The 285,175-nt window shown below is 48.4% G+C and overlaps 4 protein-coding genes and 2 long non-coding RNA genes across 16 annotated transcripts in view; 4 read left to right on the top strand and 2 right to left on the bottom strand.

Annotated features, from left to right (window-relative positions):
* The window catches only part of SFTPB (surfactant protein B), a 7,983-nt gene extending 5,307 nt beyond the window's left edge, over positions 1-2,676 (bottom strand). For 4 of the 6 annotated variants that reach the window (XM_047746725.1, XM_047746727.1, XM_047746726.1 and 1 more), the window contains exons 1-6: positions 2,548-2,643; positions 2,082-2,213; positions 1,694-1,765; positions 1,205-1,330; positions 512-640; positions 151-240 (exon numbers count right to left, since the gene is read on the bottom strand). In XM_047746725.1, the coding sequence (XP_047602681.1) occupies positions 151-240; positions 512-640; positions 1,205-1,330; positions 1,694-1,765; positions 2,082-2,213; positions 2,548-2,613 (615 nt within the window). In that variant the 5' untranslated portion in view covers positions 2,614-2,643. Of the gene's footprint in view, positions 1-150; positions 241-511; positions 641-1,204; positions 1,331-1,693; positions 1,766-2,081; positions 2,214-2,547 lie in introns of all 6 variants that reach the window. The other 2 variants (XM_047746728.1, XM_047746730.1) reach the window with 2 other exon arrangements.
* Positions 2,677-24,264: 21,588 nt separating this feature from the next.
* Positions 24,265-27,979, top strand: GNLY (granulysin). 2 transcript variants are annotated; one of them, XM_047745695.1, is made up of 5 exons: positions 24,265-24,415; positions 25,009-25,112; positions 25,578-25,661; positions 26,850-26,916; positions 27,811-27,979. In XM_047745695.1, the coding sequence occupies exons 1-5, from the start codon at positions 24,274-24,276 to the stop codon at positions 27,891-27,893; spliced, it is 480 nt and encodes a 159-aa protein (XP_047601651.1). In that variant the 5' UTR covers positions 24,265-24,273; the 3' UTR covers positions 27,894-27,979. The 2 variants fall into 2 exon arrangements, with proteins under 2 accessions (XP_047601651.1, XP_047601650.1); XM_047745694.1 differs by having other exon boundaries at positions 26,739-26,916.
* A 48,217-nt stretch (positions 27,980-76,196) lies between these two features.
* ATOH8 (atonal bHLH transcription factor 8) lies at positions 76,197-110,119 on the top strand. Of its 2 annotated transcripts, none has more exons than XM_047745294.1 (3): positions 76,197-77,463; positions 85,817-86,008; positions 90,681-90,859. In XM_047745294.1, the coding sequence occupies exons 1-3, from the start codon at positions 76,708-76,710 to the stop codon at positions 90,729-90,731; spliced, it is 999 nt and encodes a 332-aa protein (XP_047601250.1). In that variant the 5' UTR covers positions 76,197-76,707; the 3' UTR covers positions 90,732-90,859. The 2 variants fall into 2 exon arrangements, with proteins under 2 accessions (XP_047601250.1, XP_047601251.1); XM_047745295.1 differs by lacking the exon at positions 90,681-90,859 and adding an exon at positions 105,800-110,119 and having other exon boundaries at positions 76,203-77,463.
* Positions 110,120-128,831: 18,712 nt separating this feature from the next.
* Positions 128,832-133,397, top strand: LOC125108572 (uncharacterized). The gene is made up of 3 exons (XR_007129951.1): positions 128,832-128,883; positions 133,015-133,085; positions 133,174-133,397. It is a non-coding gene; the product is annotated as an uncharacterized LOC125108572 (long non-coding RNA).
* Positions 133,398-147,081: 13,684 nt separating this feature from the next.
* ST3GAL5 (ST3 beta-galactoside alpha-2,3-sialyltransferase 5) lies at positions 147,082-198,037 on the bottom strand. 3 transcript variants are annotated; one of them, XM_047744348.1, is made up of 8 exons: positions 197,835-198,037; positions 197,244-197,285; positions 173,398-173,521; positions 170,561-170,672; positions 160,105-160,448; positions 155,612-155,798; positions 153,873-154,031; positions 147,082-149,032 (listed from the first exon to the last, which is right to left on the bottom strand). In XM_047744348.1, exons 1-8 carry the CDS (start codon positions 197,917-197,919, stop codon positions 148,784-148,786), a joined length of 1,302 nt encoding a protein of 433 aa, XP_047600304.1. In that variant the 5' UTR covers positions 197,920-198,037; the 3' UTR covers positions 147,082-148,783. The 3 variants fall into 3 exon arrangements, with proteins under 3 accessions (XP_047600304.1, XP_047600306.1, XP_047600305.1); XM_047744350.1 differs by having other exon boundaries at positions 197,244-197,337; positions 197,835-197,955; XM_047744349.1 differs by lacking the exon at positions 197,244-197,285 and having other exon boundaries at positions 197,835-198,036.
* Positions 198,038-198,096: 59 nt separating this feature from the next.
* On the top strand, positions 198,097-267,599 carry LOC125108485 (uncharacterized). 2 transcript variants are annotated; one of them, XR_007129926.1, is made up of 5 exons: positions 198,097-198,249; positions 210,749-210,872; positions 247,565-247,633; positions 266,670-266,727; positions 266,897-267,599. It is a non-coding gene; the product is annotated as an uncharacterized LOC125108485 (long non-coding RNA). The 2 variants fall into 2 exon arrangements; XR_007129925.1 differs by lacking the exon at positions 247,565-247,633 and having other exon boundaries at positions 198,098-198,249.
* The last annotated feature ends 17,576 nt before the right edge of the window (positions 267,600-285,175 follow it).

The following is a 285,175-nucleotide window of genomic DNA, read 5'->3' as shown; positions in this document are numbered from 1 at the left end:
ACAAGTGTTGAATGAACTCTAGTTCTCGCCCCCAAGGGGCCTGAGCTCTGGGGTCCTTTGTGTGGCCCCTGACAAGGGTTTGAGGAAGGGAAGGGGATGGTAGAGCTATGGAAGGCCCTGCCAAGCTCCTCGTATTCCTGGACGTCTCACCTTGGGAATCACAACCTGGATCCGCTTGATCAGAGTCCTGCACAGCCAGCAGTAGGGGATGGGGATGGGCAACCGCCGCTCGGACAGATCCTGGGGGAGAGAATCACCCCCAGGTGAGGCCAGGCTGGGCACTGGGAGGAGGCTTCCTCCAGGCTCTGCCTCCCCTGCCTCCTCTTCCCCTTTCCCCCTCCTGCCTTAGGCCCTGCTTAGAGCTTCTTGTCCCCGTTCTGGCTCTGCCCTCTCCAGGGCAAGTGCTTATGGGCCTTGGCTGTGGCCTCGCTGTCTGGAAGCCCACCTATCTGTGTAAGGGGCCAGCAGTGCGGGGGACCTCTCTCACCAGGGTATGAGGCCCAGCCCTCACCTGGAGGGCTTCCGGCAGCCCCGGGAGGATCAGCTTCTCCAGCAGCAGGTCTGACGGCTCTGGCTCCTGCCCAGGCTCTGGACGCCCAAGTTTGCACAGGCCCAGGTGACTGCAGATGACCTTTGGGTTCTAAGGCACAGTGCAGGGGGAGGGAGTGGTCACTAAGACCCCTGGCTTTGGGCCTGGAATGGGGGGCAGCAGGCTGGATGGGGGCTGTGGCCTAGGGCTCTGTGGTGAGGGTTGGGGGAGCCAAAAGGCAGAGGTGGGGCTGTGTGGGGTCTTCGGCAGGGGTCTGGGGATGGGGGTGAATGAGCACATGCATGTATGTTTGTGAGAATGGAAGAGTGCAAGCATGAGGGTGAGAGTGTGTTTGTGTGTGCAAGTATGTGATCGTGTGGGTTCTGCGTGAGGCTGCACATGTGGTATGAGTGTGTGAACAAGTGTGAGTGTGAAGGGTGTGAGGGTGTGGTAGGTGTTTGGTAAGCCCATTGTGTGGGCCCATCCCGCATAGGTGAGCCAGTAGGGCTGACCTGGGCCATCTGGGTGTGGGCCTCTATGTCTCCTGGACTGGTCACGGTGGGAGGGGGCGTGGGGGGTGTGTGCGCGCTGGGGTGTTTGTGGGTAACTCTGGGCGTGGCTGGACATGGGGGCCATCGGGGAGGCAGGATGGAGGCGAGGTTGCTGCGCCCTCACAATCTGGCTCTGGAAGTAGTCGATGACCACTGGGAAGTAGGTATCCAGCAGGTGACGGCACTGGGGCACAAGCAGCTTCAAGGGGAGAACATCACACTCTTGCTCCAGGAACTTGCGCACCGTGTCCTGGGAGGCAGTGAGGAGACAGGTTGTAGAGGGGACAGTCAGGCTGACCCCTCCGAGGTCTGTGCCTGCCCAAGTCCCTGGATGAAGGCTGGCCACCCTCTCCCGGGGCACCAGAGTTGAGAGAGTGCCGAGGGTTAAGTAGCTGGTTACAAGGACTATCCCCCCTTCTTGGGAAAGACCATCTCTGGTTGTGCTGCTGAGATCACTCCCAGGACCCTCTCCTGGCCAGGAGGTTCCTGGAGTCCCCAGACAAACCCTCACTCTCGGCCTGGAGATGGTCTCTTTAGGGGGCTGACCTCTATGTCCTGTTTTGTCCCCCATCTCTTGGCCCCCAAGCTTCATCCAGGATCTGGACCTCATTACCTGAAAAATGGCCTCCTTTGTCATCTTGGTGAGGATCCGGACGATATCCTCACATTCCTGACACAGGTCATCCTGGGGAGGGGGCCCCAAGGTGGAGCATTTGATGGGGGGGTGGTATGCTCCCAGCTCGGGTGCATGAGGCTGAAAGAGCGCTCCAAAGCACAGGCAACTACCCACCCCTGTCCCGTCCCATCCCATCCAGTCCCATCCGGTCCCATCCCATCCTGTTCCGTCCCATCCCATCCCATCCTGTCCCATGGAATCCCATCTTATCATCCATCCCGTCCTAACCCTGGGGGGCCTTGAGCCCCCTCAGGTGCATACAAAGGCTATCCAACACCCCCCATGCCAGGCCTCCAGTCCCCACGCCTCTGAAGGAGGTACTCACAGCTCTTGCGTAGCCCCAGACTTCCTGTAGGCAGTGCCCCAGGGCTCTGCACTGAAGCGCGTGCTCCAGGCTCTGACACCAGAACTCGGGGCCCCGGGCACAAGCCAGGGATGAGGCAGTCCAGTCAGCTGCGATTTGGGGCCAGAGCAGCCGTGGAATTTAGGCCATGCCTAGCACTCTGACTTCACCCAACCTCCAAATCTAATTTTGCCAGGAGCACTGGGGCCTTAGAGATGCTGGAGTCAGAAGGAGCAGGGCTCCACCTGCTCTAGTGCCCACCCCCCCCAACCGCTGTGTATCCTCAGACAAGCCTGGGAACCTCTCTGAGCCTGAGCTGCCTCATCTTAAAATGAGGATATTAAACAAACTGGGGATAATGCCTGGCTCAGAGCCTGGAGATGGCCAGGAAGTCTCCTCCACACCTGACCCCAGGTGAGAGGGAGCTGAGGAGAGGCTGGGGAGACTCACCGGCACCGGGGCCACACAGCGTGGGGAGCAGCAGCAGCCACAGCAGCAAGTGTGACTGGGCCATGTCACCTCCACAGCCTGGATCCCTTGCTTGGGCGGGGGCCCTTATACCTGGCCGGGGTGGGGGGAGGGGGGTAGGGCTCTGGGGGAGCAGCAGGGACCTTGGTGTTTGCTTTTGTCCTGGAGAGCCCTCCAGGTGCTTTGATCCCTGCCTCTTCTGTGCAGTGACACTCTACCACCACCTCCCTTCCACCATTTCCTTCCTCATGCTGGTTTCCAGTTCCCTCTCTCTTCCTGCACTAAGTCCCATGGGCCTGGACTCCTGGGTCCCTGCAATTGGAGACTTTTTTTTTTAGAGATTTTATTTATTTATTTGACAGACAGAGATCACAAGTAGGCAGAGAGGCAAGCAGAGAGAGAGAGAGGAAGGGAAGCAGGCTCCCTGCTGAGCAGAGAGCCTGATTCGGGGCTCGATCCCAGGACCCTGAGACCATGACCCGAGCCGAAGGCAGAGGCTTAACCCACTGAGCCACCCAGGCGCCCCAATTGGGGACTTTTGAGTGCCCACGTCTGGTGCATCTTTCTGGGCTATGGTGGGGGAAACAGAGGGCTGGGATAGCCAGAATGAGCCCTGTTACTTCCCAGCCCCTCAGGCTTCCTCCACTCTTGAGCAATGCCCTCAAGAGCTTCCTGGCTGGCTCTCTCTCTCTTTTTAAGATTTTTTATTTATCTTAGAGAGAGAAAGAGAGAATGCAGAGGGGAGGGGTAGAGGGAAAGGGGGAGTGAAACCCAAACAGACTCTGTGCTGAGCATGGAACCCAACGCAGGGCTCGAGCTCACAACCCTGAGAGCTTGACCTGAGCGGAAACCAAGAGTCGGACAGTTAACTGACTGTGCTACCCAGGTGCCCCTCTGCCTGACTCTTGACCCAGGGCAAGCCCTGCAGGGACAAACCTGGGACCTTCCTGGGCCACCTACCTCCCAACCTCTCCTTACCCTTTCCCCAGAAACTCATCTGGGTCTATGGACACAGGATTGTCATTCCTTAGAAGAGCATTTACATGAAACAAAACCCCCAAGTGACCCCAAGAGCCTTAGACAAGGACGCAGGGACAGGATTTCCATGCTGGCTCCTGAGCAGCCCAGTTGTCCTCTGGAGGCCACTCCTGGGTAGGGGCAGGCCACCGCTGGAGGTCCAGGAGAAAGAAAGTGTCCTTGGCAGGGGCTCCAGGGTCAGGTCCCACTGGTAGGGCACACCGGGGATAAGCTCACCACTTGCCCAGGGGAGGACACTTCTGTGAATGCAAGGAGTAGAGCCTTAGCTCCTTGTCACCAGCTGGCGAGGAGTGCACCTGATGACTGGGGTGCCCTCTGCAGCAGAGGCTCCCAGCCTCTGTGCTCCAGGAGGCGCCCCAATACTCATAGCGTTGGGGGGGGCGGGAGTTAGTGCCACTGCACAAAGGATAGTCAGGTAACATGCTGGAGGTGACATGCAGTTTGTTGGCTCAAGCCCTTGTCAGTAAGAGAATGTGGGACCACAGATCAGGAGCAGGTGACTTGGGCACAAGCCAGGAAGGTGGGACCGGAATGTTCTAGTGGGTCACCAGGTGGGGAACAGATGAGTCAAGCTGGACACAGCCGGTTTGGGTGCAGTCAGGACTGACTGAGCAGCAGAGCAGGATTTGGGGACGGCTGTCCCCAAGGTGCGCTGGTCAGCGTAGTCTCACAGCGGGAACACAGAGCCCTTGAGACCAGTGGCTTCCCAGGACATGCTTGTTTCTCACTCCCATCCCAGGGCAGAGTCTCTGGGGGCAGTGGGGGGATGATTCTGGTTCACAAGGTCATTTATGGGCCCGGACTCCTCTGTCTGCCTGGTCGCCATCCCCAGGGGTGGGAGTCCTCCCCTGGATTGTTTGCCTCTGGCCAGCAGGCCACAAAAAAGAAGCCCGGAAGACACGAGAGAGGCTCGAGGCCGGGCTGGGCGGGGCAGGCTGTCCATCATCTGTGCCTTCAGCTCATTGTCCCAAACTCGGGCACAGGTTGCTGGTAAACCACGTGGCAGGCTGGCGGATGCAACGTGCCTGAGCACCGGGGCACCGGGGAATGGAGTTAGACACAAGCATTGTCTCACATCCAGCCCAGTAAGCGCAGAACGAAGGGTTTTGTGGGGTTTCCTGGATAGCAGGCCTATGGCTTCTCCCCACTGCTGAGAATTGTTGTCCAAGAGCATAACATGAAAGAAACACAGAAAGCCAGCCATGGTATTGAGCCCGGGCTCTGGAGGGGAAGGAAGTGTCCCACCTCATGGTCCCTGGAATGGGTCTCTGGTTCCCCTTGTCCCAACACCACTGTCAGCACAGTCTCTGATCAAGTTTGGTTTTTCATGGGCATGGACATAAGGAGACAGATCTGTCTGTCTGTCTTCCTGCACAGATCTGTCCCCTGTTTTCCTGGGCATCTATTTCTCACTGTCAATGTTTTTCTGGGAAAAACAAACCAACCAACCTAGCACTGTTAGCCATCCCAAAGTCTGGGAGCTCATGAACTTGAGTTTGTTGATAAGGATGCCCCCCCCACCGTGTGTGGACAGTTGTCATTTCTGCGGCCAGTCTCTGGTGACCACGCTGTTTCCACTCATGCTTCCTGTCTAGAACTGTGTCCGCAGCTGGCCTTGGTCCCCACTGCACCAGTCTGTCCTTGCCCGCCCACAGCAAGAAAGTGGCCTCATGGGGCACCTGGGCAGCTCAGTCAGTTAAGTGTCTGAGTTCAGCTCAGATCATGGTCTTGGGGTCCTGGGATGGAGCCCTGAGTCAAGTTCCCCGCTGAGCAGGGAGTCTGCTTCTTTCTCTTCCCCTCTCCACCCCTCCCCCCAGTTGCTCTCTCTCTCTCAAATAAATGAAATCTTAAAAAGAGAGAGAGAGAGAAAAGACGTAAAGAAAGGAAGAAAGAAAGGGAGAAAGAGAGAGAGAGAGAGAAGGAAGGGAGGGAGGGAGGAGAGGAAGGAAGGAGGAAAGGAAGAAACGAGGAAAGAAAAAAGTGGCCTTGCCACACTCCTGGAATTGGAAGGCCCATGGACCACCTCCCTCCACGCCCGCCAGAGCCAGCTGGACCAGGGCTAGACAGATGCTCCCAAAATGTTTAATCCACAGGCTTGCTGGAGCCAACTGCACCAGTTTTGACTTGGGAGATCAGAACTGAGTGGTGGGACAGCAGAGAAGCGAAGGCGTGAAGCCCAGTCGAATTGGTGGTGCACCCAGAGAGGGTCCCGGGCTGCTGAAGACCCAGGGGCCCGAGAAAACCCTTCGCACCCTCTAGGATGGCTATTATTAAAAAGCAGGCAATGCCAAGTGTTGGTGGGGATGCGGAGAAAGGGAACCCCAGGGCATTCCCGGCAGGAATGCGAAAAGGTGCGATTGCTGGAAGAGCAGTGTGTGCCAAACGGTTCTTCCAAGAGTCATCAGTGTGCTTGGTGCCACTGAATGATACACTTACAGACGGTGAGAACGGTCAGTTCTGTTTGCGGGTATTTTACAGCAGTTTTGAAACATCGAGGGCAGGAGGAAGACAGACAGAGGGAGAAGGAAGCCAACTGGGGTAGAGCAAAGTTTTCTTTCTTTCTTTCTCTTTCTTTCTTTCTTTCTTTCTTTCTTTCTTTCTTCTTTCTTTCTTCTTTCCTTCCTTCCCCCCTCCCTCCCTCCTTTCCTCCCTCTCTCTCTTTTCCTTCTTTCCTTCCTTTCTCTCTCTCTTTCTCTCTCCCTCCCTCCCTCCCTTCCTTTCTTTTTTTGTAAATGAATTCATTTTTTACTGCAGGATAGTTGGCCGACTTCTTTCTCTCACTGTGGAAAAGGCCAAAAGTCTGGGTGGAGAGAACTGGGGACTGAGGCGGGGTCAGGAAGTGCGGTCACAGGTCACAGGTTGTATGTGGAAATCTCGGGGGGGGGTGCAGGTGAAGAGCCCACTGACTTCCTTGTCACTCCTCTGTGGCCTGGGTGGTGTCTCTGTGACTTCCCCCTGGGGCTGCTCCCCAGGGGCCTAAGACTGCCCTCCCTGGCCATCCCCATGCCCGTGGCCATCCCCGCTCTGGGCTTGACTTATTCCACTGTGCTGTGTGGTCTGGGGGTAAAACCCAGGGAATGCCCAGCAAATGCCAGCTTAGGAGGCCTCCTGGGAGCCCTTCCTAGCACTGCCCCTTTCTTCTGTCTTCAGTTCTTTCAAAAGAAGGAATTTCCTTCTTTTGAAGGGAGGGCAGGGAAGCTTGGCCTTTATACCAGAGCTCTTGCTGATGCATTCATTTGACCCAGTACTGGTTAATGGTCTGAGTTGGAAGCCCAGGGGTCACTGCCCTTGTGGACTTCAAGTGCCTTGGGAGCCACAGACCGGTGAGCAGAGCAGGGGAACCGCCCAGGCCCTGGGTGAGCTGGGGAGGCTCTGGGGGGCACAGGACAGCTGGGCAGAGATTTCAGGAAGCCTATGAGTGGGGCTGGTCAAATGGGGGGTGGGACTGGGAAGGGCTCCAGGCAGAGGGAATGGCTCCTGCAGAGGCCTGGGATGCGGACAATTGGGGTTATTTTGATCCTGTTTGATGGAGGAGACAACTGACACCCCCTTCCCAATAGTGAACTCAGAAGAGCGGGGCTCAGTGTGGGGTAACGGCTGACCTTTTAGCTTCCAGTCCCACGAGGGATCCATTTCTTCTGTTTTAAGTCACTCAGTCCGGGAATCTGTAAGGGAGCTCTAACAAAGCACTCCCGTTGCCCACCGTATTCAGCCCGAGCCATTTCTCCTGCTCCTACACCAGCCTCCTATGCCCATACTTTGCAAATCTGAATTCAGAGCTGCCTGGTACAGGGAGGCCTGGTGTCGGTCAATGTTGCTGTGCGTGGTTTTGTTTTCTGTGACCCGTGGGTCTGAGAGTGGTAGAGGTCTGTGGGAAGAACACAGTTTCTGGGTGTTAGGAGAGCTGAGTCTCTGCCCCAGCCCTGTGGGTGCTCCATGAGTTTGCCACGCCAGTCCCCTTTGCCAGAAATAACTTTGGAGTAAGCATGTGTTCAGGTTCTGGTCCCGCAGAAATCTGCTGGGGGTTGCAGGGGTGGGTGTATTTCTTGGCGATGTGTCCCCCTGGTTAAGAGACCGATGGGGACAAATGTCTCTATCTCCTTTTGGACATTCCCATGCAATGATGTGATGTTGGAGAATCAGCAGCCCTTCTGTCCCAGAAGGGAAAAACATGAGACACCCAGAGAAGCAGTTCAGAGCTTAGCTTAGCTGCCAGTTTATCTTCCTGAGCCTTTTCTGTTCTGCTTATACAATTTCTAGTCAGATATTTTCTTGTGTGCAGCCCACATCATCTTAACCAAAGACAGAAGGAAGGGAAGAGAGATCTAGGGAGGAAGCAAGGGACAAAGAAAGTCAGGGGATTCTTTCCATTCTTTCCATGCAGATTAAATTCCATCTCCTCCAAGGATGTCTCCCAGTTTGCCCCCACTGGAGTCCATCTCCCTTCCTCTTGCCCCCCGGGCCCTCTGTCCTTCGTGACGTCTCTCAGCAGTGGTAGACTTGCATGAACTCTGGCTCGGAGGCCACAGCTGGAGCCTCAGAGTGACCCCTTCTGGGGTCCACACACAGTGTGTTCTGCCCGTGTCCTGGGATGGTAGCCCTGGGATGAACAGAAGCAGGGGGTACTGGGGGAGCCTCTCGGGAGAACCCTCTCTCTGAGGGACACAGGAGTCAGCTGGCCAGACTTATCCCTCTGACAAAGTCTCAGACACCTGAAGAGAGGCAGGGACCTGAGTTTCTCGTGGCTTCAGTCACTCTCCAGCCCAGCCCTGCCCCCTCAACTAAGGCCTGGGTTCTAGGAGAGGAGAGAGTAGAGACATGTCACACTAACACCTTTGGGAGAGGCTAAGATGTAAGGCAGTTAGGTAGAGCATAGCCCCAAGAAAAGCAGAAACAGGAATTTCCCAGAATATTGATGCCAGGATGGTCCCTGCGATGCCCAGAAATGCTTGGGAATGGACGAAACAGTAGGAGATGGGATTCTTGCCATGGCTCGAAGGGAGGGACCCTACAAGTTCCAGTTTTTACTTTGGCAATGACTCCATTAAAAAAAAAAACAAACCAAACTTATTTATTTATTTGGGGTGGGGGAGAAGGAGAGGGAGAGAATCCCTAAGCAGACTTCCCGCTGAGCACAGAGACTGAAGCAAAGCTCGATTTTAAGAACCTTCGTATCCTGACCTGAACCCAAACCAAGAGTCAATTGCTTAATGACTAAGTCACCCAGGCGCCCCACACTGAATCCGTTTTTAAGCTCACATCTAAGCTTGTGTTCCCTGCAGATACAGTGAACCAACCTGCTAATACCCTGGCCCTCCGGGGGCTTCCCTCCCACTGGGTGCTGTTGTAGGGGTGGATGTCTCTCTCCTCCACTCTGTGGGCCCCAGGGTCAGGCATCGGTTTAATTATTATGTGTGGCTTTCAAGCCACCCTGATGGTGCAGTATCTGGTGGCTGTGCAAACCTATTTCCTGACTGGAGTGGTGCTGCTGGATTAACCCCGCTCAGGGCGGTGTAGCTCTCCCTGCACAGCCCCTTTGTATTATATCCAGGACGTAGAAATACCGGGTCAGAGGATGAACTAAAGTCAACATTCAGGCTTTCTTAACGTTAGCAGGAGAAAGTTTGACTTTGGGGGACCATTTCTGTGATTTTTGCATTCATCAATGAATTTCTGTTTTCAAAAATATGTGTATCAGGAACTTCTTTGTTACAAACAAGAGTGAAATTGATTCAAACGACTTCTCCCAGAAAGGAAAGTCCAGACATAGATCGAGTGGTTGTAGGCAAAGCTTGGTCTGTAGGCTCCCATGCTGTCACCAAGACCTGGCTTCTCTGTGCCTGTCCTCTGCTTTCTGCGGGGTTGTCCTGCAGCTCTCTCTCTCTCCCCTCATGGAGTGAAATGTGGTGGCCATTGCAGATGTCCCAGCTTCCCCCCAGCCCCGCCCTGGGCTGTTGGGGCAGGAGGGGTGCCCCTCTGGTAGTCCCGCCAATGGTCAGAGGGACCCTTTCTTTCCTGAAGCCACAGTACATAGCTCGCATCTCGCTGGTTGGATTGGGGCGTGGACCCAACCCTGAGCCCATGTTTGTGCCATGATGGTGGGGAGTGGGGAGCAGGAGGAAAGGGTCAGGGAAGGGGGAATGGGGAGTGGGAGGAAACACAAGAACTGTGTGCTGTGGCCACTGCGGGATATCCGTGAGCAGTGGGCAAGCGAGCAAGAAGGGGAAAGCCCCCTGGGACCCGAATTTCAGAGCGGCTCTGCTAACTTGGGAGTGGCTTCTGCTCAGCCTCTGGAGGAGAGTCCAGGCTGGCCCACACCTTGATTTTTGGCCTTGTGGCCCACCCAGGCTTCTGGCCTCTGGAACCCTGAGGTCCTAATGTGGTGTTGTTTCCAGCCAGTGAGGGTGTGATCTGGTTTGCAGCACTGGCATGCTAATGAAATCGGGTGCTGTTCTTTTCCTAAAAAGAATGTCCTGGGGCACCTGGGTGGCTCAGTGGGTTAAGCCTCTGCCTTCAGCTCAGGTCATGATCTCAGGGTCCTGGGATCGAGCCCCACATCGGGCTCTCTGCTCAGCGGGGAGCCTGCTTCCTCCTCTCTCTCTGCCTGCCTCTCTGTCAACTAAATAAATAAAATCTTTAAAAAAAAAAAAAAAGAAAAAAAAAAAAAGAATGTCCTGTGCCTGCTGTTAACTGGTTCCCCAGTTCATTCATCTTGAACATCTTAAAGTTCAAGAACGGAGCTTTCTCTCTCTTCCCTGCCCGCATAGTGTTTCATTTTATGAACTCTTCCATAGCCTATGTACTCATTCCCCCAGGGATAGATTATTTTCAGTGGTTGGGGATTAGGGACAATGTCTCAAAGACTCCCCTTCACAAGTGTGTTTGTGGGCTTATTGGAGAGTTTTCAGCTTGGCTGAATCTAAGACTGACTAGAAGGCCGGCATCTTCACACTTTACTGAGCTTTGCCAATAGCCCTTCAAAGATGTCCCGTTGACCTTTGCCCCCATGGGGTAGGAGGTGACTTTCTTCTCCCTCTAACTGTGTATCTTTATTTCAGAATTGTAAAATGCACCCAAGAGAGCTCCCATCGTGACCTCCTAAGCGCATAGTTCAGGGCTATTAAGTACAATCACGCTGTTGTGCAATCAGGTTGTTGGTCTTGCGAAATGAAGTCTGTATTCAAGAAAAATAAATACCTCCCTTGAAACCAATTTTACCATATAAGTTAGCTAAGTAGCATTTAAATGAAAACTTCTATTCATTTAAAAAAAAAAAAAAAGAAAAAAAAACAACAACAACCAAATAACTTCCTACTGTCCCAGCCCTAGGCAACTACCTTTGCACATGCTGTCTCTATGACGCTTCTCCATGCCTCCTGTGAGTGGAGTCACGTGGTATTTGTTGCTTTGTGTCTGGAGGAGTTCATGGGCATCGTGTGTCCTCAAGGTTCATCCGTGCTGTAGCATGTGCCAGGATTTCCTCATTCTCAAGGAATAATGGAATCATGTTCCATTGTCTAGAGATACCACATTTTTAGAAATGGGATTACGAATCTTTTAAATGTCCCCAAGATGGCACCTGTATGGTGTGGCTGCCATTGGTTTGGAGGGAACTTCTGTCCTCGGTTGGTGAGGTTCTTTTCTGCTTTTGTGGCCCAGCCTCCAGTTGCTCATGCGTAAGGAGGGAAGAGTCCTGAGAGGCCTCTCAGAAGTGTCTGGGTCTCCTTTGTGGAGGCAGGGGTGTCCCAGGGGTGCCAGGATGGCTATGCCCGGAACCTGTGCGAAGTAGCGTGGGCAAATGTGGAGCCTGAGGTTGGAATCTTGAGGAAGGAGGCAGGTCTGGGGAAGTAGCCGATGAAGCAGCTGGAGGAGGAGAGAAGGCCCAGGGAGCCTTGCTGTTTGAATGGCCTCAGGACAGGGCAAGGGTGGTGGCAGCTTCAGCAGAGGGAAGAGAAGCTGATTCTTATTGGAAGGGTGCCAGCTGCCATTTCTATGGGACAGATGGCTTTCTTGAAAAGCTCAGGTCAAGGCACTGTAGCAGGGCAGTGGGTGAGGCAAGGATCAGGTATCAGGGTACCCAGTGGCAAATGCCAATGTCTAAGTGAGGCCACAGGGGAAGTGGGACTCATTGGGGGTGATTCTGGGATGCAGCTGGTGGGGGAGGTGGACAGGGGGCAGGACAGGGTTCAGAGGGGGTGTAAAAAGCCCTAATTTTAAAGGTCTCTGGATCCAAGGTCTCACCAACCCTAGAAGCCAGAGATGGAAGTTGCCTGTGACTTTGGGGCTTCTCAAAAGGACCCATGTAGGGATGAGTCTGGGATGGAAGATTATGACAAGTTTGTGAAGTTATGAGTAGAAGGTGGACACAAGGGAGAAAAGGTGATGTAAAAGCATTAGCCTCTGAGAGCAGAAGCCTGGCTGGAGCTAGGCTCCTCTTGTGGCCTGGGAACTTGAGAAACTGGTCTAGGGTGGTTTTGATGAAGTTTGTTATCTCTGTGAGAAACTCCTGATCTCCTCAGAGTCACACTCTGAGGTGTCACTCAGATGGTGCTGGCCTGTGGTCTGGAGTGTAACCTCAGCTTTGATCAGGAAAACTAATGAGAGGTTGGTGAGTCAGCCCTCCCCACCTGATCTGTCTGGCTGGCCAGAGTGCTGCATCCAGTAGCTTCTGTCCAAAACACAAAGGAGATGTGCCTGTCCTTTTTCAACCACCGGTCAGGCTTCCTGGGTCAGCAGGCTGCCCAGGCACTGGGATGGTCCCTTAGAGTCCACTGATTCATGAAGTGTGTCCGTAACATGTAGTTTATTTCCATTTGTTTACTTCAAAAAAAAGATTTTATTTATTTGACAGAGAGTGAGAGAGGGAACACAAGCAGCGGGAGTGGAAGAGGAAGAAGCAGTTTCCCCACTGAGCAGGGAGCCCAATGTAGGGCTCAATCCCAGGACCCCGGGATCATGACCTGAGCTAAAGGCGGACACTTAACGACTGAGCCACCCAGGTGCCCCTGTAACATGCAGTTTAGAAGGTATCCAGAGAAGTGCATCCAAATGTGAGAGGAAACTACGCCATATGGAACTCTTCCCAGGCATTCATCCATCCATGCATTCAACCCATGTGTCATTTAGATCTCCTTCCTTCACTTCTTCATTCCAGACCAACTTCATCCATCCATCCATCCATCCATCCATCCATCCATCCAACTGCTATCAATCCATCCATCCATTTCTCTATCTATCCATCCACCATCTGTCCGTCCATCCACCTCCATCCATCCACCATCCATCCACCATTTACCATCCATCCATCTACACGTCCATTCATTTATCCAAAAAGATGAAAGGAGGTGATGGACATGTTCACTGTCTTGGCTGCTATGATAGTTTCATAGGTGTAGACATGTCAAAACAGACAAGATTGTATACTATAAATGCATGCAGGTGAGTGTACTTTAACTATACCTCAGTAAAACTGGAAAAAAAGGAAGGTAATTAGTGTGTATCAGAAGATCAAAATGGATACCAATCAAAATATCCATCAGCAGGAGAATGGGTAAATTCTGGAATATTTCCACAATGGCATAGTACCCAGCAACAGAAAGGAGCCAATGCCTCCTGTCCACAACAACGTGCATGAATCTCACACGTGAATGCTAATCACAATAAGCCAGACACGACAGAATGCATTATGTATCATTCCATTTACATACACTTCACTACTAGAGGAAATGGGACTCTGCTGTTTAAGAGCATGTGCTCAGATGATTACTATAGAGACCAGCAAGGACATGAGTATCATTAAGGTCAGGGTAGTGTACTTTAGGGGAGGAGAGGCAGAGGTAAGAGGGGGCTTCTGGGGTGCTGGCAGTGTTCTTAGTCTGGGTGGTGGTTCCACGGATGGTTCCTTCATAGGCACTGGTTGAGCTGTCCATTTTGTTTTGTGCACATTCCTGAATATGTTTTACATTTTATAATTAGGAATGGAGCAATCCATATATACTATGCTTGTATAGAAAGATAAAAAAGAAAGTTTTAACAATAGTTTTCCCTGAGGAGAGAAATTATGGAATAGTGGGGAATTGGGGGGGGGGCACAAGGGGACAATTATATTTGTTTCCCTTACGCTTTTTGTAAGTAAAACAATTTGAAGAACGTCTTCCTGCTATTCATAAATAGAAGTCAAAATCTAAATCATAAATAGGAGGTGAAGTAGGGATCCAAGCAGAGTAGAAGAAAGAACAAGAAGGATGGCTTGTGGATAGTTATGAGTATGGGTGTGTGGAATGGGACATACGAAGAGGAGGCAGAGGGACTTCAGAGAGATGCAAATCAAAGAGAGACTTGATCTGCTATTGCTGGCTTTGAAGATGGAGGGGGGTCATGAGCCAGGAAATGCCAGCAGCCTCTCAAAGCTGAGAATGACCCTCAGCTGGCAGCCAGTAAGCCAAGGAGCCAGTCCTACACGAGACACTGAATTCTGCCAACAACCTGAGTGACCTTGGAAGTAGAGTCTTCCCAGATAAGAGCTTGAGCAGCCACCACCTTGGTTTGGCTTCGTGAGACCCAGAGCAGAGGAGCAGGTGGAGCCCAGCCAGACTTTGGACCTACAGAGCTGTCACGCACTGAATGAGTATTGTGTCAATCCTCTATGTTTATGGTCATTGCTAGAGCACCAAGAGAAAATTACTGTAACCATGGGCTGACGTGGGCAATAGAAGCGGCTTCTCACCCTACTGCTTAGGGGGGTCCTTGGAGATAACACTCCATGGGTCAGGGGCTTCTGGGAATAAAATTGAGAGAAATTCATAAGGGACACTGAGAGGCTGCATTATCGATGCAACTCCTGTTGGATATGGGGAGTGGTGGGAAAGATGGACATATGGCCTCCCAGGATACTCTGAGTCACCTTGAACACTCATCTACTTTTCTAAGGTACAGCTACATCTTGCTGACCACAGCCCTGGCCGTTGCAGCCATCGGGTTAACAGAAAGAACAAATTGTGCGGGGGTGCACGTGCATGCGTGTGTGTGTTCACTGGACTCCAAATGTACCCCAAAGATACAGAGGCCACAGTGCAAGGACAGAGATGATTGTCTTTGGTTGAGTGAATTAGATGCCCTCCACCTCCCCACTTCCGGCTTTTACAGTAGGAAGACAGGGTTCATGAAGGCTGTCTCAGTCAGCGCTCACTGCAGAAAACAGGAAACTCCAGGGAATTCAAGAGCAAGGGACTTAAAAGAAGGAACTAAGTCCTCAAAAACTCTAAGTAGGACTGAAGGAGCTTGTTCTTTTTTTTTTTTTTTAAGATTTTATTTATTTATTTGACAGAGAGAGATCACAAGTAGACAGAGAGGCAGGCAGAGAGAGAGAGAGAGAGAGGGGGAAGGAGGCTCCCTGCAGAGCAGAGAGCCCAATGCGGGACTCGATCCCAGGACCCTGAGATCATGACCTGATCCCAGGACCCTGAGATCATGACCTGAGCTGAAGGCAGCGGCTTAACCCACTGAGCCACCCAGGCGCCCCTGAAGGAGCTTGTTCTGATTGGGTCTCAAGGAACAGTCCTAGAGCAATTAGAACTTGCCCACATGATTGTCTCTGAAGCTCCGAGTTCAAGGACACACATGCAAAGCTCCCATGTGGGGTTTGGAAAAACCAGCTTAAGAAGTCTTTTGACCGGGGCACCTGGGTGGCTCAGTGGGTTAAGCCGCTGCCTTCGGCTCAGGTCATGATCTCAGAGTCCTGGGATCGAGCCCCGCATCGGGCTCTCTGCTCAGCAGGGAGCCTGCTTCCTCCTCTCTCTCTGCCTGCCTCTCTGCCTGCTTGTGATCTCTCTGTCAAATAAATAAATAAAATCTTAAAAAAAAAAAAAAAAGAAGTCTTTTGACCCTGGAAGCCCTCCTGCCCCCAGACCTCACATTTCCAGGACCTTGCTTACCAGCCCAAACAGAGAGAAGGGCTAGAGAGATCGCCTTGGGGTCAGCCTCCCAACCCCATGGCGTTGCCTCTGTTGTAGAACCTGATTTCCTCCAGACCCAAGTTGCAATGAATTCTGGGAACTGTGAGTGCAGCTTTTCAACCTCTCCAGCTAGGAGGAGGAAACATGAAGGGTGAGTGAAGTCTAACCACATTAGTCACATGAAGGTTTTTGTGTTTTGCTTTCTTCTCTCTCATATTTTAGGTGATAAGCTGCAGTTGAAAGTTCTTGTTTTTTGTTTTTGTTTTTTTGGTAAAAGTGGTTATTTAAGTTTGTGCCTTTGAGTTCACAACGAATCTCATATTTACATAAAGCTGGCATGGAGTAGTTTTTTGGGTAACACAAACATCAGTATGGCCAAATGTTAACTCATTTCACTGATGTGTTAATATCAAATTAACACTGGTAATATGCAGTGTTCCCAACCAGGTCTAAACACTTTTTCTGGAATTATTTTGTTTGTAAAAGAAAACACTATTTTATTTATTTATTTATTTATTTTTTTAGAAAACACTATTTTAATAAACAGTATTGTAGCCCTAAAGGATACATTATGAAAAAGTATAAAATTTAGGGGAGGGATGGAAACCTTCAGTTCAGTTTGTTTTTTTATATATCCCAAATCATCATTCTTTCCCAATTTTGAAATAGATTCTTATTGTAGTTGTAAGTTTTGATCAGTGTTAAGGTTAAAACTAATTTGTGAAACCATTCACAAATTATTATTGTTACGGACTTTTCAGTTTCCTCAAGATCATGCACTGTAGGTGGAACAAAGCAGCATTTAAAGTTAACCAATGGACCCTCAAGTGTTCTGATGTGTCTTAACACTGTTGCAATGAGGAAATTGTTGACAAAGTAACAACCAGGGATTGGTCTTCCCAAAACACACTGGGGGTGGACTTTAACTAAAAGGATGATCGCTGGAAGTGGTATAGATGGTGATGAGGTAGCCAGAAAGCCCACAGTCCTGTTTGGACAGGAGTGTTTCCTGGAGCTCACATTATAATTGGATGGGATGAAAAGGGAAAATATAGGATAGTCTCATTCATAGAGGAAGTTACCCCAACAGTCTGTATGAAGGTCCTAACTTCTGGCCAGAGTTTACAAAAGCCAGAAAGAGAATCATCACCACGGAAACTGGTGGCAGGAATCCTGAATGCTCACACAGAAAGGAGGATGGGAAGAAGCAACGTTCTGTGCCTCAGGCTTTGATCAGGAGCTGCATCTCTCAAAGCATCCTCAAGGACTGAAATCCAAATTAAAATTACTGCAGAGAAAATAAGTTTGATACCTAAGCAGGAACTTGGTGATTTTTGAGACATCCAGGGGGTAATAATGTGCACCAGTCGCTGGGACAGCCGGATGATGCAAACATCCGGGGGGTCAGGAGATGATTGGAGTCAATAGGCAGGTGTGGTGCTTAGTAAGCTGCTGCCCGGAAGTCCCAGATCCCGGAAACAGGGCACAGTGAGTGTCACCCAAGGGCAAAGTGGATGAATGCTCGAGACATGTTGACATGTCCCATAAAGCTGTGATAGGCATTTCTATTCTCATTCTGGGTGTGAGGATATTGGATTTTCCCAGGTAGAGTCAAGAACAACAGACAGTTAACAAGGAGGATCTGGTTGGGTTCATGGGGCTGAACAGCACAGTTCTGGGCAGAAACAGCAGAGTCTGTTCAGAGAAGTTTGGGGCGGCCGGCTGAGACACCTCATGCTTGAAGCTAGTGTCCCCTTCTTTTCCATCCTCTGCTTTCTCTGCTGCATCTTTCTGGTGACCATCTTCCGATTTTATGTCCTTTTTACTGCCTTTAATGATCTCACTTCTGGTTCTTTGCCTTGGTTTTGTTAGAAGCACCTGTCCCATGAGTAAGCTCAGATGCGGGGTCCCCTCGTGGGAGGAGCCGGAGTCCCAGCAGCTCCTGCTTCCTTGGAAGGCAACTCTGCCCCGTGGCCTCCCCTGGGAGAGGCTGGGGGCAGGTCCTGGGGTCACTCCCTGCCCCCACACTGCTTGAGCTTGGCGCCTGTGCTTGAGAGTTCTACCTGTAATATTTCTGAGTGATACGAAAGAGGACTTGGAAAAACAGAAGGTCATGCTGTGCTCATGGTTGGAAAAGTGACTGTAAAGACATAAACTTTCCTATTAATTCTTTGTTCTGATGAAATTTAAAATGAAAATTACAATGTGATATTTGTTTACTGAAATAATTTCATAGGTGTAAGTATTATCTTAAGCCATTAGGCTATATTTAGTATATAAGGTATGCTTTATATATACTTTTGATATATAAGTTATTACACTATATAGAATATCTGAAGTGTAATGTTTTATTTATTTATTTATTTATTTTTCTTGAGTATAGTTGACACAGAATGTTACACTAGTTTCAGGTGTACAAAATTTGATTTGATAAGTCTGTATTTTATGCCAGGCTGCCTACAAGTACAGCTACCATCTGTTACCATGCAACATTAGTATGACACCACTGACTATGTTCCCTTTTATTCCTATGTTCCTTTTATTCCTGTGACTTTTTCATCCCGTAACTGGAAGCCTGTACCTCCCACTCCCCTTTTTCCATTTTGCCCATCTCCCCACAACTTTCTAAATGGAAAAAAGGATCTCACGAAGAGAGACACACGTTTGACTTATGTTTAGAAAATTTTTAATTTTCTAAATTTTTTCTAAACATAAGAAAAAATTTTCTAAACATAAGAAAAACCATAGTTTGAAGGTCAACCAAGAAGTGACAAAATATTTGAAGCAAATATATCATACCATTAATATATTTATTCCATAAGGAATTTCTACATATTGAAGAAAATAGTAGAGCCTGGTTTTGGGTAAAGGACACAAAAAGACAATTCCCCCAAAATAAACTTAATAGTAAACATATGGGGAGATATTAAACTTAATTTGCAGTTGTAAGTTGCAGTTTGCAGTTGCTGTTTTCTCTCATTACATTTGCAAGATAAAGGCTGAAAATATTTAATGCTGGTGAGAGCCCAGGGAACTGGTATTGGTGGGGGTGTGAACTGATACCATCCATTTGGGAAGTATTTGATTATGTTCATTAGGAGCCATGATTATTCAGAACTGGAGGATTTGTCAGATAATCCTACTGGGTATGGCTTCCATAGAGGGAAATGCGTAAGTCCTACCTGTAAAGCTGGAGGAGATTAGCTAGGTGCACACCCGCAGGCAATTTCCAGCCCACAACATATAAACATTGTCATCACCAGGGAGTGGGCCCCTGTTCCCCAGGATGCCCGTCCCCTCCTCTAGCCTCCTTCGTTTGTTCTGCTTGTCGGTGCCATAGATGAATTTTGCCTGTTCTAGAACTTTATACAAACGGTGTCATACGGAATGTAGTCATTATGCTCAGTGTTTCAGATATGACTGTTTTTTTGCACATATTGTATGGCTATACCTTAATTTGTTCATCCATTTGCCTGCTGATGTGCATTTGAGTCACTTACAGTTTTTAGCTTCACGGAAGTTTCTGTGAACAAACTCCTTTTTTGAAATTTTTTATTGTGGTAAAATATATATAACAAAATTAGCCATTTTAACCATTTTTCAAGTTTTAAAAAAAGATTTTATTTATTCACTTGTCATAAAGAGAGAGAGAGGGAGAACATAAGCAGGAGGAATGGCAGGCAGAGGGAGAAGCAGGCTCCCCACTAAGCAACGAGCCGCATGCGGGATTCAATCCCAGGACCCTGGGATCACAACCTGAACTGAAGGCAGATGCTTAACCAACTGAGTCACCCAGACGTCCCTCATTTTAAACCATTTTAAATGTACAATTCATTGGTGTTGATCACACTTAAAATATGGTACAACCATTACCACTATATATTCCCCAAAATTTTTCATCACCCCAAATAGAAACTGTAATCATTAAGCAATAATTCCCTCATAGCCCCTCCCCCCAACCCCTGCTAACCCTAATCTTTCTATCCCTATGAATTTGTCTATTCTAGATAGTCATGTAAGTGACATCACACAATATTTACCTTTTTGTGTCTGGCTTATTTCACTTAAAATGAGGCTTTCTAGTTTCATCCATGTTATAGCACATGTCCAAACTTTGCTTCTTTTATGGCTGCATAATCCATTGTACGTATACACTGCATTTCCTTACTCCATTCTTCTGTCGATAGACACATGGGTTGTTTCCAATTTTGTCTGTTGTGAATAATGCTGTTAGGAACATTGATATGCAAACATCTCTTTGAATCCCTGTTTTCAATTCTTTTGAGTATATATCCAGCAGTATCATTGCTGGGTCACATATGTGTGTCACTCTTGTGTAATCTTTGTATGTACAGACGTTTTCATTTAGTGTGGGTAAAAATGCAGATGGCGGCATCGCTGGGTCATAGGGCAGGTGAGGCTTAACTGCATGAAAAGCCGTCATTCCAAGTTCCAGGGTGATTAACCCTTTTCTACTCCTGCCAACAATGTCAGAAGTAGCAGTTGCTGCACATCCTCCCCAAAACTTTGGTGTTTGCTTTCATACAACCCCCCAACCCTGTTGTGCTAAAGCAATTCAATGGAAAAAGGAAAATCTTCAACAAATTGATCTGAAACTGGGGAAACTCAACCTAGCTCACTTGAGATGAATCATAGGCCAGATGTCAAAATTTAAAACCATAAACCTGGCAGAAAACAAGAGGATACCTTCATGGCCTTGGAGAAAGCCAAGATTCCTTGAAGAAGATACACAAAGCAGTAAGCTTCACACAGGAAATCCTGGAGCACCTGGGCTTGACTTGCATCCATGAGACCCCATGAGCAGGAAGAAGGTAGGAGCTGCCCAGGTGCTCGTTGGTGGGACTCCAGACACCTGTATGGAGTCTCGTGACATGAACCTTGTGCTATTCCCCTCAACTCCCCAGGCAAGAACTTACTGGAATATCTGGCCTTACCACAGAACCACAACAAACATGAGTCACCCTCCAGAGGCTCTTCCGCTTCATTAATGTGGTCTTTGCATATTAGACCAAAGTCTTTCCATGGGGTTAGAGCATAGAGAGCAGGGGGAGCTGGGGGAGTCAATGCTGGGGTGGGCTGGGAGAGGGGTGGCAGCTCCTTTCTGGACACCTAGGTAGAGGGGCAGCGTGGGATGGGGCATGGGGGAAAACCCAAACTTTGGCGAGAGCCAAGCCCGGATTCAGCGGAGGCAACCCTTCCCTGGAATGTTCCACATCTAGTGGCACACACCGCAACACCTCAACGTGACTTGTCACAGACAAGCTCCTTCTCTTACTTTTCCTGCTTCGCGACCAGTCCTTCAGCTTCCCAGGCTCAAAATATGGTAAAGCTTTGGCCTCCTCTCTCCTCAGTTTTCAGTGTCCAATTAGATACCAAGTCCTATCAGTCTTCCTTCCAAAGGCCTTTAAGCAAGAAGCCCTCCATACTGCTTTAACTTAACCTGATTCCCATTCTCGTCCTTCCTGGCAGAAGCCCAATTTTGTTCAAAGTGACAACAAAATTCCAGCAGACAGCTTTCTTCCTTGTAGCCCTTGGCTGCTGGGGGGTGGGACTGAGATCTATACATGAGATGGAAGCAGAAGGTTTTTTGGGAAAGATTTGCTCTTCTTAAATAGGTGTCACCTCTTCCTGCTTCACTCTTCCCATTTTTCTACCTGGGATGAGGCCCTGAGCTCTGGATGAGCTACAGCAACCATCTTGAGGTCATGAGGCACTCTATCTGAAGACGACATTTCTCTTACTCATATAGACCATTGCAGGAGACATCACAGGGCTTTCCCAGCTTCTGCTGTGCCTATGAAAAGGTGGACACATGAGCCCCAGAATCAAGTTATAGCTCATTCCTAAAGTAGAACATTAAGCCACCAGTGGAAATGATGAAGGAAATCTGCATAGATGGACCTGGAAGGAGGTTCATATTTTGTTGAGTTAAAAAAGGTGTTTAAAGATGGGGCGCCTGGGTGGCTCAGTGGGTTAAGCCGCTGCCTTCAGCTCAGGTCATGATCCCAGGTCCTGGGTTCAAGCCCCACATCGGGCTTTCTGCTCAGCAGGGAGCCTGCTACCTCTTCTCTCTCTGCCTGCCTCTCTGCCTACTTGTGATTTCTCTCTGTCAAATAAATAAATAAAATCTTTAAAAAAAAAAGGTGTTTAAAGATAGTTTTTTATGGTATATAATTACACATAAACATATACTTACTTTGAAATATATTCATTTAAAAGTGTAAGTGGGTGGTCCTGTATATCTTCAACAGGCTTACTATAGTTGCGTGATTAACTTTAGGCAGTTGCATTTGAACTTTCTTATCTGATTAAAACATATTTTTTAAATTTTTTTAAGACTTTATTTATTTGAGAGAGGTGGAGAGAGAGCGCAAGTAGGCAGAGCAGCAGGCAGAGGGAGAATGAGAAGCAGGCTCCCTGCTAAGCAGGGAGTGCGATGTGAGGCTCAATCCCAGGACCCTGAGATCATAACCTGAGCTGAAGGCAGACGCTTAACCGACTGAGCCACCCAGGCGCCCCTAAAATATTTTTTAATAAAAAATAGAAATAGGAGATGAAAGTACTTAAAATGCTGAAATTCCATGCTCCTCAGTCTGGCATTGGTGGCATCCACAATGGGCAGGAATAAAGATGGGGTGTGTGTGTCTGTGCACGCACATGTGCAATGTGTGTGAGTGTGTGGTCTGACACTTAGTGTGTGAGTACTTTGCAGAGTGTATGAGTGTGCGTCATTATGAGTGTGATGTGAGTGAGTGTATGTGTAGTGAGTGTGTGGGTGTGTCTGCCCTCCTCGGGCTGGGGAGAAGAGCCAGAAAAGACTTGGAGGCCCCCATGCTTCTCGGCTTAGTCTGGCCCACCCTGGGGTGTAGTGAACCTGCTTAGCCCACTCTCCGCACTGCCCACCTTGAAGCAGGAAAGGAAGTGAGAATGAGGAGGACCTCAGTCTGACCGTCTGGGGAGGGGCCTGGCTGTCCGTCCTTCTGTTTTGAGTCCCTAGGACAGCTGCCCCTCACGCTGTAGTGGCTGCTAGGGCGGCAGTGCTCCTGAAGACACATCCTGAGACGGGTACCAGGTCAGCTAGTGTCCCTCGATCCCATAATAGCTCCTGGACCAGAAGGTTTTGTGGCCAATGATGTTAGGAGAGACTGATAAGCTGGGGACCCACCAGCAATGCTGGCATGTCAAGGCTACGGAGGAGTCCCGTGGGGACAATACCTGTGGCACCTTCCCAGCAGGGCATTTTCCCCCTGAGGACAGGAACCCCCTCCCAGTCCCCTCCCACGGGAGCAGCGCTCACAGAAACCACCCAGGACATTAGCCGACCTCGGCCGGCACAGTGCAGGCTGAAAAGCTTCCTCATGCAGAAAGACAGGCCACATGGGAGCCCTATGCGCAAGCGACACTACGCCCATTTCATAGATAAGGGAACTGAGACTCCAAGAGATGGGGAATGTTGCTCAGGTGCCCCCAGCTTGTCTGGGGTCTGCTGGCCTACAGCTCCACCCACTTTCCTTCTCCGCAGAGGCGGGCAGGCTCTGAATGAGCTCAGGGAAGATACAAGAATTCAGAGAATTTAGGCTGACCCTTGGTCCTCAGCCCGTGAAGGGATTCCCAGGCAGTGGGAGAGGGTGGAGTAGTGAGAGCAAATGCTGAGGGGCGCTGGAGGGCTGGGAGGTGCTGAGGGGACCGTGCCAGCTGGTCCTGGCTGGGCGGCTCTGCCGTCTCAGCAGCTGGGGTGAAAGACCCCAAAGGAGGTAGGAAGCGAGTTCCAGCCCAGGCAGTGCCACCAGCAGCCCGTGTGGCTGAGGTCAGGGCCCCTGCTCTCTGCACCCAGTCTCCTCCTCTGAGCCGTGCAGGAGGAGGGTGAAGGGTGCTGGACAAAAGATGGGACACCCTGGGTCATGTGAGTGTCAGGTGAACAGGGCACACAGAACGAGTAAATTCCATGCCATGTTTGGAATCATACATGTGAAATAATTATTTGTGATTTATCTGGTCCTGGATGCTGACTGGGCAGCCTATGTCTATTGCAGGGGAAGGCCAGTGACGTTCATGCACAGATGAGGACTCAGAGCCCCGGGGAGCTGGGACTAGATCCCTGGCCGGGGCTCACTTTCTTCCCACAGGTTGTCTCTCCCTGTGGACCACGTCACTGACAGATTGGGCTCTGAGGGAAAAGCCTGCCTCCATGGTGATGGCCAGAAGGCTGGTGAGGAGCTGGGGACCAGGGATTCTGCAGTCCTCATGCTTGGGGTTCACCACCCCGAGGAAGCTGGGCTGGGAGGAGCCGTCAGCATCTACACGGAGGGACCTGTCTCTAAATCAGGCAGAATCTGGTAGCTCTCGGTGGGCTGCTGTGGCTGGGGGAGAGCAGGAATACGGGAGACGGCTGGTGGAGGGAGCCCCCAGAAGGAGGGGGGAGAGAAGGGGGAGGGGGCGGGATGCTCCATGGCCAAGGGCCCCACCTGACCCCTCAGGTGCAGGGATTTCTCTTCCATTAGCACATCTCAGGCAGGGTTGGGGCAGCTGCTGCCCTCCAGCCAACCCCCCACTCAGCTCAGAAAGTTCTAGCAGTGTGTGTGGAGGGAGGTGGAAGATAGTGTGTAACCTCAGAAGAACCCATCCTCCCCCTCTTCTGCAGAAGCTGGTATCTGTGTTTGCGGTAAACCAAGTGACCTGGAGAGGTGGCCTACATGAGAAGCAGGACCCGTCAAGGTCACGTTGTCAGGTGGCCAGCCTGCATAAAGGGGGTGTGGAGGCTGTGTGTCAGCAGCTGCCCCACCATGACCGTCTGGGCCCTCCTGCTCCTCGCGTCGGTGCTCCTGGCCACCCCAGGTAAGGACATTCCCCATTCCACTTGCAGCGCCTCCTTAGCTGAGGGTAGGGACAGTTCTGGAGAGTGGGCTGGGCCAGGCCACCTGATTTGAATTCTTTAGGGAAGGCAAGAGAAGAAGAAAGACCTCAGAGAGGAGATGAGGGAAGTTTCCTTTAGGTCAGATCTGTGTGTGTGTGTTTTTGTGTGTGTACTTTTTAAAAAAAAATTTTTATAAACATATAATGTATTATTAGCCCCAGGGGTACAGGTCTATGAATCGCCAGTGTGCATTTACTTTTGAGAGGGAGAGAGAGAATAGAGACACACAGAGACACACAGAGACAGAGACAGAAGAGGGGTTCATGGATGATGGTAGGGGAGGTATAATCTTTTCCTCCTGTTTTCCAGAAAGAACTAGAGAGCATGGCTTTGGCACAGAGACTGGGTCAGAGCAACCCCAGGGCAGAATTTGAGGACAGCGTTCCTGGACTCCTCATAAAGCCCCACCCCTGTCTTGGGCTCTGGCCACCTCCTGGGCTCCCTGGGAGCCAGGAGATCTGACTTTCCCTCCCCTTTCACCTGTGGAGAGATGCTGATGTTGTTTCTTCTGCAGGTCTGACCTTTTCTGGTCTGACCCATGAGGACAATGACCTGTCCATGGCTGACATGTATGAGGAAGAGCAGTTCTTCAAGATCCTGGCCGAGGAGGACCCCAAGGTTGGCAGCTGGCTCCCTACTCAGCTCCCAGAGCAACCCCCCCACCCCGCCCTCATCACCTCTCCGCCATTGTCTCCTCCCTGGGAGTGCCAGGCGGGGCAGCACTTCTCTGCGGGGGGAGGGAGGGGGGGCTGTGGGCTGAAGATGCTGATTTTGTGCACACCCCTGCCTGGGTGGGGGGGCCATGATGGTGTCCTCCAGGGTCTGACCAGACACCAGAAGAGGGGGAGATGCTGAGCTGGCTAAGGTGCTATGGGTGTGGAGCAGGGTCTGGGGTGTCAGTCCCAGGAAGACTAGCGGGAACGAGGGCAGGGGCCTACCAGCCCACTTTAGGCCCTAAAGGACAGAAAGAACATAGATGATCCTGCTGGCTTAGGAGGCACCCCAGAGCCTCATCCTGGGGCCCTGACAAGGGCTGTTGGGGGTGTCTAAGAGATCACCTCAGGGGGTATCATTTTCTGACAGGGTGACCAGATAATCACCCCCTGTAAGACGTGTATGGTTATAATCAAGTGGCTGGGAAGAATCGTGAGACACAATCACACGCAGGTAAGGTCTTGCGGTTTGGGGAGCCATCTGCAGGGTGGTCAAGGGCATGAGTGGGGATTCAGGGGTTGGGGGCAGCACTGAGGCAGGGCCAGAGCTTGTCAGCAGGGAATCTGTGGGCTCCCTTCCTGTGTCTGGGAACTGACTTCAGAGAATCCCCTGAAATGGCACAGCTCTGGGCGCATGAATGTAGGAAGCAGAGTGCGCGTGGTTTCCATTCCCCTGTTAAAGGAAACTTGTACCCAGAGAAGGTAGGAACTTTCCCCTATAGCCCCACTGTGTGTGTCCATGGAGGAGCTTTGCGAGGCTGGTTCCAGGGGGGCCTGGGTCAGGACAGATCAACCCCAGCTCTGCCACTCCCTGGCTGCCTACCTGGGCCCAGCCCTCAGGCTTTCTGAGCCTCGGTTTCCTACCTGAAGAATGAGATGGAAAATAATCCCCGTCTTGCAAGTCGCCTAAGCCTTTTAAAGGAGCTGGCGGGGTGGGACATGCTTGGGTCCCTGTCAGGCCCCGAGTCAGGGCTGACCCGTTTCACCCTCCCTCCCTCCCCTTTGCTCCCTGATTTGGTTCAGCCTCTTGGCGCTGCCCGGCCTTCCCTCAGCCCAAAGCCCTGGGTTTTCAGCTTTATCCTTCCCGACTTCTTTGGTAGCAAAACATACTTCAATATCGAACGTGCCAAGGCTCCACGCTCTCTCTTCTTCCAACCTTCCTGCCTCAGCCCTGAGCATGAGCCCCAGGCCTGGGACCCAGGCAGCTTGGCAGCAGAACCTTCCATGTGGGTCTAGCGGCCGAGGGCGCCGCTCCCCACACAGAGGGCCAAGGGCTGGGGTGATGATGTACAGGGCACTGAGACACGACAGGGCCAACTGTCCTCTCAACAGCCGGTGCGGGCCAGGCTTGGGCTGGAGCCTGGGCAGGAGGGTCAATCCCAAGCTCTCCGGCCCCTGCTTCCATGCATCGTCCCACTCCCGGAATGCGGTCAGTGGGGCCCAGGGCCTCGAGCTGCTGGGGGCCCACAGGGGGCTGACCCGGGCAGAGCACCCCTCACTCCTCCATCTTTCTGTGGTGCTGTTACTGCAGGAAGCCATCAAGTGGGCTGTGTCCGTGGTATGCCGGAAGATACACATACCCAAGTGTCTATGTGACAAAACAGTTAAAACAGTTACTAAATACCTTAGTGCCATCACCAAGGCTCTCGAGAATGACAATTCCCCCCAGAAAATCTGTGTGAAAATCAGGATGTGCAGACCAGAAATAGGTGAGTGCGGAGGGGACAGCAGGGACTCCTGGCTGGAGCCCCGCAAGTGCTGCTTTTCTCACAGGCAATCTTGGGGTGACAGCAGGTCTCCATCGATGGTCAGCCCGGCACCTGAGCAAGTGGCTCCACCTTGGTGAGCCTGAGTGTCCTTACCTGTGAAGGGGATAATAATCTCTATTTCTTTTCTTTTCTTTTTTTTTGAATCATTTTTCCTTTTTAAAAAAATTTAAATTCAATTAATTCACGTATAATGTATTATTTGTTTCAGGGTACAGGTCTGTGATTTATCAGTCTTATTGTAACACCCAGTGTTCATAACAATCCCTATTTCCTATTTCAAATAAGGATTAAATGAGATGATTATGCATAAGGAGGTTGATACCAGGGAAGTGGTCTCAGATAGGGATACTCCTAGACATCAGAGCCCTGGTTGATCTCCCTTCCCCCGCCCAGCACTGGTCTTGGGGGATGGGAGCCAGGCACCAACTTTGCCCAGCACCCTGGGGGCCTAAGCACTGGGCTCAGGAACCCCGATGGCACGGAGGGCCCTGCAGTCCCTTCCTCCAGGGCTGCTCAGGCTGTGTCCATGCACATGCCAGGGCTGCGGGACGTGGGGCAGGGAAGGGTCCCCTGAGTGGCTCTGGCAGCACGTTTAACCTTGACTGAGGCTTTGGATTTGCAGATCTGGGGTCACCCTGTACAGTGAGCTCCCCACCATTTCCCTTCATGGAGCTTGTGATTTTTATCTCCAAAGCCCCACAGCCTGTTCAGGCTCCTGACTGGGTTTCAGGAGGTAACTCTGGGTGTGTTCAGTAGGGACAGGTGGCTCTGGGTCCCCGTTTCCCCCGGAGACCCCACACACCTGCCCACAGCAGGCTCCTCTCGCCACTTCAGGTCTTGGAGCCTCTGGGGCCTTACCGGACCCTCAGGAGAAGCACGGAATCTTCAACAACTATCGCCAGCTCCTGCCTTCCTAAATCCAGGGTGGACCCTCCAGTTTCCCTCACCAAACTCTTTGTAGCGCCCTCCCCTGGTAGAGAATAAAATGTCATGCAAGCTTGTAGCCACAGCTTCCATTCCTTTGGTGGGTATGAGGGGAGGGGCTGGGAGGCATGCCTGGGGGACCCAGACACTCATTCAGTCCACGTTTACTGTATGTGTCCCGCTCTGTTCTAGAGGCTAGGGATTTCGCGGTGAACCAGACAGGGCCATAAAATATGTATGAAGCCTCTAAGAGCTGGGGTACCCCGTGAATATACCCCCAGAAGCTCTCAGACTAGCAGGGGAGAGCAGTAGGCTTGTAGCCGAGATGGCTTTCGGTCATCAGGAACAGAAACCTGTCCTTTGCTTTTCTCTTCAGGAAGCCCCTTTTTTTCTGTTTTGGGGGAGTGTATTGTTTAGGATTCTTTTGCTTGCAAGCAACAGAAATCTTAGCTCATTCTGGCTTAAATGCATAAAGCAATTTATTGGGTGAAATCATTAAACAGTCCATGGATAGCTTCAGGCACAAAATGATCCAGAAATTTGTGGGGTCACCAGAGCTCCGGTCCTGTGAGTCGGCCGTTCTCTCAGTTCCTCCCACCGCTGTGTACTGAGATTGCTCTCAGGCTAGCTTCCTTCTGGGCAGCAGCCATCGGCACATCAGGTCCAAACTTGACATTATAGACCATGTCATGAAGAGGGAAGGAGAGTTCTTTGCTATCCAGTCTTTCAGAAGCTCCCTTGGAAGAGAATGGCAGTGTCTTTTCCAGAAGCCCCATCAGACATCTCTGTTCTCACTGGCCAGAATGGAACCCATCCCTCTGTTCTGAGGGCATGGGCTACACTGATTAGTGTGAGCAGAGTCAGGACACACTGCTGGGGCTGATGCAGGGTTTACACCCACCCCCCAATCATATGGGTGAGAACGGACATGCAAATCTTTAAGAGAGTGTCACTGGAGGTGGGGCAAAGGGTTGCTGGCCATCACAAGGAGGATTGGCGCATTCAATCATAAAAGCAGGTCGAGACTTCACCAGTGGTGAAATCTTGGGCCATTTTAATACAAAACAGAATATGGCAAAAGCAGAGTATAACCCATTAGGTAAATTAGAATCCATGAATTTATATAAATAATAAATTAATGCATAATGGAAAAAGGAAAATGTTTTCTTACTGCAGAATGCCAAATAATCATGTAGACTTATTGCCAAGTATACTCCTAAGACATACTTACTAATTTGATATTAATTAACAAATTGCATTATTAGTTAAGTTGACAGTGGAGAAAACTGGCAGACAGGTGATGAATGTTTTCTGCCCCTCCTGCCCCAAAATGCATACATCCTGAGGAAACCTCAGACAAACCCAAACTGACTTTTTACACAGGAGCTGGCCTTCACTATGCCAAGGTCAGGAAAGACAAGAGAAGGTGGAGGACCTGTTATGGATCAAAGGAAACTAAGCAGACACTAGGCATAGTTCTAACTGATGAACCTGCCATTAGGGACATGACTGGCAGTCTGCAATGATAATATTGTGCCAGTGTCAACGTCCTGATGTGGCTGGTGGTGCCAGTTTATGGATGACAGTGTCCTTCTTGTAAGGAAACATGCACTAAAGCATTAAGGGGGTCGTGGGGCACCGAGTCTGCAATGGACTGCCAATGATTTAGAAGAAATGGTAATATGTCCACACAGAAACACTACGATGAAACGCACACCACATACATGTAGTAAAATGTTACGGGGTGGGGGGAAATCTGGTGAAGGTGAAAAGGAGCTCTTTGTTCTAGTCTTACACGTTTTTCCTAAATTTGACATGATTTAAAAATAAAAATAAATGACTGGTAATAATCTGACCTTAGCCCATGGATGGATGGTGGTGACATGTACTGAGGGGAAGACATTTGGATGGGTGGACTTGGAGAGAATAAGGAAGGGTTCTACTTTGACCCTAAGAAGTGTGTCTATTCCACAGGCAGGTAGAAATGTCAACAGGCAGGTGAATGGGGGGGCGGGGTCAGGACCAAGTCCACATTTGAAGTCCCTGAACTGAATGTGAAGGACAGGGAGAAAGTGCAGAAGGAGAGCATTCCTGTCTTAGGACAGAAGGGACTAGTCAGCCTGTGGAGGCGGGGGGGGGGGGGGAAGTGGTGAGGAGCCAGCAAGGGGACTGTGGAGGGGGAGCCTGTGGGATCCCCAGGGGGAATCCAGACATGGGGCCCAAGAGCCAAGAGAACAAAATGTTTCGGGAACTAGAGAATGGCTGACCATGTCCAGGGCTGCTGGGAAGTTAAGAAAGGACAGAGGAATGGTCATTGGCTTTGGGTGCTTTTGGGCCTTGGTGACCTTAGTCAGACATTCAGTGTTAGGAGAGGACAACACCCATGTGGTGTGGGAGTGAAGGATGTGAAATCAGTAGGTGTGGACAGCTTTATGAAGGGGTTCGTGTCAAGACTTGGAGAGAAGTGGGGAGAAGCTGGAGGCCATGTGAAGTTAGAGGTTGGGGTCTATGTTTCAGGTGTGTACATGCGGATGGGAATGGTCCCAGCAGGGGAGAGGGGTTAATGGTGCAGGACAGAACCGAGCGACAGCTTCAGGGGAGGCCTCGAGAAGGGAGAGGTTGGGTCCAGGACACAATGGAGGGTTAGCATATGGTGGGAGCATAAGAAGGTGGCCTCAGCCTTAGGGGTAGAAGCTGGCAAAGGACAGAGGCCAAGCCAGCTCTGGTCACCTGTCAGGAGTCGGTGTGAGGTCACTGGTATCATGACATAGACTTTGGGAGCACCGGTTCTCTTTCACAGACAGTTCTGTTTTCTGTTCTTTCTTTCCCCTTCTAATGGGTCATTCTTTCTTATTCATTTGTATCTTGCAATTTTTTTTTTGTTGAAAATATTTTTGATATTATCGTGGGAAATCTGGCTACGGGTCACCCACCCCCAACCTTGTCATTGCTATTCACTAGTTTTACTTGCTTAGTGACTGCAGAATTAATCTGAGTGGCCGCCCATCACTGGCTCTCAGGGGAGGTCTCTGACGGTGCCCATCGGGGGAGCGGCCTTGAGCTTGCCCACAACTACCCTGTGCTGACAGGTATTCAGGCAGGACTCTCTCTTTCTCTCACGATACCCGACACCCGCTGCTTACTCTGTTGTTTTCAACATGCCTCAGGGAATGAATTCTTCATGGTGGAATTCAATCAAATCAAAATGTCTTTGTAAGATGAGTGCCTGAGGTCAGTGTTAGAGATTCATTTTGACCCTAGGAGGCCCCTTCCCGTTGCCTCTTCCCCCATTTTTCTCCAGCAAATTAGCCTGCCTCCGGTTTAGCCTATATCTTTTAATGAATCTATCAATCTCCTAACAAGTGTCTTTCACCATGACCTTTACTGTTTTTGAGAGCTCCAGAAAGCTTGCAGCTTGCTACAATTTGTTGCAAATGGAGTCCATTCTTTTAGGGAGGAGTTGGAGCTCTCTCTGGTCTTCTTCTCCCTCCTGGGGGAAATCTTAGAGTCAAGGCTCTGTGCCGGTAGTGGGGACAACGGGGTAGTGGGGTCAACGGGGTAGTGGGGTCAACGGTGGCTGGGTCCGAGGACCCCGAGAAGGTCCAGCAGGACCAGCCAAGAGAGTCCTTGGCTTCAGGCAGGGTGGAAATCAATCTCTAGCTGAGAGGAAGTTAGCACAGGGTTTCTTGAAGACAGAGCATCTTGGAGACTCCAAAAGAAAGAAACATGAGTCTTGTCTTTGCTTGTGGTCTTGGGTTTTTATTGAGGACGGTGGTCCGGAACTGGTCGAAACAAAAAAGAGTGTTTAGGTGTTCTCCATAAGTCTCTTATGCCCTGAACATGGCGACCCCCACCCCCGCCTCCCCTCCCCCACCGTCACTCCTTAGATGTTAGCTATTGTGCTGGAAGACTCTATAAAGAAATTGCTAAGTCCTTGACCTTGACAAGGAGGGCATGCGTTACTTTTACCATAAGGCATGTATAGGGCTGTGGTTTTGGTCCTAGCAAGAACAGAAGCAGCAAGAGAGTCTTTCACGGGGTCCCTTTAGTTTCCCTGTCTCACAATGATGTAATTCTCTCTGAGTGACACCCCCACTCCAGTAGCTGTGTACTCAGTGGGTCCGGAGGCCACAGCCCCAGGCCTTCTTGGCTTGCCAGTCCTGGTGGGAATTCCTTGCCCATGAGCTTTCTAAGGGACAGGGGTGGGTCTTGTATTCTGGGCCCTGCCACACTCCATGCAGAGCGCCAGTCCTACCAGTAGAGTCTGAGCAGAAGATAGCCCCAGCATCTTAAGTGTCCTTGCCTGAGACTTGGTCTTAGCAACAGGTCAGTTGGCGATAGCCTGATGGCTGGGATCTGGGAGGAGAGAGAGCCCTGGGTTCTTGTCTGTACCAGACAGGAGGGGAGTTTCCATCTCTCTGAGCTGCGAGGGGAGGAACAAGGTGCGTCTTGGTTCAAATACCACAGACTCCATGTAGTTCTTCCTGAGTTTTAGTAGATTTTCTGGAATAAATCTTTTTTCATTTGCTCTGTGCACTTAGATGCCAGAGAATTTAGATGGTTATTTTAAAAACAATTTTTCCCGGTTCCACTGGGTCATGGATCCACAGAGCATCTCACACTGTTGTGCAGGACGTGGAACTGCCTGGATGTTTTCTTTTGACAAGTGTGACCACAGAGAAACCAGAGATGACAGCCCATACAGTGTCAGTCAGTTGCTCAGTGTTTAGTGGCCTGATGCTATCGAAACCTCTTAAAAGCCTAAAGTTGAACAAAAATAAAAATGGCTGCACTAATGCTTCAGGGAAGCTGGATTTTAAACCATGTCACCTTTCTCGTCTCTTCTGCAAACCTCCCCTCCAGCCTTCTTAGCCTTTTGTTTCAGGAGCCATGTACCACCCTGAAGACAGGACAAACCAGGCTGACGTTGCAGACGTGATTCCTGTCAAAACCAGCTTGATCTTGTATTTCCCTAGTAACCTCCCATTCCACCCTCAGACCCTTTCCTCCAGATGGGCTTGCAGGGTTGAAGGTCATGGTCTGCTGCAGCCTCCTTTGCCTGGCAAAGCCATAGAGCTATATTATTTTCTTTATACCAAACCATGTCTTTGCTTTGTGCATTTCGGCTCCAGAGTATAGAGGTTGGTGTTTGCCATCCAATGGCAGGGTCAGGGTCACAGCAACGTGGGGTGACAAGTTTCCATTTCTAGGTGCCAATTCTTGGTGCTTCCCACATAGTGACCTGGAAGCCAGTTTTACAAACATAGAGGCTGAGGCAGGGAGAGATGAAAGGACATGGGGAAGGTTCCCTGGCCTTGACGGATTTGGGATTTGAGCCTAGGCAGATTTGGGATTTGAGCCTAGCTCCACACAATCCTGCCTTTCTCTGGGGGATAGGGGTTTGGGTTCCATTTGTTAAAAAAGAGACAGCAGGCCCACATCACCCAAACAAGATTTACTACCTCATTTTATTCCAGTTTCAACCTCTCCCAGGAGTGGAAACTTAAACCAGTCAATCTGGAATTGGCTGGTCAGCACTACTGAGAGGGCGTCTGCCTGAGAGACCCCTGCCATCACCCAAAGGAAAGTGGCCTTGCCTAAAATAATCCACTCTTCGCTGGTGACTTTCTTTTATTTTGTCCACCTCTCTGGAGCTCCTTTCTGTCTGCCAGATGGGATGCTGTCCAATTCATGAATTGTTGAATAAAACCAAGAAGATCTTTTTTTAAAAAAATAGTTGCAGAGGTAGAATTTAGTGATTTGTCAGTTGCATATAACACCCAGTGGTCATTACATCACGTGCCCTCCTTTATGCCCACCACCCAGTTACCCCAACCACCTCCCTTCCAGCAAGCCTCAGTTTGTCTCCTAGAGTTAAAGAGTCTCTTATGATTTGTCTCCCTCTCAATTTTCACCTTATTTTATTTTTCCTTCCTTTCCCCTATGTTCATCTGTTTTTTAAATTCCACATATAAATGAGATCGTATGGTATTTGTCTTTCTCAGACTGACTTATTTCACTGAGCATAGTACCACTCTTTTTCCATTCATGTCATTGCAAATAGCAAGATTTTGTTCTTTATGATCGCTGAGTAATATTCCATTGCATATACATACCATATCTTCTTTATCCATTCATCCATCGATGGCCATCTGGGCTCTTTCCATATTTTGGGAAAGCCAGTAAGCTCTTTTAGATTTACTTGGTTGAATTTTGTTTTTTAACACCTTATAATTTGGGGTAAATGTCCATCATAGTAAGTAAGGAGGGTGCGTGTCCTTCAGGGACGCAAGACCAGAAGGCTCTGCATACATCTGGAAATGGTTAGGGACTGGAAAACAAAGTGGACCAAGTTGATCATTTCCTCTCTCCTCTGATGCAGTGAGCTTGACCCTGCACTGTAATTTGAGGAACAATACAATAGATAGTAGGTAATCATTAGGCTTTTCTTGTGAGTTGACTAAACACTTGAAATTCCACCCCCCATCCCTTTCATAACAGGTGGCATAACTTTATCAGGTAAACTCAGTTTTCCATGTTCTCATCAGAAGTTGCCAGCTGGCAGATGGTTAGGTTTAGCTACTTATATAAACGACTTCTCCCCCTCACCCTTCTTCCTCCCCCTTCTCCTTCTCCTCCTCCTCCTTCCTCTTCTCTCTTTGTTAAGAATCTTGGGAAGTTCATTCCCATGGGGTAGAAGGGTCCCATGTGGCCTTGTATCCCACACTGGACTTCCCTAGGGAGGAGAAATGGGGAATTCTTTATGATGAGCTCGTGTATCAACTGAGTTCACTGATGGTAAGCAACTGAAGCTGATTCAGGCTGATTTAAGAATGGAGAAGTGATGGGACAACCATGGATGCCACGGGGCAGAGGGGAAGGCCTAGAACTGAGCTTGAAGACAGGAGCCAGGCAGCTCAGAGGATTTTGGAAGTAGGAACAGCACAGTGTTCTTGCCTAGATGCAGACACTGGGAGGAGTGAACTTCCATTCCTCTGCCCTTGTGTTTTTTTGCTACAAAGCCAAATTCCTAGGAAAAAGAGTCCAATCGGCCAAGCTTGGATCAGATACCTGCCTTTGGTTGTGCTAAGGTGATGAAGGAGAAGTCAGGAGCAGGAGATCTGAAGGAACGTTTTGGCTAATGAAGTGGGGGAATGGATCCCTGGGTGGATTACTGTCTGCCAAGATTGTACACAGTAGGTGCCAGATAATTCCCCAAAGGAAATTAGTGTTATGTCAGAAAGAGGAGTAGATGCTGTATGGCAGATCACGTCAACTATCCAGCCTACCTTATAATGACAGGTGGGTGCCATCCCTGTGGTATTGCCTAATAGAAAGACATGTCACTAGCAGGAATCAGGTACCACAGATGCTGGTTCCGGGGGGCTTGGCTGTCCTTAAGTAAGATGTGCTTTCCTCCATGCTCTGGCTGAGAACCTTGGAGTTTACTCAACAGACATCCAGAGTGCTGCCTGTGAACCAGCAGGACACGGTTTCTGTCCTGGGGCTGGTGCCCTCAGCCTTGGCTCTTGGGCACAATGCGAGGGAAGGTTTCAGTTGAGGAACTGCATGGATGTGGTACTACTTAGAGTTGAGGTCCCAGAGTTTGTGGGTGATTTATTAGGAAAAAAAAGAGCTTTGGGGTACCTGGCTGGCTCACTGGGTGGAGCACAGGACTCTTGATCTCAGGTTTGTGAGTTCGAGCCCCATGTTAGGCATAGAGATTATTTCTTTTTTTTTTTTTTAAGATTTTATTTTATTTATTTGAGAGAGAGACAGTGAGAGAGAGCATGAGCGAGGAGAAGGTCAGAGAGAGAAGCGGACTCCCCGCGGAGCCGGGAGCCCGATGCGGGACTCGATCCCCGGACTCCAGGATCATGACCTGAGCCGAAGGCAGTCGTCCAACCAACTGAGCCACCCAGGCGTCCCTATTTCTTAAAAAATAAAATAAATTAAAGTTTTTTTAAAAGCTTCAAGATTAACTCTAAAATAATGACACTGCATGATACGATGTGTTGAGTGGAAAGAAAGGTGAAGCGTGCTGCCAGAAATGCTGGGAACATCCTCAGAGAGGTGCTCGGCTTGTGAACATCTCAGTCCTGTGGCTGAGTGGGATGGATACTGTTTGCATTTTATAGACTTTCAAACCCTGAACCTACTGACTGTTGTGGAGCCCTCCTCTGTATGTACCAGCTTCATTTGATGAAGGAAGGCATTTTTTTTAGGAAATAAAGATTGTGTCTCTCCAGGATTGACCTCCTCCCCTGAAGACTCCCAGGATAAAGAATGTTCTGCTTACCTGCCTGGAATGACCAGCTGGGAAAAGAAAGGCTCAGGGAGCCCAGTCATATAACCCCTTCGGAGCCAAGGTGCTGAGGACCCTAGTCCAGCATCCTGTCAATTCAAGTTTTCCCCCCAGTATTTATTTTTAATTGAGTACAATTTACAGACAATGAAATGTACGGATCCTAAGTGCTCTCTGAGGCAAGTTTTGACACTGTCTGTACCAAGTATCCACCATCCTTATCAAGCACAGAATAATTCTATCACCCCCGAGAGCCACTTCCCTCCTGCTGCTTGATAGCCAGTAACCAAGCCTCAGAGAGAACCTTCTCCCAGCAGCAGAAACACTGCCTGGGGGGCCCATCTTCATCTTCGGCAACACCCCTCAGGGTCCCTTCTCAGCCTGTGGAGGGGTCCATTGAAATGGCTTGAGCCCCAGCCTGTGGCCCGGAACACAGCTCCAGGCCCCAGACTGGCAGGGGTTCTGACGAGATAATTCACATGTGTGCCTAGGTTTGTTTTGAGAGGTTGGGGCACCACCTGTAAGGTTCTGGGCAGCCCGTGAAAAATTTCAGGCAGATGACGAGGTGATCAGAATTGTCATTGTCTCTAGTTCATAGGGCAATTCTCGTCTGCAGCCCTGTGCCCCCATCAACTTGCCTTGCTGCAGACTGAGCACCCGTGTTGGCAGCTGGGCTCCTACTCTGTTCCCCCATTCCTGGAACCCCAAGTATAGAGCAGGGGCTCCTGTCCTGTGGGACAAGACTCATCCCAAATGCTGGCCTTGTTTCTGCCTTAGATGCCATGACTTCTCCTAGTCTCCTCCTGAGGACCAGCTACTCACAGTGTCCCCCGGGATTGTTGGATGCCCCTCCTCTACCATCAGGTCATTCCCACTCAAGCAGATGCTTTTGTTGAGGATGGAGACGATGCTCAAGGAGAGCACGTAGAGATGCTCCTAAAAATCAGAGCACCCGAATGGTGGCTCCCTCTTCAGCTCAACCCAGGCACTGCAGGTTGGGTGCTCAAGGGCAGAGGCCAAGGCTCTGAAGGGGTATGGACCCCAGGCGAGGGGGCAGGGTTGGAGTGCACACTGGTTCAGGGATCTGAGGCTCACTCAGCTGCTTTGAAAGTGGACTTGAAGCAGCCCAATACGCTACCGGGGGATTGTATCTCAAATTTTTGAAGATGAGGACAATTTTTACAATCAAAGCATTTTATGGAGATCATATTGTAAATTTTACACCTTTAGTTATATGAATTAATTACTTCATATTTATTATAATAGTAAATATTAGGCAGACTATTATTAAAATAATATTGTATAAAATAAAAATGATAGTAGTAGTAGTGTTAATAATTAAGAAAGTTACTATGTTCAATAACATCTTTACACGAATTTGTATTTTATTCACAACAGCATGTATGTGTCTTGGAAAAATGTTTCATATGTAGGTTAAGCTTTAGTCTGGGGGGGGGTCTACTCTTTTTTTTTTTTTTTAAGATTTTATTTATTTATTTATTTATTTGTCTGAGAGAGAGAGAGAGCACAAGCCGGCAGAGGCAGGCAGAGGCAAAGAGAGAAGCAGGTTCCCCGCTGAGCAAGGAGCCCAATGTGGGACTCCGTCCCAGAACCCTGGGATCATGACCTGAGCAGAAGGCAGTGGCTTAACCAACTGAGCCACACAGGTGTCCCTGGGGGTCTACTGTTTGGAAGGAGCCCCTTGCCACCATGCTGGTTGCCCTCAATGGCCTTGGGACTTCCATCCCCATCACCCAAATCTGACTGGACCAAAGAGGGGGGCACAGGGGTGGAGCCTAGCATGTGGCTGGGGGCATATTCATGTGCTGGACCCATCAGAGGACTGGCTCTGGAGTTGGACCTAATAGACCCAGAGGGAGGAGACTGCCAAGAGTTAGTCTTGGGGTTGGGGCAGCCATAATGGCTGTAAGCAAGCAGGAGTTGCGGAGGACCAGACACCATAATGACGTGGTTAATGAAAATGTAAATAATAACAATAGTATTTGTGGTAATAAAAATAAAAGCTAACTTTTTTATGTGTTCTCTCCCTGCTGGGCTCCTTTCTAGATAACTCACAATATTCTCTCACATAGTCCTCACAAAAACCCAAAAGCCCTGTGAGGTTTCCAGATAAGGAAACTGAGGCCCAGAGAGGGTAAACAACTTGGTCAAGTTCCACAGCTAGGAACTGGCAGCTCTGGAGTTAGAGCCCAGGCCATGTCTTGCCCCTCCTGCCACTCAAGGGAACAGGATTGGTCATGTTAGTGTCAGGAGATGGTAACTCCATGGAGCCACTTTGATTTCCTGAGTCCGAATGTCTTCTGTGGTTGGACAGCCCCTGGGTTCCACTGTGAAGCCCCACTATCCTCCTCCAGTTCTTCTTTAGCCAGGTCGAGCAAGTCTCTGTTTCTCACCTCAGATCCAGACTCCTAGCCCCAGGCCAAATGAGGGTGCACGTGAGGGTTCATGTCCCTTTATGAGTCCCTGGGACCCCAGGCAGGGGCAGGGGCCCGAGATCTGTTCCAGCTTTTCTCCATGCTGTAGGACCTTCATTGAGTCCTGTTCACTTTGCCTCCCACCCTCAACTTTACCCCAGAGTGGCATTTGGAAGCCTGAAGGACCTGGGTGGCCCCTCCACCCTGGGACAGGGAGGTGCCTGTGGCCTGTAACAGGTTTGGACAAACTTGTTTCAATTTTCTCTTAGCCCTTCACAAGTATGCTTAGATGTGGGGCATTTTTTTTTTTAAAGATTCTTATTTATTTATTTGTCAGAGAGAGAGAAAGACAACAAGCATGCACAAGTAGGGGGAGCAGCAGGCAGAGGGAGAAGCAGGCTTCCCGAGGGGCAGGGAGCCCGATGCGGGGCTAGATCCCAGGAGCCGGGGATCATGACTTGAGCTGAAGGCAGATGCTTAATGACTGACCCACTCAGGCGCTGTGATGTGGGGCATTTTTAATTTGCTTTTTATTTTTTTTAAAAAGATTTTATTTATTTGAGAGAGAGTGAGTGAAAGAGAGAGAGCACGGTGCCGGCGGGGAGGAATAGCAGGTAGAGGGAGAAGAAGACTCCCCGCTGAAGAGGGAGCCAGACATGGGGCTCCATCCCAGGACCCTGGGATCAGGACCCGAGCTGAAGGCAGACACTTAACCACCTGAGCCACCTAGGGTCCCATAATTAGCTTTTTATTTTTATTTTTTTTTAAGATTTTATTTATTTATTTATTTGACAGAGAGAGATCACAAGTAGACAGAGAGGCAGGCAGAGAGAGAGGGAAGCAGGCTCCCTGCCGAGCAGAGAGCCCGATGTGGGGCTTGATCCCAGGACCCTGGGATCATGACCTGAGCTGAAGGCAGAGGCTTCAACCCACTGAGCCACCCAGGTGCCCCCATAATTAGCTTTTTAAAAAGTTGTGGATTGTTTTTCACATTTTGTCTGAGGCTGCCAATTCAGAACTTGCTTCCTGTCTTCAGCAGGCTCGGGCGATCTTCAGCAGACTTGGGCGATCTACAGCGATGACTTTTTTTTCTTATAAATTGTACACATTTAATTTTATTTTTTATTTTTTATTATATTCAGTTAGCCAACATACAGCACATCATTAGTTTTTGATGTAGTGTTCAATGACTGATTAGTTGTGTATAAAAAAACCACAAGAGACTCTGGACTCTGGGAAACAAACTGAGGGCTTCAGAAGGGAGGGGCGTGGGGGATGAGGTAGCCAGGTGATGGGTAATAGGGAGGGCACCTGTTGTGATGAGCACTGCCATGACTTTACCTAGACCTCACTCAAAGACGATGGTCCAAGTGCTACCACCTACTGGAGGAAAATTAACTTTCATCACAACTGTATGAAAAGGGAACTATTTCAACAAACTGCGAAGTTTCCAACCTCTTTCTTGTTTCCCTCATATCAGTTGGTATTATGGACTCTTTTCAACTTTTTGTAAAAGTTTCAACTTTTCATAAAAACTATTAGTAATAGAAAATTTTCTTTATTTCCTAATTAATAGCTAATAAAAATTACTATTTATCCAGGGCTTTCTAGGTGCTAAGCACTTCACATACATTAACTCTTTTATTCTCAATGCAATCCTGTGAGCTAGATATTGTTCTTATCTCTAGTTTCTACACAAGGTGGGTGAGACTCAGAGAAATAAATAATTGCCTACTTGAGCTGGCTCGATTAAACATTAGGCTGCTTTGCTTCCCCTTTGCCCATATCACTGCATCACAAGCATTTCATGATTTGACTGAAATCACACAAACTCAAAAGAAAAGGCATTACACATCCTGAGAATATTTCAAGTGTATTCCACCATCAGGCAAAAAAGTAAATCTAGGATGGATAGTGAGAGACAGGTTTTTCACTGTTGGAAAAGAGTAACTAAAATAGAAAAGAAGGAGGTCAGCGTGCACCAGGTGTGTTGGATCAGAGGCAGAGGAATCGGTGTGAATTCATGGCTTTATACACACAGAGGCTGACACAGAGTTAGGGCGAGACACAGGTGTATATGTGTGTGTATGCATACAGATGTCTATGTCCTAGCTTTGTACTGTGAGAGGGACTGGAAATAGTGATGTGGCCATAGCTCTGAGCACACTTACCCCTAGATCTTGGTTTCTAAGTACCATTCTCTGAAACAAGGAAGCAGGGATCCTTGGAGAAAGGGCTAATTCTAGGGCTGGAGCAGAAAAAATATAAAAGAGCTCAGAAGACTTTGCACTGCTAGAAAACATGCCCAGAAACGATGAGGACATTACAAAAGGACATAAGAGCTACATGAAGGGACTCCTGGGGGCCAAATCACTTTAGTGACAAAATAAATAACGAGTGTAGTAGATTACAACTCACAGAATGAAGTAAATATCCATGACCAAAGATCGTGTTGGTAGAAATAAATAATCACATAAATAAGTAAATAAATAAATAAATGAAGAGGAAGGGAAAGCTCTTCCTTAAAGCAAAATTCCAATTAATAAAGGTAGAAGAAATGATGGAAATAGGAAACTGCTAACATTATGGTAATAAGTGTTTCAGGCAAGAACAATCAAAGACTGCTCAAACGAGTGGGTAAAAGTATGACAAGAAACAAGACATGTTCATAGTGTCAAGCTATCTCCCCACACGGTACTTATTCATTGCCAAAAGAAAAATAGTAATGTTGCTGAGGATAAATCTGATAGGCACCACTGCATCCCAGTGGGCAAAATTCACCAGGAATGTGACCCTGGCATGATTCACAGAGGACGGAAGGACACAACATCCCTTCAGTGGTGTTCGTGCCCAAAATGTAGAACCTCAGTCTCATCGTGGAAAAACACCAGTTACACCCAAAATGAAGAACATTCTAAAAGATAAGGGGCCAAAAGTATTGCAGTCATGAAAGACGAAGACTGAGGGACTGTCCCAGACTGGAGGAGACCAAGGAGGCACGATTTACAGTGTGAAATCCTAGGTTGGACTGTTTTGGAGCAGAAGAAGGCACATTGGTGGGACAGTGGAAAAGTTGGAATGAGGGCTGAAAGGAAGTTAACAGTGTCGTGTCAGTGTTCGTATCCTGGTGTTGATCGTGATACTGTGGTTATATAAGATGCTATTAGGGAAGCTAGGTGAAGAGTATATATGAATTTTTGTACTATTTTTGCAATGTTTTTAAAGTCTAAAATTATCCCAGAATGAAAAATAAGCATGCAATAAAATATATATAGTTTTTAAAGGGCTTTTTATTTAATTTATTTTTAAAGATTTTATTTATTATTTATTTGACAGAGATCACAAGCAGGCAGAGAGGCAGGCAGAGAGAGAGGAAGGGAAGCAGGCTCCCCGCTGAGCAGAGACCCTGATGCGGGGCTCGATTCCAGGACCCTGGGATCATGACCTGAGCTGAAGGCAGAGGCTTTAACCCACTGAGCACTCAGGTGCCCCTAAAGTGCTTTTTAAAAAGCATTACAAAGTGTATCAGGTTTTTGCTTACCAAAAGTTTGAAACCCCCCAGGCCAGAGCCCAAATTCTCTGGTCTCTGGTCTCTTAGTCTGTGGGATGAACTTCTCTGTTTGGCGTCTACGTTTATCACAGCCCAGAAGTAGAAAGAAAGGAAATATCTGGGCAAATACGGAGGAACACACACGTGAATGTGCATTAGCTGTTTTAGCTAAATTACAGAACACACATCAGGCTGGCCAAGCCCTCCTTTCCAGTTCTGGAATACCCTGAGCACAGCTTCTGGCTTATGTTCCTCCATTTCACAGACATTCCCAGATCTGCACCCAGTGTGATCCTGAGGACCCCAGGGCTTACGCTTCCTGCTTTCACAATGCTGCCCCTTAGGTGTTCCACTTAAGAGGGGAAAGGAAGCAGATCCTATCTGCTGAGGGCTTGAAATAGTTATGATGATGATAATGTAGGTAAGTGATCACATGCTAGGCGGCGTTCCAAAGGCTTTAATGCTTACACCAACCCTGGGGGAAAGGGTCTGTTGCTACGGACCCAGGCAGACTGCCTCCAGAGTGCATGTCCTGAGGAAGGAGAATGTGCAAGGGGTGAGGGGCTGAGGTGTGGGGCACTAAATTCAGGGTTCACTGGGGGTTAACCTCCAGTCCCTTTGGGTTTGGTATAAATCCTTCTCACCGAGTCTCAGGACAGAAGATCAGAGCTGGTAAAGCCCCCGCAGGGCCCCTGGGAGGTCATTCTGGACCTGGCTCTCATTTCCGGGGCTGTAGGTAGAGTTGGAAGGGGCGTGGACTTCCCCTTGATCCCAGCTCTTTTATTATTAGCCATTTTCCCAGCCACGTAGCACATTCTGCTGTTAAGTGCCACGGTTGGGACACTTGGAGGCTCTGACTCATGGGGATTCCTGATACGCCCGCTTCTAGGCAAAGCCGTCCTTGACACCTGGAGTACTTGAGGGTGTTCCTGTTGCCAAATACTGTTGCCCTGTGTTGACCCCTGCAGTGGAAAAGCCGTCCTCCTGGGCGAGTATAGCATGGAAACTTAAATAGAAGCAAATTGAATTAGCCACAGCACCCCCAGATTTTCCTTCTTTGTGGCTCCTGAGAAGTGTGTGCTATGGAAGTAAGGGAGTGGATCAGGAATCCCGACCTTGCTGTATGACCTTGAGCCGGACTCTGTCCCTGGGCTTTGGTGACCCTAGATGTGAACAAGGGAGTGGGACCTGGCGATTTCTAGGGTCTCTTCCGGCTCTTGCGTTTCGTGGCGCCGGGAGCTCGTGACTGGGCAGAAGGAAGCCAGGCCCATTCCGGATGGACTTGAAGGTGTTTGCTTTTCATCCCGTGGAAGAGCTTGGCTGAGGTGTTGGGGAGGGCTTGTCGCTGCTCTGGCTGCACACAGTTAGGGCCGAGGTGACTCAGAAGTGAACACGCCATGTGTTAAAATCAGAGTCGTTATTTCTGAGAAGGGAAGTCCAGGAGCCGGCCGGATGGGATTAGCTGTTGATAAGGGGCCCTGCATTGTTCTCGCTCTCCCCTGAGGCCCACACCACATCCGAGAAGAGGAGAAGCCAGGTCCCTGGGACCTCATCGGGACAAAGTTGTGGTTGAGCTGAGAATGTGGCCCTGGGCGTCTGACTGGGACCGTGGGCAGGAGTGCCGCCAGCGCCAAGGCCCCTCTGCTCTGCCCGGGACGCTGAGTGCCCTGGCCTGTCGCTCGACTTGATTCTCACTCCAGAGTGAGAGTAGGGCTGAGGGGGGCAGCGGAAGCAGACACTGAAAGCCTAGCCCAGCAATCGTGAGCCGCAACCCCCACCCCCTCAAGGTCCTGGTAGAGCTGAGAGCCTGGGAATGCAGTGTGGGGAAGTGGAGGAGCTCTCCAGTTTAAGACTCTTCAGTCTTGGACAACAAAGGCTGACAAGAACATGAGGAAACCACTGTTTACTCTGTTTTCAAGAGTGTTCCACTGAAGGGTGTTCTAAAATGTGTCTAGGTAGAGGACGATGGGGGAGCTGAGGCCTGGACCGTGGGAACTGGAGATGTGCGGCTCTGCAGAAGCCTGGGTGAGAAAGCCTGGATTCGCGAAGAGGCCATCACTCCTCTAACTCCCAGGGCAAAAGTCTCCACAGGGGAGGTGGGAGCTAGTGGTTTGTGGCGTCGAAAGGGAGCCAGAAAATGGGCTTGGGGGATCTTGTAGGAGCAGGAAAGGCCCAGACTGATGCTTCAAAAAGGTGCCTATGGGGGTGGTGGACATTAGTGACTCTCCCAGGGCTTGACTGGTGGCAAGTGATAGACATCTATTAATGCTGGTTTAGCTAAAGAGGAAATTAGGGGAAAGATCTCACGGAACCTAAGGGTAGCATGAGAATGAGAACGGGAAGCAGGAAACTTGCGGAACAATGTCAGGCTCCAGGTTGGTGCCTCAGCCCTCCTCTCCTGGGCTGTCTGGCCACTGGGTCTTTGTTGTTTGTCTGCAGACCTGGTCTCCCATTGTGATCATTGCTGCTAGCGGCCTCAAATAATCTTTCCCCGTGTGGCAGCCATAGCCCCTGAGGTTCATGACCTTCCAGGTGGAGCCCATCATGTCAGCTCCCCAGAGACCCTGTGGGTAATCCCTAGATTCTGTACTTGGACAAGGCTGGCCAGAGATGCACAGCCCGTCCACTGGGGTTGGCAGGTTCAGAAGAACGATGTGGAAGTGCTTCACTTCTAGGAGCCATGGCAGGGGAGACAGAAACAAGGGAGACATGGGGGCTGGGAGGTGGGGCAAGACTGGAAGTGGAGGACCAGGGCCAAGGAAAACCCTGGCTGGGGCTCCAGGTGAGTAGAAGCCCAGCACAGAGCCGGGAAGAAATGGGAATCCAGACCAAGCACCCACACCCATGAGCCAGACAATTTCCTCACAGACGATGAAGAGTGGTTTGAATTTTATAAGTGAGAATTTCCCTTGAAGAGAATCTATAATCCGATAGCCATCGATATAGCAAAAAGGTCTGATCTCTCTAGAAGGCATTTTTTGCTCAAGATAACCTCAGAGACAGAATTAGAGAAGTTTAAGAGGAATACATTTTTCTTGGCCAGGGGAGGAATTTCCTGTCCAGAAAGAAACCAGTGGGGAAAGGTCAAGAAATGTGTCTGTGTGTGTGTGAGAACCTGGATGCAACCCCAGATCACCAAAATCAGAATCTCTGGGGGTGGGACATGAACTCCCCAGGTGATTCCCACTTGTGTCCAGAATCTCAGGACAGACAACAGGTCACCCCCTTTTCTCCATGACAGGCACTCAGGTAATTGAAGCTAGCTAATGGACGTCAATGTGACAGATCTTGCTCCACTACCTACAACTTGGGCTCTGCAAAGCAATATCTAAGGGCCTTGTGGGGCAGAGCAGTGCTGTTGCCACCCTTGTTCCCATCAGTGAAGCCACCTATGCTCTGAGCGGGCCAGCTCTGAAGCTATCTCCACTAGGCCATCAGGTTGTTGGTAGGCATTCACCAAGCTGTAAAGCCTTTCATTCACCAAGCTGTAAAGCCTTTGGAGCACCCGTGCATGAGAAGTTTCGGCAATATTGAAAGATGGAGGAAGTGTTCATAGGTGCACAGCCCTTGTAAAGTGGCCAATTGTCCTGGTTTTCTGGAACTTTCCCAGTTTGAGTACTGAAAGTCATGTATCCCAGGAAACTCCTCAGTCCTGGGCAAACTGGGACAGGGGGCCGTGCTGCTCAGCAGCAGCTTACATGAGGTGGAGCACGTGTGGGAGAAGACACTAAGTCAAGGATCAGAAGAGCCCCACTGACTGCTTCTAGCACCTTCCCAAGCCCTGAACTCGCAGCCTTTTAGAAGCGTCTCTTACCAGGGCGTTCCAAGTCCTGCTTGTCTCTCAGCGCCGGGCTCTGCCCTGTATTGGAGAATGTTGACTTTTCTCACACCCACACATGCACATACACAAGCAAAAAAAAAAAAAAAAAAAGAAAAGAAAAGAAAAGAAAGGAAGAAAGAAAGAAAAAGAGGCAGGCATTGTTTAAACTTAGAGCAGGTTACATTCTAGGAAAAGGTGGTGTAAGTGAAAAAAGATAAAAATTGGATCAATTTTCCCACAGAAATAATACCATGATGAGAAACTCTGAACAAGAGAAACAATTTTATAAAGAGTCCTATCCTGGCTGTGAAAATTCCTCTAAACTTCTCTAATTTTCTAAACTTCTCTAATTATTTCTCTGAAGCGACACAGAGCAAAACAGTCTCTTAGAGAAATCAGACCCCAAAAACAAGTAACTGAGAAGGAAATATCTGTACTCTGGGCTGTGTAAGACCCTCAAACTACATAGAGATCAAAGGAACGGGCAGATTCTGGATGAGTCAAGTGCAATGTTATTTTATATGTTGAAAAAGATTCTCTATGTGAGGGGCTCTTTGAGTTAGAGCAGAGCTTCCCAAACATGGCTGTGCACGTGGAATCACAGGGGTGCCGGAAAGCCTACCAATGCCTGGCTCCCACCCTACAGATGCAGGTGACCTTGGGGGTGGCTTGGGAGCTGATGGGTGGTGGCTGTATCTGGGACCAGGGACATGGGTGCTGGTTGGAAGGGGGTGCAGATGCCTGAGGTCTGGGGTCAAGGTCAGGGTCTTGAGTGCTGGAACACTGAGACACATATTAACTGAAAATGAGACCTTAGTGGTCATTGAGGTCATTCTTCTTGTTTTGCAGTTGGGGAAACAGATCCAGAAAGGTGAAGAGATGTGCCTCAGTCCCTGAGCATTTAAAGGTTTATTTATTTGTGTGTGTGTGTGTGTGTGAGAGAGAGAGAGCGAGAGAGAGAGAGAGAGAGAAAGGGAGAGAGAGAGAAGGAGAGAGAGAAAGAAGGAGCAGAGAGAGAGAATCTCAAACAGGCTCCTGCTGAGCATGGAGCCCAATGCAGGGTTCAATCCCACAACCCTGAGAGATCATGATTTGAGCTGAAACCAAGAGTCAGATGCTTAACCCACCGACCCACCCAGGTGCCTCTAAGTCCCTCAGCATTTATTTATATATTTATTTATTTATTTAAGACTTTATTTATTTATTTGACAGAGAGATAGAGAGCACAAGTAGGTAGAGCAGCAGGCAGAGGGAGGGGGAGAAGCAGGCTCTCTGCTGAGCAGGGAGCCCAATGTGGGACTCAATCCCAGGACCCTGGGATCAAATCCCTCAGCATTTAGAAGTAAAATGAGAACATAAGGATTTTGACTCCTCATCCTGACTCTTTTCACATTTTGGTGGTTTAAATATACATCCACAAATTCCTTGATATTCCTCTCTCTGAAAGGGGGAGCTTTGTTCCTTTCCCCTTGAGTGTGGCCTAGACTTAGTGACTCATCTTTAAAGAGTAGAATAGGAGGGAACTGACAGTTGTGACTTCTAAAACTAGATCATAAATCCTCTGTCTTTTAGATCACTTGCTCTGGGGCAAGTTAGGTGACACGTCCATGAGGACACTCAGGCAGCTTTAGGGAAAGGCCATGTGGTGACTCTGAGGCCTGAGCATCCTGCCAGCAGCTTTCTGAGGGTGTCCTCTCAGAAGTAGAGTCTCTAGCTCCAAGCATGCCCTTGGATGACCACAGTCCCTGCCCGCATCTTGACTGCAACCTCATGGGAATCCCTGAGCGAGACCATCCAATGAAGTCACTCGTAATTCCTGACCCACAGAGACAGTGAGAAAAGAAACATTCATTGTTCTAAGCAGCTAAGTTTGGGGTAATTTGTTACACAACAATTGATAACAAATACACACACACACACACCCTAAAATATTGTTCAGATCCAGTTATACCCAATTCATGCACCAACTCTAATGGAGTGGGAGAAAAGAAATAAAGATATACAAAGTATACCAGCATTTTCCTTCTAAGAAAGGATGACTCCAGATTGATGGGGAAACCACTGTCTATAGGAATCCTTTCTATCTATAGAGGCCCCTGGAGGATGGAGAAAGGAAAGTGGGAACTTCAAGGTGTGGGGCAGGTCTTTGTTCTGTTGATGCTTACAAGCTAGAGTAGAAAACCTTTGTTTTAGCAGAGATCTCAAAGCAGGCCTGAGACTCAGTAGGGGTGGGGAAAAGGGACAGAGGAACTTTTAAGAGCCACTGTGCCTGACATTTCATCCTGTTTGGTGTCAATGTAATGTGGAACTCCCCTGGTAACCTCTGAGACTCCTGTGAAGTCCACTGCCTTGGACTTGAGGGGCTCCAGGAAGAGGGCTGGGTTCTCTGTGTGGGTCAGTGTTGAGCTGGGGCTGGGAAGAGAATCAGAGGGATGGAACAGGAGGCTATGGGGAGAGAGGAGGCTGGAGCTCAGAGCCAGACAGCAGAGAGATCCTGAAGGCAGTGTCAGGGCAGGCCAGGAAACAGAAGCCATTCTGCATCTTGAAGACTTTGGCCCGAAGCCCTGGCATGTGAGGGGAGAACCTGACTGGAAGCAGGAATGCTTGGAGGTCTGGGACGTGTCTGCATCAGGTGTTGGGAGTTATGTACTGTGCTCGCAGACCCATGTGCATAAGACCTACTGTGCTCGCCATGTTCAGTTGTTTGGGTTTCTCGGGGGTCTGAGGACATTCTACCAGCTTTTACTTGGATCTAGTGAATGTCCTTTAAAGACAAAGCATATTTCTAAAATAAGCATCATCATTATCATGAACTCTTTATGAATTCCTGTATCTCCTCTGCCTGCTGTCATCTGACTAGTAGAAAGCTAACAGGTGTCCATCCTGTCCTGTCCAGGGAATAGGGTCAGAGTCCACAGACAAAGGGCCCTCAAAAGCAAGTAACACACAGATGAGACCAGTCCTTGGACAGAGGCTATGGGGCCCTGTTAAGCACATCCCTTGTGAGGAAAGTTCTGGTGGGCTAAGGCATGGAGTCTGAGATGGGACTCTGAGATGGAATTTGAATTCTAGCTTATCTGTCAACTCACCATATGACTTGGAAGAGACTCGTGACTTCTCTGAGTCACAGTAACCTTATCTGTGAGATGGGAGAAGGCCCATCCTCTCCACTTCTGAATTGTGTTGGGAAGACAAGGGGTTGGAGGCCTGGGGGTTTTTGGTGAGCAGTGATGAACACAGGGGTCCGTGGAAGGATAGCTGGAAACTGGGGAGTTCCAGACCAAGATCAGGGATCCCAGTAGCAGGGTGGAGGGAAATCCTGGACGGGAGTCTCCCCAGATTTCTGCATCTGTAGGGACGGAAGCACCCCACCTTGACCTTGGGCTATTTCTAGAGCTGGCCAGGCCGCTCTCCATGACGGCAACAGCTGGCTGCCTCCTCACTGGGCCTGGCTGCCTGCTGGTTGGCCCTTGCTGGACCTGCTCCATGCTGGGCTATCACTGGGTGAGCTGTCAGAGCTGAGCGGGACCACAGGGCCCCAGCTGGGTCCTCGGGAGAAGCCCTGGGATCTCAGAGGCACTACAGCTGCTGCAGAGAATAAAAGACCTTGAGAGGAGTTTGAGCCCCTGCCACCTGCAAGAAGCCAGCCCGCAGGGCTAGTCTGAATTGGTCAGTGATATTTACCTTTGCACAGTGTGTTACCCTTTACAATGGCCTTCTTATTTGGTCATTCCTCCACTCCACAAATAGTTAGTTATTGAAGGCTGAGGGCCCCTACAGTGAATAAACACGCAAATAAACGTGAAAAGCAAATACAATTCCAACTTGTGGTTGAGCTAATCAGGAAAAGAGCAGCATGTGTTGGCTGGGGGCCTCCCAGAGGAGGTGTCCTTCGAGCTGAGGCTTGAAGGAGAAGGACCCAGTTCTGTGACGAGTGCAGGAAAACGTTCCAGGAAGAAGGAAGAGCATCTGCAAGAGCTCTGAGGCGGGAAAGGCTCGGTGCCTTAGAGATAGCAAGGAGTCAGGGGAACTGGAGGAAGGGAGGGGAGGAGATCGGGCCAGACAGACCGGCAGGGCTCAGATCTTAAGGCCAGAGGCAGGAGTTTGGATTTTATTCCAGGTACAAGGGAATTCCAGGGAAGCTGCCAAAAGGTTTCAAGGAAAGAGTAACAGAGTCTGGTTTCCATGGTAAGAAGGTTACTTTGACTGTGTCGAGGGAGAGAGGAGTGGGAGCAGGGGGCTACAGTAGGGTTTTGGGTGGGACGATGGGACGACATTAGTGTGTTAGGCAGGATGGGCTAGGCTGTGCCGCAGTTACGAACAGCTGCTAATCTTGGTTAATATAATAAATATTTTGTTCTCCTTCATGCTCAGTTTTTTTGTGGGTCAGCAGAAGGGTCCTGCTCGTCCTAATCCCTTGGAGATTCAGACTGACAGGGTCCCCATTGCCACATGATTTCTACAATCTCCATGGCAGGAGGAAGGGAACTGTATTGGCTTTTAAAATTCCCCACCGGGGGCACCTGGGTGGCTCAGTGGGCTAAAGCCTCTGCCTTCAGCTCGGGTCATGATCCCAGGGTCCTGGGATCGAGCCCCGTATCGGGCTCTCTGCTCAGTGGGGAGCCTGCTTCCTCCTCTCTCTCTCTCTCTCTCTGCCTGCCTCTCCACCTACTTGTGATCTCTCTCTCTCTGTCAAATAAATAAAAATCTTAAAAAAAAAATAAAATAAAATTCCCCACCAGAAGCCACAGACGTCTCTTCCTCTCTCATGTTATTGGCCAAGGAGGTCACATGGGCGTGCCTACCCTCAGATGGGGCAGGGAAAGCGCCATTCAACCACGTTCCCAGGAGGAGAAAAGCTGGACCACCATCCAGGCTGTGCCAGTGAAGATGGAGAGTACGCGGGTTTAAGATAGGTTTTGGAAGTGAAAGTGACAGGTCTTTACTGATGAGTTATATGTGAAGAGTAGGGGAACAGAGAGAAGATTCTAGATGATTCCCAGGTTTGCAGTTTAAGCATCTAGGTGGTTGGCGGTCCTGTTTTGCCAAGTAGGACATGGGAGTGTGAAACAAGTTTTGAGTGGAGGACAGGATAAAGGGTTGGGAGTTGACACACTCAGGTGTGGCAATTCAATGATGGAAATTTTCAGGAGCTCAGAAAAGAGGCTTGGGCTGGGGACAAATTTGGGTGTCATCCAGGATTCGTCATGACTAACACCTTGAGACTGGAAGGGTGCACCTTAGGAAAAGGTGTGGACAAATAAGAGGGTGCAGGGTTGAGCCCCGGGAACTCCCAACAGGGTGAGGCTGGGGAGAGGATGAGAGGAGTGGGGGCGGGGAGGGGAGACGCTGGAGTGGGGAAGCTTGAGGGGAGAAGCTGGAGAGATGAGGGGGAAGCGGGGGACTGTGCCTCATGCACAGCAAGAGAGCGCAGGGTTTCCAACAGAAGGAGAGGCGGCTAAGAGGTGCTTCCTGATGAGGCAGAAAATGCCCCCCACCCCCCAGCTTGAACATGAGCAGGTCTATGGGTTGAGAAACATGTGCAGGGAAGGAAGCCTGGAAGTGGATTGGGGCATGTGTGGACAATGGAGCGGAGAAATGCAGCCTGCTCTAGGCCCAAAGCGATATCCCGGGAGATTGTTTTCTTCCCCCTTCCTTGGGTCCCCGAGGAGGCAAGAGGGCAGCCTCCGCTTCAGCCCCATTTCCCTCTTGGGCCCCAGGAAGGGAGATTCCTAGGGATCTCAGCAGCATTATCATTGCTTGCGTTGGGTCGTGTTTCTCTCTTTGCCTGAACTAACCCTAGAGCCAGGGACTCAGGGACTCTGATTGTCCCAGCCTGGACTGTACTGCCTGTGGTTCCTAGAGCAAAGGGTGGGGTCAGTGACCCCAGACGTTTCATGAGGAGGTTGATCCCAGAGGAAAATTAAGGCCCACATTGCAGAAGAATGAGTTGATATTAGACAGCGAGAGTAAGAGATGCTCTCTAAATCAAGTTAGATCTGAATTTCCCATGTAGAAGTTGGTATTTGCTGTACTGTTTACATAGGAACCAAGAGCCACCAGGGGGAGGAATTGCCAACAGTGTGTTGCTTCAGGCCACTCAGCACTTCTGCACAGAATCATTGCCTGTGCAGAGGGGCTGTGGGCCTTCCAGAGCCTGGGAGACCTGTGAGCCCTGGCATGTCCCAGGAAGCAGGTGTCCTGACCCCATGTGGTGCCAACTCGGTGGACACTGAAATACATTCTGACCCTTGTTCCCAGAGGCAGGGACCCCGGGAATGGGTGCACTGCCTAAGTCACAGAGATAACAACTCCCAGAATTTCATTTAAAAAACAATTCTGAAAGGTATGAAAGGATAACATGGGGGAAATGTCCTCTCAGTCAGTCCCACTCCAACTCCCATCTGTCATGTCATCTTACCAGAGTCAAACCTTGTCACCTGTCTCTTATGTGTCAGTTCAGAACTTGTCAGTCCAAATGTGAGCATATATGTGTATGTTTCCTGCCTCTCTGTGTCCTTTTTACAGAAATAGTTGCATCTCATACTTTTCTGTACTTGTTCGTTCCTTCTTCCTTTTTTTTTTTTAAGGATTTTATTTATTTAAGAGTAAGAGGGAGAGAGAGAGCATGAGCTGAGGGAGAGGCAGAAGAAGAGTGAGAAGTGAGAGGCAGACTCCTTGCTGAACAGGGAGCCCAATGTGGAGCTCGATCCCAGGACCCCAGGATCATGGTCTGAGCCGAAGGCAGAGGCTATCCGACTGAGCCACCCAGACACCCCTTGTTTGTTCCTTCTTAATATTATTTGGCAATCGGTCATCTCAATACAAATCTAGTTGCCTTATTCTGTTTAATGACAGCATCATATTTTTTGTATGAATGTACCATAATTTATTTAGTCCGTTCCCTGTTACACTGGTTGCTTTCAAACTTGTGCCAGTGAAACAATGCTGTAACGATTACTTTAGATCCATATGCCTTTGCGTGAGTGTATATTTAGGATGGATTCTTTAAAAAAAAAAAAGTCAGAGTATGTGCATTTACAATTTTCCCATAGCTCCCAGTATTCCCCCTCAAGAAAATTTTTTTAACCAGTTTACATTTTCATCAGCGATATTTAGGACTCCCGCTTCTCCACCCCTCACCAATACTGAAAGTATCTGAATCCTTGTGGCTGTTCTAGACTTTCAGTGCAGCAGTGGGAAAGGCAGGGCAATCGGTTCACGGGACGTGTGGTGGAAAGGGTTCACAGCAACGGGTTCGTGGACTTTCCCTGCAGAGCGGGAGAGTTCAAAGTCTCTGTGGTTGAAGGATCAGGCTTCTAAAAATTCCAAACATCATATTCCAGTGTCTTTGAAAATGCAATAAAAGCAAATTACTAGAGAAACGAAATTAAAGAAGACATTCGTGATACAAACGTCATTTGTAATTATTGGGCCAGACTTGGTGCCCTCACTTGTCATCAGATTTTAATTTTGCTGATGTCAAGGCCACCATGGGGATCATAATTATTTCCTTGGGCACAGCTTCTTTGCCAGCACTGGGAGGTGGTGGTGGGCAGTGGATACGGGTAGGGGAGACAGGCGTATGGAGAGAGGGTCTCACAGGGGGGAAAGGGATGGCAGAGAGGGGAGGAGCAGCGAGGTGAAGGGTCACCAAGATTCTATTATAATAATAACTGTTACTTCTGTGAATCTTACTATGTGCCAGGTGCCGTGCTAAGCGATTTTCATGTATTAGCTCTTGTAATTGGCACAAAACCCGTAGGAGGTCGGATCTGTATTATTATCCCCATCTTACAGATAAAGAAACTGAGGCTTAGGTTGGTGAAGGTCCCTGAAGTTTATATTGTGGGTGAAACTACACAGCTCTCAGTTGACAAACATCCAGGGCCCTGTTCTTCAGGGTTCCTGGTGCTATGTTACAAAGCGGCATTCCCCAGACAGCTCTCAAGTGTGGCTCCAATGGGTGGGGGGGCCCTCTTTGTTCAGGTTTGGTGGGGGGTTGGTGTTCAGAAATTTCCCAGAGAGCAGAAGCTAGAGGAGTCCTTAGGAACGCTGCTCAGCCGGGGCCCAGGATGCCACCAGGGGGCAGCAGAGGCCTGAGCCGGCCCTGCTGCCCTGTCCCCAGCTGACTGCCACCTCCAAGCAGCTGCCCGAGTCAAAACCTGAACCGCTAGGGGTCAAGAATAGCAACGGGCTGTAATTCACATGGGTACTCCTTCCCAGGGTTTCGAAAGTCCCTCACGTCATCCCTATCATTTCACAGTCCTGCTCACAGAGCACTTTTTCCAAGTTCCTCAAACTGGTCCAGTCTTCAGGGACACACACTTCCTGCAGATGGCATGTTTGATGCTGGGCTGTGTGCTGGGATTAAGGAAAAAAAAAAAAACCAAAACCGAAACCCCAAAACAGGTCTTGCCCCCAAGGCAGACTGTCATGTAAATAAATAACCAGGGTACACTGTGTACAGTGCCATAATAGGTATGCCTGTGAAATCTGGTGGCAGCACAAAGTAGGGGAAAGAGAAGTGGAATTAGAACATAGTCATTTAGTTCGGAGGGAGCCCAAGGGAGCGTGCCTGCCTGTAGGAGTCATCTTTCCCTGTGAGCTGAAGCAGAGAAAGAGGCTGACGGCTCTGGTCTAGAAGGATGTTGGGTTTCTTGGATGCTAAGAGAATATCAAATATTCCACCAATCATAATGTTGGCATCTCTTAAGTCCTTGGTCAGGATGTGGGTTGGGATATTTGAAGCAGGAACTAACCTGGGCTCAGGAAGATGGCGAGAGAGGGTAGAGGAGTGTGGTTAGAAGGTTACTATGTAGTCCGCTGACAAGGTCAGTGGGCTCCAAGACCCAGCAAAGCCAGTGGAGAAGAGACCCAGCCTAGCCTACCACCTCTTACTTCTGACGGCAGCCGTGGTCCTTCATCCGCAAGGATGACAAGGAAGCTGGGGCCAGCCCAGATGCCCCCTACCCTAAACCAACGGTGCGGGCTCTCAAGCTTATGGGGGGGGGGCGGTTTCCAGGTCTCCATCCAGCTCATATCCCTTCTCCCAAAAGAGTTTGAAATGGGACTTGACTGGGTCTTTGACAATCTGGACTCATTCTCGGTTGATAAGTTCTGTGTGGTCGCTGAAGATCTGTGGTCCCCCAAGATTGTCCGAGAAGGAGTAGGGGTGAGAGGGGAGATGCGGGCACTGGAGGTGCTCCCCCCCACCCCGTTTGCCCCCTGCAGCCCTGCAGCCCTCAGGCCTGTCCTGCCCCCCTCCATGGACACAGGTGTGCTACCCCATGGCCAAGAGAATGCCATGTCACATGGGACACCCCTGCTTTGCCCATCTTTAATTTTATTCCCAGGCAACTTCCTTCTTGGCAGGCTGACCCCAGGTGGCGGCTTGGGCAGCCATCCTCATCACAGCCCAGGGCCAGGGAAAGGGAAGAGCCCTGGGGCCTGGGGGCTCAGCAGGCAGTGGCCCCACCACAAGCAAAACATTTTGTGATCCTCTCATGCTTTTTCCTTTTTTAAAGTTCACATGCCTTTCGCCTTCTACTTTTTAGTGTGTCTTGGCAAGCTTTAACATAAAAACAATGTTTTAAACGACTTACTGTTCAATACAAAGTGAGCTGAATGGCTGGTTTATTTTTTCAGTTCTAAGATGCTGTCAATTGCAAGAGGCTCCACAGATTTAAGAACATTTAAAAAAAATTTTTTAGGAGCAAGGAACATAGCTGCATTAACAGACACATCAACACATTCAGATTTTTAGAATTGTTTATATGAAAAAAATGTGCAACTTCAAGTTAGGGAAATCCTTGTTGGTAATTTTCAGCCTCCGAAAAAAACACCAGAGTGCAAATTGGCTCTCCTGGCAGGTGTGTGATGCTTGCCCTTGGCTTCATGTCCCCCTCATGCAGCGGTGAGAGGCACAGGGTGACCTCGTGCTTGATCTGAGTTGGCCCCTGGGTTTTTCTAGAGAGTTTTTTTCCGGTCCCCCAGAATGCTCAGGGACTGGAATTCAGTTAAACCATTCCTTTTCCATAAGGGCCCCCTCAACACATTTCAGACACATTTTTTTTTTCCTTTTTAAAAAAATTTCTATTTATTTATTTATTTTTCACATTTCAGAACTTTGACTTCTGAAGTTAGAAATAGTTCTAAAATATCACCCCATCAATGAGCATTAATGAATCCCAATATGGATCTAGCGCTCTATCTTTACGTCGTCCTCTCTGTACCACTAACGGAGTCTCACACCAACGGCTGACGACTTCCTGGAGGTCCTTGGGGCCTTGTCGCTGACACCAGTTTTCCAGAGCTAGTAATTAAAGAAGTGGGAGGGGGGAGGAATGAGAATCTAGGCCATTGGTGTGTCCTAGTTTTTGGCCAACACTTTGTCTCGTGTCATCTTGTGTGGTTCTTACAACAACACCGGGAGAATAATTACCACAAATGTTCTCACAGGACCAGGGAAGAAATGGAGTCTCTGACTGAAGAAGCACTGGTGGCTAGTGAGTGGCAGAACAGGCCTTCCACTGGGCTCTCTGGTGTTAGGTCCCCAGGCCTCTCTCTTCCTTACGTGGCTTCTGTGGTTGTGGGAAACACCTGGGGTGCTTTTGTTTCATTTGTTTGTTCCAACACCAGCAGAATGCTTTTTTGAAGCATCTTTCCCTGACACTGAGGGCCAACCCCCAAGTAACTCTAAGACACTGAAGAGAGAGAGAGAGGTGCTAGAGAGCCCTGGAATGTATGTGGGTATAGGACAAAGGCCTATTTAAATGCATTTAACTGGCAACTATTTGTCTGAGTCCCAACTGTGTGCCCACCATGAGACAGACAAGTCCCTAGAGTGGGCTCCCTATTGCCGTCAGCCACCTCGGGGAGTCCTGAGGGTCAGGCCTTGGTGACCACAAATCTGTCAGAAGACTGAGTCACTTCTGAGCTCTGCCCAGGGTTCAGCCTGCCCTGGAGACCCTGCTTGTCCCTTGCCAGTGGGGGACATGGGCAGGTAGGCCAGGAAGCCCTCTGCTAACATGGCAGGGCGAGCTCAGTGTGGGGAAGGTGCTGCCCGGGCTCAGAGGCGGGCTCGTGAATCTACCAGTGGAGAAGGGCAGAGGGTGGGCTCAGTGTTTGGGGGTGGGGGGGCTTGTATCCTTGAGGAGGTGACATGGGAGCTGCCTTGAGAAGGATGTCACCAGGCGGTGGAGGGCATTCCTGGCAGGGGAACAGTGTGAGCAAAGCTCAGAGATTTGGGGGTCCATAGCAGAGAGGATGGTGTGGGTATGAAAGTGTGTGTGTGTGTGTGTGTGTGTGTGTGTGTGTGTGTGTGTGAGAGAGAGAGAGAGAGAGAGAGAGAGACAGAGACAGAGACAGAGACAGAGAGAGGCAGGCTTCTATTTGTGTCCACAGGTCTTTCCTTGGCCTCTGGCTCCGGGGACATCCTCCCCAGAGCAGCTGGCCCAGCCCTGAACTCTAGGGGCCTCTCCCCACTGCCCTCTGGGCTCAGAGCTTCTGCACTTCAGCCCCACAAGTGCTTCCCTGTTCCCGCAGCAGCTCCCCGCCTGGACTTTGTTCCTCCGAAGGCTGCCCTGATCGGGGCCTCCAGAGGGACACTTGATCCCATCCCCTGGCCACTGGTGGCGCGCAGCCCTTGCAGCAGCTGCGACGATGGCGTTGACTCCAGATGGAAAGTGTTTCGAGAATTCTGATGTGACACCACACCATCACGACACTGCACTGAGGACAGTAACTGATCTGGGAGGGGCCCAGTGAAGCCACTCCCGGCTTTGCCTCTTGTCAAGGGCTGGCTCAGATCAAGGAGCTCAGCTTGGGGGTGGCCATCTAGAACCAAGCGGCGGCAGAGGGAGAGGCCTTCTGGGTGTGCAGACCACTGCCAGGAGCAGTCAGGGGACACACATGTCTCCATCCCCTGTGACTTGAGCCTAGTGAAGGCCATGTACTCCAGCCACTGGCTGTGGGCAAGGCCCCACTGGGCATCTCTAGGTTCTCTGACCCCATCCTGGGGCCCAGACTGTCTCTCCTCCTGCAGGCCAGGCCTCCCCTCCCAGAGGACTGCCAGAGTGCTGCCTGTGGTGTCTCACGGCTCAGCCCTCCGGCCCCGCTAAGCCCTGCTTAGCCAGGTGAAGAGCTGGGGCTCCCCAGCCACACGCGGGAAGATGAAAGGGGAGCACCCTGTCCCAGCTGCCATCCGCGCCCTGGGCCCAGACCCAGGACTTGTCTTCAAGGCACCATCTGTTGCCTGCCAGAGCTGAGCAGGGACAGAAGGCTGGCACCGAGGCTCAGGGGCCAGAGCTGGGAGGGGACGTCACAGGGGCCCGCGATGCAGGTTTTGAGGGCTCCCTGGTGAGAGAGCCCCTCCTTGCCCCTTCTGCCACCATCAGCCACTGGTGCGAAGTCTGAAGCTGGGGCTGAGGGATAAAGAAGCTCGAAGTGGTCAGTCCCTGTCTCGGGCTGGCTTTAGCGTCCCCAACATCTAAGAGCATTCCCTTCTGGGGAAGCCAGAGGGCACAGCCAGATGGTCTCCAGCCCAGGCAGGCATCCAGTTCCAGGTCTCACAACGGTCACCGTGGAATCATGAGACAGGAGCTGGCGCTGGGCATCAGTCCACGGATGGGCTGCCTGGGGTTGGCGGCCTGCCTGGCTCTCTGTGCCTCCCTGGGAGGAGGCCATCCTCAGAGCACAGAGCAGGACAGGGCGAGAGGCTCCTCTGGGTGGGAAACAAACCCCCACTGGGCAGGGTTGTTGGGACAGGGGCATGTCACAGGGACTGGGGAGGGCCACCTACGCCTGCCACTTTGGAAGGGGCCAGTGGGTTGGAGAGAAGACAGAAAGGGAAGGAGAGTGGATTTAAAGATCGGGAAGGAAAACAAGAGAGAAAAACATGAGAGAGGAGAGGAGGGAGAAGGAGAGGAAAGGTGAAAGGAAGGGTTGGTTGGGCTCCCGGTAACAGAGACCCCAAGATAACAGTGACTCAAACAAGATGGTGCCTCTCTTACATAAAGCTGTAGGTGATAGTCTAGGGCTAGTGCCGGAACCCAGGCTCCTTCTTCCACAATTTCCCAAATATAAGCTGCGGTGTAGAGGAAGTGGTGGGCATAGGGCATACTCTCACTTTTGGACTGGAGTGGGAATTGCACACTTGGCTCCCTCTGCCATGTCGCTGATCAAAATGGAGTCACAGGGCTGCCTCTAGCTGTAAGAGAAGCCGAGGAAGGTAGTCTTTGTTCTGAGCATCCTATGTGTCCAGATGAAAAAGCTCCATGAGATGGGGCACCTGAGTGGCTCAGTGGGTTAAGCCTCTGCCTTTGGTTCGGTCATGATCTCAGGGTCCTGGGCTCTGCTCAGCAGGGAGACTGCTTCCCCCCCTCCCCACAGGCTGCCTCTCTGCCTACTTGTGATCTCTCTCTCTGTGAAATAAATAAATAAAATCTTAAAAAAAAAAAAAGGCTCCATAAGAAAGGAGAAAATGGGTATTGGGGCAGAGAGAAATAAAGAGGAAGAGAAGCTCTTGGAGGGAGGAGGGTGGAGGGAGGGAGCAAGAGGGAAAGAAAGACTCTTAGGAGCAACTTGGACCTATGGTGACACCTGACCTCCCATCACACCGGGACCCACCCCCAGGGCTTGGTCATAAGCAGGCTCCGTGGGGGCTGGGAAGTCTCCCCCTTCCCCAGAGTTGCATTAACCTGCAGCCTGGGCCCAGACCTGACATGGATTGGGGATACCTTGGCCACAGTCTGTGGAGAGGGGTCTGCATCTAACAAAAGGAAACTAAATGAAGTGCAGGGTTTACTTTCCTACTTAGCCAAGAAAATATTCCAGGAGGCACTCTGGTCATGAAGAAGGATGTGATATCATACCGAGTAATATTCTTTCTCGTTGTTAAGGAAGGAACTTGACCAGTTTTCTTCAAGACACATGAAAGTACATAAAACTGGGATCATTTCACATATCGCTCAGGTCACTCTGGGCCACAAGTAACAGAAAACCCAACCAAAATGTTGGATAGGAGCATTTATTATCTCTCAGAACAAGAGGTCCAGAGGAGGGCTATTCTGGGATTGATTAAGTCCACAGCTCCATGATGTCTGGGCTCTGGTTCCCTTTCCTGGAAATCCTCATAGCTCTTCCTTTTGGTTGTAACACAGTAGCTAGACCCCCAAGCATATTGTTCTAAATCTGCTTTCAAAGGGAAGACGTATTCTCCTCACCAGGGCCGTCTTATCTATGAGGGAAACCTTTCCCAGAACCTCTTCATCAGAATTGTTTGGAATCAGAGTCCTTTCTTGGCTGGAATAGGTTACATCTCTATCCTTCGACCAACCATTGGCAAGGGTGAATAGGGTCACCCCTTCCCATGGGATGGTTGGTTTTGACCAATCACGAGTTCTCAGCTGGGGCCCCCTTCTCTGAGCATGTCGAAGCTGGATCCTGAACAAAGACAAATTCTGTTATCAGAGAAATAGGGAGCCAGGGCTGCTGGTTAGGCTCAGGGTAGGTATTAATAATCAGAGCTCTTTTTCTTGGATGGGCATTACCAATCAAAGTTGACACAGGAGACAGACAAAGCACATGTATCATCTTGGCCTTAGATGATGTGGAGTAAGGAAGCCATAATTCAGGGCATCTTCAGTTACCCAGTCATCTTGTCATTGCTTCCTGTAGGAAGTAGGAAGGATTTAAATACATCTCAAAATACTTTTATAGTCCGCCCTTCAAAGGGTGGCAGGTAATCCCGTCCCTTTGAGTGTAGTCTTGATCTAGTAATTCATTTTCCGTGAACAGAAAATGGCCAAAATGATGGTGTGTGGATTTTGAACGGTGTCATAAAAGGCAGTGTAGCTTTCGCCTTGCTCTCTCTCGGATCACTTGTTCTGGGGAAGACCAACCACCATGCCATGACAATGCTCTGACAGCCCTTCGGAGAAGTCCCTATGGGAAGGAGCTGAGACCATCTGCCAACAGCCATGTGAGGAAGCCATTTTGGACGTGGATCTTCCAGACCCAGTCAGGTTTTCATATGACTGGCGTCCCTGTCGATATCTACAACCTGAGGAACGCCCCCAAGCCAGTATCCCCCAGCTAAGCCACTTTCAAATTCCTGACTCACAGAAGCCGTGAGATAATAAATGTTGATTGTTTGAAGCCACCAAGTTTTGGGGTGGTCTGTTGTGCAGCCAGGGCTGGGACGAGGGGGAAGCGAGTGAGGAACCCAGGGCACGAATTTCAAGGACCAACTCTGAGAATGAAGCTCCTCCTTAAATTTGTGCCCTAGCTTCCTCACTTGCTTTCCCTTCATCCTGACCCTGTGTCTAGCACTACATAAACTTCCATGCCTCTTCCTGTTTCCCAGCATTCTCCCGCTTGCCCTTGGGGATCCTTGGGGTTCCAAAGAAGCTGGCTCCATCACTGGTTCCAAGGTGGAGTGTGTGACTAAGCCCATCAGCATATTCCAGTGCCCTTAGGTCTCGGCAACTTAATCAGCTGTGGCCTGTGGCCCAGTCCTGTCCAATCAGAGGAGGTATCAAGCCTTTTGCGAGGGATCCCAGGAGGGATAGGATTCCATTCTTGTCATCAAACAAGGTAAGGTTAACTGTGCCGGAGAGCCTCCGGCAGCCTTTTTGGGACCTCTGGGTTGGGGTTGGGGATAAAGCTCCTAGCGAGATCCAGAGGGACTGAGTCCTGGGGACATGGTTCAGTTGCTATGTTGGTGCTCACCTGAAGCCAGGCCCCTCTCCGGACTTTGCAGCCCAGTGAACTAATAATTTCCTTTCAAAAAATGTAAGCCAGTGTGAGTCTGGTTTTCTGTTACAGGCATAGGAAAGCGCAAATGTGATGTTAAACACACAGAGGAGACCCCACATCAGTTACTCATACAGATGCTGCCAAAGGTCCAGCTGTTTTGCACGGTGCTGAGTGAGTATCCAGATGTCCCGTCAAAGTGTTCTCACTTCAGCCAGATGTTGAGTATCTTGTAGATGGAAGGTTAACGTGATTTAATGCTTAAAAGCAAACTTCCTTCCCTGCCCCATCTCCACCTCTGTGCCTGCCCACTCCGAGTCCCTTCCCGGTGGCGGTGTCCCACACGAATCCTCAGGCAGGCGTCCCATTTTGCATCCTGTGATATACCCTCCAGTCCACGTGTCCCCTTCTTCCACAGCTGTTCGGGTTGGGGATTGGTGTCTAGCCCAAAGAGCTGGTCTAGAGGCTGGCCAACCACCCACGTGTGGCCAGGCATGAAGGGATCAGCCAGGGCGATTGGTCTTTGTGTCTCAGAACTAAGGCGTTCTGAAGAAGAAAGCAGTTACAGGCAGAGCTGCGAAGCAGAGACGGGGCCGGGGAAGAATGATGAGTAAGTGGAAGTTATGTGGGAGCGGAAGAGAGGAGCAGGTGAGGCTACAAGGAGAGAGCTGCCCCAGAGTCCAGGGCAAGAATAAGCTGGTTGATAGAAGAGGGCGGGATGGATTCACAGACAGAACAGACGCCCTGAGCGAGGGAGAGTGCCACTGAGGAGACAGAGGGCAATCAGTCAGGATAGGCCAGACTCAGCTGCGGAAATGAATAGTCCCAGATGCCAGCGGCTGACCCAGCCAGAGTTTGATCTTGACCACGCACAACCTGTCCATCACAGGTCCACAAGGACAGCGCTGCGAGGTCTGGGGCCATGAGGCCTCAGACCTATAGAAGCTCTACCTTGGCAGGTTCTTCCACGGGTGCAGAGGCGGGGAAGGAAATGCAGCCAACTGCTCACCGGCTAGTAAGGCTTTTGCCCAGAGGTGACACATGACCCTTCCACTGACAATTTATGACAGTACTTTATTTTATTGTATTTTAATTTAATTTAATTTAATTTAGTATTTGACAGAGAGATAGAGAGCACAAGCAGGCAGAGCAGCAGGCAGAGGGAGAGGGAGAAGCAGACTCCCCGCTGAGCAGGGAGCCCGATGCGAGGCTCGACCCCAGGACCCTGGAATCATGACCTGAGCAGAAGGCAGCCACTTAACTGAGTGAGCCACCCAGGCACCCCAACTGTGCTTAGTTTTAAAGGTGGAAGTGTCGTGCCATGTTACTGTGAGTGTGCAAAGACGAGAAACAGGAATGTTGGTGGCCAGCTTTAGTGATGTCCAGAGAAAGCACAGCTAGAGAGCCACTTCGGCCTGCATAGGTCTGGATCTCACGAGGCCCTGCTGTACTGTGGTCCAGGTTTGCACGCACATGAGATCTTCGTCACTCTGACTGTCCCATGCACGCCTTGCAATGCCCACTGCCCTCCACACACGTGTGGGCTTATTTGTTGTCACTTAAGACCTCACTCCAGGGACTTCATATTTCCTTTGAATGGTCCTTTCTCAACGTAGTACTCTGTCTCTCAAAAGCCTGAAGTCAGCACAAAACACCTTTGTGTCTCTATTTTATAACAAGGTGGGGATCCGCAGGTCTGCCTGCCTCAGGAATGTCGGAGGAGACTGCCGGGAACTCTGTTTGCACACACGGAGCCTTAGCAGGTTCCCCTGGCAGGTAGTAACACAAATCCATAAAGTGTCCTAGGGTTTACTGTTAGCCGAGCACTGTGCTAAGGACTTCATCTGAATTCCTTCATTGAAAATACTTTCAACCTCACTTTGCAGGTGAAGAGACTATGGCACAGAAAGGTGAACAACTCCCTTGAGGTCTGATTTTTGTATCTGTGCTTCTCACATTATAGGAAACCCCCAAGAGAGATGGTGAGGAGGGTTTGGGGCCCAGCCCTGGGGGACTGAGATTGATCTTTGGGGAGGGAAAAAGAAAGGTCAAGGCTGCCCAGGTGGGTAGAGAGCTTACCTCGTAGGAGGAGACAATCTGGGATCTGGGAGAAACACACTTAATGCGACAGGGTGTGGTATCCTTCAGGTGCCCTTAGGCCTCAAGTCCCTCTTGGAGAAGATTAAGAAACTATAAACAAACAAACAAATAAATAAATAAAAATAAGCTGTCTTTGAGCATATATAGTGATCAGATTGTGGTCTTTATAAACATCTTTCCTCACTCAAAGGAACTACGGCTTCTTGGAGAATTAATTGGCTGTTTCCCGGTCTGGAGCAGGAAATTTACAAGAGGAGCCCAGAATGTCTGATACCGGAAGCCAAGAAAGCTATCAAACACTATTGGGGTCGTGTCGAAAGGACGCAAGTGGCAACTTGAAGGAGAACCTACTAGACAGAAGGGGATCATTTGTGCATCAAAATAAAAACTAAACAAGTAAACAAAAACCTTGCAAAGAATTGCAACATATGAAATATTTTAAAGATCCATAAATTCAAAGTGATAATAATTTAAAAAAGACACTTGGAGGATGCTTACAGGAAACTAACTCACTATTCTGAGAACTGAAAAATAAAGGGAAAGAAATTGTTTAAAAGCTAACTTTGGGACCTCCCAATAATAAAGTGAATTTGAGGCCTGTTGGAAAGCTTCTCATACACTCCCAAGACTCTCCCTCTGGCTTTCTCCAGGCCTGAATTTCCACCATTAGAGATTAATTTCTTTGGGTTAAGAGATGTTCTGAATCAAAGTCAAAGTACCCTTGGGAAAGATTTGGTAACTACTTCCCTCACAGATTGTGCTAGAAGAGAAGTGGGAAGTCCTCTGATTCCTGGGTCGACAGATAAGGGTACAGGGAGAGCTGGGAGGGTCAAAGAACCTGGCAACATCATCTAGGGGCAAGAGTTGTTCAGCTTGAATGCACCCAAGAGCACCCTAAGCTGGCTCTCCAAAGACTAGCTCCTTGGTAGCCCCATCAGATGGCATCTGTTCCAGGAGGTGGGAAGCAGGGTAGAATGTATATTTTATTATATGTCCCAGGTGATTTGGACCCAGGTGCTTCTGTCCCCATTTTCTGGGAGACACTGGGCCAGGGTTCCTAGATCTTTCCTAGCAGTCTGTGTGGCTTGCTGGTCCAGCAATGGTGAACTGTCACAGCTGAGTGCTCCCAGCTTCTGCAAACTCTCACAGACCCCTCTCCCTGGGACCTCTTCACCACTGCCAGGCCATTCCTTGTGTGGGGAAGCTGGCACCATGGAGAAGGGACCCAGCCACATGGGTCCCAGTGTGAGCTCTGAGCTGCTTACTCTCCCCTCTCCTGTGGCTTCCTGAGCTGTCCTGACATGCCCAGCATCTCATGTGACAGCCGACTCACCCCTGGCCCTTGGTGCTTGACGCCACTTGTTGGGCTCCCCTGGGCCTGGGACCGTGCATCTCAACTGAGGGATTCCTCTCTCGTCCCTGGTGCCCTCACAGGACCCTTGTCCCTGGTCAGGAGGTTCTTCATACCCAGCCGATCAGCTCTGTGTCTCAACCCAATTTAGGGTTGATCTGTCCTCACTCCGGCATCTGCTAACCACCTCTCACTGTCCTCTTTCCCACCCGATCACCTCCCCAGCCCCTGCCTAGCCCTTGGACCTCTCCCAGTTCCTCCCTCCTGCTTCACAGCTCTCCCCTGCTGAAAGGGCACCTGGATTCCAGGCCTGAGCCCATTCTTCTTCCCCAGGGACCGAGCACCTGATTTGCGGTTGACCTTCCGAGTGCCATCCCCACATGTTCAGCCCTTGATTAACAGCCCCAGGTTTGGAGCTCTTAGCTCTCCTCTTCGGACACCTGGCCTTCACCTGACCCCACGGCCACCAGCTCTGGCCCTCCCTGGCCGGCCTTTTCCCCCTGCCACCCAAGCCTGGGTTATGACATCTTTCCACGGAGTGTCTCTGATTCAAGAAGCAAATACGGTGGTGTCCACAGGCACGTGCGCACACACCCTTCCTCATCCTGACACCCTCTCCTACTGCTGTGAAAGTCTGGCTGGCTGTGTTTATTTTCCTTCTTCTAATTTCCCCTTTAGAACAAACACCCGTCCTGTAACACGGACCACTACCCGCACCGCCCCCCACCCCCAGATTTGTAGCCTCCCCACCCGCGCCCTGTCCTGCTCGCAGCTGTGAATGAGAACAGAGTGAGTCTTTTCGCAGGAGGCAGGGGCCTGAATGAATTGATCACAGCCTCCCAGCCAGCAGGGGAGGGGCCGGGAGCCTGTGCGTCTGCTTCTTAGAAACTCTTTGCACATCCGAAGCTCATAGATTTCCTTGTGCCTCAGAGCAAACGCCTCCCCACCTCACCCGCCTCCTTTCGAATTTTATTTTAATTCATTTTTGGTCCCATGTATTTTGTTTTCTGTTTTCTACAAGGGAGTCTGAATCAGGGCCTCAGAAAAACAAGGCTGAGCTGCCAACTGGAAATGTTTGCTCTGGGGGCGAGTTTGGAGGCTGGCGTCAGGCGGGGCAAGATCCGTGCCAGTGGAATGTGATTTGGGGGGGAAGCTGCAGGTCACTCAATTGCTGGCAGTCCGCCCAGAGCAACTGGATGCTTTCTGGGCTCTATGTGTGTGTGTGTGTGTGTGTGTGTGTGTGTGTGTGTGTGTGTAGACTTTTTTCCCTCATGCAAACAGAGCCCTGGAGATGTGGAGACAGAAGCATTAGGAAGAAACTAGACAGGGGGTTGGAAAATCAGGGAGCTGGGGAGATTAGGTGGGTGGGGATGGGAGACTGGGGCCAGGAGCTGCCCAGCGACTTCATCCAGCACCCACTGTGTTCCCAGCCTGGAGCTGGGGGCCCTCAGGAGCGAGGGGAGATCAGACCACCTTGGCTCCCTGGGGCAGCGGGGAAATAAGGCTCACAGGACAGAACACAGCCAGGCCAGCCTGGAAGTTTCCCAGAGCAGGCTGTATGATTGACGGAAGGTGTTCAAAGAAGGCTTCCTGGAGAAGGTTTGGTAGGGTCCAAGCCCCGAAGCATGAAGCAGTGCTTTGAAAGGAAAAGAGAGGTGTTCAAGATAACAGTTTGTGGCTATTATGCGCCAAGCCCTTTACACTGACAATCCCCTTCAGTCCTCCCAGCAACCCTAAGAGGGTCACTGATCTTCCCATCTGACTTTGGAAACAAGAAGACTGAGGCCCAGAGAGATGAGGGAACTTTGCCAAACTCCCAACTGGTAAATGGTAAGCCAACATTCAACCAAGGGCTGTCCCACTCTAAAGTCCCATTTCTCCTCACCACACTGAGGGTCCTTTTCCACTTAGCCAAGTTCCCCATGTAAGGGCCCATTTTTTTTTATTCTTTCTTCCTATCTATCTATCTATCTATCTATTTATCTATTTATCATCTATCTATCTATCCCTGGATAGAAAACTGTTAAATTCAAAGTGGGAATCTAAGGTGCCAAGGCAGATTCCCAGAGACGGTGTGACAAGTACTTGGAGATCACAGAAGACCCTGTCTAGCTTCACCATTCCCAGGAATTGGGGGCTGGGCCCCTTGGTAGTCCTGCCAGCTTCCGTCCCAAGCCGAGCCTTTCCTGCAACCTGACTCACCTTACCGATGAGCCACATCCCCTCCCACACTCCCTAGCATACCCCCTTCACATGCCAAGTTCTTTCCCACCCTGGGTGCTCACTCTGGAACCGCCCATTTTGGGGGTCCACAGAAGCTACGTAGGCTCCTCTGAGTGGCGCACGAAACTCAGGTGAACCAGACAGAATGGATTTCTCCAGGGCAACCAGCAGGATCCTAGAGAGTCAGGAGTAAGGAAGTCGAGGGCTGCCATGACTTCCCAGAGGTATCTAGCAAGTCCTCTCCCTGCTCATGTCTCCATTTTCTCAGTTTTACAATGAGGAGTGGCCTGGATGGCCTCAGTGAGAGTGGTCTGCGTCCTCTGCCATAGACGGCAGAAGAGAATCTAAGAATGCAGAGTTGGTATGCAGGTGAGAGGAGCTTGTCTCAGGTGGCCAGCGCACTGCACAGATTGTCTGGCACAGGAAGCAGGGGTCATCACAGGCTCAGGAGGAGAGAAGGAAATAAGCCAACCTTGGTAGGAGAGAAGACAGAATGAGGGAAAGTGGAGTCACGCTCCGGGTGGTTAGACCGAAGCTTGTCAGGCAGAGATCAGATAGACGGTGATCTATTGGATTAGGATGACTCCAATGGCCACGTGGGGACTTTATTGGCCTGAGGTGAAATGGTTGGTTAGTCACCCCCATTGGTTCTTTTTGACCTAACTGACCACTAGTATTAGTAAGTACTGACTTGAGGTCACCTGGGCCTGCCAGATCACCTATGGTGGTTGAACTGACGCATCAATTCCACAAGACAACTGATTTTACTATTGTTTCCAGGAAACAGGTAATTGACTGAATTCACCAAACCCAATAATTGTTCTGGCTTTTCAGAGACAGTCTTTAGATCCAATCTCTTTGGTCCTCAGACACTTTTAGGCTACCTGCTACTTATCAAAAACAGCCAGACCCTTGAGAAGGCTGGGGAAAAAAAACAAAAACAAAAAACCTATAAGCTTGGGGACTCAGTCTCTCCAACAATAAAATGGGAAGGTTGGACTGGATCAAGAGTGGCAAACATATGGTGTGAATACTACCACTGTTCCTATTTCATCCATGGCAGACATTGCTAATCAATCGCAGCACTCATTCTCATGGGACCAGATGCAGCCTCAGACTCCTTTTCAACACAGGGCTTCGGGCAGCCCTACCAATCAATTAGATTTGGCATGCATGATAAAAAGCATTTGTCTTCTGGGCACTAGCTGGTCTCCAAGCATCCCTCCAGCTGTGCTGATCTAGGATTGCAGCTGATTAGGTATCTGAGGTCTCAGCCTGGAGACCACCAGATCGACAGCTGTCCCTGGGGCTTCCCAGGTCTGTGGAACTGCCCTTGAGCTGGGCCGGGGCTGAGCTGGTGCCTTATTAATTTTCCTCACTGCTAATAAATGTGCATTGCGTCAGCCCCACTCTGCCCCCTCATGTTCTCCGGCTGCCGCCAGAAGCGGGGACTTTTTCAGAGAGCTGTAAAAATAGTTTTTTTTAAGGAGCTTGCACAGAAGAAGCAGCCAAGCCTTTTTTGTTTCCTTCTTTTCTGAGGGAATGGGGGAGATGGGTAGGGAATACTTCACAATGAAGGAATGTGCTCCTTGGGGAATTTAAAGTTGTTTTCCCTTTTCTTTCTTTCTTTCTTTTTTTTTTTTTAAAGAAGTTATCACACTCTGGTTTCACATCTAGCCACAGAGCATGTCTGTGAGGATTGGTAACCACTCCCCGGAGATCACTGGCTTAAGCCAGGTCTTGTTAGGCTGTTGACAACTTGGTGCTGATGAGCGAGCCCTAATGAGCCGCTTGCTTCCTCCCCCCTACACGCCGCCGCCCGATCCAGCTTCGGTGTTCCAGGGGGCTTGATGGCTCTATGAGACAGCTTTTCTTGACTGCAATAGAGACTAGGCAGGCAGGAGAACTTTCCTTCCAACGAGTGAATGTTTTACTTTTCCCCACTGGTGTTCTGGGTTTTGCAGAGGTTGCTGACCAATGCTAAGATGCTAGGATTGGAGAGGGTCTCAGGAGAGGTAGGCTCCAGCTCCCCCTCACTCTTCCCATTTCGTAGATGAAGAGACTGAAGCTTCAGTGGGTAGGAAGGCAGGGCAGGAGCCCGAGGGAGGGTACTCCGAGTGGATCCTGGGAAGAGAGCCCCTCTCTTGCCTCCCAGACCCACCAAGTCAAAGCTACAGAACTCTGATGAGTCTAACCCAGAGCTTCTCGAACCTGAGAAACATGTGCCGTTGTCTGAAAAGACAACACATCATCACTGAGTCCTGGGACACAATTGTACTCTTCTGCTTTACGCTTTTAAGTTGTTATATAATTATCAAGCAAAACAAATCAATACATTAATAAACAAAACTACAAAGGTGGTAAAACATTCATGACATTAAGTTAGTACGAGGACAGGAGATGGGGAGGCCAAGTCAGACACTGCTCAGAGGAAGCTGGGAGCCTGGACATGGAGCTCCTTCAGGCCAGTCCTCTTGTCCTCTGGCTAACTGTTTCTTCCTTGGGCAGGTCTCCTTGAGACATAGATGATCCTGTGGCTTTTTAGCAAATTCTCCAAAGCAGGCAGTACCATGTGACCCTCTCCCCTCTCCTCTGCCATCTCGCCCACCCATGGGAAGAACTCTTGTTGGGCTTTGCAAGGAAGCAAGAAGTGCTGCTCCTTCCTATCTCCTTTGGGTGAGAACAGACCGTGAATATGATGCGTAAGTAGACCATCTAGGGTGTTAGCAGCAGGAAAGTGCTGGTGGTTTAGTCATAGAGAGGTGGCCTCAGCAAAGAAGTGACATGACAACAAAGGCTTGGAGGAGGCAAGGGAGTAAGCCATGGGTGTTTGTCAGGGAGGCTGAGCCGAGTCCCAGTGCTCTCCAGCATGGTTTAAATGTCCCTTCCTCCAGGCAGTCTCCCAGAGTTGTTCCACCACGCTCAGAACTCGCATGGCTTTTCCTGCGGCATGGAGCCCTGTGCACCATGTCTTGGAGCTCTTATCAGGCTTGAGTTATCCTTCTACTGGACCAGGAGCCCCTTGAGGTTGGACATCACGCCTTCCCCCTCTGGAATGTCTGCCCTCTGTGGGCAGGGGTGTTTGCTCTCCTCACTGCTGTATCCCCAGCCTCAGTTGGTGACCTATGAATGCAAACTGATTTGTCAGAGGTGGACCAAGTAGGGGATGGGAACAGTCTGTCGTTTGCACTCAGGCTCCCGATTTGGACACTTCATCTCTCTGCCCCGGTCCCATCATGAGACCTGAATGGGTCCAACATTTGTCAGAGGAGTGGACGACTGCTGATTAAAACCCATCCTCCTGGGGTGCCTGGGTGGCTCAGTGGGTTAAAGCCTCTGCCTTCAGCTCAGGTCATGATCCCAGCATCCTGGGATGGAGCCCCACATCGGGCTCTCTGCTCAGCAGGGAGCCTGCTTCCCTTCCTTTCTCTCTGCCTGCCTCTGCCTACTTGTGATCTCTCTGTCTGTCAAATAAATAATTAAAATCTTTTGTGGGGAAAAAAAACACCATCCTCCTCCACTCAATTTATCAGCGGAGAGGTCAAAAGTCAGAGAAAAGAGGCAGAATCTGACAGGCGCACCTGTTTCCCGTGGTCGGAGCAGCCATCCCTGTATAGAACAGGCTCTGTCTTGGGATCCACTTGCTCTTCTGTCAAAGCAGCTGGTTGGGCAAAAGTTGAGCAAGCCAATATCCCAGCTGTGCAGCGGGCCTTTGTTCATTCAGTCAGTACTTTCTGAGTGCCTACTGTGTGCCAGGGATTTTTCCAGTGGCTGGGATACAGCAGTGGACCAGGCAGGCCAAAACCCCTGCCCTCAGGGTAAGTGTTTGAAAAATGAAAGCAGGGAAAAGGGAGAAGGGGAAGGGGGACACAAACTCTACCTGGGTGCTCAAAGACAGTCTCACTAACAGAAACCCCGGAAAGGGAGAGGGAATGAGCCATGAGGATATCTGGGGGCAGAGCACAGCAAAGGGAAGAGCCAGTGCAAAGATCACCTGGACGGAGGAAGGTAGAGGGAAGAGGGGAAAGTGAGTCCAAAAGAGTTCCCTGCCTGGATGTCTCATCCCCGTCCCCTGGGCCAGTGTCCTGCTGATTAATGGTGGCCATGTGGACCCTGTGACTGGGAGCCAAGGAGGGGCTTTGGGGCCCTCAGGCTTACTGTATCCTACTTTTTGCTCACTGTCCTGGGTGGCCCTATCTAGGGCTGCTGTGAGGATGACTCTGGGTGCTCTAGTCATATGTACCCCATTTCCTTGCGCCAATCTAATTTCCACTCTTGCCCCTTTCTCTTTTTTTTAATTTTTAATTTTTTTAAAAGATTTTATTTTTTTATTTGACAGACAGAGACCACAAGTAGGCAGAGAGGCAGGCAGAGAGAGAGGAGGAGGAGGAAGCAGGCTGCCCGCCGAGCAGAGAGCCCAATGCGGGGCTCAATCCCAGGATCCTGGGATCATGACCCGAGCCAAAGGCAGAGGCTTTAACCCACTGAGCCACCCAGGCACCCCCCTTTAAAAAAATATTTTATTTATTTATTTGACAAAGATCACAAGTAGGCAGAGAGGCAGGCAGAGAGAGGGGAGGAAGCAGGCTCTCTGCTGAGCAGAGAGCCCAATGGGGCTTGATCACAGAACCCTGGGATCATGACCTGGGCCAAAGGCAGAGGCTTTAACCCACTGTGCCACCCAGGCACCCCTCTTCACCCCTTTCTTGATTGGCTGATGGATACACCCACTTTGGAACAATCAGGACAGCCAGCAATGAAGACTCCAGGCTCAGGAATATAGAATTTCATGCAGCAAGTGTCCAAGGTTCCATCCCGTCCAGCTAAGAAGATGGCAATCACTGGATTTCACCCTGCCAAGCTGTCCTATCCTCACCCATGGGTGTTGCGTGGGCACCAAGAATTTTCTGGGCAGGTTCCACTCAGCAATGCTGGGAGGGCTCCAGTGCTTGGATGCCAAGATCAGAGATGCATAGGCCTGAGACCCTCAAATGTCCAGAAGTGGGGCCCTGGCATCTGATCCTGACTTGGAATGAGCCGGAGCACTGGGCTGGTCCAAAGGCAGGCCAGTGGCTCTGGCTGAGAGGTGGACCGCAAGAAACTCACCCAGGCTGGCAGCACATCAGGGATAAGCGAGGATGCCGAGGAGCCCGGCACTATATGTAGCCAGCTACTCAGTCCCCCAAATGCAAGTCCCTAAGTTCTCAGGAGGCAGCAAAGCATGATGATTCAAAGCTTGGGAGATTTGGTCAGTTGCCCTGGGCTCAAAGCCCACCTTGGTTATTTCCTTTCTTCTGGCAAGGTTTTCCCTCTGGGAATAGTTTCCTTATCTTTAAAATGGGTTTACCTCCTTGGGTCATCATAAGGATTTAGAGAAACAGAGCCTGTCATCAGTCCCTCTGTGGAAGTAATGATTGCTGCCCAGCTATCTAGTATTTGTTCCCAGGGGCCTAAGACCCAGAGCTCTTGTCTTCCTTTCCCTTTCTAGCTTCATTCTTGTTCTTTGGAACAGCCATCCAGGGGATGTGGACCCTCCCAATGGCACGATCATGCTAGCCCAGGGTAACATTCAACAGTTGAGTCAGTGGGGGGATGTTTTTAATGTAGGGCATAGGTTTTCTTGGGGTGTCTGTGTAGTGCCATCCCAAGCAGAGGGTGAGACCACCTTGAGCCTCAAGAGCCCTTTTATCCTGGCAACTCTATGAATTCACAAATTCCATATTACTGTCATTGCAAGGCTATCACTGGCAGCTTCAAAACGAGCAAGTTCCTTGCAGGGAGATGTGCGGTACAGGCAGCACATACCACCAGGGGGAGCTGCCTGGCTGCTCTCTCGCGCGCGCGCGCTCTCTCTCTCCCTCTCTCCCACACACACACACATTTTCCAAGGAGGCTGAGGGAAGGCAGAATCAGGAGCCTTGGGATGCAATTTTACCCTGAGGCTGGGGGTCTATGGGCAGATAGCCTGGGCCTTGAAGATCTGGCACCCGGTGAGCTGGGAATGACATTAACAGGGACCATCCGCATCACTTGGGCCCTTTACCGTTTGCCTCCTGTTCCATTCCATCTTATGACGCATTCCATCTTATGACTAAGGGGATAATGCCCAGAAAATGAGCATCATGGGATTCCAGCGATCTTCTCTAGTTTGGGGGACATCCCGTGAAGAGCTCAGACAGCATGAGTGGAGCCCTCCATACTCAGCCAACATAGGTGCTTTCCCTGGAGCACAGCCTGATTTTTCAGTCCTGCCAGTGATTTCCAAGCTAGCCACCCCAACTAGCTATAGAAACCCCAACCCGCAACTGTTCCCTGAGTCTGGGGACAGATGCTGGGATGCAAGGAGCCCAGGAGGTCTGCAAACAGGAGGTGCCTAAGGCCACTACTCACTCTACATGGTCACTATGGGCAAAGCTGTACCCGCAGCCTCATGTAAGCCCCGTGACTGCTCTATGAGGCACAATAGCATGATCTCTATTTTGTAGGTGAGGACTCTGAGGCTTAGAGAGCACCCCTGCTGCTCTGGGTGAGGGTGGGGTGCCTGGTTTTGCTCCCATGTCTGCCACCGACTAACTAAGACGCGCAAGGAAAGGGCAAGCACGGATCTTAGCCTCTGCTTGAGTTCTGGAGAATGTAAAGGACAGGAGAGCTGGCTGTCCTCCAGCAAAGGTCTCCTGAGCACCAACTCTTGGAGACAGGGAGGAAGGAGACTGAGGGTTTTCAGGAGCTCACAAACTAGGGGGTCAGCCAGGTCCTCAATGGAGGACAGATTGCAGTCAGACTTGTGAGCAAGACTATGCAGAGGCCAGCAAGGGCGACAGGGGGCTGTGGGGGTCGGCCCAGGTTTACAGGAGGAAGGGACACTGCAGCCAGTCATCAAAGGGTGAGGAAGAGCGTGCTCCACAGAGGGGAGATGTGGGAGACCTGTGAGCAAAAGCCAAGGTGTTAGGGTCCCGGGACTGGGTTGGGGAGACAGCGGATGAACAAGGGCTCCTCTCTGGGGCACACCCTTGGTCTTACAAGAGAGAAGGAAGGTGCGGGAAGATGCTGGGTGTGCATGGAGGGGCGTGCCTCAGGAGGCGCATGCATTATGAAGAGTCCTCTTGGTGGAAAAAATGAGGTTCAGGATTTACTATAGTCAGAAAATTGCTTGCCTCCGTGAGTGTGAACGTGTACACATGAGCGTGCCTTTGAAGCGTTAGGTCAAAGTCATTTTAAATCTCCAATCTCTTTTTACTTTTCCAACTACCCTGAGAGGTTGGCTAGACAGAAATATCCTTAAGGACAGAGGAGAAAACAGAACTGAGTGGGATGAAATGTCTGGCCTATGGTCATGAGGCTCAATGGTTGAAAACCCAAGGTCTATCATGGGCTCCTGGCCCCAGCTCTGTGCTCCTGCCCCAGACTTCATCTGGACTACCATCCTATCTCCCAGGACCCTGCATGCCACAGGCCACCACGCCACCCGCCCCCTCCTGCATTTTCACAGGAGAAGCCCCACCAGGGAGCAGGAGTGAAGGACTGAAACAGAAAGATGAGGTCCCACTGGCTGCACAGGCCAGAGACCAAGACCAGGGTAGAGGGTCCATCTTCTTCTCCCAAACTGCTCCATGTGCCCGTCATGGCCTTTAGGAGGAACTGCCGCAGAGAAGGGACCCAGGAGGGGTGAGGCCCTGTCCTGGTCCTCCAGGGCAGACTTGGGGAAATGGGCCTTGGGTAAGAGCTCCCTAGTTTGACCTCTTCTTTCCAGAATCTCCAGAGGGCTGGCACTGAGTATCGAAGGTCTGGAAAGTGGACCTCTGCTCCCTGCCCATGCTAGTGAGCATGTGCAAAGCTCTCCCTTAGCACCAGGCCCGGCTCTAAGCGCTGGCACACATACTCTCAATTTCTACCCCCCTCCAGGGGAAGGTTCGATTGTTACCTCCCTTTTACAGCCGAGGAAAGGGAGGCACAGAGAGGTGCAGTGACTTGCCCAAGATCACTCAGTTTGTAAGTGGCAGAGCTGGGGTTGAACCTAGGAAATCTGCCTCTAGGAGCTACTCTGTCCCTGTTATTAGTAACATTCATAAGCAGAGCCGTCATTTGACCAGTACCTCCTGTGTGCCCGGGGTTTAGTTGCACACAGCAGCAAGCCTGGGACTTAGGCGCTATGCTCTGCGCACTTCTCATTTCATAGATGAGCAAATCCGGGCTTAGCAGGCCTCCTGGGGTGAGGTGCCTTCAGAATCTCACGGATGCCAGGTCTACCTGAATCCAAAGTGTCTACCCTCCCCAGCCTCTCTGACTCGCAGTGTGAGTGGGGAAACACATGCCTTTTCTGAGCCTCAGTTTCCCTAGAGCCTAGGCCTTCTACTCCTGGCCTCCCTGCTCCAGCAAGTGACCAGTGGGTGGGGTGTGGAGCTGTGGCAGTGAGGGTCTGGGCAACTCAGGGCCTTTCCCTTCCCCCAGCAGGCCCCCTCATCTTCCCCCTCGCAGAAGTCCCCGCTCCGTTTTTTTGTTTTTGTTTTTGTTTTTTCTCAGTTGGTGATTTGGGACGGGGAGGTGCTGGGTGCAGAAGGTCCCTCAGAGGTCAGCTAGGCTGGGTACAGAAGGCCCAGCTCGGATCTGGGGAAGGGCCGAAGGGCCCAGAAAGCCACGTGCTCGGGGTAGTTCTGCGGGGGAGCGGACGGTCCTCTGGGGAAAAGAGAAGCGCCCCGGACTTGAGGAGGGGCGGGGAGGGAGAGTCAGAGGAGGCAGGTTCTGGACAGAAGGGATGGGGGTGGGGGGAGGTAGAGAGGACGCGGACAAAGGAGGCGGCCGGCAGCCCAGCTGTTTTGAAAAATGCTTCCTGTTTCTTTAAAGGCGCTCGCGGCTCGGGCGGCCGGGGCTGGGGAGGCGGCGGCGGCGGGAGCTGCCTCCTCTCCGGGCGGCGGCGCTGACTGATCTCGCGAACTGGGCTTCTGTGTAAACTGAGGCTAAACAAACACAGATGGAGCGCAGCGGGCGTTCTCCAGAAATGCTGGCAAGGCGGCAGCGACTTCAGATGACACTCTGAGCGCTCCGGGAACGGACAGCCCGGCGGCTTCGCGGAGCCGGCGGCGCAGCTGCCCCGGGCGAGGGGGAGAAAGGGAGGGAGGAGGGCGGCGCGAGCAGGGGGTAGAGCCCGAGACTCCCAGGCGCTGAGCGCGGCGGCCGCCCGGGCAGAGCCGGCGCGCAGCGTGCAGAGCGAGCGCGGCGGGCGCGCGGCCCGGGCAGCCCCACGCCCCTGCCTCGCTCGCTGCCCGCGCCATGAAGCACATCCCGGTTCTCGAGGACGGGCCGTGGAAGACCGTGTGCACGAAGGAGCTGAACGGCCTCAAAAAGCTAAAGCGGAAAGGCAAGGAGCCGGCGAGGCGCGCGAACGGCTATAAAACTTTCCGATTGGACTTGGAAGCGCCGGAGCACGGCGCCACCGCCACCAACGGGCTGCGCGACAGGACCCAGAGGCTGCAGCCGGTCGCGGCCCCGGTGCCAGCCCAGCTGGCGCCGGCTGTTCCTTCAGGTGGGGGCGCGGACCCGGCTGGGGAGCGCAGGGGCGCTCGGGCGCCGGAGGTCTCCGACGCGCGGAAGCGCGGCTTCGCCCTGGGCGCAGTGGGGCCGGGACTCCCCACGCCGCCGCCGCCGCCGCCGCCTCCGGCGCCCCAGGGCCAAGTACCCGGGGGTCCCGAGGCGCAACCTTTCCGGGAGCCCGGCCTTCGTCCCCGTATCTTGCTGTGCGCACCGCCTGCACGCCCCACGCCGTCGGCGCCCCCTGCGCCCCCGGAGTCTTCCGTGCGCCCAGCGCCCCCCACGCGCCCCGGGGAAAGTTCTTTCTCGTCAATTTCACACGTAATTTACAATAACCACCCGGATTCCTCCGCGTCGCCTAGGAAACGGCCGGGCGAAGCGACCACCGCTGCCTCGGAGATCAAAGCCCTGCAGCAGACCCGGAGGCTCCTAGCGAACGCCAGGGAGCGGACGCGGGTGCACACGATCAGTGCAGCCTTCGAGGCGCTCAGGAAGCAGGTACGGGCTCCCAGCCGCACACCCTCACTGAGCCCGGGGACGGTTGCTGGAGTGGGTGGGTGAGTGGCGGGGAGAATTTAGGGAGGATGCGGGTGTGTGCGAGGAGCAAGTTATTCCCGCCCGGTCCGCCCAAGAGTCCAGACGGGTTTGAGCCCTCCTAGGGCAGTAACCTTCGCCACAGCTTTGGTACGGATCTTAGGGTGCAAAGTAGAGGCAAAGGGTCGAGATCTTTGGCCCAGGCACGACCAAGTTCTCCCGCCAACCCCCGGCGCGACCCTTCTGCGCGTCTGACTTTAGCCCTCATAGTTCACTTTTATGGCAACAAGTATTTGTCTTCCCGAGTCCCTTGGGCTAGGTGAGGAGTGGAGAGAGGGAATGTGGGAATCTTGTCTTCAGCGAGGAAGCGGTGGGCCGGGGGGTACACTTCGTCTTCAGGCATTTAGCGTGGTCTGGGTTTTGGGAGGCCTAAGATGCTGCAGAGGGTGGCCCTGGTTTTGCCGTCCCCCCTTCAGCCTCTGCCTCCCAGAAGGGATGCCCCTGCACCCAGGCTGCTTTGGGGATCTGCAGCCCATCCCCTGGTATCCTTAAGGATCTGGGTTACAAGCCTACATCCCCTCCCCAGGGTCAGCCTCAGGATCTGGCTGGTGAGAGCCTTCCCAGGGGATTCTCCCCTGCTGCCTTTCACCTTATGGTGAAGCAGCAGGTTCTACTGACAAGACCCGTGGATTGGGGGACCTTCAGAGCCTAGTTTGGTGGTGGGTCAGGGCTTCTCAGTTTGGGGCTGGTGGGTGCCACCCTCACCAGACAGCGTCCTCTAGGGGGTTGGAGAAGAACATTTATCTGAGAATTACCCGCAATGGGGAGGGGCAGTTTTGCAATCACACTTTAAACAAGACTGGGACTGCCCTGGGGTTCTAGACTTCTCATTTTCTTAGAAAGAAGGGAAATCTAAGAAGAAGGTAGTACGTGCCCACTGCCCCCACCCCCAAAGGGAATGGGGAAGGATTGGTGTGGATGTGACAGGTTTGGATGGTCAGGTTTTTGCTTACTCTACAGCTGACTTCCTGTGTGACTTCAGGAGAGTTACTCAGCCTCTCTGGCTTTAGCCAACAACAAAGCGTTTTAGAAAACTGGATCTTCTTTCTGGATCCCACTTTCTTCTTCCTTCTGTGGGCAGAATGGACAGGTGCATGTGTCCATCCATGGGAAGGGAGTTGAGCTCCTGGGAAGAAAGAGACTCTATGACTTGGGCCAAAGTGTCTTGCTTGGGTTTGGGTAAGATGCTTGGTCAGGGAGGTGGCCAGCCATACCAGTTGGGACCCTGGGCCGTGGGCCAAGTGGAACATTCAGGCTTACTCTTGGGCAACAGCTCTGTGTCTGAATGCTTGGGGAGGACAGCCTATAGAGCATCAGGCCACCCACGCCCAGGATGGAAGGCTGACAGCCTAGGCAGAAAGATGCCTTTCCACTGGCTTACCTTGCAACTAGGGAAGACTGGGGAGGCCACAAGCCAACGGCATCACAGCTGGTGGGTAGCCGGGTAAGGCTGACACCTAGGTCCTCTGACTGCCAGTTCAGGGCCCCTTTTGTCCCTCTGGCTGCCTCTTTCATTTCCGAGAAAGTGTCCTGGTCTCTGTGTAGTCAGCTCCACTAAACATCTCATTTACCCAGTGGTTTTTGCTTCTTTCAGTCATATTCTACCTTGGTTGATCTCAACATCCCGTCAGGTTGAATTACCCCAGTTAATGGAATGGAAAACTGAGGCCCAGAGAAAGAAGAAAGGAGACTTGTCCAAGATCACCTAGTGGGTTAGGGAAGATGACAGCAGTTTCTGGAATGCCTGTCTGGCCAAATGTGTCCCAGTGTGCCCTCTGTATCTGTCGTGTTTATTAACAATCGGAAGCTGGTTTACCCATGACTGGATCCGAGAGGAAATTATTTAAATCCTGGTCTCCTTTCACTTCTCCCCTTTCTGTGGGGGTAGTTCTACATAAAAAGGACAGATTCGGGGACGTACCTATGCCTGTACACATGGTCATTACCCGTGCCCAAGAGCACACACAACACATGGCCACAGAGGTGCCTGCCCCTGTTTGTTTCCTCCTTGCTCATTCTGTTCCTTCCCCGGAAAGCTGCTGGGTCAGAGTGGGCATCTGCCTGCTGTCTGCCACGGAAGGAAATGTAGGTAGGGCACTGGTGATCTCCGAGCTGGGGGCTGAGGCCACACCAACCACAGCTCCCATCCATGGAGAAAATCCTCTGACCTGAAGGAGCTCCTTCCTCCTCTGGGCCTCTGTTTCCCGCACGTTTAAGAGGCACATGCGAGTACACTTGTGCACACATACACGCTCACACACCCCAATCCAGACAACCTGTAGCCCTGGATCTAGGCTCAAGTTTGACTGTTTGAAATGGGTCCTTGGCAGAGAATGGAAAAGCAGAAGGACGATTCTGCCTGAAATGAAGGCTTGACCATCATGGCACCAAGATCAGTTCTGGGATTGTGACTCTGGTCCAGGGTTTTTTTTTTTTACCTGAGCAGCTTCCTGATGGGGTTAAAAGAGCACTGGGCAAGTAGTCCAGAGGGCAGGGTCTGAGTCATGGCTCTGTTGCCTCCTTTCTGCCTAACCAGGAAAAGTCACTTTCCCTCTCTGGGGCTTCAGTTGCTAAAGCTGAAAAATGACCATAAGTCTTACCCGCCCCCCCCCCCATAGCTTCTTTGCAAAGAGCAAACGAAGAATGGAATTGGGGCTGTAGGAGGAACAAATATTCCTTGAGCATTCGTAGTGTCCGCAGTGCCAGGCAAGGCCTTGAGCGATGTGGAAATAAACATTCTGTAATCATTTTAATAACAATCATAGGAACTACCGTTTATCAGATACTTGCTTTGTGGCGAGCACCGTGTTGGGCGTGTTATGTGTGTTAGTTCATTTAATGAAATGGGTGTAATTATTATCCTCTCCCCATTTCACAGATAGTGAAACTAAGGTTCAGAAAGCTTACCTAAGTTAGTTGAGGTCTCGCAGCCTTCGCGGCTAGTGCACCGGGCCTTGTGGGTTCTGTACTGCCTGGCTCCTCATCCCGCCATTCACGGGATGTGGGTGTGCTATGCCTCCTGGGCCTGGAGCCGTCAGGGCCTGCATAGCTGTGTGTCACTGTCACTGTCGAGCCTGGATTCAAATCAGAGTCAGTGAGTCACTCCAAAGCCCAGGCTTTTAACAGCTCTGCTTCTCAGCCTCTTGAATGCCCCGCAGCTGTCCACCCTCAGCACCCACCCACCAGGAAGCCTTCTGTTTGGTCCAACCCACTGTGCTCTTAACTGGGAAGGGAAGAGAGGGAGCTGCTTGGCCATGGAAGTGCAGGTGGGGAAGAGGCCCTCTGGTCTGGTGGAGGGGGGAATGTGTGGGGCAGATGGTCAGGCCACAGCACATGCCACCAGCCCAGCTGCATAGGGCCCTCCCTGCCGCCTCATGTGAAGGCCATGTGTGCACAGCTGGGCCTGGCCCGTGTGCGGGGCTGCTCCAGGGCCAGGTGGGAGGGGGTCGAAAGGAAAGTCTGGCCTTGCTGGGGGGACGGGGGGGTAGGGGAGAGGCCAGCATCCTGGCTTTGGCCTCCGGACGACACATTGGGACATCTGGTGTGTGTGTAGCTTTCCTCCTTCCCCTCAAAACTTGAAGCCCCTCAGCTTTGAAGGAGGGTTGGCGGCCTTGCAAGGCTGAGGCCAGAGGAGGCTATGAGGAGCCCTCAGGACCTGCTGAGGTGACTCTTTAGGAAGTGGGTGCCAAGCAAGTTGGGCCTGGGCCCCCTTCTCTGCTGCCCTTGGAGTCTCCCGGGGGATCCTCACAGAGGGAACTCACGATGGACTATGAGGGGGGATGTGGTGGTGCCCCCAACCCTGCCCTTCCCTCAGTCACAGACCTCACAGCCTGCCAGGGGCCCATGACCCCACAGCAGCCAGTGCGCGCCTCCCCAGGGAATGGGGACAGGCCTGCTTTGGGGACTCCATCCACATGGTTGAGGGGTGAAAGAGGCATCTACTCTGCTCCCTCAGGAGCACTCATCACAGTGGCTCGTTACTGAGCCTCATTGCACTGGGGGAAGTGCCCTACCTGAGCCAGTTGTTACGTGTCTTTATGGTCCCCTTTCCAGGGCTGTGTGGCCCTGGGGCCGTGGCTCACAAATACCAAGACCCAGGTTCTCAAGGTCCAGCCTCATGGCTGTGTGGAAAAGGGATTTTAGAGAAACTATTTCGGTAGAACTCGACAAGGACCTTGAACAGCTCTGCACCAAGGGGTTTCACCCCAGGAAGCCAGCCCTCACGCGGACACGAGAGGTTAGAGAAGACGTTCCAGTAGAATCGGGCGCTCAGCGGTGGGTCGTGCCCACAGTGCTGTGGAGCTCTGCAGGCCCAGGAGTCCCGACAGGCTTCCAGGAGGGCATCGTGGGCAGGATCTGAAGCAGGGGATGGCTTTGAGCACTTCGCTGCATGGGCTGGTAGCTTTTCGGCGCTGTTTCTCTGTAGCAACTGCCTGGGTTTGCTTCCCTACATCCCCTTCTCAGGTCGTGGGGACTTTGGTCATTTTGTTGGTAAGGAAGCTGAGATCCTTTAAGGTCATAGGGGACCTTGTGACAATCCCTACACCTGGTCCTCTGAAGCTTAAAAATCCTTACGGCACGGGGTGAGCACAAGGCAAATCCTTTTACTTTCCTAGAAGTTGGGCAGTGTTAGGAATAGAAGACACGTGACCGTGCTGCCTCCTTTGCCCTGTGTCCTTTGACTAGTGGAGCAGACCGCTGCTGAGGGGGTCCTCTGCAGGTGGTGGGGCGGCTGGTCATGCCCAAAGGCTAAAGGCCCATGGGATCATCAGTCCAGAACTCTCCAACCCCAGGTCAGAAAGGTGGGCTGCCTATCCCCCGAGGGCTATAAAGGCTTATCCAAATCCACAAGCTGTTGCTTCCAACTAATTGGAAAGAGCCCAGCTAAGGCATCGGATGCTTCTCTGCAGAGTGGAAAAGATCATTTCTACCTCACTGGGCTGTTTAAAGATAAATATAGGCATTGTATTAAAAATACCCTTAGTAGGTCACATAAGCAGCCAGGGGTGGCCTGGGTACCCAGACATTGTTGTTCCCACTCTCCAGATGAGGAAACAAAGGCCCAGAGAACCAAAGGCACCTTCCAAAGTCGCTGGAAGTGCCTGCACTTCAGACCAGCTCCTTCCACCCTTCTCCACCTCCTAGAACTAGGATCTGCTGCCGGACTCTCACTTTGTGGGGGCTGGGCCAGGCCAGGGTGCTTCTGAACTGGGCTTCTGGGGGCACAGGACTGCATCCTAGGGAATGGGTACCAGGAGGGTCTGGAATTAACCAGGTGAGCCGAAGAGTACCTCCCACCCAGGGCAGGAGGATGAGGAGGGGGGTGGAGCCACCCAAAAGTTGCCCTTGGCGTCCTACATGTGGCCACCTGTGCTGGAGGGAATCTAGGGAGCTCAGTGGCCATGAACCTTCCTGGACTACTAGACAGACAAGCTCCTGCCATAGCTTCAGGTCTTAGTTCAGTGAGCTGGGACCCAGGATGTCCACCTCTCTTTATCTTCGTGTGCAGATGGGATAACCGTCTTTATTTGGGGGAAGGTTTTAAATGGGACAGAGTGACAAAACTTGGCCCAGACCCTGGACTGGAGCCCCTAGGTTGGTTGGCCACATCTGTTGCTCTGTAATCCTGCAATGACCCTGGCTTCTCATGCTCAGATCCTTCCCAAGATCCCTGGTACCCACTGGCAGGAAAGCCCATCTGTTCAGGGGCCAAGGGCTCAATGAGCCAGGTAACTCCCAGTGTGGCCCCTGGGAAAACACCAGGAGGGACCTGTGTCACGGAGCTATGCCCAGTCCCCAAGGGCCTCTGGCAGGTAGGCACTCCCTCCTGGGTGCTGGGTTGGCTCTTGAGATACCCCCCCTTCCCCTGTGCCAGGACTCCAGGGAACTTTTCTGTCCCACTAACCTTGTTTATTTGTTCAGGCTGATAAAGCAGGATCTCTGGACTCTGGTTGGGAACAGGCAAAGTGCATTGTTCTGCCAGCTTTTCTTGGATGGGTTTGGAGCCACAGCCAGGACTGGGGGGTAGGTGGGGGGGTGGGCACTGCACAGGAGGCGGCATTCTCTCCATCACCAGCCTGCCCCTCCTTCAGTTTCCTAGTCCAGTGAGTGGCAGCTCTGTGGCTGCTGGAAGATTTTAAAAGGGGACAGCAAACCTTGCCTCTGGTGTGGGGGCCATTTCAGGAGCCCAGCTGGTGGGGAGGGGGCAGTGATAAGCAGGCATCTTGTCGTGCTTCTCACCTGCTCCAGAATCCTGCCTCGAGAACCTTCTGCAGACCCGCTCTTAAGGACTCGCTGACTTACCTCGGGCCTCACTCTCTGCGGTGTGCCTGTGGTGGTGGGTGCGGTCCTGTGAGTAGATGGAAAGGAAGCCAGCCCATGGAAAGACGAGCTCAGTGGCCTGGGGTCTGCTAGCCCTGGACAGCTGGAGTCGGGAGTTGAGCCCAGATGGCCAAAAGGTATGTGGGCTTCAGCTCTACACCGAAAAGCTAAGTCTCCATCGTCTGGGAGAAGAAAGGGTTTTGAACACTTTTCCAAACATTCCACAGCCCCCTGGTGAATGTGAAGATAGGCCGGTCATTTGTTCATTCATTCTCTCGTTCAGCAAACCCTTTGGAGGGTCTGTTAGGGACGAGATCTGTGCCAGGCCCTGCAGACGTGGGCCTCTGCCCCTCAGCTCTCTGGGAGACTGCCTGTTAAAGGAGTCACAATAATCAGAAGTTGAGGACAGTCGGGGGGCTATTAGTGCACTCTTAAGGGCAGGGCCTGCTCTGGCTCTCCTCCCCTCACCCCCTAGTTCAGGATTGGGAAGTGAAGTTCCGAGAGAGCTCCGGGACAACGTGAGAACAAAGTGGACCATGCATTTTGGGTCCCCATCTGAGGGGACTCTCTTAGCCACGCTTTCTCAATCTCTGCGTCAGTGACCATTCGGGCTGGGCAGTTCTTGGTGGCGGGGAACTTATAGGACCCTGTGCACTGCAGGATGTTTAACAGCCTCCCTGGCCTCTGTCCAGCAGGGGCCAGTACCACCTTCCCTCCACCACTCCCCAGTACTGACAATTAAGAATGTCTGCAGATATCACCTACAAACCCCGAGGGATGGAATCATCCCCAGTTGAGAAACATTGGCCCAGAAGAGGGGCTGGTATATGGGGGACACTCATCAAATACTTGTTGAGTGTTCATGCTGGGGCAGCCCACTCTGCGAGATGGGGGTTATTGGGTCCCAGATTCGGTGGTAGGGGTGGGTGCTGCGTCTTGATCTGGATGCCAGAGAGAGGAGGAAACTGGAGCCCTGGGGGCTGGGTAAGCACGGCCCAGCCATTCGGGTGAGTGGTACATCAGAGAGGGGATAGATAGCACCCATCAGATGGACGGTGTGGGAGCATTTCCACGTCCCAGCACAGTCTTCCTTGCTTTTTGCTTGCACGGTTCCAGCACTGGCGGACAGTGTTAGAAAGTTAGATGCTTTGTCTCTTCACCCTGTACAAACCCCTGTGCAAATTAGTGAGCAGACGTCTGCTTGGCGATGAGTCACTGACAAGCATGTCAAGTCTGGTTGTGGCTGTAAATATTTATTATGCACCTGTTGCCTGCCCAGCAGCACCTGCAAGTCCAGAGGGCATAAAGAAAAAGAGAAAAGAAAAAGGAAGGCCCTCCCGGCTAAGCACGGGTACTTTTCTTCCTGTATGTCCCCAGAGTCCTGGGTCCCTAACTCTGTTATGATGCTAACATCTCTCTCAAGTGTGAGTTCTCTGAAGTCAGGAAGCAAGTTATTATTCAGAGTGGGACCCGCGAGTGTCTAACAAAACAAGGTCCGCTGACTGAGTGAGTGGGTGGATGGAGTATCAGAGCCAAAAAAGAGGAAGCATGTCAGTTCTGTCAGAGAGACTCCCTCTTAGGGACTGTGGGGGACGGAGCTCTGTCAGCGTGGGACTTCACATGCTTCATTCCTGTTGCCCCGTGGGCGTGAGATGAGCCACTGTTTCTTCTCCTGCAACGGTGGGAACGCGGATGCCTCCCGGAGATTGTGAGTGGACGAGTTGAGATGCGGGCAGGCACACAGTGGGTACTGAGAACAGAAAATAAAAGCCGGGACAAGGGATTCAACAGGCCATCTTCGCTGCCCGGGGGCCCCCTCTCGGGCAGCAGGACGTCATTGTGAGTGGCCCCATCTGCCTGGCCAGGGCCCAGAGCCCCACCTCACCCCCCCCGCCCCCCCTCCAGCAGCCCCTACTGACACCTTCTCACCCCCCAGGTGCCGTGTTACTCCTACGGGCAGAAGCTGTCCAAACTGGCCATCCTGAGAATCGCCTGTAACTACATCCTGTCCCTGGCGCGGCTGGCAGACCTTGACTACAGCGCCGACCACAGTAACCTCAGCTTCTCCGAGTGCGTGCAGCGCTGCACCCGCACCCTGCAAGCCGAGGGACGCGCCAAGAAGCGCAAGGTACGTGCCAGCAGCCACTCGGCAGCCTCCCGAGTGGGGCGGGAGAGGTGGGAGCGGAAGTTGGGCATTCTGCTCTCACCCAGGCTTCTGATGGGGCCAGCAAGGTCAGCCTCCTGGAGGTTTGCTGGGGGTCGCTCCCTGGGATTACAGGGGTGACCCTACTCCTGGTCATGGGGCTGTCGGGTACCTTGCACAGTCACCCCGGGCCTCTGGGTCTGGGTGTGCTCCCTTCATGGGGAAGGTGATAGGTCTGGAGCTCTTTTCTGGTTTTCCGTGCTCTGGTGCCGATGTACCCAGGCGGCCCCTGATAGATGTTGTATCAGAATGAGCCAGACTAAGCTCCCCTGAGCCAGGTCACAGGACTGGAGAGCTCTTCAGCACGTTTGGGAGTATGACTTGGCCTGGGGATTGCCTGCGGCCGTGCATTAAGGCGAGTGACGTTTGTAATTCATTCTTTCATTCTGGAGAGATTTGCTGATCCCCAGCCCTGTACCAAGCATGCCAGACAGGACTATAAAGGTGACAAATGTGGTCCCAGGGCCCATGAAGCTCACAGGATGGTCGGAGTCATTCTTCTGTCAGTGGATACGGGTGGCAGAGTATGACAGGATAGTCTCAGAGGTCTGGGCTAAGGGCGGTGGAAGGCCAGGTGGAGGAGGGAGACCTTACTTCTGCTGCCCAAGGGGGTTTGAAAGTGCATCTTAGGGTAAGAGGTCTTTGATCTGGGCCCAGAAGGACAACCAGGAGGTCACTGGGAAGATGAAGCAGGGCCTAGCATCCGAGACAGAGGAACCAGCCTGCATGAAGCTCAATGTGTTTGGAGAAGGATGTGTGGGAGGAAGGGTGGTGGGCCCAGCTATGGCCCCTGAATGGCCTGTGCTCCCCTGCCTTTCCATTTGGGGGTCCGTGCCAGGCAGTACTGAGCAAGGCTTATGGCAACCCTCTGGATCTCTGTTCCTGCAGGGCCAGGGGAAGAGACACAGAGGGTGGGACCCTGTCTGTGTCCACGAGGTGGATGGAGGCTGGGGGAGATGCCTGCCCCCCTGGCCATCCAGGGCTGGAGAGGGTGGGGGAGCCCGGTGACTGGCATCCTCCATCCTTCCTTCCTGGCCTGCCTCTCCCTCTCATCCCTGACATTCCCCGCCTAGCCCCCCCCCTTGCCAGCAGGCTCTCTCTGGGTTCCCCAGGTTTTCCAGAGACCTCTGGGCCCAGAGCCAGGAAGGCCTTCCCATGGACTGTCCTGCCTCCGCCAGGGAGGGCCCCACTCTGTCCCCCCTGCCAGCCAGCCACTGACGCTACTGCAGTAATTGTACGTTGCATTCCTGGGAGTGATTTAACGTGGACCAATTAGATGAAATCCTCATCAAGTGGGTGAGAGAGGAAGCGCCACTGGCTGCTGGCAGGACCACTTTCCTCTGGAAAGTGACACGGGTAAATTAAGGGCGTGATTGATGGCTCCATGCAGGGCTCTGTGACAAAGGAGGTTTGTAAACTCTGGGTGAACTTCCCGTGGCATTGGGGCAGCCCGGAGGTGTGGATGGGCAGGGTGGGCAGGCGCCCGTTTGCTCCAAATCCACCTCTCATCCCCTTCCCTCCCCCACCCTGTGTGTCCCCCACTCACGCACCAAGACAGGAGGGCTGGCTCTTCCCTTCCCTGATCCTTGATTGGAGCTGATTGGAGTCCTGGGCTGTGGAGGATGGGAGGGGAGCGGGGTGAAGATGCCAAACGGAGAAATGAGCTCATGGCTTCCCCTCAAATCCCCTCAGATCTGAGACACGTTAGAGACCATTGTGTCCAACCCCCCATCTCCCTGATTGGGAGAGTGAGGTGGCAGGTTGTGGTTTGTTGCTGATAAGTGGGCACCGTGGGAACCTCATCAGTGATTTCTCAGGCCCTTTCCAGCCTCCGTGTCCAAGTGGAGGTTTTGCCTCACCTCAGAAGAGCAGGGGACCGCTGGTACCCTGCATCCCCTCCTGCTGTGTGGTGGACCCGGGGCTGCTGTCCCCCAGCAGCTGTGTCTGCAGTCAGCACTGCCTGGAGGACGTAGATGGCCAGGGTCCTGGAGGTGCCAGGACATCCAAGGACCTGTCCTGCCCTGGCGTTCTGCCCTGGCTGGTGGGGGGGGGGCAGTTCACAGGGCCACCCCTGTTTCTGTGGCTTGTATTTTCCTGCATGTCTGTCGCCATACACATAGGTGAGTCCTGAGGTGTCCTCGGGGAGGGTCTCCAGTGACCTGCCCAGTGGCCCTGAGTGGCTGGGGCAGGCCCCCGTTTTGTTCATCGGAATCAGGGGGGCTGGTGCCCCTGGAGATACCCTGATGATTCGTTCATTCAGTGTTTATTGAGCATGTGGAGTGAGCTCCGAACGGGGACTTCACCCTCCGCAGTCCCTGTAGAGGGATGGTTTAGGGGCTGAGATCAAGTCTCTGTCCCCCTTCCCCATGGCCACTGCAGGTTTGGGGATAGGAGTGAGCCAGGCTTACATCCTAAAGAGAGAGGGAGAGAGAAGGCAAAGAAGGGAAGAAACTAGAGATCGCATGCCAGGGTAAGTGAGTGGCTCAGAGGAGGTCCTCTGTAAATGGCAGCTGTGACGACAGTGACCCTCACCAGCACGACCAATAGCAATTTCAGCCATTCCCCTCAATGGCACCCTCACAGTGAATGTGAACCCCAGAGGCTGGGCGACCCTTTCTTGGGATACCTCCATGAGAGACAGTGCACAGTGTCCTCTAAGATCCCTTGTATCTCTAATGAGCTGCCTTGACGCCCCCCACCCTCCCCAAACCTGTGTTAAGAATGGGATATAAAGTGAATTCCCCCCGCCCCCGTCAGGCCCCATCTCAGCCCTTCCCTGGCAGGGCTGGAGACCTGCATCCCTTGACCGGTGGGTCCTCTGTCTCTGGGCCTCCCAGGACACAACTTTGAGGGCTCAGAGCCTCGTTAGGGAGCCAGGTCGTGCAGGAAGGCCCATGTCAGAGGCCGCCCAGCCCAGGGATGGGGGCAGGGGCGGGAGGGGGTGGGGGGAGTGGATGGGCCCTGGAGAGCTCAGTTCTGACTCTGCTGTAGCTGAGATAATGCACGCTAAGCACCTGGCTCTGGGCCATGTTTCTGCAGCTCCTGTTTTTAAAGCAGCAACTCCTGAGAGCTTCGGAGGAGGAGGAGAAAGAGGAAGAACAGCAGGACTGTTTCACACCTGGGCTGGGGGGGCCTTGCCAGACCTGCAGAATAGCAAGGGACCAGTCTCCCACAATCTGGGGTGCTCCTTTCCAGCCACTTTAACCCCTGGAGTACTAACCAGAGGAAAATAACGGCTACTGACATTGACGGCATAGTTTCGACCCTGGTGCTAGACGGCCAGCAGCAAGTCCCTGCCTTCGGGTTGCGTGCAGGCCATTTGGGGACGGGGAGAGAAAAAAAATGTCCTGATGCACTGAGTGAAGGGCTCTTCCGGAAGCCTGGGTGGTGACTGGGCACCCCCCCCCAGGGCTGTGCCGGCTGGGGGGTGGGGCTGGCTCTACGAGGCTGGGTGGCTGGACCTGGTGCTTCCTGCTGTGTATGTGGACCGTGCCCAAGCCCCAGAGCACAGGAGGCAGAGTGTCAAGGGCTCCTGCTCTGGCTGAATCCAATAATCTGTGTGCAGGGCCTTCTGTGTCCCCAGAGTGTCCACTGAGGGGCACTGTCCTGGCTCTGCCCCCACCCACATGTCCATGGTCACCCCTGCTGGGGCCTCCGTGTCCACTTCTGTAAGGTGGCTTACAGAACCTTACAGGCCCTTTGGGGTCGGGCTTTTCCTGTTTAATGACTGTCCGAATGACCAAAGCATCGCTCTTACTTTCCCTGTGCCCTGCCGGGTGTTTCACACAGACCTGAGAGTTGCTCCCAGAGACTGCTGGGATCCCCAAGCAGTGCCCAAGAACACTAATGATACCTGAGCTTCTCAGAGCCTGGATTACATGCTGGGCACGGAGCTTAGGTCTTGTGATGGGTTGCCTTGTGCCTTCCTGCCAAGTCTGCGAGGTGGGCACCGGGGCTGTCCCATTGTCCAGATAACAAAGCTGAGGTTCAGAGGCCTGAGGAGCTTGACCAAGGTCCCTTAGCCGGTGAGAGAGGCATGCGGGGGGCCTGCCCTTCCCTGTCCTGCCTCCCACATGGACGTGGGTGCATGAGAAGAGGTTCTCTTTCCACATCCTCCTGGCGAAGTTACTGTGTTAAATACCATTTGCCTTCAAAGCCTACAGAGTCCATCTATGCTGGGATAAAAGGGGGGTGGGTGGGAAACCACCATCAAATTCCTAGTCATAAAAATGGATGCAATTTATTTTTTCTGGCATTCCAATTACAGAGACGTTTGTCGCCAGCTGTTTGCTCTAACACAGAGTGTTCTCTCAGCTGCCGCTTCTCCTCTCACATTTGACATCATTAGTCCACAAGTCTGGCAGGGACTGGGTTGGAGAGATCATTGGCTGGGGAGCCTCACAGGTGAGCTCAGAGCCAGCTCTCCCCGGAAGGCAGAACTCGGGCCTCTGGAGTTCCCCAGTGGTTCCCGGGTAGGGTAGAGGTGAGGCACTGCTTTCCTCTCTCCTCTCACACTCTCTTCACCCCGCTCCTGTCCCCTTCTCTAAATTGCGCCCCTCCTGACATGCACTCACAGATCCCTCCCTTCTCCCCACAGCAAGGAAGAACCAGAGCCATAGAGCATGGGAAGCTCCCTCTGATTTGCTAACCTATCACCCTTTGCGATCCAAAGACCCTTCAGAGAACCCTTTCCCTCCAGAGCACCCCTTTGAGCCAGGGTGGGCCTCTGGAAATCCATGCATAGGCTCGGTGACCCTTAGTCCAGGACACTGGAAAAAGGGTGTCTGTGTAGTTGTGGGTTGAGTTGAACCCTACCATTCCTGCAATTCTCCATGGTGCTGGCATTTAACTCTAAGGCACATGAAAGCTTGCGTGACAAGCAAGACTGTGAAGTAGGAGAAGTAGAGAGCTTTGGAGCCAGAGACCTGGGTTTGAGTCCTGACACTGGCACTTTGTAGCTGTGTGACCTTGGGCATGTCACTTAACCTCTCTGATCCCACCCCCCAATCCTCTCTCATCTGTAAAGTGAGAACCCACATGCCTTCCTTGCCACCTTGCTGGAAGGATTAAATGAGGTCCCATGTGAGAAAGGGCTGGCATTTTCTCAGTGAGTGCCAGAGAGGAAATCTCAGGAATTCACAGGAATAAGGTAACAACTTCCCGTGGAACCCCATGAAGGAGTATCTCAGGGATGAGGCCATGCCAGGGGTGCTGAATGACTGATCAACAAAAAGGCAGATAAGGATAAATAGCTCTGAATGGGGAATCTGTCCCTCTCTAGCACTTCAGCCCACAGCCCTGGTCCTGGACCCATAACAGGAGGTGAGCATGCAGCCCACCCAGAAATTCCCAGGCTTTCGAAGTTCGTGGATTCATAACCACAAAACATGCCCAGTGTTCAGTTGCGCACACTAATAATGCTGACAAACTGTCGCCAAGAGTCGTGTCAACCACGTGCTTAAGTGCCCACTGCTTGCCAGACACCCACGTACATCATCTGTACCTCACGTTTCACTGACCCTACAAGTGAGGACCACTTCTCCCGTTGCACAGAGGGGAAACTGTGGCTAACAAGCAGTGGAGCCGGTTCAAGCCCATGTCTCTTGGGTCCCAAAGCCCCCTGCTCTTCAACCCTAGAGGCTTGCCGGGCCCTCGTGCTCGCACGCTGCCCAGCGGGGTGGCCCGCACCCGGAAGCCCCCCGCAAATAGCGGGGTGGTGCGTCTCACCCGGAGCAGTGGCTCTTATGTAAGCAGCTGGGACAGCAGCACGTGGAGGCTCCATTTAGCCGCAGGGAGCCAAGAGCCGCTGGCGGTGGCATGGGGGGTGGCGTCGGGTGGGGTGGGCCGGGGGTGTCGTTGGCCCCGAGCGCCCCCAGCGCTGCACCGCCGGTGAGGCCTGACACCGGGTTAAGTCGCCTGGCGGCCTCTGGCTGCAGCTGGGAGCACGCCTGGTTCCCATTCGGGGCGCTGTGGTTTTGATTAGCTGTTCTGCGAGGCAGGCCTGGTGGCGAGTACATGGGAGATCCGCGGGAACAGAGGGTCCCCCGCCCGGCCGCCGCGGCCCCCCCTCCTGGCAGCCCCAGACTCCAGATGTTCCGAGCGCTCGCTGGGAAGGCCTGCTGGCGCCACGGAGGGCAGAGGGCAGGGAAAGCACGCGAGCTGGAAGCCCAAGCACTCAGTCACCGCGGGCCCTGGCCGCCCGCCCAGCCCGCTGCTGGCACATTCCCCAGCTCTCCCCTGGCCATCTGTTCCCAAAAAACCCTTTCAGAGCCTCATCATCACTCAGGATACAACAGCGCGAGCAGCTGGTTTGGAGGCAGAAGGGAAAACCGTGCAAAAGGTCCTTTGTGAGAGAGGAAACTCACTTATGAATAACAGGGCTGGACGCCGTAAAAGTTGGCGGCTGAGATCCTTGTTTCTCAGGCGCCGCTGTTTTCTCTGGACTTTTTATCTCTGGTTTTTATTTTGTTTCCCCTTGTTTTCTTTTTATGCTGTTTCTTCCTCCTCTTACACCCCGTGTGACTTTTCTTCCTCCTCGAAGGTGCCCGAGGACCACCTAATTTGTTCTCCTGGATGCTGCCAGATTCTCTTCCTTCTCGAAACTGTTAAAGTCAGGGATCGTTGGAAGGGACTGTTTTTGTAAAACCTCGGCTGGAGGGGACAGACGGGAAGGAAGGTGCCTGGGAGGGCACGCTGTGGGCAGGGCCCAGGCCGTCAGGGTTCAGGTCTTGGACAAGAGGTGCAGAGACGCCAATAGCATTGGGGCCAGTGGGGGGAAGACAGAGATGACACCGAGACCCCTGTCAACTCCTCGGAGAGCAACACGGAGGTGCTTGGGGAACACAGTGACGTTAATAAACACCCTTGTGCTCGGGCCTCTCGGCTGATTGCACTATGACATGAAGCCTTTTTTAAGAACTGGCTGTCCCTGCCAGGAAGCTTCTGGGAGATGTCTGCCTGGAATCTGGGCACCTCCTGGGAACAGTCACCGGGTGGCCTGTCCGGAGCCCGTGGGGTGTTGGGGCAGGGCTGGCAGCTGGGACACCAGCTTCAGGGAGGAAGGGAGATGGCAAGGTGTTGCCTGCCTTCCTCACACCCCCTGGAGCCCAGATGAGGAGCTGAGAGTCAGGCAGGGGGATGCCAAGTGGAGGTGGGGAAAGGGATGCCTCCTAAGTGTCAGAGGCTGGTGATTTCGTGGCGGGGGAGGTACATCAAGGCCAGGGGACTGGGGCTCTTCGCTTTCCTTTCTCAATTCCCTGCACTCCTTTTCTACTGCCCCCCATCCCAACAGACCCAGAAGCTCTGGAGCCCCTCACAGCCTCAGTGGGGAAAGCCTGATGTCCCGTGTGGGGGGCTGGCTTCTTGCAACCCAAGGCCTCGGGAGTTGGAGGGCGTCTCTGTGTCTCATCTACATTGTACCCAGGCCCCTGCTCTTCCTTCCTTTGCCATCCTTTCTCCGCTCCTTCCTTCCCCATTTTAGCTGGAGAGAGGCAGCTCCGGAAGGGCCAAATATTTATGTTGATGGCAATTTCAGGGCCATTAATCTCACCGTCTGAAGGGTTCAGAGAGGGCTGAGATCTACCCTCCTGCTTGGTCTCCACGGGCAGGTGTCTGGGTCTGGACTCTGAAGCTCACCTCAGCTCTGCCCTGGGGCTGTGTGACCAGCGGACTTGCTCACGTGTCCTATCTGGAACACACCCAGCCTGCCTCCCGGACCTGCTCAGGGATGGAGGCACAAAGTATGCGAAATTGTTTTGTCAAGTCCCTCCTTCTTCCCCTGTCTTCTGCCTGAGAAATGGGCTTCATGGGGCCAAAGATGAGGAGAGCCTGGGTAAGGAGGAGCAACCACTGGCCCAGGCCCCTGGTTGTACTGTGGAGTCAGCCCAATGACCAGAATTTGTTTTCCAGCCTGAGGCCTCCAGAGGACAAGGGAGGCAGGGGGAGGACAAGCCTTCCCACTGCCTGGCCCTGAGCCCCTGGACCCAGCACAGTGGGAGGCCTGGATGAGAGGGGTGTCAGCAGGCCCCAGTTCTTCCCTTGCCCGGGAGCTCATTATCCCCTTTCCACCTGCCCTAGCAGACCAGAAAGCTGGTTCTAGGGGAAAATATCAATCCCTGCTTTCCTTGGCTCCTAGTAAAAATATTTCTGGAGGGAGAAGTAGGAAGCCACTCCTTCCTTCAAGACCCTCCTGCTCTCTGCCCAGAATTCACAGCCACCTGGGACCTGGCCCAGCTGCCCAGCAGCTCAGTCGGGCCCCACCTGAGCTCCTCCTAGCCGCTCAGCCACAATCCAGGTCTGACCGCCTCGTTCCCTGCTCAGGACCCCCAGGAGCTCCCCACAGGCCAAGAGTAGAGGCCACACCCCTCCCCCAAGTGACCTGGCTCCAGCCGGTCACTCCCTGTGTCCCAATTTACACTCTAGCAACAAGGAACTCCTCGCCCAAAGGGGTTATTTTTGGCCTCTGTGCTCATGTTGTCCCTTCTGCCTGGAATGCCCTTTTCCCCTGTCTGTCTGACTAACTCCTGCCCATTCTGGAAGGCTCCGTTCCTCCTGGAAGCCCTCCCTGACCCCTACCTAGCCTCCTGCTCAGGGCCTCATAGTGGCCACTCGGTGACCTTTACCACAGGGGTGTGTATAATCCACTTCAGGAGCGCGTCCTGTGATATGCTGTGAAATAATGATATAAATGTTCTGTGATGGGATCTGCCAGAGCTCGTGTTAAGTCATTACCTTATACTTTTAGCTGGTACGTTATATGATATATTACATTATATTGTAACCCCCGTGCTACATTACATCATACAGTTTTTGTAGTGCCTGCTTCTCTAGCCAGACTGGGTGCCCTTTCGTTTTTGTGCCCCAGCTTCTGGCACACAGTAGGCCCCCAAATAATGACGCACCATTCCTTCAACTAAAATCTGCACAGCGGGGGCTGTATCTTCCTATGCTGAAGGCAGAGACTCTAGGAAAGGATAAACTAGGAGCCTCAGGACACAACAGGGAAATGCCCCCATGTTCCCTTACGTCCTTGTTCCCTTGAATCATTGAATAAAGCTTTGCAATGCAGATCACGGAACCCCCCCAAGCAGCAGCTTAAACTAAATAGGGGCTCCCGTTTCTCAGGAAAGCTGAAGGAAGACAAATGTTTCCTGGGCTCCAAGGCTTTTTTTGGTGTTTGCCTCCTGGCTGCATAGTGGCTGCCACTGCACCGAGCACTTCATCCTTATGCTGCATCCAAATGCAGGACAGGGACCTTGCTAGAAAGAGCATTTCTCCTCCTCACTTCAGTTGCCCTGTCCAGACATCCCCTACCTGCCCTGGAAGAAGGGGCACTCCCCCTGAAACAGAAAAACAACGGGATCTCTATGCTGGGAGTGCAGCAGGCTTAAACAGCCACACGGCTCCTCCCTGGAGAATTGACCGTTTTGTGACAGTGGTTTTCTTCTTGGTGGGGCTGACCAGCGTCACCACATTAACCGCAGACTCTTTACTATGGCTCCACGAAATCAGTGCCAGTGCCTCCATTTTCGGCTGCCTGCACTGAGGTTCAAAGGAGCTGGAGGGCCAGGCCAGGCCACTAGTGATCTTGAACTTCTCTGCACGTTGCTTTACAGTTTGCAGAGCCCTCTCATGCCCCTTTTTCACTTGACTCCTACAGCAGCCGCCCAGGATGCATGTTTCTAACCACGGCAGGTAGATGGGGAGGCTGGGACCCTGTGGTGAAGTCCCCCAGCTCACACAGCTGGGCAGGCCGGGTGGGGTAAGGCCGGCTCCTCAGCCCTGGGACACAAGTGCTTCTGAATCTAGACCATCTCTGTCCTCTGCTGCCCCCAGGGTGGGAGTGTGAACTGCACAGGGAGTCCACCCCGGAGGCGGGGACATGTGGGTCTGAGGGTCAGCCCAGTCACGTCTCCCCACCCAGTGATTTAGAGAATGGATACCGGACTGGGCTGCCCACCGAGGACTTGGTTCCGTTGCACAGACAGGGGATACCCTGTTTGTCCCTCTTCTGGTGTGTGTGTGTGCACACGTACATGTGCAAGTGTGCGTACATGCATGTGCACGCACGCGCACATGCACGGACATGCACACATGCACACAGGTGTCCTGGTGCATCTGTAGGCACCGTCTCTCAGGGTCGCATGGGGACCTCCCACATGGTGGGAGGCCCGCATTGCGTTCCCATTCAGGGGGATAGCAGGTGAGGCTGAGAACCACCCACCTGCTGCGTGACCACCATGCCCCCCTGCCCCCACATCCCCGCCACCACGTGCACAGCATGTGGCTGGGCGGCCGGTGGGGTTATTCGCAAAAGGTTGACCCACTTTGGCCCACCCACACCCTCTGCAGAGACATATAGTGATTCTTACTTGTTCTGTGTCTAGTTCCATAAGCAGAAGATGATGAAGGAAGCATCAGGGCCCCACACATTTACAAGGAACACATACTTCAGAGTGTTTACTATGTACCAGGCGTTGTTCTGGGTGCCTGGTCACTTCGGAGAACAAAACAAAGGCCCTACCCCCTTGGAGTGCAGAGCTGCGGACACAAAGGCCACGCATAAAAGCTCATAGGAGAGCCCCAGGGGGGCCTTCTCCAGAGCCCACTGCCCTTCATCTGTGTCCACTTCTTACAAGCTTGATTCCCTGGAGTCTCAGATCGGAGCAGCTGAACAGAAATAACCAATTCAAGTGGGAGGCCAGCTCCTGGAGCAGGTGCAGGGACGGCGCCTGGAGTCACAGCCGGTGGCCTGATGGTGTGGGAAGAAACAGAAAAGCAGAAAGAACAATGCCAGACACTCTGGAGAGCCTTGTGCCATGTCGCGCCTATGGGGGAGGGGGCCCCAGAAGCCTCAAGGACCTGGGGAGGCTCCTGTAGCCTGATGTTTCTGGGCCTGACCTTGGGTTGTCAAGAGGAAGCTAAAGTACATCCAGTAACGTCTGACTGAGAATGCAGGGAAATGCATCAGTTATTGGGAAGGGACCTGTCCAAGCTGTTTGGCACAGAAAATGCGAGGCTTCCTTTCCCTAAGGAAATCTGCTCCTGGGGAAAGGCCAGTTCTAGGATGTCAGCTCGGGGAGGGCAGGGCTCCTGGTCTTCTGTGCTCACTGCTGGATCTCCAGTGCCTCAGAGGGAGCAGGCATGGTCTGAACACGCAGGAGAGAGTTGCTGAATGAGTGGGGGAAATGAAGCAGAGGGAAAGGAAGCAGAGAGAAAGGAAAGGTTTCCAGTTGTTGCCCACAGCATCGGACAGGTGGCTCCTCTGTGCCCAGTACTGAGTGGGACCCTGGCAGTCTGAGGTGGAGACACGGTCCTGCCTCGGGAAGCTAGCAGGCCAATGGCAGGGAGCCACAGACACACACCCGTGTGCCCTGACGTGGGGCTGCCCAGTGCCCAGCGCTTTGCCTTGCCACCATTGTGTTCCTGAATCTTCCCTACAACCTCGGGTAGTAGATCACTGTTACTACCATTTTAAAGGTGAAGAAACAGAGGCACAGAGAGGTGAAGTAACTTGCTCAAAGTCACACAGCTGGTAGAATGGGGGAAATCAGGATTCAAACAGAGGCTGTGGGAGGCACTCCTGCTGCAGGGCTGTGTTGCTTGTGAGTAGGTGTGTGTGTGCACATGCGTGTGGGCAAAACACTCGATTCTCTTCCAGTCTTGGGCTGTCCCTGGTGCAGCTGGAAGTTACTTTTGGGTCGTCGCTGATGGATTGGGGGGGCAGTGGGTAAGGAGCCCTGATCAGAGATACCACCCTGCCTTGGCCTGGATCCCACAGTGCCTCCAGGATCTAGCTGTGAGGGGCCCAGGGACGGTGATAAAGGGTAGGGGAGGTGTTTTTCCCACCTTAAAACTGCATTTGCATAGTGTTTGTAGAAGTCATTTGATTTCGGAGTGTGGTCCAGGGACCTTATGACCACCCATTATTTCTCTCACTGGTCCTGGGGATCTCCTGGAGACGCACTGCGGTCTTTGCAAAGGCTTGCTGGCCAGCACTTGGGCGAGACTTGGCTTGTCTGCTCGGTGCCCAGTCACCCCAGCCGTCTGCCAGCTGTGGTAAGGACTGCCGAGGAGGGTACTGAGAATGCAGAGGCATGGCAGTGGGGAGATCCCCAGCTGGGGAAGAAGCAGGCCTGACAGGGATCTGTCGACACGGCGGTTAGGTGTGAGTGTATGTGTGCAGTGTGTGTGGGAGTGGGGGGTGAGGGTCACGGGTCAGGGCCCACCGGGAAGTTGCCAGGGAGCAGGGCCATCCTCATCTGGCTGGGCCACCTGTCTACCCAGCTGTCTGCTCCCCTCTAGTCTGAGTGCCTCCTCTGGTTGTGGGGGCAAGGTCATGGGCTCCTTGGGCTCCTGGGGTCTGGAAGGGCAGTGTGCAGCCAAGTAGAATTGGCTGGACAGCGTTGCAGAATGGGAAGCAGATGGGAAGCTGCAGCAGCTGGGCCTCAGGCCGTCTCTCGGGCCAGCTCGACCCTCACAGTGCCCTGTGCTTTGGGCCGGGAGGGGTGGGGGCCAAGAAAGACAGATAGGCTGACGGACGGGGGGAGATAAACAAAGGAGAGGCCAAGAGAGAGTTGGCACAGAGACACACAGGCGAAGCGTGGAGAGAGAAACCGAGAGACTGGCAGCTAGAGAGAGTGGCCTGGAGCCCAAGAAGGCGTCAGCATGGCGGGGGCTGTGGGTCTCGCTGGCCGTCCTTTGCAGGCTTAGTGGGGTCCTCATGGGCTCTGGCCCTGGCTCTGGGAGTGCCAGGCCTCCCAGTTCCAGCCACCTTTAGGCTCAAGGGACAAAGACTGAGATTTTCTTAAAACCCAGGAAGGTGGCAGCTAGGGGGATGGCTTGGGGACTTGCCAATCCCACTTGCCAGCAAAGAAGCTGAGCTCTTCAGAGGTCAAGGGGTCTGTCTGCCTTGCTGCCCTGCATCGTAGCGGGGTGACCTGGGGAAGCCAGAAAACTGTGCCAGACTAGATTTCCTCATCTGCAAAATGGGAGCAGCGACGGCCAACTCCCTGGGAGGGTGTAAAACAGCACACGCAAAGGAGTAGAGTGTGGTGCCTGGCACGAGGCCACCCTCGGTAAACAGATAGCAGCCTAGCAGGACAGGGGTGCTGAGGACAACATGACCTCTTCCTTCCTTCAGGAGCTCGTGCTGGGGGTGCTTGGGATGAGTGAGGGGATAATGGCCATTATACCACCAATAATTCATGGCACAGAGGGATGTAGGGGTCCATATGAGGTGCGTTGGGAACACAGAGGAGAAGCACAGCTTTCTCAGCCTGCAGTGGAGGTGGGATGTGGCGGGTTAAGAGACTGGACTCCAGTTAGCTCTGATTATCCCGGATTGGGGAGACAGCAGGGACCCGGCCAGGAAACCCCGCCCTCACTGGAGTTTATGGTCCAGGCGGTAAGCCATTAGGATAGTGTGGGGTACGCGGACAGCACCCTCTCAGAGCTTGCCTGCATACCTGGGGCCTGACTGCACCTCTCACAGCTTAGCCTAGGACAGGCCCCAGGGCTGCCAGCTCTCATCTTGGCATTGTCTGATGCGGTCGGTCATTCTTGCTTACTGGTAGGAAAGTCCTTCTGTATGTCATGGGCTGACTCAGGTTTGAACGGATCCACTGGCCTCAGGAAATGAGAGGCTTAGATTGCCAGACCCACCCATGCTCCCAGCCTGGGGGGCTGAGGCGTGCCGGACAGGGCAGCCCCTTAGCTGCGTGGACAGCTGTCTGTGCACTGCAGCCTGGAGCCCCTGGCAATCTCAGCCGCTCCTCTGGCGAGTAGCCAACATGACAGCAACCGGGCACCTGACAGCACAGACCAGCCCCAGTGACTTTCAGCCTCACTCTGGAGTCACAATATCAGCTGCCCCCCAGCTGGGACTCTGACCCCATGCCTGTCACATGGCTGGCACCCAGTAGGGACCCAGTGTATCTTTGCTGAGTAAATGAATTCTCCCTATCCACGGTCCCCAGGAGGATTCTCCTGGCTCACCAGGGCCTCTGGCCCTAACTTTGCAACTCTTAGATGGCTGGGACCTCAGAGGGCCCTCCCAGCCCGGACACAGTGGGATCCTTGATTCACACCATGTTCCCGCCCTCGGAAAATAGCAGCCAACTCCAACTGCTCATAAATTTCCTGCCTGTCACCCCTGGCGCCCAGGCCAGGCGGGGTGGGAGGCGCTGGGGTGGGCTGGTCCATACCTGCTTCCAGTTCCCTGGGAAGTTGGGAGGCCAGAAGCCCGGGCCTGTGCTTGTGCCCAGAATAACCTCTGCAGCGCCTGGCCCACGGAGAAGATGGGAAAACACATGCGCCAGAGGCAGAGGCGGACAGGCCAGAGCGTTAGAACATAAACCCCAGCTTCCCATGCAGTTGGCACAGCCCACTTCCACTTCCATAAAATTCTATGTCGGTGTCAGAGGATATGTAAATAATAAACATTAAAAAAAATAAGCCAGTGAATAAATAAATACCCAAGCAAATACCCCCAAAATACTCTATAGCTGTGTCTAAGCCTGAGAAAAGTAAAGGAACGGTAGTCACCCCATGTTCCCAGTGGGGAGATTGAGGTGACTGAAATTTTTCCTTCTGTTCACTCTTCTGTATTTTTTTCTAACCTTTCTATAATTAACATTATATAACTACCTACGTAATTTTTAAAAACTTAACTGCTTGACTGAGATGACGTCAGTTCACCCACTGGAAGTGTACAGCTGAGTGGTTTCTAGTATTTTCACTGCTATGTGCAGTCATCACCGCAGTGCGTTTTAGAACTTTCTTCTCAGGGGAGGAAGACAACCCCTATCCTTTAGTTCTCCCTTCCTACCTCACTGCCCTCCCTGCCCCCCCGGAGGCTGCTAGTCTGTGGGTTTCCCTGCTCTGGACACTTCATGTGAATGGAATCCTAGAACACGTGGCCTTTAGTGACTGGCTTCTTCCACTTAGCACACAGCTTTCCAGGTCCATCCATGTTCTGGCATGTGTTAGTACCTCCATCCTTGTTCTGGCCGAATAATATTCCCTTGTGTGGATACACCACATTTTGGTTACCCATTCATGAGGTGATGGACATGCCTTGCATAATTTTAGAAATTGTGTCTATTTTTTTTTTAAATCCATCAAAAACAAGGTCAAGATGACAGTTGGTTCAATGTGACTATTTCTGATTACCTGAGACTTTTCAGACTGTGATGCCTTTTTTATTTTATTTTATTTTATTTTTTAAAGATTTTATTTATTTATTTGACAGATCACAAGTAGGCAGAGAGAGGCAGGCAGAGAGAGGGGAGGAAGCAGGTTCCCTGCTGAGCAGAGAGCCCAATGCAGGGCTCAATCCCAGGACCCTGCGATCATGACCTGAGCCGAAGGCAGAGGCCTTAACCCACTGAGCCACCCAGGCACCCCAAGTGATGCCTTTTCTAAGTTTTCAAACACCATCAAAGGAAGGACCCAGCTTTTTGCAGGGAGGTGAGCCAGCACTTTCCCATGCCTGCATGGTGTCCGAGGCCCTGCTTGGGGCACGGCTCCATTGTCTCATTGATTCTCCGCAACTGGCCTGGGAGGCAGGTACTATTACTGTGTTCACTTTAAAGATGGGGAAACTGAGGCATGGAGAGATTAAACCCACCTGCCCAGGGCCCCGCGGTCTGCTGACTCTGGGGCCACAGTGGACCCCAGTGTTCTGCGTTTAGAACCAAACACAAGCCCCCTTCCCAGCCCACATGTTAGTTACTGAGAAGTGAAAGCTAAAATAATACCTAATAGTTTGGGGGTTGAAAATGCATCTCTCGTGTACTCCCTGCTTATCTTCCATAGTTTTGTTTTAAAACAACATTTGAAATCTGACTGTTGTTTTTAGGAGAAACAAACAAACAAACAAAGCTGTCAGGATTTCCATTCCATTGGATCCTTTTCTGCATCTGGAAGGCTATCTCCAAACTGCTAAAATATTAAAAAAGGATAATTCTAAAATAGTAAAAAATGGTTAAGGAGGTAGAGTGGACTGAAAATGAATATGCAGATCATAAACTGAAAATGAATTTAAAAGGCAAAACCTTAGAAGGCAGATAGAGGGACGCCTAGGTGGCTCAGTGGGTCAAGCGTCTGACTTTGGCTCAGGTCATGATCTCAGGGTCCTGGGATCAAGCCCCACATCGGGCTCTCTGCTCAGCAGGGAGCCTGCTTTTCCCTCTCCCTCTGCTGCTCCCCCTGTTTGTGCTCTCTCGCTCTCTCTGTCAAATAAATAAAATCTTAAAAAGAAAAAAAAGAAGGCAGTTAGAGTCATTTTTTAAAAAGGCCCCTAAAATGGTAAAATTGTGCTGTTGTACACAGAAGTGATCGATAGAGGAAGCCAGTCCTCGTAAAGCCAGAGACAAACTTGGTAAGCGAAGGAGGTATCATTAGAAATTAAAAAAAAAAAAAAATGGGAATTGAACAAAAGTGAAAAAGGTGCAGCGTTGTTCCAGGATTCACAACAATTACCCGAAGTTTCCCTGAAGCACAGGCATATTTACAAAAATGCTAAGTTAGATTTGAAACAGGAAACATATTCCGTGGTACATAAAAGCTATAGTAAATAAAATGCCCGTGACTGGAAATATTTATTTCCTGGTTCAACAAATATTTATTGAGGTGCTCCTGTGTGTCTAGACTGTTCTAGGCTCTGGGGCTACATCAGCAAACAAAACAGATGGTGTCCCTGTCCTCGTCGAGCTGATGTTCTGACCACAAATGAATGGACAGATCAAAAGACGATTTCAAATTTGATGAACTCAACCGCTTTACCACACTGACCAAATCCCCTCCTTCACACTCAGCACGGCAGACCCACAGAAAGAGACCTGAGAGACCATCTTGTCTAGTCATGATCAAAGTTTATTTTCACATCAGACCCTGTTTAAAGGACATTTTCTATGGTAGGGGGCTAGGGTTTAGGGGGTCCTTCGGGCAGTGAGCCAAGAGCCTTTCCCAGCTGTACCCAGAGCCTTGGCCCAGAGGAAACACCCCCCATAAAAAGCCAGAGCTGGATGGGAGTCGAGAGGCCCTCTCAAGCTGTGTTTCTCACATGGGGTGACACAGGATGTTGCCCCTGGTTCCATGATGTGTTCCATGATGTGGTATGGTTGTCACAATGGGGAATATTTGCCAGCCCTCTCCTCTGTATTTACAATTACCTGCCTGTAATTAAAACACACACACACACACACACACACACACACACACACACACACACACACCCTGCCCCTTCTGAAGGGGCATCCATGGGTTTGTCTCCTATCCCTCAAGCATAGCTGGTCTCTGGAAGAACTCTGAGGCTGGACCAACCTGCAGCCCCCGCTGGACATTGGGGTTGGGATGCTGAGGTAGGAAAGAAGCAGATACTTGAAGTCCAGGGAAGGGCCACAGATTACCTCAAAGTGCAGTTGTGATCACAGGATCAAATGAATTCAGCAGATAGTGGATAAATAAAGCCAGGCAAATTTCTTTACTGCAGGACTTTTCAGAGCCTTTAATATGCTAATATATGTAGTGACTTTCCAAGATGAGGCCTAGGTTTGTGGTGTTTCCCAGACTTATGGGATATACCTCACCCGTCTAGTATTCTACAAAGGACCCTTTGGGGGAAAGCACATGCCTATGTCTATGTACTTGTACTTGCTGTATAAGTGAAGGAATTAAAGCACAGAGAGGGATGGTAAATTCCCCAAGGTCACAAAGCTGTTTAATCTCAGAGGAGGTGCTGACACCGAAGACCTCCTTATATTCTTCCCACCGTGCCCCATTTGCCATAAGTCTTCCTTGGATGGTTGGTGCATATGCTGGGATTCCTGCGCAGAGGTGGGTGGTGGGAACCCAGGTCCAGCGTAGACACCAGGGAAAGGGTGGAATGGAGTCCTGAAGGTCAGGCTTTGGCGGGAGGAAACTGCTCCATTGCTCTTGGTTGCCCTTGGGCAGTGGTCATGGCTTCCGCAGGGTCCGAGAGCCAACAGAGGGCCTGGGACAGGGTCCCGGCGCCTTGATGGAGTGGCCAGTAAGACAGCTTGGGCGGCTGGCCGGGCCAGCTTTCTGCGCCTTTCCCCAGACCACAGGCAGCCCGGCCCAAAAGGGCCCGCCCAGGCAGTCAGCGCCCGGCTGACGCGGGCTGTAAATCACCCCTGGACCACAGACCCCGTGCCATCCCCATGGGTTTCCTTCCCGCCCCTTAATCCTCCTCCTCAGACTTGCGGTAACAGAAAGCAGATTCCTGCCGGGGCCAGCGCTGGACGTGGGTGCACGCAGCAGTGCTCCCTCCTCCCTTCTCCCCCTGCCTTTCTCCTGCCTGGCCTCTGCTAGCTGGGCGACCCCTCCCCTTGGACCCCCTGCCTCCAACCCTGCCCCTGCCTCACCCCTGGGCCATGGGCCAAGCCCAGCGCCCCAGGCCTGCAAGGCTCCCCGAGGCTCCCCAGAGCCTGCGGTTGGCAGCCCCCCAGCCCCGTGGTTTGGCTGCGACCTGGCTCCCCAGGCCTGCAGTTCAGCCGGAGTAGCTTCTCTGCGCCCGAATAAACACCACGGGTCCGGATTCAGATCCTGCTGTGGCCAGTTTCCTGCGCCACCTCTGAGAGGGGGACACAAGCAAGGCCCCTGGCGGGGTGGAGGGGCCCCACAGATGTTTTACTTCAAAAACAAGCGTCTTAGCTGTGTTGTCTGGGATGGTTGCATGAGTCCTGCTATCGTAGGAGCAGGCCGCGCCAGGGTAAGGCACCCCTGTTCCCCTGACCCGTTCTGGGAGGACGTGTCCTGATGGACCTACCCCCACCGCTCTGACGTCCCCCAAAACCTAAAGTCCCAGTGGTCCCTGTGACCTTTCTCCATCTCCTGCCCCTTCCTGATAGCAAGTCACACCCTGTGGTCCCCGTTCTCAGGAGCAAGAGCAAGGCCAGTGGCCAGAGGGAAGGTTCCAGCGGTCAGCACGGTGATGACCTTACAGATGATCTAACCTAGTGGTTTCCAAACTGTGCTCCTTAGCACCGTGGGTTCTCAGAGCTATCCCAGGCCTCACACTGGAGGGAATGTACCCTGCAACCCTCTCTCCCTGTGTCCCCCCTACCCCGCTGCTGCAGATACACCAGACCAGGTCTCTCTGCGTTCTGGGTTAGGCCTCCACAGTTCAGACCACATTTCTATGGCTTGAAAGCAAGCTTGGCAATTACTGAGCTGGTCCAGTGGTGTCATTTTCTAGATGAGGACACTGAGGCCCAGAGAAGTTAAGTGACCTCTCTCAGGTTCCCCCAGCAGGCGGGTCAATGGGCTGCACCTCTAGCTGGCCCGGTGACTCAAGAACAGTGCTCTTGTCTGAACAGTGGAGGAAAGAGGAGCTGTGGACGGCCATCCCCATGGGGTGTGAGCTGGAGGGTTGTGTGATCAACACAGGTATCTCCGAGCTCCCTCGAGCCCCTGCAGCCTTTGCCCATTTCCCCAAACCGACAAAATCAGCAATGGCTCTAAAATGCAGTGTGGGCTCTGGGGGCAGCGGGCCCTGGGTTCAGATGCTGGGTGCGTCCCTTACAGAGCCCGTCAAGATGCAGTCGCTTGCCAGGGCCACAGGAGTCCCTCCTGGGGCAGCAAGGAGTAAATGAGAGGAGGGGCTGATGGTGCCAGACCCTGCGATCAGTTGGCCTTTAAGAAACAGGAGTCAGCAGAGTAGGGTTTCTTCTGACTGTTGGTTGTTTCTTTCAGGAGTGACTGGTCCCAGGCTAGACCAAGGATGCTGCTGTGCGCCTTCTTTCTGGTCAAGCCTGAGGAGAAGGTGAGCTCTCCTTGTCTTCTTCTCCAAGATACCACCAGATGCTCAGACCACTGCCTCTCAGGGTGGGGCAGGGGCACACCTGCCTCCCTCTCACCCTCCTGTCCCCCCTCGGCCACTCTGGTGACTCCGCACTTTGCCCTCTGCCTGGTGGGGAGGGGGAGAGCAAAGTCTCCCCCTTGCCCAGGGCTGCAGAAATTCATTGCCAAAGATTCCACAGAGACACTGAACAAATTGTGAGAACACCCCTCAATGAGAAGCCGCACCATTGCTCTATGACTTGTGTTCCTCCTCTTGCCAAAGCCATCCCAAGCCAAAGACGAGTCAGCAATGATCCCACTGGAAACTCATGGAAGGGATGGACGTTTGGTGACCATTGGAAGGGCTCCACCCTCTGACCTGGAACTCTCTTTCTACACTGGGCCCTGAGCCGGCTGGGTACAAGATAAACTTTCTGGGGGTGGTGAGAGAGGGCTGGGAGCACTTGCATGGAGTGGGATATGAGATCCTGGCCCTCTTCTCGCCCTCGTACTGGCTGCCTAGGCCTCTGACGCTGATTCTCAGTGTTCCCTGGGTCCAGGCTCCTTGGGCCCTGAGCATCAAGGCAAAGGAGAAAGGGAGGAAAGAAGCAATATTGACCACCCTGTATTCCACCCCAGGGACTTGCCCCACCAAGGTCACCTAAAGTGTCTCTGTTGCCCAGCCAGGCCAGCCAGCCACGCCTTGCCTGTAGCTCTCACTCCTGGCTGGGAAAACAAGATGGTGCCCTGCACGAAGGCCAGTAGTCTGTTCCCGGTTATGCAGTGGGCAGGGGGGTGCAGAGGGGAAGAAGGGACCAGGGGAACGGGCCAGTAATTTGGGGAGGGAGGAAGCATGTTCAAAGCCAAGGCCTGTTCTTCCTTGTGCTCAAAAGGCCAAAGCTGTTCACATCTGTGCTCAACCATCTGCTTCAAATTGAAGTAAAAGCCCCAACATGTAAAGAAAACACTTGCTCGTGTTGAATGGACTCTGTGGGCGACCAGGACTGTGGCTGGTCAGTTGAGGGGCAGTTGTGGGGGAGGGGAGAGACTGGTCTCGGCCTAGAGGTTGAGAACCCTTTAGGAGGTGGGCAGTGTGTGAGTGTGTATGTCTGTGTGTGTCAGGGGGTAGGGGGCCCGCACCATGACCTCAGCCTGGACTAGTGACCAGGATGCCTGGTCAGAAATGTGGGGACCTCTTTCCACCTCAGACCTCACTCACTTCGTTTAGCCCCAGGACACTTTCTCTTGTCTGTTCCTCAGGCTCCTGGGCTGGGGCTGGAGTGTCTGCAGGCCCAGTGAGCTGACCGGAGCCTCCCTCCCTTGCACAAGTGTTTCCCATGCACAGCCCTTGGGCAAGAACCAGATTGTTGAGCTGTTCTGGATCTGGGACAGAAGCAGGGGACCCAGATGTTCATAGTGCTCCTCAAAGCAAAGGTGCCCTGGAAGCCAGATAGACAGAGTGGGCTTGGGATGGGGGTGACAAGGGGATGGTTCAGAAAAGGGGCACCTGGATGGCTCCGTTGGTGAAATAGCTGGCTCTTGATTTCGGCTCAGGTCATGATCCCAGGACCCTGGCATCGAGTCCCGAGCTGGGAGTCTGTTTGAGGCTTCTCTCTCTCTCTCCCTCTCCCCCTGCCCTTCCCCCTGCTCATACACTCTCTCTCTCTAAATAAATTTAAATACATCTCTAAATAGAGAGAGAGAGAGAGAGGTTGGTCACCTAGGACTCCAGGCACAGGTCACAACCCCACTCTCTTTTCTCTCTGAATTTCTGAGTAATGCTTGTGGCACTTCCTAAGGAAACAGGAAGTGTGGACCAATCAGCATCAAACCCATTGACATAAGAGGACCCTTTCTGTTATTAAAACATAGGGAGGTACCCCCATCCTGCTGCCAGGGGACCAGAGCCATTGCCTTCCCACCGAGAGAAACCCATGGCCTCCACTCCCCACCCCCTCTTGTTCCTGGCCTTCATTACATACTTCTATTGCATTCTGAAGCTGTCACCGGCTGCGTATCAGACATGGAGCTAGGTGTCGGCAATAGACAGATGGCTCTCGCATAGCACTGTTCTTCACAGAGGTCATGGTTCTGTATAGACAAGCAAATAATTATGACGCAGTCAGATATCTAAGATGGTGTTGGGAACTTCAGGAAAGGAGAAACCAGCTCTCCCTGGGCAGGTGTCAGGAAGAGCTTTCCTCCAAAAGGGCCTTGGGAGTTGGGTCTTGAAGGATGAATAGAAGTTTTCTGTGCAGAGGAATGGGAGAAGGGTTTTCTACGCATAGGAATACTTAGCCCTGGCAGGACATTGGAATCACCTCAGGAGATGATTAAATATTGATATGAAGTATTTATGCCCAAGTCCCATCTCCAGAAATTATAATGTATATTGGTCTGGAGTGCTCCCAGGGCACTGGGATTTTTAAAAATTCCCTACGTGATTCCAGTGTGCCAGCAAGGTGGAGAACTACTGGTTTAAAGCCGGCTTGGGTCTCAGACCTAAAAGCAGTTTATGGGGATGCAGGCTGGGCCGAAAATGCAGATGGATGGATGTGCGTGTGCGTGTAGCTCTGTGTGCACACGCACACACACGTGTGTGGGGAATGATTAAAAGTCCATGCTTTTCTTTCTTCTTCCAGCTTCCCCACCAGCACAGCAGCTTGTGCGTTTTTGCATGCACCCACACAAACATACACTGCTCCTCGTGTTCCCATGCACACCCGTGTACACACTTGCATGTGTCCCCCGGGAAGGGAAATCCATTTAAGATAGGTTCGGTCCGTTTAAGATAGGTTTGGATCTCCTTGACAGTCTTTTAGATGGTTTTACGTAAGCAACCATGCAAAAAGACCCTCACCCACGTAAAAACGATGAAGAGCCACCTTCTTCATGTGTCCGGGTCCAACTGAGGGTTTTGGTCCCGGAACCCCTGCCAGCTTGTTTGTGACGCAACCTCCTGCTTTGTTGTTTGCTCTGAGTCCCAGCCCCACAGCCCTGTGACGGCTCATCAGTCACCAGCCACGGGGAACCCAGGGCACCTGCATGAGAGTGCACGCACACGTCTGCGCGTGTACCTCTGTGTGTGTCCCCAGTTCCTGCAGTACGCATGCTTCCTGCTCTCCGCAGGACAAAAATCCAGACAGCCGCTCCAGGATTTGGGGCTTCTGGCTCCACCAAGCTTCACATGATGCTTCAAAAACTCTGTGCACGGAGGAGGCACTGCTTCCTGGTTCCAGCCTCATACTACCCCAGAAGTAAGGCTTAAGTTCTGGGGAGGGTGGTCCGCAAGTCCCCGGGCCCCTCTCTGGGCTCACAGCTTGGCCAGGGCCCCAAGTGGACTCTGTCTCACCGCTCCGTACTCCCTTGGGTCCCTATGCCCCCCCACCACTCTGGCCTGAGACCTCCTCCTACCCTCCCTCCACCACCCCAAGTCCTCCAACGCCCTGGACTGTCCTTTTCCCTTTACCCCACCTTCACCCCTTTCCCCTTTCTCATCGTCCAGTGAAGAAGAGGGGTAGGTCCCAGGGTGGGGAACTGGGTGGCTGTGTGCGGGGACTGTGCTGGGAGCTGGAGGGACAGACAGAGCCCCTTCCTGCCCACAATCCCCAGCCGAGGCCAGCGCTGTGTTGGGGTCAGCCATGGGAGGAGGCCCCCTGGGGGCTGGAGCGGGTACTGCACTTGCCTCCCTCTTGCCATGCTGTTTCCCGAGCGACAAAGTCATCGCCAGTGTCCAGGGGCAGAGCAAGACTTGGACATCTTTAAGTGTTTCCTCGAAAGGGTTTTGTACAGCCCTTCTCACTTGGACCTCTTGCTGCCGCCCCACTTGCTCAGCTGTGCTCTGTTTCCAGGCTACAGTAGGACAGGGAGGCATGGGCGGAGGCTCTCCTTGGGAGGCACAGAGAGGGGGCAAAGAGAAGGGCAGCTGGCTTCCTCCTCCGCTACCTACCCCCATCCTGGTTCTCACCTTGGCACCCGTCTTCCCTCTGAGACCCCAGACCCTGGACAAGCTCTGTCTGCCTTCCTGAAGCCAGGTACCTTCTAGGAACTTAGATTTGTATGTAATGACCTGGTTTTACAGATATTTGGGCACATATCTAATCTCCAGATGGTGCTATGAATTCCTAGAGGGCAAAGATTGGGTCTAATCCATTTCCAAATCCTTGAAAAGGCCTTGCAAAATGTATATATTGGTTTCTCTGTTAAATGAATAAAAAGTGGGAAATACGGTGATTCACGCATTTATTTCTTCCTTTCACAAATAACTACCGAGTAGCTAATTTGTTCAAGACCCTGAGAGAATGGGACACAGGCCTTTTCCAAAACCTTAAAGAGGCTCCGAGGGAGAAGGTCTAGAGCAGAGTGGAGCCTGGCCTGGGGCTTTTTGCTCCCTCTGCAGGTGAGCCTTGGAGAACGGAGCGCCCGCAGAGGACCAGGGCAGAGCCCAGGGGCCTGCGAGGAGCAGGTGGACAGCTATGGGCTGTGCGAGGATGAATGAATGGACGCTGCCACACCCCCGGGCTGCCCCCACCGCAGACATCGCCCATCGGTATCAACAGCAGTGGCTCTTCTCGCGGGGCTGGAGGCCACCTGACGGAGTTCCTGACAGCGCTCCGGGCAGTCACTATTAATCATTCAAAGAGATGCGCTCTTTTGGCCTCCTGGAGCGAGTTCCAGTGGGAACGCCCTTAGGCCAGCCTCCCTGTGCACCCCAAGGAAGAAGTGACTGAGGCTAGGATGGAGAGACAGGCTTCCTTGTTGCCCATGGAGCTGTGTGGCGCCCCTTGGCGGGCCTCTCTGTCCCTGATCTGCTACCGCTGACCTTTCCCCTGCCGTGGCCCATAGAGGTCTCTCTCTGAAGTCCCTTCCCTGGACCCACCTCAGCCAGGTCAAAATCCAGGCTCCCTCGCTGCCCATCAGACCCTCCTCTCCTCCAGAGTCTCCAACGTCTCCCCAGTCTTTGTGATCCGCATCTTGGCGACCCTGGGGTGCTGGCCAAATCCCAGGTTCCTTTTCTCTGGTTGCCCATGAAACATTCTTTCTGAACCTTAGTGTTTGCTACAGTGGAAACAGTTCCTTTTCAATCTAACTTTGCTCTGCTTGGATCCACCCAGCTGCCCCCCTGCCCCCCAGAGCACGAGTTCTCTCAGTCCCAGAACTTGGGCAGCCAGAGGGACCCTGCTTTACCCAACACCATGGCCTAGGTGCTTGTCCTCCCATCCTAAGAGCTCCTCTCTCTCTCGCTCAGATATAAAAACATCTCAACCCCGACCCCAAATTCACAGAAGCCCAGCATGACCCCAAGTCTCCCAGGATTCTTGGGGGGAGGGTTGTAGCCCCATGGTTATGTTGGCTTTGATCTCTTGGGTCCATTGAATTCATATTCTCTTTCCCAACTGCTTCCTATGGCTTATCCCATCTCTCTAACCTGCTTCAGCTCAAGAGAACACAGACACTTTTCCTTGATTTCCCCCAAGCATCTTTACATAAGGGAGCTGTATGTAGAGGAATTATTTTTCTCTTTCTTGGTGATTAAAAAAAAAATGTTTATACTCACAAAACCAAACAAGACCTTGCTTTTTTCTTCCCAATTTATTTAGCTGATTTCATGTATTTTTGACAGGTTCATCATGTTTCCGGCAGTTATAAATATTTTCCCCTCTGGCTTCACTCCCTGACACTACATTTCTGGGCCATGACTCACCCTAAGTTGTCCCACAGCTGGGGCTTGAATCCAGCCTTTTTTCTTCAATTGAATATCCCCCTAACCAGCCCTAAGTCCCCACCAAAGCCAGACCAGAAAACGTGAGACTATAAAATACGGTATCCAGTGGAAAGGTCACAGGCAAACAAGGCAGCAGCCTGGGGCTCTCACCCATCCTTAGCTGAGCAGGTATCTAAGGTCTTGCTTCCAGGAGGAGAGATGCATCGCCTGGAGAAGACACATTCCTCCCTTCAGGGCTTCCTGTAACCGAGGCATGTCTAAAGACAGCTGACTGACAACACCATCAGGAGCAGGGAAGAGGACAAAGCCTGCCCCCTCCCCCAAGAGGCAGACAGAGCCCTGAACTTAGCCCCGTGCCAAGCTCACACCCCAAACCACCTTCAAAGCCATCTGGCCCACAGACAACATGCGTTCATCCTCTGGGGTTTCATTTCCAGCTCCATACCACAAGTTTCTAGAGAATTTTCCTCTTGCACACACATACATGCGTGCAACACACACTTCGTCTTTTTTTTTTTAAATGAAGAATTCAAAATGTTTCCAAGACCCAAGAAAGAAATCTCCATTTTTTGAGAAGAAAATAAAACAAAAAGGCGTTTTTTGGGCACACTTTGGGATAGCTATGTTGACCTTGGTTTTCTAAATAAATATCCAGGTTTGACAAAGATTTTAGTGCCTCTCCCAGGTATAAGGGGCAGCCTCAGAAGCCAAATTTGTAATTTGGGGAACAACTCTATGATGAATAGGACTGAGCCTTCTAAGAACAAAGGGTTCGATGATCCTCTCCATTGGGGGCCACAGCATAATAAAGGCTCTGAAAAGTCCTGTGTAGGAAAACATTTAACTCTGAAAACAAGTGCTTCTCCAACTTATTTTAGCACTTCTTCTTTTCTTTTTTTTTTAAGATTTTATTTATTTATTTGATAGATCACAAGTAGGCAGAGAGGTAGGCAGAGACAGAGAGAGGGGGAAGCAGGCTCCCTGCTGAGCAGAGAGCCCCATGGGGCTAGATCCCAGGACCCTGGGATCATGACCTGAGCTGAAGGCAGAGGCTTTAACCCACTGAGCCACCCAGGCACCGAGCACTTATTCTTTTAAAATGATTTTTTTTTTACTGTTGTAAAATATATGTAACATAATATTTGTCGTTTTGACCATTTTTAAATTCCCAATTCAGTGGCATTAAATAAATACACGTACAATGCCATGTAAGCATCCCCGCTATCTATATCCTAACTTTTGTCATCATCCAACGAAAACCCTTCCCATGTCCCCCAGCTCCTGCTAGCCTCTATTCTACTTTCTGTTTCTATGAATGTGCCTATTCTAGGTACCTCATGTAAGTGAAGTATACACTATTTGTCCTTCCCTCTTGGGCATATTTCACTAAGTATACTGTTTTCAAGATTGGTCCACGTTGCAGCATGTATCAGAACTTTATTCCCTTTTATGTCCAAATGATATTCTATTTTTTGTATATACTACATTTTGTTTATTCATTCTTCTATTGATGGAGTGCATTTAATCTTTATTTCATACCCCTATGTCTTATGGGACACTAAAGGGGTTCCCTGGAACACAGTTTGGAGACTGCTGGTGTATGGAGTCACTAGAATGTTTGAATTTGGGATGGGCGAGGACTTTCTTGCCCTAGTCACTGCCAGTGGAGCTCTGGTCAGCTCAGTCTCCAAACTCAAGGTGGGGCTGAGGCCCGAGAGGTGAAGCTGTCTGGGAAGTACCTTGGCCGGGTGGTCCTTGGTTAGTGCTTGGGGAAATGAGGGAGAGCCTTGCCCTCCACCCCTCACCAGACACGTGGTCCTGCTGTGCCGGAGGGACCCACTGGGATGACTGACAGTTCAGTGTCAGTGACATCTGTCAGGGCTGCCTTCCCTGGCTTTGATGATAGGACTGGACAGGAGCCAAGCTGGAGGGGTACTGTTGCCTGAGAGGCCCTGGCCCCCTCTTGGCAGCCTCGCAGGTGCGCCCTGTCCTGTTCCTTCAGGGAGCTGGACGAACTGTCCTGAACCCCGGCCCCTCCCTGCCCTTCCCTGTCAGCACTTTCCACAGAGACCTCTCTCTAGCAGGCAGACATGCTGGGCTCACTCTCCCACGGAAATGGGTCTGGGAAAGGCAAGGGAGGCGGCACCCAGAGTAGAGCCTCCTGGGACTGCAGGGAGAACATGGGCCCCTTCAGGAGCCTGGAGGCCTGGAGTCCGGCTTGGCCTGAGCTTCGACTCCATGAGTCCCCTCTCTTAAATACAAGTAGCTGGTGGCTCTCTCCAAGGTCCCTCATAGCGATGTCCAACCTGAGTCCCAAACTGAATGGGTTTTGCCTGCATGCTGGAGGTCAGGGTTCAGATGACAACTCCCCACACAGGCTCAGCCTCTACGAGGAGCTGGAAACCCAGCCTTGTTCTTGTCAGCCTTGTTCAGCTGTATTTCTCCTCCTGAAAGATGATCTGTTAAACCAGAAAAATTATTTGAAGGAGCAAAGCCTGCCAGAGCTGTGAAACAGATCACAAAGAATGACAGCATCTTTAGAGAAATCACAAGTGAATGAGCGGCCATCTTTCTAATCCGGGTACTCACCTCCCCAGCCCCCAGCCCCGCCCCTCAACTGAAGGTCCTTCACCCTTGGTCCAAATTCCATATGGCTCTGGCCTCCCAGGACACCTCCTTTCCCCTCATGACACTGTTTCTTGTCTCTCCCTCTATCTTCCTGGCTCACTCGTGGGCTCGTGAGCTCTGGGAGGTCAGGGAGGGGGTCCAGCTGTCTCCCCAGGGCAGAAGGGCCCTCAGGACCCGAGCCTTGCTAGAAAGCACTGCTGCTCTGGGATGGGAGGGCTCCTCGGGGTTCTCTGCCCTGGTTAGGTTCTGCAGGGGGAGCCCGGAGGGTCCTGCCCATCCCACTCCAGCCTACCGGATGTCCCGCAGGGCCCAGCAGAGATTCAGGTGAGGGAGAAGAGTATCAGGTAAATGAGTGTTCCCCGGTGTGAAATGAGTAAGAAGCACGAGCCACAGGGACCATGCAGTGAGGGGAATCGGTGACTACCGAGCTTCTCTAGCCCAGCCCAGAGCTGTTCAGAGGATTGGAGGGAACTTCCCTCAGCCTCAGGATGAGCCAGGGGTGTGTTTTCATCCTTACCAGGGCCTGTGTGCACCTGCCTCCCGGGTCCTGAGCCCACCTGAGGCCCTGCCTCATCACAGACTTGCCGTCTCCCTCTCCCACCTGGGCCAGTCTGTTCTCAGGATGTCTTCTCCCCTGCTCCCAGAGCCCAGCCGTGCCAGGAGAGGCCTGCCTCTCTTGGTTCTTCTCTGTCCTCTGGAGGAACTCCTTTCGCCTCTCCTGGCTCCTGTTTGCCCCCCTTCCCAGCCTGGTTTCCTCTAGGTATGGGTTCCAAGGCAGCTTCAACGCCATGGGTCACCTCTCTTGAGTACAAGTAGCCAGAGGCTCTGTGGTCTCCAAGGTCCCTTGTGTACCCACCCCAGGGACCTCCTGGCATGCAGGTTGTCCCAGGTGCAGGGGCTCTGACTCTGGTGCTCGGCCCTGCTGCTCACTCCTGTGTGACCCGGGGCAAATCACTCCCCTCTCTGAGAGCCTCAGTTTCCATCCACAAAATATGTGGTTGGACGTGATGACTGAAGCTCCTTCCAGTTACATAATTCTATCGCCCTAGAACATCATAGTCAACACCAGGGTGAGTTAAAAATCTACTTATATTTAAAAAAAAAAAAGAATCTACTTAAGTTCTATTCCAAATTCAGCATTTTAAGCCTGCCTGCCCCACCAGGCATCACCCACTGTAGGAAGGAAGAGGCATTTCATTCCATCTGCTTTTCTCATTCAGGACTGGCCTCGGCTGGCCTGGCCTGTCCCCTAGCCCTCTGGGCCCCTCCCAGGGCTTCGGCCTTCCTCTGGCCCCGTCCTCAGTCCTCAGTCAGGGGCTCATTTCCTCCCCTGGGCCTGAGTACTTTCCCGAGGAGCCAGTGCCTGCCCCTGCTGCCTGGACACTTTTTCAGAGGCAGGGTGTGGACCAGCTTGGCAGACACAGGCCTGCTCTAGATGAGACTCTGTTAACACAGAGATCTGCTGGGTGAGAGGCAGCCACCAGGCAGTTGCTCAGGGACACAGTAGAGTGGTCCACTGTTACCTGCAGAAGCCCAGCTGCCCTTGGCTGCTGGCAGGGTCTGTCAGCTGCCGTCCTCTTGCTCCTTCTTGCTCTCGTGGGTTCTTTCTGTTTCCCTCCGTGATGGGCTCCTACAAGGAAGCACCCATCCTAAGTGACCGAAGTCCTCCCCTAAAGCCACATCTTCCCATCATTCTCCCTCAGGATGTTCATGATGCTAAGTCCGGAGTCGATACTCAGTATGCACCAGAGCGGACCGGTCCACACAGTCGGTGAGGTCCCTCGGGGCTGCCCCCTACCTCTCTGGCTGCTTCTTCTCAGCCTCTTTTGCTTGTTGGCTGCCCTGGGGTTCGGTGCTCAGGCCTGTCATTCTCTCCCCTCCCTCACTCCAGGGAGCACACCCTTTGCAGGCCACTCATTGACTTCCAAATTCATATGTGCCTCCCAGAGATGGCTACATCCCACCTGGAAGTAAAACCAGGTTCTTACGGCGACCTCCAAAGCCTGTGCCACCTGCCCCGGTTACCAACCTGACCTCACCACCTGCTCCTCTCCTCTCTGTGGTTCTTTGACAAACCAGCCCAGCCCGCCTCGGGGCCTTTGCACCAGCTGTTCCTAGAATGCCCTACTCCAGAATATCCCCATGACCTGTATGCTCACCTTCTTCAGTTCTTTGATCAGATGCCACCTGCTCCATGAGGCCTTCCCTGATTACTCTGTTTTAAACTGCAATGCTCCCTCACTGCACAGCCCCCAGCATTCTCTTTTTCCCTGTTTTTTCTCCCCAGACTCTTCACTGACTGACATGCTATGTCTTATAAATGTATCTGTTTGCTTATTGATTTTTTTCCCCTCCATCTGAAAGGTTAGCTCCATGGGATCAGGGATTTTTGTTTGTTTCATTCAATGTATCCCTAGCATCTAGAACAGTGCCAGGCACATAGTAGTAGAACAACAAATATTTGTTGAACAAATGACTTGAGAGCTCTAGCCAATATCCTTGCACATATAGCTTCACATTCTGAGCTTTTTACTTCTGCAGAATAAATCCTGGAAGTGAGGTTGTTATGTCAAATGCACACAGTGTAGAGTATTTTTAATTTTAATAAACAACTTTAGATTATTTTCCCAAGGGATTGTAGCAAGTCATGCCCATTTCCCTGCCTGCGCTGGATGTCATATGACACTTGAATTCTTGCCAATGTGTTAATGAGGGGGAAGGCATCTTATTGTTTTAATTTTCATTTTCCTGATTAATAGAGAAGGCTGTGCTTCTTATTTAATGACTACTTGAATAATTCTTATTTCTTCTGTCTTGCTCATAGCCATTATTCACTTTTTGGTGTTGGTTGGGGGTGGGGTGGGAGAACGGTTTACTTTTCTAATGAGTTTTTAGAGGGAATCTTCATTTCTTAAGAACAATAACAACAAATCCCAGGTAATTCTGATACTTAGGAAGGTTCTAGAGCTGTTATGCTAGAGTGAGTATCCCCCTGGTTTGCCACAGGGGTGCCCTGGGGGTTTTAGAATTAAAGATGTTTTACAGGGTTCTTTTTTTTTCTGGTTTGTTCTCCATATTTTCTACAATGTACAGTTGTTACTTCAAAAAAGACTAAAAACAATCATAGGCAAGTCCTTGTGCTGTCATGCCAAGTAGAAAAAGCATTTACAATTGGGATGTACTTTTTAAAATAAAGACCTTATTTATTTATTTGACAGAGAGAGAGAGAGAGCATGAGCACAAGCAGGGGTTGCAGCAGAGGGAGAGGGAGAAGCAGCATCCCTGCTGAGCAGGGACCCTGACAGGGGGCTCCATCCTGGGACCCTGAGATCATGACCTGAGCTGAAGGTAGATGCTTAACAGATTGAACCACCTAGGTGCCCCTAGGATGTACTTTTGGATGACAGTTAAATAAAAAGGCTCTCTCTGTGTAGAAACTCTAGCAATGAATTAGCCCAAATGAAAAGGAGAGGGATTATGGGTAATTTTTCCCTACATGGGAGGCAGGAGAGTGAGGCAGGGAAGAGGTGAATGGGGAATCCTCGGTGGAAAAAGATAGGTCGAAATAAAGGCACTCAGCCCACAACACGCTCTGCTGTGCCTTGGTGGACATCACTAATCAGTCCCTTCAGTGGTTTCACTGAGGTCCAGACTCTGTCTTAGAATCTTTCTCAGCCAGGCAAGCCAGGGAGCTTCCAGTCACAGATCAGAGCTGGCAGGCAAGATTAACCCATTCATCCATTCTTGCCCAGGCAGGAGGCAAGCCAGTCAAAACCAGCCCCACAGAGGCCTCTCTTGCTGGGGCAGCGGCACACGTCCCAGGGGCCTCACAGTTGCCCTGGGACCACAGTCCAGCTGGCTGCTCCTGCCGAGAAGGGGCCCCTAGGATTTTTCAACCTGCATGGGCTCTCATCACTGATACCTAGCATTGCTTTCCGGGATCCCCTTTCCTCTGGACCCAGGGCTTGTTGGAACTGGGAACACTGTCCTCAGCCTGGATGCTAGGACTGTCACTTCATCCAGCCCCAGACACATCCCCTCAGGTACCACACCTTGGTTGCTCCCACTATTGGCCTGACTCTCCAGCCTCTGACTTCTGTTCTTAGGATTTCTGGCCTGCACCCGGCCCCACCCTGTGGTCTCTGCTGTGATTTCATGCCCTGTGTCTCCTGGCACAGCCTGACTATCTAACCAGATTCTCGGCCCTGCCTGACTCTCCTTCCTGTTCTGCACTTGACTTGCCTGGGAGCTGCCAAATTCACGGCAGATTCACAGCTCACAGACTCACGGCAGGACACCCAGAATTCCTCACTGACCCTCCTCCTCCAGACCAGGTAGGTTGATTAGAAAGGACTGGAGAAAATATTTTTTACAGCTTCTTCTGTTTCGGGAAAAACAGTAAATGATATAGAAAAACTACATAGAAATGTATGGAAAAAGTTGGCAATAATTTAACCACCTGGAGATAACCATGCTTATCAACTAGGCAAACACCTTTCCCAGTCACCTCTCTGCCTCCACACCCGTTGAGATATGTTTGTATAAATCATCTTAAATGGGATCATGCTGTTATTCAACCTGTGATTTTTCACTCACCCATATGTCATGAACATCATAAAGGACACCATTGATGAAAAACGTGTAAATTATATGCCACCGGATTCTTTCTTTCACCTGGCACATCTGCATTTTTGCTTCTTTTGAGTCAGAAACGTAATTTGTGTCCCTTTTCTTTCCCATAGTAACAGACCACCAATTTTTAGTTGTGTGTACCACCACTACAATAGAGACAACACATCCCAGCTCCCTCTGGTCTATGTGTGGTCATGTGACTGAATTCTAGCCAATAGGGTATGAGCAGCAGAAGTATACAGACAACTTTCTGGATGTGTCCTGTGGTGGAGTTTTATATGTGTCCACAAATTCTTTGGCGCTCCTTCTTCCATTAAGGTGAAGCCTAACTCCCCTCCCTTGAAGTGTATGCTGTGCTTTGTGACTGGATTCGATCGAACAGCATGTGGCAGAAGTCATTGTGTGTGACCTGCAAGATTAGGACAGAAGAAGCAGTTGGCTTCCTCCTTGCTCTATCTTGTAATAACCACTCTGGGGAGGCCAACTGCCAGGTCAGGAGGACAATCAGGAAGCCCAATGGAGAGGCAAGGAACTGAGACTTTCTGCTGACAGCCACGTGGGTGAGCCTTTTTGGAAGACCATCTTGAAGCTTCAATCTAGCCCTCAGATGACTGGCTGTCCTCCTTGACATCTTGACAGCAACCTCTGAATTACTGACTTATGAAAACTGAGATGATAAATGTTTATTGTTTGAAGCAACTAAGTTTTGGGAGAATATGTTATGCAGCAGTAGACACCCAGTATATATTCTTAAGAGGATGAGTGGGTCTTCCCTTCCTCTTTAGCCTCTCTCTGGATGGAAGGTGGACGTGTGGAGTGCCATCTTGGTTCTTGCAAATGAGAACAAGAAGCTGGGGATGGAGGAGCAACAACATGGATGGGGTCTGGGTCCTCCATGGCTTCATAAACAGAGTCAGCATAACAACTCACTTGTCTCTCCGAGAGGGAAATCAATAGCTATAGTAATAAAGCCAGAGCTTCCCACTGTTGGGCCTCCTGATGTGTGTAAATGGGTTCCAGGTGGGTGAAGCTACTGATACCTCCATCCCTGGGCCAGTGGCCTCTGCACACAAGCAACCTTGTTCTTTCGCATCACTGAGCTATATAATTATTATCATTTTCTCTGCCACAGTGGAAATAAAATTTGGGATGCTTTGGATCTCTGTCACAACAGCCAAATTTTATCCTAAAAAAGACATTCTGAAAAGTGAGATGTCACTTGGTATGTTTAACATGAGGTCTCTGTAATAAGGCCCCTGGGTTGTCATCCCCTGAAGGGGTCTGTTACACCTTAGCAGGTGAGGCTGGTGGGTGTTGCAGGTGGTCAGGCTTTCCCTAGATCCAAGAGGCCCACCGTGCTGGCGGTCACTCCCCCTGTCTGGGCAGAGGGCCAACTCTGCAAACAACAGCAACGACCTCTCTTCACCAGCCTCAGAGAATCACTTTCCAGCTGCCTTTGATTCTGGCTCTCTTTCCCCTGACTGCATCCATTCCCCAAGATCCCTTTCCTTCTTGGGCTCTGCCCACCTCAGGAACAGGGATGGCGGCAGGCCTGAGGTGGATGCTTTCCTTCTTCTCATGTACTGTTCCATGTCATTGCTCCCTGATGATGGCCATGGGTCACACATCCACACAGAATCGGCCTCATTTGGACAGAATACTTTTTTTTTTTTTAAGATTTTGTTTATTTAGGGGCACCTGGGTGGCTCAGTGGATTAAGCCTCTGCCTTCGGTTCAGGTCATGATCTCAGGGTCCTGGGATCGATCCCTGCATCCAGCACTCTGCTCAGTGGGGAGCCTGCTTCCCCCTACCTCTCTGCTTGCCTCTCTGCCTACTTATGGTCTCTCTCTCTCTCTGTGTCAAATAAATAAATAAAATCTTTTAAAAAAAAGATTTTGCTTATTTATTTTAGAGAGAGAGTATGCAAGTGCGGGGAGGGGCAGAGGAAGAGGCGGAGAGAGAATCCCAAGCAGACTCTGTTCTGAGCATGTAGCCTGACGCGGGGCTCCATCCCAGGACCCTGAGATCATGACCTGAGCTGTTTTCAAGAGTGAGACACCTAACGAACTGAGCCACCCAGGCGTCCCAATTTGGACAGAATTCTGTTAAGAGAAAGGGGCCTGATTTTCCTGATTTTGCCTACTCAGAACAGCAGAATCTCAATTTTAGTCACTAAGTAAGGTTCACCTGACCCAGGTAACCAGCTAAAGGGTCTTTCCTCTGTTTAAACTAAGGACTATAGGAAGTCGGGAAAAGGATTTGTTTTAGCGTGAATGACCTCATGTTATGAGGTGAAAACCATATCCATGTTATGGCGTTGCTTCTGCAAACGTAAACTCAAATCTCCATGACTATGAATATTCTCCAGTAGCATTCGGAGGTCCCTGCTCATCAGGTCCTCACTCATGACTAGTGGGAATTCTGAGCAATGTGACCAGGAAAGGGTGCTGGTTTGGCCCCAGTGAGCTCCTCTCTGGCCAAGCCCTGCTGCTCCGATAAGCCATTTACACACTCTCTCTCCACTGCTGCTCTTGGGACAGGGTCTTTTTGTTATTTCAGGGTCCTTATTTTCCAGTTAGTTTCAGGACCTGCCAAGGTGATTGCGTAAAATTTGGCTTTAGTCAATAACTTTTTTTATCCTCCTTCTTTTTTCAGGAGATTGTATGTGTGTGTGTGTGTGTGTGTGTGTGTGTGTGGTAAAATACATGTCACAAAAAATTTACTATGTCAATCTTTTTTTAAAGATTTTATTTAAAAAAATTTTTAAAAAATAAAAATTTTATTTATTTATTTGACAGACAGAGATCACAAGTAGGCAGAGAGGCAGGCAGAGAGAGGAGGAAGCAGGCTCCCTGCTGAGCAGAGAGCCCAATGTGGGGCTCGATCCCAGGACCCTGGGATCACGACCTGAGTCGAAGGCAGAGGCTTTAACCCACTGAGCCACCCAGGCGCCCCGTCAATCATTTTTTAAAAAAGATTTTTATTTAGGGACACTTGTGTGGCTCGGTCAGTTAAGCAGCTGCCTTCGGCTCAGGTCAAGATACCAGGGTCCTGGGATCGAGTCTCGCATTGGGCTCCTTGCTCAGCAGGGAGCCTGCTTCTCTCTCTCCCTCTACCTGCTACTCTGCCTGCTTGTGCGCTCTCTCTCTCTGCCAAATAAATAAATAAAATATTTTTTAAGGTTTTTATTTATTTGAGAGAGAGAGAGAGAGAGACAAGCTGGGAGAGGGAGAAGCAGGCTCCCCACAGGCAAGGGAACCTGAAGCCAGGCTTGATCCCAGGACCTGGGGATCATGACCCGAGTTGAAGGCAGATGCTTAAACGACTGAGCCACCCAGGCACCCCACCCCCATGTCAATCATTTTAACTGTACAATTCAGGGGTATCAAGTACCATCACAGTGTTGTATAGCCATCGCCTCTCTCCATCTCCAGAACTATTTCATCACTTCAGATTGAAACTCGGAAGCCATTCAACACTAACTCCCCCTTTCCCCTTCTTCCATCAGGCCCTGGTAACTCTATTCTACTTTCTGCCTCTACGAATTGCCTATTCCATATACCTCAGATAAGTGGAATCATACAGCATTTGTCCTTTTGTGTCTGGCTGATGTCACTCAGCCTAATGACTTCCATGTTGTAGCACGTGTCCAAGTTCCATTTCTGCTTATGGCTGAGGATTAAGTTTTTAATCAACAGGTCTTCACCAGGGTTTAATGCTTCCAATACATTCTGCTAAATTCCCCCGGACATTCATTAAATCTGGAATTGACTTCACTCTTTCCTGCATCTTTGTTCTCTTTATACTCTACATGGCGTCTGACGTCTGGTAGTGTCTGGGCAAGTGTTTCATTTGGTTCTCTTGGATGAAAAGAGGTGCTCCCAAGTTGGAAGTCTATGCTGGGAATGGACAGCCTGGGGCTCAGCACCAACAGAACACATGAGAAGCCTCTCTCTTGGGTGACGGCTCAGGAACACTTGTCATCACATCCCACACCCATGTCCCGTAAACCTGTGTAGCATGCTTTGGTGTGTTCCATGGGTCTTCATGTTTCTTATTTGATTTAATCCAAACCCCATGATATAGGCTGGGTGTCAGTGACACCTTTGTACTCCAAGGAGACTAAGGCCCAGGTACGTGATAGTTCTTGCCTCCCCAGGTGGTCGGTGACTTCCTTGAGACTGGACCACACTCAAGTCCAGGAATTCTATTACCTCACAGGGGAACTCGAAGGCAACAAAGGCTTCAGCCTCCCTTTCTCTTGCATGGTCCTTCCTCTTCCTGCCTTGCGGGGTTCGGACGGAGTGACATGGTTAGGAAAGCATGGAGAAATAAGGAAGACTAAGCACTGGCCCTTCCCATTCATTCCTCAGCTCCTGGCAAGCCTAGCTTTCTTTGGCGATTCCCTTAGGGCTGAGTCTGGCGCCCTCAAGAGGCAAGGGGGGAATGTGGCAAACGGGGCAAACAGCACAGACTTATTCCTGGGGACTCAGGGCTAAAACCATGAGGCTGGGAGCCTTCTCCTTACCTGTGTGGTCTCCTATAGGAAATGCCATTAACTACAGCCAATGTGAGAATAAACGATTCATGCAGTGGTTCAAATATGACGAGAAGCAAAGGGAATGCTGTGAAAAATCTCTCTTGTCACCAGCACCCACTTTCTTCCTTAGGGGCATCAGTGTTTTCTACTTTTGTGTATCGTTCCTGAAAAATGTTATATATACATGTGAGTACGTATATACACGTTACACACATATCAATACCTGCTTGGATGTGTGTGCATATGTATACGTATACATATTTTTGCTTGCTTCTTTTTCCCTCCACAAATTGTAGCATATTGTACATACTGCTCTGTGCCTTGCTTCCCCCCATTTAATAGAATAGTAATAGCAATAAGCATAGATTGTGCTTACCAAGCACTGAGGACTGTTCTAAGAATTTGATACGTATTGATTGTCTTTTTTTTTAAAGATTTTATTTATTTATTTATTTGACAGAGAGAGAGAGAGAGAGATCATAAGTAAGCAGAGAGGCAGGCAGAGAGAGAGGAGGAAGCAGGCTCCCTGCTGAGCAGAGAGCCTGATGCGGGGCTCAATCCCAGGACCCTGAGATCATGACCTGAGCCGAAGGCAGAGGCTTAACCCACTGAGCCACCCAGTTGTCCCCGTATTGATTGTCTTAATTCATTTACTCCTCACTGCAACCCCATGACATAACATTATTTTTTCAACACTGCTCATAATAAAAACCACGCAAATTAAAACAACACTAAGATACTGCTTTTCTTCCATCACACTGTTAAAGGTCAAAAAGCCTGCTAACACACCATGTGGGGAAGGGTGTGGAGAAACTGACAGGCCATAAATTGTTGGCATGCCATTTAGCAATATCTATCAAAATTATAAAGGTACAGGGGCACCTGGGTGGCCCTGTGGGTTAAGCCCCTGCCTTCAGCTCAGGTTCTGGGATCAAGCCCCACATCTGGCTCTCTGCTCAACAGGGAGCCTGTTTCCCCTTCCCCCTCTGCCTGTCTCTCTGCCTACTTGTGATCTCTCTCTCTCTCTCTGTCAAATAAATAAATTAATAAAATCTTTAAAAAATATATAGTGCCACCCTGGCTTTAAAAAAAAAATCATAAAGGTACATAACTTTGAGCAGGCAATTCCACTTCTAGAAATTTTCCCTGGAGATATACTTCACAGGACACTGAATGACTTGGACACAAATTGCTCATGCAACATTGTTTGTGATCGCAAAAGTTTGGGAAAAAACTTAAATGCACATCAGTAGAGACCGGCTAAATAATTATGGAATATTAACATCCATTCATTGGACTATTAGGCACTTATTCTGAAAACAGGACAACTTTTTATGCACAGAAGTGGGACACTCCCAAATGGGGAATGTCTTAGTCCATTTGGGTTGCTATAACAAGATACCATAAGCTGGAGAGCTTATAAACAACACAAATGTATTTCTCCCAGTTTCAGAGGCAAGAAGTTCAAGATCAAGATGCTGGCAGATTCACCATCTGATGCGAGACTGCGTACTGGTTCATAGATGGCTGTCTTTTCCCTGTGTTCTCACATGGCAGAAGGGGTGAGAGATCTGTCTAGAGTCTCATTCAGAAGGTCAGCGATTCCATTCATGAGGATTCCACCGCCATGATTGAATCATCCCACAAAGGCCCTACCTCTGAATACTATCAAGTGGTCAATTAGGTTCCAACATAGGAAGTTTGAGGGGACACAAACATGCAGTCTGGCACAGAGAGGTAGTGCAAGATCACAGTTAAGAATCCAGACTGAAGGGACGTCCGGGTGGCTCAGTTGGTTAAGCGACTGCCTTTGGCTCATATCATGATCCTGGAGTCCCGGGATGGAGTCCCATATCGGGCTCCCTGCTCGGCAGGGAGTCTGCTTCTCCCTCTGACCCTCCTACTTCTCATGCTCATTCTCTCTCTCACACACTCTCTCTCAAATAAATAAATAAAATCTTAAAAAAAAAGAATCCAGACTGAAGCCAGGCCCACTTGCTTTCTATTCTGGCTCTGCTCCTGTCAATTGTGCAAAATTGTACTGTTACTTAACCTCTGGTTTCCCCATCTGAAACATGCGGCTTTTAATAATACCCTTGTAATACTCCCCACCAGCCCAAAGACAGGTGAGAAATAAATGCTCATGAGTATATGCCATTGGGATTTTGTGCATATTTGTTACACAGCATATAACTAACTGATACAAGCTCATGATAGGTACTCAACTACCTTCTTTTTTTTTTAAAGATTTTATTTATTTCTTTGACAGACAGAGATCACAAGTAGGCAGAGAGGCAGGCAGAGAGAGCGGAGGAGGCAGGCTCCCTGCTGAGCAGAGAGCCTGATGCAGGACTCGATCCCAGGACCCTAGGACTGTGACTTGAGCCGAAGGCAGAGGCTTTAACCCACTGAGCCACCCAAGCGCCCCTCAACTACCTTCTTAACGACTCTGAGATTCTTTTGGTCTTTTCTTCGTGGCTGGTATAACTCTAGATATCATGGTCACATTCAAGGGAAAAGAGACACAGAGAGATGGTCAGAGAGGGGGACACGCCAATTGAATCTATCTTTTTTTAATCAGGAAAGCAGAAGATTGACTTGATTTGACATGCACACACACACATGCACGAGGACTGTATCTTCTGGTCCAATCCTGGTTGCAGGGGGACTGGGAATAGAGGAACAGGATTGTCATGCCTGTCTTAGACCAGCCATGAATTATGTTCTTGGGGCTAGTTGCATTTCTTTTCTTTTCCTTTTTTGTTTTTTTAAAGATTTTATTTATTTATTTGAGAGACAGAGAGAGAGAGAACAAGTGGGGGGATGGGCAGAGAGAGGGAGAAGCAGGCTCCCCACTGAGCAGGGAGCCCAATATGGGACTTGATTCTGGGACCCTGAGATCATGACCTGAGCTGAAGGCAGATGCTTAACCACCCAAGTGCCCCCAGGTGCATTTCTATCCCCAACAAATTGAGTTTGTTAGTAAGGAAGAAGGAAAAATGGATGTTGGTAAACAAAGGCAGAGTCTGCTACAGGGACTCAGGCACATCCTCAAGACATAGCCTAAAATGATGTGTTTTCTTCTGGCTTTCTGTTTTGTTTTGTTTTGTGAAATGGAGCTTCCAGCAGGTGACGGGGCAAGCATTCAGAACCTCTGCCTTCTGGACTTGGCACTGTGAAAGGACTTGGTCCTTTGGTCCCCAGCTCCTGTTCCAGGCCCTCACCTCAGTGGGTCCCAGTTTGCCCTCATCGCCCTTCAAAGCAGATCCAACCCCTGTGTTGGGGGGAGTGACCAGTGCTAAGCTAGTGGGGAGGGCTCCATGGGTCACTTGGAGGACCACTGCTGAATTTTCTGAGGGCCTTTCCAGAGCCAAGCTGGCGCAGGCACTGGAGTCTGATGTTTTAGTAGCCGATAGGACTCCTAGAGAGCCATAAATTCTCTTCCTGGTTTCCGCTCATAATAAGCACATAGTGCACTTACCCTGGGTGAGGGGGACCTGGATTCTTCTAAAGTCCAATCTGGTGGCTCTATCGGTCAGGAGAAGCTGAGTTGTGGTGCGATAACCAACAGGCTTAAAAGTGTAATGGCTTAAAGACATAGTTTATTTCTTATTCATTGTAAATATCCGTATGAATCCACTGGAGGCTCCATTCCATTTCTCCCCACTATGGGATGCAGGCTGATGACGTAGCCACCATTCTGAACTTAGTGGTTGCTGGGACAGAGGGAAAGAAAAGATCTGGAGGGTCTCACAGCAGCATTTCAATGCTCCCATTCGGGAGAGACTCCATTAATTTCTACTCACAGCTCCCTGCTGAGGACCAATCACATGACCCCACCCAACCACAGAGGGGCCCAGAGGTGTGATGCTGCCATGTGCCTGGAAGAGAGATAGCAGGAAATGTTTAGTGAGCCGCATTCATGATGACTACAGTAATTTTGGGAAAGTTGCCTAATTTCTCCAGGTCTCCTTTATTTCATCTAAAAGTAGTGTTTCTAAGGGGAAAACTGGGTATGGTCAAAGTAGCTCTTATAATCCCTTTAGCCACTGGATATCCATAGGCAAAAAAAAAAAAAAAGAACTTCAACTTAACCTCACACCTTATACAGAAATTAACTAAAAAATGGATCATAGACTTAACTGGGCTTGAACCCAAACTATAAAACTTGAAAAAAACATAGGATCTAGGCCTGCGCATGATCCAGAAAAGGAAACATTAATAAACTGGACCTCATTAAAATGAAAACCTTTTGCTCTGCAGAAGATCCCACTGACAGTGTCAAAGACAATTTATACAAAGTTACATGTGATAAAATTGCCAAGAGCCACACACACAAATAAATACATGTATACCTGGTACATTTTGAAGATTGTACCACTGTGGGTTTCTTGGGTTTGAGATCCTACTAAGGTAACACATGACCTTAACCCTCAGAGAGGCTCAGCGAAGGGTGCATGGCACCTCCTTGCACATTTCTTTGCACTTTCCTGAAATTTTATAATAATTTCAAAATAAGACAAAAAAAAAAGTCAACCACCCATAAAGAAATGTGCTCTGGGAGCCGAATTATCCATAACATCCTTCTATTTAAGAGCCACTCGTTCATCTATAAGATGCTCCCAATATGGTGGCTTCTGGGATGGGCATGTCAGTATTGGGAACGGATGACAGAGCCACCAGAATCATTGCGACTACCATTTCTTTTTCCCTGCCTCTTTGTTTTATGGCGTTCACAGGTCTACAGCTTTTTATGGGAAACCCTTGGGGCCAGGAAGTTTGAAGTTTATTTTCAAGGGGGGTTAGAAAAGTAATATGTGCTGCAGCATGTAGCCTGTAACTCATGCTCACCAGCAGGGTGGGGAGCGGGCTCCCTTACCAAGCACTCTAACATTCATAGTCACTGTATTGCAGTGAACATTGTATTGCAGTCCAATGCATTGAATGCATTGTATGAACATTCCCAGGAAATGGCATACGCACAGACTAAAATGGTCGAGTGTCAGTTCAAGTCACCAAACGAGCCCATCGAGGTCCGCCTCAGCCCCACACATGACATACCCCGAGAGGGCGCACACGTTTGGCCAGAACTTTGGGCGTTAAGACTGACAGAGCAGCCACTGTGGAGTGCCACAGGGCAAGGCTGCTGTGACTTCTCCATGTGTGGAGCTCTTTGTGATCTGAAGTGTGTCCATAGACCCGCTGTGCTCAGGGTGTGAGTGACCCCGCCCCCGAAGGTCCATGACCAGAGCCCGAGTGGGGGGCCCTCACGTGCCTCTTCCTGGCCCTAAGACATCGCCCTCTCCGTACAGGCCGGTAGTGGGGGTCAGAGCCCTGGGAGGAGAGGCACTTTGCCTGCTCCCCAGCCTGCTCACAGTCTCCTCAGGTGGCTGGAGCCGGAGCTGCCACGGGTCTTCGAGGGAGCCCCACCAGTGCCTTCTCACAGATGAATGAATAGAGGCCCAGAGAGGGTGAGTGACTTGTGTAGACTCACACAGCTACCCAGGGAACTGAGATGGGGAGGGGGGTGGCTGGGGAGGATTCAGACAGGGCAAAGGTGCTGGGGGCATGTTTAAAAGCTGGGACTAGATAAGCCTCCCACGCCGGCTCAAGACCTCAGAAAACACCCCTAGCGGCCCGCTAGCAAGGGAGTGTCCCCACCCCTAAAACATCTGAGAGGTCCCCCCACCTTCCAGGCATGGGGGTGGTGTGTGGGGGGAGAAAGGGTCATTAAGCCGCACCTGGCATCCCCCATTTAGTGCACCCCATCCCCAGGGGTGCTGGTGGGCACTGCCGGCCCAGGCGGGAAGCCTGGCGGGGGGTGTGGGCACCCCCGGCCCCCCCAGGCGGCCCCCGCGAGCGCCCCGTCCCTGTGTGGGCTGCTTTGACTCTGTGCCCGAGCCGAGCTTAGGCAAACCACGCCGCACTGGACGCCATTCAAGCTTTTACAGGCCCTCAAATTGGGGCTGGAGCCGGAGAGGAAATACTAAAATCCTGTGTACACAACTCTGTCTGCGCGTGCCGGGCTCCAGCAGAATCAGGCGCACGGGGCACTCATTTGTACTGGCCGGGGGCTCCGCTCCTTCCGCCGCTCTGTTTCTAAGGGGATCCCTGATGTGCCGCCCAAATCCAGGGCTCCTGAGCATGGGCCCGGTGAGGACGGACGGGTATGGGACTGCATTTCTCTCCTACCCCCAGGGCCCCAGCACACAGAGCTGGGCTCAGAATCCCTGTGATCCTTAAGCCACACATGCTGGGTGGCACAGGCCCCTGGCCCCTCGTGCCCAGCAGAGAGAGGCCGCTTAGAGGTCCTCCAAGACTGGCACTCGGAACCAGGCTGACCTGGGTGGGAAGCAGGCTCACCCCTGACGATGGGCACCGGCATCCCTTTCTGTATCTGTAGGATAGGCCCAGTCGTGGTAAGCATCCTCAGGTTTCCTGTGAAGACTCAAGAGATGAGGGCAATAGGGAAACAGCCTAGAGTCTGACCCATCATAGGTGCTCACTAAATGGTAGCCATTGTTATTATTTGTGTGGAGTAATAATAAGAGCACCATTGAGATCCAGGTAAACTCTAAGTGCTACGTACAGTTTTCATTTTGTGGGGTAGAGACTAGAACCCCAAGGAAGGACTTACCTAAGGTCCCACAGCCAGTGATTGGCTGGGTCAGGCTTTGAACCTGAGGCTTGCTTCCCTGAGAGGGGGATGGAGGCTGGATGCCCCATCCTGCTCCATCCAGCCGTGAGAACCCAAGGCCTCCTTGTGCAGGTCCCCAGCAGAGCGCGGTCTGCACAGCACGACAGTGCCCTCTGCTGGCCATGCTGGGCTGCCACGGGCTTCTGGAGGCTCGGGCTGGGGGACCTCATGCCCACATGGGTAGTGCCTCCATAGCCCCTCAGGTGGGAGGTCTGGGAGAAAGCCCAGTAGGTGAGAGGCTCATTCCCATTTTACAGATGAGGAAACTGAGGGCTGGAGAAGCAAAGTAAGGTGCTTAGGAGGCCACAGCTATTGAATGGCTGAGCCAGACCCATCCTTCCACGCTCTTTCTCCCACTCCAGCGAGACTCTTCTTGTGTGAACGTAACAGCACTCAGGCATGCTGGAAATTCCACTCTTTCTTCATTATTATTTCATTAAAATCAAATCATTTATTATTTGTTTCATTAAAATCAAATTAGATCTGACTCCACCTCTGCCAGGATGGCAGAAACATGCATTCTTTCTTGCTTTTAGAAATAGAAGAGGGGCTCTTCCTCCCCAGGCCTGTGCAAGAGGCCAGAGCCTGACGTGATGCTGGAAATGGGAGGAGGGCAGGGAGGCTCTGTGGCTTCCCTGCCAAGGCTGGCAGCCCTGGGGCCCGGGCCCGTGCTCACTCCCTCCCCTGCTGCCCTACACAGCCAGCTCTGCCATCTGAGGTCCTGTCCCCTCCATGGAGGCAGGGGACTCTGAGATCCTGGCCATGGGGTTCTCCCAAAGCCCCTCTTTCTCCTCTCCCCAACTCCCACCCAATCCTCTTAAATTACTTGAGATCCTAAAAATAAAAGTGGGAAAGACAGGTTGAATAGGGAGAGGAAAATCTATCAAAAAAAAAAAAAAAAAAGAATAGCAAATGATAATCTCAGGACAAGGGCCTGCTTCTCTAAAATCAGCTGGGTAGCAATATAGGCCTGTGGGAAAATGCTATGTCCTTGGAGTGACCTTCATCCTCAGACAGTGAGTAGGTTGGTTGAATCCAGGAGAAGAAGCCTGGGGGGAAGGAGTTGGGCATGGGGAATGGAGCATGCCGACTCCTCAAGGAATCCATGAAAGTTAAAAAAGAGGTTATGGGAAAGTGGTGAAGGCATGAACATCGAGGGAGCCTGGGTTCTGGGTTGCAAAGCCACTGCTGTCTGAAAGGAATAAACATGGGGTCCCCTGTTGTCATCTCAAGTATGCAGTGGGCCTGGTAGGTCGAACTGTGGCCCTCGGGACTCTGCCTCACCCAGATACACAATCCTCAGTCTTGACTCTGACCCAGAAACATCCACATCTGGGCCATAAACAGCCAGCTCGGTGTCACCATGTCCCTGAGGGTGGCGGTCTTGACCTTCTGGAGATGCAGCTGTGTCTTTGAGGGCCCTTTCCTAACTTGGCAAAGTTCAGGTTTAAACAAGGAGATGAGGAAGCCAATGAAGCTTTACAGTCAAACTGTCATATTAAGTTTAGGAGTAACCTGTGCATAGTTGTTTCTTTAAAATATTGTAATTTATGAGAATCTTGCATAGTAAAAACTGACATATTAGCCTGATGCTTCCAGGTTTAGATGTGTGATAAATATAGACTTGTGATTTTAAGTTGGAAGGGAGAAAAAATTTTGACTTTATTTTTTGTGAATACTAATGAGATTTTAAAGAAAATTGGTGTTTCACTATGTTAATACATTCTAATTTTTCCTTCTTTTCTTTCAGTATGTTAAAATATTTTATTTCTTAGGCACATAAGAATTCATTACTTGCTTGTTAGAATCATTAGTTTGCTTTGTTAGGCAACTACGGTGCTTACAAAGGAAATGTAATATATTAAATTTATAAATGCAGTTCAGAGTGTTTAGAGGAATTTAATTAAGTTTACAGATGATCTCTAAATGGAGCTTAGGGTCTTCAAGTTGAGTTAATAGATCATTAATCAAAGAAAATTGAAGGTCACTGTTCTTATCTTGCCATTTTTATAAACAGAATAACAAGATTTATAAACTGAGGGTAACAGCTTAAGGATAACTAGGTTATTTCTATTTTAATGAAAGGAACATTAATTTAAAACCTAAGTAACTGTAAGTAGTCCTTTCTGGACTGCCCTCCAACATAAAAAAAAATAATTCACAGTGACAGCTATTCATGCTAATAGCTAACGTTTATGGAGTGCTTTACCCTGATTATCTCATTTAATCTTCCATTCCAGATGGGAGACACTGGGAGGACAGGAATTTGCTCAAGGCCACACAGTTAGGAAGTAGTAGAAGATGGACGTGGGTTGGCTCTTTGACTCCAGAGACTATGCAATCAACCACAGCTCTGAAAGACCCAGGGGTTTCTAGGTTTCTAGGATGGACCCTGGGGTTTCTAGGATTTGCACTGAGCTCCCTGGAGAATGGGCTCACTTTCCCTAACTTATACCAGTACCAACCCCCACCCCCACTGTGCCCAGCCACTTCAACCCTCACCAGAAATGGGAGGGGACTTCTGAGTGCCTGGATTTGAACCCCAAAATACCATTTGTAGAACCATTCATTCCTACAACACACATCATCTGATACCAGCCACGCCCTCATGACCAGTTACAGGCGTGAAGTATGGGAGCTCGCATATGTTCTTCCTCATTGTATGCATTTGACATCTTCCCTTGCTGTCTTTCTTCTAACGATTTACATGAAAAGTGTTGGTTCACATTACAATATGGTTTCTAGGCAACAAAGTTCAGATGGGATGGGGGACTGAATTTTAAGAGGAATTGACCTTGCCCAGAGAAGGAGGCTGTGACTAGTGGGACTTGGTGTCTACTATTTTGCAGACAGAATGTGTTGAGCACGTCCTTGTTTGTATGAGTAATGGTTGCATCCTTTATAGGTTTACCATGAGGATTACAATAATGTTTGCGAAGTGCCTCGCCCAGGACTCGGTAGAGACTTTTATGGCTAGTAGGCACAGTTTCAATGCTATTCTGTCTGTCTGATCTTATAAACCACCAAAATGCCCTGGAAACTGACTGGTTGGCATTTCTTTTAGGTTCCTGGACCCAATTCCAACACTGGGGAGTGGGAGAGGGGTCCCCCCACATGACACGAAGCAATTCTCAGACACCGAGAACACAACTCAATTCCAATATGATCTCCCCGGAGATGCATCTGTTTCCATGGGTTAAGGGCTCAGTCCTGTAAGACTGCCCTCTACCCCCCACTTCAGATGCCAGGCACGACCCCCCCGGCTGTTACCAGTGCTTCTGACCAAAAACCTCCTCCTTGGGTTCACTTAATCTGCTAGTGTGGCTCATAGAACTCGGGGCAACACAATGACCAGTTTATTGAAGAATCAAAGGATGAGACACAGGCAAAGGGGCAGAGCCTCCAGGTCCTTCCAGGACAGCCAACAGCCCCAGTCTCCAGCTGTTTACCAACCCAGAAGCTCTCTGAACCCTGTGTCTGGCATCTGAATGACCAAATATGTATTTTCTATAAGTCACTATGTAGCAGCATCCTACCTGCACATTGAAAATAAGGCGCCCGGAGCCTTCTCATGCTTATGCCCCAGGATCTTCTGAGTTTGTGAACCCTCTTTCAGAATGCCATATGTGAACACCAAGGCTGTTGTCTGTCCCTGGTACTGGGGCCACAGACCCATGGTCCCTTCAAAAATTCCTTCCTTATTCTCTGTCCCTATTTCTAGCCCATCTTTATTTTCCACACTTCAAGGGCAACCTTTTTGCTCTCCATCATACACAGACGAAGACATTTCATCTATGTGCATTTCCAAGGGCAGCCAGGAGGGGCTGTGTACACTTTCCCACTTTTTAACTCCTTCTGGCTCAGAAAAACACATCTGGGGGACCCCTGTTTCAGGTCCAACATGTAAAGAGCCTGGAAGTTGTCACTCCCATCCCAACACGAAAAAAAGCTAAACAAACTGACAGATGGAGGAGGCAGAAAATCAGTAAATACATAGCCGAACTGAACCGCACTATCCACTTTTCATTGTCTGGGTCTTTGACATTTAGGGAATATTCCATCCAATATGAGCAGAAGGCACAGTCTATTCCAGCTCACATCAAACATTCACCAAAGGTTTGTGTCCTCTCCCCGAGATTCATACGGGGAAGCCCTAATCCCAAGTGTGGCTAAATTTGGAGATGGACCCTCTAAGGAAGTAATTACGGTTAATGAGATAATAATGATGAGGCCCTAATCTGATACACTGGGTGTCCTTATGAGAAGAGATGTCATGTGAGCACGGGAGGCCAAGGGGAGAGCCCACACCGGACACCTGCCTTATGGGTCTCGGACCTCCAGTCTCCAGATGTGTGAGGGAAGATTTCTGTTGTTGAAGCCACTTGGTCTATGGTATTGTGTTAGAGCAGCCCAAGCCGACTAAGAAACCAAGGTAGATGGTGGTCTGGGCAATAAAACACACATTAGCAAATGATAAAAAATAGAAACCATACAAAGTATGAAACCATACATGGTTTCAGACTACAGTGAAATTAGAAAGAGCCAGTACAAGTGAAGACCCTGGACCCTAAGTTCCACTGACTTAAGGCAAATCTCCTCCGGATGGTGACCCCACTTCAGGCAGGCGAAGTCAGTCTCCCTGTGTATGGCTGTGCTTGGCAAACCTCTCTCTCTCTCTCTCTCATTCTGTGTGTGTGTGTGTGTGTGTGTGTGTGTGTGTGTGTGTGACACTATGAGGATCTAATGAGGCAGCTAAGCCAGGCTTCAGGGTCCAGCCAGGTCTGCTGCTGGATTTGGTGGTCGGAAAACAGAAATTTCTGTAGCCAGGAAAAAAGAGAAGTGGCAGTTGGCTCGTGAGATGGTCCTGGAGAGACATTAGAATCTTTCCTCTGGCCTCATGCAGACAGGTGCATGCAGACTGGTGCACAGAGTCCTTCCTCGTTTAGGGGACATGATGCGACCTCCACTGACCTCCTGCAGGGGAGTGTCCACTCAGTCTCAGAGTGAGCAAGATTCCCAAGGTCTTCCCTTAGCAGTGGGGCTGTGTCCTGCTGTGGCAGCTGCAGAATTAGCTATATGTCATCTTTGAGGCTCCCGAATTCTCTTTAGAAGTAGAATCTGGAGGGGTTTTTTTTGTTGTTGTTGTTTTGGGTTTTTTTTGTTTTGTTTTTGTTTTTGTTTTTTTACCAATGAGACATCCCTCTTCACCTCTGGAGAGCAGAGTCCACACCAAGGGAGGGGGACTGGTGTCAAATAAGGATGATGTTGGAAGGATCTGGCAGTGGGGTTAACACCCTTGACGTTGAACCTGTTGAAGCAATATAGTAAGTTTATGACACTTATGCAATCATTTTTTTTCAACATGAGATGCAAGAAAATCTTGCTTTCAGATTACTTATGTCAGGGTTCATAAAAATTAGTAAAATTTCTAAAGCGTAGCATTTTAAATCTGACATTACTAATTTAAATAAATACGGAGCATCAAAACCTTAAAAAAAAAAGTGGAGTCTGGTTCAAGCAGCAGAAGGGACAGCTGGACCCATGCTTTGGGTGAGGTTGGGTGTGAGGCTGGGAAATTGGCTACAGCTGGAGGCAACGAGAGCTGAGTATCTCTGATGCTTGACCTTGAGCACCTGAATGGCCACTGAGGGATGTCCTGGTTTCTGAGAAGGCTCCTGAGCCACTAGCTGTAGTGTCTTCAGAAGGATGAAGAAAATATGAAGGGGCGTGTGGGTGGCTCAGTGGGTTAAGCCTTTGCCTTCGGCTCGGGTCATTATCTCAGGGTCCTGGGATTGAGCCCCAAGTTGGGCTCTCTACTGGGCGGGGAGCCTGCTTCCCCCTCTCTCTCTGCCTGCCTCTCTGCCTACTTGTGATCTCTCTCTCTCTCTCTGTTAAATAAATAAATAAGATCTTTAAAAAAAAAAAGAAAATATGAATAAGACTATTTAATGGCTTTATTGAGGTTTAATTCATAGGCCATATTATATTCATCTATTTGAAGTGTACAATTCAGTAGTGTTTAGTATATTCATAGACTTGTGTATTCATTCATTACCGTAATTAATTGTAGAACATTTTCATCACTCAAAGCATAAAACCTAGCCCCCCTGAGTCATCACTTCCCAATCCTTCCCTATCGTCCAAACTCCAGGCAACCATTAATCTACTCTTTGTCTCTGTTGATTTGCCTAGTCTACACATTTCATATAAATTGAGTCATAGACTATATGGTCCTTTTAGACTGGCTTCTCCTAGTATGTTTTCAAGGTCCAAACATGTTGTATCACTAACTCATTCCTCATTCCTTTTTGTGGCTAAATAATATTCTAGCGTAGCTATGCCACAAGTTATTCATCTGTTCATTAGTTGCTAGAAGTTGGGTTGTTTCCATGTTTTGGCTGACATGAACAATGCTGCTATGAACATCCACGTAGAGGTTTTTTTGTGTGTGGACGTACGTTTTCATTCCTCTTGCATGTGCACTTGGAATGAAACTGTTGGGTCATATGGTAACTCTTTGTGTAACCATTTGAGGACCTGCCTGACTGTTTTCCAAAATGGCTGCACCATTTTATACTTACAGCAGCCATGAGGGTTCCAATTGATCTCCATCCTTGCCAATACTCATTATTTCTTTGTAATAATAATAATTCTGAATTATTATTATTATTATTGTTATTACAGTCATCCTAATGGGTGTGAAGAGACATCTCATCCTGGTTTTGATCTGCATTTTTCTGATGGCTGGTGCTATCAAGCATTTCTTCATATGTTTATTGGCCATTTGTATATCCTCTTTAGAGAAAGGTCTATTCAGATCCTTTTGCCCTTTTTAAAATTGGGCTATTTGTCTTTTTATTACTGAGTTGTAATCATTCTTTACATACTCTAGCTGTAAGTCCATTATTGAATATATATTTGTAAAATGTTGAATAAATGTAAATGTATTTACATTCACATAAATGTAAAATATTGCATATATATTTGTAAAAATGTCCTCCTATCCTGTAGGTTGTCTTCTCACTTTCTTGATAGCGTCCTTTGAAACATAAGTTAATTTATGATCATATCCAGTTTATCCTTTCTTTTTTATTTTGTTGCTATGCATTTGATGTCTTATCTAAGAAGCCAATGTCAAATCCAAGGTCAAAAAGATTATCCTCATGTTTTCTCCTATAGGTTTTGTTGTTTCAGCTCTTATATTTAGGCCATTGATCCATTTTGAGTGGGTTTTGTGTGTAGTGTCAGGTAGGGCTCTAACTTCATTCTGCTGCATATGGAAATCTTCTGCCCAGTTGTTCTATACAAGATCAAAAGTGGGGTCTTGAAGTCTATTATTGTTGAATTGTCGATATCTCCCCTCAATTCTGTCAGCCTGTCATGAAACCTCATCATGGAATGAGTGAGCTGGGGTGAGGATGATTGGGGCCTCAGTACTCTTGTCCTGTCATGTCCAGGGTACAGCCTCCATCATATGGCTAGGGGCTGGGTAGAAGAAAGGAATCCCCAATCCCTTGGCTACACTCACCTCTTTAATCTAGAGTTGAAGCGGACGAGAAATGCTGATAACCTGTCCTTAATGGTGAGATAAAGTAGCTCTTAATCAGTTGCTGAGGGGAGACGAAGCTTGTCTTCTTGGCCACACTACCTGAAATGGAGCGTCCATCAAGAGGAGATGGTTGCGGGTGGGGAAGGAGGAAGAGGGTGGTGGCTCAAATACTCTTGCTGTTCTTACCAAGTTTTAGCAGATTTTCTTGAAAAAATATTCCTTCGTTATATGTTCTTAGAATAATTTCCAGATATTTAAGCTTTTCTTCTTTTCTTTCTTTTTTTTTTTAATATTTTATTTATTTATTTGACAGGCAATGATCACAAGTAGGCAGAGAGTCAGGCAGAAAGAGAGAGGGAGAAGCATGTTTCCTGCTGAGCAGAGAGCCTGATGTCTGCATAGGCTCTATCCCAATACCCTGGGATCATGACCTGAGTGGAAGGCAGAGGTTAAAGCCTGAGCCACCCAGGCGCCCCTCTTTTTTCTTTTCTTCTTCTTCTTCTTCTTTTTTTTTTTTTTTTTAACAGTATTAGCATCTCTGTGTCCCTGGGGAGGAGCTCTGTGCTGCTCCCCTGCTTTCAGCTTGGAAATGGAACCAAACTTTTTTTAAACATATAAAGAATTCTTGTGAAATTATTAGAAAAAAAGGAACATGCCCCACAGAAAAATGTGCAAAGAGCAACAGGCAATTTACTTTAGAAAAAATACAAATGGCCAATTGACAGAAAAATATGGAGCCTCTGTAGTAGTCAAAGATATTCATTTCAAAATAACATTGTTTTTATCACATTGTCAAAAAAGAGAACAATGCTCAGGATTCTCAAGGCCATGTGTGAATGGACATTTTCCCACATGGTTGAGGGGAGTATAAATTAGTGAGACTCTTTTGGAAAGCAGTTTGACAATGCACACCAGGATTTTTTAAAAATGTGTGTCCCTGGGGCACCTGGGTGGCTCAGTGAGTTAAGCCTCTGCCTTTGGCTCAGATCATGATCTCAGGGTCTTGGGATCAAGCCCTACATCAGGCTCTCTGCTCAATGGGGAGCCTGCTTCCCCTTTCCTCTCTGCCTGCCTCTCTGCCTACTTGTGATCTCTCTCTCTGTCAAATAAATAAATAAAATCTTAAAAAAAAAGTGTGTCCCTTTGACTCAGTGATCCTATTACGAAGAGCTTATCCCAAGGAAATTACCGAACAAGAATTCAAATATATATTATTAATAATATTAAAATTTAAACAACTTAATTATCCTTTCTGGAGAGGGTGGTTTAATAAATTATGGTGTATTCAAACATGGCCATAAAAAGGATGAGGTAGAGCTATAAGAATTAACATTATTAAAGGTGGGGGGAGGGACGCCTGGTTGGTTCAGTCATTAAGCACATGACTTTGGCTCAGGTCATGATCCCAGGGTCCTGCTCTGCGGGAAGCCTGCTTCTCCCTCTCCCACTCCCCCTGCTAGTATCCCCTCCCTCACTGTCTTTCTCTCTCTGTGTCAAATAAATAAAATCTTTAAAAAAAATGGTAGGGGAGATTATTACAGAGAAGTATGGTTTATATGATTCCGTCCATAAAATCTAATCAATCTGTCATCATTTATGTATGCATATGCGTAGAAAAAAATACCCTGGAGAACATATCTTAAACTCTTAACAGTGCATACCTCTGGATGGGAACATGATCGATTTTAATTTTTAAATTTTTGTCTTTCTGAGACTATGTGTGTTGAAATGGATCTCCAGTGGACATGTGTGATTTGTACCGTAAAGAAAAAACCCGAGGTGGGTTTTTTACTGATGACAGGTGGAGGAGTCAGGGGCCGTGGGTAGGCAGAGACCTGCAGATCAGGAAAGTGTCAAGGCAGTGTGTGGGCTCTGCAGGGTCTGTAGGAGCTTAGTTGCCTCCCAGAACCTCGCTCTTCCAAACCATCCATTTTAGAAGTGACAAAGTTGGATGGAAGAGACACCACAGAGGGACAGGACTGGACAGGACTTAGTCATGGCACCTGTGAGGTACCGCCCATCAGAAAGGAAGTTGGTCAGTGGGAGAGCTTCAGTGTTAGGACAACATTTTCAGCCCCCCAGAGTGTGAGGTCCAGGCTTAGCCCGGCAGCCAGGGAGGAGGTAACATCCTGAAGGACATCCCGGAGGTTTGAGAGGCAGGTCCCACTGCACACCTGGGAACGGAAGAAAAAGAGGTAGCATCAGATCCATGGGAACGGGGACAGAAGAGAGGATGGAGGGCAGAAGCGTGGGAGGAGGAAGGGGCCTCAGAGAAGTGGTGAGAGAGTGCAGGAAGACGGGAAGCGCCCCCGCAGCTAACCAGGCGGAGAAGCCCCGGGCCAGACTTCTGGGTACTGCGGTCAACCCTTTGCCCGAGGGGCTCGCCTAGAAGCCCAGAGACCAGAGCTGTGCACACACCTCACAGACACTAGGTGGCGCTGTGGTCCACTGTAACGGCCACACCTTCCAGGGTTTGCAGTTTTCGTTAAAGAGAAATTAATGGCGTGCAGGGCCCCAACCAACGCCCTGTTTAACAGATGAGAAACCCAGAGAGGGGCTGTGACTTGTCCCAAGGCATATATGGCTGTTGTAGCAGAGGCAGGCTTACCTCCCAGCCTCCTGGTTCCTGTCCCCGGCTCTCTGCAGTCACACCCCAGAGACAGATCTAGAAAAGGGGCTGGCAGAATCCTGGGTCATGATGCCCACCAGGCCCAGAACTCCAGCACCACCCACTTTTCTGTCTAGTCCATGATGAAGTCACTTCCCTGGGTTTTCCCATCCTTTCTCTGTCTCCAGTCCCCCACCCACCACACCCCTCATCCTCTTTCCCCCTGCAGCCACAATGATGTTTTTCAGCATAAGTTGGATCCAGTCACTCCCATTAACATACTTAGTGGCTCCGAAATGCTCTTTATCCTGATGGTCATTTTAGTCTGGCCTCTAGAAGCTGCACCCTGAGCTTCTACTTGCCTTTTGGATTTGGTCTGATAAAGTTGTTGTGTTGGGTCGTCTCCACATCTTGGCAAATCTGTTCACTCTGCCAGGAACTCTCTTCCCTATCTTGTTCTGCCCATCATGGCTCTGGTATCAGGTTGACTTCCCTGACATCCCCTCATCTGGTCCACGGTGCCCTTACCCTTTGCTTTAAAATGTGCCTTTGTCACATTTACTTCTTTAAAAAGTCTTCCTCTCTAGATAGAACTCCAGAGCTGTAGGACAAGGTCCATTTGGTTTGCAGCCTGTCCATCAGGGTCCAGCTGTGGCTCTCAGAAGGCTTATAGACATGCAGGGGACTGTGGTGGCAGAGCGGGCGGGGAACTGGGGCTACGTGGCACGGGGCAGTATCTTTAGGACACCCTTGCTGGGTACTAAGATATAGCTGAGAGTGTCTCTTGGGCATGGTGCACAGAGCAGCCACCGTTCCAGGATCTGAACAAATGGTGTTCAGGACAGAATGGTCAGCCAGAGCTGCAGAACCAAGTGGCCGCCACAAGTGCCATCCGCTGTTAGTTTCACTTCCATATCCTAAGACCTGGTAGATTTCAGTGCATTTGAAAATAAAGCAACCATTGGATTCTATTTCAGTAGCAAGTTTTGGAAAATGTGGGGGTGTATCTGGAGCAGGTAGATCTCAGCATGGTCTCTGTTCTGACCTGGTCCGAGCTCTCCCAGAGTGGGGACAACAGACCCTGGAACCAGATAATGACAGCAACAGAGAGGGACCCACAAAGCTGATGGTAGACAAGAACACCACAATACCATACCTGAGGATACACCAACTTGGGGCCGCTTGTTCATAGGATGAACTCTTCAAAATACTTTCCTCTTCTTGCTCTCTTGTAACAAAGTAGGATCCATGGGTCTGAATAGAGGTTTTGTATTTTTCTAAGGCATAGGCAGGAGGGCCAAAGGGCTACTTAAATACAAATTTGTGACGTAAAAGAGATCATGTCTCTACTATGTGAAGACTTCAAAAAAGGCTGAAGAAAAGAAAAAATGATCTAAATAAGCTCTTCTTCTATTTCGTATTTCAATTTTAAGTAATACTTAAAATCTTATTTTAGGAGTGTTCAAAATTAGACAATAAAAACTGGACCATCTTTTGTTTCTGCAGGAAAATTATGACATCTGACAAGTAGAAATGAGGTGGTGGTCTTTGCTCCCTGCCCCTGGCCAGAATCTCTTTGATTGTCAGCTCAATTTTTGTTGTCTTCCTGAAAGGGAAGATTCTTTCTAGTTGGAGGAAAGCCAAATCATTGTTCAATACAGGACATAAGCACGGGGTGGAGACGGACAGAGAGAAGGGAGCAGGGAAGAAAATCAGGATTGGCTTTTTATGGAGAGAGACCTGGGGAAGATTCTGGAAAGACTTTGATGTAGCTGCAGGCTGAGATGAAAGTGGTCAGAAGTCACCCCTTCTAAAAGTGGCTCCAAATGTCCTTCCTGAGATATACACTTTTAAGAAGCACAAAATAGGTCTCTAGGAATGAGTATGTAAAATAATAAGTTTGGACAATAATATTGTCCAAAGTAAGAATCAGGTCATTTGACCTGTTAATTGAACAGGACAGCTGGAACTGAGACCTCCCACCCCTTCTAGATGAGGGGTGCCCAGTCAGTGTGCATAAAGTCTACAGGAGACTCTCGTCTGTGAAGCCAGGGTTTGTACTAGACATTCCCTCATTCCCTGTCAATCGCCCGTGTGCCTAGTGGTGGCTGGGTGGGGAGAGGATGTGAAGTTGGCAAAAGATGGGGGCCTGTCCCTTCTGACCTCTCCTCAGCTCACCCCCAGGGTTTGCAATGCACTCACATTCTTAAATTGAGGTAAAGCTTGTAAAGTGACAAAGATAAGCCACAGGCAAAAGATGGAGAGGGAAAGGCCACGACTGTAACATTCCACTCAACTTTTCATTTTAGGACAAGACTCTTAGTTTGGACTAGAATCTAATTTTGCTTGTTTGGGGGGTGTGTGTGTGTGTGTGTGTGTGTGTAATCTCAGTCACTCTTCATACGAACATCACACTGGAATAGCAAACCACTCCAGAACAAAGCCTCAGTTAGGAAGCCTTTTGTCCACCATTATTTTAAAGACAAGAGCACATAACTCAAAATGATCAGTTCTTTGGTAATTATGTCTTTTTAAAGTAGGCTTTATCGAGTAAATGATGTATAACAACAACAAAAAAACGCAAATATGTACATACATACAATGGAGGTATATTATCTTGGTTTACAAATTCTGTATAATAAACTGACTGCCTTGACTACAAAATATAAACCCTTTGACATAAGACCTTCCCTATTATAGAGGGAAACACCAACCCCTACATCCACACTTTGATACACTTTGGCAGGTCTTTTGTGTTCTGATCATCCAAACTCAATGCCCCACACCTCCAATAGGCGACGCTCCAACCCTGGCAGGGTGTGCGAGAATTCAACTACAGTCTGACACCATCCAACGAAGACAGCCTCGGATCCCAGAGGTCTTGAGGGTTCAGTCCTACAAGCGCCCTCTCCACTTGTGACACCAGTCCCAAGCTCAGATTATCATCTGGGCTTCCACCTAAGTGGCTAACAAATTGGAGGTTCCAGTGAACCCCTCCAATTCAGGATGCAAAGCGCCAAGCCCTGGTGGTTATCTCTATTTCTGATCAGCCGGCCAATAAATCAAAGATCTCCAAGGGCCCCTCCCCTCCTCAGGTTGACTAGTTTACTAGAGCACCTCACAGAACTCAAACATTTTACTTACTAGATGACTGGTTTAAAAAAGGATAGAACTCAGGAAGACCCAGATGGAAGAGAGGCATTGGCAGGGTATGGAGGGACAGGGCTGGGAGTTTCCATGTCCTCTCTAGGTGAACCACTCTCCCCAGTCTCCATGTGTTTGTCAGCTCAGAAGCTCTCTGAACCCCATCCTTTTGGGGGTTTGCAGAGGCTTCATTACATAGGCATGGTTGATTAAGTCGTTGGCCATTGGTGAATGATTGTAATTTTCAGCCCCTCTCTATTCCCCAGAGGTCTGGGGTGGGTGGGAGGGTGGGTGGCACGGAAATCACTTGGTTGCTTCCTCTGGTGTCCCCATCTCCAGGTGCTTTCCAAAAGGCATCTCATTAACATAACACAAAACATCTTAATCATTCTCAAGACTTGGGAAATTCCAAGGGTCTAGGGAGTGGTATGTCAGAAGATCTCCATAAACTTCTTATGATCAGTCACAACAATACAGCAGGTCCTTGAAAAAACAGGGCACACACCTATTTTCGAAGCCTCAGTAATAAGTTGGTTTTCTGCAATGTATGGATATGTATATAGCCACTAAGCAGGCCTATTTAGCTTCTGGCATATTCTTTTAAGATTCATTTAAGTCACTAAGACAATTACATATAGAAAAAGTGATGTGTTCATTTACTGCTTTAGTTACCTGTGTTCTAGAATAGGCAAGGCCTTGTTATAGGTGCTATGGATGGAATAAAGTACAAAATTTTGTCTCTAGAGAGTTCATCCTTTAATTACAGAGGTCCTCTCAAATTTTCATTGCTTTAGAGCTGATAGTCAGCTTTTTTTTTTTTTTAAGATTTTATTTATTCATTTGACAGACAGAGATCACAAGTAGGGAGAGAGGCAGGCAGTTTTTTTTTTAAGATTTTATTTATTCATTTGACAGACAGAGATCACAAGTAGGGAGAGAGGCAGGCAGAGAGAGAGGAAGGGAAGCAGGCTCCCCGCCGAGCAGAGAGCCCGACACGGGGCTCGATCCCAGGACCCTGGGATCATGACCTGAGCCGAAGGCAGAGGCTTAACCCACTGAGCCACCCAGGTGCCCCTGATAGTCAGCTTCTTCCCAACCCAAATGAACCAGGCTGATAGGATATCTTGATATGTTAACCAGCCCATTCAAAACGACTTTTGCATCTGACTCTTGTCCCTAATCACCTTCAACTGGCCCTCACTGCCATGCTGTCTTCTGTCCCTGTCACATTCACATCACTGCCTGGTAGTGTAGCATGGTCTTTCCTGTCAAGGACCTAATCAACATTTTAAATGAACTCATTGTTTTAAATATCAATTTTTCTTGGAACCAATTTTCTTCAAGAAGTTAAAAAAACTTAAGTCAGGTAACAGGAGAGTGAAAATATATTGCTTTTAGAAATTACCAAATTTCTGGTGTATAATCCGTTACGAGCATTGCTTCTGTGGGGTATCTAGTGAAAATTCGATTTCTTTTATGTTTGCATTTTCTGACAATTCACTTCACTCCTTTTCTAGGCACACAAAGGCCAACTCAAAACCTGATAGCCCACTTCATTCCAGAGGAAATTTGTAAACTTGTCTCCCTTTCTACATGTTTCACTGACACAGCTCACTAGAGAGATCTGCTTTTATAAAAAGTTAGAGCCAAATTACATAGCCTTTACTTTTTGTTCTACTGTAGCCATCTAAAGATGGATGCTTTTCTTCTCTGCTCAGTGGATTGAAATTTAATATTGGGAATTGGTCAAATCTAATCATTTCGATAATGAGAGCTGAACTACCAAGACTGCAATTTCCTTTGTGGGGGGGACGTTAATTTCTAGTCCATGACATGCGAGTGTACATGTAATGAATAGTTCTCCTGCCCAATTTACTTCAGTCTTATATTAAGTGTTGGTTGTAGGTAAAGGGAGATAAATACTATGTTTTGAGCACGCAAACCCACGTGGCCTACGATGATCTTGGGAAGTGGGGAAGGACAGAGAAAGATGTGTATTCTGGTGCTCTGTGTCCAGGGACCAGCTTCCCTTTGTCCTTTGTGCTACAGTCTGCGAGGCCAGTGTGTGACCCTCACGGAGGGTCAGTGCCTGGGGAGAAGGCATTGGTCCCATGGTAGCAAACACAAGCTCCTTTGTTTGAGAGAAGCATTTTGTTACCGCGTGTGAATGGGAGGGAGGCGGGGTGTCACACGGTTCCTGCTGGCTCTGCAAGCTTACTAAAAGCTCACTGCATTCTAGGGGCAACTGTGCTAACTCACAGGAACTAGTCCTTTTCTTCCTTCTCAATGGACTTTATTGAAGGGTCCCAGAGAAAAGATGAAAAGGTAGACCACACTCGGGTGCTGTAAACCTGCCAAGGAGAATAAGTCGCCATTTCTTTCTTTCTTTTTTTTTTAATTCTTTCTTTTAAGTCACCATTTCTTAATCTTCCTATGATGCTGGTCTAAAAGGGTCTCTTGAGACAGTAACAAGGCCAAGTCAACAATCCCTTTGATAATCAAGTCCCAGAGCACTGGGGTTGGAATACAGCCACAATGAAGTGGTCCTTGGTTTTAGAAATCTTCAATATCCTTAGGATACTGGGGTATGACTTTTTTTTTCTTTTACAACTGACCCTCTGTGTCAGCCATGCAAACTACACTGAGCTCATCCCTGTTTAACACGAGCAGTTGAGTCAAAAAGCTGGCCTGACAACTTATTTTAACTAATGGGCCCAACAAATGATGACACCCCCCAAATCTGTGAAAACAGACATCGCCAATGCCTTATCAATATATTCTTGGGAAATGAAAACCCCCGTGCCACACAAAGGAGCCATGAAAGGAAGGGGAATACCTAGAATGCATGAGGTTGTCTAGAAAATGCAATTCAGCTTTGCCTAAAAACGTGACCCATGTCATAGGGAGATACTCATCCAGTCCACAGGCATTTTCCTAAGGCCAGCCTAGGTTTCTGGAGACAATCTGCTCTCTGTGGAGAGAAAAAGAAAAAAAAAAAAAAAAACCCAAACCATACAACCCACTGAAATTTTCTGTGGCCCAAAGTTCTGGTAAGATGTATGTTAAAATACAGAACATGTGGAAGCTATCCTCAGTTGCCTCAAAATCAAGGACCACAGCCACATGAGAGGGATGTGCGCGCACCTACGAAGTCGGAGGGCGACATGAAGCCTGTTATTGGCGCTCTACCTGTGACATCCAGAAGCACCTAGAGGTGGGTTCCCCAAAGGGTGAGTGTGTTGGGGTTGGGGTAAAGGAGGAGGAACTGCAAAGCCCAGGAGGCACTTCTAACACACAGCTGCCAAAGTGCTCAAAGTTCTTGAAGACGGTCTCTGATCAACTCCAACCGGCTGGTGGACGCCACGAAAGTTCTCTGAGAAAAGTATGCCTTTTTATGCACTTTGGGCACTTCCTTCCTGCTAGGAATTCAAAGGCGAGAGGCCTGGGAAAAGCCATGTAAGGATGCATGCAACAAGGGATATACAGAGGAGGGGTGGGCAGAGGGCCAGGCCTGACATGGGCTGGAAGCTGCCAGGTGCCGGGCCTGGAGCCACACACTTCCCAGCGGCCCAGCACGGCAGTGGCATCTGAGTCCATGTGGGCCCACGGGGAAGTTCTCTAAGGAGTTCAAACCCTGGCTTCAAACTGTTAAAAAAAAAAAAAAAAAAAAATCAGGTTTCTGTAGCCCCTGAAGGATGAGGGGCTGGAGCTGAGGGCTGGGGCAGGGAAGGGCTGGCCTTCCCTGAGTCACAGCCAGCCATAGACTATCTTCCTAAGTCTCAAGTTTCAATGCTGTCACTTAGCTGGCGAACATTTCCAAGCATTTTCTTTGAAACAGTATTTTATAAAAGAGAAAGCAAAATCCATAGAAAATGTGAAGTCACCAATCCAGAGAAATACTATTTGGTGATGCCAGCGACTCTGTACTTGACCCCAGGGCCCCAGAGATCCAAGGGCTCCTGTGTGTGTGCTGTGACCGGCTCCCCACCCTGTGTGTGCTGGGGGGTGGGGGGCGCAGATGCCAAAGACAGCAGAGCTGCAGGGGACCAGGACCACAGAAGCGGTGAATGCAGGTAAGAACTGGACAGGGCAGGGAGGGAGCAAAGCAGCTGCTGACCCTCAGATGACCAAGACAGAAGCCAGAACGAGCCTGTGTTCCGGGAGGAAGCCACTGGCACTTGACATCTCTCCAAGAGTCCCTCACCCACTGTCTGAGGTGTGGCCCCCTGGCAGGATGAGGCACCATCCGCTGTTGCTCCCTGCCAGCATCCCCCACTGACGTCTCCACCTAGCAGCATTCAAGGACATTTCGGGGAGATTATAGACTTTTCTTTTTTTTTTAAGTGCTCAAATTAAGTAGACTATGAGAGCTCCTCAAAAGCTTTTCTTTTTTTTTTGACCTGCACACTACCTGGTACACACTGCCAGGTAGGAATTTAAAAAAAAAACTTTTTTTTTTTTTTTTTTTAATAGGCAATTTATAACACTGGGAGGATTTTATTTCAGTGTTTCAGAAAATGTGACTATTCTTGGAAAGGGTTTACCCTTCTACAACTCTGGAGGACAGAGATTGTGTGCTAAATTTTAAAGCCACCGATTAACATTTAAGTGCTTTGGAAGGGTAGTTTAAAAAAAACAAAAACAAAAACAAAAAACCTCTCAGGAAATTCAAGAGCTGTCATCATTTCAGGGGAGAGAGTGGCTTCTGCAGCCCAGGGTGGCTTTGTATATTCTGAAGATGCAGAAAATGTCTTCTGTGTCCCTCTCTGGCCAGGGACAGCTAGGACAGATCCTCTGGTGGACGGCAGCAAGTCTTCTGGCAGAAGGCAGACCAACAGAGAGGGGCCGGGAACTTCTCCAACCTGCCCAGGCCTCACGCAGCAGCACAGCTGACCTGGTACCCATGGTTTAGCTACTGAGCATGTCATCCCGGAAGCGCCTCAGACATGCGTCCCACCAAACTGACAGGGAACCAGAATCTGGCATTCAGGGCTCTCAAGGAAGGAGTGACCTCCATTCTCCTTCTACTCAGTTACCTGGTATTCTATGTGCAGTAGACACAGACAAGAGTTTTTACAAATTAAATAACGTTCTTAAAACACAATAAAACATCATTACATACAAGTCTCTTTGAAAAGTCTTTCCAAGTCAGTTCTCAAAATTATCTTACAAAATGTTGTGCAAAAACACTGACCTCAAATAAATAGTGGGGACCGAGTGGGAAGGGTGAAACTTGTTTATCATGTTTTTTAAATTAAAAGTTAAAAACACCGGCTGCACTTCAAAGGATTTGCAGGATGCAGTCATGGAGAAGGCTCTGAAAAACCAGCCTTCAGAGTTGGAGCTGCATTGTCAGATGAGGTTTGTTTGTGCTCAGAATTCACAATGGATGCCTCCACTGAGGTCCTCCACCACACCCTCTTTGACCAGCCTGACGAGGAATCTGGTCTCCGTTGTCACATTATGCATGGTTTGAAAGTTCATGGCAGCCATGCAGAGATTGTCAAAGTAGTGCAAAGGTGTTTTGGGTTGATTGAGGTCATATCCAAAGCCTGCCAAGCTGACTTCATCACACAGGTGCGTGGCTAGGACGACAGCAATGACACCAATGGTGGGCACGTTCTGAAAAAGGGGAAAAGACAAGGCTTAGGGCCATTCACTGCTTTCTAAGTGGCACGCACGCTCTGTCGGTCACAGACGCAGCCGGGGAGCTGCCATTTTATACAGCGCACAGTTTCATTGATCATAGAATCCTGAAGTCTGAATCTAGACTCTGAAACGTGGTCTGTGATGTGAAAACCTTAGAACACACCACCGAGAGGTGGCTTGGCAGGTCCTCTTGAACCAAACAAAAATGTGTTCTTTGTAAGACTTCTACTTCCTGGTCTAATACGTGATGACCAGAACCTCAAAGCAAGTCCATTTCCTTTCTGACACGATGAGTATCTATAAGTTCTGCTCTGGAACTAGGAAAGTCCACAGGACTGTCTACCATCCTTCTTGGGACCTGTTTCTGGAGGCCAGCCCTTCCTTGCTGGCTCCTATGGACGGTCTCTGCCTGAGAACAGAGCAGCCTCCGCTTCCACCAGCGAAGACCGTGCTCACCTCTCACCTGAAACTACATCCCACTGAAGGCCCTCCTTTGCTTTCCTGGGAAATAACGCTTCTAGGCCATTTTCACATAGACAGCTGCTAAGCCAGTTTCTGCCCACCCTCTGTGTGGGCAATTTTTAGGCCTAAATGAAGGGTATCCACATTTATTCCTTCTAAAAGGTATCCTACTGACTGTAGCTTAATGTGCCAAATGTCTCAATGTTCTGGATTCTGATATCACCACTCCCTCCCTCACGTCTGCTATTTTGCCCCTTGCCAATCTGGAATCGTGCTTTCTGGATCTCTGTCCCAGTCTTGGGCAAAATTGGTACACAGGGCAGAGAGAAGTACAGAAGGCCCTACAGCAGTCGAAGCACTCCCTGAAGGCCACCGGTTACCTACAATGACACTCTCGGTTGCACAGTTTTTCATGTGTAAATGTACCTGCTTTGTTCATCCTACTTGAGTCTGTGGCTTCCCAGAAACAACTCTCCTTTTCCGTCAACTGGAACAACAGTGAACCCTTCAGAGTTGATAGTTTAAATGGATTAAGAACACTCTACAGAACTCATCATTTGTTCAAAGCCACCTTCCGCTCCTTGATGTGAAGCATCTGCATCTGCGTCACTCGCTAAAAGAAACTCAACAGTTGGTGAAGACAAGAGAAATTAACCCAAAGGAAGATGTCTTCCTGTTTAGCCACAGGACCCTAAAGCAGTGTCCTCTCTTACCTGTGGCCGGCTCTGTACCTAGCCCATCGGGAAAACTCAATCAGTGTTTATAGAAGGAGTACGTGAAACCAGCTGCACGGAGGGGCCGTGTATGGAGAGCAGCTCAGAAGCCATGAAGAACCGCTCAGAGCATGCTCTTTCCAGAACGGACCCCCTAGGATCACACCCCCTCATCCACCAGACCTCCCTCCCTGCTGGAAAGCCGTGTGCATCAACACGAGCCCAGTCTGCTGTTTACTTCCAAGCTTTTCTCTATGCATCTCTATACACACATTTTTACTTTTAAACAAAAATGGGACAGTATACATGCTCGGTAACTTGATTTTCTTGTTTATTACAGTAATGGAGGTGTTTTCTTATCCATTCGTTTTCCTGCATCCTTAACACTCACACAATACTGCATCAGTTATACATAATACGTTTAAATCACCCCCCTAATGAGAAATGTTCAGGCCATTTTCAGTCCTTTGCGGTTAACATTAGGTGAACGTACTACAATACCCACCTTTGTAGATTTTGCTTTTATCTCTTTTTTAAAGATTTTATTTTTAAGTAATCTGTACATCCAATGTGGGGTTCAAACTCACAACCCCAAGGTCAAGAGTCACATGCTCATGGCCTGAGCCAGCCAGGTGTCCCTTTAATTTTCTTATGATAAAATTTTTAGAGTAAAATTGCTGGGTCAAAACTGTTCACATTCACATTTAAAGCTGATAAGTACTGCCAAACTACCCTCCAATTTATAATTCTACCTGTATTTCTGCCAAGCAAGGACATTACCTAGCCCTTAAATCTTTGCTAAGAAAATAGGGAAAAATGTCACTGTGGCTCTAATTTACTTTTATTTAATTCCTGCCAAAGTTGAACATTTTATCATGTATTTCTTGGCTGTATTAATTTCTTCTTTTGTGAAATGTCTGTCTGTATCTTTTCCCCATTTTTTTTCCATTAGCCCATCTTTTCTTTTTGATTTAATAAGATCTTATACTTTGGGAGTATTATCATATATATGCTAAAACTTGCCCTGCTTATTTTGTGTTGTTTCTGATATCTTTTGCTGTTCAGTAACTTCATATTTCATGTAATTAAATCTGTTAATTTTTTAAAGGTTACTTTTAAAATAAAACTCTACCTACAGGACGCCTTGGGTGGCTCAGTTGGTTGTGTCTGCCTTCAGCTCAGGTCATGATCCCAGGGTCCCCGGACTGAGCCCGGCATCAGGCTTCTTGCTCTGCAGGAAACCTGTTTCTCCTTCTCCCTTTGCCCCTCCCCCCTGCTTGTTCCCTCTCTCTCTCTCAAATGAATAAATAAAATCTTTAAAAAAAATTAATTTCATTTCTTAAAAATAAAAATCTACCTACAAACCACAAATGAGCATTTATATTTAAAAAATACTATGAAATTTAATAAAGACACAGAGTATTTGAGAAGATACAGAGATCTAAGGATAGTGAAAACTCTCTATAACTTCAGAATCTTGCAAAGTCCTCCTTTTTTTAAACACTGTTTTGTTGTAATTGATGTTAACAGTTACACTAAAAGTTGTAAGTTTATGTCCTGGGGGAATCCTATGTGCTCCCATGTGGGGAAACGAAGCAAAGCAACTTTTTTTTTTTTTTTTTTAAGATTTTATTTATTTACTAGGCAGAGAGGCAGGCAGAGAGGATAGGGGGGAAGCAGGCTCGCCGCTAAGCAAAGAGCCTGATGCGGGGCTCGATCCCAGGACCTTGAGACCATGACCTGGGCCGAAGGCAGAGGCTTAACCCACTGAGCTGCCCAGGCACCCCATAAAACAATGTATTATATGATGAATCCAATCACAGACCCCAACAGCTGCTGGTGAGGGGCAGAGCCACTCTCCTCTGAGATGGAAACAGCACAGCCTCCTGACCAGAAACACTGGGCCTGGACATGCTCCTGCAGTGGGCAGAACCTACATGGCCCTCTCGGCCTCCCCACGGATAGAGCAGCAGGAGAGCCCGCGAGAGGGTAGAGCCCCTGAGAAAAATGGTGGCCTGCTAAGGGAAGAACTTCGGCTGTATTCCCAGTGAGCTGGGCAGTCAAGCCTCAGGCTGTAGCCAGAGCTGGAGTTAGCTGTTACCGGAGCAGCACAAAGAACTAGTTTTTGTTTTAAGGAGACTATTTAGGGATTTGTTTTTCCTAGTAAGCACAGAATTCTTCAAGATTTACACAGGTGTTTTAAAGAACATTTTAAATTAGAATTTCACTCATGGTTGGGGGAGCACCTGGGTGGCTCAGTTGGTTAAGCGTCTGCCTTTGGCTCAGCTCATGATCTTGGGGTCCTGGGATAGAGTCCCACACTGGGCTCCCTGCTTGGCAGGAAGCCTGATTCTCCCTCTGCTCCTCCTCTTCTCTCATGCTCTCTCTCTCAAATAAATAAAATCTTAAAAAAAAGAGAGAGAGAGAATTTTATTTATTGGGAAAACAGAAGAACCTGCCAATCTGTCTACTGGTTACTGGTTGACCACATCTAAGAGTCTAATTCAGTGTCTGCAAATAGTGACCCTGACCAGCCCCAGGTATCTGCTACACAATATCTCAGGCCCCCAGTGTAAGAAGTGCCCCACCCCCACTTCTAAATTCCTTGCTTTCCTTTATATACAGAGATTTTGCTTAAAAGTGTACGAAGGGGGTGGCCTGGGTAGCTCAGTCAGTTTAGTACCCAACTCTTGATCTCAGCTCTGGTCTTGATCTCAGGGTCATGAGTTTAAACTCTGCATTAAAAAAAGGGGGGGGCACCTGGGTGGCTCAGTGGGTTAAGGCTTCTGCCTTCAGCTCAGGTCATGATCCCAGGGTCCTGGGATCAAGCCCCACATTGGGCTCTCTGCTCAGTGGGGAGCCTGCTTCCCCCTCTCTCTTTCTGCCTGCCTCTCTGCCTACTTGTGATCTCTGTCAAATAAATAAATAAAATCTTTTTTAAAAAAAGTTTAAAGATGATTTCCACTGCTTTTAAAAAAGTTATTTTTAAAGACACAACTCACAAAGAAACCAATAATAAAGGCATTGCCATCCTCCCGGTATCAGCACTGGCTTTGCAGGAAAAGAATTTCTATTGCAGTGATAGAACTACAGAGGGCACAGGGGTTCTCAAATTAGGCTGCAAAATAAAACCGCCCAGGGGACTTTGAAAATCCCAAAGTACAGACCACAGCAGAGAACAGTTAAATAGAAAGTTTGGGATGGGACCCAAGCATCAATGGAAAACACTGCTCTAACGGGCAAACTTTACTTACCATCACCTCTAAAGTGATGGTAAATGTCAAGTCTGACTTGAGTTGCCCAGAGTTAAAAATGTAAAGAACTTTCCAGACCACCAAAGTGCCTTTCACTCTGGAGTCCTAGGGTCAGAACACCTTAAATAGTATCTCAGTGACCAAGATGTTAACATGTGGACTATACGAAGGAGATGAGTCACCAAGGGAGAAGCCAAGTAAACACTAAGGGGGCCTGAAGTCAAGATGCAGAACAGCCAACACGCACCAAGCCTGTGATCACTGACTACGTTTCTACACCGGGAGATGCTTCTGGGGATATAACTGAGCCTATGTGAAATTTGTACGGAGGTCTCCCTTCCAACACAGAGACAAACAGTTAACTTTCCAACGCAACAGAAGTACCTTATCTCGGCCCCAGAACCTTGACTGGGGCTCCGAGTACTGAAGGATGTCAAAGGCAGTCTCTTTGATAATAACTGGATTCAAAATCCTGAAGTGTTTCGGCTGTAGTGGGATTTTTTCCGCCACCTGCTTCCAAAAGAAGAGCCGCACCCAAAATGGCTAAGGGAAGAAAGCAAGCAACCATTAGAGGGACTGAATAAAGCTCTCCTGCCATCAGAAGGCGAGCACGCACCCCTGCTAAGCAGCCCAGGAGATGTGGGTGGGACCCCACGTGGGCTGGGGGGCTGCACTCTGCAGCACAGTCCCTGAGATGGACGCGTCTGATGCCCCCACTCAGAGGAGCAACCCCAAAGGACCTGGTTTACGAATGTGGCACTGGACAAGAAGAGGAAGGGCAGAACCAGCTCTGGTTTGTTTGGAGAAGATATTCCCCAGGGAACGACCCCCAAAAGCATCATGTATCCCCAGGAAGACTGGGTGAACAGATCTAATTTAAGGGTATTTAAGTGCCATGAGTGTCCCACTTAGATCAGACCCTCCCCCTGCATCCTCCCTCGGCTGACTTGGTCTAGTTCCTAGTTCTGTGAAGTCTCCTGGTAACTGACTGCAAGTCACCTGCCACATGCTTCATCCAACTAGACCAGCTTCTTTCCAATGGAAAATCCAGAAGATCATGATAAGCTATATCAGGCTTTGCAGATAGAAATTCTCCATCAGACGGTGCTTATATGAAAAGTCTAATATATCCTATTAACTTTACAGAAAGCTAGTTTTTATGTGCGTCTATAAATGTGACCATTGACCTCTGAAATTTACTTCAGCATAATGGGTGGGGCGACCATAAAATAATATGATCAATTATTATAATAATATGATCAATTATTATAACGAACAAAAGGGAATATGGCTGAGTTCATGCAGGCCATTTCCTCAATGGCTGCCCCTCCGGAATTCGGTGCATTTCCTCCAACAAGGGGACCGCCAACACAACAGTTTTAGACAATCTCTTGGGGAACATTCCTAGAGGTTTTACATATATCCTTTTGAAAATCCGCAATAATGTTTTATATTCATCCCAGTAAATGTAATTTCTGGATTAGCCAAAAGACATGTAAATTCAAACCTGGTGAACACATTAGGTGAGCAGTAATAACAATTTTGGTCCAAAACCTGATATTCCCATTAAGTGATGATCACAATTTCCATGTGACTTAATCTTAAATTCTGAAAGTAGTTCCCAAAAAGGAGTACTGACAGTTTCTCCAAAGGCAGTAGTTATTTAAAAGACAACACAAAAGTATAATTGACCCTTGAATGACACGGGGATTACGGGCACCACCACCTCCTCCCCAAGTAGTTGAAATCCACAGAGAACTTCTGACTCCCCCAAAACTTAACTACTGGTAGCCTACTGCTAACCAGAGGCCTTACTGATAATATAAACAGTTAACACATATTTTGGGTATGTATTTTTGTATTCTTACAATAAGGCAAGCTAGAAAAAGGAAAACATTATTAAGAAAATCAAAAGGAAGAGAAAATGCCTTTACAGTACTGCACTGTGTTTATCAAAAACCATCTGTGTATTAGTGGACCCATGCAGTTCAAACCCATGCTGTTCAGGGGTCAACTGTATACATTCCACTGTGTTTGTTTAAAAATAGAAGTCTGTAATTACAGTTAGAGACCCCTCCACTTTTTGCGAAAGAACACCGGAGAGCTGCATTTCTAGTGCTTACCAGGGTTTCGTTTTTTACCATTGCTTGAAGCCAGTTGAAGTCAACACTCTTAAATAAAACAGCAACAAACAAGTCATTGGAATAATATTCAAGGTCAGACAGTGGCGCGCCCTCTGGATAAGTCATCCTGATAGTAGTTTTATTACCAACATGCTCAGAATATCCTTCAACTGGTGCACTGTTTAACCTATTTGAATAAAAAAGACAAAGATAAATTGACAAAGCAAGCCATCAACTACTTCATCACATCGTGCAAGATCCCTTAGTTGTGTCCCCCGCATATCTATAGGGCTGGGAGTGAGCTGTGGGTTGGGGGGTAAGGCCTCCCTCCCAACAGCCTCGAGTCCCTGAGGGACGCCCACACCTCCTCTATGAATGTCAAGCAATTCCAAATAATCCTGCCATTTTAAGCCCAAACATATTATATTTTGGGCATCAGTAATGTTTCCTTGAAAGCTTCTCGCTGTGCTCAGATATTAGGGGTTCTTGCCAGAATTTCAGAAAGGCAATCAGAAAGCAAACGGAGAAACCAGGCGAGGCAGACCCAAACCACAATTGTAGTGACAGGGTTGGGACCAAGGAGGGCATCAGGCCCAGATGCATCCTTAGAGCAAGGACTTGGGACACTTACAACTGTTAGATCAACAAAGGCTCTTCCCAGTGTCATAGTTTTGGAGCAGATTCTAAGAATTCTTTTGAAAGCACCACCACCCACCTAGTTAAAGAGTTTAGTAATCTCACACTCTGTTTGGTTCTTCCCTTGTATTATCACACTTGTGTTATCACATCTGTATTATCACACCTAGATCTCGGCTTTCTTCTCTATTCTACTGCCCCTTCTTCTAGATCTGATACATACCTACCTCTGGATTATCAAAAGATATTATTACACATGAGACCAAATGAAAGGCATGCCCCAGGGCAGTTATTCCCCCCCACCCCACTTTTCTTTTCAATTTTTATTTTAATATTATTTTTTAAAATTAATTTATTTGACAGAGAGAGACACACAGGGAGAGAGGGAACACAAGCAGGGGGAGTGGGAGAGGGAGAAGCAGGCTTCCCGTTGAGCAGGAAGCCCGATGGGGGACTCGATCCCAGGGCCCTGGGATCATGACCTGAGCCAAAGGCAGATGCTGAACAACTGAGCCAAGCAGGTGCCCCTTTTCTTTTTTAAAATAAAGGACATTATATAAGTACATATATAGAACCTGTATTTTCTCGGTGTTCATTTCCTAATTCTGCATACTGTTCTGTGGTTCTGCAGTTCTAGAATAGAATGTCTTTTTTCTTAGGAAATGCACACGGATTTATTTAGGGGTAAAGGGGCTTGATACTTGCAACTGACTATCAAAGGGTTCAGAAAAGGATAATAGTATAGATAGAAAGAAAATCATAAAGCACTGTGATAAAGTTGTTACCAGCTGGAGAATGTGGGGGGAAGAGTGAATGGGAGGGTCTTTGTACTATTCCTGCAACTTTTCTGTTAAATTTGGAATTGTTTCAAACCTAAAAGTTACTCCCTCACAACATGCAGCTTCTTAACTGATATCCTCCCTCATAATCAGGCTAAGCCACCATTTCTCTGTCCCCGGCACTTAGTGGCCTCCCAGTGGCCACATATGAAGTCCACACTCCCCAGTCTGGTAACATGTGGGCCACCACTGGGCATCAGGCTACCTTCCTGCCCCTTGTCCACTCTCTCAGCTCCACTCTCCTTGGAGAGAGCAAAGTGGAGTCTCTCACGTCAGGCAGGGCCCTGAGTCTAGCAATGATGCGGGTAGGTAAGGTAGAGCAGCTAGGAGAGATCGCTGGAACCCGAGTCAGCTGACCCCCCAGGACTGCTAAGGAGCAGAACCACAGGTGGTCTGCAGGGCCCCAAGATGAATTTAACCCCTTTAAAGGGGGAGGACTTTGGCAGCAAACTATCAGACACCTCAGGCCTGACCCTGCTTTATCTGACCACTTGAAAAAGGCCGGAAGGCTCCACCTGACTGATGTCTGAGCGGAACCGAGAGCCTTCCCTGCTGGAACATCGGAAGGAGGAAGTACCCAGAGCTGAGCCGGACGTGACCGAGGCCTTATCTCAACCGCGCGCCCACAGACGGACTTCACATTTGGTTCCTTCACTCCCTGTGCCCTTCTGTTTACCTTGTTTTTTGTGTGGCTTGTCTGTATGCTCTGTCAGAAGCCAAGTTGAATCACATGGTGAACAGTCATTTGAGTTTGGAATCCTGAACCTCCTTTCTTAACTTTGCTCTGTGACTGAATCAAGCCGACACAGTGGAGAGACATACTCATGTGTGTGCCTTCCCGGCGTGCTGGGAACACTCCTCCTGCCAGGGTGAGGTTCCACACCCACCTTCGCCCTGCCTGCCTCCTCCCTGAAGTACCCAATCCCACTGCTTTGCAGGGCCCCCTGAATCCCCCCACCACACCCCTCTTCTGGCCCAGAGTGCGCACCGTTGGCCCCCCCAGTTTGTCTCCTCTCTTCCTGTATGAGTCACACATGGTGGGGGAGCACAGGGCCCTGTCTGCCTGCACACACAGCTTTCAGCTGCTTGCATGGGGCCTGGGATTAGGTGCTGAAAGCTTCTGACCGTGCATCTGGACGGCTGGCATCCAGCCTGGACCCTGGGCCCTCTAGTGCCTCAGTGTCCTCACTGGTGACATTAACAGTGATGGTTTCACGGAGGAATGAGAAGCTCTAAAGCACGTGACACAGCGTCTGGCCCATGGAAAGCATCTGGTGTAAGGCAGCGGTTACCGCCTTCTTTACCCCAACCTTTACAGTCCTCAAAGCCCAACCCCACTCCTACTCCCTCACCTCACGCCATGCCTGCTTTCTGACCACTGGGGCCTACCGCAACCCTTTTGCCTTTAAACCAGGCTCTTACCCATTTCCTCCATCTCTTGGCTCTCAGCAGAGTCTGGTTCTTTCTACAAACACCCTACGGCCCCTGCCCCCTCTTCTTGTGCCCCCCTACCTTCGTACACATTCTCCAAAAATAGGTGCTACCATTTATTGAGCAATTAGCCCATGCCTAGCATTAAATGCTTTACACTAAGTTCTAAGTGCTTTACATCTGTGAACTCATGTTGTCTTCATGGTGAGGCTAGAAGGTGCGTACTGTTACTGCCTCCAGATGAGGAAACAGGCCCAAGACAGGTAGGAAACTTGCCTGAAATCACAGCTACTGGGGACAAAGGCATTATGTGAACACACCACGTTTAGGCTCAAAATATCTGAAATAGATCTTGTCATCCTCCTCACTAACCAGAGATTTTCCCCAACTACTCCCATTCCTGACAGCAGTTCTACTAACGCCTAAGGCCCCCCAGACTGGAAATCCCGCTGTCCTCTGATGTTAACCAGCAAGCTGCCAGAAAGTCCCATAATTTACTTTTTCAGTATACCCCTTGAAAATGCATTAGTGTCCATTTCCACTTTCTCTGCCTCACAACAGGCCCACACACTGAATGTGTTAACCACAACCTCGAAACCCCCAGCCCTAGCCTTTCCTGCCTTCAGTCAAACTCACACACTCGGGCTCAGCAAATCTGATGAAGACCCAGCGGGCACTGTACTCCTGGTTCGGCGCATCCTTCAGATAGAATTTATTACGACATCTCAAGAGCCTTAAAAACATCCAAGCATCTTTAAGCTAACGATTCTAAAAATTCTTAGAATTATTTCCAAGGAAATAATCAGAGATAAAGACCTAAGTTTGAGCTATGTAAGGTATTTTCACAATAACAAAGAAACTGAAAAATTCAAAATATCCCACAATAGGAGAACTGCTGAATTGCTTACGATAGTCTCATTTAAAGGAATATTAAATGCTTGGAAGAGTTAATTTTCCAAGAACTATTTAATGGCCTCAGAAACTGTTCATTATTATATTAAAAAAGCAAACCATTTGATAAGAATATATATGTACTCATTAGTCTGTCTATAGAATGAAAGTGGAAAAAACACAGCAAATTCATAATGGTTGGTTATCTGGGCTCCGAGGGGTTATTTTCTTCCTTACCTTTTTCTAGATATTTTTAATCTTCAAGAATGAACATATTTTCCTTTTATAAGGAAAACAATTTTTAGCCAGCGAAACCAGAAAGCATCTAGGATGAGTGGAGTTCAGACTGTGTGCCTCCTAGGTCCCTACCAGCCCTGCCTTGCAGGACGCACCCATACGCAACCCTGCTCCCCAAAGCCAAGCATCTTACCAACTCATCCCCCACACTGTGTGCCCCTTCTTGGTCCTGCCTAGCTCAGGCTTCCTTCTGAATCTACCCAGCCTTCCAAACCTCACCTCCTCTGCAAAGGTTCTGCCAAATTAGGGTCAGTGTGGCATAGTATGGGGCATCCATCATTTCTCGGGCAGTAAGCCCCCTGCGGGCAGGGACTGGTGGTGCTCCCTACATCCCTCCCTATTGCTGGTGCGACACGAACCAATAGCAGTGAGGTAGACCCTGGAGGTGAGCACATGTACCTTATCACGACATCGAACTGGTTCAGGGCATGGCCCAGCGCTAGTCCATGGAGGATTCCGCCACTTCCAATAACCACACAACGCCTACAGCTCTTGGCTCGCAAGTGTTCAGGCAGGTCATGCTCAGGCAGTATCTCCAAGAGGGTCTGGACTTGACTGGAGAACTTCCGGAAACCAAAAGGCGGATCATACTTGTACTCGGCTTCGTTCACCTTGGGGACCTCCTTCACGAAAGGTGGTAAATCTGGGCTGTACCTGTGCTCAAACAACCGGGCCATGGACTTCTTCGCGAACTTGGGTCGGCACTCCTTTCGCAAGACTTGCTGAGCATACTTCTGAGCTCTCTGGAATGAAATTGCATCAGTCTGAGTTGGGAAAACCTCTCAGGCATTGGAAATATCCTCTTACACACTGTGTCCTGTGATGTCTGACAGAGCTCCCTGTTGATTTCTGTCTTTCAGCACAAAACGTCTGCTTTTGAGAGTTAACTGATGCTCAGAGACGTAAAGAAATAACCTGGGAGGGTCACAGGACAGGGAGCTAACCTCAAAAAGAATCCTTACTTCGTTATATAAGGAAAGCACGTCCTCGTACCCCCACCTCCCACCCCTAACCCAAGCTAGCTCCCCAAATTAATATGGGGTGAGATAACATACTTTGAAGCATCTCATGTTTTATAAAACCTGTCACATGCTACCACAGGGATGAACCTTGAGAACATTATACTAAGTGAAATAAGCCAGTCACAAAAGGACTGTCTGATTCCACTTACATAAGGTCTCTAAAGTACCAGAATTTGTAGAAACAGAAAGTAGAATGATTATCAGGTTATGTATAATGGTTATCAGGGACTGGGGGGGGAGGGGCAAATGGGGAAATGCTGTTTGATGGGTCCACAGTTTCGATTCTGCAAGCTGCTAGAAATCCACTCCATGGCAATGTGAACACACTTAAGAGGGCCGAACTGGATGTTAAAAAATCGTTGAGATGGTAAGTTTTATGTTTTTTTTTTTTTTAACCACAATTTGATAAAATTTTATATTTCAGGCTCTTATCTAGCAGGAAGAGAAACAGGCTGATTTATCAGTTGGGCAATGAGCTTCATAGAGTCTGGAATGCAAGTTATTCTAAATGTAATCAGGGCACAATGTCATGTCAACATAGAAGTGGTCTTGGTTTTGTACATGAATTTCCCTGCACGTTAATGCTTTGCCTTCATAAGGAATGACCGCTGAAGACCAAGTACAGTCGCCTAGCTGAATGAAGCACCCTGTGACGGGACATGGTCCAAAGGCCCACTCACCCCAGGGCTTCCTCCTGCCTCAATCTAGCCAGATGCTGCCTCCCAACCGCTTGGCGGGAAGTTCTCCCCCTCATCACTGTGCCTTTTGTCCTTTTCTCCACATTCAGCAGCCTTGGCCCTGCCTTTCCCCTCCTCCCGCCAGGCTACTATCACACACTTACACACACACACCCACACACGCACATGCCCACGCATGCGTGCATGGGTGTATGAAGTCCCAGAGTTCCTGGGGTATTTATTTTTAGGATTGAATGTGTTTTCTAAACTGTGTCTATACTATTATGAGAATGATTATTGTTGCATATTGTTTTAAATATATGCCCCAACTATGTTTTTCCTCAAAGTTTTATTAGTTTTATTGTCTGGTTCCTATATAACAAATATTTTTAGAGGAAAACACCTATCTTATTATAGCAAAAGGCCCCCTGCTCCTCCCTTTTTGTGTTACAGCTTCAAAGAGTTATCAGTACCTGCACACAGTCTGCATCTTGAGGACGCGGTCCCATTTCTGGAAAGGGGAACGGATATTCTCTGGGCACAGAAGATGCTGCAGACACTACACATGGTCACGGTCATGGTCTCCCATTACTGACTCTCCCACACCTTACAATATGGTCATTAGCCTCTCACTCTGTGGGCTCAAGGTGGCATAACCAGTAAGAGGGCTGTGCTGGTGCGCTAACCTGGTCTGATGACTTCCCAGATGCCTAAAACCATAGCCTCTGTCTACACAGAGCAGCAGACAAACACCACCACTGAGACTAAGAGATTAGATACAAATTGGCATCTTCATGAGTATCAGCGGGAAAGCTGTGCAAGGACCAGTTGTGACCCCGAGCAGCACTAGCAAGGAAGGCCCAGCCCATGTCACTCCGCAGCCCGCAGAGACTCGCCACCCTGTCAGCGGGGGCAGGGTAAACAGAGGGCCACCCACAGGACACACTTCTGTCTCAAGACTAGAGGCCTGAAGGTTACAAACAGCAAGTCTTAGAGAACAAGAGGCTGAATCCTTTGCTATAGAATGACATGTCAAGCATCTGTTGTTGCAGATCTCCGAGGACAGAAATGAGCATCTGAGAAGGACCCGGAGGAACCCAGAGCATCTCCGTGATCGGCACATGACTGGAAAAAGCAGTAGGTGACTGCGCCAGGAACCTGGGCTCGGCTCTCCTGGGCTGCCAAATTTCCTCTTTAGAAGTTTCATTTGGAAGGAGGGAAATTTCATTCCATTTCCATTCTGGCAAAGAGCTCCATTTCAGGCTTCAAATTTAATTTTCTAGGCTAGGAGAAGAGCATAAGGCTTGGTAAGCACCCTCTGACCGTGACTCTCACAGCGGCTTGCAACCCAACAATCCCAGGAAGAATAAATGTTCGAAAGGCCACTGGAAACATCTACAATGACAGCAGTTCTTTTTCTCCTTCTGTTTCATCTCATCTAGAGACGTGTTAGAAGCCCTGAGAAAGCCCTGGGGATCGTTTCTTCTAATGAGAAGCTGGTCCAGCTCTCTCTTGCCTCCTCCATGCTTCAAGGTGCAGCCAAGGAAAACCTGGGGAGGAGAAGCGTGCCTCGAGGAGCCATGACAAGGAAAGGACTGTGACTTTCCTCTTCCTCCTGCTACAGAAAGCTCCAAAGCTGGGAGCCAAAGCAGGCCAGAGAGGAAGGATGTGGAGAGGTCTGGGTGGCATTCATCCAGGGTGAGGGCCACAGTGGGGGCGCAGAGAACTGGAGACTCTTGCAAAGATACAGGACCTCCCACTCCTCTCAAACCAAGGCATGGAAACGAGGGCTTCGGTTTTTACAAGTCTTCCAGGCTGAGCTCACTGGCCGCCCACAATTAAGACTAAACAAACAGCTGGTAGTTCCAGTTGTCAGTGAGGTGGCCATCTGCCACAGGAGACCATGATGTGAAAATTCATTGAAGGGTGTTTAAAAAAGTTAAAGTAATTTTCCTCAGCAAAGTCTCCACTTTTGTTTCTACTGCATACTTTTGAGGACAATACTTCTCAAAAATATAAGTAAATGGCATAATTCTTCGTAAAAGGCAATGTTCTCTTTTCTTTCTTTACATCTGGGACAGGGCACAGCACTGAGGTTGAAGCAGAGTTTGGGGGCTGGAGCTAACCAAACCCGGTGGGAGTCCAACTCAGCCACAAACCATGTGAATGTAAGCCATGAGTTACCTCATGAAACTTTCAGTTCCTGCCTGGAAAAGCTGGTCCTTCTCTCCTCCTCACCAGGCCACTCTGTGCCCCCGACATTACATGTGAAGACCGGAGTACCATCACAGAACAGCAGCCATGGGCAAAGCCACTGCCCCCCTGAACTCACGTTCAAGTTAGCCATCTGGAACCTTCCACTGGCTACCAGCAGGAAAAAATGTGAATAACCAAGCCACAGAAAGAACACCACAGTTACAACTCAAGCAGTCAGTGGCAGCCGGGGACTGGTTGCTGAGGGTGCGGACAGAGAACAACAGGTGAGCAAACTCACTCAGGTGACAGAATGTTCTAGAATTGGACTGGGGTGAAGGTGATGTAACCGTGTAAATGCAAGGATGCTATCAAACTGTATGCTTAAGAGGAGTAAATCTTATGCTGTGTATATTTTGTCACAGTAAATGATTAGGAAAAAACCATCAGAAGATCTGGATGCTAGATACAGTTCTAGATCTATGAACCAGCAGTGTAACCTTGACTAAAGCATCCAGCCCTAGGTCAAGGCTTCAGTTCCCTCATCTTCGATAATTAAGGATGGTCTGGGGTAAGGGGCCAACACTGAGGAGAGGAAAAAAGCGGTCTAGAGGTGCAGACACCTGGACTAAAAACTCAGCCCAGGTCACTCTGCTTACCTTAGCTACATGAGTGTAGATCTGCAGAGTCAGAGAGAAGTAAATTTGGCCATAATTAACTACACAGCAGAAAATGCAGTCCCCCGGGTGGTGTGTGGTTTTTAGCTCTCTGAGAAGAGAGAGGGCCTAGTTTAAACTGTTGCAACCATGCGGCCCAAACCTAGACGGACAGGAATGCGCCCTCGTCTTTCCTCAAACAACCTTTAAATGCAATTTCACATCTGCAATATGCTTTCAAAGTGTCCAAATCCTGACAGGGACCACCGTCAGTCTTTTTAAAGAAATGGCATGTTAAGGGGCATCTTTAAATAGAAAAGACAAAACCCATGACCACCATGGCCACACTTCTGCTGCTGTACTAACACAGGCCAGGGCCAGCACAACCAGACCATGCTCAGAAACAAGGGTCAGCAGGGCCCCCGAACACGGCAGGCTGCAGAGTATCCTCAACAGAGCCAACGGGGCCTCATGGCTTTGAGACCATCTTCTGCTAACCTACATCCCCAACAATTCAAATTTGTCTACTCGCTCTCAGTGGGAAGGACCAAACCCCACCAACATCCTGGAGACACGGTTTTCTTTGTAGGGAGCTCACCCCACCTCACAGCCATTCAGAACACCAGGACCCCTTCCTCTACTCTGGGGACTTGAGAGAGGGTTTTTGATTTTGCTTTAGTGAAACATGATCTGATATCAAATTTGGACCTGGCTCAGTGTGGCACTCAAGGCCTTTCCCTCTTTGGTCCTGGCTCATTTTCAGTCTTCTACCCTGCTGTTCCCCCACCCCAATCCTCAGTCATATCCAACTACAGCTGTACGTCTAATCTGCAAAGCCTTGGGGGGCACATGCTTTCTGCACACACTGCTCCCTTGGCCTGGAATGAAGCAGGACAACCTGTCAGGACCACTGTGAAAAGTGGGGCATTCTGACAGTGTCAACAATGTGAAAAACCTATAAAAAAGAGTCTCAAGTAAAAAAATTGAAAAACACCCCTAATTCCACCATGGTCATAGCAGGCCTTCCCTTTCTACTTTATTAATTTCTGAACTGACCAAGGCTTTCAGAAACACATTGCACTTTTATAACTACCCCCTGAGTCTTTCACCTTTCTCCATAACTATAGGGAACTTTCTACTTTATTCATTTCTGTATTATTTGAAGTTTTGGTGTTACTTTTGTAACTGGAAAAAATAATGATCTTTTAGATTTAGAACTGGGTTGATGTAGCCGTCCCTGTGGGCTGCCTACGGGTCTCCATTTCCCTGCTCCTTCTTAGGTAACTGTGGTTTTGTGTGGGAAGCTAACACCCTTTCTCCAGGTAGGTGGTGGGGCCTGGGAGGCTGACCTCAGATACTCCCAATGCCCATCAGATACTCCCAATGCCCTTGTCAGGGATTGGTAAGGAATCCTCACAGCAGCCAATCAGGGCAGGGCCCTGGGAGCCCTGACAGGTTGTTATTGGCCCTGCAGTGAACTTAGGTTTTGAAACTGGTGCCATCAGCCTAAATGGAGGACTCCTAATCATGGTTTAGGGGAAAAGGAATGGTGAGATTTTTTTTTTTTTTTCTGTCTACTATCCACTGGTGGATATGAGGAGTTGAACAGAAACTATCTAACCTATTCCTTAAAGGGATATCAAACTTAATGTACATTACTGGATTGCCTGTTATTTAACTGTGGATTTTCTATTCCATTGGAGTTCAGAGATCAGGCACCACACCATGGTTCAGTAATATTTCCCCTCTCTCTGGAGTTGAATATACCTAAGTACATATTCCTTAACACAAAATGTTAGTACACAATCCCCACCTCCCAGGGCTTGCTTAAAGGAAAAGTGGGAAAGACAGTTAAAATTCTACATTGTAAGTGTTAGGATTAAGGTATAAAGGCATTTCCAGAAGACAGAGAAGGCTGATCAGATAAGACTTCTTAGATAAGGTAACTTCGGAGCTAAGAGTTCCTGTAAAAGATAAGGAGCAGAGAGGCCAAGGGAGGAGGGAAGAGCTCCAGGCAGAGAAGTTAGAACGAACACAGTTAAAACATCGGGGAAAGTCTTCTCGACAATTGGTGCCAGGAAAACATCATATCTACATTCAAAAGAAAAAGGCTGGACTCCAACCTCACACCATATACAAACTCGGAATAAATTAAAGACCTACATTTAAGAGCTAAAACTTCATTATAAAACTTGCAGAAGAAAACACAGGCTTAGGAAATGGATTTCTTAGATATGACATCAAAAGCACAAGGGACAAAAGGAAAAATAAACTGGACCTCATCAAAATTAGAAACTTTTGTGCTTAAAAAAGAAAGAAAGAAAGAAAGAAAGAAAGAAAGAATGAAAGAAAACTTTTGTGTTGAAAATGACACCAGCAAGAAAATGAAAAGGCAATTCACAAAATGGGAGAAAATACTCACAAGCCATATTATCTGATGAACGGACTAGTAGGCAGAGTTTTTAGAGAACTCTTACAACTCAGTAATATAAAGACAAATAACCCAATGAAGGACTGGCCAAAGAGCTTGAATGGACATTTCTCCTTAGAAGACATACAAATGGCCAATGAGCAAACACAAAAAAGAGGCTCGTCATTAGTTACCAAGGAAATCCAAATCAAAACCAAAAAGAGGAAGAACCAAGGGACTGTGAGGGGATTTAGTGCCTGGAACAGGCAGGGCTGGGACATGGGGCAGCAAAAGGAGGCTGAAGAGACTGGCAGGAACCAAGGCACAAAGAGCCCTAAGACCAGACTCGGGAGTTTATATTAAAGGTAATGGGAGCAAGTCAGAGTTTGAAACTGGGAAGCACTATATCAGATTCAATTTTTGGAAATACTACTACCACCATAGTAGGGCATGCCTGGATGCAGAAAGGCAGGTAAGGAGACATGAACCTGGGGCGACAGGTGACAGCAGAGGATGTCAAAGGGCACCTGGAGCATTATTCCTATTCCTGGAATCCCAGAAACTGTCTACTTTTATAAACACCATCCACGTTTGCGAATCATTTCTACTTTAGATGAGACAACAAAATGCTTACGAAAACTACTATGTCAAATGGAGTCTGGGAAGTTTCAGAGGAGTCTCAGCGTACAGTTGAGGTTCTGTGTCAAAGGCACTGAGTCGGGGACCAGCACTGAGAGCAGGGAAGAGACCTGCTGATTCTTTCCAGCCTGGTACTGATAAAATTACAGAGAACCACAGACGCTCGGGATTGCAAGGGATCAGAAAAGCCCATGAACCACGAATTGTCTGATGCCTGAATTCTATCTACAGGACCAAATTGTTACCCAGCTTTGCTTCAAGAGCTCCAGAGATGTGCCACAAAGGCAGCCCGTTACCGTTAATCCCATCTTCGGACGCCTCAGGCCATCACATCCTTGTCCTTTCTGCTTGACTGCCATCTCTGGATCTGCACGGCTGCCATTAAGGCCACCTGAGCAGAGCTGCCCGTCCCGGAGGCCCATAGCTGCCATGTGCAGGCCTTCTGTCCTTCTGGCTACAAGAACATTCCCATCCCTTCAGAGGTTCCTCAGGGACTTCGTCTCGAGTCTCTTCTCTGGTCATCCTCAGAAGTCATTAGGACTCCTTGGGGAAACTTACGGAGTAATAGGCATAATGATCAGAGCACTTGTCGGAGCTCTGCAGGGACGGCGACAGGCAGACCATCCCTGGTCTATTAAAGCAATGTGCAGGGAGCAGCTGTGGGCAGCTACGGAACAGGCCCTAAAGCTGTGAAGTAGATTTCACTGCAGCTGCTGCTACAGCACGTCTTCTCCATCTCGTACTTGTGAAATGGGGCGTCGGACCCCGGCATGCCAGCGCTCCCGTCTCTCCTCAATTAACCCAGTCTCGAGAGTGATTATCTTTGCAGTCAGTCAGATGGTCCACAGCGTGACTAATTAAACAGACGGGAGAAAGAGGCCACAAAGAGAACGTGGACAAGCACAGTGAGGAAGCAAAGAGAAGAGTTCATGGCTATCAGGACGTCTGCAAGGCCAGCCGGAGAGGGAGGCAGGAGGCCCAAGCTAAGGCAGAGGACACGTCCTGGCCCAGCAGCATGGACGAGCTGATGCTGGTGGGATGGAGAGAGTTGGCCAGCCTCCGGGGACAGCCCAGCTCGGGACAGCAGGCTCTGGGACACACCACGGCTCCTCAGAGCCACACCACGCATTTATTAGTCACGCTCTTCTTGTTTTCTTGTTTCTCTGTGCCTGTCTCACGGAACAGGACAGGCACTTTGCAGGACATAAAGATGGAAGAAAAAAATGCATGACTAAAAACCCAGACTAGAAGAAGAGCTCCGTGCACATCATCTTATTCAACTTTGGGGACTGTCCTGTCCCACACATGTTGTTGTCCACATTTCAGCGCTGAGAAAACTGGGACTCAAAACAATTAAGTAACTTTGCCCAAGGTCTTGTCTTTGACTAAGTGGCATTCAGACTCGAAACTAGGTCAGAAATTCAAGGTCCCACCTCTCTGCATCAGCCTACCTGTAACTTCTGGCTCCTTTCTGTGGACCTCCCCTACCGGGTCAGAGAGCAGCCAGCAGGAGCTCGGACTCTGAGGGGCACTGCTGAGTCCAAGGCCCGACTCCACCGCTGGCCGGTGAAGGTAACCTTTTTTTTTTTTTAATTTTTTATTTTTTTTTATTTCTTTTCAGTGTAACAGTATTCATTGTTTTTGCACCACACCCAGTGCTCCATGCAATCCGTGCCCTACCACCTGGTTCCCCCAACCTCCCACCCCTTCAAAACCCTCAGGTTGTTTTTCAGAGTCCATAGTCTCTCATGGTTCACCTCCCCTTCCAATTTCCCTCAGCTCCCTTCTCCTCTCCATCTCCCCATGTCCTCCATGTTATTTGTTATGCTCCACAAATAAGTGAAACCATATGATAATTGACTCTCTCTGCTTGACTTATTTCACTCAGCATAATCTCTTCCAGTCCCGTCCATGTTGCTACAAAAGTTGGGTATTCATCCTTTCTGATGGAGGCATAATACTCCATAGTGTATATGGACCACATCTTCCTTATCCATTCGTCCGTTGAAGGGCATCTTGGTTCTTTCCACAGTTTGGCGACCATGGCCATTGCTGCTATAAACATTGGGGTATAGATGGCCCTTCTTTTCACTACATCTGTATCTTTGGGGTAAATACCCAGTAGTGCAATTGCAGGGTTATAGGGAAGCTCTATTTTTAATTTCTTGAGGAATCTCCACACTGTTCTCCAAAGTGGCTGCACCAACTTGCATTCCCACCAACAGTGTAAGAGGCTTCCCCTTTCTCCACATCCTCTCCAACACATGTTGTTTCCTGTCTTGCTAATTTTGGCTATTCTAACTGGTGTAAGGTGGTATCTCAATGTGGTTTTGATTTGAATCTCCCTAATGGCTAATAATGATGAACATTTTTTCATGTGTCTGGTGAAGGTAACCTTAAACAGGCCGCTTCCTCTCCCTGCCCTTCCATCGCCTCAGCTGGGAGGTCAGGACAGTTCCCATTATGAGGGTTAAATGCAGTTATATCACTGAAGCACTTTTAGAACAGTTAGTGCACACTAAACTATGATGATGAACTGAACTGGTTAACTAAACCGGTTAACTGAACTGCTTTACTAAACTTTAGTAAACTAAAGTTCACTAGATGTGAACTTGGGCAAGCACTTAAGCTCCCAGCCTTCATCTGTCAGAGGGTAAGAATACAGGGACATGTCTTCGTTGTGATGACAGTAAAGCGCCCACACACGTCGGTCTCCTTATTGCCTTCCTACCTGACTTCAGAGCATCTCTTCTTTCATCCAGGATGGAACGTTATTGCATCATCTAACCACTCGGATAATCCGTGAAGTTAGCATTTACTAGGTCAACTGATTTAGAAAAATAAATATAAATTGAAATGAAAAAGCTTGAAACACAGTGTGAAATCATTAAAATGAAAATAAACCCCAGGAATGACGTGATTCTGAGAGAACTTGCCCCCGGTTCTAAGGACGTGTGTGCTGGCAACGTCACAGCAACTAGCCCCATGGCAGGTGCCTTAGAGGGGGTCAAAGGCAACTCACCACCCCCCCAATGACTTCAGTGCATGGGGGAAGAATACTGGGGGGTGGGTGGGTAGGTTATTTGTTTTGGTGGGGGGAGAGGGGTTGTTTCTGATTTTGGAGTGCTAAGATGAAGTGTTTCCCTTCCATTTATAACTTTCCTGAGGACTTATTTATAACCCTTTAGAGATGATATTTCTGGTTAAGTATAAGCTTGGAAATATTTTAATTCAAACCACACTAATGGTATATCTAACCTTTACACGGTCCGGGTCCACATAATGCATTTTTTTCATGTCACATTCTTCAGTAGTATAATTTAACTTGAGAATATAAAGGATCCACACTCCAAACACAAGCAATGTACACCTGGAAAAAAAAATCAATCAGGTATAATGATGCAGTTATGGGAAAATCAAGAGAAATCATGTGAAATAAGGGAAAACCTACCCCAGACTGAGCTTGCCTGCTAGGTAACATAGAAAGACAGCCTTTAAGGTGACCTTTGTGGTCAACTTAAGGCACCACTTCTTATACTCCTGACAAGAAAAATAATCATTTATGATTATTTTTGTTGTAATACAGAGAAAACATTTTTATGCAAAAATATGAATCACACTGTAGACCACTGGACTTTATAAAACCAGATAATAGCTTTTGAGCTATAGAAACTCAGCTTTGATTTTTTGCCACTTTAAAATACTGTCAGTCTTTCCAATACTGTATGATTCCACTTACATGAAGCACAGACTCAAAAACCACAGAGACAAAAAGTAGAATGGGGGCTGCCGGGGGGCCAGGGAGAGGGGAAGCAAGGGAGTCAGTGCTTAACGGGTAGAGAGTGTTGGTTTTACAAGATGCAAAGAGTTCTGCAGGTGGATGGGCGAGGGCTGCATACCTTGTGAATGTATTTACTATCACTGAACTGTATAGAAATGGTTCAGATGGTAAATACTATGTTATGGCTACTTTACCATAATTTTTAAAAATGGGGGGAAATACTGGGAGCCTTAAAAAAAAAAAAGAAAACAAAATAAATAATCTACTCAATTATTGCTCTAAAGATTCTACCCAGAAATGAGGCTAACTGAAGTGAAAAAGTACCAGTCACCCTTAAGACCATCTACAAAAACTGCTTTTAAAGATCCAACAAACTCATATTATTATACAGTTTAAAATATACACATGCACACACATACACACGTAGGATTAGGAGAAAAGAATTGAGTCGAATCCTGGTTCTAGAAATCTTTTTTTAAAAAAGATTATGTATTTATTTATTAATTTGGAGAGTGGGAGTGCAAGTTGGGGGCAGAGGAGGGAGAGAGAGAGCATCTCAAGCAGACTCCCCACGGGCTGTGGAGCCCGACATGTGGCTCAATCCCATCACCCATGAGATCACAACCTGAGACAAAACCAAGAGTCAGACACCCAACTGACTAAGCCAACCATATACCCCTAGAAACCTCATTTTTAATAAGCTCCCTAAGTGACACTGATAAACTAAAGGTTAAAAAAAAAAAAAAAAAGTTTAAACCTAAGTTTAGGAACCATTGTTTTAAATAATTTGTGTTACTGAGTAAGTAACACAAATGAGGAATAACCTTAATGGGGAAATGATCTCTTTTCTAATGAAGGGGCAATTTAAAAATACAGCATCTAGCACAATATACTATACCCAATAGATGCTAAATATTTCTTAATATGTAAGGAGGATGATGAAGGAAAGTATTTCTAGGAAGTGAAAACCTGGACAAGCACCCTAATTTCCCCCTGTGATGGAGTACCATGTTAAGTGAATAGGATGCTACCATCTGTGTAAAAGCAGGGGGAGAGTAACACACACACACACACACACACACACAAAATTTCTTATGTACACAAGACTGGTAATATTGGTTACCTTTAAGCGGGGGGCAGGAAAGACAGAATATTTTACTGAGTACTTTTAATATCTTTTGAATTTCAGATGTTGTGAATGTAGTATTACCTTTATTCTCCCCAGCTCCCCTCCCCCGAAAAGGTACTACCTTGATGCATATAACAATTCCCTTATCTTGATTACGAACATACAAATGAGGAAGGAAGGAACAACAGTGTGTTAAAAGCAGGCCCTGTACCTACACTGCTGAGGACACTGCACTGGAATGCCTGGTCATGAGTCTGTCATGCCCACACTGTGTGCAGCGTGGGCCCAGGAGGACCTCGTTCACTGCCAAGGGCTGGTGTCCCACCCAGTGCTGGGCATGTTAGGCCTCAGTAAATATGGGATGATGACAGAAGGAGATGGAAAATATTAATGTACATTTCCTTTTTCCACCTTCCTCCTCCTATACCTCCTAAATTAGGGATATTTTCAAGAGGGTGATTTCCTTTCTTTTTTCCCCCTTTTTTTAAAAAAGGATTTTATTTATTTGAGAGCAAGAATGAGAGAGAAGATGGGGGATGGGGTGGGGGCAAGGGCAGAGGGAGAAGGGGAGGGAGAAGCAGACTCCACTGAGCAGGAAGCCTGAGGCAGAGCTCAATGCCAGCACCCCAGGATCCTGACCTGAGCTGAAGGCAGACGCTTAGCCAACTGAGCCACCCAGGTGCCCCGAAAGGGTGATTTTCAACTTTGGCTGCTACCAAATGCAAACTCCAAATCCCTTCCTTACCAATTCTACCACTTATCAGGATATAAGGGTGACCTGCCTGAAACACCTGTCATCTTTTTTAGTGTTCAATATTTAAGGCTCTCCAAAATCCTGTAGGGGACTTTAATTAACTGTATTTTTAGATTAACTTGAAATAGCTAAGAGGGAAAGCCCTCCTTCATTACATAACACTGAGAGCACTGTGCACGTAGGAGCTGCTCTCTCGGTCACTGAGGCTCAGGGACAGAGCCTGGGCGTTCCCTGGCTGACGCTGCCCTCTCAGGACAGCCAGATGCATAAACCCAGACATCTGTGTACGGAACCTGCACTGAATGTGCCTTTATATGACCTTCTCTGAGCAAGCATGAGAGCCAGCCTTCGGGTCCCACTGCACTCTTCTCCCAGCTCCCCACAGTGGACCTGGCCAGAGGGATTCTCAAGGCCCGAGGGCTCATACTTACTTGAGGATGTCTTTAAGTATCAAGTTGGGTCTCCTCATCTTGTTCTGAGCTCGGGAGTACCATTGCAGAGAGGGTCTCGAGCGATCACTTCTCAGTTTCACACAGTTATACTCACTGGGCATTGCTGTGAAGAGAGCAGAAGCCAGGGGCAGGGAAAGGAGGGAGAGTCAGGCAGGTCATGTTTATAAAAAGCCTTTAGGTGACACGGCCAGAGCAGGGAATACTACTCAGCAATAAACAAGAATGAACTTGTGATACCCCCAACAACCCAAGTGAATCTAAGGCAACTGAGCCAAGCCGAGACTAAAAGTTTGCGCGCAGCATGATTCCATGTATGTGAAACTCTTGAAATGTCAAAATTACAGAAATGGAGAACAGATTAGTAGCTGTCAGGAGTTGTGGAGGGGTGGGCTGAGTATGGTTGGATGCTTGTGATGATGGAGATATTCTGTGTCTCGACTGTATCCCCATTCACATCCTAGTGGTGATGTTGTACTATGGTTTAGCAAGATGGTGCCAGTGGGGGAGACTAGTAAGGGGTACATGGGATCTCTGTATTTTCTACAACTGCACATGAAACTACAGTTATCACCAAATAAAAAGTCTAATGTTTTTTCAAGAGCCTTTACCTTTTGGAGGTGCATGCGGAACTATTTACAGATGGAACAGCGGATCTGCTTCAAAAAAGTCAGGAAGGGGATAAGAGTGCATGTGGGGGAATGGCTAAGGCAATGCTAGCTTTAAACTGATTGTCAAAGCTCGGCACCGGGTACCTGGGGCTCATTATGCAATATTCTCACGATTTTATACATTTGAAGTTTTCTATAAGAAAAAAAAGTTTAAAGTGTCACAATAGAAACTGAACAAAAGTGTTACATTAAGGAAAAAAATGGCAATTTTAAAAGATATTTTTCTTTAAAAAATTATGTTTTTGAGTATACCTGCCTATTCATCCTTTTGAATTCATTGTGTCCTCAAGTTTTCAATTTCTAAATAATATTCTAGGGGGTGTTGTAGTAGAAATCAGTATGTCCACCCCTGTATAAGTTTCCCCCTTAGCTAGGAGGGCAGCCTCCCAGCAAAAAGACTATATTTCCCAGCCTCCCTTGGAACTAGGTACAGCCTCATGATTAAGTCCTAGCCAATGGGATGAGCAAAAGTGACATGTACAACTTCCAAGTTTGCTTCTTTTCCTGCTGGCTGAAATACTGACACAGGGGGAGCCACTCTGGGCCACACAGACAGCATACCACCAACGGATGGTGGAAGAACAGCAGAGTAGGGGCCTGGGTCCCCAGGCAATCCCAAGGACAGAGCCGCCATTCTACCTTGGGCTCCCTGCATTGGGGCTCTCAGAAGATGGAGAAAAACCGCTGTCTTACTTAAACAATTGCTAATTAAAAGTGAAGCCATAGCTTGGCTAATGTAGGCACCTATTAGAGTATGCTATTATGATAAATGTATATATTAAGAAACAATATCTTTACTACAGTCTTTCAGCCAAGAGGCAGTTGTATATGTCATTACACACTTGATTTCCATTCAAGTTGTGTCATTTCCTTTGAAAAAAATCTTTTACTAAATTGATGTTCAAGTAGTTAATGTTCTTGCTACTGGAAACCACCTCTCCCTCAACTCCAATTCTACCTGTGTAGCAAGAATTTTCCTAGATGTGCACCTTCTGAATAGTTTCAAGAAGCAGTGCCAAGGACCTCACTAGCAAGCCCTTGCTGAAGAACAACTGAGACCTAGAAATGTTCAAACACCATAACTGTGGGGTACTTTAACATGTGGCCAGCCAACTGGTAGGAACTAGCAGACGACCCACAACCAGTACATATACAGTTTCTAAGATGTCTGTTTTTCTAGCCAGAATGACATGCCGTTCACCCCAAGGCGGACCTCCAGTAAACAGTGACTGCAGTGTCAGAGAGGAGCCCATCTCCGCCTCTGCCTGTTTCTGCTGTGCTGGACAGCGCCGTCCCAAGTAAGCCTGTGAAATTCCCTTCCCGGGACTGGCCCACCCACTTCCTGATGAGCTGTGACTGTGGGGCCTCCTGGTAGAAGACAGCAAGACAGGAGAGAAGCAGCCCTTCCTGTCCCCTGATAGAGTGCAGCCTCTGGCAGGGGCGCTGACAGGCACAGGCAAGAGAGGGTAACTACATGTGACTCCAGCGGCATCGGTGGGCATCTAGCATCCCCAGTTTCTACTCAGGAGAAGTGACGGCACCTCCAACAGCTTTGTGACAAGTATAAGCTTCAGCCCTGGGTGACAGAAGCTTCCTGATCTCTGGCTAACACTTCTACACCTCTTTTTTTAAGATTTTATTTATGTATTTATTTGAAAGAGAGAGAGAGAGAACAGACAGAGGGTCAGAGGAAGAGGGAGAATCTCACGCAGACCCCAAGCTGAGCATTGAGCCCAACGAGGGGCTCGATCTCATGGCCCTGAGATCATGACCTGAGCCGAAAGCAAGAGTCAGATGCTCAACCAACTGAGCCACCCAGGCGCCCCTGGCTAACATTTCTTTCTCACTTGAATTTTCCAGCCTGCTGCCGTCTTTGCCATCAATCTCCTGCATGAAAGTCCTCCCTGCCCGAAGCACGTCCGTGGTTTCAGGTTTCCTGCTGGGCACTGACTGCCACGGCAGATGGTGCTCCCCTGCCACCAAGTGGGATTGTTCGAGGAAGGGAGGGGCTCTGAGGGCAGCAGAGTCTGCCATCCTGAACCCCTTCCTCTTCTCACTGTCACTGCCACACAATACAATCCATGCAAATGCTTAAAAACAAAAACAGCTGTTTTGGGGTTTTTTTCTAATCGCACGGGAGAGGATCTCAGGAGAGGGAGTGTGAGAACACGGGATGTGCAGCCTGACGCCTGGGCTCAGCTCCTGCATTTACCAGTGGGGAAGCTTGGGGCAAGTCACTCTCACTCCTGCAAGCCCAGTTTCCTCATCTGTAAAATGGGGGTGGTCACATTACCTACCTCACAGGACTCACATGGGGAAAGGGGTCACCCATCACAAGTCCTGTGTACCTGCTGGTTGTCACTACTATTATCACACAGAAAGGGACCTTACAGGCATCCACTCTCATCTGACAAGATTCATCTGTTGGGGCTTTAAGGCTCATGTCTTTTGGTCACCCTTATTTCCAGACGCAGTTTTGGCTCTAGCTCAATCATGGAGTCCTTTTTTCCATCCGTTCCATTTTCCTTCCTGGTGTTTCTAGAGAAGCAACATCCTCCTGAAGCCCCATGCTCTCCCCCAGGGTCTGGTCCTGGCCAGTAGCCTCGCTCTCCCCCAAGACCTCTCTCAACCTGTAAAACCTCTAAATGCTCAGGGCTCACTGGCCCCTCACTGGCCCTGCTCCTTGTGAGAGCCGAGCCACTCCCAGCCTGTCTACCTTCCTTCACTCCATCTGCACACCATGCCTGGGATACCTTACACCAACACGTCCTCTAAAACCTCTTGAACTTTCCTTTAAAATCCCAGACATACATCTTATGACTCAAGGGTCCTGGTCTCTACCACCAGTCTTCCCCTCATCCCACAAATACTCACCGCAAGGCTTCACCACCTGCCTTTCCCTCACCACCTCAAGGAAGAGACCCCCCCCCCAAACCCCTATCTCTGTGCGGACCTCTCACCTAAGTTCAGACTATGTGTCCGACAACCTACCTGCTGTCTTCACCTCAGACATTATGAAGGAGAACCTGGCATTTTCCTCTATTCCTTACATCATTTGGAAGCTGTGCCATCCACTCAGCCATCCAAGCTGAAAACCTCTGTCACAGAGGTTTTCAACTCAGGCTTCTAACTTTCATTCCCAGCCCCAGTCAATCTCCAGAGGCTCTCGCTCATACCTCCTTGAACTTTTTTTTTTAAGATTTTATTTATTTATTGGACAGAGACAGAGATCACAAGTAGGCAGAGAGGCAGGCAGAGAGAGAGGAGGAAGCAGGCTCCCCGCTGAGCAGAGAGCCCGATGCGGGGCTCGATTCCAGCACCCTGGGATCGTGACCTGAGCTGAAGGCAGAGGCTTAACCCACTGAGCCACCCAGGCGCCCCCTTCCTTGAACTTCTGATGCCCAATGACATTCCTCCAGTGGTCAAGTCCCTGGAATCCATCTTGATTCTCTCCCCTCAGAGCCATCTTTCTAAAATACTTATCTGTTGAATGGCTTCCAGCTCGTCTCAGGTTTTATGACTCCCGGTGACAAACCTGTCACACTCTGGCCACAAAAAAATACTGTTAGAAGCCTGGATGTGCCAGAATGCTACCTCAGTGCCTTTGCACATGATGGAATTCCAGTGGGAATCCCAACAATCTGCCTGGTGAACCACTTTTCATCTTTAAACCCTTCTCCCCTGTGAAGATCATTTTTCAACACTATGGCTATCCCCAGACACTTCCCCATCTTTGTTGACTGCAATGAGCTAACACTGTCTGTGTATATCTTGGGTTTCTTCTATCATTCTGCAAGTACCTGGAGGATGAGCTGCAGGGCCAGAACTCTGTTCACCTTTGTATCCCCAAGATCTAGGACAGAGCTTGGCACACAGCAGGTCCTTAGGAAACATCTCGCATGGATGGAATGTACATTGCATGCCCATGACCTGTCTTCAAACAAGATAAGCATCCCCCAAAAATATCTAAGACAATAACTGAAAAAAAAGTTAACAAAATTATAATAGTAAAGAATAAAGTATAAGCTCTACAGAAACATCTATAATGTCCAACAACAGGGAATCTGTTGATAAATGATCATTGCAGAATCTGTGGAATCTGGGACCACAGCCTCAGCACCACCTGGGAGCGTGTGAAATGCAGAGTCTCTGGCCCCCCAGATCTGCTAAATCAGGGGAGCCATATGATGAAAGTTTGAGAAGTACTATTGAAGTACCAGGTACACACTTTAAAAAAAAAAGATTTTATTTATATATTTGAGAGAGAGTGAGTTAGAGAGAGTGCATGAGCAGAGGGAGAAGCAGACTCCCCACTGAGGAAGGAAGCCCCATGTGGGGCTCGATCCCAGGACCTGAGCCGAAGGCAGCCACCTAACCAACTGAGCCACCCAGGCGCCCCGGGTACACATATTTATTGACACAGAAAGATACTGTAAGAAAAAAAGTGGTTTTATAAAAATATATAGACATATAGGTAGAATCATGTTCTAGGATGTTTCCATTCAAGCTAAGAGAATCTGACTTCCCACCGAGTTTCATCAAATCCTCCTACTTGAGCCTGGAAGGTATTCTTCTGATTTACACGAGACCACGTGGATTCCATGCTCCACAGCCATCACAAATGGAGGGCCAACCTGGGTCATCTCCACGAACTTACAGCTGACATACAGCTAGGTAAGTGGCGTTGAGACGCTCCCTCAGAGAACCTGGGATTTACCAGTTCATAGTCTTGCGCAACACCCACACTGTTCATTCACTTCTTTCATCTTTAAGACGAAATTAAGAATTAAATTAAATTTAAGAAGAAATTAAGAATTCGGTGGACGACGGGTTGCATTAAAGGTTCAGGTACACAAATGTTAAGCCATGGGTGTGTTTTGTTAACAACTGCATAATGGTGCACCATTAATCCAAGAGTAATTATACTTTTAGTTAACAAAACGATCAGAATGCAGGAGAAGACTGTTTATATATCTGTAAGTATATACAGGTATAAAGATATTGAGAAGTTATCAACAATTGCTATCAGCAATTGTAGGTAAGTTCACTTTCCATTTCACATTCTTCTTATACTACCTGAATTCTGTGTGTTGCTACTTTTATTTCTGAAAGCTTAAAGCCATTTTCATGGGGGTGGGGGAGGAGGGTCCGTACGCTATGATGAAAAGAAATCTGAAAACCACTCAACAAAAAATATTCTTAGGAACCTGAAGCATCTCTTTAGTGTGTTAGGCACAATATCTCATAAATAAAGCAGTTAAAGGCGAAAAACTCAAAACTAAGTTTCTGTATTTGGGGGCAGTGTGCTGAGCTGGTAAAAGTATATATTTATGGAGAAGCAAACTGAAGAACATTGACACTCAGCGAGTCCAGCCGTCTGAGGAGCAGGCACTGAGCTCCCTTCCCCCTGCCATTCTGTGTGTGCGAGCCTCACACCCAGCTCGACCTGAACATCAGAGGGCTTCAAAAAACTGCTGAGGGACATCAGTGGATGAGCGAAGGGTGACAAAGGCCTTCTTAGAGCTTAAGAGGGCTCACACTCACCTGCCAGGCCTGGCATCTGCAGCCTGAGCTGGAGAAGCAAGGTGTCCCAAACATTTCCCCTCCGCTAAAGCTCTCCTCACCCCCACCTGCCCACCCACCCCCGCCAACTCTGCATTCACTTTGGTGATCTGGATCGTCCATCTGTTCAACTCATTACCTAATGTGAAGAATGCTTAGTTTAGAATGATAAACTACTACTAGACATGCCCTACTTACCAAAACCACCTAAGTAACGATTCCTAGATGCATGCTTAATTTTTCCTTTGCAACACTCACTATCATGACACATGTTATTTATAAAGTTTTCCTTTTGTCTCTTGTCCCCCCAACCAGAATATGGATGGCATGGAGACAGGGATCTTCCCTTCATTCATCACTGAATTCACAGTGCCTAGGATGTTAAGAGGCTCATAATAGGCATCTAGTACATATTTACTGAATAAATACTCAGTTTCTTATGAGAGTTTCAGAAGTGATGGTGGTTTCAGGCATTCCTCCAAGGCCTTTTGTTGGCAGGCCATCACCAATGGCTTGCCTATCTTCTTCCGTCCTATGGCAGCCTCCTGTCCTCCTTCCCCATCTCCTTCATGGTAGCTCTTTTCCTACCATCTCCTCCAAGTGCTAGGGCCCCAGGGCTCCTAGGTTTGACCCTCTTCCCACTCAGACTGCCAAGGTGAGAGCCTCCACGTCACAGCTTTGCTAACCATCTTTATGCAGAAAAGACTTGGCTTTCAAAATTATGTATTTCTACTCACACACAAAAACATAACATATTCTTCTCAAATGCTCGTATGCCTGATGAAGAAATAATCCTTGTTAAGGTCCCGATGGGTTAAGGGCAAGGTCCATGCTTTCAGTCCATTTGTAGAAATGGCATTAACATTTTCCGAATTAAGAATTAGTGATTCAAGGCAAGAGTAGAATAGGCACCACCAAGCAGGACAGGAGGAACTGTCAACTTACCTATATAATTACTGGTACAAGAGTGGACAGGGCATTCATATTTACTGGGAGAAAAGCTAGGCGGGATGTCACTAAATCCCACCAATACTTACTTCACTGGACTGCTGTGCATTTAACCTGCCAAAGGTCACGCCTGGAGAAGGGGATGAGAATTCAGACCCACATCTCTTCACCTCTAAGTCCATGCCCTTCCACCTGGGGATGCTTAGAAATGGTAGATATGCATGTATATGAAGGGTGTTTGGTTTCTAATAATGAAGGCCTGATGAAGCATAGACTGTTAGAAACAAAAATCTGAACTCGAGAAGGCAGTGAGGAAGCCAACGTGGCCATGGTGGGCTGCCTGGGAAGGCGAACAGGTGCAGCTCCGATGTGAATATGGCAGCTGAAAGAGCATGCCTGGGAAGGCAGGAGGTGTCTGAGAGCAGAGGACTTCACTGCAGCAGAGGAGGAACACCAGCCTGCTCCCTGCTAGGCTGCCGCCCAGCACAGAGAAGCAGGGTACTAGACGCTTGCTGCTGTCCGGATGAAAGGGGAGCCCATGCCTTGCCCTGGTGAGGAATGGGAGGAAGGAACAGGACAGAGCTCTACTGAGAAATGATGAAAGGAAGACTATCAGAAAGCTGCATCTCAGTTCTGGAAAGACAGCGACGGAAGTCAATTTTTGAAGATTTGCGGTGATGTGATTACTATGAGGTGATAAAGAACTAGACAGAGAGGCCCAGGAAGCAGTTGGAAGTATGGCTTGAGGATCGACAGAACACCCAGCCCATCAGCCAGCGCTGCCCACGAGGTCCAAGAGAGGCCCTAAGACATCCACAGTATGAAATAAATTAACTTCTCCTTCAACTAGACCAGTACTAGTTATATACCATCCAGGGAAAGCTAAGAAAATAGTTACTCAAATAGTGTTTGGGGTTTTGTGTTTTAGATGAAGACTTCTACTTGCTAAAGAAGAACAGAAGACAAGGCAGGAAGCCTGCGACTGGGGAGAAGCCCGCTTTGGGGTGCAAAGACATGGGATGTGTCACAGTGCCCAGGAGAAGGCCCAGCGCAAGCGGAGGGCACAGCAAAGAGGAGCTGGGTGGGGAGGGAAGAGGCACACTGTGGGCAGAAGAAAGGGAATGAGCAAAGCACAAAGACCTGGTTAATTTGGGGAACAGCAAATGACTGGGTATAGCTGAGAAAGTACGACCTGGGATGGGGGTAGGGTTGAAGGCAGGAGTTAAGGCAATATCATGGTCCTGTTGGGCATCCAAGGGCTGGTGTCAGATCCGGGCTATGAGTGCTGGCTGCTAACAGCACACATCAGCCCCCACTCAGCAGATCTGCCCCACAGCTGAGGGGTACAAAAGGCTAGCCCTCTGGCCTCTAGGTGGGATCACTTTGGGAGGACGATTTAAGCTCCAGCACTCTCTGAGGGATCAGCTGGGAGCACAGATTTGTTCAGCATCTCTCCTTGTCTTCCTACCCAACCCTAACCAGGTGCCCTTTCTCCTGGCAGCCCCCTCAGTGAACTAGGGGCCCCTGAAGTCTTGTTTCAGGCTCTGCTTCTACCAAACCTGGCCTAAGACAGGCCACTAGGTCAGCAGGTCAATGCATGCAAGACCACAGAAGGTCACTCAAGAGGGGTCAAGAAACGTGCAGGACAATTGCAGGGAAAGGAGCATAGCTAGCAGAAGAGCGACAGCAGAGCCTGAGATAGGAGGCTGGTGGGGAGCCAGCACAGGGTTCTCAGCTGCAAATCCTATGTGCCGCAGCAAAGATGGCGGCAGCCAGGGGTGCGGGGAGGGGGAAAGGAAGGGCTTGGGCTGCAGCATCAGCAGGGCTTGGGATGGATCAGAGGTGCTTGGCACCCAGGAGGGAAGATAGTTCAAGTGACAGGGAAGATGGTGGAGTGCTCTAGAGAGAGGTCACAAGGATGGAAGCTTCCATTTCTTCTGCCCACGGCGTGCCTTTTCCCTCCACAGTAAGAGCAGTTTGGTTCTGCTGAGTCCAAAGTTCTGTTGGGCCATCAGGCTGATAAATCCTGTGGACAGCTGCAAACGAAGGCTTGGGGCTGTCGGGAAGGATCTCACCTGGATTAGCAGTAAGGGGGTGCCCTTGGCTGCAGGTAGCAGAAACCTGGGTATCATGGCTTTTAGCCAAGTGGGGGTTTCTTTTTCTCACAGAACAGGAAGTCAGTGACAAGCAGGCCAGGGCTGGTATGCCACAGATGTCCCCAGCTCCCGCCAGCCTCGGTACATGGCCAACCTCCGCCCCACAGTCCAGGCAGGAAGGAGAAGAGGGATGAGATGGAAAGGAAGGGGCAGCACTATATCAGGAGAGGGAAAACTGCCCCGGAAACACACAGGCTTCCGTCTATATCTCTTTGGCCAGAACAACATCCCATGCCTACCCCCAGCTGCAGAGTTAGCCAGGAACTTTTCACAAGCTGGGCTGGCTGCTTCCCCAAACAAAATGAGGGTTCTGCTGGTAAGGAAGGAAAGGGGGGATGTATAGTGGTCAATCGCAAGATACACCATGACTGAGATAAGGTCCTGGGGCATCTGGATAAAGGTGGTAGTTAAGACCGCTCTATAGAGATAAGGTCCCCAAGCGGAAGACAAAGTGCAGAGCCGTCTTAACCCCGGGAAGCCCACCTGCCAGGGGCTGGGGAGGAAAGGAAGCAGCACAGGATGGACTGCTGGAAATCAGAAAAGGAAATATTAAGCAAAATCAGTAACTCTGATGTGACGATTCCATGCCTGGGTTCAACACAGTCTGAAATTCCAATTACTTAAGAAAGCAGCACGCTAGTTCCTAAGCAAAATGCATTTTAAATTGCTTTACCCTAAATAAGTAATACGGGTGCCCGCAGCAAAAAGAGGTGATTTCTAAAAGTTCACTTCATCAATTCTGTGAAAATGCAGAGATGGCCTGACAGACTGAGTCTGGAATGAGTCCCTTCCTTCCAGAAACCCAAGGTCGAGGGGAGTGAGAACAGGAATGTATCCACAGTGGGGGCGGAGGGGGGGAGCTGTGGGACCGAGGAGACTTCAGAGGTGTGGTTTCTGCCATCCCACACGCACACACACAGTTTAGTCCCAGAGCTGACTCCCCAGGCCAGCTCGCCAAAGCGCAAACCCATCTCTGGACACAGGACAAACATGGCAGGGCTGGGGCCTGGGATCTGCAGAACAGCGGGTCCAAGTGAAGTTCTCCAATCAACTTTCCCCTACTCTCACCCTCCAGGGAGAGGCCACGGAGAGTAGGGGAACAGCGTTTTCACCAGAAAAGCTCAAGACTACACCAGGCCAGAGCCTTGCCTGTGGCTTCCAGAGGCCTCAGGGACATGTTATTCCTCTCCTACTGATTCCAGGAGTCAACCTGTCCTCCTTATCCCCCCAGGCAGACAATCTAGGTGGCTAATTCCAAACCAGTTCTAGCTGTGGAACTTTTTGTTTGTATGAAAGCTCACTTAGAACCCTAAGACATAACACATATGAGCACACAACTGGGGGCGCCTGGGTGTTCAGCTGGGGGAGCATCCGACTCTTGGTTTTGGTTCAGGGGATGATCTTAGGGTCATGGGGTCAAGCCCCACGTTGGGCTCCAGGCTCAGTGGGAAGTCTGCTTGAAATTCTCTCTCCCTCTCCCTCTGCCCCTCCCTCTCACATGCTCTCTCTCTCTCTCAAAAAAAAAAGTCTTTAAAAAAAGAAAAAGGAAAAGAAAAAGAGGCATACAATTGACCTTTTGCAAGGTTTCTCCATCTTAGCACGGCTGACATTTGGGGCTGGGTAATTCTTTGCTGTAGAAGACTAATCTCGTGGAGGGCATCTTGTGGATGAAGTTTAGTAGCATCTCTGGTCCTCCCCTTCCCCAGCTGTGACAACAAGCCATCTCCAGACGTTGCTGAATGTCCCCTTGGGGGGAGGGCAAAATTGCCCCCAACGTTACCCACTGGAATAAAATCACTGTCTATATTAACATTCCAAATATCGCCACATTTTTAAAGTATCGAGGGTTATTAAACACTGCAAAAACTGAAAACTCAAGACCATGGATGACAAGTTGAAAATACTTGAGTTTCAGTATGTAGTCTTTTTAATGTTTGGTGTGGGTGGCTCGGTCTGAAGAAACCTGATTCATCAAGGTAAGTGGTCGTGTTCTCACCTGTACAACGTGCCAGCCAACAAGCAGGCACAGGCCTGCATTCACACAGCAGCAAGGTGTGGCCGGGGGCAGAAGGCACACACACACCTTCCTGGATCCAAGCGACCCACGCAGAGTACCATTAACCACCCCACTCCACTCCCACCATCAAAGGGGAGAATTCTCTGCACAGTTCTTTCCTGTTTCTACTGGGCAGGCGTGTCTTACTTGTCTTTTAGGAATAGGAAGTTTCCCGTGTGTTCAAAACGACAAAGGAAGTGTGGGTTTGAGCTCTGGGGTTGAGAACACACCCAACCACCTCCCATCTTCTAGGATTTGTTCCAGCGAACTTATCAGCGCCTTCTACCAGATGAGAACAGGGAGGGGATGGTTCTCTATGAACCAGGAAGGGGCTCTCACCAGACACAGGATCTGCCAGTGTCTTGATCATGGACTCCCCAACTCCAGAACTGAGAAATGAATGTCTATTGTTTAAGTAATAGAAATAAACAAACAAATAATCAGTGCCTCCACCACTGCCCTGGCAAGTTGATCAGGCCCAGGAGCTACGGGAGGGGGCTGTGAAGGACGCAGGGTCCCAGACCTCACCCCATAATGTAGTCCAGTAGGACCAAGGAAGGACACCCATGTGCAGTTTAACCAAGTCTACCGAGTTATGTGGGCATGGCACTTTGAGAAACTCTGCAGCTAGTTCCTCAGAGCTGTAATTAACAACAGATTAAATCTGTACCATTAGCCTAAAGACTTTCAGATCCTCCTACCAACTGTGCAGTTGTACAAGGACCTGTTTTCTGAAATGGAGAACAAAAGTGTTGCTTCCTGAATGCAGTCTACACTCTACTAATTTTGACCACCAACTAAAATGCAAGCACGTCAGTGATTCTGAGGCACACTTTTGAATCTCTTACTAATCAACCAGTATTCCTCTATGGTTGAGAATACATGGTGACTGTCATTCAACTGTTGGCTTTCTACGTGTTTAAAAGTGCTGAAGCAGGGACACCTGGGTGGCTCAGTCGGTTAAGTGGCTGCCTTTGGCTTGGCTCATGACCCCAGGGTCCTGGGATGGAGCCCCCGCCCCACCTCTGGCTCTCCTCTCAGGGGGGAGTTTGCTTCTCCCTCTCCCTCTTCCCTCTGCTTGTGCTCTCTCTCTCTCTCTCTCAAATAAATAAAATATATATATATATATGTATATATATATATATATATATATATTAGCCTTAGCACTTAAAATATATATATATTTATTTATATATTTATATATATATATAATATATATAATATATTTATATATATATATAATATATATATTTTAAGTGCTAAGGCAATTATTAATTCCGAGTCCTTGGAATACATAAACATTCTCCAAAATTAGAACATACCCTGGAACTGCACATGGTATTTCGCCAAGATTTTCTCAAGGTGACAAAGATGTTGATAGGGCTGTGCCTCTCACAGGATCAAATCCAGAGCCCTCTCCCCTCCCCACTTCTCTCTCTCCTTCCCCTCCTCCTCACTCCCCTTCTGCCTAGAGGCCTCCTGCTCCCATCTCCAACCTTCACTTGCCTCTGCCCCGCCTCCAGGTGGCTCTCTTCTTCACCCTCTTTATTCTGGTCTTTGTCCAAAAGTCGCCTTCCTTGTAAAATAGTGTTCACACCCTAAGCGCTGCTACTCACTCCTGCTTTACTTCACTGCACTCATTACTCCTCATACCTATTTGCCTATTGTCTGCTCTTCCCACTAAACATAAACTTCCGAGAAAAGGGGGCTCTAGCGATTTCGTTCACTGCTATAACCTCAAGACCTGCAACAGGGCCTAGCACAGAAAAGGCTCTAAACCCTTGCTGCAGGAAGGAAGTGACAAATGAATGAAGGCACTCATCAGAGGCCTGCATCCAGGTCCCTGCAGAACAGCTAACCCAAAGTTGGCATGGTCCTCACAAGAGGCGGACAGGAAAACCAGATCCTTCCCTGTGTCCAGATATCACAACCACTGGGCATTTGTGAAGTGTCCAAAGCACGTCTGATGCAGGGAGAACAGGGATGGGAATCGGTGTGTGTGTGTGTGTGTGTGTGCGCTGGGGAACAGAGATAAAGTCAAATGACTGTCCCACCCACCTCCATGGGAAATAAAAGGGGCAGCTGGATCTGTTTTGTTTTGTTTTTTAGGAAGAGAGGAAAGAGATAAAAGAGTCAACAGTTTGGCAGTTTGATAATGGCCAAGTCACCCCTTGTAGGTTGCTTGCTAATACGTAAAAAGCAGGGTTGGAGGAGAACATTTCTACTGCTTCTTCTTCCACTAGGATTTATGAGTCTCACCTACTTTTAAAGTAAGAACAGGAAACATAAAACTTAGCTGATTCAATGGACACTCCTACATGATGACCATTTGCAAAAGAGAAATAGGAAACTGGAATAAGTGGAGGGAGATGGATTGAAAAAAATAATAAAAAGGGAAAGAGAAAGTTGGGGGGGGACACAGTGTGGAGAAAATGGAGTGGGGGCTGGGGGACAGGAAATTCTGGGAAAGGGGAGCAAGGAGGACAAACAGCAAGGAGGAATAGAAGCTTCGGTGTTCTTATCATGGTTTGTTCCCTGGCTCTGGATGGTTTCCCAGGAACTCCTCTCTGCAAATTCTGATACACAGACCCACCACACACCTTCCTTAGGCCCTAACTCAGAGCTCCCCTTTGGAATCCAAGAACTGCCCCCGCCACCCTTGCCCCCCAGGAGAGACTCCAGCCACAGCAGAGAAGGTTGCCCTAAACAGCATAAAAGGCAGTGGGGGTGGGAAAGGACCCCCCCTCACGCAGAACATAGTAAATGCAGGATTTCTGCCAGATCATCTAACCTGAGGGTCTGCCAAGGCAGGAGGGAGGACCACCTTTAATGTGCTGATGCCAAGGCTTTGGGTAAGGCACACCATCCGAGGGCCTGGTGCCTTCTTTGCTGGCAAGCACTCGACCGGAGCATCTTGGTGAAGTGTGCTGAGCTCACGCATCAACACTCTCCACTGTGTTGAAATATATTTCTGAAGCTACAGTCTGCCTGCGAAGCCTCTTTTGCAGGACAGCTGTAGGTGGGGTGGGGGTGGAAGCAGGACCAAAGTCTAAACCAAGCAAACGTGGGGATCAGAGCTATCCGAGGACAGCCAGCGGGAGCAAAGTCTCTAGAACAGGAGCAGCATCAGACGGCGGAAGAAAGAAACCTTTCCATCAGGCAAAGCTGCACCATTAATGCTCTGCCATCCCATTTTCTGCCGATGCCAGGGAGAGCCAACCCAATGGCAAAGAGAGTTCAGTGTTACACGAAATGTCTTCACTATTGACCAGGAAAGGGGGGACCCCCTGAAAAGCCCCCATGTGCTCTCTGTTGCTAGACTGGCCACAGCACGACAACCTGTGGGCTTCTGAGGTGTTAAGCTCTATTTTTCGACATAACCTCAAACTGACAGAAAGATGGCAAGAACAGTACAAAAAATTCCTATACACCTTTCACCCAGACTCCCCAACTGTTAACAACCTACTACATTTGCTCTGTCATTCTTTATTATACAAGAGAATATGCACATTACCTTTTTAACTGTTTGAAAGTAGTGGAAAACGACATATTCCTCAGCCCCCCCCCCCCAATATTTTAGTATTTCCTAAAGACAGGGATATTCCCTTACACAACCACAACATAATGATAAAAATCAGGGAACTGTTGCTTCAATACCAGAAGAGACCTGATACAAATTTCTTGAGTAGTTCCAATAATGGTTTTGGAACAAAAAGGATCACATGTTGCCATTCAACTGTCATATCTTTTCAACCCCCCTTAACCTGAAACAGTTGCTTTATTTTTCATGACCTTGGCATTTTTTGAAAAGTACAGCCCAGTTCTTTTATAGGATGTCCATCAGTGGAGATTTGCCTACTTCTTCATGTTTAGACTCAAGTTATACATTTTGGGACAAAATATCACAGACTAATGCTGGGCTCCTCTCGATGCCTTTTCTCATGAGGCAATAATGCTGATCTGTCCTGCTGCTGGTGATGTTAAATTTGATCTACTGGTTGAAGTGGTGGAAGGCAGGTTTCTCCACTGTAAAGCTACTATTTTTTCCTTGGTAATTACTAAGTAACTTGATGGATGATACTTAGACAAAGTAAATATCCCCTTTCTCATCAAATACCTAGTTCAGCACCCACAGGTGGATTCTTGCCCCAATAAGGATAAAATCCTATGTGAGGACAAACAAGGTCAAACTTCAGGGAAAAAACTAGGGTTGGTTGAAGGAATGATTCGGAGAAAGAATTAGCATGTGAGACTTAATTCAAATAACTCTGGCTTAGGTTCATTCCTAGCAATTAAGGAGAAAAAACAAAAACACCACTAGATTTACTTTTGAGAGTATCCCTGAGCATCCATGAGCATGCTAGTTTCTTTCATGGTGAGCCACACCTGCTGGAAACTCAGCCTTTCAATTCACAAGGTGTCCCATTGTGGTCAAAAGAGACACCCATGTCCAGAGAGTTGATGGCTGGAGTCATCCCCACCCTGGGGCCCAATTCTCCGGGGGCAATGCTGGGGACTCAGCCCGGTGACTTGTGACATGCCATGGCATGGTGCAGGAAGGTATATTTGAAAACAAACACCCCAACTCTCTACTGCCTTAGATGAGCCACAGTCAGGCTTAGGTACTCCGACTTGGCTTATTTAAGAAGTATTTTTTTATAGCTGTATTATCACAAAGTGAGAAACTTCAGAAATTCTTTGACAGTGGAAAGAACATTTTGAAATCATATCCTGGTTATCATACCACAACCCGGTAATACCCACTCTTAACATTCAGGTCTATCTTCTGTCAGTCTTTGCTCTTGGTAACATATATTTTTATCAGGGCTGGGATCAAGCTGTCCACACCAGCCTTCTTCAAGCTGGGCTCCACTAGAGAATTAGGCCCAACAGAAAAGGATGTGAAAAGCTATTTTCTCAATTCTCCCAAGGATGGCCTATAACTAGAATCATTCCAGAAGCACAGAAGAGAAGTTAATTCATTATCCATGATGGCTGCCTTAGAGGAGGAGGGCTTAATTCTTCTACAGAGCCCAGTTGCGGGGGGCTGGTGCATACCGTGGGATAATTTGCTCTATTTCCCTAATAATCCTTTAAATAAACATTTAATAAGGCACCAGGTACTGGGAATATAAAGATAAATACGGCACGGCCCCTTTCTTCTTTAAATGAATAATCCAGCCAGGAAAAGCGAAAATCCCTTCACATGCCAAATACCAAACAGCGCCATGACAGAGGGCCACCCAGGAACTGTCACTTCCCTCGCAGACAGCAGGGAGGCTTTCCTGAGGAGATGATGGGCAAATGAGTCCCTAAAGGATGAGCAAGACTTCAGAGACAGAAGAGAGGAAGAGGCATTCCAGAGGGAAGGAAAGCCATGCCAAAATGCCCAGAGAGACAGGCTCCAGCCCAATCACAGACTGGTGAGAGTGGCAGAAGATGTGGCTGAGAAGGAACCAGGCCCTCCCAACTGGCCCCAGAGGAGGTGGCACCGGCGGCCCTAAGCAGTTCTGGAGAGGGGGCGCCCAGCTCCCACTGAAAGGAAGGAGGCCAAGAGGAGAGGGTGATCAAGAGAGGGGTCATGGAGGTCACTGCAGCTGGGGGAGCTGGGGAAGCCTAGCCAGAGCAGGTGCAGTGAGAAGGAGGCTGATCACGAGACATGGAGGAAGGAACGTGGTGACCAAGCCAGCAGGGGCTCCTCTAGCGCCCGGCCAGCTGAGATCTGGCCTGCGTTAACAAACTCAGGCCAGGAAGGGGAAGGAAAGAAAGCAAAGCCCATGCAGGAGGGCACCCCATGGTGCCACCATTCTCTGGGATGGTTGAATGACAGGGGTGAGGGTACCCCTCAGAGGAGGCCAGAGGGAATGGGACAGGACACTGGAGTAAACTGAGGAAAACTGCTCAAAGAACCGCCCTCCTTTCTGGGTCCCTCCAAGCTCTGAGAAAACACCTTACATAATAGCTCTCCAGCGGGGGGAGCGGGGGGGCCTGTGGCAGCAAATTATACTTGCGGAACATGTTCCTGGAGAACAAGCCTGGGGTGACCCCATGAATACCACAAACAGAGCAAAACCTAGAAGCTACCTTTTTTTCTTTTTCTTTTCTTTTTTAAAGATTTTATTTATCTGAGAGAAAGAGCACAAGAGAGAGCACCAGTGGGGGTCAGGGAGAAGGGCGGAGAGAGAGGGAGAAGCAGACCCCCTGCAGAGCAGGGAGCCTGGGCTCATGACCTGACTTAATCGACTAAGCCATCCAGGCCCACTAGAAGCTACCTTTTTACCAGAAGATTTCTCTCTTGATTTAAAGAAAATACAGGTAGTTGGGCGGAATGAGTAATAAATCAGGGAAAATGAAAATCTGTAGAATTGACAATTAACAAAAGCGACTCTGGGACCTGACATAGACAGGCTCCAACATGGAGACCTTCCCCCAAACCTGAGTAAAAGGGGAAACGCAGGGTATGAGATGATGGGAAAGTGTGTGTGCGAGCCCTAAAAGAACCAGGATCCTCTCCCCACCACACACACACACACACACACACACACACAAAAGGGTTGGGTTCCTGCATCCTGGCATTACAAAAGTGACATCGCCAAACCAGACCTGAAGGGAAGGGAAGGTGAAGACAGTTTACGCAGTTATCCAGGATTTGATAAGACTCATAGTCCTAGAAGAAGGAGACTAGTCCCGTAAAACCCAAATCAGAAGGCGGTAATGACCCTAGAAAAGGGACTGGAGGGACCACAACTGGAACCTGGAGTCTGGCAGGCCTGGGCAGTTTTGAGACTGAAGGAGAGGAAAAAATCCTATAGAAGGGGAAGGAAAGTTTTATCTGGGCCCCTTTAAGCTCAGAACGAGTGAAATATGTTTGAACTCTTAACCCCAACAACACATATTCAGGTCTGTAAGGGACAGGGTTAAAACAGAAAATTTCCTTTTATGCCCCATACACATCCCTTTTACTCTCTGCTCCAAATATTTGGGAAGCCATTATTTGGGCAGGCCCCTAAGGAGGCCCACTGCCACTCACATAACCAGTTTCCGTCAGGCTGGGAATATGGGCCTGGGGCTACAGCAACTAGCAAAACGAAACTCAGACAAGCAGATCGACCACCACAGTCATTATTTCCACAGTTTTTCTTTCAAATTTATCCTGCATGGGACAGGAAGGCTGCATTACAAGATGTTTTAGATTTGGGGAGGGATGTATGTCTGGGAAAGGGTTAGAAAAGGCCCTCCCAGGAAGGAAGGAATAGGTCTCGGTAGACATGGGCAGACAGGGGTCACCTGGGCGGGTACCGAGGGGAAAACTTGGCAGGGAGTTTCTGAAGGTCCAGCCTAGGAGGGAATAATGTGCCAAGAGAAGCTGGAAAAAAAGAAGCAGGCCATGCCGAGGCAGGTTGGAATTTTATCCTGAGATAAAAGGAGCAACAGGGAGGGGTGGGGGGCAGGGAGTGAACTGGGATTGGATTTTGGAGGGAGCTCTCTTGAGGTCAGACTGGAGATGGGGAAGTCCTCCTGTGCCCTGAGACCAGTTAGGAGGCTGCTGTGGAGACTCAGGGGAGTGATGATGGTGTCCGGGGGAATGCACCAGCCTGTACTGGGAACAGAGCCATCTCAGCCACCACAGGTGACCTTCTCAAGAACTTCGACAGGAGCTGTTCTCAAGCGGGAGGGTTGCTGGTGCCTCCTCACCACCTCCAGGGCAGACTGCCTGAGTCAGAATGCCCCCTAGACCCTTCCTCTAGGCTCTGTCCCCTACAGTTTCTTAACTTCTCTGAGCCTCAAAATCCTCATTTGTACAATGGGAATAATAATGACACCAAACTCACATGGCTTTTGTGAAAATTGAGCTGACATACATAAATATATAAAATGACATAGATATACAAAACATGACACACATACATAAAACATGTCTGGAACAGGTGAGGATAAAGGGAGTCGGTACAGCATTTATCTTTTTTCCTGTCCTATCTATGTGTTGTAGCATGTGGGTCCATTGGGAGGGGTTGAGTTTAACAAGAGGATTTTCACAAAGAGCCCACTGCCTCTTTGCCAACCAAAAAACACTGCTAGATTCCTCTGATCCTAGATTTGCTTGGCAGGCACCTGAACCCCACCACCAGAATGAGCTCTGACTGTCCCCTTTATCAAGACAAATCATCTCAATGTTTACAGGCAAAGATGCAGAGCTGTGCCGTCCAATGCAGTTACCACTAGCCACATGTGGCCGTGAAGTACTTCATATGTGGCCAAACCAAATTTAGATGTGCTCTATGTAAGTGAGATTCATACCGGGCTTTGAAGACTGAGTTTGAACAGAAGAATGTAAAATTCCTCACTAAAATTTGTATATTGATTTCATAATATAGTGGACATATTGGGTTAACTAAAATATTTTATTAAAATTAATTTCATGGGGTGCCTGGGTGGCTTGATCGGTTAAGCGTCTGACTCTTGATATCCCCAACTGAGCCACCTAGACCACCCCTCATTGGATCTATTTTAACAGCTATGTTCCTAACTTCTTAATTTAGCTAATTAAATCATTACTTTTTGCTGTTTTTCATGTTAATATGAGCAATTAAGACTGTACATTTCCCCTAAAAACCAAGTCAGTTGCACCTCACAAGTTTTTTTTCTTCACAAGTTTTTTTTAAGTGTACAATTCATCCCACAGGTTTTGACATATATGTTTATTATTATTACTTATCTTTCAAATTTAAATATTTTCAAATTCAAATTTTCAAATTTTTCAAAGTATCTTTCAAAATGGATATAATTTAGTTGCACTATGTTCAGAGAACTTTGTATGATACTGATTCTTTTAAATATGTTAGGATTTACTTCATGACCAGGTATATACTCAAAGTATAATCTTCACTTCCTGTTTTCTATATAATCAGTGTGATCAAGTGTATTGTTTGCTGGAATAATCCCTTATTTATTTTCAGTCAGCTTGTTCTATCAGTTACTCAAAGATGTATGTTAAAATCTCGCAGTATGCTGGCAGATTTGTCAACTTTTTTTATCCTTCTGTTACTTTTCACTTACATAGTTTGAAGCTGTGTTATCAGGTGCATAAGAGTTTAGAAGTTCTTATGTTATTCAGAAATTGAAACTCTGATGTACCTGTTTCTTTTTAATTTTTTAAATGTAGCTACTAGAAAATTTTTAATTATGTATGGCTTGGGTTATCTTCTCACTGGACAGCACTGGTCTAGAGAAAGGATAAGCAAGGAGCTCACACCAACCAAGTCCTGGAAGACTAAGGACTTGACTGTAGAAAATAATAAGCAAAGAGAAGAGAGTGTTATCAGCCCTGCTGAAGTACCATACTCTGTCTTCCTCTCTTGCTGCTGGAGTTTAGATAGGAAATGAGACCAAGATGTTTGTGAAAAGCAGAAAGGAGATGAAAAACAAGACAGAAAAGGATGAAAAAGCAGAACATGAGAAAAAGCGGGCAGGGAAGAAGGAACTATACACATATAATAGAACAACTACTTCTGCTCTGAACTCAATACATTTAAGCCTTTAAATATGAACATGACAGTATTAAAAACAGCCTTAATGTTCAAAAGGCAGAACGATTATTCCACTAACGTAGAGCTTTTTCATTTGTTATTTTTTACCAAATTTCTCTCTTTGAATTAATCATATCATATGATACTTAACTATAATGATTCCAGATACTAAAAACTTGAAGGGAAAAGGAGAAGGATTTGTAGGTTTTAGGAGTTGGCGAACCATCCAATAACTTAATCCTGGATATTTTCTTCATGCCAGAAGAAGAAAACAAAACTGTCTTGCATGGCCTCAAAAGACTAACCAAGAAATATGCTTTTCCTTTAGGATGTGGGGGAATTCTTAGCAGAAATCCAGGAGTACAGAGAAGGCAGATCAGAGAAGTAGAAACAAGTACAGAAAGTATGACAGTACAAAAGCAGAGGGAGAAGAGGTTCTCAGAAGTGTTTGCAGCAAGAAGGCTGAGAGCTGAGATATGGTAAAGCACTTTTGCCAGAGAAACTCTTCCCTGACAACGTTGCTTTTGTTTTCCCCTCAGCTCCGCCTGTCCTGCTGCCTGACTTGGGAGACTGGGGCATAGAGGTAACTGCACTTGCCATGAGCATATGGGACATGGGCCATAGCCAAGTAGAAACGGATCATGACTCCTGGCGGGACTCCTGCCTCTCTCCTTAGTGAAAAGTCAATGTTCCATCCATCAGCTAAGAGAAGTATTACTAACCCTATACTAATAAAAAGTAAACACTAACTACCATTTAATAACTATATTGATCACTATGCTAGTAACAATGTAATTATTCAAAAATTGGAATAAAATAGCTTTGCCTGCAGCTCCCAAAGCTGAGTACACACGCCCACGGCCCCTTTATTACACACTGACCGTACGCCCATCAGAAATGCATACATATACATATCAAAGATAGGTACGAGAACAGCCACCAGTCATAACAGCATTATGTACGATAGCCAAATGCTGGAAACTGCCCAAATGTCCATCAACAGTGCACGGATAAATATGTGATCTATTATTCACCCAATGGCTGGAATCAGCAACAAGAGTGAGCACACTACAACGAGAGGCAGCACCATGAGTGAGTACCAGAAACCTAACTCATGAGGGAAGATGTTCTCCCAGACACTGCAGGATCCTTGGGGAGGTAGGGATCCGCAGGGAGCACACAGGGAGCTCCTGCTTCTTGATCTGAGTGCAGGGCTGTGTTCAGTTTGGAGAACATTTGTGAACAGTACACTTACAGTATGTCTACTTTTCTACTGTGTATGCCAGAGAAAGAAAGAAAGAAGCAAGCAAGCTAGCTTGCTAGATAAGACAAGCCTGGGAGTGTCCTTGGACTCCTCTAATCTCATTTGTCTCTCACTCCCATGCACAACTTCCTTGCTCCCCCCACTCCCCACCCCCCAGCATGTGTGCTTAAAGTCTCTCTCCTTGGGAGGCCCACCTGTCAGCACCATATTTATGGTTTCTTCCCACACCAGGCTGGTGACTTGTGGCCCCCTCCCCATTTTGAATGCCTTTGCTAACTCAGGTCATTCACGCTGATCCAGCCCTAGCTTTTCCTTTCTGGGCAGTTGGAAAGTTTGTACCATCATTGTGTATCTTCCCAGCTGTTTTATTCTGCCAACACTGCGCAGCTAGACTAAAGACACAGAGCATGCCCTCTGGGAATGATCTCAACCCTCCATAGGCAGTTCAGATTAAATTGTTCCTCAGGAGCTAGAAGGGTGTGGAAGATGAGCCTCGATCCTTCTCCCAGGAACTGCTGGCTCCAAGACACACTCCTCTGCCCACCGCCCCCCCAGCACCTGGATGGAATCCCACAGAGAACTCTGAACCTCTTTTTATTGTCTGTTCCCCTCCCCAGAGCCAACCTGCTAGATACATTTTCCCCACTGCTGCCAAATAGCATGGGGCTAACTTGGCAGTTTGTGCCAAAATCATAAGCATTTTCAAAATACGTAGTCATAAACGTTGAGTTTTTGGAATTTACGCCTGTTGGCCCTCTCACTCTTCCATTAACCCCCTTATGCTTCCTCATCTCACCCATTTCTTTTCTGGCCTGAGGAAGAAATGGCTATACATCATAACTAAGGTTCATTTCATTTTACAAAAACAGCAGCACGCACATAATGGACAGACACGAAAAAATACTCGTGACATCCTGGTTATGGGGCTCTGGCAGCTCACAGGCATCTCCTGTCCAAGCAAGCACTGGTTAGAATTTAGGTGATCCTAGCTCTAAGACTAGAAATGTAAGACATTTTTCTAAGCTGTCAAACTCTCCAGATTACACAAGTGAAACCACAACGGATGGTGTTTTTGAGTCTGTGCTCCTTTACTCAACAGACGGATTTCTCTTCCAGTTTCAGGACATGCAGCCCACTACAGAAGAGGATTAGCAGTTATAAATCAAGAGGAGAGGGAGGCTAAACACCAGAGGGCCAGAGATGAGTCTCCTTCCTCTTCCAAACCCCAGCACCCAGCTCCCTGCTTGGCACCACAAGCAGGCAACCAAAGGGTGCCAGATTAAACGCAGCACATGAAACTATTTTCTCTTTTAGAAGAACAATACCTAATTAAGCAAAGGCCACGAACACGAATTAAGACATGAGGATATCAAATTCATTTTTCCAAGTTATCTCCTGATCTGCAGGACCCTCTCTTCACTGGCCAACACATTCTTCAGTCAGAACCACTGATCCAGAGGCCTGGAAGGGACCACAGCCATCAGCAGCTCAAGCCTCCCAGTAGAGACCAGGAGATAGAGCCCCACCTGGGGACCAGTGTCGGCCAAGGTCACCCAGCTCTTGTGGAGCAGGGACAAAATCCCGCCTCTCCCTATTCGCCCGGTTCCTCTGAGAGATGCCCTAGGAAAACCTTATGTTACTTACACACTAACCGCGTATAATGAATGCATGCCCACGTCAAGTCACCTACAATTCAGAGGAAAGCAAAGGGTCACCAAAACGTGCCTCTTCCGTAGGGCTGCAGAGAGGGGGCAAGGAAGGTCACTGCCGAATTTCTACCTACATCGTGCCGTTCCGAAGGATGCAATGAGCAGTTTGGGAACCTGCTAATTACCCTGCAAAGGGTCCCCCAATCCCGTTCCAGGATAATGAGTTAACTCTGCTCCGCCGGCTAGGAAGCTTCCAGCAATGAATTAAACTCCGAGCCGCTGCGGGAAGCCGGGGGAGAAAGGACCACTGCGGCTGGACCCGACAGCCTGGAGGTTCACCCCTGTGCCTCTAACCACGTCCACGCTGGCGCGGCGCCCCCCGCCCCGTCCACGGGGCCCGAGACCACGATTCTCAGCCCGCGACCCCGCGAGGCGCGTCTAGGGGCGCCGTGCCCTAGGCGCTGCCCGCGGGGGCCGAGGCGGAGCCGCCGGGCCAGCGAGGTAGGGGCAGGGACTGATCGCCGCCGCCGCCGCCGCCCCCAGCCCGCGGGCCCCGCTACGCCGAGGAGGGGGCTGCGCCACTTACCTCGGCCGGCAGGTGCCGCCGCCACCGACTCTGTTCGCAGCTGCAGGGGACGCCGCTCCGCGCCGCCCGCCGCCTTCGTCCGCATGCTAGGGAGGGGGCGCCGGCCGGCCACCAGTCCCGGGCCCCGCGCCCCCGCCCGTCCCCGGCGCCGCGCTCGCGCCCATTCAGCGCCGGACCGTCCGCTCCCCCGCACGGATGCGGAGGAGGGACGTGGGGCGGGGCCTGGAGTCACGAGGACAGGAGAGACCAATCCGAATTCGCGAGGGGGTCCCGCGGCGGGCCCGCCCCCGGGACGCGCGACCCCTCCACCCAGCGTAGCTGGAGAACCCCGAGGGTAGGCTGGGAGGAGCCAGGGTATCGAGCACCCACAGGTCACTGGAAGTCTGCGTGCGGTTAGCTGATGAAGGAACAAAAGGTACAGCTGGGCTGGTTGTAGGCTTTTACTGCGCTTAGGACTGGTACTTGCGGAGCCGGTGGATGGAGGGGCTTTATGTAGTCACGTGCTTCACTTGCCAGTACAACACCCCAGGCCCACCAGGGTTCAGAATTCCTGGGGCCATGAGACCCTTGAGAACTACACCAGGGCAGCCTGGGCGTGTGTCTGGGGACTTGCAAAACATCTTTTTATTGTTCCACGTGTCCAAGAAGAAGAAAATAGTGCCGATTACCCACTAGTCTCACAGTTGGGTTATTGAGGCCCAGAGAGCACAAGTGAGTTACCCTAAATCACTGAGCCATTTGGTGGCAGAGAAGATCACCAACGTGCTCTTGGAGAGCCGCTTTCCATACCTCAGGAGTCTCCCTTGATTCTGGAGAGGAAATGTCATACATATTTTTAAGGCATAAATATTAGTGAATCCCCAAATTCAAGAATGAAAAGGAGTTTAAAGCACTGATATGTTATTTCTTTAACACAGCAGAATGTGTATAGTGTGCCTGCAACATTTCTGTGCTTTAGCACTTGTTGACTCCTCAGTGAGCTCGGTGAAATTGGTCTGCCTTCAGAATTTCCTTTCAGGTGAACAGATAGAATCACGTGATCACCGGTATCAGTGATACCGGTTCCGGTTTAAAAAGGAAGATCCTAGACACTGAGTCAAATGTATTTAAGTCAACTGAGAGTTTTGTCACTCTTTTTTGCAACAGTTTGTAAAGGGTTTGCACAGCTCCCAACGGGGTTTGGAAATGTCTGTGTTCTTTCCCTGGTGGGGGCCGGGGCGCTGGAAAAAATGTGGTACCTGGGTAACAAAGGTCAGAAAGGGAAATCTTGAAAAGGAAAGGGTGAGGGTGGGGAGACCCTGCTGTCATACTTTCCAAAGAGATTTTGCCATAAAAATGTTTTTTAGGTCATTCTAAGGTGAGGACATGGGAGCATTTTGAATATATTGGAGGAAAAGCTGTCACAGAGATCTAAATCCAGTAGATTGGCCAAGGCTGGCCAGGCAGAGCAGCTGCTGGGGAGGGAGGGTGGGGGTTGGGGGGGGCAGTCAGTGACAGCTTCAGGGAGAATGCTGAACACCTCACCACTTCTCCTGGAGACCAGCCCAAGGCCAGACGGCTTGATCAGATACTCTTTACCTCTCTTTGCCCCAGCTTCTCTTTCCCTTTCTCCCAAATAGATACTCCTTGTTGGTAAAATGCCATGACAGCATTATGGCTGACATAAAGATCCAGGTGCCCTGGCTTGGAAGAGTGGGTATAAGGTGGGTGTGAGAAAGAAAGGGAGCTTGAATCTGCCTCCTGTCCCAGCCTAACGGGATGGCTGTTAAGCTTACACTGCACCCACTACCTCGTTCACCCCCTTCACATTGGGTGGGAAGAGAAGCTGACTTGTGCAACAAGACAAGCCCCTGACCTGAAACATCTTTTTTCCTAGCTGCAGAGTTGTCCTAAGCTAGTGCTCTGCATTGAGATAGAGATCCTACCAACTGTAGATTAAGATCAGCCGCTAGCTCTCAAAGCCTTACCTGGAATCTCTTCAGGTCAGTGGCTCGTCTCAGAAAAGCTCAGGACCCTGGCTAGCAAAGTGGCCAGACTGTTTGTAAATCTGGGACAGCTACCATGATTTTGTAATTCTTTATTTAGCTCCTTATGTTCATTACTTAGGTCATTCCGACAGCAGACATTGTGGTTGTCCCCAGTATCTGCTCCCTCTCCCCCACTTTGATGCAACATATGGTTTAGGTAAATTTGCCCCACTCTTAACTGTATGAGTGAGCTTTGATGGGTCTAGGTCAGAGGTTCTCAAGGTATGGTCCTTGGAGCCCTACGGGTCCCTGAGGACCTTTCAGGGAATCTCTGAAGTCAAAATTAGTTCCTTATGATCTAAGATATAAGTTACCTTTCTCATTGATGGTGCAAAGGTAAAGGTGTGCAAAATACTGGTGCCTTCACACATCGGGGCACTAATATCACACTAATATCCTTCACCACTACACTCATGGTAAAAAAAATTTTTTTTAATTAAAAAAAATGCTATTTGGTTTAAGAATGTTCTTGATGGAGCAGTAAATATTACTTAATTTATTGAAATCTCAACCCTTAAGCACATATCTTTTTAATATTTTATATGCAAAGTGGACAATGCCCATAAAACTGTCCTGCTGGGGACTGAAGCAAGGTGGTTGTCCAGGGGAAAGTTCTCATGTGACTGCAAGCTGTACCAGCTGGTTTTGTGAAGGGTGGGGGTCATGGAACACCATTTTTACTTGAGAAAGCAACTGACAAATTACAGTTATTTAGTAGACATTTTCTTGACAATTAGGTGAGCCTGTCTCTCCAAGGAAAACAATGGGCTGTTAGTTGCCAATGATGAAAAAATTCCAGCTTTCAAAAGAAATGTAGAATGTTGGAAGATTTTGCATCACCATGGGACAGCTTCTCAATATTTAAGGACTTTTCTGATGGGACTGATGGTGATGTTAACAAATATATGATTTGGGGATAATGGATCATGGATGATGCGCCAACGCTTGGAAGACCTGCACTTACTCAGTGAATCAGGGTTTTCCAGATGGCTAATGCCTGATGTTACAAAATCACAGATGGGTTAAAGATGAATTTTAAATGCAAGGCAGACAATGGACTTTTAACAGTGTGAAAAGTTTATAGATAAGGTTTCAGATTCCACAGTGCAACAAGCCTTGAAGATATGACCTCTTGAAGAGTTTTGGTATAGTACCAAAGAAGAATAGCCACAATTATCCTAAAAAGCTATTAAAATACCCTCCTTTCCAATTACATATGGATGTGAAGCAGATTTTCTTCCTGTACTTGAACCAAAACAATTTGCAACAGATTGAATACAGAAGGAGATATGAAAATCCAGCTGTCTTCTATTAAACCAGATTTAAAGAGACTTGCAAATTAAAAAGTAAAGAAAAAAAAAAGCCATTTTTCTCACCATCTTTTTGTTTTGGAAAACATAGTTATTTTGGAGGGGATATTAATGCCTTTTAAAACATAGTTATTTCTTAATTAACTTGTTATAGCATGTAAATTTATTATTTTTATGATGACTTAATTTATTTTTTAAAATATTTTATTTACTTGAGAGAGAGAGTGAGTGAAAGAGAGAATGAGTGGGGGGTGGTGGGGGGCAGAGGCACAGGGAGAGGGAGAAGCAGATTCCCCACCAAGCAGAGATCCCAGGACTCTGGGATCATGACCTGAGCTGAAGGCAGCTACTTAACTGACTGAGCCACCCAGGTGCCCCTCTTTTATTAATTTTAATAAATATAATTTCTAATTTGGCAAATATCAATAGATTAAACCTCCATTAAAAAGATTCTTTGGGATCCTCTGTAATTTTTAGGAGTGTAAAGCATCCTAAGACTAGAGATTGAGACCTGCTGGTCTAAACCACTCAGAGTCATCCCATCCTCCTTACCACTAGGATTGATTCATGGGTGGCCATAGGAACCAGACTGATCCAGTGAGAGGAAATCTCAGATTCATGGGGCGGTGGGAGAGAGATGCTCTCATCTCCAGCTAGACAGGAGTTAGTCAGTAAGTACCCCAGAAGCTACTGATAAGGCAGTCATTTTAGACTACAAGAGGAGCTTACCTTAGAAGAGAATAATGCTGAGGGAAGCAGAGAGGGAAGTTAGAAAGAAACCATACCCTTTATGACGTTTTTGAGCCACTAGATCAAACCAGCCCTGTAGCCCATCCTGCCTCTATACAATCCAGTTTTATGAGTCAATGGAGTCTACTGTGGGTTAAACTAGGCAATTTCAGGCACCCTCTTGATGTTTTGTGTACCTGTTTTTGAATATTTTTACCCCAATTGGGGCCTAAGGCCTCAGGATAGTATACTTTCTAGGGTTTATTCATTCAGCTTTTTCATCATATCATCAATGTAAGTTAGCTTCTGAAAGGAAGCTGGAAAGCAGAGCAGGGACCTAACTCTGGACCTAACAAAGAAAACTGGGACCTAACACAGGAAGGGGACCTAACACAGACAACTGGGGTCAAAAGTGCCAAAAATACTTGTGAGAACAATAAGGAACAGTGGCATATGATCTTGCCGAGCAAAGTTATAGCAGATTTTTATTTTCTTTTGCTGTTTTGTATTTCTCAAATTGGAAAACATGAGCATGCACTGCTCTTTTAAGGAAAGAAATAGAACTATATTATTATTTTTTAATAGCCCTTGAGAAGCTCACAGGCTTAGAGAGCAGACTGGCATCAGGATATGGCAAGAGACGTCTCGGGCTAAAATTGCTAGCAGGAAAGAAGATCTGTAAAGGTTGCCAATAGGCCCGGAAGACAAACTTCCCTTCATTTACAGCTTTGCCAAGAGCCAACCTCAAAGATTCGAGGGGATGAGCAAGAATCCCCAAGGGTTAAGGAATCATTAATTATGCCTCAAAGTGGCTGGAATATTTACAGTTGAGAAAGAGAGAGAGACCAATGTGAAGAGTAGGTCAACACTAGAAAAGGCTTGAAATACCACATTAAGAGAAAACAAAAAAATAGGACACAGATTATATGCAAACTTCTATCATGTGGCCAAAAACGAGAAGAGAACTTGGAAAAAGAAAACAGTTGTGGTGTTAGGGTGGTAGGATCATGAGTAATCTTTTTTCCCTTTGTAAGAGATGTCCTTTCATGTTGCTATAATGTTGTTTTTTACAATAAATAAAACTGAAGGGAGTCATTGGTTCCAATTACTGAGGTCTCAGAGGCTTTTCCAGATGGCCTGTTTCTTTTCGCCTGCCAAATGGCTCTCATCTGACACCAAGACAGAAGCTGTGCCTTCCCTAGGGCCTGGCATCTTCGAAGCTGTTAGGGGTGATGCTGTTGTGACTATCCTGTAGGTGGCCAGAAGGAAAGGCGGGAAGGAAGCTGTAGACTGAGGCTTTGTGGGAGGTAGGGGGGAGGGGGAGACAACCATCCCTCACCCTCTACCATCGCCTTGTTGTCGGGTTTCCCACCCAGGTGTTGTCTTTGTATTTTTCTCCTGGCCAGCTTCACCTCCTATTCAACTCCCATCCTCCTGCTCCTGAGATGCTGTCCCTCCCTTGGTCCCCAAGGGCTGGAGCACAGCTGCAGCCAACAGAACACAGGCCGTCTGCTGCCCTAAAGCACAAAGGAAGTCAATCCCTTGAGGTTTTTCTAGGAATGTTTCCTGTGACCAATCACGGGGGAAAAAGCAGGAGTAAAACAAAGGAGGGAAACATCAAGGGAAGGCTGTCTGTTGACAGAGGGAGGCTTGGATTGAGGAAACAGTTGCGCACAGACTGAATCCTTCTAGAAGTTGCAGGCGGGCTCCATATTCGGGCACATCTGCAGGCTACCGTTCCATTCTTCCTCCACCTATATATTCACTGCACAAACATTTCCCAAGGGCCTGGTATAGGCCAGGTATGATGCTAAGTGCTATATAAAAATGATCTCATTTTATCTTCACAACCCGCCCACCCCTTGCAATAGGTCTTCTTTTATCCCCATACTTGCGAAACTTAGGGACATCAATAAACTGCCAAAGGTCACATGGCTAAGAAGTAGCAAAGTCAGGATTAGAACCCAGGCCATCAAACACCAGAGTTCACCAAAGCACAGTCCTTTCCCGAAAGGTCAATGGGTCTAACTGAAGAGAAAGACACTTTAAAACAAATGAACAGGGGCGCCTGGGTGGCTCAGCGGGTTAAAGCCTCTGCCTTCGGCTCAGGTCATGATCTCAGGGTCCTGGGATCGAGCCCCACATCAGGCTCTCTGTCAGCAGGGAGCCTGCTTCCCCCTCTCTCTCTGCCTGCCTCTCTGCCTACTTGTGATCTCTCTCTGTCAAATAAATAAATAAAATCTTAAAAAAAAAATGAACAAGCAAAACCAGTAACACTGTGAGATATAACAGAAGGGCTATTCACAAGCTGGCGTAGTGGTGTGGCCATTGGGGTGGGGGAGGGGCGTCGTGGCTGGAACTGCCTCAGAGCTGCTCAAGGACAATTGACTCTGGCTTTGAAGGATGAGGTGGGTATATTGGTAGTATATCAGTTTGGGCCTGTATTTATTTTCTATTGCTGTGTCAAAAATCTCCACAAATTTAGCAGATTAAAACAGCACAAATACACTGTCTCACAGTTTAAGTCCAGGTCCAGTGTAACCGAATTCTCTGCCTAGGGCCTCACATGACAGAAATCAAGTGTTGGCCAGGACTGCCAGTCTCAGGTGGGCTTAGGGTACTCACTCAAGTTCACCGGGTTCTGGCACAATTTACTTTCTTGCTGTTACAGGAGTGAAGTCCCTGGGGTTGTTTTGCAAGCTGTGGGCCAAGGACCACCCTCAGCTCCTCAGGGCAGCCCAGGGGTTCTTGCCCCATGGCTCCATAGAAAGTTGGCAAGGTAGATGGTTGCATTTTTCCAGGCTAGCCAGAGCACAGCTATGTGACTTTTTCTTCTACTACCAATCGGACATAACTTTCTGCTTTTAAAAACCCCATGTGGCTAAGTCAGACCCACTCACAAAGGTAATACCTTTATTTTAAGATCAGCTGATTTAGGACATTAATTACACCTGCAAAATGTCTTCACAGCAGCAGTAAATTAGCATTCGATTGAGTAACTGGGAGAGAGTGTGCATCCATCAGAGGCTAGAGATTGGGGGCAACATCTCAGAATTCTGCTCACCACAGTAAGATTTAGCAAATGGAGAAGATGAGGAAGATCAATCTAGAAAGAGGATACAGGGTGAGCTTCTGGGAGACTGCTGGAAAATGATAGAAAAGTTGAGTGTCTTGTTACCAAAAACACGAAAGAGTAGATTCTGGAGAAATCCACCCTGTCAAAAATCCCTAAGATGCCGGGGAAACTGAAAAGCCTGTTTTTACATACAGTAAGGCTGAGTTGGCAGGAATGGGAGGAAATCCCTCAGAGGCAGAAACAATGAGGAAGTGTGAAGCAGGAGAAGTGAGCAGGAGCCAAATGATAGAAGGAATAGAAAACAAATTCAGACTGAAGTGGGATATGAGAGTAGATTGGAAATCCTTATGAATACCCAGAACCTTCAAAAGACAGAAATTTTAGTAGATGTTGTTAGACCTTGCTCCCCAAGGGAAGCAGTGGCATACATGCCATAGACCATTACTTGCCTTAAGATATCTGATTTTATTTTATTTTAATTTATTTATTTGAAAAAGAGAGCACACAAGCGGGGCAGGGGCAGAAGGAGAAGGAGAAGCAGCTCCCCACTGAGCAGGGAGCCCAAAACGGGGCTCGATCCCAGATTCCTGAGATCATGACCTGAGCTGAAGGCTGACACTTAACCAACTGAGCCACCCAGGTGCCCCAAGATTCTAAATTTTAGTTCAGAATGGAAGCAAAAGAAAAACAAAAGTTTCCCCTGAGAATTTCTAATCAGAAGCCTGTCCTTATGCAAGTTTGGGGCTGGAATTCATACCCTCTTTGTGACCAAAAACCTTTTAAAATGGTCGTAGGTTCCCAGGATCCTGGGATCTGGCCCCATATCTCCCAGTCAGGCTCTTCACTCAGCAGGGAATCTGCTTGGGATTCTCTCCCTCCCCCTCCCCCTGCTCATTCTCACTCATAACCTCTGTCTCTCTTCTCTCTCTAAAATAAATAAATCTTCAAAAATAAATAAATAAGCAAGTCATAATGCAAGATTGAGGGCAAAATAAAGGCATTTTCTGACAACAAAAATTGATGGACGTACCCTAAGTAATGAAACATCTAAGGGATGTACATTAGAGAGAAGAAAATGATCTCAGAAGGTCTGAGATGCCAGAAGAGTATGAAGCAAAGGCACAAGGGAAAGAGTTAAAAGGTGAAGCTTGATTCTGAGAAAAACAACCAGCTGAATGTATAACACCATGAAAATCATTCACGAGCACCCTAAGATTGGGAGAAAAGCATTTGTAGGGGGGCAATGGGAGATTTGACTGGGGCCAGAACTTGAAAGGTTTACCAGCTGAGGGTGTTTGGACTTTATTCTCGTGGCAGGAGGAAGATATTGACTTGTTGTTGTTATTGTTGTTGTTGTTGTTGTTGTAAAATGATAAGATGCAATGCCTGGGAACAGGACCAAGCAGGTGGCATCCATGAGTGAGGGAGGCTGGGTTTGAGACAGTTGGAAGTGCGCAGATAGGAGGGGACTCCGAAGCCGGAAAGCCCTATCTAAAGGGGTCAGTCACTGCTCAGCTCTTTTCTACTGCTGCCATGTGGAAGTTGAGCTCCCCATGTTGCCAGATCTTTCGTTTTCCAGAGAAGCTATAATCGGAGGTTTAGGTCAGTTTTGGTGTTCTCAGTGTTTAAAATAGACCCATGGATTCAATTTTTTTGAGAAAATTGCATCACAAATGAACATGTGTGGTGAGACAGAACTTTCACATGGAGGGCCTGAGGGTTTGTGACACCTGGGCTGGTAAAAGTGATGATGTGGAAACACTGATCTGGTGGAATGTGCAAGGTCTGCCTGTGACGCTGGTCCCAGCCCTGCTGCCTCTTCAAAAATTATCTTGCCTGGTCAGGTTTGGTTTTGCTTCTTTACTCAGGGATGCTCTCATATCACCAACAAGGCTGTTAAGTCTTTAACAGTTGGGGGTCTTATCCTCTCTGAACACACCACAGGTTAGAGCACACTGCCTGGCTTTCAGAGGGTAGGGCAAACAACCTGGTGAGAATTAGCTCCCTTCTTCTCCCTCCCCCAAGTCTTGTTCTCAAAGAATGGAAGGTATTTTTTCGTCCCTCCAGCTCCTCAGCGTTGCCGTACCCTAGGGATTTGGATTACCCTTGCCCAGCCTCTAGTGGATGGCCTCCTAAAGAAGCTTAGACCTATGCCCAGTTCCCCTGAACTGTCCTAGGAGGTAAAGAACCTTCTATAGGAATGCCCGAAGATGGCCCATTACTGAGCACTAAATGCCACAACTGGGCAGGAAACTGGAGGTCTTGTGGTCGAGACCATGGCTGGTCTGTGTGTGATGAAGGCGTCTCTGGCCCCTGGAGCCACAGATGTACAGAACCAGACAGAGGTAAATGGTAACAATGAGGGAGGAGGCCCCTGACCTATTTTCCTGGTATCATATAAGGTCTAGAGTTTCTTCTACTATCACCTAGGAGCAGGAGGGAAACCAACAGTAGCTAATGTCAGTCATCTGGTCAACCAGACACAACCAGATTTAGAAAACAATAGGCACTCTTGTGCCAATCCTGTGGGCACCTGTGAAATGTTTGTAGATAGCAGGAGCTCTACCAGCAATGAAAGTTGAGGGAGGTAAGAGAGAGGAGTTGGTAGAAATGAGAGAAATGACCAAGCTTGGATGTCATGGAAACATGTCACCACGTCTGCTTATCCCAGAGGGGCACTCATCCTTTGTGATCATTATCCTAGAGTCAACAAGGAAAAATCATAGCTTTTCCACTTTATATACACTTAAAATAATGTGCCTTTTTTTTTAATTAAGTGTAGGAGACCTACCAAAAACTTCCAAAATCACCAGTGCAAAGCTCAATGAATTATCTCTAAGTGAACAGACTGTGTCAAAAACAGGTCCAAAAACAGAACATGGCCTACCTTCCCAAAGTCTGCTTTGTGGCTCCTTCTGGGCACTACCCTCTCCTTTCTCCTGTGATGGTAGCCACTCTTCTGACTTCCAGCTCTTAGATTTGTTCAGCCTGTTTTTGAACTTTGTGTTAAAGAAATCCTAAAGTGTAGACTCCCTGTGTCTGGTTCCTTTCACTCACATTGCATTTGGGAGTTTCACCTATGTTGCTGCTTCCAGCCTCCCTTTGTTCATTTCCATTGTTACATAGTGTGGAAATACCCTGATTTATAAAATCCCCCGGTTGGACATTTGGGCTGTTTCAAGCTGGAGACTATGATAAATTACTGTTGATTTTTTTAACCTTCAAGAAGGAGAAGAGCAATCTTAAGAGAGTAGTGGAATGTTGGGGAGTCCTGTGGTCATCTCTCCATGATTACTCATGATTATAACATTTTACTGAATTGAAATGATCTGAAAATACCCTGTGACAGTTCCCAGCATTTTCTTTGTACTCAGTAGAGCTACATGTAGGAACTTAAAAACACAAAGAGTCCGAAATGGAAACAGTCCTATCATCCAGCCCAGAATTTCCCAAATTTCAGTTCTACAAAGGCCATCTTTGTGACTTCTGCCATATTCTTGTACCACCAAGACTATCACTTCATATTTTTCTTCCAACTGTCTAACTTTTCACATTTAGAGACCCATTCTTGAGGCATCTGGATGACCCAGTTGGTTAAACACCTGAATTTGGCTCAGGTCATGATCTCAGGGTCCCCTGCTTAGCGAGGGGTCTGCTTGTCCCTCTCCCTGCCTCTGCCCCTCCCCCTGCTTTTGCATGCACTCATTTGGTCTCCTCAAACCAATAAATACATAAAATTTAAAAAAAAAAATCCACTCTTGCCTTGTCCTAAGAAATAATAGCTACGAACTCCTGGCCTTGATTGGTGGCTACATTGCTTCTATTTCACATTAGAACAAACATATAACTATTCAAATGCATTTGTCAGTCTGCTACCTGTGTGAGATATTCTCTGTTGCCTACTTCTGGACCATTCCTTCCCCCACTCCATCTGTAAACTGACCTCCCCAGACTGCCTCCCCCGGCTCCCTTGCCTTCTGCCTTTGTGTGTGTTCTTCTGAGAGGCATAGAAGAGGGGCTAGAGGTCAGGGCCTGCTTCCCTACCCCAGCTGGTGGGGCTCCATTCTCTGTCAAAGGCTGTGGGTCTAGTCAGGCAGCCGTCTCTCACAGTGAATAGTTTTATCCCCTTGCCTCTCCACACATTCGAAGTCCCTGGCATTTTACCATTTCTTGGCTCCATTTTGTGTCCATCCCTTTATAAATAATCCCTTACTCAGCCTTTTTGAACTTCCCATTTCAGGGTGCCATCTGTTTCCTGCTAGGAGGGATGGGATATCAAACACCACCAATGGTAGGCATGCATTCCTTGTTCTGTACAGTTGCTAGCTGAGACCCAGGAGGGAGCTCACGTATCCAAGGTGCCCCCCTCGCCGCCATGAGTGCCCGGGCTGGGAATGGCCTCCCTGATTCAATGCCTTTCTCTAGGTGGATGCTGCTCCGTCAGGGGAGGAATTGTCAGTTCTGATAACAATGTCCAAGTGGTCAATATTGCAAGTCTTCTTTCTAATCCTCTTTCTCTTACCCTGTCTTCCCAGTCCTAATCTCTTTTTTCTTAAACTGTGCCCCAGATCGAACTGGATCTCAGCTCTCTTATTTCTTCCTCCCGCAACCTAATACTGACACATGGCTTGCATCAGCTCTCCCAGAGCCCCTACCTTTGTTCAGACACACCTGCATTTCAGTTCTCTCCTTTGATCATGAATCTTTCCCAGGAAAGGCCCAAAGCCCTGACCCAAACATCTCTTCCTCTATGAGCCTGCTGTGTAAACTTTTTCCCTTTGTCCAGAAATAATCTTTGCCTCCCCTGTCTCCCATAGCTCTACCTTAGCACTGGCCCAAATGGTAACAAGTTGTGTGTATGTGTTTCCTTGACTACACTATGATCCCTTCTTGGAATGATCATGCCTGACCCCTTTGAATGAATGATCAGCACCCACCCCTGAGCCTGACTCAAACCCTTCATGGTGCTATGTTGAATTAAATTGCATTCATTAGGTCATTAAGAATATTAAAGCATGAGGGGCGCCTGGGTGGCTCAGTGGGTTAAAGCCTCTGCCTTTGGCTTAGGTCATGATCTCAGGGTCCTGGGATCGAGCCCCACATCGGGCTCTCGGCTCAGCAGGGAGCCTGCTTCCCTTCCTCTCTCTCTGCCTGCCTCTCTGCCTACTTGTGATTTCTGTCTGTCAAACAAATAAATAAAATCTTAAAAAAAAAAGAATATTAAAGCATGAGAGATGATGTTCTAATGGGTCACAGATGAATTCCTATCCCGCTAATTTTTAATGATTATTTATTTTAAAATGGTATGTCAGAGGTATGGCCCAAGTTGAGGGTGACTCTTCCAATCTCTTATTCTTCCCCTGCTGGAAAGGGGTGGGGAAACAGTCATCCGGTTTCATTCTGGGTCCTCCAGCTGAGGTCCTTAGATGAGCAGCATTGGGCCTATACACTGCTGAGTAAGTGTGCAAACACTTTGTGCATGAGAGGGAATAGAAGGGGAGTGGGGCTCAGAGTGCTTTTTGAATTCCTGAAGGCGTCCAGCTCCAAAGAGCACGTTGACCTTAAACATAAAGGAGGTCTTCCTGATCTCCAGCATCTGAGGTCAAGTTAAAGCCCCTGTGAATTATATACTGTCCCTTCTCCTGGGTTTTTCCTCTGTGCATGGATCTCCCGTGGGGACCTTCGGGAAGGGTAGTTTTGGCCTCAAGAAGCAGCTTATCTGGGATCTGGGCATTTGAATGCAGAGTTATGACCATGTCCTCTTTTTTTCAGACATAGTTCCTGTGAGCATCAGCCCAGGGCCCAAGCTTGGGAGGCAAGTCTGTTGTAGAGAGCCTCCAGCCACTATGCCAAGAAGAGCCTCCATGTTTACCACTGACCATGAGCTCACCCATAGGTGAGTCAATTCCCAGCTCTGAGCACCTTGGGGACCTTGGACTGTGAGCTGAAGTGGGGGGATCACATGCTGTCAGGACAGGGTTCTCCAAAGGGGCCAAGCTCTTACACAGAAACCTTACCTCTTAGGAAATCTGGAGGTTGGCTCTCCAGGTCAGGCTCCCCCAGGGGAGCAAAGAATTAGGATGGAGCGCTGGGTTTCGGATTGATGGGTGGCCTGGGACTTATTGCCCATGATTCTCTTCTCCTGTTTATTCTGTCTCATCCAGAGCTGACGGAAGAGGTCTTGACAATCCATGGAATTTAGGGGAGCCTGACCGTGGCTACAACCCTAGTCTGTGGTGGTATACCCAAAGGAGCTCCCTGGGTCTTGTCCTCTCTCAGATATCCTCCCCGCTGCACCTCACCCTGGGATACTGCCCCACACCTGGTTCATCGCAGCCCCCTCCCTGCTGTGCACATAGAGGAGAGGGCCCCAAACTGGACATTGGGAGCCCTGAGTGCGAGTCTCACTTCTGCCAACAACAACCACTGTGTATTTTGGGGCAAGTCCCTTAACCTCTCTGGGTCTTAAATTCCTCAGCTATAGGAGGGAGATAATAATCCTATAAGGCCCTCAAGTGTTGCTTTGAGAATCAAGATAATGAGTGTGAAAATCTTTCATTTACTCTAAAGTGTGAGTAGCATTTATTATTATTTATATCCTGGAAACTCTTCCTTCCTTGGGGCCCTGCTAAGTGAACCTAAGAGTGAATGGTTAGTAATGAACTTTTAGTTTCTCCTCCCAGACCATTATTTGCACTTGTAACGGAGATGTTCCATGCTTGCATTCAGAGGAAAGAGTAGGAAATAAATTCGAGGTTCACAGACATGCTGGGGGAGAACATTCCCAAGCAGGAGGTCCTGCTTCCTTCATTGGACGCTCAGCAGACCTCACTATCTCTCCTCATGAAAGGATGGACATCAGTATCTGTGTAAGGGAAGTCTTTGCGCAGAAGGCTGAGGGGAGAAGAGTGTCCAAGGACAAACACTTGCTGGGGAAACAACTTCACAACATCCTCCATTTGACACTCACTTGGTAGCTAGCTGATGCGTCCATGAGACTGTTCTCAGCAGAACACACCACGACATTGGGAAGAGGAAAGGATTCTTTTCCCTGAATTCCTGTGTGAAAGGAGAGAAGAGGGCCAAAAAGTTTTGTAATGTTTGAAGGTCCCTTTCCTGGTGCAGGTGTTTGTCTGCATTCCAATAGGTCGGCGGCTACTTTCTCTCTTGCTCAATACTTCCTCCTGCATTCAATCCATGTTCTTGTTTCCCGTCCAGAGTTCCCCACTCCTTTTCCAGCAATTTCTGTTCTCTAGGCTCCCATCTCCTCCTCCTCCTCCCTCAAATACAGACCCAGGTTCATCTGAGACTTTCCCTGTTGACTTTAGCGCAGCCCCCCATCGCCTCTCCCAGTGTCTGGCTCGTGAATTCATTCTCCTTTCATTCTAACTCAATTCTAGACATCACCCTCCTGTTTCCCAACTCTCCGCAGGCTCCTCATTATCTATTGAATTAACTGCCATCCTCTAAGACTGGCCTTGGAGGCTGTCCTCCACCTAGTTCCCAGGGCAGCTGCTGGCACAGACCTGGGCCGCCACACCATCTCCCGTGGGTTGGCACAGCCTGTTCAGCACACAGAGCTCAGAAAGAGGCGTTTGGGGGCACCTGGGTGGCTCAGTGGGCTAAGCCTCTGCCTTCGGCTCAGGTAGTGATCTCAGGGATTGAGCCCCGCATTGGGCTCTCTGCTCAGTGGGGAGCCTGCTCCTCGTTGCCTGCCTGCCTCTTTGCTTACTTGTGATCTCTCTCTGTGTCAAATAAATAAATAAAATATTTTTTAAAGAGAAGAAAGAGGTGTTTGACCGCAGATATTGGCCCATCATTCCCGCTGGCCTAGGTGCCTTTCTCAGGCACCTGCTGGGCCCAAGCAGTCTTTTGGACCTCATCTACTTTTCCCTCACCCCTTCCTGCCCTGCTCCCTGGCCCAGTGCCCTACTCACGCCTCTCTTGAAAACCTCTCCATAGCCTGTCTCTGTACATTTGTTATACCATTCCTTCTACCCAAAGTTCTTTCATTTACCCCTCACAGTCCCCCCTCCCGCCCTCCAGGCCGTCTGAGTGACATTTCCTCATCAGCCAGGGCGCATGGATGGTGGCGGAGCTGGGTCAGCTGTTTACCGAGGGACCCAAGCTGCTGGCTGTGCCTTTAGATTTTTCCCCTTGGGCTCCTCAGACTCCCCAGGGAGGAATCTTCCAGCCTTTTGCCTGGAGGGTGGGGTCAGGCTGAGTGTGTGTTTAAGCCCCAAGCGGCAAGAAGGGCTGGGAGTCCTTAAGTGTAAAAACCAATGGTATCAGCCCTCCAGCCTTCTGTTTTCCATGCTGCACCCCACACTGCACTGTTACTGAGCCCCCCATCCCGAGACCCACTCCGTTACCCTCTCAAGGGAGTAAACCTGCAAACTTCTGCTGGGGCAAGATGGGGCAGGCACCCAGCAGGATGGAGTCAGAGCTGGCCTCAAGGGAACCAGAAAGTGCAGTAAACGCAGACACTCCGGGACTCCTCCCCAAGTGCAAAGGCTGCTTGCTAGGTGTTCGAAGTAATTTGCATATATTTACATATTTATGTTTATCTCTTGAACCACTCTTCTCCCAGCTCTCTGCTCTTATCCCCACCCACCTGACTGACTGACGGCCTGACCGCTGGTCCTGAGCCCTTGGGGCTCTTGCCTCCTCCTTTTGAGAAGTCCGTGATATGAAACATTCAACCTAGCTTTTTCCAAGTCAGGCTTGAGGTGGGGCTCAAAAGTCAGCCTGGTAGGTTATCCCTTATCTGTTTGCTTTCCTGCTTCCAGAATGTTAGTGCTGCCTCTTGGTCTGGCTGCTCCTGATCTATCACCCATATAAGATAACCCGAAGTGGCGGGGTTCCTGGGTGGCTCAGTGGGTTAAGCCTCTGCCTTCAGCTCAGGTCATGATCTCAGGGTCCTGGGATTGAGCCCCTCATCGGGCTCTCTGCTCAGCGGGGAGCCTGCTTCCCCTCTCTCTCTCTGCCTGCCTCTCTGCCTACTTGTGATCTCTCTCTCTGTCAAATAAATAAATAAAATATTTTAATAAAAAAAAAAGAAAGAAAGAACACCGAAGTGGTAAGTCTAGCACTTTTCTGAGTTCCATGCATTATGCTAGTCGATATGCTCAGGGGGTAGTGGGAACCCCCAAATGTGTAGCCAGTTGGTCAAAACGTGGGTGGTTGGGGGACCCCAGAAACTGCATCTGGCATGTGAAGCCAGGCAGTGTCGCTGGAGACTGTCCTTCCCACATGGAGTGTGCACTGATTCAGGGCAGTTAGTGTAATAACTGCATTGCTGTCCTACAGACAGGAGGGGCAAGCCGGAAGCCACACTCCCCCTCCCCCCGCCCTACCAGGATGCCTGGTAGCCAGAGTGCTGGGGATGAAGAGGTCACAGACCACAGACGGTCAAGTGAAGCTTTTCGGACTTTAGCTGCCCTTGTGACCAGGGCCTTCTCCTTCCACGGCCAACGTCAGAGTAATGGAGTGTGAGAGTTTCCCCAGGCCTCATAGGTCCAAATGAGGTTATATTTGTGACCTCACTTCTCAACATCTTCCCTACATCCAGCCCGCAAAGTGCCTGTGCCCATGGGAATTTCTGAGGGTGCCCAGGTTCCTCAAGTTTGCTCCTAAACAAGTCCGGTCCGATCTTTTCTGAGGTTGGCTGGACACCGCTGCTTCCCTGCGTTAACATCATTTTGCATCTACTCTGCTTGCCTTTCCACATGAATTGTACCATCCAAACTAGTTTTTCCTGGAGTCAGGTCAGGTTCAACCCACAGAAGGCACTGGAGGCAGAGGCTAGAGGAGGGTGAAGTCAGGGTATTTATTCCCTCTTCCCTCCTTACAGGGAGTTGGTTGATTCTTGTAAGAAAGGCTACAGCTGGCGTGGTTGGGGCGCCTGGGTAGCTCAGTGGGTTAAGCTGCTGCCTTAGGCTCAGGCCATGATCTCAGAGTCCTGAGATCATGTGGGGCTCCCAGCTCAGTGGGGAGTCTGCTTGTCCCTCTGCACCCTCCCACTTGTGTGTACTCTCTCTCAAATAAATAAATAAAACGTTAAGAAAGAAAGAGAGAGAGAGAGAGAGAAAAGAAGGAAGGAAGAAAGGGAGGAAGAAAGGGTACGGCTTTCATAGGGCAGCCCATATGCTAACTGCTCCCTCACTAGTCACCTGGCGGGGAGGAGGTAATAGCTTCACCACCCCTTGTGGGTTTCCCTTAACCCTGCCCACAGCGTTGTAAATAGTCCTTCTTCAGGCTCTCTTCAGATGGCCATGTTGGGAGGCCATTTGCTTCCTGTTGAGACCCTGACCACACACCTCACTGGTGTTTCTGCTAAATACACATCTTCAGCCCTTCCCCCGCAATGTCCAGGGACATCACCAAGGATCCTTCTCTGTCTGTATAGAGCTGCCCTCACCCTCGTGCCCCTCTGGCAATGCAGGAGAGAACATCTCTCCCTTCTCTGTGTCCCTCTGCAACAGGGTCTCAGAGATGTACTACCTGTGCCCCCAGTGGTTTCTAGAATTGTGAGGGAAACATCTCCTTCTGTTTGGTGTGCATGAGGCTGAAGGAGGAGTGTCGGGGTGGGAGGTGCTGAGCCGGAAGGAGCCAGGGAGCCGTGCTCTCACAGACAGGCACTGCATTCGGGGCTGGGGGCCAGGAGCTGGGAGCTGGCCCTGCTGCTAGATGGCTATGTGACCTTGAACAAGTCACTCTCACTTTCAGATTGGTTTCCTCTCCGGTATCACAGGCATTGCGCTTGGTGATTCTCAAACTGCTCTGGGTCACCAGCTTCCCCTTGGCCAGAATAACTCTTGTTTGATCTATTTTTAGAATCCGGGCTTTTTGTGAAGATTTCCTTTAAAGTATGATTCCACTGTTTTAAAACTGTTTGAAAGCAGCTGGACTAGAAGATTCTAAGGTCGCTTCTAGTCTCAACATTTTTAACATAAAATCACCCTTGTCTTCCTCAGCATTGTGCCAGGGAGGGTCTGGTTCCAAGATTTAATGGGAAACTAATGATTAAAGGCCCATCTCCTGCCAGGCTCTCTGCCACAGCAAATCTACCATGACTGGGTAAATGGTCTTGCTCCCTCCCCATCCATCCTCAGCACCTTCTCACTTACTTCTCACTTACTTCTGCCACTATTTCCAAGCGAGGGAAAGAAAGGGAAATTTTAAATCAATTGCATAAAATGCAAACCAACCTGGAGAACAAAAATGTGAAAAAAGATGGAAGTTTTAACAAATTGATCTCGGGAGCTTTGGGAAGCCTTGGGCTATAGCAGTGGAAGCTGGCAGCCCCTCGGTAGTCTGTCCCAGACATTAGGTGTTGGTGAGAATTACAGAGCAGTGTAATAGCTTGGGCTCTGGGGTCAAAAGGGTATGGGTCAAATTCCGATGCCACTGTTAAGTCATGGGTTGATTTTGAACCACTTACCTAACCATGCTGAACATTTTCTCATCTGTAAAATCAGAATAATAATTATATCTACTTTATAGAGTCATCATGAAGATTGATTGTGAGATAATACATGTGTGATGGTTAGCACAGTGCCTGGTACATAGAGAGTATCCAAGAAATCGGCTATTTATGGTTATTGTCATTAGAACTATTTCCCTTGGCTTCCAGGAAGCTCAGAGGTCAGAGCTCAATCAAGTGTGTAGCTGAGAATCCTCCTAAGCATCATTCTTTCCCCCTTGGCTCCCACGTCATAGCTTCTTTTTTTTTTTTTAATATTCTATTTATTTATTCGACACAGATATCACAAGTAGGCAGAGAGGCAGGCAGAGAGAAAAAGGGGGAAGCAGGCTCCCCGGTGAGCAGAGAGCCCGATGTGGGGCTCGATCCCAGGAACCTGGGATCATGACCTGAGCTGAAGGCAGAGGCTTAACCCACTGAGCCACTCAGGCGCACCACGTCATAGCTTCTTAGCATAGTTATCACTAATCGAATTCTTTGTATGTGCCAGAACTCAGAGGCACTACCCAATACCAAGCACAGTGCTGGGAATATATGTATATTGATATATGATGGTGGAGTAATTAAGTGACTTTATCCAATACTCCCAGCAACCCTGAGAAGTAGATAGCTTCATCTTAGAGGAGACATATTTTTGTCATCATCATGTAGCATGGGAGGCTGCTTCCTGACTGTGGGGCACCTGCTCTGACGAGAAGGTCCCACCCTGGGTGCCGAGAAGGTGGAAAGCTTCCCTTGACCTCTGGCAGCAGGAGCATGGACGTATGAACTAAAGACAACCAATCAGATTCTCACCTGAGACTTTTAGATCCAGACTCAGCAATGTAATCGGAATCCCTTCTGGCGGGGCTGACCGCTAGGGCACCCAGTGGCCTGTGGCATCAGTGGCACAGGCCTAGGGCCCAGCTACCTACAATTCATTTTGAAAGGGGGGAGAAGTATGGTAAATGACATTATATGATGTTAGTTTCACAACAAAGTTTCTGCATCTTGCCAGCCTCTCCAGCAAGAGGCTCTCTCTTCCCTCTCTCTTCCCTTTCCTTCTGTGGACTGTGAATTTCCTTATCATTCAGTCCACTTCCGTCACTCCCAAGGGGCTCCTCTCTCAGGATGCTTGCCCTCCATCTCCTCAGCAGCTGTCCAGGTAGCTCTGGTTGCCTCTAAGAAGATGAAGCAACAACTCTCCAGCTTTTCCGCCCCTCCCCGTCCCCACCTACCCCCACTTCTGCCCATTTTATGCTCAAACTATGCCAGTTCAGGGAAGTTGGTGCTCTTCTCCTCTTGCAAACAAAAACCCCAGGATGAGTCTTTCTGTCACAGACAGAGGTGCTGTGGTTGAGGGCTGACTCGTATGTTTTTCTTAAGGATTAAAGGCCTTTGGGCAAGCTGGCTTCAGTTGGCTTTCATGGATTTCTTTTTCATTCCCTTCTTGAACTCCTCCTTTGCACCCAGGGAGTGGTAGACTCCACGGGGATCCCAAAGGAAAAATATGTACTAAATATGAAAAAGATTATTGGGCTTGGAATTAGGAGGCCTGGGACTGAACCCTGGTGTGGCCACTCATTATCTGCCGGAACCTGGATAGGTTCCCTAACCTCTCGGATCATCAGTCACCTTCTCTGTAAAATGTGCCCCTCCATCCACATATTCTGAGGGTTCCTGGGAAGCTTAAGTAAGAGTGCATTTAAACGCTCATCAAAATCGCTCATTCTTGGGAGACATCCCATAGGTGTGTGTTTCTATCATTTGCAACACTGATGATGGAGCCCTAAAGGAAGATGCCCCCTGCCCAGTCTCCAGTCACCCTAAGTGGGGGCGGGGTTGGGGTGGCAGAAGCATTAAAAGTCAGGGCACCTGGCAATGTGGGAGAAATCACTTGTCATTGTGTTAAGTATTTATGTGAGTCGAATATCTTTTCATGTTCTTGGCAGGAATGCTTATAAAATAGAGCAGGGAGGGACCCTGAACAGCCAGCCTTGTCAGCAGAGGAGGGAGAGTGAGTGAAGGGAGGAGGGTGCCGGAAGAGAACGTGCTAGAAAGAAGAGCCGAAAACAGCCGTTACCCATAACTGAGTGTGGTCTAAATGGTCCTTGAGTCTAGTTTCCCTGTGGCCTTCAGGTGGGGTGGCAAACGCAGTGGAAGTATGGTGTGGGCCCCGTGGGTGCTGGAGTCAGGACCTGAGTCCCACTCTTGTGTCGAACATCAATGAGGTGAATGAACTGGGAGGGCCACCTCAGCTCTCAGAGCCTCCCCTTCCTGTATGGTGACAAAGGGGACAATACTTGTACTTGCCTCACTATGGTATAAACAATGAATAGGCAGTAGACTTTTTTTTAACAGTTTATTAAGTTAGAGTTCACATATCATACAATTCACACCTACCGGACTCACTATTTTCCTTGGAATAAGGGCATGCCTTTTTTCATGTCAAATGGCAGGAGCTGAGGAAGCTGAGCAGAGACATATGATGCCTCTTGGGGCCTCTTGGGTCCCTCCTGCCCACACTCTCTGACCACAAAGCCAGTCACACGGCTCTGTCAATATCAGTGGTGAGAGGTAGGATGCTCGGGCTAACGGGCAGGGCTGCAAAGCCACATGGCCAAGGGTGTGAGTGTAAAATTCTACAGCCAGAGGGATCTGAAAACTGGTGAGCAATGACGCATCCTATGACAGAGGACAAGAAATGCTTAGAAATGCAGGATGCATGGGTTTGGGTCCCCTGGGACCTCCCAGGAGCTTTTCATACGAAGACCAGCTTCTGCTCTAGCTTCCTGCTTCTGTGGGTCCCACTTTCTGGGTGGGGGACTGTGCTAGCCCAGCCTCTCACATAAGCTTTCTAGACCATAGTTCCTAGCTCCTTGCTCACCAGCTACCCTGCCGCCACTTCCTCTGTGGTTCTACCAAGAGAAGCAGGCCTTCCAAGGGGCTCAGGTCTCCTTCACGTGCAACAGGTTGTGGTCAGACCCCTTTGCTCCTGTTCCCAGGGGTCCAGCCAATTTTAGTCCCCTTCCTCCTGTTCAGTCTCCCAAAGACAACTTTGTCCCTGCGGCTTTCCCGTACAATAGGGCCTGATGGTACATCTGGCGGAGAGAAAAGACCCACAGAGCCAGGCCCTCAATTCACAGAGGAGTCTGTTTATCTTTGCTGGGGTAAGACAGAGGCTCCAGCAGTAAGAAGTCAGAAGTCAGATTAGCTTTTCCAAGGGTGACTTATCCTTAGTTGACATTCTCAGTAAATGTCCCTTACTAATTGCAATTGATTGAACTTAAAGCAAAATCCTAAAAGGTTTGGTCAACATTTTGGCATAAAGAAGCACTCCAATATTTCCAGTCTGCTTCGTCCGCTTTCTATAGTAATGTGAATGAGCATTTCCTTGGGTACAGCCCAGAGTTAGCAGCAATTATGAAAACTATGCAGAAGCTGATTAATTGAGGAGCTTGTCACTAAGAGCTGTCATCTCTCTGTCACCCTCTCCCTGTGGAGATTGTATCACTGTGGTTTTTGCAGGCTGATTTCCAAACATCCTCCTTTCAAGAAAGTGACAGAAAACAAGCCACAAGTGCCCTGTAAAGTTAAACAGTCACTTATCTTCTAACCCGGGAATTCTACTCCGGGGTGTTTTTACTCCAGCAAATGAAATTTCTACCCGCCCCCCACAAAGATTTGTACATCAATGTCCATAGAAGCTTTATCCTTTGAAAAAAAAAGGGGGGGGCGCGCCTGGGTGGCTCAGTGGTTTAAAGCCTCTGCCTTCGGCTCGGGTCAGGATCCCAGGGTCCTGGGATCAAGCCCCACATCAGGCTCTCTGCTCAGCGGGGAACCTGCTTCCTCCTCTCTCTCTCTCTGCCTGCCTCTCTGCCTGCTTGTGATCTCTGTCTGTCAAATAAATAAATAAAAATCTTTTTTTAAAAATTTGAAAAAAAAAAAAAGGGTGCCTGGGTGGCTCAGTGGGTTAAGCCTCTGCCTTCGGCTCAGGTCATGATCCCAGGTCCTGGGATTGAGTCCCATTTTGGGCTCCCTGCTCAGCAGGGAGCCTGCTTCATCCTCTCTCTCTCTCTCTGCCGGCCTCTCTGCCTACTTGTGATCTCTCTGTCAAATAAATAAATAAATAAAATCTTTAAAAAAAAAAAAAGATTGATTGATTTGCGGTGGGGAGGGGCAGAGGGAAAAGGATAGAGAATCTCAGGCAGACTGCCGGACGCCAGGCTCGATCCCATGACCCTGACATCATGACCTGAGCTGAAACCAAGTGTTAGATGCTTCATTGACTGAGCCACCCAGGCGCCCCAGCAGCTTTATTCTTAATAGACAACAACTGGGAGAACCCAAATGTCTATCAACAGCTGAATGGATAAACAGACCATAGAATACACATACATTGGAAAACTCTTCTGCAATAAAAAGGAAGGAGAGCCAAAATATGTGACAACACAGATGAAGCTCACAGATATTATGCCGCGTGAAGGAAACCAGACATGAAAGACTGTCCGTTGCGTGATTCCAGGATTATAACACTGTTTTAGTCAGTCTGGGCTGCCCTGGCAGAATACTATAGACTGGGTGACTTACAACAACAGAAATTTATTTCTTACAGTTCTAGAGGCTGGGAAGCCCAAGATCAAAGTGCCAGCAGATTCTGTGGTGTCTGGTGAGAGCCTCTATCCTGATTCATCTTTTTGCTGTGTCCTCACAGGACACAGGGGTGTGGAACTCTCTGGGATTCATTTTATAAGAGCACTAATCCCATTTGTGGGGGCTTCAATTCCTGAAGTCCCCACCTCCTAATACTCTGACATCAGGGGTTAAAGTTTTAACAAAAGGCATTTTGGAGGGACACAAACATTGAGTCCTCTCAGACACTCTGGAAAAGAGAAAACCAGTCAATAATGATAGAAGTCAGAGCAGGTGGAATTGATTGGAACAGAGCAAGAAGGAACTTTCTGGGTGAGAGAAATGTTTTCTATCTTCATTGGTGTGTGTATATGTCTATTTGTTAAAACTTATCAAACTCCGGGGCACCTGGGTGGCTCAGTGGGTTAAACCTCTGCCTTCAGCTCAGGTCATGATCCCAGAATCCTGGGATCGAGCCCCACATCAGGCTCTCTGCTCAGCGGGGAGCCTGCTTCCCCCCTCTCTCTGCCTGCCTCTCTGTCTACTTGTGATCTCTGTCTGTCAAACAAATAAACTCTTTAAAAAAAAAAAAATATCAAACTCCATTGTTAGATCTAAGCATTTCATTGTATATAAATTATACCTCAATAAAAATATGTATGTATTTAAAAACCAGCCTATTTCCTCAAGTGTTCCAAGAGAAAACTAAGGACATCTCTATCCTAAACGTTAACATCCATATCCCTAACGTTAATCCTAAAAATGTTAAAATGTAATTGGTGACATTAGAGCTGAAAAGGTGGTTGGCAACGGGGTCAACAGCCAACCGGCCATACTTTTACTTTGTGTCATCACTTAATTGTTGATGAAAAACAATTTCTGAAAATGAATGTGAGGCCTGCCCAATTAAGTTCTTAAAATAATTTTGCAAGTGGATCTCAGGTTCTGCCCAGTAAACTCCAAACATCATTACGGGCAGCTTTTATGTCAAGGTCCCATGATGCTCCCTTGCTGAGGAGCAGAGCTTGTCCAAGCCCTCCGACCTGTGACATATGGGTCAGACAGAGCACCTCTCCAGCCCAAGGAGAAACATGATTTTCTGAAGATTCCTGAGAGTTGGAAAATCCCGTTAGTAGGGGTGGCAGAAAGAGCTCTGGACTGGGGGGCCGGCATTCCTGGAATGAGACTTTGCACTTCCAACAACCTGCCCTGGCCAGCACACACATGGAGGGACCCACTGACCTTCAACCAGAGAGAAACAGTGCTGTGACCTTGGACAAGGCATTTGTTGCTTCTCTAATCTCTCCAGGGCCTCAGGACTCCTAGGACAGGACGTTCATTATGACTCCGCCTTGACCAAAATCTTTTATAATTCCCATGCTGCTGTCTCTGCCAGGAAATGCAAACATCTCCCTTGTGCTGAAGTCTGGTTTTGTTTGATATGGCCTGGGACTGAACCAGGCCATGAGTTTTCCCCGCTTGTTCAGTTAGACAAGATTTTAAATGCAGAGCTACACTGGAAAACACACACACACACACACACACTCATAGTGCAAGGGAAGCTGAGAGACCCTTCTCCCTCTTTGTCCAACTATCTTTGGAACGTGCTTCCTTTCCCGCTCTTCAGAGGCAGGGAGCCCTCTCTAGCCAGGGCAGCACTCAGTGCTCTCTGTTGCCAGTGGTCCCAGCCGGTCTCCTCACTCAGCCCCCTGGGATGGTCACAGACAATGCACTTCAAGGGATTGGTTGAGGGAGGGTAGCCTTGGTTCTTTTCTCCTGGTCACTGTCTTTGGGGTCTCGTGCAACATGCTTGGTGCAACAAGGCACTCAGAAAGGCATACCCGCACAACCACGTGGTACTGAGTGACCATTCCTTAAGTCATTCTCCAGCAAGGAGGTATGGAGCCACTATGTGCCAGACATCGTGCCGGCCACCAGGATAGGGCCATGAGCAAGATTACCATGTAGCACACAGGGCTCACCGCTCACACAGTGCTCACGGGCAGACAGAGAAGTCAGAAGGCAGTAGCAACAGAGTGATCCATCCCACCACAGAGGAAGTGTGGCAAGGGTGAGAGTGGGGACACTGATTCAGACTCAGAGGATTCAGGAAGTGCTTTCCCAGGGGGCCTGTGTTCTAAGCCGAGACTCTGACAATAAGGTGTTCAAGTACAGAAGGATGGGGAGGAAGGTATCTCAGAAAAAGGAAACAGCATGGGCCAAGACCCAGAGGCAAGAGAGAAATTGGTTCATTCAAGGACTGAAAAGGAATGTCTCCTATCTGGATGCTGAGAGCAGAAGGGGCAGAGAAGCACCTCAGCTGGCTGGTTTTCAGAGGCAGCAGACCTAGTAAGTCAAGAGCATGGACGGGCACGGGCATAAGGTTGCCTGGGATGCATCTTGGCGCTGCCACTCTTCGTTGTATGACCTTGGGAAAGTCATATGGTCTTCTCTACCTCAGTAGAATCATCATAGTGCTTACCTCTGTAGGAGGATGGAGACAGAGAGTGCACATAGCCAAGAACTACTGGCCGTGTGGGATAGGTTCATTCACATCAGCTATCACTGAGCTCCTAAACCCCTCTAGCAAGTCAGGAGAGGTTCCAGAATAGGGAGAAGGCTGTAATTACAGTAGGTCAACCAGCTGTTACCCTTAAAAGAAATGCTCAATATCAAATAAAAACAACGTCTGGCATCATAATCACCAGGATAACCACAGTTCTTGCTCAAATAGCATCTTAAAAATTGCCATGTAGGGAGCACCTGGTTGACTGTCCGTGGAGTGAGCGACAGATGATCTGAGGATTGTTGAGTTTAAGCCCCACGATGGATGTAGAGATTATTTAAAAAATATATTTTTTTAATCTTTCAAAAAGAAAAAATAAATAAAAATTGCAATGTCATGGCCACATGTTTGCTTTGTTGAAGTCTTAAAACGTAGACCGAAGGAAGCAGAATGTCTTCCTTTTTACAGAAAATGAAACGGAGGCTTTTTGCCTAGAAAGTCTGGGGCCTAGAAAGTCTGGGGCCTGGAATGGACCTGCTCCTTCTCGCAGCATCCCCTCCAGGGGAGCCCTTGTACAGTACCAGGTGGCTCCTGGCTCGCACATCCCGGCCAGGTGGGGAAATGGCCTGGGGAAGGGGTACAGAGGAGAGGGGCAAGGTGACACCTGCTGAGCCCCACCTGCCTGGGGGTTGCTCATAGAGCTGGCTTGGGGACCCAATGTTGGCTACACTCAGAAATAGGATATACTTAGAGGGGATGTGATTGTACTTTTAAAAAATTATTCCTAGTTTATCTGAAATTAAACCTTAACTAAGCATCTTGTATTTTATCTGACAGCCTAAAGGAGGAGAACCTGGCCTGAGGACTGTCTCAAGCCATAGCAAGGTCAGGAGAGACTGTGCCCCCCAGCCTGTCCTTTCCTAAATCCCCCATCATGTCATCTCTTATCTAGATTTTTTTTTTTGCCTAAAATCTTGAAAATATGCAAAATAAGCTGCTTCAGCTGATAAAAGACTATCGAAGCACCAGCATTTGATTTGCCCCAAGGTAGGATTAGGAACACTGACTGTGTTATGGGCTCTCGGTCCCAAGCCCAGGCCTGGGAGCTTACTGCAGAGTGATTTCCAAAGGGCAACGTCCAAGGCACTGAGGCATGCACATCAAAGAGTTTGGAAAAGCCAAAGACGGCACTTAGAGAGAGAATCAGGAGCTGATCTACCACGCTGACCAGATGGGAGAACCAGGAAAGATGAGAAAGTAGCAAATGGTTCCGGGACAACGGGGAAGTATGGACAAAGCGGGCCAGTGCTCAGCTGGATGTGTACCCTTCCTACAGTACATGCTGCTCAGCCGTAGGATGACCCTTCTCCTCGACCCACCTAAATGACATTATTGAGACAGCTGATAACTTTTCCTGATTAATCGTGCCTTTCTCAACTGAAAGCAAGACAAGAGAGCAGACGTAGCAAACATGGCTAGCAATTACTACTAGCTGGTAACTGTACTCTTTCCCATTGGCTTAGGATGCTGCGTCAGAATCATTCTCGCCATTCCACTCTGTGCTTACTAAGCCAGATAAAACCTCTGTTCTGTTCCTGCTTTACAGCTGCTTGTCCCGTTCCTATCTACTGCCCTGATCCCTGAAGAGTACTGTGCAAGAAGAGGACAAATTGAATGGTCCTATATTTATGAGGATTTTTATGATCTTTTTTTTTTTCTTTTGAACTAGTCAAGGGAGCTTGATGCTGCTGAGCAAATTTGCAAGTTGTTTTATTCTATTTCCTCTTCCCTGAAAGGGGAGCCCTGGAAGGAAGGCTTCACAGGCCTGAGACAGGTAATGGAGGCCCCAAGAGTGATCCTAGGAGAGCTTCTTATCTGTAGCCCAAGTTGCAGTGCTGGAAGGTAAAAGACAGACTTGTGTTTGCATGTCCAGCTTCTCTGGAAGTCAGAGGAAAGGTTACTGTGGCCATATCAGTCACACTGGGATATACCAGTCTGACTGAAATCCGACTTTGAGATGTTATGTACTGTCATGCCTAGACTCTCTGTCTAAATTGCTTCTGGTTTGTATTGCATATTTTATCTGTAGCATACTTATCACTGGTCAGAAAGCTTCCTGTCCACCTTTGATCTGAAGCACTAGAGTTCTGGAGAAAAATGAGGAAAGGGATGTTACTGTCTTCATTAACCCATTTAGTACTGGGCTTGATATGGAAAAGGTATTGGGTAGATGGTAGCAATGTTCACTCTTTTACATTAATTTGTGACAAGTAAACATGTTCAAATATTGTACCTAAATGAAAAGCATTAGAAGAAACAAATAGCAGTCACGCCTGCTACACACACCCAAGATTCCTATAGAAGGATTTTTAAAAGAAATAATAATTACTGGGGCGCCTGGATGGCTCAGTCAGTTAAGCTGCTGACTCTTGGTTTCGGCTCAGATCATGATCTCAGTGTTGTGAGATGGAGACCCCTGGTGGGCTCCATGCTCAGTAGGGAGTCTGCTTGAGATTCTCTCTCTCCCTCTCCCTCTACCCCTCCCCCTGCTCTCTCTCCCTCTAATATAAATAAATAAATAAGCCCCCCCCCCCCTTTTAAAGAAAGAAATAGTAATTATTGTCCAGAGTTTCTCCACCTTGGCACTTTTGACATTTTGGGCTGGACAATTCTTTGTTGTGGAGGGCTGTCTTTTGCACTAGTAGGATGTTTGGGGGCATCCCTGTCCTCCACCCACCACATACCATTTGCACCCCTTTCTCAATTATGACAACTAAAAATGTCTTGCCAGATGTCCCCTGGGGCAGGAAGGTGCAAAATTGCCTACAGTTGAGAGCAGCTGATCACTATCAAATCCTGTATGAGTTGTAACAGAAGGGAACAAATTTTATGGTCAACCACAACTATCTCATAAAGGAAGAAATCTGTTATGAAATAGGCCTGTTTGTTCAGCTCTGGTCACCTGATAGGTTTGGATATTTCAGGTCAGCTTGGAGCCGAATTTGTCAGCAGGCAGTCATCCAGAAAGGATTATTTCCAGCAGGGAGGCCGGGAGAGCCCTGCCAAGGCAGAGTACTCAGAAATGCTGGATGTAATATTTTTTAAAACATCTTTTTAAATGTAGGGTTAAAGAAGTGGAAAGTAAGAGAAATCTTCAGAGGCCCAAGATGAGAAAACCCAAATACAGAGAAGCAAATGTTAAAGTCAAAATTCACCCTGAAGATATCTGCCAATCCCTGGGGCCCTAGAGCTGGGTTTTGGTAGGTCTTGTGTACTGGGAACATGAGCCAAACTCTTACGTGGGATGGGATGTAGGATTAGAGCCCTTCTTCAAGCTCTGAAAAGTAACACTCTCGTTAGGTGAATTAGAAAAAAAGCTCCGACCCTTAAAGTTCTTAGACTTGGAGCTAAATGAAATTGAAAAAAAAAAAAAAAGATCTCCTTTGCTAATTCTTTTTTAAAATAGTATTTATGTATTTATATGAGAGAGAGAGAGAGAGAAAACATGAGCAGAAGGGACAGAGGGAGGGGGAGAGAGAATCTCAAGCAGACTCCATGCTGAGCGGGGAATCTGATGCAGGGCTTGATCTCACAACACTGAGATCACTATCTGAGCTGAAACCAAGAGTTGGGTGCTTAACAAACTGTGCCACCCAGGGATACCTCCTTTGCTAATTCTTGATCATAAGCCTGCTTACACATATTTTAGGGACTGGAATTTATACTTCTTATGTAACTCCAAACTCAAAGTGAAAAATTCAGTGTAAATTTTGTACCAGTTTGGTGGTATCCTGTAGGCACCTGACAGAAGAAATGCAAATCCTCTAGAGAAGAACAAAAACTAACTACATGTCAACAGATCCCCAAAGGTAAAGTGTCAAGAAATGTGAGACAAAAATAAATAAATCATAGCATATTTTAGAGACAAAGTCACCACCAGTTAGAATCAGAAGAAACAACAAACTGCAGAATTAGAACACCTGAAGCAACAAATACAGAATGACTAGATGCATAATATAAAACAAATATATTTATTATGTTTAAAGGAGTAAAAAGAGAATCTAGGAAGTGTTAAAGAGAAGTTAGAATCTATTAAAATCCACCAAGAAGAAAGGAAAAAATAGAAGTGCTCTTATTTATAGATAAGATATTTATGTATGTAGAAAATCCAAAGGAATCTTAAGACAAACCATCAGAATTAAATGCATTTATCAAGGATGAGGATACGAAGTTAACATACCAAAATCTACTGTACCCAGAATAACCAAAATAATCTTGAAAAAGAACAACAATTTTGGAGGTTTCACACTTCTCAATTTTAAAACTTACTACAAAGAGCAATAGTCAAAACAGTATGGAATGGGCACAAGGACAGATAAAGATCAATGGAATAGAATTAAGACTCCAGAAATAAATTCTCACATTTAGTGTCAATTGATTTTCAACAAGGGTACCAAAGCAATTCAATGGAGAAACAATAATCTTTTCAGGTAACTGTGTTGGGACAACTGGATATCCACATGGAAAAGAATCAAGCTGAACCATATCCATAATATACAAAGGGTAACTCAAAATGGATCAAAGACCTAAATATCAGAACTAAAAGTATAAGGCTCTTAGAAGAAAACATAGGTGTACATCTTTGTGACCTTGAATTAGATATGACAATTAAAAACACAAGAGACAAAACAAAAACTATACAAATTATACTTCATCAAAATTTCAAATTTTTGTACCTCAAAGAACATAATCAAGAAAGTAAAGACAATGATAGAATGAGAGAAAACTTTTGCAACTAATATATTTGATAAAGGGTTTTATCTATGATATATAAAGAACTCCCATAATTCAATATAATACAAGTAACCCATTTTTTTTAAAGATTTTATTTATTTATTTGACAGAGGTTACAAGTAGGCAAGAGAGGCAGGCAGGGAGAGAGAGGAGGAAGCAGGCTCTCCTCAGAGCAGAGAGCCCGATGTGGCCTGAGCTGAAAGCAGAGGCTTTAACCCACTGAGCCACCCAGGCGCCCCAGTAACCCAATTTTTTAAATGAGGAAATAATCTGATATACATTTCTCCAAAGAATATGTACAATGGCCAATAAGCACATGAAAAGATAGTCAACATCATTAGCCATTAAGGAAATGTAAAACAATGCATGTATGTTCACCTAATTGATGACAAAGGTGAGACCAGCAAACAGTGGGGAAAGGAAAAGATATTCTTTTCTAGGGCAATTGAATAGCCAAAGGGACAAAATAAATCTTGATCCCTACCTCACATTATTCACAAATTAATTCTAGTTGGACTGTAGGTCTAAATGGAAACAATTTTTTTAAATCATTTATTTATTATTTTGGGGGGAGGGGCAAAGGGAGAGGGAGAAAGAGAATCTTAAGCAAGTTCCACACCCAGTGCAGAGCCCAATGTTGTGCTTGATCTCACAACCCTGAGATCAACACCTAAGCTGAAATTAAGGGTCATACTTTTAACCAACTGAGCCAACCAGGTGCCCTAAAAATCTTTTAGAATAGGACTTGGGGTAGGCAAATATGTCTTACCAGGACACAAAAATAATTATTCATAAAGGGGAAAATGATAAACTGGAGTACCTTAACCTCAAAAACGTCCTTTCATGAAAGGCACTGTTAATATTGTGAAAGATAAACACAAACTGGAAGAAGATATTTACAATATAGGACTCACACAACAGATACACTATTTATAGCCTCCTTCAAGAAATTACCCACCGCTGAGCTGTGAAGAGTGTGGTTAACTCACAACCTCCTACTATTAGCTTCTTTAGGTCCACACTAACTTTCAAGCCAAGAACCATGCCAGTGGTCCTTGACCAAGGATTAAGAAAGGCAATAATGACCAAGCATGTTTCCTGTGGAGTGTTCCCCAGCCAATGATAAACAAGGTAGTGGTACAAGAGCCTAGATATTTCCACCCCCACTCTTGGTGAGACTCCTCTAATGGGTAGCCTTTGCTCTAGATCTCCCTATTGGGCTGTCATATACCTTTAAGTCTGCACTGTAGTCCCTATGCAATCCTGCTTCCTTTCCTTTTCTTTCTTTTACCTTTTCTTTCATAGGTGTTTCTCCACATTAAGCCTGACTCTACCTCATCTCTGACTCTACCTCAGTCTCTACTTTCCAGAGAACTCAAATCAGTTCAACTTATATCTGGAATATATAAAAGAACCACTACAAATTAATAAATAAAATGGCAGACAACACAATAGAAAAACAGGCAAATCCTTGAATAGACATTTCATGAAAGAGAGTATCCAAATGGCCAATAAATGAAAATGTTCTTATATTAGTTCCCTGGGACTGCTACAACAAATTCCCACAACTTCCATGACTTAAAACAGCAAAATTTATTGTCTTACAGCTCTGGAGGCTAGAAGTCTGAAATTAAGGTATTGGTGAGGTTACCTTCCTTCTTGAGGATCTGGGGAAGGGGAAAATCCATTCCTTGGCTTTTCTGGTTCAAATCCATGTTGTTCAAGAGTCAACAACATTTAAAGTGTTGAGAGACAAGAAAACCACCAACCTAGAATTCTGTACCCTGCAAAATTATCCTTCAAAAATGAAGGAAAAATAGACTTTCTCAGGTAAGCAAAATTGAGGGGTTTTTTTGCCAATAGATTTATCTTGCAAGAAATGTTAAAAGACTTTCTTTAGAGAGAAGAAAAATAATATACTCAGGAACTTGGATCTTTAGAATTTCAGTATTATATACAAAAAAGAATATTGAAAAAAGAATAAGTGAAAGTAAAATCATTTTTATTCTTAATTGATCCAACACATAACTGTTCAAAATAATAATAGCAACCATTCATTTGGTTATGTGTGTATATGTATGAAATGAATAACAGCAATAATACAAGGGATGGGAAGGAAGAATTAGTATTATTTTATTCCTATAAGGTACTTATATTGTGTGTGAAGTATAGTGTTATTTGAAAGTGGGCTTGGATTAGTTGTAAATGTATATTGCAATCTCCAGAGCAACCACTAAAAAAAATAAATAAAAAGTATAACATTTTAAGAAAGAAGAAAAAATGGAATCATATAAAATGTGTAATTAAAACCACAAAAGGCAGGAAAAAAGTGGAAGACAAAAGTAGGAACAAAGAACAAGGGCAACAAAGAAAAATCAGTAACAAATATGGTAAATATTGATCTGGCCATGATAATAAGCACTTTGGGTGTCAGTGGTCCAAATGCAATAATTAAAAGTTAGAGAACATCAGAGTATATATATTAAAAAAAGACCCAACAAATGTATCTACAAGAAACGCACTTTAACTATAAAGACACATAAATTACAAGTGAATGGATAAAGAAAAATATACAGTGCTATCACTAACCAAAAGCAAGCAGGAGTAGCTATATTAATTTCACTGTGCATTTCAGAGCAAGGAGAGTTATCAGAGATACATGGACATTACGTACTGACAAAGTAGTCAAGTCCGCAAGAAGACATAACAATCCTTAATGGTCATACACCTAACAACAGAGTGTCAAAATATGTGAGGCAATGAGTGATAGAACTGCAAGGAGAGCTAGATGAATCCACTGTCATAGTTGGAGATTTCAACACCCATCTATCAGAAATGGACCAGTGGGCAAAAAATCAATAAGGACATAGTTGAATTTGGTGACACCACCAATCAACTGGTTATAAATTGACATCTATAGGCTACTTCATCCAATTCACGTTCTTTTAAAGTTCATATCGAACATTCACTAGGAGAGACCACATTCTGGGCCATAAAACACAACTTAAGAAATTTAAAAGAATAGGAGCACCTGGGTGGCTCAGTTGGTAAGCATCTGCCTTTGGCTCAAGTCATGATCCTGAGGTCCTAGAATCAAGCCCCACATTGGGCTCCTTGCTCAGTGGGGAGTCTGCTTCTCCCTCTGCCTCTGCTCGTTCCCCCAGCTCATGTTCTCTCTCGCTTGCTCACTCTCTCTCTCAAATAAACAAACAAGAAATTTAAAAGAATAGAAATAATATAAAGTCCGTTTTCAGACCATAATAGAATTAAACTAGAAATCAATAAGAGAAAGACAACTGGATAATCCCTCAAGGACATAGAGACTAAACAACACACTTCTAAAGAATACATGGGTCAAAAAAGAAATCGCAAGAGAAATGTAAAATTATTTTGAACTAAATGAAAATGAAAACACAATTTATCAAAATTTGTGGGATGCAGCAAAAGCTGAGGGAAATTTATAGCACTGAAGGCATATATTAGAAAAGAAAAAAGATCTAAAATCAATGACCTAAGCTTCCACCTTAGGAAACTAGAAAAAAAAAAAAAGCAAATTACATCCAAATAAGCAGAAGAAAAGAGAGAAAAATCAATAAAATTGAAAACAAGAGGTCAATAGAGAAGATCAATGAAACCAAAAGCTGGATGTTTGAAAAGATCAATAAAATTGATAAACCTTTAACAAGGCTAACAAAGGATAAAAAGAGAGAAGATGCAAGTTACTACCGTTAGAAATGAAAAAGTTGACATCACTACAGATCCTTCAGACATTAAAAAGATAATAAAGGAATACTGTGACTATCTTAATGACCACAAACTTGGTAACCTAGATAAAATGTCTTTCCTTGAAAGACACAATCTGTAAACACCCACACAGGTGTTGTAGTGTAATGTGTTATAAAAAGAGACAATCTGAATAGGCTTATATCCAGTAAATAAGGTAAATCAATAATAGAATAATTAACAGAAAGTACTAGGCCCAGGTGAGTTCACTAGTGAATTCTCCTGGACATTTAAGGAAGAAATATTAATTCTATACAATCTCTTTTAGATTATAGAAGCAGAGGCAATACGTCCTTAACTTATTCTATGAGGCCAGCATCACCCCAATACCAAAGCCAGACAAAGACATTATAGGAAAAGAAGGCCACAGACCAATATCTCTCATAAACACAGATGTAAAAATCCTCAACAAAATATTAGCAAATTGAACTCAACAATGTAGAAAAAGAATTATATAACAACCAAGTGGGATTTATCTCAGGTATGAAAGGCTGGTTCAACATTTGAGAGTCAGTTAATGGAATCCATGACATCAACAAGCTAAAGAAGAAAAATTATATGACAATATCAATAGATGTAGAAAAAGCATTTGACAAAATCCAGCATCCTCTCATGATAAAAACTCTCAGTAAACTAGGAATACAGACAAACATCCACAACTTGATTAAAAAAAAAAAAAAAAGACTCCAAGGAACCTCTAGTACTTAATGGTGAGAAACTAGAAGGTTTCCCACTAGAGTCAGGAATAAGGAAATATATCCCTTTTCACTATTCTTTTTCAGCATTGTATTGGAAATCCTAATTGTACAATAAGACAAGAAAAGGAAATAAAGGATATACTGGTTGAGAAGGAAGAACTAAAACTGTCTTTGTTCACAGATAAGATGATTGTCTATGCAGAAAATCTGAAAGAATAAAATTTAGCTGCGAACTTAAAGCTGCTCTCAAGAAACTATTGTATTGAGGGGCACCTGGGTGGCTCAGTCATTAAGTGTCTGCCTTCAGCTCAGGTCATGATCCCAGGGTCCTGGGATCGAGCCCTACGTTGGGCTCCCTGCTCAGCGGGAAGCCTGCTTCTCCCTCTCCCACTACCTCTGCTTGTGTTCCCTCTCTTGCTGTTTCTCTCTCTGTCAAATAAATAAATAAAATCTTAAAAAAAAAAAAGAAGCTGTTGTTTTGAACAAATAGAGAGCAAGAATTAGAATGACAGGGAGAAATTGACCTATCCACCATCATAATAGGAAGGAGATTTTAAGGCATCTTTCCGTAATTTACAGATGGAGTAGACAAAAAATAAAAATAAAAATCAGTGAGACTACTGATGACTTGATCACCACAAATAATGCCTCACTTACACAGAATTCTGCACTAATCAATTTAGGAAAAGATTCTTTTTAAGAATCCATGATATGTTTTACACAAATCAGTCACATCCTGGTATGAAATGCAAGTCTAAACAAAATTCAAGGAATTGGATATACAGATCACATATAGATTCATAGAGATCACATTCCCAAACAATGAAGTAATTGGGAACAACAAAAAATAGATATATTTGGAAATTAAAACATAGAATCTAAACAACTCATGCTCAATCAAAGGAAAACTAATGGTCTGAGGCTCCAAACTTTCACAGAGATGAGAAATCTCTGATGGTAGAATGACTGAAGAACCTTTAAGAAAAGAGGGTCCAGGGGTGCCTGGGTGGCTCAGTGGGTTAAAGCCTCTGCCTTCAGCTCAGGTCATGATCTCAGGGTCCTGGGATTGAGCCCTGCATCGGGCTCTCTGTTCAGTAGGGAGCCTGCTTCCCCCCGCCCCACTTCTCTCTGCCTGCCTTTCTGCCTACTTGTGATCTCTCTCTGTCAAATAAATAAATAAAATCTTAAAAAAAAAAAAAGGAGGGTCCAGTGTTGAATTTGAAGGTGCTTTTACTTCTTCAGCATTGCTGGGTAAAGAGGATCTCTCGGGCGCCTGGGTGGCTCAGTGGGTTAAGCCGCTGCCTTTGGCTCAGGTCATGATCTCAGGGTCCTGGGATCGAGGCCCACATCGGGCTCTCTGCTCAGCAGGGAGCCTGCTTCCCTCTCTCTCTCTCTCTCTGCCTGCCTCTCCGTCTACTTGTGGTCTCTCTCTGTCAAATAAATAAATAAAATCTTTTAAAAAAAATAATAAAGAGGATCTCTCTTAGCTAATGCTCAAATATCAATCATGATTGGCCTTGCTTGTCACAGGTCCATAACTGAACCAGTCACTATGGATGATAGAAAGATGGAATCTTCTGATTGGGCAACCTGGGCTAGGTTCCACCTCTGTGAAGATGGAAATAGCAGTGGGAGTGTTTTGACCCCTAGACCTTCTGAGACCACATGGGTCCAGAAAAGAGGATCCTCCTGGGAAGGACCTCTGGGAAGGACAAACAAAATCATCCTTCTTCCCATAAATACAATTTTGTGAAGACTTTTGAGTAGCATAATACAATGACTCTATAAACGAAAACTAAAAACAAAAATCATGTATAGTTGCTGAACACTCAGTTCAAAGTTCAGGATTTTTGATGATGCATTTTCCCCTTTCATGAGGTTCCAAAGCAGCCTTTCATGGATTTGGCACCCTAGTGTCAAAAGATAAGTTTAACCACCATCACCATCACCCCCGGCATATCCAAGACCCAATGACAAAGGGACAGCAGAAATACTGCCATAAGTCTCCTATTCAACAATGACAAGAAGGAAGAATTGTGCAAAGTGGCTCTAGTACATTCCATGTTCTTCAGGGTAAGAACAAGGATAGCCCTAGGCAGTTTTCTGGGTCAGACAAGACAATTGCCCCTATCCTACTAATTGCAAAGATACCCCTTGTTTTGGGATTTCAATGGCCACTTCTGAGTAAGTGCAGGGAAGACTCCCCATTAAGGGGCGACTTTAATGGCCACTTCCTTTCAGAATAATTGCTGGGCCTCTGGCTGCCCTGGGGTTTGAGCAGTCACATACCACTGTTCACCAAGCTTGAGATTTTCTGGATATATAATATCCCCACAACCCTAGTGAGAAGCTGTTCTGTTTGAGTTACAAATTCTGTTAACTAGTAACTAACTCCAGAAGTCTATTCCTGGTCATAATCCTTGAAATGGACTTGCCCTTTAGGTTTCTGACTCCGAGGTACTCATGCCATGGGTCAAAGGCCATGACCATGACTAGGGGAGGTCCCATACATGGCCCCAAGTTTCTTTTTGTTTCCCTGACCTTTGGCCTTGTGTTCAAATTGAGGGCTCCCTTCTAGACTTGAAGTGGGAAACAGAGCTAATCTGATACCTACCTTCAATGTGCATCCCAGTGCCTGGTGGGAAAAGGGAATTTAACTCCAATTTTAGGTAGATCTAGGGGTGAATCCAGCTATAGGTATAGCTAGATCTTGAGGCTCAAATATACTCTAAAGGCTCTGTCTCTTCTCCCTTTTCAGCTCTGCTTGCTTCTGCGTGACCTTATGCTAAATGAGGTTGTGTCCATATGATGGGAAAGAGGAACTCTGGAAGCCTCAGATTTCACACATTTTCAACTTGGTAGTTAACTAAGAGGACTGTCCCCGCCATGTCAGTCTGAGGCAATTCTCTGGCCCATCTTGAGTCACATAGCCAGGACTGTAGTCATGCAGATGGGGCATATCAGCCAGCTTGAGCCAGCTGCCCCCATCACTGTAATGGGGGTAAAAGATGGGTCTGGGCGCTATGATTGGCAGGTCTGGAGAGACTCCATGGAGTAGGGTGAAATGCTTCAAAAGAACGGATGCCAAAGACAAGAAGGGTCCACAATCAAGGGGCAAGAGAAAATGAGGACCAAGTAGTGGGATACAGCATGGGAAAGTAACTGCGTGAGTGTTATAAGGGACCTCCAATCTGCTTCTGAGTTTGTCAACGATCAAAGCCAAGAGGGAAACATGATCAGTGATGCAAACCAGATGCCAGCTGAGATCTCCAGACCCAGGGGATGTCCCAGGCATGACCCAAGTTTCTTTCCATTTCCCTGGAAGCTCACTTTCTCAGGGTTCTTGATCCCACAAGGGGAATGTGTTCCACACCATCTGGCTTCCAGATGTGAGGCTTACCTTTCCTTTGACATCTACAAAAGATTCTGCTCACACAAAGTAGATAGTGAAGGTTTTTACAAGAAAACAGGGTTGGATGGAGAGCAGTCTTCAAATGTCCTTTGGCTCCTCTGATGGGCTGAACTGTGCTCCCCACAAAACTTATGTGTTGAAGTCCTAATGCCCCAGTACCTCAGAATGGGACTGTATTTGGAAATAAGGTCTTTTTTTTTTTTTAAGATTTTATTTATTTGACACAGAGAGATCACAAGCAGGCAGAGCAGCAGGCAGAGAGAGAGAGGGGGAAGCAGGCTCCCCGCTGAGCAGAGAGTCCGACGCGGGGCTCAATCCCAGGACCCTGAGATCATGACCCGAGCCGAAGGCAGAGGCTTAACCCACTGAGCCACCCAGGCGCCCCTGGAAATAAGGTCTTCAAGTAAGGTAATTAGGGTGGCCCTAATCCAATACAACTGTTGTCTTTATGAGAAGAGGAGATTAGGTCATAGACATGCACAGAAAGGAGACTGTGGGGAGACACAGGGAGAAGGCCAACCAGAGAGCCTATAGAAGAAACCAACCCAGTCTGCACCTTGACTTTGGATTTCTAGCCACCAGAACTGAAGGAACGTACATTTATGTTATGTAAGTCCCTGGTCTACAGTGCTCTGTTATGGCCGCCCCAGCAAGCAGCCAATCCCTCTGCCCTTGGCCTTCACCTCACTCGCCACCTCACAGACCCCTCTTCTTACTCCTCCTGCTCAGAGGTCAAATTCCTGTCTTTGTCTCAATCTGTGCCTTGCCCTGAGTTGCTTGGCCTATAAAAGCACCCAGTTCTTGGGCTTCTACCCCCATGCCTCCAGCTATGGCAGTATTTTCCCAAACAAGGACTATAGCCTACTTAAGAAGAATTCTACTACCAGCAGTTAAGATCAAAATATGTCTCCTTGTGGTAGCACAGCGCTTATGATGAAGACAATCTGTGTTAGACCAGGGTCCCTACGATCCTCACATAAGGGAAGCTGAGTCAGGTTGAAGGCATCCACTGCCACGTGGTCATAATAAACCCAAGCATCTCAAATACATGGCCGAGGGCCTAGCACCCGAGGGCAGTGATCCCGAAGGCAAGTGGGATACTTGGAGGAAAAGTCAGTATTCAGAAAAAGGAGTACAGGAGCATAGCCTTCCTTAGTCTGGCTCAGTCAAATCTAAGAGAGGAGATACCCTGCCTATTCTCCAGGTAATCCTCTGTGAATGTTATTTCTCAAGGGTTAAGATTAGGGTTGGCGGCATCAGTTCTAAAAATCTCACGAAGCCACAGCACGTCAGTATTCCTGCTGTACGTTATAGCACGTTATATACTTTATAGTATGTATATAACTGGGATTGGGGGTGGGTGGTAGTACATTATATAATTTTATTTTATTTTTTTTTAAGATTTTATTTATTTATTTGACAGAGAGAGATCACAAGTAGACAGAGAGGCAGGCAAAGAGAGAGAGAGAGGGGGAAGCAGGCTCCCTGCTGAGCAGAGAGCCCGATGCGGGACTCGATCCCAGGACCCTGAGATCATGACCTGAGCCGAAGGCAGCGGCTTAACCCACTGAGCCACCCAGGCGCCCCATTATATAATTTTAATATAATTTTAAAATCAACCAAACTACTGATAATAAGGCAACATACCATTCTTACGCCCATTTTACATTTGGGGAAATTGATAATCAGCTTGGTTCAGTAAGGTCAAGGTCAGAGCCAAAGTTCATGCCCTGGATTATTTGATGCTGAAGCCTCAAAGCTTCCAAAATGTAGTTCTTGTTCTCATTCCTACTTAGTGTGAAAAGCATATATATTGTGGCTAAGAGCAGAGATTGACTTTATTTTTTTTAAACATTTCGGAAATAATTTTTTTTAAGAATTTTATTTATTTGACAGAGAGAGAGATCACAGGTAGGCAGAGACGCAGGCAGAGGGAAAGGGGGAAGCAGGCTTCCTGACTTGATCCCAGGACCCTGAGACCATGACCTGAACCGAAGGCAGAAACCTGAGCTTAACCCCCTGAGCCACCCAGGTGCCCCCAGAGATTAGTTTAAAATCCTGGCTTTCTTATTTAGTAGATTTTGCGTTAGTTATGTAACCATTCTGTGCTTTCATTTCCTTAACTGTAAAGTGAAGGTTGTAATAATATTTGTCTCAGAGGGTTGCTGTGATATTAACAGAGCATTGAACACTGTCCTGTAGTAGGTAATCAATGCACTATTATCATTCCTCTCCAGTTAGAGTTTCTCACCTCTGTCTTACCTTCAACGGTGGATATGTAATGAGCATCTACTTTGATGCTAAGCTTGGCCCCTGCCTTTGGGCTGCCTTAGTGGGTAGCAGGGATGGCTGAGTCCACAGCTGGGGGGATATAGCCCCGTGTGGGCGGTGAGGACTATTACTAAGCTGGGGCAGCGGGCTTCGGAGAACAGAACAGCCGACTGCCTGGGGAGGCAAAGGTGCACAGAGTAACCATGTTTGGTCCAGATCTAGGAGAATGGTAATGATTTCGGGAGAGGCGTCATCATCAGGAACTGGGGGTGGGTGGTAGTAGGGGAAGTAGAGCCATTCTGAGCAGTTTATTGGAACAAATGGTGTTTGGGGCTGGGGATGTAATGGATGAGATCAGAGATGCTTTTCAAGTGCAGAGATGACTCAGCCTGGTGTTTTAAATAGTTCTGGCCAGTGCGGGTGGGAGGGTGGTCCATAGGATAAGGGAGACCAGCTGGGCATCTGTTGTCTAGAAAGATTGCATTCAGATTCCAACCTGCCCGGGCACGGGTTCTTTGGGAACTCATAGGCTGAGCGTGCCAGGCACTGAGGAGCAGGAAGGATCCATCCTGAGCGGCTAGGCACAAGCCCCCATCTTGTTCCCTCTGCCTCCTTTTACCCCTTGTGGGATGTAATGCTCAGGAAAAGACTCGAGGCTTTGTGAGGCCTGAGTAAGGGTGTGAGAGAAGCATCAGATCATCTGGCCCTGAGGTTTGGGGCCCAACTCAAGAGAGCTGAATAAAATACGCAACTCTTCAGTGCAGACAGTCCGCTGGAGAGGTGTCCGCTGTGTTGCTGATAGAAGGGAGCTTCCTCTATTGCAGCGGGCACGCGTCCTCCCGAAGTTTCACTGGCCCCTCTGGTAGAATTAACCGGCACGAGATCAGTGAGAGTCTGGGCATGTACCTTCTCCATCTTCTCAGCAGAAATGCTTTGTGACACCCTAGTCATATTGAGGAGTGAGAATGGTCAGGGTAGTTTTCAGACTCACTGTCCATGTTCAAGTAGTGAAGTTTCCAAGAAATCCTGCTGTTTGGGAAATAATCTAGTAAAAAGCTGCCAGATCAAAGAAAGGAATGGAAAGAATGGGGAAAAGAAGGAGGCTTCATCCTCAGGGGCTGGAAGTGAGCAGCCGGCACCCACCCCCCCATCCTAAGCACACCTCAAACCTGGCCGCTGGCCTTGGAGCCTCCCTGTCCACTGGGCCTGACCCCTTATGTCCCTGAAGGAGTCTTTGCCACCCTTTGTTGGCTAGCCTATGCTTCTGACACAGCCTTCCTGCCGCTGGTTCTGCCCTGCCCTGATCTGGTGTCATCTCTCCAGCCCCGTAACCTGAGCCGACGACCTCCGCTTTGGCCAGCGTCTGTGCACACTCCAATGAACCCCACCTCCTTGTCACTCAGGTCGTCCCTCTGGCCACAGGGCATCAGTGAAGGCAAGCCCAGTGGCACCTATGTTACATGGTGGCTTAGACCTGAGGAAGTCCCTCTCCAGGGCTGGCAGTGCAAAATACAGCTGTTTATCATGAGCAGCTGGGGGCAGTGGGTCCTTCCTCTCACATCCTTTTGGTTCTTTGTTTCTTTGTTCAACTCCCTTCTACTCTCCCATGGGCACCTGCTTCTGAGGGGCTTCCCTCCTCTTCCACGGACACCTCTGAGGTTTCCTGGCCGACGTGGCAATTCTCCATCTGGGCACAGGCAGGGAAGCCCTGGTGTCCGTGGCCAGAGCCTCACTTAGGAGCCCAGCTGGAAAATGCGAAGAGGAGCTCTAAGAAATGATGGCTGCTTCTTGGCTTCGCTTTTGTGCCTGGTGTCCTGAGCCAGGTGGACCATCCGCTCCCTACCCCAGGTCACAGAGCATTGCTCTCACCCTCTGCAAAGCCCCGTGGGATGCAGAAGGGTAATAGCAACATGCACCTACACAGGGCCTGGCTCCTTGGAATGTTCGGTCATTGCGAGGTTTCTCTCACTGCCCACGGCCATCTGAGGCATTCTGACCTCCCTTTTAAGAGCGAGGAAAGGGGCCTGGAGAGGCCAGGTGCTTGCCCAATACCAACCAACAGAGCAGCCTTTGTTCTGGTTCAATACTCTTGCTACACAGAGTGCACCACGTGAGGGTCAGGAGGGCTGGGGCTGTCTCGTGCTCTCTGAACACACACACCTTCCCAGTGGTGTCCCTCTGTCCTTCCTTCCTGGTTGGACCAACACAGGCTTGCTGCCCTGTTGGCATAAGGCTCCCTGGGCTTGAGTTAGAGGCGAGGAGACTCAAGGCAGCCATTATAAGCGTTGTCCATCCTTGGTCTTGAGGAAGGGTGCGCAAAGCCTGTGGTGCTCTTGGCACAAGGCAAAGTGGAGTACAGGACGGAGCCGGGGGGGGGGGGCAGCAGTAGGAGGGGGGGACCCTATCCTTGCCTTGGGGTGTTTAATTAGCTCCTGTTCTGAAGGGTGCCGGTAAAAGTGTGCTTGATGCCTAAAAACCTGAAAGTAAACAGCAGTTGTGTTTGTACAGTTAAGAACTTGCAGAGGGGCAAGTTCTGGTTTTTCAACATAGTTTCAGGTCAAGTACAATTACAACTGTCGTTACGGCCCCCGGGTTAAATTCCACGGCTCCTTTTGCCCTAGAACAAAGCTCTCGTTTTCAGACTTTCTGGGGCCACCATAATGAAGACTTCCATTTGCATCTTTTCCCCTTCTGTCTAAACTTGGGGGGTACTTTTGCCATGCCCCTCACCTAGCTGGATTCAACTCCTACTCGGTTTGGGAATATATCACAAATATCTTATGAAATTCTCCCAGCCAGCCCATAAGACTGGCTTCCCCTCTCAATTTCAGAGATGAAGAAACTGAGTTTTTGAGTGGTGAAATGTTTGTCCCATGTCCCTAGGCAGCAGGTGGAGCCCGCAATTCTAGCCACATGCTGACGTGTGTGGATGTGGTGTGACCCATCCAGGGTCAGAAGCTCTCCTAACCCCCTCAAAGCATTCTCGGTTGTTGTGTTTATGTTTCTCTCACAGCCACCCCACAGCTTCAGCCACACCTTTCAAGTTATTCCATTATTCATACGGCTGGATTCACCAGTCTGGGTGTCCTTTTTAAGGGCTGACCTTCCCAGCGCCCCTCCTCATCCTCTCAGGTCAAGGAGTTTCATCACAGACTATAAAGGCTCTTTGAGACTCTGAAGAAGGGTCTATTCCCTCTGCCCAAAACATGCCTCCCTCTGTACCAGCTGTTCTTTCTCTAGTGAATGGAAGTAGCTATAGATTTTGCTTATTCAGCAGGTTTTCTTATCCCTAGTTTCCTGGTAATGGGTGTTCTTCTTCCCCCGCCCCCTTTGGGGAACTTCCTCCCTTAGTCTAATCCTCAACTGTCCAGCCTGGTTCTCCTCCAACCCCTGGCCACAGAGGAGAGATGCGGGAGTGAGATTTGGCTGATGAAGGGACCCGATCCCTGTGACCGTCATGACTGGTTCAAGGATGAGCTTGTGACTGATGCAAGGATTACAATTTTTTTCCTCTTCAAGCAATGGTACAATAAATATTCTGTACAGATACCGACGTCTGCTTTCTTTCATTTTTTTTTAAGACTTTATTTATTTATTTGACAGGAAGAGAGAGATCACAAGTAGGCAGAGAGGCAGGCAGAGAGAAAAGGCGAGGCAGGCTCCCTGCTGAGCAGAGAGCCCGATATGGGGCTTGATCCCAGGACCCTGAGATCATGACCTGAGCCGAAGGCAGAGGCTTAACCCACTGAGCCACCCAGGTGCCCCATGACATCTGCTTTCATTTGTCCAATTATTCCCATGGGGTAAATGCCTGGTTTGAAATTGTTGAGTCATATGTACATATGTTTTAAATGTTGGTGTGTTTTGTGAGGCTGCCCTCCAGAAAAGCTGGCCCAAATTTACACCATCCCAGGGAGGGTTGGTTCTGCACACCCCAGCAACAGCTGGTGTTGTCAATCTTTAAATGTTTGCCCGTCTGAGAAGTGAGGACAGCTGTTGAAATCTGTTCCCAATCTTGGGCCTCTTTCTGGGTCATGTTCCCACATGCTTGTCCCTCTAGTTACCTACTCCTGGCCTTGCTTTTAAATCTCTTGCCTGGTCCTTCATTCAGCTTTATGGATCTCCTTGTATCCTGTTCTCACTCTACGAGACTGGAAAAAGAGTCTTACTTTATACAGTTTCCTTTTCCTTCTAGCTCCTTGTAGGTACGAAGAACAGTTTGGAACCCAATGATTATTTTTTGAATGAATGAATAAAAGATGAATGAATGAAAACCCTTCATGATCCACCTGTTTTCTTACAGTTCTGAGTGGGGCTGTACAGCTGGGTCAGTGTTACTCTGAATAGACAAATAAATGCCCAGGAACCTCTGGTTTTAGGAATCCACCCTCAAACACATGCACTGATTCTATCTCTGAACTCTGATGACTTGTTTCTCCATGAGCTCATATGTCTAGTTGGATGCCTTCATCTCTAAGTGGCACAATTTAGTTCAATGAAGGGTCATACTCCTTTCAGAGCATTTCTACCATCCCAATCAACCCACCAACATTACAGGATCAAGTTCAATTTTCCATTGCTGTGCCCCTGAGTTCTGACTGTACATGGAATCTGGAAAAATAATTAACATTTGTTGAGGGCTCACCATTTGCCAGACTTGGTGCTCGGAATTTTACATACTTCATTAGTCACATTCTTCATGGTCCCTGCGATGTCCACAGGCTCTTTTAAAGGGAATTTCCACTCCAGCCATTCCCAGAGGGAAGTTGGGGTACACAAACAGTTTGGCTGCCGTGCTTTATACCTCAACTTTTGTTCATCAGTCAAGTCCTGTCTTTAAAATTTAAGTCTTCAAAATTTAAGTTTCTCATTAGGTCTAGCCTTGGCTGTTTAATCTTTCTGCATGGAGTAAATAGGATTCTACCCTACCCCCTTTTTTTTAGTGTTGTGAAATTGACTATTGTTTGTTTATTAGAACATGATTTTTGTAGGTTGTTTTTGTATTTGGCTACTTTTTGAAATCTTCTCATTTTGATGAGTTTTTAAGCGTATTCTCTTTGATTTTCTAAGTAGACAGTATCTTTTAAGTAGTAAGTCTTGTAATGGACAAGGTAATGATGATACTTTAACAGCATTTAGAGATATAATTCACATATTATACAGCTTACCCATTTAAAGGGTAAAATTTGATATTTTTTAGCATATTCATTGTTGTTCATCATCATAATTAATTTTAAAACAGTAAATGGTAATTTTTTAATTCCCTTTTTTTTTTCCTTCCTAATTGACTTGTTTAGGATCACCAGTAGACTGGTTAGTAGTAACAGTGATGGTGGACAAATTTGTCTCATTGCTGATGTTTCTAGAATGTCTGATTTTTCCCCATTGAATAAGATATTTCCTAATGGGTTTTGGTAGCTAGGCTTTATCAAGGCAAGAAAGTTCCCTTTTACCCCTAGTTTGCCAAGAATGTTATGTTCTTATTTAGAAATAAGCACACATTTTATCAAATCCATTTATCAAGGCATTTATTGTGATAGGAATAATCTTTTCTGCCTTTCAATCTATTAATGTAGCAAGTTAATAGATTCTCTGCTTAAAACTTAAAAATCTTTACAGTCTCTGTGTATAATCCTTGGAAAACACCACTGGATTCAATTTGCTGGTAGTTTATTCAGAATGTTGGGCCTTTAAGTTTTTAGTGCAATTAATTCATAGTTTACCTCCTTTCTTTGTTGGTTTCTTTCTTTTTTTTTAATGTGCTGTGGTGAGCCAAGGTCACACTTTTCACGGGTATTTCCAAGTACTGAGTAAGCAAGACTGAGGAAGGTGCATGCCTATAGCTATTTCTGATCAATATGGGACTCCTCTAGTGGGAAGTCTCTGCTCTGGGGCTTCTCATTTGGGTGGGCAAAGACTTGGTCAGATCTGCATCCTGGTCTGACAGCTTCCCCTGCCTAACCCAGATGCCCCCCTTTCCCTGGCACAAGTGTTTTTGCCCCTAAAACTGTGCTCCTAACTCAAGTAGACCTCCCAGAGCCCCCGTTAGACCCATATGCCATCTTTCCAACTTGGCATCTAGACTTGCAGACTTATGTTTCGTACACTCTGAGAATTTATGTACCAAAGAGATAGTCAGGTTCTTGAAAATCAGATGTAATTCGCCAATGAAACCATCTGAGCCTGGTTTCAGCCTTTTGTTAAAGGGAAAGAACTCTCACAACAGTTCTAATTTCTTCTGTGTTTTTTGGCCTGTTCAAGTTTTCTGTCTCCTCTTAGACCAATTTTGGTAATTTGTATCTTCCTAGAAAACTCAGCATTTCTACCTAGACTTTAAAAATTTTTATTAATATTCATTTCTTTTTAAAAAAATTTTAGAATGCTTTAAAATCTCAATAGTTGTGTTTCCTTTTTTCATTTTAAATGTTAAATTATTAACATTTAATAACAATTAAATGTTATTCTTTAAATTTTTATTCATGTATCTTATTTATGAGATCTAGTTAGATTTGTCTATAGCAATATGATCTTTTTGAAGATCAAGATTTTATTAATCAACTTTATTTTCAATGTGATTATTCCACCTCTTTAAATTCTAATTTTTATATTCCATGCATCTAATTTCTTCAGGTTTATTTTTGCTGATCTTTCATTCCAGCTTCTTGACTTTAATGCTTCCTTAATTCATTCTGAATTCTTGTTTCTAATAAATTTCCCCTGAGTCCTCTTGGATCAGGTCCCATAGGTCCCTGAAAACACAGTCTCATTTTGGCTTATTTCTGGTTTATAATTTCCTTCTCATCCCAAGAGTTACTTTAAAAGAGGCTTTAAAATTTCCAAAAAGATTTTAATCTGGCTACTTCTTGTGTTTTGCAATTTCTAATTTTATTGCATAGTGACCAAATAATAAGATTTGTGTGCTTTCTGGAATTTGTTGGGGTTCTCTTTGTGGTCAAATACGTGGCCAGTTTTTAAAAGGGCCACGGTTGTCTGGAAAAAATGAGTACTCTCTTTTGGTACAATGTTTTATTTACATACATTAGATACATTTCAGAACTCTAGGGTGATATACATTGAAGCATATGATCATCGTTTTAGTGGACTGTAGCTTTTATCAATAGAAACTAATCTGTGTTTGCTGGGATGATTTTTATCTTATTTTTTTTTTTATTTTATTTGTTTATTTGAGAGAGCGAGAGAGAGAGAGAGCACGAGCAGGGGGAAGGGCAAAGGGAGAGGGAGAACCAGACTCCCCACTGAGCAGGGAGCCTGGTACCGGGCTTGATCCCAGGATCCCGGGATTATGACCTGAGCCTAAGGCAGATGCTTAACCAACTGAGCCACCCAGGTGTCCCTATTTTATTTTTTTTAATTGTAGCAAAAAAACACATAACATAAAATTTGCCACTTTCACCATTTTTAAGTGCACAGGGCAGTGGGATTAAGTACATCACATCTGTTGTGCAACGGTTACCACCATCCACCCACAGAATTCTTTTCATCTTGCAGAACTGAAACTCTGTACCCATTAAGTAACAACTCCCCATTCTTCTCTCCTCCCAGTTTCAGACAGCTGTGATTCTACTTTCTGTCTCCACGAATCTGATTATTCTAGGATCCTCCTGTAAGTGGAATCATACAGTATTCAACCCTTTGTGACTGGTTTATTTCGCTTACATAATGTCCTCAAGTTTCATCTATGATGTTGCACGTGACAGAATTTCTTTCCCTTTCAAGGCTGAGTCATATTCTGCTGTATGTACAAACTACCTTTTGTTGTTTATCTAATTGTCTGCTGAAGGACACATGAGGCTCTTTCCCATTAGCTACCGTGAATACCACAGCTGTGAACATGGGTGTGCAAACATCTCTTTGAGTCCGTTTTCAATTCTTTGGGTAATGTACTTAGAAGTGGAATTGCTAGATCATGTGGTAATCCTATTTTTAATTTTTTAGGAAACCATTCTGCACCATTTACATCCCCACAAACAGGGCACAAGGGGTCCGATTTCTTCACATGCTTTCCAACACTTCTTGTTTTCTATTTTTTTTTTAAGATTTTTTTTTTTTTTTTTTTTTTTTTTTTTTGACAGAGAGATCACAAGCAGGCAGAGAGGCAGGCAGAGAGAGAGGAGGAAGCAGGCTCCCCGAAAGAGCAGAGAGCCCGATGCGGGGCTCGATCCCAGGACTCCGAGATCATGACCTGAGCTGAAGGCAGCGGCTTAACCCACTGAGCCACCCAGGCGCCCCTTGTTTTCTATTTTTTGTGTTTTATTTATAGTAACTATCCTAATGGGTGTGATGTTGTATTGTTTCTGGTTTTATAGTTACTATGTAACATATGATACCTATCTGGGTAGTATCTATTTCCTTCTGCCTTTATTTATTTTTTTCTTCAAGTTTTTATTTAAATTTCAGTTAGTTAACATACAGTATAATATTGATTTCAGGAGGGAATTGAGAAATTCATCGCTTACATGTAACACTCATCACAAGTGTCCTCCTTAATCCCCATCGCCCATTTCACCCATCCTCCCCCTCATCTCACCCTCTCAATCTTCAGTTTGTTCTCTAGAGTTAAGAGTCTGTTTTGTGGTTTACTTCTCTCTCTCTCTCTCTCTTTCCCACCATGTTCATCTGTTTTGTTTCTTTCTACTTTTATTTTCAAAGTTTCTGCATAATTTTCTTTCAGATATACCTTTTGGAAATAGGATATAACTTTTTTTCTTTTTTTTAGCCTAAACTGAACATTTAGGTCTTGTAATTGGCTAATTTAGCCTATTCAGGGGCACTCTGTTTACTTATACAACCAGAGTTTTCCTTGTCATGTTGTTTGTATGTTCTCTATCACCCTTTCTTCCTTTTTTTTTTCTATCTTTTCTTTAGCTGATCAGTTTTTCTTTCTTCCCTTGCTTCTCTTATTGTGGGTTGGAAATGATACATTCTATGCCTATTCTTTTGGTGGTTACCATAACATTTTTAAGACATAGTTAAACATAATGTTCTAAAGCATTTTGAATTCATCTAGATCAAAAGTTAGCGAATTATGGCCTGTGTGTCAAATCCAATCTACAGTCTGCCTTTGTACATCCTGCAGGTAAGAATAATTTTTATGCTTTTAAGTAGTTGAAAAAAATCAAAAGAAGAATAATATTTTGTGACACATGAAAATTCTATAATTCAAATTTCAGCATCCATAAGGGAAGTTTTATTGGAACATAGTCACTTTTTTTTTTTTTTTTTTTTTTTAGCCTACGTGTCATCTAGAGCTATGATGGCAAAGCCTAAAATATCTGCAATACTGAATACATTTACTGATTTCTGGTCTAGATATCTCCCCCACCCCACCCCAAACAAGATAAGGACCCCAAACAAGATAAGGACTAATACAGAGATAAATGTTTCCTTTGAATCTCCAAATCTTACTCCATGCCACACCTATGTTGCATCTGGGATTTTGGTTCTAGAAACCAGAAACAACCCAAATGTCCATCAGTAGGTGAGCAGATAAGCAAATTGTGGCATATCAATACAATGGAATGTTACTCAGCAATAAGAAAAAGAATGAACCGTTGAAACACACACATCTGAAAGCATGATGCTAAGTGAAAGAAACTAAAATGCAAAAGCCTACATATTGTATGATAATATTTATATGACATTCTAGAGAAAAAAAAAACTATAGTGATAGAAAGCAGATCTGGGCTTTCCAGGGGCCAAAGGTAGGGGAATGATGATTGGCTCTGAAGAAGCATGAAGGAACTTTTGAGGTGATGAACATATGTTATATCGCGATTGTGGTAGTGTTTACACAACTATATACATGTGTCAAATTCAACCAATTGGATACTTTAAATTGCAGTTGTATTGTATATAAATTTTACCTCAGTGAAGCTAATTTAAAGGCCTTTTCTGGGCAAAACTATCCTTTGATGGGAGAAAAAATTCTATGATGAGAAGGAGCATAAAAAGAACTTTCTGAGGTGAGGGAAATATTCTATATCTTTTTTTTATTTTATTTTTTATAAACATATAATATATTTTTATCCCCAGGGGTACAGGTCTGTGAATCGCCAGGTTTACACACTTCACAGCACTCACCTTAGCACATACCCTCCCCAATGTCCATAACCCGACCCCTCCAACCCCCCCTCCCCCCATCAACCCTCAGTTTGTTTTGTGAGATTAAGAGTCAATTATGGTTTGTCTTTCTCCTAATCCCATCTTGTTTCATTTACTCTTCTCCTACCCCCTTACCCACCCTGTTGCATCTCCTCTCCCTCATATCAGGGAGATCATATGATAGTTGTCTTTCTCCGATTGACTTATTTCGCTAAGCATGATACCCTCTAGTTCCATCCACGTCGTCGCAAATGGCAAGATTTCATTTCTTTTGATGGCTGCATAGTATTCCATTGTGTATATATACCACATCTTCTTTATCCATTCATCTGTTGATGGACATCTAGGTTCTTTCCATAGTTTGGCTATTGTAGACATTGCTGCTATAAACATTCGGGTGCACGTGCCCCTTCAGATGACTACGTTTGTATCCTTAGGGTAAATACCCAGCAGTGCAATTGCTGGGTCATAGGGTATTTCTATTTTCAACATTTTGAGGAACCTCCATGCTGTTTTCCAGAGTGGTTGCACCAGCTTGCATTCCCACCAACAGTGTAGGAGGGTTCCCCTTTCTCCGTATCCTCGCCAGCATCTGTCATTTCCTGACTTGTTAATTTTAGCCATTCTGACTGGTGGGAGGTGATATCTCATTGTGGTTTTGCTTTGTATTTCCCTGATGCCGAGTGATATGGAGCACTTTTTCATGTGTCTTTTGGCCATCTGGATGTCTTCTTTGCAGAAATGTCTGTTCATGTCTTCTGCCCATTTCTTGATTGGATTATTTGTTCTTTGGGTGTTGAGTTTGCTAAGTTCTTTATAGATTTTGGACACTAGCCCTTTATCTGATATGTCATTTGCAAATCTCTTCTCCCATTCTGTCAGTTGTCTTTTGGTTTTGTTAACTGTTTCCTTTGCTGTGCAAAAGCTTTTGATCTTGATAAAATCCCAATAGTTCATTTTTGCCCTTGCTTCCCTTGCCTTTGGCGATGTTCCTAGGAAGATGTTGCTGCGGCTGAGGTCGAAGAGGTTGCTGCCTGTGTTCTCCTCAAGGATTTTGATGGATTCCTTTCTCACATTGAGGTCCTTCATCCATTTTGAGTCTATTTTCGTGTGTGGTGTAAGGAAATGGTCCAATTTCATTTTTCTGCATGTGGCTGTCCAATTTTCCCAACACCATTTATTGAAGAGGCTGTCTTTTTTCCATGGGACATTCTTTCCTGCTTTGTCAAAGATGAGTTGACCATAGAGTTGAGGGTCTATTTCTGGGCTCTCTATTCTGTTCCATTGATCTATGTGTCTGTTTTTGTTTTTGTTTTTGTTTTTTTAAAGATTTTATTTATTTATTTGACAGAGAGAGATCACAAGTAGATGGAGAGGCAGGCAGGGGGGGGGGGAGCAGGATCTCTGCCGAGCAGAGAACCCGATGCGGGACTCGATCCCAGGACCCTGAGATCATGACCTGAGCCGAAGGCAGCGGCTTAACCCACTGAGCCACCCAGGCGCCCCTATGTGTCTGTTTTTGTGCCAGTACCATGCTGTCTTGGTGATGACAGCTTTGTAATAGAGCTTGAAGTCCGGAATTGTGATGCCACCAACTTTGGCTTTCTTTTTCAATGTTCCTTTGGCTATTCAAGGTCTTTTCTGGATCCATATAAATTTTAGGATTATTTGTTCCATTTCTTTGAAAAAAATGGATAGTACTTTGATAGGAATTGCATTAAATGTGTAGATTGCTTTAGGTAGCATAGACAGTTTCACAATATTTATTCTTCCAATCCAGGAGCATGGAACATTTTTCCATTTCTTTGTGTCTTCCTCAATTTCTTTCATGAGTACTTTATAGTTTTCTGTGTATAGATTCTTAGCCTCTTTGATTAGGTTTATTCCTAGGTATCTTATAGTTTTGGGTGCAATTGTAAATGGGATTGACTCCTTAATTTCTCTTTCTTCTGTCTTGTTGTTGGTGTAGAGAAATGCAAGTGATTTCTGTGCATTGATTTTATATCCTGACACTTGATTAAATTCCTGTACAAGTTCTAGCAGTTTTGGAGTGGAGTCTTTTGGGTTTTCCACATATAGTATCATATCATCTGCGAAGAGTGATAGTTTGACTTCTTCTTTGCTGATTTGGATGCCTTTAATTTCCTTTTGTTGTCTGATTGCTGAGGCTAGGACTTCTAGTACTATGTTGAATAGCATAGTGTTCCTGCCGTGTTCCTGACCTTAGCGGAAAAGCTTTCAGTTTTTCTCCATTGAGAATGATATTTGCGGTGGGTTTTTCATAGATGGCTTTGATAATATTGAGGTATGTGCCCTCTATCTCTACACTTTGAAGAGTTTTGATCAGGAAGGGATGCTGTACTTTGTCAAATGCTTTTTCAGCATCTATGGAGAGTGTCATATGGTTCTTGTTCTTTCTTTTATTAATGTGTTGTATCACATTGATTGATTTGCGGATGTTGAACCAACCTTGCAGCCCTGGAATAAATCCCACTTGGTCGTGGTGAATAATCCTTATAATGTACTGTTGAATCCTATTGGCTAGTATTTTGGTGAGAATTTTTGCATCTGTGTTCATCAAGGATATTGGTCTGTAGTTCTCTTTTTTGATGGGATCCTTATCTGGTTTTGGGATCAAGGTGATAAAATGAGTTTGGAAGTTTTCCTTCCATTTCTATTTTTTGGAACAGTTTCAGGAGAATAGGAATTAGTTCTTCTTTAAATGTTTGGTAGAATTCCCTCGGGAAGCCGTCTGGCCCTGGGCTTTTGTTTGTTTGGAGATTTTTGATGACTGTTTCAATCTCCTTACTGGTTGTGGGTCTGTTCAGGTTTTCTATTTCTTCCTGGTTCAGCTGTGGTAGTTTATATGTCTCTAGGAATGCATCCATTTCTTCCAGATTGTCAAATTTGTTGGCGTAGAGTTGCTCATAGTATGTTCTTATAATTGTATTTCTTTGGTGTTAGTTGTGATCTCTCCTCTTTCATTCAAGATTTTATTTATTTGGGTCCTTTCTCTTTTCTTTTTGAGAAGTCTGGCCAGGGGTTTATCAATCTTATTAATTCTTTCAAAGAACCAGCTCCTAGTTTCGTTGATTTGTTCTATTTTGTTTTTTTTTTTTTTTTTGTTTCTATTTCATTGATTTCTCCTCTGATCTTTATGATTTCTCTTCTCCTGCTGGGTTTAGGGTTTCTTTCTTGTTCTTTCTCCAGCTCCTTCAGGTGTAAGGTTAGGTTGTGTACCTGAGACCTTTCTTGTTTCTTAAGAAAGGCTTGTACCGCTATATATTTTCCTCTCAGGACTGCCTTTGTTGTGTCCCACAGATTTTGAACCGTTGTGTTTTCATTATCATTTGTTTCCATGAATTTTTTCAATTCTTCTTTAATTTCCTGGTTGACCCATTCATTCTTTAGAAGGATGCTGTTTCGTCTCCATGTATTTGGGTTCTTTCCCAATTTCCTCTTGTGATTGAGTTCTAGCTTCAGACCATTGTGGCCTGAAAATATGCAGGGAATGATCCCAATCTTTTGATACCGGTTGAGACCTGATTTAGGACCGAGGATGTGATCTATTCTGGAGAATGTTCCATGTGCACTAGAGAAGAATGTGTATTCTGTTGCTTTGGGATGAAATGTTCTGAATATATCTGTGATGTCCATCTGGTCCAGTGTGTCATTTAAGGCCTTGATTTCCTTGTTGATCTTTTGCTTGGATGATCTGTCCATTTCAGTGAGGGGAGTGTTAAAGTCCCCTACTATTATTGTATTATTGTTGATGTGTTTCTTTGATTTTGTTATTAATTGGTTTATATAGTTTATATAGGCGCATAGATATTTAAAATTGTTAGATCTTCTTGTTGGACAGATCCTTTGAGTATGATATAGTGTCCTTCCTCATCTCTTATTATAGTCTTTGGCTTAAAATCTAATTGATCTGATATAAGGATTGCCACTCCTGCTTTCTTCTGATGTCCATTAGCAAGGTAAATTCTTTTCCACTCCCTCACTTTAAATCTGGAGGTGTCCTCTGGTTTAAAATGAGTTTCTTGTAGGCAACATATAGATGGGTTTTGTTTTTTTAATCCATTCTGATACCCTGTGTCTTTTTTTTTTTAAGATTTTATTTATTTATTTGACAGAGATCACAGGTAGGCAGAGAGGCAGGCAGAGAGAGAGGAGGAAGCAGGCTCCCCAGTGAGCAGAGAGCCCGACATGGGGCCCAATCCCAAGACCCTGAGATCATGACCTGAGCCGAAGACAGAGGCTCAACGCTCTGAGCCACCCAGGTGCCCCCCCCCGTGTCTTTTGATTGGGGCATTTAGCCCATTAACATTCAGGGTAACTATTGAGAGATATGAGTTGAGTGCCATTGTATTGCCTGTAAGGTGACTGTTATTGTATATTGTTTCTGTTCCGTTCTGATCTACTACTTTTAGGGTCTCTCTTTGCTTAGAGGACCCCTTTCAATATTTCCTGTAGGGCTGGTTTGGTGTTTGCAAAATCTTTCAGTTTTTGTTTGTCCTGGAAGCTTTTAATCTCTCCTTCTATTTTCAATGATAGCCTAGCTGGATATAGTATTCTTGGCTGCATGTTTTTCTCGTTTAGTGCTCTGAATATATCATGCCAGCTCTTTCTGGCCTGCCAGGTCTCTGTGGATAAGTCTGCTGCCAATCTAATATTTTTACCATTGTATGTTACAGACTTCTTTTTCCGGGCTGCTTTCAGGATTTTCTCTTTGTCACTAAGATTTGTAAATTTTAGTATTAGGTGACGGGGTATGGACCTATTCTTTTTGATTTTGAGGGGGGTTCTCTGAACCTCCTGGATTTTGATGCTTGTTCCTTTTGCCATATTGGGGAAATTCTCTCCAATAATTCTCTCCAATATACCTTCTGCTCCCCTCTCTCTTTCTTCTTCTTCTGGAATCCCAATTATTCTCATGTTGTTTCATCTTATGGTGTCACTTATCTCTCGAATTCTCCCCTCGTGGTCCAGTAGCTGTTTGTCCCTCTTTTGCTCAGCTTCTTTATTCTCTGTCATTTGGTCTTCTATATCACTAATTCTTTCTTCTGCCTCATTTATCCTAGCAGTCAGAGCCTCCATTTTTTTTTAAAGGAACTTCTTTTTTTTTTTTTAAGATTTTATTTATTTATTTGACAGAGAGAGATCACAAGTAGACAGAGAGGCAGCCAGAGAGAGAGAGAGAGGGAAGCAGGCCCCCTGCTGAGCAGAGAGCCTGATGCGGGACTCAATCCCAGGACCCTGAGATCATGACCTGAGCCGAAGGCAGCGGCTTAACCCACTGAGCCACCCAGGTGCCCCAGAGCCTCCATTTTTGATTGCACCTCATTAATAGCTTTTTTGATTTCAACTTGGTTAGATTTTAGTTCTTTTATTTCTCCAGAAAGGACTTTTATATCTCCCGAGAGGGTTTCTCTAATATCTTCCATGCCTTTTCAAGCCCGGCTAGACCCTTGAGAATCGTCATTCTGAACTCTAGATCTGACATATTACCTATGTCTGTATTGATTAGGTCCCTAACCTTTGGTACTACCTCTTGTTCTTTTTTTTTTGTGGTGAATTTTTCTGCCTTGTCATTTTGTCCAGATAAGAGTATATGAATGAGCAAGTAAAATACTAAAAGGGTGACAACAACCCCAGGAAAATATGCTTTAGCCAAATCAGAAGAGATCCCAAATAGTGAGGAGGGAGAAAGGGGATAAAAAGGTTCAGAAAGAGAGAAAAAAAAAAAAAAGAAAGAAACAATTAAAGAAAACCAATAAAGAAAAAATATAAAAAGGAAAAATAATATATATATATTAGATAAACTAGTTAAAAAACGTTAAAAAAGAAAAGGGTAAAAGTTAAAAAAATGTAGCAGAAGAAGAGAAAAAACATTGAAAAAGAAAAAAGAATTAAATTAACTGCAAGGCTAAAGAATCATGGGGAGAAAGCCATGAGTTCCGTGCTTTGCTTTCTCCTCCTCTGGAATTCCGCTGCTCTCCTTGGTATTGAAACTGCACTCCTTGGTAGGTGAACTTGGTCCTGGCTGGATTTTTTGCTGATCTTCTGGGGGAGGGGCCTGTTGTAGTGATTCTCAAGTGTCTTTGCCCCAGGCGGAGTTGCACCGCCCTTACCTGGGGCCGGTCTGAGTAATCCGCTCGGGTTTGCTTTCGGGAGCTTTTGTTTCCTGAGCGCTTTCCGTAGAGTTCCGGAGGGCGGGAATGAAGATGGCGGCCTCCCAGTCTCCGGCCCGGAGGAGCCGAGAGCCCGGGGCCCCACTCCTCAGTGCGCCCTCAGAGAACAGCGCCCAATGACTCCCGTCACCCTGCCTCCGGCCGCGCTCCGAGCTGACCGAGCCTGCGACTGGTTCAAGGTAACCCCGAGCTGAGAGTCACTCCTCAGCTCTGTCTCTGTAGCCGGCTTCCCCGTTCTAATACCTGCAAGCTCGGCGACACTCAGACACCCCTGATCCTTCTGTGACCCTGCGGGACCTGAGGCCACGCTGACCCCGCCTGGGCTTCACCCCGGTTAAGCCTCTGGAGCGATGTCCCTCAGCGGAATAGACTTTTAAAAGTCCTGATTTTGTGCTCCGTTGCTCCGCCGCTTGCCGGGAGCTGGCCCCTCCCCCCGCGGTCTACCCGTCGCTTTGGATTCACTTCTCCGCCAGTCCTACCTTTCAGATAGTGGTTGATTTTCTGTTTCTAGAATTGCTGTTCTTCTTCTCTTCGATCTCCCGTTGGATTTGTAGGTGTTTGCAATCCTTAGATAAGCTATCTAGCTGATCTCCTGCTACCTGAAGTAGTCTCAGCCTCCTACTTCTCCGACATCTTGACTCCTCCCCCAAAATATTCTATATCTTGATGGGGGGTTAATTACACAGTTTAATGCATTTGTCAAAAATCAGCTCTTGGGGCACCTGGGTGGCTCAGTGGGTTAAAGCCTCTGCCTTCGGCTCAGGTCATGATCCCAGGGTCCTGGGATTGAGCCCCGCATCAGGCTCTCTGCTCAGCGGGGAGCCTGCTTCCTCCTCTCTCTCTCTCTGCCTGCCTCTCTGCCTGCTTGTGATCTCTCTCTGTCAAATAAATAAACAAAATCTTTAAAAAAAAAATCAGCTCTTGTGTGCTCAATATTTGTGCCTTTTGTTGGATGTAAATTTTATATCAAAGAAAATGTATCAAATATTAAACTTCAGGTAATGATAAGCATGCTTGAATATTTAGGAGGAAGTATACAGGTGTCTGTAACCTACTTTGAAATATATAAAAAATAAGATGAATAAATGAATAATTCAGTGGACAGACATGTGATAAAGCAAGTGGAACAAAGTATTAATGGCAGAATCTAGGTGGTGACTGTTCTTGATAAAATTTAAATACCTGTTCTGCCTTTAAGACATTTGTGTTGACACAAAGTAGTTATATGCGCAACACATCTGGTCCCAGCCTTAAATGATTTCATGTATAAAGAAATGAAAGCCAGGGGCGCCTATATGGCTCAGTGGGTTAAAGCCTCTGACTTCATTCAGCTCAGGTCATGGTCTCAGGGTCCTGGGATCAAACCCTGCTTTGGGCTCTCTGCTCGGCATAGAGCCTGCTTCCCCCTCCCCCTCTGCCTGCCTCTCTGACTACTTGTGATCTCTCTCTCTGTCAAATAAATAAATAAAATCTTAAAAAAAAAAAAAGGGGGCGCCTGGGTGGCTCAGTAGGTTAAGCCGCTGCCTTCGGCTCAGGTCATGATCCCAGGTCCTGGGTTCGAGCCCCACATCGGGCTTTCTGCTCAGCAGGGAGCCTGCTTCCTCCTCTCTCTCTGCCTGCCTGTCTGCTTACTTGTGATTTCTCTCTGTCAAATAAATAAATAAAATCTTTAAAAAAAAAAATCTGCAAAAAAAAAAAATCTTAAAAAAAAAAAGAAAGAAAGCAAAGTCAGAAGGAAGAGATGGTGGGACCAGTGATCTCGCCTAGTTTGAGCCCGCAGCTCACCTGGTACTCCCTATTTTTGAGGCCCTGCTGTCCCTGTTGATACTCCATAGAGTCCCTTTCTTTCTAAGCCTGAGAGAATTACAGGAGTTTAAGTAGTCTCCTGAGACTTGGCTTATGGCCGGAACCCTGGCTGTGTGAGAAAGTTCTGGAACCCCACTTGGAAAATGGAAAAGTAGCAGAGTCTGTCTATGTTAGCTCTGGAAGGGCCTCAGACACCACTTTACAGATAAGGAAACAGGTCCAGACAGAGCAAGTAGCTCACCTAAACCCACAGAGAGCTGTGATGGTAGAGCCAGTACTCCGCCCCGAGTCTCCTGGCTGCTAGCCCTATTTGGGCTGCAGCCAATCTGATGGTTTCCAGAGAGCACTGATGGGAGGAGTCCCACAGTTTATGAGGTAGTAGCAGCCTTATTGTGAGGGGACCTGGGTTCAACCCCTGGCTCTGCCACCTGGGGCAAGTTACTTCATCTCTTAGCTCGGCTTTCCTCGGGGGTAATAATAATATCTTCCTCTCACTGTGTTGTGAGGTTTAAATGGAGCATTGTGTATGGAGCAGTGAGCACGATGCCTGGACCCAGGAAGAGCTCCTTCCACTGGAACCAGTGTTGCGCTCGTTACTAGTAAGTGCACTATTCTTGTGAGTCTGAGAAGCCGGATCTTGGCTCCTGTGCTACCCACACAGCTGTGACCGTAATCCTCACACAACCATGCCCAAGGAAGGAGTCTTTTCCCTATTTTACAAATAAGGAAACCGATATGCATGTCCAACCACATGTCTTCAGATCTGGATCAAGCACAAATAATTCTCTTGGCAGTTCTCAGCAAAATGACCTTTCAGCCATCCATCTGTTGTTTTCTCAAACTCCTCCAGCTTCAGTGTTCAGTTCAGTTCAGTTATGGCCAGGGGCCATGTTTTGGGGTAACATGTCCTGAACCCCATCCTATGCAGCATTTGGGGGCTTGTCCGAAGTGATGATGGTGCCTCCCCCAACCCAGAGCTACTGAAACAGATCTCTGGAGGAGGGACCCCTTAGGATCTATTCCAACAAGCTCTACAAAGCAGAGAAGTGCTGTGCTAAGGGACTGATAAGGGGTTGGTGGAGAGTCCCTTTGGATTTGATGAGACCTCGTAGGGATCAGGTTCAGGGTGGAGCGTCTGCAACCTTGGATGCTGGCGTTTCTGCTGTATCATTTTTATGCTGACATTTGTGCTGACATTTCTTACATTAGCATTCGCTCTCCACACTACCATTAACGGATGTCTCACCTAAGACCTCCTCAAAGGTGCCTAGTGTCTCGCTCTAAGAGTTTTTCCTTTTCATCTCGCTGGAGCTCATAAGGAAGGAGTCACTTAATGAGGGTTCTATCACAGACTCCACAGCCAGGGAAATGGCTGGTGAGGGCTGATCCTCAGTCACCGCTGTGGGCCACCATGGTGGGGACCGTGATGGGACGAACCAAACCAGATGCCCTGACCACACAGGAAGCTGCACAATGAACACGTGTTTCCTCAACAACAATCACCTCCAAGTGCTGTGGTCTAAGAACTCATCAATATTCTCAAATGCACAGGGCAGAACTCTCAAGGCCAAGTCAAGTTCACACAATGGCTTGCTGGAGGCAGATGGGCTTTTAGGGGAGCAGAAGAGTGACAACATAGGAAATTTTCTCATCCTCCTGACCAGACCCGGCTCCCCTCATCTCCCTCACCTCTGCTTTATTTACACTTTTCTGTTACCACTTCTGCTGCTTGTCGCTCCCAGTCCAGATGACCTCCAACCTCGGTCACCAGAGACAGAAACTACCCAGAGTCCAACGTGCAGCTGGAATGCCGTTCTGGAGCTGGTGCCCTGGCAGTGAATATCTCACCTCTTCACCAAACTTGATCCAAATCTGGCCCCATCCCCAGCAGGATCCAGCGCCAGGGTGTGCCTGGCATGAGATTAAGTTATGTAATCTGTTAACAGAAGAGTTGCACTTAATAAAAGCCAATGTGCTTCTAAACACACATGTTGCAGGAGAAAAGAAGCAAGTTGCAGCTCTGTGGGGGAGCAGAGGAAGGACCTGGACTGGGTGTGGGGGCTGATGTGTGTCTGAAGACCGAAGGTCCAAGGTCATAACAGTCACGGAGGCATCTTTGCTAGGGCTCGGAACAACGGCCATTTGTCACACAGATGTTTCTTGGCACTGTTCCAGACACTGGAACTATAAAAACAAGCACCAGAGATGGTGGGATATCAGGCAAGGATGAGGGGGTGGTTCCTGAAAATTATCCCTCAAAGAAGATTAATTATAAGTATTATTGCTTTGGAGTTCTTGGCCTTTTTGTTTGCATGCTTGCTTCTGTCCTTCCTTCATCCCCTCCCCTTCCTTTGTTCCTCCCTTTCTTTCTCTCTCTTTTTCTTTCTTCCTCCCTTCCTCCCCATTCCTTCCTTCCTTCCCATCTTCCTTCCTTCTTTCCTGCCGGCTTTCCCCCCTTCCTTCCTTCCTTCCTTCCTTCCTTCCTTCTTTCCCTCCTTCCTCCCTCTTTTTAAGTAATGACAACTGTCTGGGGAAGGTGCCTTGGCCCTAATTGACCTCAATCAGTGCTAACTTGTGTGTTTGTAAAGGTCACCCGATGACACTGGTGGAAAAAATAGGCAAAGAAATTTAAACACAGATTTAGTAAGTCTCCTTAGGGATATGACCTCACAACGAAAAGAATTACATGTTTTTGTAAACAAGGACTTTAAAGGTCATCTTCAAATACAAGCTCTGGGGATGACAAATATATACCTACTAGGGAAACAGAGGAGAAAAATTGTCCCAGTATTATGTGGGGATGGCTAACTGTGGTTTGGGGTAAAATTTCCAAGGTCAGCATCACATGTGTGTTCAGAAAGTACTGGATCTCGAACCTCTTAAGTGAAGTGGCAATGATGTGGGAAATGGACAGGAGGGATTATTTCCCTGGTAGTCTCTGAAACAGGGCGGCCCCCTTTTCTCACTCAGACTCAGGCCCTGGGGAGGGTCAGTATCACACTTGCTCTTCATCTCTGCTTCCAAACCATTCTCCCTGCTTCCCTCTGAAAAAAACCAGTGAGCTTCTGACTCCCCCTTGAGATCTCACCAAGCTATCCCACTGGTGCCCTCCTAGTTGCAGGCACCTGCTGACTCCAGGGGACTTCCTGTCATTCCTTGAGGACTTTGATTCACACTCATGCTCTCCAGCACTGTTTTAGCTCCAGCTTTATTTCTTGGTGATTTCAATACCGACAAAGATCCTCCCCAAGTCCCAGTGTCTTTGTCCACTCAGCCTGCTATAACAGATTGTCAGAGACTGGGCAGCTTAAAGACAGAAATGTATTTCGCACTGTTCTAGAGGCTGGGAAGTCCAAGATCAAGGCAGACCGAGTGTCTAGTAAAGACCTACTTCCTGGTTCATACTCTACCTTCTTCTCCCTGGGTCCTCATATGGCAGAAGGAGCAAGGATCTCTCTTTTATAAGGGCACTAATCCCATTCATCAGGGCCCCACCGTCATCTAACCACCTCCCAAAGGCCGGTCTTCCAAACACCATTGCATCAGGGAGTCAGATTCAACATATGAGTGGGGGGTGAAGGGGACACAATCATTTAGTCTATAGCACACAGCCTCCCCCTCAACCACTCACTTCCACAGACATACCCTAGAACCCATCACTACCACTGACTAGAGAGCCTTCGGTAGTGTCAGTTTCTTGTGTCCCACACTCCAGTCACTACACCCTGTTTCTCCAGCTCACTCCTTCTCTAAAACAGACTGCAGTAATTCTCCTTCCAATTGAGATATGTGATCTCTGATATAACCATGTCTACCATTAATATTTAGCCCCTTCGTTGACTCATTTCCTTACCCATCTTCTCAAACCCCTCAATGGCATCTTTGGTAGAGTAGATCACTCTACCTTCCTGACACAGTCCTGGTTTGGATTTACACTCTCCTTGGATCTCCTCCCACCACACTAGCCACTCCTTCTCACATCCCTCTGACCCTGATCACCGGGAATTCCCCAAGGTTCCGGCTTTGGACATTTCCCTGTCACTCTGCCGACCTCACCAAGTCTCAAGGACCGAGTGACTCCCAAAGTTAGCTCTTTAACCTAAATCTTGACCCTAAACTCCAAATTTCTGTCTCTAATTTACAGCCCAACCTCTCTACGTGGATGTCTAATGGGCATCTTAAACCCAACACCTCCTATCCCTCCACTGTGTTCCTCCTGATCTTCATCTCAGAAAAGGACAAAGCCAGTTGCTTGGACCCAGTGAGCTGGCAGTCACCCTTGAGTCCCTTCTTCCTCTCATGTCCTGCATGCGATCAGTTGGTAGATCCTGTTGGCTTACATTCAGAACCCTGTGCTTCTTACCCTGGCTGCTAATATGGTCCAAGTCACTGTCATCTCCCATCTGGAATATTCCAGTAGACTCCTAACTGGTCTCTCTGCCTCTGCCCTCAACCTTGCCATCCATTCTTCATAAAGCAACCTGAATAAACTTTCTGGAACTCAAGTCAAATAGATTTCAACTCACTTGTCAACACTCACTGATTGTTAACAGTCGCCTGAAGTGCCCTGTGGAGAACTAACTCTTGGTTTAGAGAAAAGAACGCCATGGTCATTTGGCACTGTGTGCCAAGGCCCAGGCAGAGGGAGTGGGACGTTTGAGCCACAGAATTACATGCCATAAGACAAGGCTTCTCTCCCTGGTGGACCTGCTTGGACTGGGTTCCCCAGAGAGGGGGGAATCTGTGGGCAGGTCGTTTAGTCAAAAAGTGATTCCAGGAGTGGGGCGTAAGACAGAGAAAGGCTAGATGGGAAAGGAAGAAAGCCAAAGCAGAGTATCTTAATAAGTAGGTCACCTCTAAGAGCACCCAAGCCTCGGGGCCGGGGGCACCTCTGGAAGAGGGTTGGGAACACACCTCAGAGTTGTCCCACCTGAGGGGAAGGGGGTAGAATCTGTTCTCCAATGCCCCTCAGCTTCCAGTGCACCAAGGATGAAGCCCCAAGATGGAGGTCACAGCCAGCAGGTGGATGCCCTCGGCCCTTATAAACAGGATGCTGTCAGAGTCTTCTCCAGTGCCCTACTCGCCCTGCTCTGACAACAGAGTTCAACCCCAACAACTCGCTCCTCCAGAAAAACCGGTCAGACCCAAAGCTAACTAGGGAAAGCCATGTGGCCCAGTGGGACGGACAGAGGCTCTGGAGTCAGCCAAACCCGGGTCCACATCCTGGCCCAAGCTGGGACTTCGGATGAGTTACAGGACTTCCCATCATCCTCATAGCAACTGAGAAGTAACATAACAGCTCCTGCCCGTGGGGTGTTGTGAGGATCCCCTGAGACTCCCTGTCCATATTCTTCCCCGACACTCACCCCAAACTCATCTGCACAGCTTGTCACACAGCCGCCTTCACACACACATAAAGCATAAACTGCCCAGAAGCTCGGCCCCTGTCTAGCTGTCTAGGCCTAACATTGAGCGTATGCATGACAGTAGGCGGCTGTGGGGCAGGAAGAAGTTGTTAGAACTTTCTTTTATCCTCATTTTTAATTATCCCTTTTAAAAGTTTTATTTTTGCTTTTGTTTTATAACAACCATAATAGAATTGAGCAAGTGCATGATTTATGCATAAATAAAGATACAAAAATTAGGGAGTGTGCTCAAAAATATCTCAAGGGTGTATGATCCAAATAGTTCAGGGACGACTGCCATGGATCCTTCTTTTTTGGCCTGGGTAACACACGTCTGGCCTCATTCCTGCTCAGGCTTCTCCTCACAGCCCGCCCTGCCTGTAGTCTCACTCTTTCCTCCTAGAATTACATCCTGCAGCCGTTCGATCCCTGGCCTCTCACTGTTCATAAAGAAAAGTGTTACTTGCTCCATGTATGATCTTACCTCTTCCTGGGCCTCTCCCCACAGCACCACCACTGTTGTCTCCCACACCTGTTGCTTTCTGAGGCAGAAACTGTCAGGGTCTTCCTGTGGGCCGCAGACCAAGTTCAGTTTCATGCGTCAGTTGCCCTGAACTTGCCCACTTCCTGGGCCATCTCCTACGGTTCCTGGTCCCTGACCTGGGCTGCATGACTTTGCCGTTCCCAGGGCAGACCCTGAGCTCCCACCTCTGTTTCTTTCCTCAAGGTGTGCCTGTCCCCAGGCCTGCAGATCTAAATCCCATCGGACTCCCAGGCCCAACTCAGCAGCCCCAAGGAACAGGGCCACTGGGTAACATCTTCCAGAACCTTCTAGAAACAGTACCTGCCTGGACCCAGGGACACTTCCCAGGGGCTGCTTTGGGTCAGGTTCAGCTACATAATTTGTGGGCTCAAGATAAAAATGAAAATCAAGGCCCCTTATTCAAAAAAGAAGAGGGGCACCTGGGTGGCTCAGTGGGTTAAAGCCTCTGCCTTCGGCTCGGGTCATGATCTCAGGGTCTTGGGATCCAGCCCCATGTCGGGCTCTCTACTCAGTGGGGAGCCTGCTTCCCGCTCTCTCTCTGCCTGCCTCTCTCCTACTTGTGATCTCTGTCTGTCAAATAAATAAAATCTTAAAAAAAAAAAAAAAAAAAAAAGGAAGTAAAGCTGCCATTCAATGTACTAAAATATAAAGCTTTTTCTTTTCTTCCCAAAACTCTCTCTCGTCCTTTCACGGTGTTTTTTGGTTTCCTATTCAGTTGTGCTCCCTCGGGCAAGGGGGTGCGAGGGCAGACCCTCACCAGCACCGGGCCACCTGTGTCTTCCACAACTTAGTACTCACACATCATGGGCTGTGGGGTTCCCTCTCCCACTGGAAGGGCCTGGATTAGCATGTTGAGGCAGGCTTCCCCCGTCACATGGGTGGGCGAGCCCCCAGGAGGTTGCAACCTGTACACTGGGCGGCTCTAGGTACCTGCATTAGGGGAGGGCAAGAATCTCGCCTCTGCCAAGTGCACCATGCCAGAGACAGCTGCCCTCCCGCCGTGTCCTGAGACACAGCGGGGCCCCCAGGCCCAGGTCCCTCTGGCCTGGGCAGGGAGTGGCAGCGGCTGCTGGACCAGAGAAGGGAGGGGAAACTGGGAGAGAGGAGGACACCAGGTGGAAGGAGGCCACGCAGCAAAGACCACATCCTGAGGAGACAGCAGAAGATAGGACGGTGCTTGGGCCGAGGCCACCAGCTACCAGCACGTGTTTCATTGTCCTATTGGGCTTTACTTCCACAACACCAGCTCAGGGATTCATTTACTAAAAACCTCATGCACCCCCACCAAGTCCACTGCAGTGTTATTTACAACAAAATATGGAAAGACACTAAGTATGAATCAATGGATGAATGGAAAAAGAAAATGTGGTATAGATATACAACTGAATTTTATCCAGCTATAAAAAAAAGAAGAAATTCCTGCCATTTGTGAGAACATAGATGGACCTTGAGGGCATTAAGCTAAGTGAAATAAGGCAGAGAAAAACAAATATTACATGATCTCGCTTATACGTGAAATTTGAAAATAACACCACCACAAAACTGAGTTCCTAGATACAGAGAACAGACTGGTATTTGCCAGAGGTGGGGAGGATGGGTCAAAGGTACAAACTTCCAGTTATAAGATAAACAAGCCATAGAGATGTAATGTCAAGGGCTGTGACTATTAATTATACCATATTCCATATTTTTTTTAAAGATTTTATTTATTTATTTGACAGAGAGGTCACAAGCAGGCAGAGAGGCAGGCAGAGAGAGGAGGAAGCAGGCTCCTTGCTGAGCAGAGAGCCCGATGTGGGGCTCGATCCCAGGACTCTGAGATCATGACCTGAGCCGAAGGCAGCGGCTTAACCCACTGAGCCACCCAGGCGCCCCATACCATATTCCATATTTGAAAGCTGCTAGGAGAGGAGATCTTCATTGTGTAACTCTGCATGGCGACAGATGTCAACTAGACTACTGTCGGATCATTTCTCCGTATGCGCAAATATTGCTTCACTATGTTGTACACCCAACTAATTTATGCCTCAGTTAAAAACTTCAAGACAAGGCAAGAGCACGAAGTCCCAAACGCAGGAGCTTTCTGACTACGGGACCTGTGGGACTGCACTGGTCTCCCACGCATAGGTCCCGCCCTGCTTTAGATTATAGTTATTAATGCATATTGTGCGTGTCGAATCTCCTCACATAGTTGATGTTTCCCCACCGCAGGCTGCTACACAAGATGCCTTGAGGTGACAAGTGGACGGGCATTTAAAACATTTGAATAGTTTAACAGTTTATATTTATTGTGATGTGTATTAGAAAAAATCATGACTATCACAATCCATAATCTCACAGCGATACTGTGTCAGTTGGAACTGCTATGACAAAACATTGTCAACTGGCTGGCTTATCAGTGACAGGTATTTCTCTCTCACAGTTCTAGGGGCTGGAAGTCTGAGATCAGGATGCCGGCAGGGTCAGGCTCCGGTGAGAGACCTCTTCCTGGCTGCCAACTGCCTATCTCTTGTCGTAGCCTCTGGGGGTGAAAAGAGAGAAAAAGAGCTCTCTGAGGTCCCTTTTACGGGAGCACTGGTCCCGTTCCTGAGGGGTCCATCCTCATGACCTAATCACCTCCCAAAGGTCCCACCTCCTCATACCAGCAATATAAGAATTTTGGAGGGACACAAACCTTCAGTCTGTAGTAGATACATAAGCTCTCTTAGACACAAATTTATTGAAGGGAAAAAAATCAGTTGCTCTGAAGAAAAATATTAAGTAAACGATTGTAAATGTGATACTCAGATATGGTAAAAAATGAGAACAGTCCTCAGAGTTTGAGAAACACCACATTGGACTGTGAGTTCTTCACAGTCATATAAAGCTTGTCATCTATGTCATACGGGCCTAGATATCCCTCTACTTGCTCCTCAGTCTCCCCGAATGTCCCCTTTAGGGGCAGCCAATGCCAAGCAAATGAATCAGCAAATCAACCAATGACAACTTGGGCACCTGCAGCCTGAGCCTCTCTTTTAAAAATTTCACTTCTAGGACTTTTTTTAAAGATTTTATTTATTTATTTGACAGACTGAGATCACAAGTAGGCAGAGCAGTTGGGGGGGGGGGGGGAAGCAGGCTCCCTGCTGAGCAGAGAGCCCGACATGGGGCTCGATCCGAGGACCCTGGGACCATGACCTGAGCTGAAGGCAGAGGCTTTAACCCACTGAGCCACCCAGGCGCCCCCCTTCTAGGACCTTTTTCTGATTAATCAACTTACTTGAGATTCATTTCTACACGTTTTAGAAAAAAATGGCTAAAGAAATCAATTCCTTTAAGATATATAGAGCTCGTTTGGGAATACACTGTCTGCCTCTTGTTTTCAGGGCCTCTCCCTGATCCCCGGGTTCAGAAAATCACCACTCAGGAAATCAGACCCTTAGAGCAGGATGCGAAGTGTCGTCTCATCCACGCCCTGGCTCCCAGTTAGCCTGGAGGCTGGGTCCTGCCTGTGGTCTGAGAAGACACTGGGTGACACGTATTTCCCCAAGAGCTCAGCCTGTAGGATTATCACGACGAGAAGACACTGGTTGATATTCTTGGGAGATCCTGGATGAATAAGCAGCCAGAAGTTTTTCATCAAAAAGTTGCCAGTCCTTAGAGAAACGGTTTCCAGCGTCACCTTTCCATCAACTTTTACCTTATTAAACAACAGAGCCACAAAATTTTAAAAAGGACAAACACTGAGATGTTACCCATGACAAACATTTTGGAAGCAAGTTTCACTAAAATGGAGAAAAAGGAGAAACACAGATTTTTAAAAATTTAATTAATATCTAATGTGTTGTTAGTTTCAGAGGTAGAGGTCAGGGATTTGTTAGTCTTATATAACACCCAGTGCTCATTATATCACCTGCCCTCCTTAATGCCTGTCACCCGGGTACCTCCTCTCCCCACCCCCCACCCCTCCAGCAACCCTGTTTGTCTCCTATAATTAAGAGTCTCTTATGGTTTGTCTCCCTCTGATTTCGTCTTGTTTCATTTTTCCCTCCCTTCCCTTATGATCCTCTCTTTTGGAGAAAGACGGATTTGATGATTACAGGCCAAAACCACCATCTCCAGCTTCACCAGCGTTTGTTAGGTGACCTTTTGTTTCTTGAATAATCATTAACATACATTTATACGTGTTGTTTACTGTCGCTATTTAATGAATGACCCAAGGAAGGATGTTTCTCTCATGACGCTTTCAATCTACTGAAACATATCCCCAGTGTTTTCTTTCTTTTTTTATGAGAAACTTTATTTTGCAGGTTTGAGGCAAGCATTTTGAATGAACTGACACATTTCCGGACTTATCCATCACATAAATCGAGGATGGGTGTATGTGCTCATGGTAAAAATTCAAATATTACAGGGGCACGGGTGACTCTGAAAGTGAGAGTTCCCCTATAGTTATGCTTTCTGAAAATAAGCAGTGTTTCCAGTCCTTGGTACATTCTTCCAGATTTTGTCCACGCTTATGTACACACAAGCAAGAGGCTGTGACTTTTTGTGCTGTATAAAATTGCCTTTCCCTTGACTCTGCCTTGGACATCTTTTCACGTCAGTTCATCAAGAGCTATGATGTGAGAAGACTCACATGTGACTCCTCAGACACATATCTGTGGTCAGACTCAATAGAGCATCATAATTCCAGGGGATCTGCGAGACCAGGAGGGATGACATTCACCAATGCTTGGGAAATGGCTGACTCTTCTCAGAGAACATCCCCGCTCATCGCCCACAACCCATGACCTGTCCCTCACAGCAGAGCTGCTGGGGACTGCCATCATGCTGGCCAAGCCCACCCACTTGTCCCAAAAGGTGACTTCCCAGGCAGATCTAGTTTATCAACGGGACACTATCCTCACAGGAAAAGTCTGAGTTCTAGGAAAGAAATACACTTACTGGAAAATATGCAGAGAAAAACAGCATAATCAGAATGACTACATGTTTAACAAAATGCCTACAAAGTAAACCATTATGTCACCTTCATTAATTTGTCAATTTACTATTTATCATCGTTTCACGACATTTGAAAAATGGATTGAAAGTAACATTGGCCCGGGACGCCTGGGTGGCTCAGTTGGTTAAGCAGCTGCCTTCGGCTCAGGTCATGATCCCAGCGTCCTGGGATCGAGTCCCACATCGGGCTCCTTGCTCGGCAGGGAACCTGCTTCTCCCTCTGTCTCTGCCTGCCTCTCTGCCTACTTGTGATCTCTCTCTCTCTCTCTCTGACAAATAAATAAATAAAATCTTTAAAAAAAAAAAAAGAAAGAAAGTAACATTGGCCCATTTGCAAGAATTCTTGAGGAATGCGTGAAGACTGCCAACAAATAACATGAGTTCCTCATATCCTTTTTATTTTTAAAAGCAAAATTATTAAAGGGGTGCCTGGCTGGCTTAGTTGGTGGAGGTGCAACTCTTGATCTTGGGGTTGTATGTTTGAGCCCCACGTTGGGTGTAGAGATTACTTAAAAAATAAAATCTTAAAAATATATATTCACACCCATCTGTGAGTATGTGTGTGCGTGTATGTGTGTACATAAATATGTAATAGTGAGGGCTGTGCTTGACATGTGGATCACTCCTGGGCCAGAGTCTTTAGAAGTAGGAAGACCTAGGGCTGCACAGGTCCCCAAGGAACCCTGTGGTCAGCCAGGATCGCCTTCTGCACACTCGCGATAGGAGTCGTGCTGAGTCAAAAGGAAGTTCTTCCTCAACAATTTCTAAAAATAGTCCTTAGCATGAGGGCAGGATATTAGTGGTCTGGGAACTAGGAGAATCAGAGGCAGAAATTAGAGAGCCGACAAAGGTGGAAACCCATGGCCTAAAAGATGTCTTCAAGGCTCCCCTGGCCCTCTAGAAAAACATAAAATTCTATCATTAGACCCAATGCCTTTATTGGCCTAGATCCCCAATGAAATACAAGTAACTTCAGGAGTAAGGTGCTTGTTTTCTCTTCCTTTAAAAAAAAAATAATAATAATAGTAATAACAGAAGTGGAATCCGTATAATAAAGAGCACACATCTTCAGAGTCTGGCCCAATAATCTTTTAAATATATATCCCCCCAGTTAACACTACTCAGATCAGTGCATGAAATATTTCCATCACTCCAAAAGGCTGCCTCTGCTTCCTCCCAGGTCAATTCCTCCTTCAAGGTAACCACCATTCTGATTTCAGTCACTGTAGATGAGTTTTGCCTGTTTTTGAACCTCATATAGATGGAATCATACAGGATGTACTCTCTTGTGTCTAGTGTCTTTCTCAATATTGCATCTGTGAGATTTATCCCTGTTGCTGAGAATGCGAATAGCTCTTTCAGGTGTTAGCAATGATGGATTTGCATATGGCCAAACAGGTCTATCACTGTTGGTCCCACAGTCCTCTTCTGCATTATGCAATCATCATCTCTCCCCCTCTTCTCTCACAACCCTCAGCTGTATAAATGGACAAGTGAACGTCATGATGTCTTACAATTTAGATGTGATTTTTTTTTTCCTGGTTACAAAAGTTACATATGCTCATAGAAGAAGAAGAAGATGACAACGAGGAAGAAGAAAAAGAAGAAGAGGAGGAAGAGGAAGAAGAAGAAAGGGAGAGAGAGGGGAGAAAGAAAGAAAAAGAAAGAAGGAAGAAAGGAAGGAGGGAGGGAAGGAGGGAAGGAAAGAGAAAGGAAGGGGAAAGAAAGAGGAAGGAAGGAAGAAAGGAAGGAAGAGAGAGAGAGAAAGAGAGGAAGAAAGAAATTCTAGCTCTTGCATGGCTCACCCGGACACAGTCAATCCTTGGGCTGGTCAATGGCCTTTGACCTGTATAGTCTGGCTCATAAAAATGAATTAGGTCAGTCACTTCTCCCTCTCAGGAATGTGACCTCTAGAACTTGGAGGGAAGTGGCACTTGGTGGAGACATCGGTCCCTCGTGGACTGTGTGTGGTGCCACCCAGAACCTTCTCCAGGAGGGCAGGGCCTATTTTCCCCAGCTGCAGCCTTTTTGTCCCACCTGAGGATAATTCCGAGGCCAAAGCAATTCCAGAGCTCCTCATGGGGCTGGGTGACACCTCTGTGGGGGCTGCTCTGGTGCCGGATCTCCCCCCTGCCCATTCCCCCTTCTCCCTTCGCCTCCACCCCCTGAACATGAGCCCCAGGGCCCACCACCATAAACTTTCTGCTCACTAGTCTCCACCTCAGTCTGTTTCCTGGGGGGACCAACCCACCACAGGGCAGGAAGAAAGGGTGATGCATGGTATCAGGCGTGTCCGGCACAGGTCCTTCCCTCCTGCTCTGAGTCCTGCTATCTTCACATCCCACATCTGGACTTCTGTCCTTCTGGAGAATTGCTTACCTGACACTCAGTGTCTCCAAAGAAAACAAGATGAGTTTTGCAGAAAGGTAAGGCCAGATCTAGTATTCCCTAGCTGAGCTTTAGTTTCTTCATCTGTAAAATGGGCCTCCACCGGGGCCACTCCATTTCCTGTGTCTTCCCCCAAACCCCCACCCCGCCATTTCCCTCCACAGCCCCCACTTCCACCATCCCTTAGCTGGTCTTTCCAAGGCACCCTGCACACTTCACCCAAAGCACTCGTGGTGGGGCATGCAGCTGGCCATGGGTTCATACTGGGTTGACATTTGACTGAGGAAAATCAGAGAAACAGCTACTTTCACAATTAGCCATTTCATGAAAATGAGAATTCATGAAACTGAGATCATGGTTGCTGTTTGGAGCACTTTAGCAGGCTGGGCTTTCTGAAGCCCCATTTTAATTAAACAATGCCCTTCCCTTCCTCACTTCCCCCACCCTTACCCAAAGTCAAAACTCCAGAGGTCTCCACCACCAAAGAGAGTCTAGATCTGTATGCCTAATCTGGGGTCCTGTGATCTGTCAGCACCTCATCCCCCAGCACACGGTACCAGGAACCCAAGCCCCCCACACCCTAGACCTCCCCGCCTCTGCGCCTTTGCCCACCCAGACTGACCGTGCCCACGGAGGCCCCACTCCTATCGCAGCTTTTAGACAAAGCTGCAATTCTGAGAAACTCCAGGTCAAAAGCATTTTGCCTGTACACTTATGATAACGTTTGTCATTAGCTGCCTTGGGTTAAGGCTTAACTAGGTTAACTAGCTACAGTGCTTCTTTAGTTAAAAAGTTACCTGTCCTCCTGACTTGGTATGTTATCAAGTGCCTCTCCTACTTCTCCAAACTTAGCCCCAGCACATACCATTCTACCAATGTGTCAGTGGAGGAGAGAGTTAATTTATCGGCTTCGCTTTGGGAAAATGCACAAAAGGGATTTGTGTCACCTGTTTGTCCCCGCCCCCAGATGAACATCTGAAGAATGCAGGCCTAAGTGGGGAACCTCATACAGTGACCACACAGAAAAGCCCCAAGTCTCCACCCTTTCCTGGAGTGGAGGGGGGGTCAGTGGGCTTAGGAGGTCCCATAGCACAGCCCTCAGAGGTATTCGCCAGGTATTGGCTGTCTAGGGGAGAGGCTGGGACTCAAGGACTCCCACGTACTGTCTCCACAGACACTTGTGGCCAAGTCAGTGTCTGGGTGCCATGGAAACTGCTGCTGGGAGCAGAGAGGAAAAGCAGCAGCCAGGCCACCCACAGTGAGCCCATTGTCCCCTGAGCCAGCCCCTCCCTGAGAGGCTCCTTATCAGCCCCTCCCAGGCCTCCAGCTCCCAGCTCCCTAATGGCCAGCCACACCAGCTTTCCTCTTGTTGGCCCAGCCTGGGGAACCAAAGAGAGTCTCATCTGCCTCAGGACACACCACCCATCCTGTCTGCCCCAGTCCTGGTGATCTCGAAGGCAGCCCAGCAGGAAGGCTTGAGAGCTCATTTCTTAGCTCCCTTAGGGGGGAGCAGAGGACACCGGGCAGAGAGAAGGCCTGCAGGCAATCTGTTCACAGAAGCACTGCAGCCTCTCTTTGGAAGCCCAAAAGGAGAAAATCTGTTGTATGGTTGAGCAGCTTGTGCCCCGAGTGTGGCATCGGCTGTGCCTCCCGGCTGAGAGGACAAGGCCAGGTTCTGGGAAATGGCTCTGGAACCGGCCTTAGGGCTCAAGAAGAAAGCCATCTGGGCCACCCAGTTGCTGGTTCTGCTCTAAGCCCCACCCATTCCTTTGTCTTCCTCCAAGTCCTGGAAGCTTCCCTGGAAGCCCAGGGCTCTCCAGTACCCCTCCTCCTGCCACCTCCCTCACACAGGCTCCTGGAGACAAGGCCTAAACAGCACAAATCTGCCACCAAGCAACATGGGAGCCAGAGAGGGACAGAAGGGGCAGGTGACTCTGAGCTGGGGCCCCTCCCCCTTCCATCTCCGTTTACCATTTTAGCCAGCAGGAGCCGAGGCTGGGGCAGGGTAGGGCTCCCCAGAGCCCGGGAGCCTGCCTCTTCACCTGGCCCTGCTTTGAGTCCAGACTTGATAGTCACAGGTCAGGAGTCCAACAGATGCCCCGGAGCAGCAAACTTCACAGGGATTGGAAGCCCCCAACTCACCCCGAAGCCAAGTGGGGATGTCAACAACTAGAAGGGCTTATGATTACAGCACTGCCTCCCACCAGCGGTCCCCCCCCGCCGCCCCCGTGTCCCCAGAGCACCCCCCCCCCAGACACCAGTATGGCCAACAAGGGCACCTGCCTTGAAGAAAATACCTGTAGCTCCTCGGGCTCCTGGAGGGGGCGCTGGTCTGTATGGCGGCTGAGAGGAGCCTGGGCTTTGGACCCAGAGCTTGTGGGGAGGCTCCAATCCCAGCTGGGTGACTTGGGGCAAGGCATGTAAACTCCCTTAGCCTCAGCCTCGCCACCTATGAAAAGAGCAATAGAAATTTCTATACACCTTATCGGGGTGTTGTAAGGGCTTGACTAGAGAGTAACTAGGAAGCGTTTAGTAGAGCGCACAGAGAGTGCTGGGTAAACAGATCACACTGTGTGAGCGTGTTGCCATTATCATCTATATGACAACCTTTTACCCCTAGAATTCTGGCAGGGAGTAAAGGAGCCATAGGGGGCAAAGGGAGAGCAGTGCTCTCTGAAGCAGGAGTTCCCCCCCACCCCCCGCCGTCCCCAGAGAGACCCAGAGGCCTCAGAAGGGTAAAACTGCAGGCAGCATGTACCCCCAGTGAGGGGCCGCCCTAACATTCCTGCTGGGACTTAACAGGGGGTGGCCGGTTAGTTCCTGGAATGTCCAAGAAAAACAAACTGGTTATTCTGAGTGAAATTGCAGCCTGGCTAAGGCGGGCTGGGTCTGCTTTAAATTAAACACAGCATTTCTGAGATTCTTTTCATCTCCTGGCCACTGTGGGTTAGTGGAGACATTACCTCACCTCACCTTCCTGCTCTGAGGTGGGGAAGCTGACAGGGTGTGAGCCTGCGGATGGGATGAGATTGGGGTGGTGGGGGCGGGGGTGGTTGCTGAGAGCCTCATCCCAGGTTCCCAGAGGGGTGCGATGTGAGCAGGCCTGGGGTACCGGATACTTGGGGATGTCGGGGGAGGGGTCAGTGTATGAGGGGGTACTCCAATGCACAGTCAACCCTGTCCTTGGTATTTATGTAAGGAACTCCAGCATTTGCAAATACATTGCTTTCCTAGGAGTTCTTGAAACAAACAAACAAAAAACTTAGCAGTAGCCTGGCAAGTCCAAGGTTGGTTCCTTACTCGGCCCTTCGAACATTTAAGTACAGGAAGTCATCGCCATGACTTACGGCTCCTCAGCAGAACTCCAACAAGTTTTGCTTTTGCTGGCCCGCTGAGACAGTGAGGCCCGCTTCCCCACAGAGGGGCCTTGGTCAAGGGTGGAGCTCCCTTCTGGTTTCAGAAATTGCTTCTGGCCAGCTTTGCCAGCATGTAGAGTCCTAGAAAATTCCAAAGTGTGGAGTCAGGCTGACCCAAGTGTGAGTCCCAGCTCCCTCAGTGAAGATGATCTAATCTTACTGGGACCTTCAATAGTCTCATCTTTAAAACGGGGGTCGTTATGTGGAGGAATGAAATGAAGTGTATTCAAGGTGCTTTTGTTTCAAATAAAGTATACCCAAAGTTCTTTGGTTGTAAGAAACTGAAACCTCCCGGGGAACCTGGGGGGCTCAATCGGTTGAGTGTCTGTCTTGGGCTCAAGTCGTGATCCCAGTGTCTTGGGACCGAGTTTTGCATTGGGCTCCTGCTCTGTGGGAAGTCTGTTCCTCCCTCTGCCTCTGCCTGCTGCTCCCCCTGCTTGTGCTCACACACTCTTTGTCAAAAAAATAAAATCTTTTTTTAAAAAATTGAAACTTCCTCAAGCTGTCTTATGTAAAGGGGAAATTGTGTGGAATCAAGGGACTTTCACAAATACAGGCCACAAGGCCTCTCCAGCGAATAGGAACCAGGACCCTGAAAGGGGCTTTGCAGTCTCTCTGCTCCTGCTCTGCCTGCCTGGGGTGCCTGCTTCTCTCTGGGTCTGGGTGCCAGTCTTCTGTCCCTGAGGACGTCCTTTCACTTTTCCTTCTACTCAAAGCCCCTCCTTAGCTTGACAGCATTTCCTCGTGCTAGGTCCCCTGTTAGTGCTCAGTAAATGATGGCCGGATTCTAGTGTGTTCCTTTGTCCTGTGTATCAGTACCGTTCTGGATATTCTGTTTGTCCCTCCAGATCTGATCCTCTTTCTTGTCCGCCTTGCCCCTTCTCTGGAGGCTGAGCTGGATAAACTGTCCGTGGAGGTTCCTCACCTTCCGGTGCTGGTGGACGTCAGTCCACAGTGGACACGAGCAGGAAACAGGAGCACAGGAGGGAAGAGCCGCAGGGCGTGCGTTGTTCTAGGGCCTGTGGGGGATGGGAGGGGCAGTGGCATGGCTGGTTCCGGTATGGGAGGCCACAGCGACCCCCGCTTCAGCTACAGTCCTCGCTGGGTTCTTGAATCACGTCCTCTCCTTGTCTCTTCAAGTTCACAGTGCTGATGGCTCTTGCTCCACCCTCCCCTCATCTTTATCGATCATCTGGTCAGGGAAACACTGAGTTGCCATCTCTCTCCTGTTGGGACTCATGATACAATCAGACTGTGGGGGGATGTCAGCTTTGTCTCCTTGCCTCACCTCCCCCTCTGGCTCCTGCAGAAAGCAGACAAAGAGCTAGAAGCTCTTTGAGATAAACATTATAAAAAAGATGTCCAGAACTGAGAAGATAACCGGAATTCTGCTAGAAGTAAAAGGGAATACATGTGCAATAAGAAGAAATACTCCCATTGTAAGAAACTCTCCGTTTTCCTGGGAGAACGTGATCCCCATAAAAGAGTCAGAAATTTGCTACCAATTCAGTTACAGCCTCTGTCTTTCCTAGGACGCAGATGCCTAAAGCCGAGCATCATACAGGTTGTGAACAGAGGGGATTTTTGTATTGTCAACTTTTCTGCATTTTTCACTCCCAAGTTCATTGGATTGTTCACCAGAATCTGTCTTTTCCTTTCCTTTTCCAGTTTGGCCTCTGTGCATCTCCCCTTGGGCTTTGACCATGAGGTCTTAGCCCGTGACAGACATGTCTGGCTCTCTTGTCTAGGCTGTTCCACAGCTCACTGTCAAAGGTCCCGAAGGCTTTCCCTGGAAGAGGGCATTTTATCCTAAGACCTGAAGAACGGGACACTGCACTGGCCAAACCTGGAGGTCAGGAAGAGGTGGGGACTCCAGGCCCAGGAAAGCTAGTGTGGCCGAAGGAGGGCCGACAGTGGGGACTTCTGTATGAATGAGGTCAGAGGGAGAGAGGCGTAGAGCTCAGATCATGCAGGGACCCCATTGTAGATCGCACCTAACAGGCAGAAACAGAGGTACAAAGACTCCATGTTACTGCGCAATAAACACTCACCAACACTGCTGGCGGGGAGAAGCTTCACTGAGAGTGAACCCCTTGGATTCTTCTCATGGAACCAGCGCTGGTCACAGGATGAGTTTGACTGTAGACTGGCCCCATCCCAGGGTACTTCAGAGGACGCTGGGCCCTCAGCAGGGAGGCCACTTCCCACAGAACGCAGGCAGTGTCGGGGATGTCCTCCCCTCTCTGTGACTCCACTCCCAGGGCTCAGCAACTTTCTTGCCTAGACCGGTAGGACCTCCAAGAAGACGGTGAGGAAATCGAAAGGCCAGTGGCATCCCAGTGGTTCTCCTGGGAAGGTCTTCCAGGGTCCTGGGAAAGGACCACAAGCTCTATCCAACCTTGGGAGACTCGGGGGCGTGGCCTGGTTGAATGCTGGCCCTTTCTCCCAGCAGGCATGATGTCAGACGGTGTCCATGGGTGAGGGGACAGGACCCCAAGTGAACCAGTTGCAGGAAGTCTTTGCTCTCTTCTCAAGGCTGCAAGCTCAAAGCAGTCGACTCTGCTGTCCCGTGTGGCCTAAACACCCCTCCCTCTCTGGTCTCCTTCCCTGTGGCCCCTGCTCCCGCCCCCTGCTGTAGGCAAACAGGGGGATGCATGGGCCGAAGCCCACCCATGCAGCCCGAGGCCTGCTCGCCTGCCCCCCAGCCCCACCAGACAGGGTCATCACTGCCCGCCCTCCCAACACACAGCTGGCCCCAAGGGTCCGGCCACCGCCACAGGCCACAAGCCCCTCGGGAGCAGGAGCACATCTCGCAGGGTGAGGCATGGGGCTGGCTGCACATTAGGGCCCAGTGGGGGCAGAGGCCACAGCAGGCCCAGAGCGGAAGCAGGGCCAGGGTGGACCGCCATCTACAGCAGTCTACAAGGGGCCCAGCCACAGGCCACACGGCCAGGCTGGCAGAGGCAGCAGGGCGGAGCATGGAGACAGGGGCGACTGGCAGGGGAAGAAGCAGGCCCAGGCATATCCATTCAGATGCACACTCCCATTTTCCTGAGCTGAGTTTTAACAGGAGCAGTTAGGACTCGAGTATAGTTCCCTTTTAAACAGGGCACCGCTTCCCACAATGCACACACACCCGTGCTGGCTCTCCATCTTCCTGCTCCCAGCACCAGTTACCCAGAACCCCCCTTCCTCACCTCCCATCAGAAGCCAGGCCAGGCTCTCTGTTGCTCCCAGGCCTAGAGGCCACAGAACCAATTTACTTCTCAAAGCAACAACAGCCAAAGGGCAGGGGTAGCAGGACAGTGGGAAGGGCCAAAGTCTCAGTGGCTCGAGGGGACAGTGTCAGAAGAGCCACCTGGGACCCTGACAGACCAGAGTCCAGGCATCTGTGTAGAGTCCCCAAGACAAACGCAGCATCTCCAGCCCAGGGTGAGGGGAGAGAAGGGTGAAGTCCTTCAAGATCTCCAGCCACCCACCCTACCTCACAGCCTCTGGGAAGCTCCAGGGAACTCGTCCCTCTGAAATGGACTTTGAGACACCATTACTCATTTGTTGATTCAGTCCTGAAAATGTGTCAAGGGGCTGGTATGTGTCAGGGATTGTACTGGGGCCAAGCGAGAGGCTGGCAACGATGAGCAACATAAAAAAGGGTCGCAAGTATCTGGTACGGGAGCCACCCCAATCTCTCCTAAGTCCAAGGCAGACACACTAATCAAGCATCGTGCTTGCTATCACGGAGTTTGGGAAAGACCCAAGAATTCTCATCAACACACTTGTCCAGGCAGCCATTCCTAACTTGAACGAAATGGACCAAAGATTTGGTCCACACCCCTCCCAACCCCTCAGATTCATAGATTAAAGCTCTAACCTCCAGATGTGGCTGTATGTGGAGATAGGGCCTCTAAGGAAGTAATTATGGTTAAATGCAATCATAAGGTTGGGACGCTGACAAACAGAACTGGAGAGCTGGCCCCCTCTCTCCCTCCAGGCACGCACGTCATGTAAGCTTGTGGCAAGGGGGCTGCTACCTCCCAGCCAGGAGGAAGCCTCAGAATGAAACCTACCTTGCCAGCATCTTGACCTCGGACTTCCAGCCTCCAGAACTCGAGAAACAAACTGATGTTTAAACTATCCAGTCTGTAGTATTGTGTGATGACGGTCCAAGCAGGCTGTGGCCATGAGTCAATGTGAAGGATGTAGTTTGTCAGCCCTGGGTCAAAGGCAGGGAGGTGTTCATAGGTATAGCTTGCATCAGAAACAGGGAGCCCCATGGTAGGCCCAGGGCCCGTGGTATTTAGAGAGGGGAGTAGATGGAGGTAGGATTGGAGGGTATCACATACAGAGGTGTAGGCCAAGTCAGGGCCTTGGGACTTAGCCTAAGAGCACTGGAGAATGACCTTCAGATCTGCATTTAGAAAGATTGATCTGACAGCTACATTCAGGCTTGTGTGGGGCAGGTAGGATGGGGAGGTGGGAGATCCGTAGGAGGGTTCCCCATAGATCAATCCTAGGGTGCATATGGGCCATTTGAGGGGAGTGGCCTGGCTGCAGACAAGAGGAAGAGGTGAGATGACTCCCCCATTTCTGGCCTGGACGGGGGTCTGGATGAATGGTCCTCGCTTTGACAGAAATGTGACCTCCTATAGGGAGAGCAACTTCTCAGCCTGGACAGACCTCAGGTTGCAAGCAGAGCAGAAGTCCCTGAACCTCACTTCAGCCCACATTCTATTGGTCAGGGCTAGGCACTGGCCAGCCCAGACCAGGGCTAGGGACTCCTAGAGGATGTGAATTATAGGGAAGTGCGAATCATTGGGGCTTTGCCATAATCCACCACCACGTCCAAGTAACAGGCAGGAAGCAAGAAGAGCAAGGACCCAAGCCAGATTCACTTGCCACTTGGGCCTCTCACCTTTGACAAGTTCCTCTGCAGCCCGGGGACTTCGTCTGAGCCGGAGATAGGGTTGGGTCATGTGATCATCCTCAGCTGGAAGGAATTCTGGGAACCTGAATATTTTAACCTGAGCACACTGCAATCTCCTTTAAAACTTGGATTTTTAGTAAGGAAGAAGGGAAGAATGGCTCTTGAGGAGTCATGAAGGGTGACTAGCAGAGTGTTCTGTAGAAACCTTGGAGGGGTGAGGAGGAAATAATGGGCACAGAGCACCTTTGTGGCAGAGAAACCACACACAGCCCTTTACACAGATCCTCTCAGAAGGAAATGGAAAATCTGGTTTTCTAGGTCAGGGGTGAGGCCCGAATGTGCATCTCCCACAAGTGCCCCAGAGATGCTGAGGCTGCGGAAGGAAAACCACATTTTGTATAGCCCAGAACCGGGGTACACCGAGGAAACAAGTAACCTCAGAATCTCAGAGGGTTAAATGACAAAGGTTTGTCTCTTACTCAAGCTACATGTCCACTGCATGCTGCTGGAGCTCTGCTGTGCTGGTGACCAGTCCAGAGGGAAAGAAGTTGTGACAAATCACCAACTGGCTCTTACAGGCATTCAACTTGAATGGCCATGACCAATGTCAACGTCAGGCGGGGAAGAGAAGCTGTTTCAGAGAACGATACTGCAGATTACCATAGGCTTAACTGAGGAGGTAAAATTTGACCTAAAGTCCTGAGGGAGGAATCTTCTATAGAGAAGGTGGGGAGAACTTTCCAGGTGGAGGAAACGCCGTAAGTCACTACCATTGATGGAACACCTGTTAGGTGCCAGAAGCTTCCAGATTGTTTCCTACTCGGCCCCACAAGAACCTGAGATATTTTTAGCCCTTTTAATGAGCAAGGAGACTGAGGGTCTGACATCAGCTGAGCTGCTTGCTGAAGGTTACAGGGCCAGAAAGTAGGAGGCTGGGAAAGCAAACCCAATGTCCCAGGCTTTCTCTCCCAGGCCACAGTGGACAAGTGGGGGCATGTGGTTGTGTAGGGTGTTTGCAGGATGGTCTGTATGCTACCATTCCCCTGGAAATGGTCCTAACATCTAGAGGATGGGTGTTGTTTTTCGAGGAGGAAGGATCATGAACAGATTGCAATTTTTATTATGGTAAAATACACAGAACATGAGACTTAACCATTTTAACTGTAAGTCTACAGTTTCCGTGGCATTAAGCACATTCACACTGTCGGACAACCATTGCCACCATCCATCTCCAGAACTTTTTCATCTTGCGAAACTGAAATTGCCCCCTTGGACACTAACTCCACCCAGCCCTTGGAAGCCACCATTCTACTTTCTGTTTCTATGAATCTGACGATTCTAGGAAATTGTCCTTGCGTGTCCACTATCTCAGGGTAATGTTTCAGTGTTCGTCCATGTGCTAGTAGTATTGACACGTTATTCCTTTATATGGCTGAGTAATATCCTATTGCATGTATGTACTCCGCTTTTATCCACTCACCCACGGATGGATGTTTGGGTATTGTGACGAACTCTGCTATGTCCATGGGTATGCAAATACCTCTTCCGGTCCTTGCTTTGAGTTCTGTGTATGTCTCCAGAAGTGAACAGCTGGATCCAAAGAAATTTTTGACCGAAAGGACTATGGGTCAGAGGTACCGGCGGGCCTTGTTGGGGTCCAGAGAAAATACTGCACACCAGCACATAGGGAGATGCCAACCCCCACCAGGCAACCCCAGGCCCCTCAATGCACCCCCACAAAATGTCCTAGTTGGGGCCTGTTTTGGGGGGACAGGGAGCCCCACCCCCACACCACGCAGGCGCAGGAAGTCTCTCTGCCTTGTTATTTAAATGTCCTGCAGGCACAGAGATCTTGCCCCCAAGGAGTCTGGAAGCTCTGGAGGGAGAATAGCCATTAACCCCTCTGAGTCTCCCTTTCCCTCCTCTATCAAACTGAGGCCGTGGTATTCGCCCGCCTACCTCACAGAATGACGGGAGGTTCCGGTGAACACATGCATTGAGGGGTGTGGAGTCGCCGCTGCCTGTGGCCTGCCCACCACGCCCGCCCAGGCCGCCCTCCAGGCTCCCCTCTTGCTGGGTCAAACAGGGGCACTGCAGGGGTGATGTCTAGGAAGGCAGAAGGGCCTCTGGGGCCATTTCAATAAGGCCAGAAGAGCCCTAGGGCTGAGATAGCTAAAAGGAGGACAGCAGAGGTAAAACCACTCCCTGGTGACAGTTCTAGGGCAGTGGTTCTCAAACTGGAGCAGGACGGAGAAGCCTCAGGGTGTGGATTTGAGACACAGAGGCAGGCCCACCCGCAAATTTCGGATTCAGGAAGTCTAGGGGCCTGAGAATCTGCATCTCTTCCAGTTCTTGGGCATGCTGATACCGCTGGTCTGGGACCTAGCTTTGAGAGCCACCACTCTAGAAAATGGAGGAGAAAAAGCGCTCATTTCGAGGACCACGGACACATGAGTCCCTCCAGCCCTCTTACCCCCTCCCTCCCACTCTCCCTCCCTTTCAGGTTTCTTTCCTTCCTGGTCCTACATTTAATATTAAAGCGTAGCATCCGGACTAGGCTGACCAGATGGCCGCTGGCTGCCGAGGGCCCCAGGCCTGTGGTGTGACCGGACATGGTGGAGTCAGAGTGAGTCAGATAGCCGGCAGAGGGAAAATACCGTGTTCCCAGCGAGGGGCCAGGGTGGCCTTCCAGGCCCTGTAAGAGCGCAGGGCACTGTGCAAAGCTGGGATAGCGTTCCCCTGGGGTCGGGTGTTCCCTGGGCAGCAGGACACTGGGTGAGGAGCTGGTCGGTGGGACGGGCTGTCCCCGAGGCGCTCACTCAGGCCAGGCCTTCAGAGATAGGGACGGAAAGTGGGCCAGGAAGCACAGTGAGTAGGGGCAGAAGTTCTGTGGGCACTGGAAGCAGCCAGCCCTCGGCCCTTAAGATGGCCAAGCGGTCAAATTTCCCCTTTGAATGCTCCCACATCCTTTTCCCCACCAGTAACCCATAGTGAACCCTGCAGTCCACCTTCCCCTGGGCTCGTCCACCAGACTTCTGTGGACCTTCTCTCCCCTCCCTGACCCGGGAGGGACCCCATTGCTCTTTTCCAGAAGATCGCTAAACTACCTGATGAATGGAATTGAAGACATGTCACCCTCTGCCATCAGAACCGGGTGAAAATGACGGGAGGTGCCCCGTGCAAAGGCACAGCTCCAAGAGGGACACCAGCCCTGGGTGTCTGCGCTGGGGTTGGATCTGACTCTGGGGCGCTGCTTTCACATTCTCTAGATCGATTGCTTTAACCATGGAATGGGCCAATGGGACGTGCCCAGCAGGATGGAGGGAGTCATGTAAGATGACATCACAGAGGTCCCTTGTAACTGGTACCGATCTCCTCTGCAGTGAAGAGTCAGCCTGGACGTTCTGAGAGTCAATGTGGTAAGGCACAGACTTACAACATCCCAAGATCCTGGGATCGGTCCGGCCCTCACCACATCCAAGACTCTTCAAGACTTACCTTTGCGTTTCTTTGGGCCATCAAGTGGGGTTCTCAGTTCTTTAAGGAGGCTTTTGGTCGTTGATTTGTTCCAGTTTCGGTTCTTGTGAGCGGCCAGCTCCCCAGCTAGGCTCGCCTCCCCCAGCAGTTCCATCTAGACCTCTGGGAGGCACAGTCGAGAAGCGCCCCGTGGCCCAGGATGGCATCTGGTGTCCTCACATCGACCTGCCACCCTCCACGTAGGCAGCGTCTGATGTGAAAACTCCTTCCTCAGGGTCCAAGCGGGGGTGGGGGGCACAGAGTGAGGAGACTGGGACCCCAGACTCTGCGGCCACTCACCCAGCTTCAAATCCTCATTCCTCCGCTTGTTGGCTGTGTCCGTGGACAAGTTACCACGAAAGGAACCAACGGCACTCTCGTGGGGCCGGCAGGGTGGTTGGGGAATTAACAGACCTATAGGAGTTGCCGTTGCCCGCGCTCGGTGAGCCCCCGCTGAGGGTGGACAGAGCAGGAGCTCAGGATTCTTTGTGCTCTGCTTCTGACCCTCGGTGACTTTCTGCTATTACCACGGTCCCTCCGGCACATGGAGACTATGGTCACAGGTGTAGTGCTCTTGATTGTTGCCCTTTTCATCTAAGGACCTCAGAAGATGCTCCAGCTGTCCCAGCTAAAATCTAGGGGTGAGCTTGGCCCCGTGTGGCCCGCAGCTAACCCCCTTAACCACGGTGTGGGTTCTGCATTAACCTCTTGGCCTGTATGATCTTATTCATTTAATTTGGGGGGGTATTTAATGACAAAGAGTTATCTATACCTATAATAAATAAGAGTTCTTTAGAATAGACAGTGAAGGTCAATAGAAACAAACCAATAGAAAAAATGGGGAAAGGACACAAATAGACAATTCTTAGAAGTGCAAGTCAGGGGGCGCCTGGGTGGCTCAGGTCATGATCCCAGGATCCTGGGATCGAGGCCCATCGGGCTCCCTGCTCAGCGGGAAGCCTGCTTCTCCCCCCCCCCCCCCCCCCGCCTGCTTGTGTTCCCTCTCTCCCTGGGTCTCTCTCTGTCAAATAAATAAATAAAATCTTTTTTTTTAAAAAAGCGCAAATCAGAATAACCAAACAAAGGTGAAAAGCAGCTCAGAACTGTTAATAGAGAATTGCACGTTAAAGTAGCAATGAGATGCCATTGTTTACCTATCAGGATGACTAAGATTTAAATGATTCCCTTTTGTAAAAGATACATTAACCAACCCCTCCATACCTGCGTTTGGGGCAGGGTTTGTCAACTTCACTATCACTGGTATTTGGGCCCAGATAATTCTTGATTGCAGGGGCCTGTCCCATGTGTTGTAGGCTGTGTAGTAGGATCTCAGCCTCTACCCACTCAATGACACTTGCATTCCTCCCACCCCCGTGCCAGTCTTGACAACCAAACATGTCTCCAGACATTATCAAGTGTCCAGGGGGGCAAAACTGTCTCAGTTGAGACCTGCTTGGTATACAGATAAACACTTATAGCCGTATGTGATTTTACGAACATTTACTTAATTTTAATCACTGTTTTGCAAATAAGGAAACTGAGGCACAGGGATGCCAAGTAAGCTCTTAGGGTCACGCTGTCAGTTTAGGACCCGCGATGGGAGGAGGAGTCTGATTGCCGAGCTTCGCTTCGCACCAGAACTGCAGCCACACTGCTCAGCCACATTTTTGAGCTTTGCCTGGTTGACTCATGTAGGACTTCATGTTTCCAGGCGAGATCATGGGTGAGGGAGTTTTTATTGTGGTCCTACTGAGGCTTGTGGTGTCTGATACTGTCACCTGTCGCCCACTACTGGGCGGCCAGTCCAGAAAGCAGCATCCGGCAGGGCCAGCCGACCTCCTGAGCAAGGCTGACGGCAACTTGCAAGGAAAGATCTAGGGCAAGCAGCACTGGGCTTGACCCACACAGTGGACTCTCCTATACTAGCGGGGGAAGGTGGAGCAGCGGGGGTGGGGTTGGGCCCATGAGGGGGGGGTAATGATGACTGCACTCCTGATTCTTTCTCAGTGTTATGCCTTTCCGTGCTCTTCCCTTTCCTCCCCACTCTGTCGTCTCCCCAAACCGCTGCTATAGCCAGCTGGGGGGACCACGGTCTTACCCGGACTGGTGGGGTGTATGGGGGGGGCGCATGTCACCTGGTGGGTTCCTCAACCTTTGGCCAGGTCACAGTGAGGCTGTATCCCTCTGGCTTGTCTGTTGGGGCACTAGGCTGTGGGCTCTGTGAGGGCAGGGCCAGTGTGTTTCCTCCATCTTTGCGAGCGGGGTGCTGTGGGCATCAAGTTCCAGCGGGTGCAGGCTGGGGAAGGAGGGGCACAGTCAGGATACTTAGGTTGGCATGTGCCTTCTGGGCTCCTGAGTCCAAAGCCCTTGGTTCCCAGAGTTGCTCAAGGGGAGTCACATGAACAGCCAAGGGGAGCTGAGGAGCTCAGCCCTGTTCCCTGTAACCAGGTTCTGGCCTTTCCCTGGGCCTGTGAACAGCCCCAAGCTGTAGGAGGTTCTGGGCCGCAGGGAGCTCCCTGATTACCGCTCACAGAATGGGGAGGCAGTGTTGCTTAGAGCTGGAGGGGCAGTCCTCACGGAAGGGCTTCAGGAAGCCCTCCTGTGTCCCCTCTGCCCGCCCCGGGGCGCACTGCAGGCAGGAGCTTCTGCTGGAACAGCAGCCTCCTTCACGTGCTGGGGACGTATGCCCAGCTGCAGACTTCCTGTTTGTGCCCGGAAGCTCCACCTTTCTCTGCTAAGCCCCAGGCAGAGCAGATTGGGATGAACTTTGATCTTCAATAGTTGCAGACATCTATCACCCATGGCCCCATAACAACTTGGGCACACACGCGCACACACTCTCCTACTTTCTGAGGGCAGAGAGCAGATCTTTTTTTTTTTTTTTTAAAGATTTTATTTATTATTCATTTGACAGAGAGAGATCACAAGTAGGCAGAGAGGCAGGCAGAGAGAGAGGAAGAAGCAGGCTTCTGAGCAGAGAGCCCGATGCGGGGCTCGATCCCAGGACCCCGAGATCATGACCTGAGCCGAAGGCAGCGGCTTAACCCGCTGAGCCACCCAGGCGCCCCAACAGATCTTAAGATCTTACTGGGGAAACTGGGTCCCAATGACTCACTCTTGTGAAATCATCCTGGAGACAGAAGGCAAGTGATCTGCACAATTTAGGGCTTATTCTAAGTCAGTTGTTGATCTGCTGCACGTTAGACTTTTTTTTTTTTTTTTTAAGATTTTATTTATTTATTTGACAGAGAGAGCACAAGCAGGCAAGAAGGCAGGCAGAGTGGGAGAAGCAGGTTCCCTGCTAAGCAGAGAGCCCGATGCGGGGCTCAATCCCAGGACCC

Source organism: Lutra lutra, chromosome 9, assembly GCF_902655055.1.
Source record: "Lutra lutra chromosome 9, mLutLut1.2, whole genome shotgun sequence".
Lineage (NCBI taxonomy): Eukaryota > Metazoa > Chordata > Mammalia > Carnivora > Mustelidae > Lutra > Lutra lutra.
The sequence above is the reverse complement of the archived record's forward strand: the minus strand, read 5'-3'. Positions and strand labels throughout refer to the sequence as shown.

Excerpts from the sequence above, each read along its gene's own strand:
- ATOH8 (XM_047745294.1), top strand. The coding sequence starts at position 76,708 with ATGAAGCACATCCCGGTTCTCGAGGACGGGCCGTGGAAGACCGTGTGC. Across the intron at positions 77,464-85,816 it reads TCGAGGCGCTCAGGAAGCAG|GTGCCGTGTTACTCCTACGG; the intron begins GTACGGGCTCCC and ends CTCACCCCCCAG. Across the intron at positions 86,009-90,680 it reads GACGCGCCAAGAAGCGCAAG|CAAGGAAGAACCAGAGCCAT; the intron begins GTACGTGCCAGC and ends TTCTCCCCACAG.
- ST3GAL5 (XM_047744348.1), bottom strand. The coding sequence starts at position 197,919 with ATGCGGACGAAGGCGGCGGGCGGCGCGGAGCGGCGTCCCCTGCAGCTG. Across the intron at positions 197,286-197,834 it reads GGCGGCACCTGCCGGCCGAG|GTGACTTGACGTGGGCATGC; the intron begins GTAAGTGGCGCA and ends TCTGAATTGTAG. Across the intron at positions 173,522-197,243 it reads TCATTATACGCGGTTAGTGT|CAATGCCCAGTGAGTATAAC; the intron begins GTAAGTAACATA and ends CTCTCTTCACAG.
- GNLY (XM_047745694.1), top strand. The coding sequence starts at position 24,274 with ATGAGAAGCAGGACCCGTCAAGGTCACGTTGTCAGGTGGCCAGCCTGC. Across the intron at positions 25,113-25,577 it reads TGGCCGAGGAGGACCCCAAG|GGTGACCAGATAATCACCCC; the intron begins GTTGGCAGCTGG and ends ATTTTCTGACAG. Across the intron at positions 26,917-27,810 it reads GATGTGCAGACCAGAAATAG|GTCTTGGAGCCTCTGGGGCC; the intron begins GTGAGTGCGGAG and ends TCGCCACTTCAG.